This window comes from Balaenoptera physalus, assembly GCF_965194825.1.
Source record: "Balaenoptera physalus genome assembly, chromosome: 5".
NCBI lineage: Eukaryota > Metazoa > Chordata > Mammalia > Artiodactyla > Balaenopteridae > Balaenoptera > Balaenoptera physalus.
In genome coordinates, this window is record NC_138884.1 from 25,870,223 (window position 1) to 26,084,694 (window position 214,472).

At 40.4% G+C, this 214,472-nt stretch overlaps 2 protein-coding genes, 1 long non-coding RNA gene and 1 pseudogene across 9 annotated transcripts in view; 1 reads left to right on the top strand and 3 right to left on the bottom strand.

Annotated features, from left to right (window-relative positions):
- The window catches only part of LOC309661451 (DIS3-like exonuclease 1 pseudogene), a 61,135-nt pseudogene extending 21,233 nt beyond the window's left edge, over positions 1-39,902 (bottom strand). Inside the window, exon 1 of the transcript XR_014268378.1 lies at positions 39,135-39,902. The product of XR_014268378.1 is annotated as a DIS3-like exonuclease 1 pseudogene (transcript). The remainder of the gene's footprint in view (positions 1-39,134) is intronic.
- Positions 39,903-49,056: 9,154 nt separating this feature from the next.
- Positions 49,057-173,570, top strand: NFKB1 (nuclear factor kappa B subunit 1). The gene is made up of 24 exons (XM_082462377.1): positions 49,057-49,533; positions 72,249-72,294; positions 76,358-76,433; positions 80,643-80,683; positions 84,736-84,834; positions 115,929-116,077; positions 127,361-127,524; positions 129,341-129,499; positions 130,853-130,957; positions 139,006-139,097; positions 141,883-142,021; positions 147,987-148,130; positions 149,404-149,493; positions 151,212-151,397; positions 152,571-152,712; positions 156,572-156,686; positions 162,670-162,871; positions 163,318-163,487; positions 163,816-163,918; positions 166,821-166,945; positions 168,301-168,367; positions 168,667-168,839; positions 169,598-169,778; positions 172,589-173,570. The coding sequence occupies exons 2-24, from the start codon at positions 72,256-72,258 to the stop codon at positions 172,744-172,746; spliced, it is 2,919 nt and encodes a 972-aa protein (XP_082318503.1). The 5' UTR covers positions 49,057-49,533; positions 72,249-72,255; the 3' UTR covers positions 172,747-173,570.
- LOC309661087 lies at positions 163,925-186,250 on the bottom strand. 4 transcript variants are annotated; one of them, XR_014263848.1, is made up of 5 exons: positions 184,070-186,249; positions 181,865-181,952; positions 177,677-181,347; positions 171,529-171,596; positions 163,925-164,326 (listed from the first exon to the last, which is right to left on the bottom strand). It is a non-coding gene; the product is annotated as an uncharacterized lncRNA (long non-coding RNA). The 4 variants fall into 4 exon arrangements; XR_014263846.1 differs by having other exon boundaries at positions 177,677-181,952; positions 184,070-186,250; XR_014263847.1 differs by having other exon boundaries at positions 177,677-184,205; positions 184,701-186,249.
- A 19,344-nt stretch (positions 186,251-205,594) lies between these two features.
- Positions 205,595-214,472, bottom strand: part of MANBA (mannosidase beta) — a 115,298-nt gene continuing 106,420 nt past the window's right edge. For all 3 annotated transcript variants that reach the window (XM_082462334.1, XM_082462333.1, XM_082462332.1), the window contains 3 exons: positions 210,756-210,898; positions 209,647-209,904; positions 205,595-206,898 (listed from right to left, as the gene is read on the bottom strand). In XM_082462334.1, coding sequence (XP_082318460.1) covers positions 206,674-206,898; positions 209,647-209,904; positions 210,756-210,898 — 626 coding nt within the window. In that variant the 3' untranslated portion in view covers positions 205,595-206,673. The remainder of the gene's footprint in view (positions 206,899-209,646; positions 209,905-210,755; positions 210,899-214,472) is intronic.

The window sequence follows — 214,472 nt, forward strand, 5'->3', positions numbered from 1 at the left end:
AAAGATGCTCAACATCACTAATCATCAGAGAAATGCAAATCAAAACTACACTGAGTCCCTCCTGCGGCACCCCACTCCCTCCCGGAAGGCCTTGGGGGAGAGCTGTCCCACCCCCTGCGCCCAGAATGGAGCCCGTGTATCCACAGAGCTGGAACTCCTGGCTCAGGGTCTCTTCCCTCTGCCGTCACTGAACTTCCCCGGAGGCCGAGGGGAGGATGGCCTCACTGAGGCTGCTGGATCTGGAGGGGCCCCACCAGCCGAAGCCGTGACAGTCCTGGGGACTGCGGGCTGGCCGTGTGGATGAAAGGCTCTTGGTGCTCCAGACAGGCATCAGGGCTGTGCCTCTGAGGTGGGAGAGCCAAGTTCAGGACACTAGTCCACAAGAGACCTCCCAGCTCCACGTAATATCAAATGGCGAAAATCTCCCAGAGATCTCCATCTCAACACCAAGACCCAGCTTCACTCAACGACCAGCAAGATACAGTGCTGGACACCCTATGCCAAACAATTAGCAACACAGGAACACAACACCATCCATTAGCACAGAGGCTGCCTAAAATCATAATAAGGCCACAGACACCCCCAAACACACCACCAGACGTGGACCTGCCCACCAGAAAGACAAGATCCAGCCTCATCCACCAGAACACAGGCACTAGTCCCCTCCACCAGGAAGCCTACACAACCCACTGAACCCACCTTAACCATTGGGGACAGACACCAAAAACAACAGGAACTACGAACATGCAGCCTGTGAAAAGGAGACCCCAAACACAGTAAGTTAAGCAAAATGAGAAGACAGAAAAACACACAGCACATAAAGGAGCAAGGCAAAAACCAACCAGACCTAACAAATGAAGAGGAAATAAGCAGTCTACCTGAAAAAGAATTCAGAATAATGATAATAAAGATGATCCAAAATCTTGGAAATAGAATAGAGAAAATATGAGAAACGATTAACAAGAACCTAGAAGACCTAAACAGCAAACAAACAATGCTGAACAACACAATAAATGAAATGAAAAATTCTCTAGAAGGGATCAATAGCAGAATAACTGAGGCAGAAGAACGGATAAGTGACCTGGAAGATAAACTAGTGGAAATAACTACTGCAGAGCAGAATAAAGAAAAAAGAATGAAAAGAATTGAGGATAGTCTCAGAGACCTCTGGGACAACATTAAACACACCAACATTTGAATTATAGGGGTCCCAGGAGAAGAAGAGAAAAGAAAGGGACTGAGAAAATATTTGAAGAGATTATAGTTGAAAATTTCCCTAATATGGGAAAGGGAATAGTCAATCAAGTCCAGGAAGCACAGAGAGTCCCATACAGGATAAATCCAAGGAGAAACACGCCAAGACACATACTAATCAAACTATCAAAAATTAAATACAAAGAAAAAATATTAAAGCAGCAAGGGAAAAACAACAAATAACATACAAGGGAATCCCCATAAGGTTAACAGCTGATCTTTCAGCAGAAACTCTGCAAGCCAGAAGGGAGTGGCAGGACATATTTAAAGTGATGGAGGAGAAAAACCTACAACCAAGATTACTCTACCCAGCAAGGATCTCATTCAGATTTGATGGAGAAATTAAAACCTTTACAGACAAGCAAAAGCTAAGAGAATTCAGCACCACCAAACCAGCTTTACAACAAATGCTAAAGGAACTTGTCTAGGCAGGAAACACAAGAGAAGGAAAAGACCTACAATAACAAACCCAAAACAATTTAGAAAATGGTAATAGGAACATACATATCGATAATTACCTTAAATGTAAATGGATTAAATGCTCCAACCAAAAGACAAAGACTGGCTAAATGGATACAAAAACAAGACCAGTATATATGTTGTCTACAAGAGACCCACTTCAGACCTAGGGACACATACAGACTGAAAGTGAGGGGATGGAAAAAGATATTCCATGCAAATGGAAATCAAAAGCTGGAGTAGCAATACTCATATCAGACAAAATAGACCTTAAAATAAAGACTATTACAAGAGACAAAGAAGGACACTACATAATGATCAAGGGATCGATCCAAGAAGAAGATATAACAATTGTAAATATTTATGCACCCAACATAGGAACACCTCAATACATAAGGCAAATGGTAACAGCCATAAAAGGGGAAATTGACAGTAACACAATCATAGTAGGGGACTTTAACACCTCACTTTCACCAATGGACAGATCATCCAAAATGAAAATAAATAAGGAGACACAAGCTTTAAATGATACATTAAACAAGATGGACTTAATTGATATTTATAGGACATTCCATCCAAAAACAACAGAATACACTTTCTTCTCAAGTGCTCATGGAACATTCTCCAGGAGAGATCATATCCTGGGTCACAAATCAAGCCTTGGTAAATTTAAGAAAATTGAAATCATATCAAGTATCTTTTCCAACCACAATGCTATGAGACTAGATATCAATTACAGGAAAAAATCTCTAAAAAATACAAACACATGGAGGCTAAACAATACACTACTTAATAACCAAGAGATCACTGAAGAAATCAAAGAGGAAATCAAAAAATACCTAGAAACAAATGACAATGAAAACTCGACGACCCAAAACCTATGGGATGCAGCAAAAGCAGTTCTAAGAGGGAAGTTTATAGCAATACAATCCTACCTTAAGAAACAAGAAACATCTCAAATAAACAACCTAACCTTACACCTAAAGCAATTAGAGAAAGAAGAACAAAAAACCCCCAAAGCTAGCAGAAGGAAAGAAATCATAAAGATCAGATCAGAAATAAATGAAAAAGAAATAAAGGAGACAATAGCAAAGATCAATAAAACTAAAAGCTGGTTCTTTGAGATGAAAAACGAAACTGATAAACCATTAGCCAGACTTATCAAGAAAAGAAGGGAGAAGACTCAAATCAATAGAATTAGAAATGAAAAAGGAGAAGTAACAACTGACACTGCAGAAATACAAAGGATCATGAGAGGTTACTACAAGCAACTCTATGCCAATAAAATGGACAACCTGGAAGAAATGGACAATTTCTTAGAAATGCACAACCTTCCGAGACTGAACCAGGAAGAAATAGAAAATATGAACAGTCCAATCACAAGCACTGTAATTGAAACTGTGATTAAAAATCTTCCAACAAACAAAAGCCCAGGACCAGATGGCTTCACAGGCGAATTCTATCAAACATTTAGAGAAGAGCTAACACCTATCCTTCTCAAACTCTTCCAAAATATAGCAGAGGGAGGAACACTCCCCAACTCATTCTACGAGGCCACCATCACCCTGATACCAACACCAGACAAAGATGTCACAAAGAAAGAAAACTACAGGCCAATATCACTGATGAACATAGAGGCAAAAATCCTCAACAAAATACTAGCAAACAGAATCCAACAGCACATTAAAAGGATCATACACCATGATCAAGTGGGGTTTATCCCAGGAATGCACGGATTCTTCAATATACGCAAATCAATCAGTGTGATACACCATATTAACTAATTGAAGGAGAAAAACCCTATGATCATCTCAACAGATGCAGAGAAAGCTTTTGACAAAATTCAACACCCATTTATGATAAAAACCCTCCAGAAAGTAGGCATGGAGGGAACTTTCCTCAACAAAATAAAGGCCATTTATGACAAACCCACAGCCAACATCGTCCTCAATCGTGAAAAATTGAAACCATTTCCACTAAGATCAGGAACAAGACAAGGTTGCCCACTCTCACCACTATTATTCAACATAGTTTTGGAGTTTTAGCCACAGCAATCAGAGAAGAAATAGAAATAAAAGGAATCCAAATTGGAAAAGGAGAAGTAAAGCTGTCACTGTTTGCAGATGACATGACACTCTACATAGGGAATCGTAAAGATGCTACCAGAAAACTACTAGAGCTAATCAATGAATTTGGTAAAGTAGCAGGATACAAAATTAATGCACAGAAATCTCTAGCATTCCTATACACTATTGATGAAAAATCTGAAAGTGAAATTAAGGAAACACTCCCATTTACCATTGCAACAAAAAGAATAAAATATCTAGGAATAAACCTACCTAAGGAGACAAAAGACCTGTATGCAGAAAATCATGAGACACTGATGAAAGAAATTAAAGGTGATACAAATAGATGGAGAGATCTCCATCTAGATCTCCATCTAGTACCATGTTACTGGATTGGAAGAATCAACATTGTGAAAATGACTCCACTACCCAAAGCAATCTACAGATTCAATGCAATCCCTATCAAGCTACCACTGGCCTTTTTCACACAACTAGAACAAAAAATTTCACAATTTGTATGGAAATACAAAACACCCCGAATAGCCAAAGCAATCTTGAGGAAGAAAAACGGAGCTGGAGGAATCAGGCTCCCAGACTTCAGACTAGACTACGAAGCTACAGTAATCAAGACAGTATGGTACTGGCACAAAAACAGAAATATACATAAATGGAACAGGATAGAAAGCCCAGACATAAACCCACGCACATATGGTCACCTTATCTCTGATAAAGGAGGCAAGAATATACAGTGGAGAAAAGACAGCCTCTTCAATAAGTGGTGCTGGGAAAACTGGACAGCTACATGTAAAAGTATGAAATTAGAACATTCCCTAACAGCATACACAAAAATAAACTCAAAATGGATTAAAGACCTAAATGTAAGGCCAGACACTATAAAACTTTTAGAGGAAAACATAGGCAGAACACTCTATGACATAAATCGCAGCAAGATCCTTTTTGACCCACCTCCTAGAGAAATGGAAATAAAAACAAAAATAAACAAATGGGACCTAATGAAACTTAAAAGCTTTTGCACAGCAAAGGAAACCATAAACAAGACCAAAAGACAACCCTCAGAATGGGAGAAAATATTTGCAAATGAAGCAACTGACAAAGGATTAATCTCCAGAGTTTACAAGCAGCTCATGCAGCTCAATATCCAAACAACCCAATCCAAAAATGGGCAGAAGACCTAAATAGACATTTCTCCAAAGAAGATATACAGATTGCCAACGAACATATGAAAGAATGCTCAACATCATTAATCATTAGAGAAATGCAAATCAAAACTACAACGAGATATCATCTCACACCGGTCAGAATGGCTATCATCAAAAAATCTACAAACAATAAATGCTGGAGAGGGTGTGGAGAAAAGGGAACCCTCTTACACTGTTGGTGGGAATGTAAATTGATACAGCCACTATGGAGAAGAGTATGGAGGTTCCTTAAAAAACTAAAAATAGAACTACCATATGACACAGCAATCCCACTACTGGGCATATACCCTGAGGAGAACATAATTCAATAAGAGTAATATACCACAATGTTCACTGCAGGTCTATTTACAATAGCCAGGACATGGAAGCAACCTAAGTGTCCATCAACAGATGAATGGATAAAGATGTGGCACATATAGACAATGGAATATACTCAGCCATAAAAAGAAACGAAATTGAGGTATTTGTAGTGAGGTGGATGGACCTAGGGTCTGTCATACAGAGTGAAGTAAGTCAGAAAGCGAAAAACAAATACCCTATGCTAACACATATATATATGGAATCTAAGAAAAAAAAATGGTCTTGAAGAACCTAGGGGCAAGATGGGAATAAAGGCACAGACCTACTAGAGAATGGACTTGAGGATATGGGGAGGGGGAAGGGTAAGCTGTGACAAAGTGAGAGAGTGGCATGGACATATATACACTACCAAACGTAAAATAGATAGCTAGTGGGAAGCAGCCGCATAGCACAGGGAGATCAGCCTCGTGCTTTGTGACCACCTAGAGGGGTGGGATAGGGAGGGTGGGAGAGAGGGAGACGTAAGAGGGAAGAGATATGGGAACATATGTATATATATAACTGTTTCACTTTGTTATAAAGCAGAAACTAACACAGCATTGTAAAGCAATTATACTCCAAAAAAGATGTTAAAAAAAAAAACTACAATGAGAAATTATTTCACACCTGTTAGAATGGTTATTATAAAAAAGACAAGAAACATCAAGTGTTGGCAGGGATGTGGAAAAAAGGGAACATTTGTGCAGTGTTGGTAGGAATGTAAATTGATACAGCCACTATGGAAAACAGTATGGAGGGTCCTTAAAAAATTAAAAATAGAACTACCATACTATCCAGCAGTTACAATCCTGAGTATTTATCCAAAGAAAACAAAAACACTAATTAGAAAAGATATATGCACCCCTACGTTTATTGCAGCATTATTTACAATAGCCAAGATATGGGAACAAACTAAGTGCCCATCGGTAGCTGAATGGATAAAGGAGATATGGTATGTATTTATATACAATGAAATATTACTCAGCCATAAAAGAGAATGAAATCTTGCCACTGCAACAACATGGATGGATCTAGAGGGTATTATGCAAAGTGAAATAAGTCAGACAAATAAAGACAAATACCATATGATTTCACTTACATGTGGAATCTAAAAATCAAAACAAATGAATAAACATAACAAGAACCAAAAAAACAGTCATAGATACAGAGAACAAGCATGTGGTCTCCAGGGGTGGGAGAAGAAGAGAGATACAGGTGAGGGAGATTAAGAGATGCAAACTTCCAGTTACAAAATAAATGAGTCACGGGGATAAAATGTACAGTGTGGAGAATATAGTCAATAATAATGTAATATCTTTTTATGGTGACCCATGATAACTAGACTTATAGTGGTGATCATTTTGTGATATATAGAAATAGCAAATCACTATGTTGTGTACCAGGAGGTAACATAGTGTTGTAGTTCAATTATACTTCAAAAACCAACCAAACAACCAACCAACTCATAGAAAAAGAGATCAGATTTGTGATGACCAGAGGAGGGGGTGGGGGGATGGGGAATGGGATGAAGGCAGTCAAAAGGTATTGATACAAACTCCCAGTTAAGGTAAATAAGCACTAGGGATATAAGGGACAACATGACAAATGTAGTGAACACTGCTGTATGTTACATATGAAAGTTGTTAAGAGAGTTAAGTTCTAAGAGTTCTCATCACAAGAAAATTTTTTTTCTTTTATTTTGTATGTATATGAGAGGATGGATGTTCACTAAACTTATCAAGGTCATCATCTCATGATGTATGTAAGTCAAATCATTATGCTGTACACCTGAAACTTACCCAGTGCTGTATGTCAATTATATCTCAATAAAACTAGAAGGAAAAAAGAAATGAGAGCGAGAAAAGTACCTCTGTGTTTTGTGGGTCACCAGAAGGAAATTAAAGACAGAATTTTCAGGACTTTAGGGGGAGTTTCAATTTGTCTAATATGCTTCTTCCCAACTTTCCATTAACATACCCATGAATATAGTTGATTTTGTTTATAAACTCAAAATAGTTCTGTAAACGCAGAAGATCTTATGCCAAATCAGGGGTGAAATTTTTTTTCACTAAAGATAGTGTCAAGGGAGATGGTTGCACTAGATATCAAACTCTCCCACCCTCTGAACTAAAACCAAACAGTCCTGAAGCAGATGGAGATGGGTACTTCAACTCACCTTCTGTTTCATACTTCAGCTGACTTCACCTCTTTTCAAAATGTAGTAGCACAACACATGCACATTCCCCAAATCCATAAACACAGAGTTGTCTGACACCTTCCACCACACTCTAGACCACAAGTGAGGGAGTGGACCCCAAAGTGGGATATAAAAATACATATATTTAAGACAAAATGTATTTTTACATTTCAAGATATAATTTCTGTAAAAGGGCAATTAGCATTTTCAAATTATCAGTTTTCTCTTTCTCTTTTGAGATACAGAAAAGCCTTTCACCTTAGCCTTTCCTAAGGAACTGTTGTCCTGGGTTACAAAAAAATGCAAAAAGAAAGACTGGAGTAACATCAACAGTTTCGTACCAACATAGAATTTTGTGATAAGACAATAAATAGCTTTGTAAGTCAGTTAGATCATAAGATTTTACATCAAAAAAAGCAAAAGTTCTGAGCCTGGGGAAAAAGGAGGAGAGAGAAAGGCAAAAGGAGCAAGGTTATATTAGAAATATTATTGTAATAAGTTGTAATATTTTTGTAATATGTAATATATTATTGTTGTAACTAAATTGAATGCAAAAGCAAAAAGAACCCTGGGGGAAAAAAAGAATGAAAAAGCAAAAAGAACCCTGGAAGTCAAAACTGGTGTATTTCTAAAGATAAAAATAAATATTAAACTAGCTCTATGAGCCCCAGTTATATGAACAAAGACTGAATTTGTGGTTGGGGGACTGGAGTTGTAGAAGTGAAGTTCTGCTTTCCCAAGCTCCTTTGACCACATCCCACAAGTGTTAATAGGAAGTGTAGTGGGTTTAAATTTTAGTCACAAGCTCAAATGTGTCAGAAATCCAACCTACTTTATATGTCCACAAATCAAATCCCATTCCACCAGGAGCCAGGTTGTTTATTGTAGCACCAAGGTGAGAGGCAGGGCATCTGCTCTTCATTGTCAACCATCCACATGGGTACCAGCTGAGACGCCCATCATCCAATCTGGTCCTCAGGGCTTGAGTGTCATCAGTCCAAATAAGATGACGCTGAGATGTGACGCCACGCTAAGGTGAGGGTGCTCTGCTCACTTTCTATGATTCCTGTCATTCTGGACTCACTAGTCAGTCTTTCCTTGTCTAAGCAGATGCCATTTCCCAGAGCTCTGCTTATGAGGCAAGATCCAAGGGCCCTGTACAGAGCTCCAGTGATGAAGGCTCCTCCACTTGTGCTTACTCTCTTTCCAACTTCAGAAATATTTTTCTGTCCTTTGGGTGTAGTAGGAGAAAATATCTTACCATCAGTGCTCAAACATTTTCTCTATACCTTAATATTTCCCTAAAGTTTTTCAAAGACAAATTACAGGACTATAAGAAAAAATTATTTCTTTCTACCCTGAGTCAAGGAATGCAGAGTGGCCTAGATGTTTGAATATTGAACCAATGAAGGAGAATGAAAGGAAGTATAGGTCAGAAGGAGGAACTGTCTCTACAATCATATCCCCTTAGTACTAACATTTTCATTTTTTGTTAACTTTAGATTCTTTTTTTATCCCATAGTTATTGGAGAAAGATTTCTAATTTCCATATGGACCATTGTATTTCCTTAATCTTTTAAAATTAATTTCTAGGATGGCTACTTTTTAGAGAATGTGTTCTTTAGAAGTTATATTCTGAGGAATAAAGTGAGGTTGTTTTTTAACTAGTAAATTCTTTATTTTTAAAGATGTACAGTCCAACTCATTTCCAGAGATTATGCATTATTAATCCATTATTAATTATATTATTCAAATTCTCTGAAACCTTATTATTTTTTCCTGCTTGAACTATGTTGTTAAGAACATTTTCATTGCAAATAACAGAAACCCAAGTCAAACTAGCATAAATCATTAAAAGAACTTGTGAGCTAATATAACTGGGATTTCTAAAATATAAACTTCTTCAGCAAAGGCTGGGTCTAGGGGTTGAAATGATGGAATTGGTACTGTCTTTCTTCATCCCTTAGCTTTGTCTTGCCTGTTTTCATTTCTCAGGCAGGCTCTATCCACATGGCAACAAGATAGTGCCTGGGAATCCAGGCTTATTGGTCTTTGCATGCTGTAATCACAGAAATAGACTACTCTTTCTCCCAGCATCATGTCAAGTCATAATAAAGGACTCTGATCCAGTTTAGGTAAGTTACCACTTAGGCCCAATCCTTGGGTCACACAGATAAGCCACTCTGATCTGTCAGTTTAGGTCACATGCCATCTCAGCTGGGATTTCACAGAGGCAAATCTGAGTCAAGAACTGCTTTGAGAGCAATTTATTAAGGACATGCTTCAGGAGAAAACAGTAAGAGAGTGGGGAAAGCCGTATGGAAAGGGGAAGAAGCCTCCAATTCCCAAAGCCTAGTAAGGGAGCTCGAGATAAATTACACCTCCAAGCTTGTCTTCCTCCAATAAAGGAGCCAGGGTCTGGAGTTTGGAGGCCATGAAATGTCCAGACACTTTCAGCTCTCCATGTGGACAAGGCAGCACCAGTGCCCACGGGTCCTTCTCTGAAGGGCTAAGGTGTAAAGCCTTAACAGCTAAGGTCACAAAAGCTGGGGAAGGGCTCACAGAACTGGTAAAAAGGGAGCCAAAGGAATCTGAGTGGGGCATCAAGCATCTGCTAAATGTTCCCAGTCCTGTGATAGCCAAGAAACAGCCTCTTGACTGACCCCGCCAAAAGGCTCTGACCGGTGTGGGGAGGCCAGTTCCCAAAGGAAATGACATGGGGCAGACAAAGTAAGTCACCAGTCTACCTTACAAAGCCCGAGATAATGTTAAATTTTCCTGCAACTATACTATTTCTGTACATTTCTTTTTCTCCTAATAAATTTTGACTATGTATGTTGATGCTGTTTTAGTCAGCACATAAAGGGTTATGATTGTTATAAATTGGTTGTGCAGTATAGTGTACATGATAAAAATGACCTTCTTTTTAACCTTTTAATATTTTGATCCTTGATAGCTACATTGTCTGAAATTATTAATTCCATCTCTTTTTTCAACTCGCCTTATAAATCTTTGTCCATCCTCTTATTAAAATGTGTGCTTTGTTTTAGAAATACCCCTTGAGAATAGCATAGAGATACTGTTTTCATATTCCTTATTTAGCAAACTTTATAACTCATTTAAGTTTATTATCAGAACTGATATATTTCATATATCATTTCACACTATCTTGGGTTGTGCTTTTTCTTTTTAGGCTTTTATGCCACTTCCTCTGTTTTCTGTCATTTGCTGATTGGGTTGATTTTATCTTCTACAATTAGAAGATTTCAGTCCTGTTGCAAGTTCTATTGATTCACTATTTAAAAGTCCTTGTTTTCCATTCTTTACTCACTTTCACATAAATTTTTTTTATTAGCTATGTTTTTAACTTTCTCTGAGTTCACATTCTTCTAACTGACACAGTTTTTATTCACATTATCTGGACATTTAGACTCACATTATTGTGATTTATTTTTATATGTAAGTTTTACATTATTCTCTTTTAAGAACAATTTCTGACATTTGCATTCATTTTTTTAATCACCAAACATACAACAATTATTTAAACTTAGTGTGATGGTTTATTTTATGTGTCAACTTGACTGGATAACAGGGTGCCCACATATTTAGTTAAACATTATTCTGGGTGGATTTGTGAAGGTGTTTCTGGATAAAATTAACATTTGAATCAGTAGACTGAGTAAAGCAGGGTATCCTCACCAATGCAGATAAGCCTCATCCAATCCACTGAAGGCCTGAACAGAGCAAAAAGATTAAGGGAAAATTCACTCTCTCTGTCTGACTGCCTTCGAACGGGGATCAGTCTTCTCCTGCCTTAGGACTCAGACATGGACTGTGATTTACACCATCAGCCCTCCTGTTTCTCAGGCCTTCAGGCTCAGACTGGAACTATACGATTGGCTTTCCAGGGTCTCCAGCTCTGACTGCAGGTCTTGGGACTTCTCAGCCTTCAAAACTGCATGAGCCAATTCCTCATTATACATATATACGTATATATACGTATATATACTACTGGCTTTTCCTCCCCTTTGGAGAATTCTAATACACCTACTTTTATGTTTGAATTATTTCAATGCACACTGTGTCTTTTTATAGCATAACAACACGTTTTAAGATTTTGATTAAATTCATAGTCATCTGAAATATGTCAAGTAATTTTTTTTTAACAAAAAGCATGTGGATGGTGTGTTTTCTTAGCCATTATATATTTTTAAGTGTCCTCATATTGGCTCTGCAGATAAAAACTTAAGTGGATGAGAATTCTTGAGGCACAGTTTTATCCCTTTAAATTTCTGTAGAAAAGATTACATTGTAAACTGATATTTACTACTATGAAAGAAAATTCTCAAGTCTGCCAACTTTTGTTTTATTGGTAACATGCTTTATTTCAAAATGATTATAGTAAAGATTTAAAGATTATTTTTCTTTATCCTTAACATTGAAATTTTTACCATGCTTCTCTCTCTGCTAATGTTCTTTGCAACATGGTAAGTATTTTAAACCAATGTAGCACAGCATTAGGGTTTCTTTTTTCTGCTCAGAAAAGTGTTGGTTGCTTGGTTTTTTCTCATTTTTAGCCTTTGATTTTTGCTTCTGATTTCTTACTCTGAAAACCTATAATTTAAAATGTGGATCATTGTTCTCTATCCTTTTTACCTACCATCTTCTCCTCTATATTTTCTATTCTTCTCTTACATTCTGGAAAAATTTTTTCAAGCAATTCTGCCAAATCACTGATTAAATTTTCTGTTAAATCAAGTCTGCCTTTTCTAACTGCAATGTTGCTTTTAATTCCATTGGATTTTTCATTTTCTTGACAATTTCCTATCATAGGCAGCTGATTTTATCTCCAGCATGTTTCTCTAGCAGATATCATGCTGCTATCTCTTAGGCTAATTTGCATTCTCTTCTTCAGTTTTATGTTGCTGTTTCATAAAAACTATCTTTCCTGGCATTTTAATGACTCTATCAGAAAATTTTCCAAAACATTCTCTGGGTTCTAGTAGTAAATCATTTTGAAAATATGCAATATTTCTGAATCCAGGGGGAAAAACGGCTTCTTATTGTCTTTATTTTCTTCTTAAAAGCACATATTAATTCTTTTTTATTCTCGCTCTCTAATTCCATTGAACAAGGAAATTTTCTTCCCTGGTCATTATAAATGCCAACTGTCAGAGTCCTACTTGTTCATAGTTCTACCTCAGTCTCTTCTTTGCGGTTAAGAGAATTCCCCTCTTGTGCTATTTCTGGGAAGCTACTTGATATGCAAATGTACTGTTTTTATTTTCTTATTTTATGAGTTTGAGTGGGACTACCTTCAGACTACCAATTTCATTGACCCTCTAATCCCATAGAATATACATAATCCACAGGCCACTGCTCTCCCAACATCTACCCTAACTACAGTCATTTCCTTTCAGGATTACATTTCTCTGTATACGAGCCACTATTTTTCTCACAACTCCTCGGCCTATAACAATCACCAGAACTCCATATATCCTGTCTTGTTGTTTCTAAATGGACATGTAAAGGTTGCAGTTTCAAATTGGTTATATAAAGACAGGTACCAATGGAACAGGAAGGAGGCTGGGATCAGGGTAGGATCAAGGCTCTGAATGCCTCAAAAACAATGCCTGGGTCATGGAGAAACACTCCTCCCCACCTTTTATCTATTGATACAGAACATAATTTTTTTTGAGAGTGGAGCAAATGGTAGGTTTCTCCAACTACTTTCAAGACACTAGGTTTATTCCATTTCAAGAAGAAAAAGAATAAAAAACAAACAAAACAAAACCACCCACTTGGCCATGAATTCTGAGCATGACTAAGTTGTGATTGTTCTTTGAATAACCTAAAAAAAGCTGTCAGTTTTAGTTTTCATTGTTATGAGTTTTCGTCCTTTTTCTGGATCTTCTTAAATATTTTTGTCAGGAATTGAGAGAATTACTGAAACAGTACCTGCTAGCCAGATGTCATTTAAATTTAAAACCCTAGTTCAAAATTTAAAGCACTACTGAAAAATTAATTTACTGTATTTCTTTTTCTTCTTCTTATCATTATTATTGTTGTTTTTGTTGAGGAGCAATTTTAATAGCTACCGCTTATTGAATGTTATTATCAGGCAGACACTGTGGTGGGCGCTTTATATAAGCACTTCCTAGGTCTCATGACACCATAAGATAATTACTACTAATCTCACTTTTGGTAAAGAAATTGAAATTCATTGAGTTTAAGTAAGTTGCCCAAATCATACTGTTAACAACTTGTAGCACAAAGTTTCATAATCAGATGGCTTTGACTCCAAGCTCGATCCTCTTTCTTTTATTCATGATGCCTCATCTAGCAAAGGATCCTGTGGTTATATGAACACGGCCACCACGACAACTGGACTTTTCCTGCAGGTAAATTTTAGTATAACAAGCATTTTTACTGTTGGCCCAAACAAATTGCCAACGAATCTCACTAGTAATATGTATGGGAGAAAAAGAGAAAGCAATTGATAGTATAACCAATTCAGTTAAATCAACACAAAGTTTTTGATCTGGCATTAGTGGCTGCACAGAGAAATGCTTGATCAAAGTCTGTGATGCTGGGTCTGATGGTAGAGATAGTATTTTTCAATGCATCACGTCCTTAAATGAGTTATTTCCTGTATTCAACTTCCTTCCTTCGGCAGGATTTAAGCTTGTTCAGAAAAAGATGCTAATTGTTTGAGGGAGTGCAGCTTACTATTCACGTCCTTTCAGTTAAAGCCTGGATTTAGAGTTACTGGGAATAAATTATTGAGTCATCTCAATAAAACTGTAAAATAGATTATTCTGTAAAATAACTGTTTTTAAAAGAAGCCTTTCCCTGGTGGCGCAGTGGTTAAGAATCCGCCTGCCAATGCAGGGGACACGGGTTCAAGCCCTGGTCCAGGAAGATCCCACATGCCGTGGAGCAACTAAGCCCGTGCGCCACAACTACTGATCCTGTGCTCTAGAATCCATGTGCTACAACTACTGAAGCCTGTGTGCCTAGAGCCCGTGCTCGGCAACAAGAGAAGCCACCGTGATGAGAAGCCCACACACCACGATGAAGAGCAGCCCCCACTCGCCGCAACTAGAGAAAGCCCGCACGCAGCAACGAAGACCCAACGCAGCCAAAAATAAAATAAATTAAAAATAAATAAAATTTTTTTAAAAATCCCCCTTCATTATCCATAAAAAAAAGAAGCCTTTAAACTCTTTAGCGCTTCTTTATTAAAATCTAAACTCTAAAGGACCTCTAAAGTTTTGTTGTAAAACTTTGAATTACAACTTCAAATACGTCATTTGTGCTCTGTAAGAGGGAGGCTAGAAACAAATATTCCACTTAAAATGAGTATAAGCATATGTTGTTCTGAGTCACAGTTGCTTACAATATGGTAGGTCTTTAGAGATAAAGGGATCTGAACTTGTTAAAGCCTCTCATTTTACCCATGGCAAAACTGTAATCCAAAGGAGTCAAATAGATACATCAGGAATAAAATAGAGATATCATTACAGACCCTGAAGACATAGAAAGGTAATAAGGAAACAACTCTACATACATAAATTTGACAACTTAGATGGAATAGATTAACTCCTCGAAAAATGCAAATTACCACAATTCACCTACTATGAAACAGTTTGAATAGCCATATCATTATTAATGACATTGAATTAATAATTTTAAAACTTCCAAAAAAGAAATCGCCAAGCCCAGAGAATTTCTCTGGAGAATTCTACCAAAGGTGAAAGAACAATTAATATCAATTCTACACATTTTTTTTCCAGAAAATAGAAAGGAATACTTTTTCTTTTTACAGTCATGTAATTCAACTTTAAAAAAAAATTTTTTTTATTGTAAAAGTCACATAATATAAAACATACTGTTTTAACTATATTTAACTGTACAGTTCAGAGGCATTAAGTACATTCACATTTTTGTGCAACTCTCACCATCAACCATTTCTCGAATTTTTCACCTTCCTAAACTGAAACTCTGTCCCCTTTATATACTAACTCCCCATTCCCCCCTCCCCCCTCCCCACCTCCCGGCCCCTGGCAACTACCAATGTACTTTCTGACTCTATGAATTTGACTATTCTAGGTACCTCATATAAGTGGAATCAAACAGTATTTGTCTGCACCTACTGTATACTGGAATGCATTTTTAAGGTTAACTTAATATATGTCCTGCAAACAGATTGTACCTCTTTTTTTTTCCCCTGTGCTCTACAGAAGGCACTCACTAGCCATCTACTTCATACACAGTAGTGTACATACATCAATCCCAATCTCCCAATCCATCCCACCCCCCTCCACCCTTGGTGTCCATACATTTGTTCTCTACGTCTGTGTCTCTACTTCTGCTTTGCAAATAGGTTCATCTGTAGCATTTTTTATAAATTCCACATATATGCATTAATATACAATAATTGTTTTTCTCTTCCTGACTTACTTCACTCTGTATGACAATCTCTAGGTCCATGCAAGTCTCTGCGAATGGCACAATTTCATTCCTTTGTATGGCTGAGTAATATTTCATTGTATATATGTACTACATCTTCTTTATCCATTCCTCTGCTGATGGACATTTAGGTTGCTTCCATGTCCTGGCTATTGTAAATAGTGCTGCAATGAACATTGGGGTGCATGTGTCTTTTTGAATTATGGTTTTCTCAGGGTATATGCCCAGTGTGGGATTGCTGGGTCATATGGTAGTTCTATTTGTAGTTTTTTAAGGAAACTCCATACTGTTCTCCATAGTGGCTGTATCAATTTGCATTCCCACCAACAGTGCAAGAGGGTTCCCTTTTCTCCACACCCTCCCCAGCATTTGTTGTTTGTACATTTTCTGATGATGCCCATTCTAACTGGTGTGAGGTGATACCTCATTCTAGTTTTGATTTGTATTTCTCTAATAATTAGGGATGTTGAGCAGCTTTTCATGCGCCTCTTGGCCATCTGTATGTCTTCTTTGGAGAAATGTCTATTTAGGTCTTCTGCCCATTTTTTGATTGGGTTATTTGCTTTTTTAATATCGAGCTGCATGAGCTGTTTATATATTTAGGAGATTAATCCTTTGTCCATTGATTTGTTTGCAAAAATTTTCTCCCATGCTGAGGGTTGACTTTTCATCTTGTTTATAGTTTCCTTTGCTATGCAAAAGCTTTTAAGTTTCATTAGGTCCCATTTGTTTATTTTTGTTTTTATTTCTATTACTCTAGGAGGTGAGTCAAAAAAGATCTTGCTGTGATTTATATCAAAGAGTGTTCTTCCTATGTTTTCCTCTAAGAGTTTTATAGTGTCTGGTCTTACATTTAGGTCTTTGATCCATTTTGAGTTTATTTTTGTGTATGGTGTTAGGGAGTATTCTAGTTTCATTCTTTTACATGTAGCTGTCCAGTTTTCCCAGCACTGCTTATTAAAGAGACTGTCTTTTCTCCATTGTATATTCTTGCCTCCTTTGTCATAGATTAGGTGACCATAGGTGCGTGGGTTTATCTCTGGGCTTTCTCTCCTGTTCCATTGATCTGTATTTCTGTTTTTGTACCAGTACCATACTGTCTTGATTACTGTAGCTTTGTAGTATAGTCTGAAGGCAGGGAGCCTGATTCCTCCAGCTCCGTTTTTCTTTCTCAAGATTGCTTTGGCTATTTGGGTCTTTTGTGTTTTCATACAAATTGTAAAATTTTTTGTTCTAGTTCTGTGAAAAATGCCATTTGTTGTTTGATAGGGATTGCACTGAATCTGTAGATTGCTTTGGGTAGTATAGTCATTTTCACAATATTGATTCTTCCAGTCCAAGAACATGGTATATCTCTCGATCTGTTTGTGCCATCTTTGATTTCTTTCATCAGTGTCTTATAGTTTTCTGAGTACAGGTCTTTTTGCTTCCTTCGGTAGGTTTATTCCTAGGTATTTTATTCTTTTTGTTGCAATGGTGAATGGGAGTGTTTCCTTAATTTCTCTTTCTGATCTTTCATTGTTAGTGTGTACTAATGCAAGAGATTTCTGTGCATTAGTTTTGTATCCTGCAACTTTACCAAATTCACTGATTAGCTCTAGTAGTTTTCTGGTGGCATCTTTAGGATTCTCTATTTATAGTATCATGTCATCTGCAAACAGTGACAGTTTTACTTCTCCTTTTCCAATTTGGATTTCTTTTATTTCTTTTTCTTCTCTGATTGCCATGGCTAGGACTTCCAAAACTATGTTGAATAAGAGTGGTGAGAGTAGACATCCTTGTCTTGTTCCTGATCTTAGAGGAAATGCTTTCAGTTTTTCACCATTGAGAATGATGTTTGCTGTGGGTTTGTCATATATGGCCTTTACTATGTTGAGGTAAGTTCCCTCTATGACTACTTTCTGTAGAGTTTTTATCATAAATGGGTGTTGAAATTTGTCAAAAGCTTTTTCTGTATCTATTGAGATGATCATATGGTTTTTATTCTTTAATTTGTTAATATTGTGTATCACACTGATTTATCTGTGGATATTGAAGAATCCGTGCATCCCTGGGATAAATCCCCCTTGATCATAGTGTATGAACATTTTAATGTGTTGTTGGATTCTGTTTGCTAGTATTTTGTTGAGGATTTTTGCATCTGTGTTTATCAGTGATATTGGCCTGTAATTTTCTGTTTTTTGTGATATCTTTGTCTGATTCTGGTATCAGGGTGATGGTGGACTTGTAGAATGAGTTTGGGAGTGTTCATTCCTCTGCAATTTTTGGAAGAGCTTGAGAAGGACAGGTGTTATCTCTTTTCTAAATGTTTGATAGTATTCACCTGTTCCAGGGAGGAATCTGGACTTCCACACAGAGACTTTCCTCTCAGAGTTCACATCCAGCTCAGAAAAGGCCAGGAACTGCTCTCCAACATGTAGAAGAAGGGGAGAATGAGCTGTATTTTAAATACCTTGACAACTCCTCTATGCTGAAAATAGAGATCCATGCAGCTTCACTCTCCCCACTCTTCTCCTCCCCCACACAGGTGTGTCAGGCACCATTTCTGTGGCACCATGTCACCTTAAACTGCTCTAAGCGGCAACCACTTCCCCTACCCAGATTCCCTATCCTTGTCTCTCTTTATTCCTGGTGTTTTTGCATTATTTCAAACAAAGAACTATATTTTTTAAAAGAAGTTTGCTATTTGCCATTTAATTCTTGTATGCATGTATAATGTATTTGCTGGATTGTATGAGAGTTTATAAATTGTGAGTGGTCAAATGTATCAGTTGGTCATATTTCTCCTGCCTCTCATTGCTTTTCAAACAGAAAATTCTTCTGTATCCTTAGTAATAATAAACCGTCATTTATATTAAAAAAAAAAAAAAAAAGAATTTGCCTGTGAAGCCATCTGGTCCTGGACTTTTGTTTGTTGGAAGATTTTTTTTTTTTATAACTTACAACCACCAGGGGTTTTTTTGTTTTTTGATTTTTTTGTTGTTTCGGTTTTTTTGGCTGTGTTGGGTCTTTGTTGCTGCACATGGGCTTTCTCTAGTTGCGGCGAGCAGGAGCTACTCTTTGTTGCGGTGTGTGGGCTTCTTATCGCAGTGACTTCTCTTGTTACGGAGCATGGGGCTCTAGGTGCATGGGCTTCTGTAGTTGTGGCATGTGGGCTCTAGAGTGCAGGCTCAGTAGTTGTGGCGCACAGGCTTAGTTGCTCCGTGGCATGTGGGATCTTCCCGGACCAGGGATCGAACCCATGTCCCCTGCATTGACAGGTGGATTCCCAACCACTGCGCCACAAGGGATGTCCCTATTGGAAGATTTTAAATCACAGTTTTAACTTCATTGCTTGTGATTGGTCTGTTCATATTTTCTATTTCTTCCCAGTTCAGTCTTGGAAGGTTGTATCTTTCTAAGAATTTGTCCATTTCTTCCAGGTTGTTCATTTTACTGGCATAGAGTTGCTTATAGTCTCTTATGATCCTTTGTATTTCTGCAGTGTCAGTTGTAATTCCTCGTTTTTCTTTTTGAATTTTATTGATTTGAGCCCTCTCCCTCTTTTTCTTGATGAGTCTGGCTAATGGCTTATCAATTTTGTTTATCTTCTCAAAGAACCAGCTTTTAGTTTCATTGATCTTTTCTATTGTTTTCTTTGTCTCTATTTCATTTATTTCTGCTCTGATCTTTATGATTTCTTTCCTTCTACTAACTTTGGGTTTTGCTTGTTTTCTTTCTCTAGTTGCTTTAGGTGTAAGGTTAGGCTGTTTATTTGAGATTTTTCTTGTTTCCCGAGGTGAGATTGTATTGCTATAAACTTTCCTCTCAGAACTGCCTTCTCTTCATCCCATAGATTTTGGGTTGTCGTGTTTTTGTTATCATTTGTTTCTATTTGATTTCCTCTTTGATTTCTTCAGTGATCTCTTGGTTATTTAGTAGCATATTGTTTAGCCTCCATGTCTTTGAGTTTTTTTAGTTTTTTTTCCTGTAATTGATTTCTAATCTCATAGTGTTGTGGTTGGAAAACATGCTTGATACAATTTCAATTTTCTTAACTTTACCAAGGCTTGATTTGTGTCCCAAGATGTGATCTATCCCAGAGAATGTTCCATGTGCACTTGAGAAGAAAGTGTATTCTGCTGCTTTCAGATGGAATGTCCTATAAATATCAGTTAAGTCTATCTGGTCTAACGTGTCATTTAAAACCTGGGTTTCCGTATTAATTTTCTGTCTGGATGATCTGTCCATTGGTGTAAGTGGGGTGTTAAAGTCCCCCACTATTACTGTGTTACTGTCAGTTTCCCCTTTTATGGCTGTTAGCATTTGCCTTATATATTGAGGTGTTCCTATGTTGGGTGCATAAATGTTTATAAATGTTATATCTTCTTGGATTGCTCCCTTTATCATTATGTAGTGTATTTCCTTGTCTCTCATAACATTCTTTATTTTAAAGTCTATTTTATCTGACATGAGTATTGCTACTCCAGCTTTCTTTTGATTTCTATTCACATGGAATATCTTCTTCCACCCTTAACTTTCAGTCTGTATGTATCCCTAGGTGTGAAGTGGGTCTCTTGTAGACAGCATAAAGGTCTTGTTTTCGTATCCATTCAGCCAGTCTGTGTCTTTTGGTTGGAGCACTTAATCCATTTACATTTAAGGTAGTTATTGATATGTATGTTCCTATTACCATTTTCTTTATTGTCTTGGGTTTGTTTTTGTAGGTCTTTTTCTTCTCTTGTGTTTCCTGCCTAGAAAAGTTCCTTTAGCATTTGTTGTAAAGTTGGTTTGGTGGTGCTGAATTCTCTTAGCTTTTGCTTGTCTGTAAAGCTTTTGATTTCTCTGTCGAATCTGAATGAGATCCTTGCTGGGTAGAGTAATCTTGGTTGTAGGTTTTTCCCTTTCATCACTTTAAGTGTATCCTGCCACTCCCTTGTGGCCTGAAGAGCTTCTGCTGAAAAATCAGCTGATAACCTTATGGGGATTCCCTTGTATGTTATGTGTTGCTTTTCTCTTGCTGATTTTAATATTTTTTCTTTGAATTTAATTTTTGTTAGTTTGATTAATATGTGTCTTGGTGTGTTTCTCTTTGGGCTTTTCATGTATGGGACTCTCTGAGCCTCCTGCAAGTGGGTGGCTATTTCCTTTCCCTTGTTAGGGAAGTTTTCAACTGTAATCTCTTCAAATATTTTCTCAGACCCTTTCTCTTTCTCTTCTTTTTCTGGGAATGTTGGTGTATTTAATGTTGTTCCAGAGGTCTCTGAGACTGTCCTCATTTCTTTTCATTCTTTTTTCTTTATTCTTCTCCTCAGCAGTTATTTCCACCATTCTACTTTCCAACTCACTTATTTGTTCTTCTGCCTCAGTTATTCTGCTATTGAGTCCTTCTAGTGTATTTTTCATTTCACTTATTGTGTTGTTCCTCACTGTTTGTTTGTTCTTTAGTTATTCTAGGTCCTTGTTAAACATTTCTTGTATTTTTTTGATCCATGTCTCCATTCTATTTCCAAGATTTTGGATCATCCTTACTGTCATTACTCTGAATTCTTTTTCAGGTAGATTGCATATTTCCTCTTCATTTATTTGGTCTCTTAGGTTGTTACCTTGCTCCTTCATCTGTAACATATTTCTCTGTCATCTTATTTTTGTTGGTGGGTGGGCCTGTGTTCCTGTCTTCCTAGTTGTTTGGCCTGAGGTGTCCAGCACTGGAGTTTGCAGGCAGTTGGGTGGAGCCGGGTCTCGGTGGTGAGATGAGGACCTCCAGGAGACCTCACACCAATTAATATTCCCTGGGACCTGAAGTTCTCTGTTAGTGCAGCAGCTTGGACTCACCACTCCCACCACAGGAGCTCAGGCCCAACCCCTGGCCTGTGAGGAGATGTGAACTCCACATCCTCTTACTCTGCCACTTTGACTCTACCCCCCACTCCCCGAGAAAGGAATACTTTGTAATCCATTTTATGAAGCTAGTATTACCGTGGTACCAAAACCAGACAAAGACGGTACAAAAAGAGAAAACTACTTTTTATGAATATAGACGTGAAAATTTTACCAAAAAGATTCAGCAATCTCTAAAAAGAGTTATATACCATCACCAAATAAAAGTGGTTTTTATTCCTGGGATCCAAATCTGCTTCAATTTTAAAAATCAATCAATGTAATCCACCATATAAAAGGCTAAATAAGAAAAATCACATGACTATCAATTGATGCGGCTAAAGCATTTGGCAAAATTCAACACCCATTAATGGTTTTTTTAAAACTCTCAGGAAAATAGGAATAGAGAGAACTTCCTCACCTTGATCAAGAGCATCAATAAGAAACCTACAACTACTATTATACTTGAGGAAAGACTGACTTCTTTCCTCCTAATATTGGGAGCAAGGCAAAGATCCCACTCTCAGCACTATTATTCAACATAGTGCTTCAAGTTCTAGGTGCTGCAGTAAAGTTAGAAAACAAATAAAAGGCAGGACAAAAAGGAAGAAATAAAACTGTCCCTATTTGCAGGTGGCAGGATTGTTTACACAGAGAATTCAAATGAATCTTCAAAGAACTCCAAGCACGAATAAATGGGTTTAGCAAAGTCACAGTCATATATATATACACTGGCAACGAACACATGGACACTGAATTTAAAAATATAATACCTTTTACAATCACTCAAAAAAATGAAATACTTAGGTGTAAATCTAATAAAACACATACAGGGCATATATGCCTAATACTACAAAATGCTGATGAAAGAAATCAAAGGAAAGCTAATAAATGGAGAGATACGTCATGCGCATGGATTGGAAGACATAGTAAATATGTCAATTCTCCCAAAATTAATATACAAGCTTAATGCAATTCCTATCAAAATGTCAGCAAAACTTTTAGTAGGTAAAAACAAAATTATCCTAAAATATTATGGAAAGACAAGGAACTAAAATAGCAAAAATAAAAGGACAAAAATATTCTAAAAATATATATGGAAAGGCAAAGGAATTAGAATAGTTAAGGCAATTTTGAAAAAGAACAACAAAGTGGGGGAACCAGTCTACACAATTTCAAGACATTTTATAGCTAAAGCAATTTAGATTGTGAGTTGTTGGCAGTAGGATAAACATACTAATCCATGGAACAGAGTAGAGAACCCAGAAATAAACTCACAGAAATATGTCCAGCTGATTTTTGACAAAGGTGCACAAGCAATTCAATAGAGGAAAGATAGCCTTTTCAATAAATGGTGCTGGAACAATTAGACATCCATAAGCAAAAAAAATGAACCTAGTCTTAAGTTTAAAATTAACTCAAAATGGATCATGGACTTAAATGTAAAATGTAAACTATAAACTTTTTTTAAACATAGGAGAAAATCTTTTGCAATCTAAGTCTAGGCAAAGAGGTCTTAGACTTGACACCAAAAGCATAGTCTATGAAAGGAAAAAATAATACATTGGACTTCATCAGAATTAAAAACTTTCACTCTGTAAAAGACTCAGTTAAGAGGATGAAAATATCAAGCTACTGCCTGGAAGAATATATTTTCAAACCACACAGGCAACAAAGGACGAGTGTCTAGAATATATAAAGAACACTCAAAACTCTAAGTAAACAAACAAACAAATTAGAAAATGGACAAAAACATGAACAGAAACTCAGTTGAAGAGGGTAAACAGATGGCAAGTAAGTATATGTTGAAAATATGTTCAAATTCATTAGCCCTTAAAAATGTATAAACTAAAACCACAATGAAATAACACAATACACCTATGAAAATGGCTAAAATTAAAAATAGTGACAACACCAAATGTTGGTGAGGGTGTGAAGAAATTGGATCACTCAGGTATTACTGGTTGGAATGTAAAATGTACAGCCACTGTGGAAAGCAGTTGAGCAGTTTCTTAAAAAATTAAACATGCAACTACCAGATGACCTAGTAATTACATTTATGGGCATTTATCCCAGAGAAATGAAAATTTATATTTACACAAATACTCAAACAAGAATGTTTATAGAAGCTTTATCTGCAACAACCAAAAAGTAGAAACAGTGTCTTTCAATGGGTAAACAAACTGGAACATCCATGCTATGGAATACTACTCAGCAATATAAAGGAATGAACTACTGATACACACAACCACCTGAATAAATCTCCAGGAAATAGGCTGAGTAGAAAAAAATAATTCCAAAAGGTTACATACTGTGTGATTTCATTTATATAACATCCTTGATATAACAAGTTATAGAAATGGAGAACAGATTAGTAGTTGCCAGGGGTTAAGAAGAGATGGAGGAAGGAGAGAAGTGGATGTGGCTTTTAAAGAGTGATATGAGGGATTCTGTGGTGATGGAAATGTTCTATATCTTGACTGTATCAATGTCAATATCCTAGCTGCAGTATATTACCATTGGGAGAAACCAGTTTAAAAAGTACACAAGAGGACTTCCCTGGTGGCGCAGTGGTTAAGAATCCACGTGCCAATGCAGAGGACATGGGTTCGAGCTCTGGACTGGGAAGATCGCACATGCCACGGAGCAACTAATCCTGTGCGCCACAACTACTGAGCCCGCATGCCACAGCCACTGAGTCCGCACGTCTAGAGCTGGTGCTCCACAGCAAGAGAAGCCACCGTAATGAGAAGCCTGTGCACTGCACAAAGAGTAGCCCACACTCGCCGCAACTAGAGAGAGCCCACACACAGCAACAAAGACCCAACACAGCCAAAAATATATTAATTAATTAATTAATTTTTTAAAAGAGCTATGTGCAAACACATAGCTAAAAAAAAAAGTACACAAGATCTCCATGTATTCTTTTTCACAACTCTATGTGAATCTAGCTCCCTCAAAATAGAAACTATAATTTTTAAAAGAAAGATAATAAGGAAATATTATGAACAAGTTTATGATTATAAATTCGACAACTTAGGTGAAATGGCAAAATCTTTGCAAGACACCAACTACCAAAGAGTAATAAATAACCTGAAGAATTCTCTATCAATTAAAGAAATTGAATATGTTGCTTAAAACCCTTTTTTTTCTTCTTTGAATTTTATTTTATTTATTTTTTTATACAGCTGGTTCTTATTAGTTATCTATTTTATGCATATTAGTGTATATATGTCAATCCCAATCTCCCACTTCATCCCATCACCACCACCCCCTCTTGCCGCTTTCCCCCCTTGGTGTCTATACGTTTGTTCTCTACATCTGTGTCTCTATTTCTGCCTTGCAAACCAGTTCATCTGTACCATTTTTCTAGATTCCACATATATGCGTTAATATGTGAATTTGTTTTTCTCTTTCTGACTTACTTCATCCTGTATGACAGTCTCCAGATCCATCCACGTCTCTACAAATGACCCAATTTTGTTCCTTTTTATGGCTGAGTAAAATTCCATTGTATATATGTACCACATCTTCTTTATCCATTTTTCTGTCGATGGGCATTTAGGTTGCTTCCATGAACTGGCTATTGTAAATAGTGCTGGAATGAACATTGGGGTGCATGTGTCTTTTTGAATTATGGTTTTCTATGGGTATATGCCCCATAGGGGGATTTCTGGTTCATATGGTAGTTCTATTTTTGTTTTTTAAGGAACCTCCATACTGTTCTCCATAGTGGCTGTATCAATTTGCATTCCCACCAACAGTGCAAGAGGGTTCCCTTTTCTTCACACGCTCTCCAGCATTTGTTGTTTGTACATTTTCTGATGATGATGATGCCCATTCTAACCGGTGTGAGGTGATACCTCATTCTAGTTTTGATTTGTATTTCTCTAATAATTAGGGATGTTGAGCAGATTTTCATGTGCCTCTTAGCCATCTGTATGTATTCTTTGGAGAAATGTCTATTTAGGTCTTCTGCCCATTTTTTGATTGGGTTGTTTGTTTTTTTAATATTGAGCTGCATGAGCTGTTTATATATTTAGGAGATTAATCTTTTGTCCATTGATTTGTTTGCAAATATTTTCTCCCATGCTGAGAGTTGTCTTTTCGTCTTGTTTATAGTTTCCTTCGTTGTGCAAAAGCTTTTAAGTTTCATTAGGTCCCATTTGTTTATTTTTGTTTTTATTTCCATTACTCTAGGAGGTGGATCAAAAAAGATCTTGCTGTGATTTATGTCAGAGTGTTCTTCCTATGTTTTCCTCTAAGAGTTTTATAGTGTCCAGTCTTATATTTAGGTCTTTGATCCATTTTGAGTTTATTTTTGTGTATGGTGTTAGAGAGCGTTCTAACTTCATTCTTTTACATGTAGCTGTCCAGTTTTCCCAGCACCACTTACTGAAGAGACTGTCTTTTCTCCATTGTATATCCTTGCCTCCTTTGTCATAGATTAGTTGACCATAGGTGTGTGGATTTATCTCTGGGCTTTCTATCCCATTCCATTGATCTGTATTTCTGTTTTTGTGCCAGTACCATATTGTCTTGATTACTGTAGCTTTGTAGTATAGTCTGAAGTCAGGGAGCCTGTTTCCTCCAGCTCCGTTTTTTCCCTCAAGAGTGCTTTGGCTATTTGGGGTCTTTTGTGTCTCCATACAAATTTTAAGATATTTTGTTCTAGTTCTGTAAAAAAACGCCATTGATAATTTGATAGGGATTGCATTGAATCTGTAGATTGTTTTGGGTAGTATAGTCATTTTCACAATATTGATTCTTCCAATCCAAAAACATGGTATATCTCTCGATCTGTTTGTGCAATCTTTGATTTCTCTCATCAGTGTCTTATAGTTTTCTGAGTACAGGTCTTTTACCTCCTTTGGTAGGTTTATTCCTAGGTATTTTATTCCTTTTTTGCAATGGTGAATGGGATTGTGTCCTTAATTTCTCTTTCTTTTCTTGCTTTGTTAGTGTACAGGAATGCAAGAAATTTCTGTGCATTAATTTTGTAACCTGCTACTTTACCAGATTCATTGATTAGCTCTAGTAGTTTTCTGGTGGCATCTTTAGGATTCTCTATGTATAGTATCATGTCATTGGCAAACAGTGACAGTTTTACTTCTTCTTTTCCAATTTGGATTCCTTTTATTTCTTTTTCTTCTCTGATTGCCGTGGCTAGGACTTCCAAAACTATGTTGAATAATAGTGGCGAGAGTGGACATCCTTGTCTTGTTCCTGATCTTAGAGGAAATGCTTTCAGTTTTTCACCATTGAGAATGACGTTTGCTGTAGGTTTGTCATATATGGTCTTTATTATGTTGAGGTAGGTTCCCTCTATCCCCACGTCCTGGAGAGTTTTTATAATAAATGGGTATTGAATTTTGTCAAAAGCTTTTGCTGCATCTATTTAGATGATCATATGGTTTTTATTCTTTAATTTGTTAATATGGTGTATCACATTGATTTATTTGCATATATTGAAGAATCCTTGCATGCCTGGGATAAATTGCCCTTGATCATGGTGTATGATGCTTTTAATGTGTTGTTGGATTCTGTCTGCTAGTATTTTGTTGAGGATTTTTGCATCTATATTCATCAGTGATATTGGTCTCTCGTTTTCTTTTTTTGTAGTATCTTTTTTAGGTTTTGGTATCAGAGTGATAGTAGCCTCATAGAATGAGTTTGGGAGTGTTCCTTCCTCTGAAATTTTTTGGAAGAGTTTGAGACGGATGGGTGTTAGCTCTTCTCTAATGTTTGATAGAATTCCCCTGTGATGCCATCTGGTCCTGGACTTTTGTTTGCTGGAAGATTTTTTTTTTTCATATTTGATTTTACTTTATATACTTTTTATAGAGTAGGTTCTTATTAGTCATCAATTTTATACACATCAGTGTATACATGTCAATCCCAAGCGCCCAATTCATCACACCACCATCCCCACCCCCCCCCACGGCTTTCCCCCCTTGGTGTCTATACGTTTGTTCTCTACATCTGTGTCTCAACTTCTGCCCTGCAAACCAGTTCATCTGTAACATTTTTCTAGGTTCCACATACATGTGTTAATATACGATATTTGTTTTTCTGTTTCTGACTTACTTCACTCTGTATGACAGTCTCTAGATCCATCCACGTATCAACAAATGACCCAATTTCATTCCTTTTTATGGCTAATATTCCATTGTATATATGTACCACATCTTCTTTATCCATTTTTCTGTCGATGGGCATTTAGGCTGCTTCCATGACCTCGCTATTGTAAATAGTGCTGCAATGAACATTGGGGTGCATGTGTCTTTTTGAATTATGGTTTTCTATGGGTATATGTCCCATAGGGGGATTTCTGGTTCATATGGTAGTTCTATTTTTAGTTTTTTAAGGAACCTCCATACTGTTCTCCATAGTGGCTGTATCAATTTGCATTCCCACCAACAGTGCAAGAGGGTTCCCTTTTCTTCACACGCTCTCCAGCATTTGTTGTTTGTACATTTTCTGATGATGATGATGCCCATTCTAACCGGTGTGAGGTGATACCTCATTGTAGCTTTGATTTGTATTTCTCTAATAATTAGGAATGTTGAGCAGCTTTGCATGTGCCTCTTAGTCATCTGTATGTCTTCTATGGAAAAATGTCTATTTAGGTCTTTTGCCCATTTTTTGGATTGGGTTGTTTGTTTCTTTAATATTGAGCTGCATGAGCTGTTTATATATTTTGGAGATTAATCCTTTGCCCGTTGATTCGTTTGCAAATACTTTTTCCCATGCTGAGAGTTGTCTTTTCATCTTGTTTTTGGTTTCCTTTGCTGTGCAAAAGCTTTTAAGTTTCATTAGGTCCCATTTGTTTATTTTTGTTTTTATTTCCATTACTCTAGGAGGTGGATCAAAAAAGATCTTGCTGTGATTTATGTCAAAGAGTGTTCTTCCTATGTTTTCCTCTAAGAGTTTCATAGTGTCCAGTCTTATATTTAGGTCTTTGATCCATTTTGAGTTTATTTCTGTGTTTCGTGTTAGGGAGTGTTCTAATTTCATTCTTTTACATGTAGCTGTCCAGTTTTCCCAGCACCACTTATTGAAGAGACTGTCTCGTCTCCATTGTATATCCTTGCCTCCTTTCTCATAGATTAGTTGACCATAGGTGTGTGGGTTTATCTCTGGGCTTTCTGTCTTGTTCCATTGACCTGTGTTTCTGTTTTTGTGGCAGTACCATATTGTCTTGATTACTGTAGCTTTGTAGTATAGTCTGAAGGCAGGGAGCCTGATTCCTCCAGCTCCGTTTTTTTCCCTCACGACTGCTTTGGCTATCCGGGGTCTTTTGTGTCTCCATACAAAGTTTAAGATTTTTGTTCTGGTTCTGTAAAAAATGCCATTGGTAATTTGATAGGGATTGCATTGAATCTGTAGATTGCTTTGGGTAGTATAGTCATTTTCACAATATTGATTCTTCCAATCCAAGAACATGGTATATCTCTCCGTCTGTTGGTATCATCTTTAATTTCTTTCATCAGTGTCTTATAGTTTTCTGCATACAGGTCTTTAGTCTCCCTAGGTAGGTTTATTCCTAGGTATTTAGTGTATAGGAATGCAAGAGATTTCTGTGCATTAATTTTGTATCCCACTACTTCACCAAATTCATTCATTAGCTCTAGTAGTTTTCTGGTGGCATCTTTAGGATTCTCTATGTATAGTATCATGTCATTGGCAAACAGTGACAGTTTTACTTCTTCTTTTCCAATTTGTATTCCTTTTATTTCTTTTTCTTCTCTGATTGCTGTGGCTAGGACTTCCAAAACTATGTTGAATAATAGTGGTGAGAGTGGACATCCTTGTCTTGTTCCTGATCTTAGAGGTAATGCTTTCAGTTTTTCACCATTGAGAATGATGTTTGCTGTGGGTTTGTCGTATATGTCCTTTATTATGTTGAGGTAGCTTCCCTCTATGCCCACTTTCTGGAGAGTTTTAATCATAAATTGGTCTTGAGTTTTGTCAAAAGCTTTTTCTGCATCTATTGAGATGATCATATGGTTTTTATCCTTCAATTTGTTAATATGGTGTATCACATTGATTGATTTGCGTATGTTGAAGAATCCTTGCATCCCTGGGATAAATCCCACTTGATCATGGTGTATGATGCTTTTAATGTGTTGTTGGATTCTGTCTGCTAGTATTTTGTTGAGGATTTTTGCATCTATATCCATCAGTGATATTGGTCTCTCGTTTTCTTTTTTTGTAGTATCTTTGTCAGGTTTTGGTATCAGAGTGATAGTAGCCTCGTAGAATGAGTTTGGGAGTGTTCCTTCCTCTGCAATTTTTTGGAAGAGTTTGAGAAGGATGGGTGTTAGCTCTTCGCTAAATGTTTGATAGAATTCCCCTGTGAAGCCATCTGGTCCTGGACTTTTGTTTGCTGGGCGATTTTTAATCACAGTTTCCATTTCATTACATGTGATTGGTCTGTTCATATTTTCTATTTCTTCCTGGTTCAGTCTTGGAAGGGTATACCTTTCTAAGAATTTGTCCATTTCTTCCAGGTTGTCCATTTTATTGGCATAGAGTTGCTTGTAGTACTCTCTTAGGATGCTTTGTATTTCTGCAGTGTCTGTTGTAACTTCTCCTTTTTCATTTCTAATTTTTTTGATTTGAGTCCTCTCCCTCTTTTTCTTGATGCATCTGGCTAAAGGTTTATCAATTTTGTTTATCTTCTCAAAGAACTAGCTTTTAGTAGTATTGATCTTTGTTATTGTTTTCTTTGTTTCTATTTCATTTATTTCTGCTCTGATCTTTATGATTTCTTTCCTTCTAGTAACTTTGGGTTTTGTTTGTTCTTCTCTAGTTCCTTTAGGTGTAAGGTTAAATTGTTCATTTGAGATTTTTCTTGTTTCTTGAGGTAGGATTGTATTGCTATAAACTTCCCTCTTAGAACTGCTTTTGCTGCCTCCCATAGGTTTTGGATCATCGTGTTTTCATTGTCATTTGTCTCTAGGTATTTTTTGATTTCCTCTTTGATTTCTTCAGTGATCTCTTGGTTATTTAGTAACGTATTGTTTAGCCTCCATGTTTTTGTGTTCTTTTGGGTTTTTTTCTTGTAATTGATTTCTAATCTCATAGTGTTGTGGTCAGAAAAGATGCTTGATATGATTTCAATTTTCTTAAATTTACTGAGGCTTGATTTGTGACCCAACACTGGAGCCTACTCAGCTCTTTGGTGGAGCTAATGGTGGACTCCAGGAGGGCTCATGCCAAGGAGTACCTCCCAGAACTTCTGCTGCCAGTGTCCTTGTCCCCACAGTGAGCCACAGCTGCCCCCCACCTCTGCAGGAGACCCTCCAACACTAGCCGGTAGATCTGGTTCAGTCTCCTATAGGGTCACTGCTCCTTCCCCCTGGGTCCTGATGCACACACTACTTTGTGTGTGCCCTCCAAGAGTGGAGTCTCTGTTTCCCGCAGTCCTGTCGAAGTCCTGCAGTCAAATCCTGCTAGCCTTCAAAGTCTGATTCTCTGGGAATTCCTCCTCCCATTGCCAGACCCCCAGGTTGGGAAGCCTGACGTGGGGCTCAGACCCTTCACTCCAGTGTGTGGAATCCTGTGGTATAATTTTTCTCCAGTTTGTAAGTCACCCACCCAGCAGTTATGGGATTTGATTTTATGGTGAATGCGCCCCTCCTACCATCTCATTGCAGCTTCTCCTTTGTCTTTGGATGTGGGTATCTTTTTTGTTGAGTTCCAGTGCCTTAATGTTGATGATTGTTCAGCAGTTAGTTGTGATTCCAGTGCTCTTGCAAGAGGGAGGGAGCACACGTCCTTCTACTCTGCCATCTTGAACCAATCTCTAAAATCTTCTTAAAAGAGAACTCCAGATCCAGAAGGCTTGACTGATAAAGTCAATTAACCATTTTTTTAAAGTACCAATTCTACACAAACACACAAAAAAGAGGAGGGGTTGTTTTTCAACTCATTCTAAACTGATATCATTACCCTGAGGCCAAAACCAGACAAGAAGACACTATAAGAAAAGAAGACTACAGACCAATATCTCTAATGAGCATAGATGCAAACATGCTATACAAAATTTTAGCAAATTGAATTCAACAATATATAAAAAAGATGATATATAATAAGTGAAATTTATCCCAGGAATGCAGGGCTCATTAACATTCAAAAATCAATCAATGTATTTCAATATATTAATAAACTAAAAAACAAAAACCATATGACCATCTCAATTGATGCAGAGAAAGCATTTGATAAAATCAGATACTTATTCATGATATATAAACAAATTCTCCACAAAGTTGGAATAGAAGAGAACTTTCTTCAGGTGTATTAGAGGACATCTACAAAACACACAGCAAACGTCATAGTTAATAGTGAAAATCCAGATGTTTTTCCCTTAAAATCAGGAACAAAACAATGATGTCTGCCCTCACCACTTCTATTCAACACTCTACTGGTGATTCTAGGCAGTGCAATCAGGCAAGAACAGTAAATAAAAGGCATGCAGGTTTAAAGAAAAAAGTAAAACTATTTTTATTCACAGAGGACATGACAACCTATATAGAAAAACAATGAATCTATTAAAAAAATACTACTAGAGCTAAAAAGTAAGTTTAACAAGTAGCAGAATACAAGATCAATAAATAAAAACTCAACTGTATTTCTATATACTAATAATGAAAAATTGAAATTAAACATTAAAATTTATTAAATACTGTCCCATTTAACTAGCATTAAAAATATAAATACTTAGGGATAACTCTGACCAAAAATGTTAAAGTCCTAAACACTGAAAACTATAAAACACTGGTGAGAGATATTAAAGATTGTCTAAATAAATGGAGATATATACCTTATTTATGGGACAAAAAACTCGTTATTATTAAGATGCCAATTCTCTCCAAACTGTCCTGTAGATTTAATGTAATCCAGAATCCTAGAGTACTTATTCTAGAAATTGACAAGCTGCTTCTAAAATTCATACCAAAATGCAAAGAACCTAGAAGAGCCAAAACAACTTTGAAAAAGTAGAAGAAAATCAGAAGGCTAACCCTACCTAAGTTCACGATTTATTATAAAGCTACAGTAATTCAAAAAATTTAAGTGTGCTATTATCATAGAGTTAGAAAAAAGATCGATGGGAAAAAAATAGAGTCTAGAAGTAGACTCACACACATAGAGACAATTGTTTTTTGAGAAGCTGTAAAGGCAGTTCAGTGGAGAAAGTAGTCTTTTCAATAAATAATCCTGGAAAAATTGGATATACATATTTTTTCAAATCAAAACGTATCATAGATCTAAACTTAAAGCCTCAAACTACGAAAGTTCTAGAAGAAAACATAGGAGAAAATCTTTGTAAGTCTAAATTAAGCAGAGAGTTCTTGGGTATAACACTGAAACCACAATACAGTAAATAAATAAATAAATAAGACTTCACCAAAATTATAAACTTCTGTTCTTCAAAAGAGGATGAAAGATAAGCTTCACAAACTAGAAGGAAATTACAACAAATTCAAAATTCAATAATAAAAAGCAACACACTGAAAATGGACAAAATGTTTGAGCATACATTACATCAAATGAAAAATAAGCATATGATAAGATTAACATTATCATTAGACATTAGGATAATGCGAAGTAAATCACAATGAGATACCACCACACATATCATTTAGAATGATTAAAATTAAAAAGACTGTTTATACCAAGTGTTGCAAGAATATGATTGAGGGACTTCCCTGGTTGTACAGTGGTTAAGAATCAGCTTCCCAGGGACTTCCCTGGTGGCGCAGTGGTTAGCAATTCACCTGACAATGCAGGGGACACAGGTTCAATCCCTGGCCTGGGAAGATCCCACATGCCACGGAGCAACTAAGCCCGTGCACCACAACTACTGAGCCTGCACCCTAAAGCCCGCAAGCCACAACTACTGAAGCCTGCATGCCACAAGTACTGAAGCCCGCACACTCAGAACCCATGCTCCACAACAAGGGAAGCCACTGCAATGAGAAGCCACTGCAACGAGAAGCCCGCGCACCGCAAAGAAGAGTAGCCCCTGATAGCCGCAACAAGAGAAAGCCCGTGCGCAGCAACGAAGACCCAACACAGCTAAAAATTTTTTAATTAATTAATTAATTAATTAATTTAAAAAAGACTATGATTGAACTAGAAGTCTCATAAGCTTATGGGAAGATAAAATAATGTAACCTGTTTGGGAGAACAGATGGCAGTTTCTTAAAATGTTATACATATGCCAAACATATGCTCCAACCATTTCACTCCTGGTACTTACCCATGAGTAAAGAAAGTATATATCTATACACACAGTTATACACAAATGTTTTAGCAACTTTATTTGTATAGCCCCAAACTGGAAACAACCCAAATGTCCATCAGCAGAGGAGTGAATAAGTAAGTCATGGTATATCCATACAACAAAATCCTACTCAACTATAAAGAGAAATGAACTTTTGATACACACTACAACATGGATAAATCTCAAGAAAATCATGCTGAATGAAAGAAACCAGATTTTAAAATGTGTACATACTGAATTATCCCATGTATATAAAACTCTAGGAAATGCAAACAAATCTATAGTGGTAGAAAGTAGTGATTGCTTAGAGATGGCGGGAGTTGGGAATGAAGGACCACAGAAGGTCATTGAAGAAACGTTTGGGAGTGATGCATATGGTCCCTATCTTGGTAGTGGTGATGACTGCATAGTGTATACATATGTCAAAGTTTATCAAATTGTATACTTTAAATATATGTGGTTTATCGTACGTCAATTATAAATCAATAAAGCTATTAAAAAAGAAATTTTTGTATTACCCAATTCTGGCCAATGAAAATTAAAGAAAAAGTTGCTGAAAGCTTCTGAGAAAATTCTTTGATCTTAAAGAGCCATAAGATCTTTCTCTTTCTCTCTCCCCCTCCCCATCCCCACCTCAATGTCTCAATGTGAAAAAGAAAGTATGTTGTCCATGTTATAGCTGGAAGCCATATTTTGACCAAGAAGAAAGTCAGCATGAGGAAATTGCTAACACAGAGACAGAAAAGCGGAAACAAATGCCTCTGAGAGGAACAGAGCCAAAATCGTGATTGTGTTAAATCTGAAGTCCTCCTTATCTAAGGATTTTCAACTACATGACCTAATAATATTCCATAGTAGGTAAACCATTTTTCATTAGGATTCTATACCTTGCAGTGAAAAACATCCTAAGACAAGCATATTCTTATTTGAGAACCATATTAACAATTTACAATATTTGACCAGATGGAATTCTATTCTTGGTATTTAATTAAATTACATATTTTTTAATAATCCTCAATCTATGTATATCTACTGTGTGTAAGGCTTATAGGTCCTACAATATAGGAGATATCAGATGTTTATACCCGCCCATCATATGTGTTTCCTCCTTTTGATAACAGCACTCTAATTTTCCCTTAGCAAACCACCTCTCTGGCACTCTTAGTTCAAGTTTTTCAGATAAGACAAATCCTCCTTGTCGCTAACAGTAGACGTGATTCAAAAGGCATTGTGAGAAAGATGGGCAACTGAGCCCAAGTCCCCAAACATCCCCTCTCAACCCCCTCTCTCAACTACTTCTCCAAACAAGAAAAAAGTTGAAGCAGGTAAGTGGAAGCACCTGCATAGGGTCCTTGAGGTTGCAGGCTCCAGGGTCTCTGACAGGAAAGGCACTCTCTTTCTCCTGTTTTGAGCATGCATAAAGCAAAGTTCCCAGTTTCAGGGTTCCCAGTGAAAGACTGTACTGGGAAACCTATGAATCCCTTTAGGAAAGAGCTACGTGTACTTGTTTATGTGTGTGTTTGTTTGCTTGCTTTTGCGAGGGTTGAATTAATCCAGCTGATGACAAATAACGTGGAGGAGACTTTCACCCATGAGATGAGTTGCTCCTAGCCCCTGAGGCTAGGAAAGAGTCCTGGCTTTTACCCAGGGAGATCTGGGAGAAGAGAGACTTACTTCCAAGCTTCAGCTAGATGTTGACAGATTGCCAGTTGGTCACCACCAGCCCACAAGAGTGGAATCTTTCCGCCTAGTAGATTTGCCACTGCACAAGAGACCCTAATCACTTGACCTGTAATTATAGGTTAGTGCATGCAGAGCCTGAGGTCTGAGCAGGAAATGGAAAATAAGATCTTGCCTTAGTAATACCAGCAAGCCAGAGAAGAAAAACCAAGATAACACTTCAAACAGGTGTTTCATTGAAATAGAACTGTTGGAAGAGTCAGATGAAAACTTTTTTAACTAATAAATTATTCAAGAAGGTATAATTGAAAGTTAAAAGATTAACGGTTAAATATATGATAGATGCCATAACGAGAGGGAAAAAATCATTTAAAAATATGTAACAACTGCATGTGTTTCTCATATTGTTCTGTTCCGGACTGAAGTAACTAAAGTGAAATAAGTGATGGAGATAACATTGATATGCTAACATATTTTCAAAATTAACACATTGCTGATGTTGCATGAAAGTCAGGAATTCCCAAACCTGAAAGCAGGAGGGAACAGCCGAGGAACTGCCTGTCTAGTCCTTGTCACTGTGTAAAAAGAGAATAAATTGTCTCCTGAGAATTCATAACCACTCACACTATATGTGGTGGGTGGTCAAGAACACTTGAGTAGGAAATTTAATTTAAAGTGTTACCAAGTTAATAATGCACCCAGAGTACAGGCAAAAAGAAACAAATATTCTTTGGAGTACTCAGCTTCAACTCAAGCTTCAAAGAATTTCTAAAAATAAAGCTTCAAGAAATACAATTTATTATTGAAAACTCAGTTGATGTATTTAACAGCATATGAGATGTAATTGAAGAGAGAATTTGTGAACTCAAAGAAAAATTTAAAGAAATTATCCAGAATTCAATCCGAAGAGATAAAGAGATATTAAGAGCTATAGAAGTTAGAGTAATAAGATCTAACACATGCCTAATTAAAATTCCAGAAGAAGAGACTAGAGAAAATGGGGGAGAGACAATGTTGCAAAAAATAATGGACCCAGAATTTTCCAGAATTACTGAAAGATATTAAATCCTGAGGTCCAGGAAGCCCTATTTAAAAAACAAACAACAAAATCCAAGTGGGGCATATAAAAGTAACCCACGCTGGGCTTCCCTGGTGGCGCAGTGGTTGAGAATCTGCCTGCTAATGCAGGGGACACGGGTTCGAGCCCTGGTCTGGGAAGATCCCACATGCCGCGGAGCAACTGGGCCCGTGAGCCACAACTACTGAGCCTGCGCGTCTGGAGCCTGTGATCGGCAACAAGAGAGGCCACGATAGTGAGAGGCCTGCGCACCGCGATGAAGAACGGCCCCCGCTTGCCCCAACTAGAGAAAGCCCTCGCACAGAAACGAAGACCCAACACAGCCAAAAATAAATAAATAATTTTAAAAAGTAGACCACATCTACATTCACCACAAGGACATTGGGAAAAAAAGAAAGAAAGAAATCAGAAAAGATCCAGGCTGACTTCTTAAAAAGCAACACTGAATATTAAAGACAGTGGAATAAAATCTTCAATGTGCAAAGAGAAAGTAACTCCTAATCTAAATTACATATTCAACCAAACAACATCTTAAGACACTGACAAAATACAGATACTTACAATCAAATGATACTAAAGGAAATTCTGAACTATAAGATTTGCTACTTGAATATAGCCAGATGGCACAATGAGAAAAAGAGTGACTCGAATTGACAGTGGTACGTAGATATAATTATACCTCTATTCCAGAGATTGAAGGACTAGTGTTGCTATTTTATAAGGTGACATTTTAGCAGAGACTTGAAAGAAGTGAGGGAGTGAACCATGTGGATATTCCAAGGGTGTTCCAAGCATGGAAAACGGCACGTGCATAAGCTCCGGGGCAGTGGGTGAGTCTGCTTGAGGTGTAAAAGGAGCAGGAAGGGAACCTTTCCTGGAACAGCGAGAGAAACCAGCAGAGTGGTAGGAGGTGAAATCGGAGTCAGCAGACAGCCGAACTAGGAAGGGCCTTTTTTGATCACTGTAAGGACTTTGGTATTCGTGCTGAGTGACCAAAAAGACACTGGAAGATTTTCAACTGAGACGTGACTTCACATAAGCAGGTAAATAAAATGCTTTAGAAATAATTTAGGTTCAAATCACCAAAAATTGTTCTTCCATGGACAAATGTAATCTGGTACTTAGAAGGCTTTCTGCTGATCCAGTTTGATCTAAGAATAGAATTTATTTATTTATTTGTGAAATCTGAATAATTTATTTGATTCCTTCTCAAGACCCTGACAGCACCTGGGTCCTGGGTTCTGAGGGATCACAAAGGGGCCCTTGAAAAGGGCAGGAAAATGGCAAAGGCATGAAGAAGGCATATTTCAACAACTTTAAAACAATTTTTTATAAGTTTGTTTTCTATGTCTGTGAGTCTTTCTGTTAGGATGAGCATTTTTTAATTTTTATTTTAATTTTATTTATTTTTGGCTGTGTTGGGTCTTCGTTGCTGTGCACAAGCTTTCTCTAGTTGCAGCGGGCGGGGGCTACTCTTCTTGGTGGTGTGCCAACTTCTCATTTCGGTGTCTTCATTGCAGTGTCTTCTCTTGTTGCCTAGCACCGGCTCTAGGCCCGTGGGCTTCAGTAATTGCAGTGTGTGGGCTCAGTAGTTGTGGCCCATGGGCTTAGTTGCTCTGCCGCATGTGGGATCTTCCCAGACGAGGGATCCGACCCGTGTCCCCTGCACTGGCAGGCATTTTCTTAACCACTGCGCCACCAGGGAAGTCCAAACTTCAAACTTTTGCCAAACCTCCAGAATTTGATGCAAAAATATATTCTCTTTCCCAGGGACAGGAGGCATTTAAAGGCTACTTGTGTAATGCTCGGTATGTAACCTAATTAAGAACACTAGAGAGTGCCTCCAAACTGGAGGGCAATGTCTACAGAGCAGACTCCCACATCACCTTGAACATCGACGGCCCTGGCTTACTCAGGCCCGTCTTGTTGCCAGCCTTTGAAATCAGAGGCCTGTGACAGGAGGCAAGTAAAGAAGAGAAGGAAACACACTGGCTGGTCCTGGCGCCAATTCTCCATTATCACCCTCACCTGGATGTAGCGCCTGGACTTAAGGCCGGCTTCTAACACTTCCAGGGGTAGATGTTCTGGGTACTCTCTCCCGTGGCTCTACTGACTCTCATTCTCTCTTTCTCGTCGAGACTGAAGGACAGACTCACAAAGTTCGTGGGCGGCCTTTAAATCAGGCCAAAAATTGTCCAGGTAATTCAGCTAGAAATACCTTGAAGGAAATCACAAACACTCCTGTTTCACTTCCATACTGCTGAGTTGCCTCTTCACCTTCTGTCACCATAACGATTGGCATCCCGTCCTGGCAGTGGTGACAGCACCACGCGGCTGCACTGTAGACGCTCCTGCTCTGCCACTTCTCCATGGACTCCCCTTTTTCCTGAGGGAGAGCGCAGGACCGCTGGAATTCATTAGCGAAGAGAACGCAGTCATGACGCGCACCCTTCAGGAGATTTCGCAATTTGTTATACTGTCTCCGGCCTCTTTGATGCTGCACAGCTTGACAAGCCGTTTGCATGAAAATAATTCCCTTCAATTCAGGAAACTCAAGGATCTCGAGGTAATCTTGAACGACGTTCCAATCCGGGATCGTGTAATGAGTCACGGCGCGAGACAAGAGTTTCCCCTCGTGGGGGCGGACGGCGGGCTGCGGGCGGAGCGGGCCGCTGCAGGGCACGCGGGGCCGCAGGCAACGCTCCCGCACTGTCCGCAGCGTCCGGCCCTGGAAGGGTCTCAGGAGCAGCACCGTCTCCCGCTTCTGCAGCACGCTGGCGGCGCTCCCCGGGCAGAGCTCCGGCCCCGCGAGGCCGCCGGGCGCGGGCGGCCGGGAAGCTGCGGGCGGAGGCGAGGCCGAGGCTTCGGGCCCGCCCCCTCGGCCTGGTCTCCGCGCTGCTCGCGGCCGGCCGGCCCTCCTGGCTGCGGCCTGAGCGCTCCCGGCTCCGCCAAGAATAGAATTTGAAATGGAGTAAATAGCACCCATGTCCTGTTCGGTAGACTCTCTTCCCTGTTTACGACTTCCTTCTAACAGGCTTTTAAAAGGACCTGGATGGCTGAGTGTTTAAGGCCACACTCTGTGACAAGGAGAGCAACGTGTTCTCTGTAGCACTTGCATCCTATGAAGATGTTTCCAGGCATTATACCATGCTTAGGCCCTACAGCCTCTGTCCCTGTCAGGGTGGATTAGCTACACAGTGAGCCTGCATGTACCACTAGAAATTGACCAGTTCAGTTCTTTTAAAATAGTGGTTATTTCGGATTTGCATTTTGTTCTGGATACTCTGTATTTGCTCCTCCAGATCCACTCTCCATCCTGCTTTGTGCCTCTGGCTTCCAATGGGGTCCTCTTAATGGGAAACACTGGAGACGTGCATGGTGGAGGGAGAGGTTCGGTAATGTGTTCTATTGGCTCCCTTCTGGCCATGTGGTGACTTGTCCATGGCTCGTTTCTCTAGTGAAGTGCCCCGCTCTTTTCTAAAACTTCACCTATAGCTACAAGCTCTTCCTTGGTTCCAGGCACCATTCTCCCTCCTTGCCCTTTCAGGCCTAGGAGTGGTAAAGGTTCCCTGTCCTTGTTATCTCTAGGATGCTTTGCCATCCCTCATTGGTTTCCCTTAACTCTGCTCCCACCCCTGAAAATAATTCCTTCATCAAAGTCTTGTTAATGACTTGTTGATGGTGCCATCTGTTTTCTGTCCACACAGATCGCTCTACAGAGTAAGTTCAACTACTTATATTTGTCAACTTTGCTTTTCTTTTTATGTACTTTACTTTTTTATTTATTTTGAAATTTTCACATATTTTTAAATTTAAAATTAATCAAACACTGACTCAACAACCATTTACTCGTATCATACAATTCAATACAATAAGCTAAATCAATTGCAATGGCCCAGGAACTGGAGAAGCAAATAAGAGGAGGATCTTAGGCAACTTTGGGGTTCAGAAAAGACTCCACTGAGAAGGTGAGTAGGACTTGGTGCCTCACAGTCTAGGGCAGCCCCTTTCTCCTCAAGAACTGTGGGTCTCACTGCACTACAGCCTCAGGACCACCAGCATTAGTTGCTCACACAATCTCACTGCAAACTCTCTTCAGGGCTCCCCTACTTCAGCAGATCTAATGACATCTGCCTGCAGCCATGTGGGGTGTGGGCGCCTACACACGCACACTCAGAAAAGGTTATCTGTTAAAACTATGTAAGTGCTGTTGAAACAATTTCTTTACATGAAATGAGTGTAATTCTAAAGCATCCTGAATCTGAAGTTTTAAAAAATTGTTGAAACAGTGAAATCGTCAGCAGAGGAGTAGCATTGTTTGAATTTGCAATTCAGTAAGTCCTGACACTTTTTTTTTTTAGTCTTGCTGCCAATATGATGAATGGAGATCTATTATAATGGGTATTATTATGATGATGGCTTTCAGGTTTCTGTAAAAGCTTGTCAGGATATATGTATGCAAAGGCACATTTATCCTATTAAAGATATATATATATAAGTATCAGACCATCACTTATGAATAACTTTGACAGCCAGATATAGAACCTTTCAGAAGACAGAAAAACAAAAAACAAGTAATTGGCAGCTGTCTCAAATCAACCAGTCTGATTTCACTCAAACCAATTTTGTTGGCTTCAAGTAGCCTGACCAATCACCCTGGTTAACTGGGAACTGAGGGTTTCCTGGACGAAGAGCTTTCTGTGCTAAAACCAAGATGGTACTGGGAAAACGGGTGAGTTGTTCCGCTAGCTCCATGTCTCGTGCAGATCAGTAGAAGATATTTCTGTTGTGGCCTGAATTGTGTCCCCTGACCCGCCCCACACACAATTTATATGTTTAAGTCTTAACCTCCAGTTGCTCAGAATGTGACTGTGTTTGGAGATAGTCTTTCAAGAGCTAAGTTAAAATGAGGTCGTTGGAGTGGACCCTGATCCAATATGACTGGTGTCCTTACAAAAAGGAGAGATTAGAACACAGACATTCTGAGGGACCCATGTGAAGATACAGGGAAAAGACAGTTATCTATAAAACAAGGAGGGAGGCCTCAGAAAGAACCAATGCAGCTGACACCTTATTCTTGGATTTGTAGCCTCCAGAATCATGAGAAAAATTCATTTCTATTGTTTAAGGAACCCAGCCTGTGGTATTTTTGGTATGGCAACGCTAACAAAAAAAAATACATTCTCTAATAGTTATTTTTGATTGTGTGCATTTCAGCTGATGAGCCTAATCTCCTCTTTCTGCGAGCTTCTCTTTCCGCTTCCTCCTCACTGCTCACCCGGAAAGACCTGTCCCCTGCAATTCCTTCACCTAGACTGTGACCTCCACACATCCCACTAACCTTTTCTTCTGGCACCTTGCTCCTTCATGAATTTTCTTTCTTTTATTAACTCTATAACTCATTAAACTATTTCCCAACCCTTCCAAACTTCCTTTAACCCTGGAACTCCATAAATGTTAGATGAATGAAGAATGACTCTAATTTCTCTCTCCTTCCTTCCTTCTTCTCACTCCAAACTCTTTTACATTTATTGCTTTCCTGTCTCCATTTCCCACTCACTTGTCAGCCCCTTGTCATGTGGTTCCTGGCTCCCATGATTATATTGAAACTGCTCGATGAAGTAACCAGAGCCACTGGTATCAGTGGCATTTTGAGAATTTATAGTAAAGTCCCCTTGTCTTCTGAACAGAGTGAGCAGGGTGAACAGAGTACAAAGTGGTTTCTTTCCTTAGCTGCACACCCATCCCCCAGAAGCCATGCTTGGGATTTCATAATTCCCCAACTCAACTGTTTCTTCTCATTCTGACCTTTTAGGAACTGTCTGCAGTATTTGACACTGTTGAGCACTCTCGGACCCTTGAAACTTCCTCTTCTCTGGTTTTCCAACGTTTCTTCCTACCTTCAATGGCACCTGAGCAGTCTTTAAGCATCTCTCTCTTTCTCTCCCCTCCCCTGCTACACACACACACACACACACACACACCAATTCCAGAAATAGTTACTCATCAAATTTCTGTTCTTGCTTCTCTTCTCTTCCAGCTCTTTGGTCACTAATGTTTTAGAAACACTCTCATGACAACCACTGCATCTTTGCAGTTACCTCTTGATTTAGATCACCAATCCTATGTCTCTCAGAGCATCAGGCTTGAATTTCCAACTGAACATTAGTCACTTCCACGTGCTCTCCTTGAGCCTATCATGATTAACACGATGAAAACTGAATTCATCATATTTCCACAGATTCTTTCTCGGTTATGATGTTACCATTCTAAGTACGCAGACTAGAAAACTCAGAGCCCTCTCTCACTCTTCCTCTCTCTCGAGATGCATGTGTTATCGGTAAGCAGGTCCTATTGACCCTATCTTCTAAAATCTCTTACATCCTTCTCCTTTTCATTACATTAGATAAATAGTTTAGTGTAGTGATTAAGAGCATGGACAGCGGAGGCAAATCAATTGGGTTCAGATCCTGATTCCCCTGCTACTTACTAGTTATGAAACCTTAGGAAAATTATTTGACTTTTCATCTGTAAAAATGGGGATAATGACAACCTATTTTATATGATTGTCTGAGAGTTGAATAAGTTAATACATGTGTAACAGTTATTAATTTTGTGCTCACCCAACCTATTTCTTCTTCCTAAACACCCAGCAGAGCTGTATTTCCTGGGTCCCTTGCATCTGAGCGGGGCCTGGAATGTTGTGTCACTTTCAATCAAAGGGAGTTGAAGGAAGACGTACACCTCCTATGCTCTCTCTCTTCCTTTGCTGAGGCAACATTGGAAGCAACACATAATGATGGAGAAGTTATATTCTGGAGGGATTCTGAATGGCTGAGTTACTACCTGGAGGAGAGCTGCCCCTGTGTGCCACCACCCAGGAGCTTCTGCAGTGAATTCTGGGTGAGAGAGAAGTAAACTTTTAAACTTTTATTGTGTTGAATCGCTGAGATTTAAGTTTTTAGAAGATAGCTGCTAGTCTTATTTATCCCAAACATCATGTAAATACACTGGAAACTGTGCCACAAATAATAAGTATTTGATAAATGACAGAGATGATTATTCTACTGCTACTATATTGAGTCCAAATCATCCTTCACTTAGATTATGAGAAGATAACATAAAATGTCAACTCTTTCTAGCCTGAGTAGTTCATTTATTTAAGGTACATTGTACCATAAAAGTTTTGTTTTGCCCAGTTATATTGTTGGTAAATTCCAAATGATTATTGTATAGAAGCAGCAAAAGACTATTACTTTGTGATTCCCGTAAAGAGGAAAACAGATACTCTATTCCTTTCTTTACTGCCTCAAAAAAAGGATAAACGATGCCAGGACTTCTACACCCTCACCTTCCACAAACTTTAACTTTCCTTCCACTACCTGAATCTTAGCCTCCTGAAAGCAGATGTCAAGTTGACTTGGGTCCAAATCCTGGCTCTCCCACACCTTCTTCTTCCTGAGTCTCTTCGTGTATGGGATATATTTTTATGGCCAGTTCTTTGGTGAAACAATGTGTACAACATTTTAAGTGAAAGAATAATCTTTTAAAACATTTCTTTATTATGTATTGAACATATTTTAAGTGCAGTGAATGTGCTTTAGAGAGGTGATATTAGACCAAAAAAAATGTCGACAAGTGGGTGTCTGGGAAAAAATCTAATTTTTTTACGTTAATTATTACAACATACAATTCCACTTCCGAAGTCCTTTTGTTACAAACTGTGTTTTAAACCCAGACCTCATGTCTTTAAGTCTCACTTTCCCTCATTCGTTTTCTTTCTCCTGGTCAATTCACCATCATATCTTATCCACCATGCATGGCATCCACTAAGGGCCATCTTCATCAAGTTGTTCCTCTGAGAATCAGCAGTACTAATAATAATAACCGACATAAATATGAGTTTTCTGAGCATCTGGCAACTCGGTCAGTGCTTCACACACCTTATCTCATTTGACCCTTACAATACCACTATGAGGTGGGGCGTAATTATCATCCTATCTTACAGGTGAGAAAAAGGAGGCTTGAAACAATTATATCTAGGGTCACACAGCTACTCAGGGAAGAACAAGAGTGAATTATTTTCTGTAAAGGGCACAATCAGATACTGGCTTCAAATTTGAAGGTAGCACCTGATTCCATAGCTCGAGAGCTTAACCACCAGGCAATGCTGCAAGCACCATTATATCTCTCCCTACCTATGCCTAAGTATTTGACTATACCTCCATGAAAGCATTTACTGTACTCTGCCTAGCACTATCATTACAAGCACTTCTTTGAGTTTTGCGAACTCTTTGACGGCAGTGATGGTAGTGCATAAATGTCATTTGAACTGATAGAAAAGATGCTAGTGTCTCTAAGACCAGTGACATTCTTCTTTGAAATTTCTTGTCTCCATTGTCAAAGGAATACAATTCTGGATTCTCTATACAGTCTTAAGAGGAAGATGATTTCTTTGCCCTCTCCTGTTGGTTTTACTCTTGGTGATATAATCCATTATACAAATCACTTTTGTCCTGGCTATTACATAAGAGGTCATTCTTCCCAGCTTTATCTTCTTTTTCTTTTGTACCCACTTTTATAGGCTAATGGAGTGCTTTTCCAATAAGACCTGCTAACTGTGCAAGCACAAGATAGAACATGACAAGTACTTTAATAGAGGTGTAATGCAATACTTCGCTATCAATAGGGAGAGATGCCACGATGATGAGTGCCTGCCCCAGTGGTCAGTAGTGTGAGCATTTATGTCACTTAAGCCTATGAGGAAATTAATTTCAAGTCCTTTTTCTTAGAATAACTATTGACATTTCCATAGGACTTTTACATTCTTTATCTCCCCTTTGTCTCTAGAGCTTCGTGAGGTAGACTTGTCATAATGTAACATACATGTTATTATTGTATATATACATAATACAACACATATGTTGTTACATGTATATTATATAGCCATGTCTTAGTTTGTTAATTTGGGCTGCTATAACAAAATACCACAGACTGGGTGGCAGATAAACAACAGAAATTTATTTCTCACAGTTCTGGAGGCTGAAAGTCTGAGATCAGAGTGCCAGCATGGTCTGGTGAGGGCCCTCTTCCCAGCTGCAGACTTTTTGTTGTATCCTCACATGGCAGAAGGGAGGAGCTAGGTCTCTGGAGTCTCTTTTATAAAGACACTTATCCAAATTATGAGGTCTCTGCCCTCATGACCTATTCAGCTCCTAAAGGACCACCCTCGTAACACCATCACTTTGGGGATTAGGATTTAAAAATATGACTTTGAGGGGGATGCAAACATTCAGACCGTAGCAACACAACATATATAATGTAAAGCATTATATAAAGCTATTATACAGCTTATTATATAGTATACACTATAATGTTATGCTTATTGTATAGGTGACAAAACTGAAATTCATATAAACTTGGCAAAAGTTACACAGATAATTCAAGGCAAAGCCAGGACTCTAAGTCAAGTATGATTTCAAGTCTAGTGAAGTCTTTCCATTTCATCTTGGCTCCCAGAGCCAAGAGCTGTGACCTGGGTGTTTCTAAGCATGTTGAACTGAAGCAGGTTGTGCCCTTTACAGAAATACAGTTCACTCCTGTTCTATCCCCAAGATAGGCCGTAGAGTTTGTAAGGCTCAGATGTATGAGTCTGTATTTGTGAATACTCTTTACACACTATATAACTTCTCATTGTTGATGTATACACTATATAGATCTCAACCTCGCAATTCTCTGGACGCCAACATTTCCAATACGCAGCTTTATGAGAAGAGAAATTCAGGTGATTTCAAAGATTTAGTGACACATACAACACAACTTGCCCTTTCCACAATCTTGATGACTGAAATTCCACAGGCATTTTTTCCGTTGTGTTCTGATAGTGGCAAATGCCCTCTGACACCTGAGGGTAGGTGAATTTGTAAGAAACATTCCTGAAAGCAGGTATGTATAGGGTGTAGAAGAAGTATTGGGAAACAAAGCGGGAGTACAGGAAGGATAACTGGTGAGCCAAAAAGAGTAGATGGAGGGCTTTTATAGTTTTGTCTACTGTAGTGCATTGAATCGTGTCCCCCAAAATGATATGTTCAAGTCCTTACCCCAGATACCTATGAACATGACCTTATTTGGAAATAGGTTCTTTACAGATGTAGTCAAGCTAAGATGAGATTATACTGGATTATGGTGGGCTCTAAATCCAAAGACTCCTGTCTTTAAAATGGAGAAAGGAGAGGGGGATTTGGATACAGAGACACAGAGGAGACACAGGAAGGAAGGCCATGTGAAGACACAGGCAGAAATTGGAGTGATGCAGCTAAAAACCAAAGGAACACCAAGGATTGCCAGGAGTCACCAGAAGCTAGGAAGAGGCAAGGAAGGAGTCTTCCCTAGAACCCTCAGAGGGAGCATGGCCCTGCCAACAACTTGATCTCTGACTTCTGGCCTCCAGAACTGTAAGAGAATAAATTCCGGTTGTTTTAAGCCACCCAGTTTGTGGTAATTTCTAGCAGCAGCCCTAGAAAACTAAAACACCTGCTTAATAGACCACCCCCTCCGCCCACCTCAATTTTAAGTTCAATGTACGGGATAATTTTGAATTTGAAATTTAATCCTTTTAAGTAATTAACACTTTAATTTTTGTTCCCATAATATGTCACACTGACTCTTCTCTTCTAACAATACTGTCTATTGATTCTTTCAGAAATGGGCTACCACCCCATGCAGAATGAACTGTGTGAATATTCACACCTACCCCATAAGGAAAAAGAAAACTATTCCCCTAACACTTTGTTGTTTCATGACAGAGGCAGAAATCACTTTTTATAAACTATATATTAATCTACTAAAAACACAATATTGGCACAATTTCTAATAATGTCCCATAAATAATAACACAGGGTTTCTAAAAAGTCATTGTCTTTAGTCTTTGTAAATCCCCTGAATTCCAGCTGTTCAACCGGCCCCTGGGAGCTAAATGAAATGGCTTGAAGGAAGATTGTTCGTTGGTCCCAAGGTCACTGCAGAGATTCACCCCAGACCCAAACAAATGGATCTCGACTCCTCTGCTGAACACTCCACCAAGAAGATTCTTATAACCCGAGGAGGGAGGGGGCATGGCAAGGAGTGGGCACGAAGGGAATATTGCTATGGGCAGTCTAATGCCATAGCAACCCTGCCTGGTGAATCGGTGATTCCTGATGTCTTAAAGTTCAATTTACACAGTTATCACTGAATTCAGTAGTGAGATAATTAGCACTAAAATATCTATTTCAGCTCTGGTTTCTTGTTTGGGGAACTAATCTACCCTAAGGTATTCCCTGCCCCGCCTAGCACAGTGCCTGGCATGTAAAGAAGCTCAAATGCTAGTGAACGGTGATCACCGGGAGGCCCGTCTGCGGGTTCTAGCAGCGGTCTCTCCAGAAGAAAACAAATTCCCACCTGCCGGATCAGTGTTTCTTTATGAGCTGTGAACCAAAACCATTGCTACCAGCATCTCTCTAATTCCACCCACAGTAATTCTCATAAAGGCCTGACAATGCCCTGTAAATGAAAATTCTGAAGAACTGTCAAAACCAGGAGATTTGAGACCTCACCCCAAACCGGTAGACGTTCAGACTTCCCTGGACAGAAGTCAGTTATGCTATAGACATTCCAGTTTAATCTGTAAAGAGATTTGAGAGTAACTGAGAGCACTTAAATGGAATATACAGATGAGACTTATTTTTATACACAGCATGCCTGGCTCCATGCCGACCCATCATCCCCTCTGGATGCCTGGGCCTGTCCTTCGGGGCTCTGGACTGGCTGACTCTCACAGCCGCACGGCCGACGCCTCCGCGCCGCCCGCTTCCCAGCAAGAGTCGGCCCCGCGGGCGCTTCCAGGGGGCGTCCCCGTCCGCCGCTGCCCTCGGGGCTCCCGGAGCGGCGGCGGGGGACGCCGGCGTCCAGGGCGCCGAACGCGCGCCCCTCGCCTGCGCCCCGCAGCGGCTCTGAGGGGCATGTGCGGAGCGGGCCGGCGAGGCCGGGCAGGGGGCGCAAGGCCCCCCCCGCAGGAGTGCGGGCTTCCCCCACCCCCGGCGGCGACCCCACCTCCCGCCCCCGCTGCGTGCGCGCGTGTGTCCGTCTGTCTGTCTTCTCTCTCGACGTCAGTGGGAATTTCCAGCCAGGAAGTGAGAGAGTGAGCGAGAGAGAAAGAGAGAGAAGTGCACCAGCGAGCCGGGGCAGGAAGAGGAGGTTTCGCCACCGGAGCGGCCCGGCGACGCGCCGACAGCTTCCCCTGCCCTTCCCGTCGGTCGGGCCTCTCGCCGCTGCCCTCGGCCAGCGTCCCGCCGCCAGCCTCACTCGAGAGCCCGGGGCAGCCCAGGCCGGAGCCGCCGCGGCCGGGAAGGCGGCGACGCCGCGGTCCCGCAGCCGCGCGCCCGGCGTTCCCTCCGCCCGCGCTGCGGCCATGGCGCGGCGCTGACTGGCCCGGCGAGACCGCGCGCCCGCCCGGACCCGAGCCGACCCGCTCCGGCTCCGGCCGGCCGCCGCCTCTTCCTTCCCCGGACCCCAGGCCCGCGCCGCCCCGGAGCGGGAGCCACAGGCGCAGGGAGGCCGAGCGCGGACCCGCCAGCAGGGTAAGCCAGACTCGGGCAAGCGGGGGCCGCGCCGGCGACGTGCGGCCCGACTCCCGCCACCCACCCGCCCCGCACCCCGTCCGGCCCCGCTCGGACTTCCTCATTCCTGCGCTAACCGCTCGGCTAGACCGGAGGAGGAGGTTGACAGTAGTGGAGGGACGCATGGGCTCTGAGCGAGGGGGGAAAGGCACCTCCGGACTAAGCACGGGCCGGTCGGCCGGAGGGCCGCGGCTGCTCGCCCGGGCCGTTCTTTCTCCCCAGTCCCTCCGCCGGGCGGGAACGCGGAGCGGAGGGGAACTCGCGCAAACTTTTTTTATCCCCACCTCCCCTCCCCCTGCCGGGGGGTCGGGGCTTGAGGGCTGAGGGGCGCTTGGGCGCGGAGGAGTGAGGGGAAGGTGGTTGGTGCAGTGCAGAAGCAGATTTCACCTAAGGGCGTTCCACGAAATGAAAGCAGAAGTGCATGTCAGTCCTCTGGGCTGGGAAAGCCCTCCCCAGCTCCCCAGGATTGAACCGGACAGCCTTATTCCTGGTCTCCTACCTCCAAAAGAAGCCCCCCAGTTCACACACACACACACACACACACTCTCTCTCTCTCTCTCTCTCTCTCTCTCTCCAACCAACCAGGACAGGATATGCTCACCTACCATAGGACCTGTACCTTAGTTTTCAAAAGATAAGGAGGGCCTGGTACTGATCCTACAGGGCCGGGCATTTGAGAGCGAAATTACCCACTTAGAACACTTTTTAGACACCCTGATTATGTAAAACACTTGGACAACGGTACCATGTGTTGTGCATGACCTCTAAAACAAAAATGATGTAAACAAAGCTTATCGTGACATTTTAAAATAATAAATTTAAAAAATATCTGAGCTTCCATATACATTTTTGATAAAGTAGTCAAAATATCATCTTTTGCTTCTTCAGAACTTGTTGGTAGACGTGCTGTTCTGAGCAGAGAGATGACTGCAGTAGAAAGTGTATCTGGAAATGCAGGGTAGTTTAACCAATAGAGTAAATATTCAGATTATGCTCTTCTGGTGTGTAGGTTGAACAGGAATCACTTTATCAGGAGTGGTATGTAAGAATCAATGGCTACATAAAATTTCTCATTAATTTACCGTAGTAAATTAGGAAATTTGTACGAAGATTGGTTGGTTGCTTGGCTTTGATTATCAAGATTTAAGAGGTTTTCATGGACTTTGCTAAGTAGGGTTTTTCAGCATTGCAGGTAACTAAATAACTATATTTAACTTAAAGATTTTGTTATAAAGCCCATAATATGAGAAAATGACTGTGGTATTACTAAAACACTTAATGGCTGTGGCATAGAAATGTTCTTCTGCAGACTGGTGATCTTTGGTAAACACTAAAGCTTAGGATCAAGATGTTCAGTGCTTATTTTTCTAACAGAATGCCTCAATTGAATATTCCTGAGTAGTTTAAATTGCATTCCTGTTGCTAAAACTTTAAGTGGGAATTTGATTAAAATAAAGCCCTCAGCTGAAGCATGCTGTTTTCCTGATTTTAATATTGTGCTTTCTAGAGATGAATCCTTTTACTGTTTGATGCACTAAAGAAGTTATGTAAATAACTTAAAGCAGAGTATTTTTTTGAGCTTCTGAACTTGAGAAGACAGGAAATAAAAAGAGATTGATTTATCATGTAATTAAATTGCTAAAGTGAGAAGAACATATATGATAAATGGAAATATGAGATCTCCTGAACTTACTCATCCACACTGATACCTGCAACTCCTCAAAGTCCTCTGGAACTTATTTAGATAAAATGTCTTCCTGGGCCACAGCCTACTGGACTGAAATACTGCTTGCCGTGAATAGAAAACCACTTCTAACCTTGTTTGAAAGACTTTTTAAAGAAAGTTCTATATAATCCAATTAGGGATTGGTGGTGATTTGAAAATCTGTTTGTTTTGAACTTTCAATTTTATCTTGTGTTCTGCAGTTGGCATTCACGTGGGCTGAATAAACGCCCGTTTTTCAAACCCCGTTAGTAAATACTGGAGTATAGGTACAAAAATAGTTGTTCCCCTTTGTAAGCACTCCTTTGATCTTTGCACTTCCTTCTTACTTCTACCTTTTAAACAAGATCATCTGTAATGACTGAGTTGCACTTGGTAAAAGCTCAATTAGTCTGAAATAGACAGAATTTTAGATTTAGTGATCACCGTCCTCACATTTCTCTTGTCATGTTCCTTGGAACAAATTGACTCTAGTTGAGAAACTAATATTTATGCAGGCTGTGTTTACCACTGCTTTCAGAACCCCAGATAACTGATGAAGTAAGTTACTACCTGGACTTTCAGGGATTGCTCACTGTGGTAGATGGAAGGTCTTTATAAGGAATTGGCAGCCACAGGAGTCTTGGACTATCATTCAATCAGCAAGCCCTTATTTTTTACCTAATTTATGAGAGGTATTCCCCTGTTCAGAAGAGGTGAAAGTTCTGGCTTCTGGGGGAAGTGGTTACTTCATAACCTTCAATTAGTTTGAACTTGGGAGAAGTAAGAACAGTAGTTGACATTTTAAAACAATAAATTAAAAAAATGATATCTGAGTTTCTATATAGATTTTTGATAAAGTAGTCAAAATATCTTTTTCTTTTTCAGAACCTATTAGAAGTGCTGTTCTGAGCATAGAAATGACTGCAGCAGAAAATGTATCTGGAAATGCAGAGTAGTTTAAGCAATAAGAATAGATATTCAGGTTATGCTCTTCTAGTCTACAGATTGAACAGCAATCACATTAACAGGAGTGGATATATAAGAATCAATGGCTATGCAAAATTTCTCATTAATTTCCCTTACTTTTAGTAGGAAGGTTGTTTCGTTTGGCTGATTGGTTTTCTGTTTATAATGTGAATCATACAAGGTGGCATGATTGTTTTATGTTTTAAGAAGAGAAGGAGGAGAAGGAACAGAATTTTTGTGCTGGGGGACACTTTTAAATGTGCTGCTCCTACATCTACGTTTATGTCTGATCAGAGTTAATTGACAACTGCTTCTTGGTGACCAGCAAACCATACTGAAGCAATTGACCCTGCTTTCTGAGAATGACTTCTCATTTGCTCTCTTGTATCTCCCATAAATACTGAGTTCTCCTACAGTGTTCTTGGAGGTGAGCAGGTAAATCATCAGAAGCATACATACCCCTTTGAGTTGACCCTGTCACTGCTTAGGAGACTTAAGGGTTTTAAAGATGGAGGCATTCATTCATCTTCAGAGAGGAAAGTTGGGACTTGTGACATAGTTTAGCAAGTCAGTTTGGCTCCTTGAACATTTTTTTTTTAATCAAGAAAGATTAATATTTGCAACCAGATAATCTGGTAGAGTTAATAGTTAGGGTAATATTACCAAGACACTTATCTTTGCAATATTTCATTAATGAGTATCCAGCGCTTCACTGTTAGATGAAGAAAAGTAGCATTCTTTTCTCAATGATGACTTTGTTTCATACCGTTGGTCTCTGTTGTTTTAGAGAGGGTTCCTGGGTGCAAATTAATATGCTTTCATATTTTCAGGTGAGGCTGGTAGACCTACCCTTGAATATCAGCTAATAGTTTAGAAAATAAGTTGTGAAGTGAAATCTCATTGCTTCACTATAAAAATATTTAAACCCTAGGAGTTTTACACAAAAGTGATATAAAGTGTGATTTGTTAAAGAGTATAGACTCTTCAAGAGTGTAGATCATGGATGAAAATATTTGTTAAATTTACAATATTAATCTTAAAAATATCATTGTATTTAAAAATTTTATCATCGTATTTTAAAATTTAAAAAGAAATCAATTCATTGTTATTCTTTTATATTTTTGCAGTAATAGATTTAATTATCAGTAGTACAAGTTTCATCTGCTTTAATTTGTTGCCTGCTTTTGAAATTAGAATAATGAAATGGATGGCTTAATTCCCTATTACAAATTAGCTTATTACTGTTCATTTACATTTCACCATTAGGCCAAAAATCTTATAACCAGCTTTTATTCTGACCCATACTTTTGACAGATATTAATGAATTTAATCTATAGATGATTTCTTTAAGCTGTGAAAAAAACTCTGACTGATGGAGGCTGACTGATGCTGCAAGCACTGCTTTGTAATCCAAAGATTGTTAAAGCCTATCTAAATTAATCAATCAAAAAGTAAAAACAAAATATTTTACGACATCCGGAATAAAATACTTATGACCTATAAAAAACTGGGGGGAAAAGGTTATAGGTGGAAAACCTCAGGAACCAGCAGGCAGTCCACAAGGTTTACTATACTTTCCACTTTCATACTTTAATGATTTTGCAACACTATAAAACCTGGGGCCTCATCACAGGAGGGTTTTGTTCGTTATTTCTTACTTGTAGCATTTTTCAGAAAATTTTCCTTGGAAAATTTCCTTTTCCTTGGAATCTAACCATTTATTCTCTGTGGACACAATTTATGAAATGAAATATACCATCCACACTAGAAAAGGGTACAATGCCAACACTCCCAGGCCTGGTGTCATACCCTCAGGGAGGGTCAGAACCATTTTACTGAAAACTCCTAACTTCAGTCCACTCAGCTTTGGACTAAATTAATTCTGATTCTGACCCTGACCTCTCTTCAAATCACTTAACAAACACACATTCAAGTTGTAAAAATTAATTTTAAAAGTTGTTTACAAATACATATATGTATAATCATTTTTGTTGTTGCCAACAAACTGAGGAAGAAAATAAATGTTTACTTATATAACAGGTACATTGTAAAGCTGTCATTGTTGAAAAGTACCCTGAAAAGTGAATAGCAGCAGTGTTTGTTAGTTAGAATGATAAAATAATCCAAGTACTCTGCGTATAGCTTCCCTGTGAGAAGATTTGGAGAGAACGATAAATTTTGCTGTGTTCCATTACATAATCAGCTCCATCTACAGCTTCTGGGCATAAACAAAAACACAGAGCTCTAATGTTGCCCCAGTCGTCACTGTGTGAGTCAAAAAATGTATGGACCATTCAAACATTTCATACTGGAAAATAAAGCTTTGGATTTTTCTTAGATTTAAGCCTTTTGATATATGAGGCTCACCAGCATTTGTACATGAGATTTTCTTTTTTTGCTAACTTGAACTAAAAAAATACAAAAGCTACATAAAGTTAAGCACACCTCTATAGAGAGAGCTTAATTAACATTAAATAACTTGATTGCTATAATGAATTTTGTTTGTCAAAATAGCAGTTATTTTACAAAATTATTTATCATTTTTATTATTCATTATTATTTATTGTGTGGTTTTACTAAATATATCACAGTATATTTCAGTGTCAGGGCATACGTATCCTTCATTTTTATCTCCAGAAATCAATTCTAATAATATTAAGCTTGAAAAAAGAAAAATTAAAAGTGATGACAAATTCCCTAATCAATCTACCTATTCATCGGTTCTGGGTTCAAGCCTACAATTCATTTAAATAGTGAAAGTAAATTGCTTAATTGTCTTAGAAAATATGCCTTCCACGACAAGAATTTTAGGTATGGAGAGAATGACTATTTTTTTTTTTAGTGTTTTAACATGAATCCCTGACTTATGTTTTATTGATGTTTGAAGAACTTCTTTATCTACCAGTTCTTAACTTAGGTATAGGTTTGTTTTCTAAGATATAACCATTTATTGGTGTTTGATCATTAAGACTTGATTTATAAAGTATATTTTTCTTTTAAATGGGGCCTAGGTGTGGTTGTGAGGTCAGAGGAAAAGAATCCCTAAAAATTTACAGCATCTACTATAATGCTCTCTGAATAATATAAGCACCTGTATGATTTATAAAGTTAAAGACAATGTGGAAGGATGGAAGGAGTATGAATTCCCTCTGTTCATATAGAGGACATTTAAAGTAGAAAGGAAGAAACATGAAGGTAAAAAATAAAAGTTAAATTTAATGTTGGAAACTTTGGCCAAAACAAAGGATAATGAAAGCATAGATAAAGTTTTAGGGGAGAGTCCTCTATAAAATCAGATCTTGAACTTTATTTTTGACTTAAATGTGGAAAAGAAAAATAATCTAGAAAGTGAATCAGAATTCCAGAGAAAAGGATAAATTCTGTATATCATGGATGAGAAGAGGAGGGTCATAATGAAAGGAGTGAGAGGTTGTCCTTGAATAGAACTGTTTTGTAGACATTTCACTGTGGCTTATCCTACTTTTGATTAATTGAAATCAATAGTCATTTCCCCCACATTCTTAAGTCAGTTGTGTTAAGCAGACCTCAATACACTTGGGAAATTATAAAATCAAAAGCATGGTATCTGATAACAGTTAAATGCACTTCCTTGCTCTCTTGCTATATCATAGCATTTATTGGATATAATGTCTTTATGGTTTCTCCATGTGTTTACCCAGTTTCCTGTTTTAGACATTTAACTAAATTTAACAAGCACATCTTGGAAGATTTTAATACTTCCTATTTTAAAACATTGCCTTATCAGTCATTTAGTTTGAAGTGCTTTTTTATGATGGACAGGGAAAGTATCCTGTTTCTCTTGAAAAGTCTAACATAATAGCCAAATAGGAATTAGTCCAAGTTAAAATAGATGGGTGACTGGGGAGGGGGGGCAGTTTTGCTGTACGTACTAAATATGTGTTAAACTGAAGGAGTCCATTCATTCAAGGCAAGCCACAGAAAACAGTAATTTTATTGCTGAGGCACTTAAGTATCATTACATGGATATCCCCGTCAGTATGCCAATATCAAATTTATCATCATTCCCACCCACCAAATTGCTCCTCCCAGCACATTTAGGGGATACAGTTGTTAGCCCACTGTGGTCCATTCAGTAGGTTTCCCATGTCAGAAATCTAGAAACCCATTCTTCATGCATACTCACTTATCTCCTCCAATCCATCACCAAATTCTATCAATTCAGCCTCCTCTCATCTCCAGAATTCATCCCTTCCTCATTGAATTTCTAGCTTTCATTTTTTTCATTCGCTCCTGATGCATAATCTCCTGCTTCTGTTCCATCCTTCATTCCAGCATAAAAGTCAGCTTTCTAAAGTGCAGATCTGATCATATCACGATCTTTATATTTCTGAAATGTCTCCATTGTCTTTGCAAGCTGATTCCTGCACACCTCACCTCCCACCCTTGCTCCTCACCCATCCCCTATTTCTCAAGTCATCCATATCAATTTTCAGTTCCTATCTGCCATCTTTTCTCACTTTGAATGCCTCTGCATCTGCATTCCCTGTGTGAGGAGTGCGCTCTCCTTCCTAGCCGTTGTGCTGACTACTCAACCTTCAGGCATGGTGTGCACATCGCCATGTCTCTGTCCCTCCTCTACCCATTCTCCTGACCTCCCCATAAAGATTTATGTGCTCCCAGTTCATGGGCTCTTGACTTCTTATGCTTTCTAGACAGAAAATATCTTGAGGGAAGGGATTTTATCTTACTTTTTATCAGCACAGCACCCAGTAAGTTTGCCAAATGAATAAGTAAATAACTCGACAAAATATTGATAGACTGCTCTTGATTAAGTTGTGTGACTCTGGGCAAGTTAATTAACTTCTCTGGGTCTCATTTTCTCTCTTAAAAAAAAAATGAGACAGACTAAATGAGCTTCTCCCTCTAAAATTATTTGTTTCTTTGATATAATAGTGTTATTTGGAAGATTTCAGATTGTCTTGCCATATTCAGATAGGTCAACTTAAGGAAAATTCGTGTAAGAAAGTACAAAGACAGTTCTTGATTATCAATATGATAATGTGAGCAACTGTCCATTTTTGAATTATGAGTTATCATTTATATATCATTTATAGTCCCAGTCTAACTTCTTTCTGACATCCAGGTGTTTCTGGGGTTGCATGTTTTCATTATTAATTATTCTCTACTATGAACTCATGTTCATATCTCCAAAGCAATTTAAGGCACACATGATATAGAAATTGAATATAAAATTCAGTATTTTGATTGTAAATTGCTTCAAGGATTGTAAATTGCTTCAAGGTCTCACTAATTATAACTATATTTGGAGGAAGAAGATAGGGAAGTGGTAGTGGTATGACCTGAATCCTCATCTGTCATAGCAAGAACACAATGTCTAAAATTGATCAATTAAGAAAAAAAGATATAAACATGGTATTTAGGGATATGAAAAGAACCCCCAGGAAAACCAAAAAGAGAAAGTTAAGAGTGTTAAAAAGCTGATCACTCGGAAAAGCAGGATTGGAGTTGGGAGGTGGTGTGGGGAAACTTTGCTCTTTATATAAGCTCTTCTACTTTTGCATAGTAGGATTTTTTTTTTTAACCGTTAATTTATTTGAATATATGTTGAGTCCTTCCTATGTGCCAGGTTCTAGGCACTGGGAATACAGTGCTGAACAAGACAGAAATCCAGAATTTCATGGAGCTTATTAGATCATTTAGTGTTTTCAGTTTAAAATTTTTTCTTTTTATATTAGCCTTTTTAAAATTGAAGAATCACGTAACCAAAAAAGGACACAAATCGTTAAGATTACGGCTTTAATGAATTATCTCAAAGTGAACACACTTAACATTAAATAGTACGTAACCAGCACACCAAAAGCCCCCTTTCTGCCCCTTCTTAGTCAAGATTCCTACACTTCAGTCTCATTTAAAAGGTTTCACTAATGACTTTTGGATTACGTAAATGTTGATTCTGTGACTCATATTCGTCCGCATAACAATCAAGAGTTGACTGAATGAATTCATTACTTCAAGGTGCTAATAATGAGCTTTACACAAGTAGGAACTAACTCTCCTATTGTTAAAAGCCCTAAGGGCAGCTTATTTCAGATTTTCCTCACGGAACAAAATATGTAAGTGAAAATATTTTAAAAATCAAATTTTTACATTAATTTGTCATTTATGAGTTTGAGTAGATATTTTGTTTATTGCCGAGTGGTTAAGATCAGTGACAAAGAGACATGGGAGAAAGAAGTATTCGCATCAGACCTTATCAGACATAGAAGAGAGGGTGGTTCACCTTTTTTCCTGCTCACTTTATTTTGGGTTGGCCAAAAGTTTCATTCGTTTTTTTCTGTAAGATGGCTCTAGTAGCACTTAGTTGTCTTTAGCTTCATTTGAAACAATTTTGTTAGATTGTATGTGACAGCTGTCATATCAGCGTGCATGTAAAAAAAGACATCAAAATTGGTGAATTTTTTTTTTAATATAAATTTATTTATTTATTTTTGGCTGCATTGGGTCTTCGTTGCTGTGCGAGGTCTTCTCATTGTGGTGGCTTCCCTTGTTGTGGAGCACAGGCTGTAGAACACAGGCTCAGCAGTTGTGGCGCACAGGCTTAGTTGCTCCGTGGCATGTGGGACCTTCCTGGACCAGGGATCGAACCCGTGTCCCCTGCATTGGCAGGCGGATTCTTAACCACTGCGCCTCCAGGGAAGCCCAAAATTGGTGAATTTTTGTGTAGCCCTTTTAATATTGAAGATGGAAAGAAAAAAGGAACATTTTCGGCCTATTATGCTTTATTATTTCAAGAAAGGTAAAAAGGCAATTGAAACAAAAAAAAGATTTGTGCAGTATATGGACAAGGTGCTGTGACTGATCGAACATGTCAAAAGTGGTTTGCGAAGTTTCGTGCTGGAGATTTCTTGCTGGACAATGCTCTGTGGTCGGGTAGACCAGTTGAAGTTGATAGCGATCAAATCGAGACATTAATTGAGAACAATCAACGTTATACCACGCGGAAGATAGCCGACATACTCACAATATCCAAATCAAGTGTTGAAAATCATTTGCACCAGCTTGGTTATGTTAATCGCTTTGATGTTTGGGTTCCACGTAAGTTAAGAGGAAAAAAACCTTCTTGACCATATTTCCGCATGCGATTCTCTTCTTAAATGTAATGAAAACGTTCCATTTTTAAAACAAATTGTGACGGGTGATGAAAAGTGGATACTGTACAACAATGTGGAACAGAAGAGATTGTGGGGCAAGTGAAATGAACCACCACCATCCACACCAAAGGCGGGTCTTCATCCAGAGAAGGTGATGTTGTGTATATGGTGGGATTGGAAGGGAGTCCTCTATTATGAGCTCCTTCTAGAAAACCAAACGATTAATTCCAACAAGTACTGCACCCAATTAGACCAACTGAAAGCAGCACTTGACAAAAAGCATCTGGAATTAGTCAACAGAAAACACATAATCTTCCATCAGGATAACGCAAGACCGCATGTTTCTTTGATGACCAGGCAAAAACTGTTACAGCTTGGCTGGGAAGTTCTGATTCATCCGTCGTATTCACCAGACATTACACCTTCGGATTTCCATTTATTTCGGTCTTTACAAAATTCTCTTAATGGAAAAAATTTCAATTCCCTGGAAGACTGTAAAAGGCACTGGAACAGTTCTTTGCTCAAAAAGAGAAAAAGTTTTGGGAAGATGGAATTAAGAAGCTGCCTGAAAAATGGCAGAAGATAGTGGAACAAAAGGATGAATACATTGCTCGGTAAAGTTCTTGGTGCAAATGAAAAATGTGTCTTTTGTTTTTACTTAAAAACCGAAGGCACTTTTTGGCCAACCCAGTACATTGACATCTGCGTATATTGAAGGGTTTACCTATAGGCGTGGTCATTGTGAAAACGCCTTCATATCTAGATTAAGGACTGAACGGTCCTCTGTATAAGGCCTAATTTTGATGCTTGCAGATTATTATTTATGTGTGTGTGTAATCGGAAGGTGGTTGTGATTCTTTCTTCAAGGAAACCATTTTCTCCCTCCAGGCCAGTTGTCACCACATACATAGAACCAAGTATTGCTGGTCCACATGATGAATCTTTTTCTCTTAAGACATAAAGGATATATTTTTATTGATATTGTAGAATTAGTAAAAATGAAAATCCATACGAAAGTCATCATATTCAAATTTAAGAGAATGTGATCAGTTTCTCTATGTTTGATCAAAAGAATATTAATCTCTTGGGAAATCCCTGGCTGTCCAGTAGTTAGGGCTCTGCGCTTCCATTGCAAGGGGCACGGGTTCGATCCCTGGTTGGGGAACTAAGATCCTGCATGCCACGCAGCACGGCCAAAAAAAAAAAAAAAAAGGAATATTAATCTCTAATTCATAATCCACGAGGTCTCCTCCTCCTCAATCTGAAAATACAGATACTCCAAATTGGTCCTCAAGACAAAGGTCAGACATGAAATTAAAATTTGGTCATACTCTACTTTTTTATTATGACTTTATTGTTTTAGAGCAGTTTAAGGTTCACAGCAAAATTGAGGGGAAAGTACAGAGATTTACCGTATACTCCCTGCCCCACACATGCATAGTCTCCCCCGTTATCAGTGTTCCCCGACCACAACAGTGTGTTTGTTGCAGTGGATGAACCGACATTGACACATCATAATCACCCAAAATCCAGAGTTTACACTGCAGTTCATTCTTGGTGGTGTGCTTTCTGTGGGTTTAGACAAATGTATAATTACATGTATCCATCGTTATGGTTATCATACAAGAGTATATTTAACTGCCCTAAAAAGCCTCTGTGCTGTGACTATTCATACATCCTCCCCCACCATCGTACTCTAGTTTTAGGGAGGAAGAAATCTGTAGAAGTAGAAATGTGGAAGCAAAAAGTTCAGAACAAGGTCCAGTAAGTCAAATCCCTTTTAAATGCCACCTTAGTGAAAGACCTCATACTTTGAGTAGGTGTATTGAATTGGTTTTTATATGGAAATGGAAGGCAGCAATCTCCCACAAGTGACATCAGTTCTAACATGTAAGGGTTTAGCTAATTTACTATAAATCTTTAGAGAACTTCTCTAGCTATACAAATTTATATTCACCAGATATTATCCTACTATAGTGTAAACAAAAAGAAATGTTACTGGGCCTCCCTGGTGGCACAGTGGTTGAGAATCTGCCTGCTAATGCAAGGGACACGGGTTCGAGCCCTGGTCTGGGAAGATCCCACATGCCGCGGAGCAACTAGGCCTGTGAGCCACAACTACTGAGCCTGCGCGTCTGGAGCCTGTGCTCCGCAACAAGAGAGGCCACGATAGTGAGAGGCCCGTGCACCGCGATGAAGAGTGGCCCCCGCTTGCTGCAACTAGAGAAAGCCCTCTCCCAGAAACGAAGACCCAACACAGCCAAAAATAAATAAAAATAAATAAATAAATTAATTTTTAAAAAAAGCAAATAGATGGGGAAATATTAAAAAGAAAAAAAAGGAATGTTACTTAGAATGGAATCTGCCATTTGATGTACATGACAATTATAATATGATTAGAAAATGTCCAAAACATTTTTTGATCCTATAAATTTCCGTCATCTGTGATTAAGAAGACACCATAGGCAAAGATTTGTTTCTTATAGAAAGCATTAGAATGCATTCTAATCACTTCTCTTAAAAAATCCTTGTCCCCCATGGTTACAATGGACAAGATACAGCAAGAATTTAGATGCTTCTTTCATACAGGGTAATGAAGTTATATTTACTATGTTTATTGATTCTAAGAGGCACACACCCAGTTTAATACCTGACTTAATCATATATGTTTGAGGATTTTCTAGGTATCTTTCTAGTCTTGGTTTTTAATTTCATTGTGTTTGGATAATACATTTTATATGTTTTCACTTCTTTGAAATTTATTGAGACTTGTTTTGTGGTCCAACATATAGTCTATCTTGGTGAATGTTCCATGTGCATTTGAAAAGAATGAGTAGTCTGCAGTCATTGGTAGAATGTTCTGTATATGCACTTAGGTTAATTTGGTTGATGGTATTGTTCATAATTTTCTATGAAAATTACTGATGTTCTCTTGATTTGCTTTTATCAATTATGGAGAGAAGAGTGTTAAAAATCTTAACTATAATTGTGGATATTTCTACTTCCTTTAGTTCTGCCACTTTTTACTTCATGCATCTTGAAGCTCTATTAATATGTACCTACACATTATGATCATTATTTCTCCATGATGATTTGACCCTTCATTCTTATGAAATGTTCCTCTTTGTCCCTGGTAATCGTTCTTCTCTTGAAGTCTACTGTATATGATATTTTAGTATAGCCTGCTTTCTTATATTTAGTATTTCCATGGTGTAACTGGTATAACTTTCCATCTTTATACTTTCAGACTATCTCAGTCTTTAATATTAAAGTGTAATTCTTATGAAAAGCATATACCTGAGTCTTGCTTTTGTGTCCAGTCTGACCATCTCTACTTTTTTATGGGTGACTTCAGTCTATTTAATGTAATTATTGATATGGTTGGGTTTAAGCCTACTATCTTGGTAATTGTTATCCATTTGTGCCCTCTGTTCTTTATTCATTTTTTCCTCCTTTCCTGCCATCTTTTGAATAGGCCAAGTTTACTTTTTAAATTCCACTTTATGTCCTTCATCAGCTATTTTTTAAAGTGGTTGCTTTAGGGATTATACTATGCATCCTTGAGTCTACCATGAATTAATACCGTAACATGTCATATATAATGTAAGAATTTGATAGTGTTTTACTTCCATTTGTCCTCTTCCCTTCCTCTGTGTTGTTATTGTTATACAGTTTACTTCTGCATAGGTTATAAACCCCAAAATTTATTGTAATGTTTCTCTTGAATAACAAACAAGAAAAAAGTCTTATAGTTACCCACATATTCATCACCTCTGGTGTTTCTTATGCTTTCATGTAGGTCCAAGTTTCTATCTAGTACCATTTCCCTTCAGCATGGAGAACTTTCTTTAACATATCTTTTAGCCGACCTGCTGACTACACATTCTCTCAGCTCTTGTCTATTTGAAAAATGTCAATTTCGCTTTTTATTTTTAAAGGATATTTTTGCTGAATATAGAATTGTTCACTGATTCGGTTTTTTCCTTTCAGCACTTTCATCATTGTTTCTGATGAGAAGTCAGCCATCATACTTGTCATTGTTTCCCCTTGTCCCTGGATGCTTTTAGGATTTTTTTTTTTTCTTATCATTAGTTTTTCACAGTATGGCTGTAATATGACTAACTGTGGTTTTATTTGTGTTTATCCAACATGGGGTTCTTTGAGATTCTTGGGTCATTGGCTGATTTTTTTTTTTTTTTTAAATCAAGTTTGGAAAATTCTCCATCATTATTTCTTCAAATATTTTTTCTCTCTTCTCTCTCTTTCTGGGATTCTAAATTATACATATGTCAGACCACTTCATGTTGTCTCATAAGTCACTGAAGGTGTCTTAATTTCTTTCTGCCTTTTTTCTCTGTGCTTCACTTGAATAGTTTTTATTGGCCATTATTCAAGTTTATTGATCCTTTCTTCTACATTGCTCAATATGTTAATAAGTACACCTAGTGAAATTTCATTTTAGTCTAGAATTTTCCATTGGTTATTTTTCTTTTTTAATAGTTTTCATTTCTCTGCTGAGATCTTCTATCTGTTTATCCATTATATCCATATTCCTTTTACATTCTTGAACATATTACTATTGGCAGTTTTAAAGGCATTGGCTGCTAATTTCATCATTTGTGTCATATTTTTTCTTTTGAGTCATATTTTCTTACTTCTTTGCATGTTTTGTCACTTGTTGTTGTACATTGTGAATACCCCATTGTAGAGAGTATGGACCTTTGTTTTCTGTTAAAGACTGTTGAGTTTTGTTGTAACGGGCAATAAATTTATTGGTGGATCACCTGGTTTTATTAAGAAGAGTTTAGAGTAGCCCTTATTCTAGGGTATATCCTTTACTCCCATTGCATGGTCTTCTGAGGTCACAACTGAATGTTAGGATTGTTAAGTGATGTCTCTTCACCCTAGATGATTAGAACTTCAGTGTCTCTCAGAAGTTCCAGGAACTTCTGGAATCTCAGTTCAGCTTATCATTGTTCCCCCTTGTCCCTGGATTTGGATCCCCAGCAGCTATTTTCTAGCAGGCTTTGCAGAATCTTGTCCTGCACTAGCACAGTTTCATATTTGGCCAATGCCCAGAAGTGACCCCTGTGGAGATTTATGAGCCTCTTTCTCTGTGTATCTCTCCTTTCTGATACTCTCCCCTGTGAGATTGCTGCTCTCTATTTGGGCTCTGCGCCCTTGTGTCATAGTTTGGAACGTGCCCTCAGTCAAAAAGTGAATTTGGAACACACCTCAAGTATTTCCATTCTCTTATGGTATACAGCTTTATACTGTCTCTTGTCCAGGGTCTTAAATTATTGCTTCAAGTATCTTGTATAGCTTTACATTTGAGTATGGCAATGGGGCAAGTTCAATAATTGTTACTGTCATGACTGAAACCAAAAGTCCACATTTGGACAAATCTGGAATTGCACTGTTTCTTACCATTAATGCAAAGGTAATTTTTTTAAAGTACTTATTTACTAATTTGGCGATTCAAAGAAGTAAAACTTTATTTTTAGGCATCTATATCCAGTTAAAAAGATGATAAATATATAAAGTTAAATAGCAGTAGAACAGTATGTTGTTGAGTGTGCAGTCATCAGTACACAGAAGTATTATAACCCTTACGTGGACTATAAAGCTGTAGGTTACAGAGGAAATATAGGGTTTCTTGGCAAATGTTGGATTTCAGTAGAAGCTTGAGGACTGGGTAATATTTAAGTAGGAAAGATGGCATTTTAGGATGCAGGGCATACTGTGAACAAATATACAAGATGCAAATGAGCAAAGCGTTTTTGAATGATCAGTCTGCCTGTTGTAGAAGGTTTTGGTTAGGACGTAGTATTAGGACATAGTGGAAAGCCCTCAACCACTCAGCATATTATATGATAAGCATCACCTGTTAAGCATTAAGAGCCTATTAAGGTGATGCTTATAGTATAATATGGTGAATGGCTGAGGGCTTTCGACTTTGTCTTGTAAGTAATGTGGCAATAATGTGAAAGAGGCTTAAGGAAGAAGAAATACCACAGTAAAGGAGAACAGTATGGAGGCTATTATTGTTATTCAGAGGTAAGGCAATGAATGTTTAACTAGGGTGTAACAGTGAAAGGAAAGTGCAAAGGAGGGGAAGATACAAGAAATAATACAAAGAAAAAATCAACAGAAATTGATTATTGACTGGATGGGTGTGAAATAAGCAGAGGGAAAAGGAGAAAAAGTTGACTGAATTTTTGGCTCTGAGTACATGAAAGAATGATATATTGGCAAAACCTGGAAAGTCGGAATGGGGCCCATTGCCATAGGGATGATTAATTTGGTGTTAGATAGTAGGGAGTTGAAAGGATTAAAAACATTATTGTTTTATAATGGTATCACTGCTTAAAGCTAGCAGCAATTTATTAATATTTATATTTTGATGGTTTTAACAGTACTAATTTTATTTCTGTTTATACCATGGTGGTTTTGCCTCTTGTCCTTGTTTCTTTTGTTCAGTTGGAAACTGAATAGGCCAATAAAGTAAAAATGAGTACAAAGGGTGTTCTAAATAGGACCCTAACAAAGAAAATGTAGTTTTTGAATCACCAAGATATCTAACCCATGCCCCACATACCTGCCATTTCCCATGATACTTACGGTGTTGCACTGTTTTTGCCTGTCTTCCTACTTACTAAACTGTTGCATTAGTTAGCTTTTGCTACATAAAAAATCACCACAGAGCTAACTAAGAAACAAACATTTGTTATTTCTCCCAGTTCGGGAGGCTATCTAGGTCATCTGGTCTCACCTGGCTCTGGGGATCTCTGAAGTCTTTTGGCTGCTCAGCTGGTGCTGTGTGGTCCAGGGGACCCTCAGCTAGGACTTCCCCTCACTGCTCCATGTGGCCTCTCATCCTCCAGTGGGCTGGCCCAGGCTTATTCACATGGCAGCTGTGTTCCAAGAGAACAGAATGGTTGGTCATTGCAAGGCCTCTTGAAGCCTGCATTTAAAACTCACCCTTCTGTCTCACTCTGTTGGTCAGAGTAAGTTACAGCCCTGCCGAGATTCAAGGGATGGAGAAATAGATTTTTCCTCTTGTCAGGTGGAGTTGCGAAGAATTTTTGGCCATTGCTTTCAGTCTACCACAACTGTTAGCTCTGTGAGTACAGGTAGTGCTTCACTCTTGTGTACTTTGGTATCTTTGGTAACTGACACATAGTAGTTACAATATTTTTTTAATGAATGACTAAGTTAATGAAAGCATTCAAGGACCATTTCAATATACCTTAATTTTAAATATGTACTACGTACTTATGTCATACCATTAGTGAGTGTGGTGTTTTCTATGGGCAGCTTTCAGAGAGAATCTCTTTATTCTCTTTCTGCCCTTTGAACTTGATCAATGGAGACATTTAAAACAAAACAAAACAAAAAGCAACTACCACTTGCATTGACGTTGTTTCGTATTTTTAACTTCACATTTGATTGTCTCAGGAAGAACTCCCTTAAGTTTTGTGTATTGTCACAGTGATGTTCTGCTTTTCAGGCTGTGCTATGGGTAGACTACCTCCAGCCTGAACGTTCAGGAGACCTAGAGCAAAGATGCTGTATTAAAATAAAGTTGTGGGTCCAGAAGGAAAATCAATTCTGCCCCTTAGACAAGTGATATTCGAATCATAGTCGCTGGAGTCGGAGTAGCCAGCGTTACTCTGTCAACCTGAGCGAATGGCTTCTTCTCTCTAAGCCTCAGTGTTCTCAGGATTATTGTGAGAATTAACTGAAATATATGAAGCACTGTCTCTAATTCTTACTCATGGGAGGTAGTCAGTAAAGTTTAGTTCTTTATCCAAGTGAACCAGCATACTATCATGACGCGATGGCATGCATCTAGGTTTCTCATCCTTGGCACTATTGACATTTGGGGTCGGATATTTCTTTATTGTGAGGGGCCATCCTGTGCGTTATAGGATGTTTAGCAGCATTTCTGATCTCTACACACTAGATGCCAGTAGGACCACCTGCCAGTTGTGACAGATGAAAATGTCTCCAGACATTGCCAAATGTCCCTGGAGGCAAAATGGAAACATTTTATTCAGCAGTGATAAGGATTAGGATAGGGAGGGAATGTGGCAGTGTATCAGTAAATGTGTAGGATGGGAAAGAAAGAAAAATACTTGATTCTTCTCAGAGTGCCTAAACTTTTACTGCCTATTATTCCCGTCATGTATTATAAACATAATGTTTACTGTGCTACCTAATAAAATGGCTAACATTTGCTATGTATCACTAACTGCTAGAAAGCTTTGCATGCCGTAATAGTTGAATGTTGTTAGATTGGTATTCCATTGTTAACAGGGACCTTATCTTATACCAGCTCCAAGCACAACGCATTTGTACTTACTAGGTAGCTATTCTACATGTTAATTGGTCATACTGTACCCAACTCAAAAAATAGGGAGCTGAAAATGGATGGAGGAGTGGAAAAACATAGAAAATGAGTTTATACAAATCTAAACATGGTAGGACACAAATATTCATTCTTTTTCAAAAACTTTAAAAAATCAGCTATTCTGAGAAAAGTAACTAAACTCACCATTAACTTTTCTTTCATCATCACTAAGTCAGTATATCATCAGAAAGATGTAAATAAATAGCCACTTTAAAGTTAAATTTTTTTCTATTTATTACGAAGAGGATTCCAGTAGTGCTTAGAAGTTTTTGATTCATTCATACTTTATGTTTTCTTCACTGTGTATCATTAATCGTTAAAGATGTCAGAGTTAAACTTTAAATTCAGGACAGGGTTTGATTTTCTCTTTTTTTCTATTAAAAATATATTTCCAATTACATAATTAAGTTAGAAAATTAAAACATAGAAATTATAACTTAGGGAGTAAAAGTCCCCATGTTACTATATATGGATGTGAATTACTATTTTTAGCAGTTACATAACATATAACTGTATGAATGTAGCATAATTATAATTAAACAGTCTCCTATCAAAGGACTTTTAGACTCTTTCCAGTTTTTTGCTGCAGTGAATATTCTTGTACTTATTTTTTTGCACACTTGCTCATGTAATTCTTTAGTACAAATTCCTGGAAGTGGAATTGCAGAGTCAATAGACACTCTTTATTTGAATGTTTCATATTATATGTAGTACACATATAATGTTTCACATATGTAGTGCATAAACCTTACAGCATGTTTTCTCCAAAAAATTCCTCCGTGGAAAGAAACTCCAGTATATTTTTTCTCTTTATTAATTTATTATCCAACAGAGAGATGGTAAAAAGTCACTCTTTTTCTTGTAATTTCATCCAAGATGAGGTACTAAAATTAGACCTAAGTGATGTCTGTTGTGGCTGAAAATAAACTTGAAAATGGAGACACTTTATCTCTCTGATTCCCAGCTCTATCCTCTAGATGGCACCTAAAATTCTGTTTTTCAAACTGCAGATCATGACCCATTAGTGGCTCATGAAATCATTTTAATGGATTTTAATGGTGGTGGTTTTTTTTAATGAAATCTAATAGAATGTATTTTCTTACAGTGGGCCCTGGTCAAAAAGTGTGAATATTTCTGATCCCAGAAAATTTCCCCAGTTACAAGGAGGGGAGTGCCACCAATTCTACCCTTAATCATCCAACCCTGTGGCCTTGGTTTTGCTGCCCTCACTAAGAACTACTTATGCTGGCCTTTGATGTCAGTGGTGGAATTGTCACAGACGTGTGGAAAATAATCCTTTAGGCGTTTCATGCAGAACTCATTATATGTTCAGAACTTAGCCAGTTACAACATTATGCCTTTCATGTGAGAAATACAAACAGTTCACTCAGGGAGATATCTTAGTTATTGCTAGCTAGCTGTATTTTCTGTTTGCCTTTCAATGGTGTGAAAATTTTTCTGGAAGCCTCGCTGTTGGGGGAGAGAGATGCAGAGCTTAGACCCATCTTCTCACCCGTAAACCCAGTGTCTCCCCTTCTGTTTCAAGGTCCTTCCTCAAAAGCACAGAACTGTGTGCAAAGGGAAAGTGAGGGGAAGGGCTGGGGGAGCAAGGGGGCAGTAGAGGCTTTCCCTGGTCTTTCCTAATCCTTCAGTTCCAAAGGCTTAGTTGGTATTTCAAAATTTTGAAATAAAACCTGCTCTTACAATTAATGCAAATATTACTGTGATTCATCCTTTCCAAGTAATTCTTGGTTTCGTTTGACGTTTTATTTTTAAATCATGAATTAACATTGACATCACTCTCAGCGTACTGTTACCTCAGCTCTTCACAGTGAACTCTCTGTCTTACAAAAGCTGTAGAAGTTCAGATTTTAACCGTCACCCAGTATCTCTTGGGCTGCTGTCAGGCTTTTAAAACTGTGATCTTTTGGCGCTCATTCGTGCATAAATCATGGGGAGGATATTGGAGGGAGGACTGTATTTAATTTGGTGTTTTGTCCTGTGCTTATGGTTTAGAGATCTTCATTGAGATTCGCTGTACAGTGGTGATCATGATAATAACCCTGCATCAGTTCTAATAAAGTAGATTTAGTTGGGTCTTTAAAATTAGGGTCAGGGCCACCTTACATTAAATCAAAGGTCAGGAAAACCATCCCCAGGTTTAAATATATACATAAAATCAGTGTAATAGAGGTTCTGAACAGGTTCTGTCAGTTTAACAAGTCAGCAGTCTCCCTTTGCCTTTAAAGACTGTGGGCTAAGATTGAGAGGATTCAAATGATCAACCCACATTAAAGGCAAAAAAAAAAAAAATGGTCTTAAGATTTTTCTTGGAAGCTTGGGCTTCTGTATTGTTCTAAGAATAAGAACTTTTCACATGGAATGTTGTAACTGGTGTTAACACTGTATTTCAGTGTAACACTATTTACTGGTATCCTTCATATAAGTGAAAATTATGCTAATGATTCTTTAATATGGATATATACTTAAGTCCGTATAAAAATCCAAGTTTACAGAAAGAGTTATGATTTAGGAGATTTTTTCTTTGAATAAGTATTTATTAGCTAACATATTCCGAGCACAACAAAATTCTATTCCTTTCAAAGGTCCAGCCCATATCAAGGTCTCTGATTTGCAGATGAGGAAACAGAGGCCACAGTGGGTTAGTTATATATCCAAAGTCACACGCCCAGCAGTGGAAGAACTCTTGAATTTCTAATGATTTAATTCTTTTTCACTAAAAGGTCTGTTTTCCTTTTATTTTTAGCTGTTTGTCTTAACTACAGCTGTTTGTAAATCTTCAATCAATAGTTTCTTGTCTTAGACGAATATTTTCTTGCAAATCTGCATGGCGTTCTTGTTCTGTAGAACTCAGAGCCGCTCTTTTCCCTTTTGTTGAAATTCAGCACTACTCTGCGTTCCACTAGGAACCCTCCGATGCTGTTTCCCTCCTCCCCAGTCACAGAGGGCACTAGCGGGAGAGGATTTCATTGGAAACTGGAATCCTCTTTGGAGGACTTTGGAATGTTAAATGATATATTCATTAGAGTGAGGGCTAAACTGTTTTAACAAAGAGACCCAACAATGCACCTGGTTAAAGAACACAGTCGTTGATTTCTTTCTCACATCACCATCCGTCTTAGCTGCCATTCATCATCATGTAAGTGCCAGGTCTTCTCCATGCCTAGGTTTTAATCCAGTGGGACAGAGAAGAAACAAAAACACGGAGGAAGGATGTCAAGGGCCTTAAGCCCAGACCTGGAAATGGCACACAATAAATAGTTCTGACATTCCACTGGCAAGCATTTCTTCAAATGACCATCCCTAACTCCACAAGAGTGTGGGTGGGGTATACTCTGGCTGAGTGTGTTTCCAGCTACAACTCTATTACTGTGGAAAAGGAGAGAACAGATTTTGGTGGGCAGCTAACACTTTGGGACAGGCCCAGTCTCAAGTGCCGTTGAATGCTTTATAGACTTCATGAGAAAAAAAGAAAGAGAGAAAAATTGGCTTCAGATCTTTCAGCTCTGTTTTTTTTCTTTATCTTCCAATTTTTCAGGCAATATGTCTAAACTTTGATCTAAGTAAATTTAACTAAAATTGTCCTATACATATTTAAAATAATGATAAGGATATTTCTTAAGTAAATCCAAAATGGTATGTGATTTTAGATACTATTTTTATCTGGTCATGTGTCTCTTAATTTTTGTCAAGGCCTCTGGGTAACAGAAGATTGCTAGGACCTGTGATGTTTTAATATCTGGCTGGGGTTGAGTAAATCTGAGACTGTAGGCTTGATAGTAAGGGCTCTTATTTTTGTGCCGTTTGCTTGCATGTTTAATGTTACAGTGTTTCTGGACCACTCTGACAGAGGAAGTGGCCTGCAGCAGCGGAGTGCTCTAGGGGACAGAGCACGGCACACTGCAGCCATCCTACCGTGTGCTATGCAAAGCACTGATCAGGCCCTCTCACAGCAAAATGACCCCCTCTGAGCTTCTCAACTCAAGTGGCATGTAGAAAGTGGGGAGATAGTTCTAGGACTATCACAGAATTCATGAAGGGTTGGAAAATAACCTACACAAAGAGCTAAGTGAATCTTTGAAGTCTCGATGGTGACAAAAAGAAATGGCCTGTAAGGAATCTAGTGGCATGATTTTTATACAGAGGATGAAGACTAGTTGTACCGAACTCCAGGACACTACTGTGAGGTTGACATAAGTGTTGTGGGTTATATGTAAGTGGTAATTCCTTGATTATGCAATATTTCTACTGTTAGATTTAGATTCCAAAGAGGAACTACACCATATCCTCCTCCTAAGGGCTTTAAAAAACGGTTACATTTGGTCTTACTGGAATAATACAGTTTACTCCTGCATAGCGGAATTTTTAAGGTTCCTTCCAGTTTTACAGTTCGGTTTTGTATTCTTTTGATGTACAGCTCCAGAATGGCAGAAGACGACCCGTATTTGGGAGGGCATGAACAAGTAAGTATTTTAATAATCTCACTAATAATTTTTTGTAAATGTATTCATATTTTAAAATATACAGAGGCAACAATAGTAACTATCAGGAAAACTCTAAAAGTGGTAAAAATTTCTTTTAAATTGTTTTTCCTGTCCCCCTATGTAAGGTCTGAGAGGACATGTCATGTAAAACGAGTAACTTAAACCCTGCTGTCACACATATTGTTGCGTAAAAGTTGTATATGCTTCAGGTCAAATGATAACTACTGTATTAGTTTCTTAGGGCTGCTGTAACAAATTACAACAAACTGGGTAGCTTAAAACAACAGAGATATGTTCTCTCTCAGTTCTGGAGCCTAGAAGTCCAAAATCAAGGTGATGACAGGGTTAGTTACTTCTGGAAGATCTGAAGGAGAACCTCTTCTGTGGTTCTCCCCTGGCTTCTGGTGGTTACTGGCAGTCCTTGGCATTCCTTGGCTTATAGCTGCTTGGCTTGCTTGTAGCTGCGTCACTCCAGCACGTTGGCCTTCTTCCCTTTGTCTCCTCTGTGTTTCTGTATCCAAACCTCCTGTATTCTCTTGTAAAAGTACCAGGCATTGGATTGAGGACCCATTCTTCAGTATGACCTCATCTTAACTTGATTACATCTGCAAAGACCCTATTTTTAAGTAAAGTCACATCCAGAGGTATTAGGAGTTAGGACTTGAACATATCATTCTGGGGGAGAAGACAAAGTATTTATTGAACACCCTTCTAAGAAGGCAGATTGGTGTCGTAAAAAGGACTTAGAATTCAAAGATCTTAACCAAGTGCTGGCTGCCCTTAGAACTGGAGGGATTACTTAGCACCCCCTCCCCTCTTCACTCACAGGGATCTTTAAAAGACTTAATGGGCAATGAATGTGCTTTGGGAATATAAAACTGTTCATTATAATTACACTTGCAATTATAAAGGGATACCAGTGTCCTTTTTTTTTTCTCCTAACTTTGTACTTGAAAATTTTCAATTTCAAGCCTATAGAAATAATGGCTAGTCCAACAAATCTGTGTTGGTTGTTAATATTTTGCCCTATACATATATATGTATATTTATATATATAGAGAGAGAAATAGATTTATTTTTATAATGTATATATATTTAATGAACCATTTGCAAGCAATTTTCAGACGCTAGGGTAATTAAATATTAAGGGTATTTAAAATACAGATATTTATTCATTCATGAGCTGTTTATTGAGGCATTACTATGTACCAGAACATTGGCTAAGGAGGGGTACAAAAATGTGACACATTTCAGGCAGCTGCCATTCTAATAGGAGGGACAGAGACATGAATAGTTTCCATGTGGTGATAAACGCTGTAGTAGTAGTCTGCACACTGTGGGACAGAAATGTTGAGGAGGGTCACTCCGTGCTGCCTGGGAAGAAGAGTAGGGTTATGCAGACTTTCCAAAAGAAGTCTATGTAAGCTGAGATTTGAAAGATGTAATTTGCTAGGTCAGACAAAGAGAGGGAACACTAGGTACCCGGACACCCTGGTCCACATTTTGTAATCATTTCACACTTAAACTTTAGCCGCCTAAAAAATGTATTTCCCAAATTTATGCATGCAAAGAATCAGAAACCAAAAGTGAAATATTGGTTTGGCCAAAAAGTTCGTTCGGGTTTTTCATACCATCTTACGGAAAACCCAAACCAACCTTTTGGGCAACCCAATACTTTTAAAGGGATTTAGTATTACTTCTTTAAATAAAATAGACTTATATAGCATTCATTACTCTTGATAATGTTCTGATTGGTTTAGAAAGAAGGAGTATGCATTGCTTTTCACATTAAGATACTTCTTTTGAATTTTATTGTACAAATGATGGTATAGGATAAACCTACAAGCATTTTCTTTGATTACAGCATGAAAAACATTTGGCTACTCATATTATAAAAAACCTGTGTTTTACCTTTCGCTTTTAATATGCTATCTCTAACAATTAAAGGCAGACTCTAACCAGCATTAGGGTTGGTCAGCTTAGTTTTAAACCATGTTTTCCTGTCTGTACGCAGGAAATCCTATCAGCAAGAGATGGTCCTTTATGCCACACAAGAGTAAAACCTGCTGAAAACATTCATTTCGAAAGCTTTTCTTATGTGGGCATTTTTGTGATCATCAGCAACAGAGGTTGGGCATGTTCTGATATTTCCATTTTTGAAGGGAGAGGTCCTTGAAGTTTATTTGTTTCCTTGTCTCAAGATTAATGGTATATATTTCCTGAAATGTGCATGTCCTCAGTGTTCTAATGTATTCTGGAATTTACTCCCCACCGCTGACCTAATGCACAGTGCAAGCTGCAGCACACAACACAGCTTCCCTCTTCTTGTCTGAAGTGGGGCACGTGTCTCTCCTAAGATCAGAGTTTTGGCCCTCTAACCACTCGTTTTAGCCGCCTGCAGGACCATAGGAAAGATTTTTTTCTGCTAGGTCATCTTTTCTGCTCTGAGACTGATGAATTCTCTCTGTAAGGTGGGGCCCATTTTTATAATAACATGTTTTTTCATTCCTTTATTTCCTTTTTAGCAAATGGTGAATAGTGTAGATGAACTTCACTCTGAAGCATTGAAGTGGAGTACATTTATTGTTCCTCAATTGAAAATTTGCATACCTCACAACTGGATCTGAAGCCTTCTTTATTTAAACACTGCATTTCTTAGTCTTGATTTAACTAGGCATACAGATTCTTAGGTACCCAAGAATGTCCAATAATATGCTAGTAAAGAAAAGAAGTAAAATATTTGTGTTTTTTAAAAAAATGTCAGCTCCAGCATGTTTACTAACTAACGTATCATAAAAAAATGAAACATGTTTGGTTTCTGTGCTGTCCACAGACATTTCACAGATGACTTATTTAGGCTGAAATAAATACCAAACTCAGAAATATGAATTTTAAATCCTGAGTGAACTAAGTGGGAAGAAAATGTTTCTCTTGGGATAAGTAATTATTAGTAACTTATTGTTAGATTATAATTCAATCAAAATATATTGTTTGCCCACTGTATTAGTTTTCTCATGCTACTGTAACAAATTACCACAAGTTTAGTAGCTTAAAAAATACAAATTTATTCTCTTACAGTCTGGAGGTCAGAAGTCTATAATCAAGGTGTTGGTAGGGCTGCATTCCTTCCGAAAGCTTTCCTTACCTTTTTGAACTTCTAGAGGCTGTTTGCATTTCTTGGCTTGCTACCCCTTCCATCATTCCAGCTTCCTGCTTCCATTGTTGCGTCTCCTACAGTTCACTTTGATCTCCTGCATCCCTCCTATAGGGCCCACCTGGATAATTCAGGATAATCTCCCCATCTCTATATTCTTACCCTAATAACATGTGTGAAATCCCTTTTGCTATATGAGATAGCATTCACAGATTCTGGGGATTGGGATGTGGATGTCCGTGGAGGATACATTATTCAGCCTGCCACACCCCCTAAATTCCAGGTATTTTGTGTCGTGCTAGGTAAATAAAGGTGGAAGAAAAAAGCGAGGGAGCTCAGTGCTCAGTTATTTGCTCTTTGGACTAGGTTGTATTTTCAGTTTTTCTGTAAGTTGTTCTAGGGCTGCTGCCTAATTCTTTCAGGCCTTGAAGTTGGATGGCTAGAGTAGAGGAGGAGTTTATTTACCATCATAAAAGAAATACAGATTTCTAGGATTATCTTCACATGCTTATATTTCTAAGGGAGTATAAGCTTTAAATCATAAATTCAACAAATATTTATATATTTATATTCTGATAAATGTACACTGGGTCCTACAGATATACCAGTAAGCAAGCTACACCATGTCCTTACCTCTGTGGACTTTACAGCTGGGTCATTCTTCTGAAATCCCTTTGTCACATAGCCCCCTGTAAAGTTCCAGACATATGAGAACTTAGCTAGGTCTCCGGAGTGTATTTTTTAAATTCTGATTTGAAGTGTTTTCAGGTTTTTGTTTTTGGCTTTAGTTTTTGTTCCTATAGTTAAGTTTTAGGTGTTTCAAGTTCAAATTTTTAATACCATGTTGGAAAAATAATGACTGAAATATTTAAATTTTCCTTTTTATAGATGTTTCATTTGGATCCTTTGAATCATACAATATTTAATCCAGACTTATTTCAACCAGAGATGCCACTGCCAACAGGTAAGAAAATTCCTCATCTCTGTTGCCCTGTCATTTTGCTTTGGTTTTTTTTAAATTCAAGATTTTCTGTACATTCTTTTAGAAAGTCAGTGAGGTACCTGGAAAGGAAATGGTGATTTATGTTTTAAAAACCTATCTTTTGGGACTTCCCTGGTGGCTCAGTGGTTAAGAATCTGCCTGCCAGTGCAGGGGACACGGGTTCAATCCCTGGTCCGGGAAGATCCCACATGCTGCGGAGCACCTGAGCCTGTGCCACGACTACTGAGCCTGCGTTCTGGAGCCCGTGAGCCACAACTACTGAGCCCGTGTGCCACAACTACTGAAGCCCACGTGCCTAGAGCCCGTGCTCCACAACAAGAGAAGTCACCAAAATGAGAAGCCCTTGCACCGCAACAAAGAGCAGCCCTCGCTTGCTGCAACTAGAGAAAGCCCACGTGTAGCAACAAAGACCCAACGCAGCCAAAAATAAAAATAATATAAATAAAAAATAAATTTATTAAAAAAAAACCAATCTTTTAGTATACTTTTTTGGACTATGTTTGCACAAGCATGTTTGACTCCAGTTACCCATTGTATGACTGACAATTGTTGCTGATACCTGCTAGCACAGCTCAAAAGGAATTTCTTTACTCCATGTAGGATTTTTCCTTTCACCCAATCTTGTTATCTCTGATGTCTTTATAACTTCTGTTTCCTTTGTCCCAGGCACACATGAGGCAGTCTCAACTCCTCAGATCTATTCCAAAAACACTTTTTAGTACCTATTGTGTGCCAGCCAGTATACCAGACACTGGGAACATAAATTGTACAAAAATCATAAAAGTCATCTCAGTAGAAAAATCACCTTTTTAAAAAGCTTTTTGCTTTATGTTCTGACCAGTTGGATAAACTCATGAGAATCATCCTTCCTCCTAACATGACTCTTAATTATCCCCATCAACAAATTGTTTAATCTCATATGGGCGATTAAAAAAAATCAACTTAGTCTCTGTTTTTATTTATTGATTTTTACGTAAGCTTGTTGTGATAGCTCTTTTTATGTGCTCCTCACGTCACCAGGGGACTCAACAGATGTTCACAAGCTATGTGAGTCAATTTTGGAAGTTGTATGTAACAGAGTTTTGTAATCACTGAAGTGGGCATCAGCTATTCTGTTTACCATGGATTTGCTTGTCCTCAATGGGAGACTTTATCCAATTTGTATCATCGTCATTTAAAATTAGTGTTGTTACTCTGGCACTTTTCATTTTTTAGATCAGATGTTTTTCTGCATTTTTATATCTGTTATTTCTAGAAGTTCATGGGAAGGGAAAAAAATAAATCTGCTGTACCTTCACCTTCATTAGCTTCACTAAGTGTGCTGCTGAGCCCTTTCTCTCTTTACCCCACAAAACATATTTTGTAGGCTACTGTACCTGAGATCTCCTCAAGTGCTGTCCAATATAAGCTCTAGGTCAGCTTCCCGTGAACAAGTAAATGTCTTGGTAGCTTCTGTGTTTCCTGTGAACTTCTTATTCTGAGGATCAAAGTCTTTTTCTTGGTACTGATACTTTATTGAAAACATGAAAGGTTCTGCCCTCAGGAAGCAGAAAGCATATACATTTCCATTTAATTAATGCCTGTAGATGCCAAACAATATCCTGATGCAAATGCTTTCTTAATGTTTTTATTTCATCAAGTTTATGGAGATAGAAATAAGATTATCAAAAGAACTATCTCAGTAAATATTCTGTAGTCAGAGCTTCATGTTGTAGGAATTATTTAGCCCATAACATTAGAAAAACTTTCATAATTATACCTCAAAATCATATTTTCCAGTTATTACCTGATCATTTTTATTGTCACATACTTTCCCTTTGCATTACAGTGGCATAGTTCAGTTTTTATAAACCAAGATGTATGGATGTTTTATTCACATTTTAAAGGGATAGAGAGGTAATATAAACCAGAATTAATTTGTAATATTCATGTAGACTGTTTTATCTTTTATATTTCTTGAAATCTAAAACCATTAGTAGTTTTGCTACTTGTTGAAAACTCTATGGGATATGGCATGACTGCTAGGTCTGTAACATTATGCTGTAGGATGTCAGTTCATGGCATAGAAATGCGGCCAAAGAAAATTGGCATTAAAACAAATATATGCATATCAAATCTAATTTTCTAGTTGATTTAATGTTTGAGTGTGTTCCCTGAAACAGAAAAAATGGCCCCATTTCACTAACAAAATTCCCAAACCTTAAAATTTGACATATTTAAAGGAAATTAAATCATACAGCAAAAATAATAGCAAAACTTAAAGTATTTTTAGAAGAGTTAATAAGAAGTGAGAGACTTGAAGTTTGATGTAAATGTGTTCCAGCTCCTCTATATTTTCCATGACATCCAAATGTTGCCTTCTTTTTTTTAACTGAAGTATTGTCGATTTACAGTGTTGTGTTAATTTCTGCTGTACAGCAAAGTGATTCAGTTACACATATGTATACATTTTTTTATATTCTTTTCCATTATGGTTTATCACAGGATATTGAATATAGTTCCCTGTGCTATACAGTAGGACCTTGCTGTCAAATGTTGCTTTCTTAAAGACTTCTCTTCTTCATAAGTTCATTTAGCTTTCTAGAGGGAATGTTAATGAATAGATTTATTATACTGTTGTACAGGCTTTATATTAGCAGTGTGAAAATATTTCCTTTTCTAATCAGTTTTATCTCCTTATCAGAAATGAAATTCTAGCCATTTTTTTGAATTTTAAAATTCTAACAGTTTCTTTTCTAAAAGTAGTTAAATACATCCAGGAATTAATTTCATACAGACAAGAGAAGATAATTTACCTTAATTATACTACATTGGTCAGTCCCTACCCTTTTTTCTTTTCTTGTGTACGTTTCAGTTCAGATTCAGTCATTTTTCAACTGACTTCCTTGTAAATTTCTTGAATAATAACAGGAAATAATTATACCTTAGTTTCCTACAGTTTTCTAGCCTTATCCTGACTGATCATAATACTGAAAAGGTAAAAATAAATCCTCTCTCAAGTTAAAGTTTATTTTTAATTTCAACCTAAAAGTTTAGCTTTCTTAATAAATATACTTATCTAAAATAAGTCTTGAACTTCTGGCCTAGAGACAGTGAAGGTTGAAATGGACACCAAAGCATTCTAGAATTTTTTTAGTACCATTTTAATTTACATTCAAACAGTGAGAAACACCATGAGCCTTTATGTATTGCAGAGCTACGGATTTTTATACTGTTGACATAAAAACCAGCTGGGAAGCTTAGGGACTTTTCTCATATTGAACAAATTTGTATTTATACCGTCAGAGGTTCTGATTTTCCTTTGAGTTTCCATAGTCAGGTATAGTCAGGCTGTGGATTAAGCTTCTAGTATTCTTTGTTTTTATAACAATTAATTGGTATGCACCTATCTGAATTATTTTCAGAATTTTATAAAATGCTTGTTTTAGAACAGAGTTTATATGAGAGCACAGTATTCAAAAGTTGTATACAAACATCAGAAGCTATGAGTTAATAAGAAGACTCTACCATGTCTGATAGACCAAATTAAATTTGGGAGGGAGGAGGAACAAGCTAGCCAGTTAAGGAACGAGGGCAGTACTTACGGATTCGAGTATTGGAAAGGAACCAAAAACTTAGTGTAAGGAAAAGCAGATAGCCTGAAATCATTATCTGTGTGTTTCACATGTAGGCACTAGCTCAGTCTCTTGTAATTTCACATTAAGCACATTCTCTTTGAAGAATGGAAATCAGTGTCTAACGATATGACGGCAAAAGAAAATTTCATAGTGCCCAGGAAGTGGTTGCTGCTTTTAATTGGTATTTGTGTCATTTAAAAAATGCTTTGTTAGTGGACATGATTGTGAAGGCTATTGACGCCTTAATCCTTGCCAGACATCATGCCTTTTGTTGGGTTGTGCAATGCGCCATCACCATTCAACAAGACGTTTATATAGTGTGGTTCTCTCTAACGGTGTAAAACTGTTGTTAAAATAAGGATAAATTTAATATTCAAACAAGGAAGATATATTATATCCTTGTGGAATTTTAGCTAACACATTTATTTGAAGCCTATATTTAAAAACATAATTTCAGTTTTTTTACTTCTTTTGTATGTATATATTTTTCTTTTTACCAAATTTGAGAAGCCTCACAGTTTCTTTTGGTTTCTGTTTGTTGTTTTGTTTTTAGCAGATGGCCCATACCTTCAAATATTAGAGCAACCTAAACAGGTAAGAAGATGAAAGGGGTGGGACTTTCTCTTTAATTGTTAGATCCATAAGTCTAATTAATATCTCAAGCACCAAATAAAATAATAAACGAATTTTACAAAGGAAGTACCTTATCTAGAAGATCAACAACCTGACAAATTATGTGACAGCTTTATTCATCCACTTTACATTTCTCTTAGTCATTCTTCACACTGTCCTGAGCCTCAGTATGTAGTTCTATAAAACTTAATTAGAGATCCTTGATATCCCACGATCTCCACTAACTTTGCTTACCAGCCACTCCTAGGAGAGACATAGGTTATCTACACTCATTTTCATTTATAAGGGACTACACATGCCTGCAGTTCACGTACGCTGAGTTACGTCCATCAACATGTCCCTGCACATGCAGTACTTCTTAGCCTTCCTCTTTCCTTCGGAGCTCCAGCCTTCTCTGTTCTGTCTTTGAAACGTGGAGCCTAAGATACTAAAGGTATCAGTAGGGTGTAGAGAAAGTATTAGACTGGACAGTTGAGTTCTCTTCTCTCTGGTGTTAGCTTTGGACTCAGTCTCTTTGGAGTCAGGAGAGGAGCATTTTATTTTATCAGGCTCTTCCTCTTACTACTAGATCCTATAGAGGATACCTGGGAATTGAAGTGGCCTCCTCACCATGCCCCCATGGGTAAATATTTATTAGAAATTGTATGGGACCAGTGCTATCAAAGAGGAGGGAAGAGACTCTCTAATATTTGCCTGTATGAGATTTCAGTCATTGAGGGATGGAAATAATGGTATAGTCTTCTGCAAAATGAGGACCAAGTCAGTAAATCTCCAAATGGATGTGCTTATTATCACATCTGTGTGAGACTGAGGATGAGTGTACCTGCTCTCTTGCAGTTATATCATCCAGTACCTTTCCTAAATGTTTTTAGTAGCTCAGGCAAGTAAGTGTAACACTTTTGCACTGTGTAACACTTAACAAATGCTAACTAGGTCAAGAACTTAAAGCATCCGTTGTGGTTACTCTAATCGTGGCCTTATATATGTATTTGGATTTTGGTCAAGATATAAAGGATGTAAATATCTTAACTATGACCGAATAGACTATCCTTAGGAGGTTGAACTTGGGTTAACATTTTTGGTGCAGGGACAGGAATGCCATGTGAGACTTGAGGCCGTTGTTTTAGTCGCTTGCAGGTGGCACACCCTGACCCCACAGGCTGCTGACATGACTTTGTTTTACCTCCATGTCCAATTCCATAGTGGTGAGTTCCCACAGGAGGCCACCGACTCTCTCAAAGACCCTCCCAGTGGAAGGTTATCCCTTAACATTCTAGGCAGTGGTCTGGCCTCCTGGAAAATTTTCTGAGTAGTCTATGAAACTGAGAAATCAACTAAACTTTATTTGCATACTAGGTAAAATGTTTTTCACATATCCATTTTCATAAGCATAGCACTACAATAAGAATTTTTAAATGCAGTTTCTTACTGTGGGTCCAGTAGTCATAAGGAAAAATTGATACTTACGATTTATTTGAAGGGTGGGTTACATAGGTCCAAAATTCAAAATTTAATTCGCTGTTTGTGGATGTGTAAAAGCTTATCTGAGTAAATCAGTGTGTTTGCTTACCAAACTGATAATATTTCGATGTCTGACTCCAGTGAAAGTAAGAAGATTGTATTTAAGTCAGACTTTCTGACCGGATGGTTATAGCCTTGCCTTTGAGGTTGATGACTCATTTTAAGCAAATGGAGTTACTGAGATGAATGGCTGTGGATTGGCAAACCTTTAATCTCAAAAATTTAGAATCTGAAATGCATCCAGACTATGCATTTGAAGACATCCTAGCTTCCTTAAAAAAAAAAAACAGTAATAAATTTCTATCCTCAGGTTAGAAATTCCTTTGCATGGAAGTTTAGATACTTTTATCCAACCATGAATAATGTCTGTTGTTCTTTAAATGATAAGCAAGCTATTAAGACATGTCTTCTTACTCATATTCTATTTGAAACCACTCCCAGTAAGATATAAAAGTATATGTATAAGTACTTATTTTTCCAGCTGTCCTGAAGGAATTTTGTGATTAAAGATAATGAATTAATTTATTAAGTTTTAAAAATAAAATCTAGAAAAATGTTCTTCTGTCTTTGGGGTCTCTGCCACAGTTTTCCCCAGCTCTGACAGAGATGAGTCACAGCACAGACTACTAATCTTTAGCGTATCCAGTTCTGTTGCATATTATTAAGTGCTAATTATCTAATATTATTTAAAAACTGAACTTGTATTTAAATTGATTACCCGTCAGGTAAATCCCTATTTTATGGCTAGCCAATTCTGGAGGCTGTTACGCACACTGTTGCTTTTTCATGCTTTTAGAAATTTCACTTAATTATTAAAAATAAGTCAACAGCCTTTGTCTATAAAAGGTATAGGTCTGAATTTGTAACTTTTTTTTTTAGTTTGAATTTTGTGAGAAGCAAAACAGAGGATAATTGCCTCCAAATGACTAACCTCGAAAAGCTTCCCAGGTGTTTAGGTTTGGGATCTCCTGAGGAGCCATTTGCAAGAGCTGTTTTAGGTGCCACTTTGATGAGTTGATCATACACCCCAGACCCGTGTGTGACTTGAAGCAGTTTCCCCGACTAAGGAATTTACTTCAGGCCTTATTCGTCCCATGAAATATGCTTTAGACTGATCCTCTTTGGAAATTAGAAAATTCTCACAGAATTTAGAAACAATTTCAGGTGCTTTCATTAGTTCAGGGTTCCTGGACCTCTCAGACTGCTTTTCAAGACCCTATGAGGCATAGTGAAATGCAGTGCAATCTAAGGAGGGCAGAAATTTTGCATTGGTGCGTGAGCTCAAAGCTGTCAAAACCTTCGTGTTTGCTGGGCTCCACTGTCCAGTGTGCAAGGGAGAAAGCCCTCACCACCAAGTAGTGGGTGTTCAGAGCTTCTGATGCCTAGGGATCCAGTACTGTTTATATGAAGTCAGCCCCACAATAACATAAATGAAAGGTGAGGATGTTCCTTAAAGTGTATTAACATATTCTTTTCACTAAAGGGTGAATTTGAAAACAGGAAAACCATCCGGTCAAGTGACTGTGTAATTATAAACTACTAACACTACCACAAATTGTTTGACATCATTATAAAGTTGAGTCTTTCAGGGAAACTGTTGAAAGCACCCTTAATATGATGATGAGAGCCATTCTCATAAGTGCTCTTGTTTTATTCTTTGTGTACAAATATGCACAGTTATAATTGTTAGCTTTGTAAATCATAAAATGTTAGAACTGGAATAGACCTTGAGTATGGTCTAGTCTAACCTTATTTGTATAGATAAAAAAACATAGAACTTAGGTGTTTATCAGCCCACATAGTAAAGGCCTCTAGCTAATTCTTAATCGATTTACTATGCCTACAAAATTCTTGAGTTAATATATAAAGGGACTATCTAGTTTTGGATATATTCAAGTCAGTTAACGTGTCCAGCTGGAGCTGATAATAGCGATAATCTTAAATCAAAACTCTTCTCTTCTGAGCTGTTGAGAGTTGCTGACCAGATGTGAGGTCTAGCGTAGGGTGTGTTCTACAACGCTGATGCGATATATTTAACAAGACATTTCTGTATGCCCTCCTGGACCAGCTGTCATCGGAGTCGATAAAGGAATTCCTTCAAGTAAGAGTCAGAGAAGCTTAACTTTGAGTCATATGGCCAGTTTCAGAGCTTGGCAGCCGCAATTCGAGATGAGGAAGCTCTGATGCGAACAAGCCGTAGCGCGTTGAGTCCAGGGCTTAAACTCTGCAGCGGGTCACCGTCCGCAGAGCACAGCAGGAGAGGCTCCGCAGGGCCAGGGGCCTGGCTTCTAAGCCGCAGCTCAGGGCACAAATACCAGTTCCCATCAGTGTTCCTAATAAGGTTATGGGAAAAGTGGTTCTCATCGACAGTCCTTCACAGTTTATGTTTTTCCTTTAATACACCAAGCATTTAAAATTTGTATCACTTTGTCCCTGTTGTAATTTTTAGTAAGTATCTCTCAAACTTGTTCACCTTGTGTTTACCTTTGCAGAGAGGATTTCGTTTCCGTTATGTGTGTGAAGGCCCCTCCCATGGCGGACTCCCTGGTGCATCTAGTGAAAAGAACAAGAAGTCCTATCCTCAGGTCAAAGTAAGTTCATGGTGTCTTTCCATGTGAATTCTGGAAGATTTGATGTCCTAGGAGCAAAAGAAAGGAACCCTTTAAATATAACTACCATTTGCCTGTGTGCCTAAGCTGAAGTGTTCACGTGATTATTATAATATTTAAATAGAAATGTGTCTCTTAGCAATAGAGGTGACAGATTTTAAAACTCTGTTAATATTTCCATTTAGTACAAATTGTCTCAGCATTAACTAACAGAACTTTTATTATTTCTTGATAATCTTAAAGGGTTTTTTAGTTGTATACTTCCTAAAACTTTAATGAGTCTTTGAGAGAGGGCTTGATTTCAGCTCTTTGGAGTTCTAGTGAAAAACAAAACTCAGTTGAAAAACAAAACTGCAGCTCATGAATTCAGATCCAGACTCTGTTACTAGCTGTGTGCCTTTGACTGGGTTATCCAACACTACTAAACCTCAGTACCTGAATGTGCAAAATGCAGACATGTTAATGGTCTCTACTTCATAAAGTCTCCTAGAGATTGAATGAGAAAATGTATGTAAGTGGTCCACAGAGAGCCTGGCAGTACCACAGGGCCTGAGCAACTGCGCGTCCGCATGTGGTGGTCCTTGGAATGTAGTACTTCATGACATGCCGTGGTGGGCTTGGCCGAGCCTTTTCTATACCTTCCGGTTCTTTTTTCTCTCTTTTTATTTAATTGGGAATATCTTCCGCTGAGGTAATTTGAGTTTTTTATTTTCATAATGTGATGTCTTGTTTCATAGACTGATTGCTAACAGTTTTGCAGATAAACCAGTCCATAATTGCAATTTCATAATTTATAAACATTTTCATTTGTTCAGTGACTCAAGGCTTTGGCAAAGGTTATCAACTCAGTTCCCACTAAGGTGTGAGTGCCCCTTAGGATATAACGTTCTTTTGGCCTCAGTCTTCTTATTGGTTTGTTGTTGTAAATAGGTGAAGGGCAACAAGACAGACCTCCAGTAAAATCGTGATGTCAAGGAAATTGGTCTTTGGTTTTCAGCCTTGCATTTTATTCCCTCCCTCTCCTCATATCCCACTGCTAGGTCCAGCCCTTTTCTATTTTCTTATCCCTGATCTAAAACAAAATCCTGTGATTCTTTACCTCTTGAGAATATTATGTAGTATTGGTCCTGCCAATTGTATTAGCATTTTAAGTCTCCTGTCGAGCTCTCCTGTGGAATGAAAGATGTTTTTCCTGTTCAGGGTCATTAGGCAGGGTAAATATGATGTGTTTAGCCACAATCTTATGGTCTCAAGTCCTTTAGAATCTGAATGAGGAAAGAGGAGCAGCAATAAAACAAGGGAATTAGCATTTATTAAGCACCAAAGATTTGCGAAGTGCTTTACATACATTATCTCTTCTATCCTCAAAACAACCCTGGTAGGTAAAAAGTGTGCAACCTGTGAGGAAACTGCGGTTCTTAGAGAGGAGCCTTGCTGTCCTCAAAGGACCCTTGGCTCATTATCCTACAGCAGGCTCTTGCTCATTGAACGTGTGCATGTGGGGTGCTGGGAGCTGGGACCCAGGGGACAGGACACGGGAGGACAACGGTGAGATAAGGCGCAGAGAATTACAACTCTGGACAACATGGGAGAGGAGCTCAGGGGTAAAGGGTACTCAGATGTTAGGGAGTCAGATCCAGCACTTATCTTCTTAACACCTGTGTCTGTGTGTCCTATATATAAATATTGTATGTGTCTATACGTGTGTACTTGTAATAAGGATAATTGAAAGATACATGTTATCTGCATTGACACTGATTATAATTACTGAAGAATTAGCATTAAGAGAAAAACTGGGAGTTTTTTTCTAGACTGTCTCTGTACAAAAAAATATAAATGACAGTATTTTCAAGAACTGCTTACTCCTATTGCTCCAGTCTTTTGTGGCTAAGTGACAGTTCTTGATACTAAAAAATACACGGCATTAGCTTTGTTATAAATTTGTTACCTAATAAAAAAACTATATATCCATTTATGCTGAGTCTTCATACATCCTTCTCATGTAGTGGTTGCTGCCTCACATTTACAGAACAGTCTAGAAATAAAACAGCCTAATGGACATTAGATGTTCTTCTCAAATCATAGTTTCTGTATCAAGGAGTTTAATACTTAGTGGGAAATCTAGATATCTAAACAACTAATAATAAAGGAAGTCAGAATATAAATGTGTAAGATTAGTTGTTATTGAACTTCAGCTACAGCTTCACTATTTCACCCAATTATATTTTTATTCACGAATTCAACATATATTTATTAAGCATTTAATCCAGTTGTAAGAAAATGAAGAATAGTTTAGAGAGTCTATTACAAACTGTCATTGTTCTCTTAGCCTGTCATCATTCACTCAGAGATTAAGTGACTCTGCTGTTTGTAATAGTTAAAGGAAGTAATTTTATTTATCTTTGAAGCTCTTAATCAGAGGGATGAGGAGGAGGGAAAGAGTCAATCATGAGGTAGTTTTTCCAGAGCTCTTCCAGTATCACTTTTAATATATATTCTTTTTCACAAAGGATAGTTGAGAGTGACCTTTTGGTTTACAAATGGATTTTTAAGTCTCTCTTGCCGGTGAAAAATCCTTGCACTACTGGGATAAACCCCACTTGATCATGGTGTATGATCCTTTTTATTTGTTGTTGGATTCTGTTTGCCAGTATTTTGCTGAGGAAGGAATTGCTCTCAGTGTGTATCTTTAGCGGGAGGATCTTCACAGCTGTACATGTCTGTGGCAGTAGTTCAGTAAGCACCCGCTACTTGTGAGGCTGCAGGACAAGCAGTGGGACAGACACCACTGGCCAGGGATTTGGGTGAGAAAACTTCACGCTTTGGAGGGTTTTCCAGTTCATCGTAGGCTATCTAGCAGCATCCCTAACTTACACCCACAGACGCAGTAACATCCTTACAGTCGTGACAACCAAAATGTGTCTCCAGACATTCCCATATGTCCTGGGGCGGGGGGGCAAAAGCACCCTGCTCGAGAACCACTGATCTAGGTGCAGTGTCTAATCAACCTTAACCTTTCTCCTTTGCGTACTTCTCTGCTATATAAAGCTGTAGTGCGTAGGTTATATAGAATTGCCTGAGTATATTATTTTGCAAACGTGTATACTTTTCCTGATTATTAGATACTTATTTTCGAGTTGATGATCATGGCGACTCTATAACTTCTTATAGAATCTCTGAGTTATTGTACCTGGATATTAAGGAGAAAGATAGAAAAGAGAAGAAAAAAGATATCCTAACCATTCCATATTCTGTGATAACTGCATACCTAAAAGTTAACATAGGAGTTCTGTTGGTTCTCCGTTATAAACTGTTACAGAAGAGAAAGTGAAAGTGGAGATGGATTCAGTCAAGGCTGTAAACCTGCACAGCCCCTGGGCATGAGCAACAGAGGCATCTATGAAGTGGTCGTCGTGCCCCCTTGCAGTAGAGGGAGGTGTAACAGCCAGTGCCCCACGCTCTCGCCGAATGCCATCTCCACAGGAACTTCAGAGGGAGAGCATTTACATCTACTGAAAGGAAATGATATTTCTGAGATTTATGTGTGCTCCCTATTTATTAAAGTACATTTGTTCAGGCTTAAGAGTAAAATGTTCCAGGCTCCGTCTTTTCCTCACCTGCAGCCTCTTACCCTCCTCTCCCTCCTCCGGCCTCACTCTTTCTCTTCTCATCATGCCTCTGGGAGGGCGCACCACGCCCCGGAGCGGCCCCTGGAAGGCTAGTGGTTCAGCATGCGCTCGGTCACACACAGGCAGCAGCAAAGTGTTGAGGGCCAGCCCCAGAGCTGTAGGGGCTGGCTGTGATTTGGGGGCTGCAGACCTCTAGCTGGGCTTTATAGAGCTTGTAAACATATAACCCTGCTTGGGTTTCTCTCTTGCTGACTGTCCAAATATGATACCTCAAGTTAAATCATTTTAAAACCAACTCTAAGAGCCTACCCCAGTTCTCCTTTTGCTACTGGAATTTTGTCCTGCGCTTAATACCCTATTTCTGATAAGCTGGATGTAGGCTAGGCTTAGACACACTCTTACAATATTGAGATTATTTCTAGAATTAGGACTATTGAACCATCTGGTGTTCTGCATGTTTCTTTCATGTCAAAGAATCCATTAGCTTTCACGGGTCTTGCCGTGGAAGTCTTCACATTCTTTTTAAAAAATTGTTTTAATTATAAAATATTTCATGTGTACGGGACATTTAAAAATTGATGTAAAGAACACCATATACCACCATCTGACTTGACAGGTACAGTCATCCCTCAGTATCGGGGGTATTGTTTCCGGGGTCCCCGCAGGTACCAAAACTCATGGATGCTCAAGTCCCTTGTATAAAATGGGGCAGTCTTTGCATATAACCTTTGCACAATCCTTCTGTATACTTTAAATCATCTCCAGATTACTTTTAACACCTAGTACAATGTAAATGCCATATAAATAGTTGCCGGTGCGCAGCAAATTTAAGTTTTACTTTCTGGAACTTTCTGGAATTAAAAAAATATATTTTCCTTCTGTGGTTGGTTGAATCACGGATGTGGAACCTGAGGATACAGAGGGCCAACTGTATCAGCATTTTACCATATTTGCTTCTGATCTCTTTCTAAAATAAAAGATACAACTAAAGCCCCACCCATTGTTCACTTTTTTCTTCTTCTTCATAGGTAAACCACTGCTCTGAATTTTCAATCTGTGATATATTTAATATTTTTACTATACAAGTATGATTCCATGAATACTGGCATTTTCAAGAAAATTAATTTTTACTGGTTTCAACTCAGATTTTCTATTATACATGATGGCTTTTTTTCAGGGCAAATAAGAGTTAAAATTGGGCTAAAACACTTGAAGATGAGTGTTCACTTTGATTCTATTGATTCCTCTTTATCATCTAGATACAGTTTCTTCATTCCTAATGTGGAGTTTATTCTGACTCCTACGGGAAAAAATAATAATATTCAAAAATCTAGGGAAAGTAAATATGCAGCCTAACTCTTACATCTTGCCCTTTTTAAAGAAAAGCTTTCCTGTTGTTCAGCATTTAAGAATCTATTATACTGTCCTACAAAGTTTCCCTTGAAAGTTTCCTCAGTTCTAATTTCATCATGGATCTCCTAATGGGAGAGGCTGGCAGAAAAGCACAAGTACCTTCCTCGAGGCGAAGCTTGTCCCTGCCTGTTTTTGACTCAGTAAGGAGTGCCAGGGAAGGCTCATTTCCCTCTTTCCCGAAAGTTAATCATGAGATTTTTATAATAGTCAAACTACCTTCCTCTTCACAGAGGTGGAAAGGTGCCCAAGAGGAACAGCCCCATGCGGCTTCAGAAACCCTCACCGATTCTCTTCCAGAGCGGCCAGAAAGCACGTATCCTCAGCTGCTGTGACATCCTCCCGCGTGGCCCGCTCCGTGCCAACCAGAAAGCTGTCAGTGACCTTGACTCTAAAATACAAATAGCTGACCAGTTGGTATTCTTATTTTCTCTTTAGTTATAAATACCAAATGCAATGGGCTACAACTTGAAACACAGCTGATGTAGTGTAACTATTTTTAATCAGATGTTTTCCGAAAGCTGATTCTCACATATGTTTTCTTTCCTTAGTGTTTTATATTGAACAGAAGGTATGTGTTGAAATGTTTGGGTCAAAAACAGCTTTTTTATTGTCCCTACCCCCCACAATTGGGTTGTTTTTTTTCTTTCTTAAGTCTCCACTCTTGGTGCCTCTCACTTAAAAATCCTAAATGTTAAGTTTCTGTCAAGGTCAAATAAAGACTGGCTGATCTGCTGTGGCATTTAGGGATATCACATGTCCTTGTGTAATCTCCCTTTCCTTTGTATGGACTTGTCTGGTTTGGGAGTTTTGCCATTTTAAGGATCTAGTTTTAATACTAGTTTTGAATAACTTAATCTGACTCAATTACTAAAAACGGGGAAGAAGATCACCAATAATCAATTAGGCATGCACATGAAACCTACTTCATGGCATTTTTTAAAACTTTTATCAATACCCCTCAGCTGTTCACAATTTGCGTATGTTAAAAAGGGAAAATAACCACATCCCCTAAATCCAGAGCTCTGCGCTATATTGAAGAGAAGGGCTTTGTAGCCTGAATCCCTTTTACCGGTTTCAGAGGGATTTTGGACTTCTAAATTTATATGCAGAATTTTATGTGTATGTATATACATATTTCTGGGGGGATAAGTATAACTTTTTATCGGATTTTCAAAGGGAAGGACTCAAACATGGTTAAGAACCAGTGCTGCAGAGTACATGTCACTTTAGCTTTCTAACAGCAGCTGATTTTAAAAACTGCTAATAAAAAGCAGCTAATAAAAAAAAGATATATAAAATGTCTTAAAAATTTTTTTTTATTTTTGTAATTTTTAATTTTATATTTCCATTTTTCCATTTTTTTAAAATCCATTTTCAGTGAGTTGAAATAATTAAGATTGCTCAACACAAGGCCCAGGAAAACCTCCCTTCACTTGGGTTGTAGGGTGGAAAGGTGGGGAGACTTAGTATCAACAGCCCAAAAAGGCAAATAGGCTTCACTGCATTTTCTTTCTTGCTCTTCCATAGGGATGCTGATTAAATATGAAGTTAACCATTAGTAGTTGAAGCCAAAAGAGAGAAAAATGTATTTAACATATATTCATTGGGTACTATGTGTCAGGTCCTGCCCTCTTGGCAAGCAGACAAAACTCCTTTCCATGTGTAACCGCAATCTAGACTTCTAGGTATTTTTCTTTCACGTAGTTCAGAAGTTTTTCATTTGGCCCCTAGAACAAAATATTACCTTGTAGAATGTTTTTAAAAACAGCCCTCTAAATTTACTGTCTGTATTCATAGTCTGCATTATGAACTAGAGAAAGCTACTCATTAGAGGAGACGTCTAGCATGGGTCATAGCTGTGAAATGTAACCCTTAGAAATTACTAGGAGAACCATAGGCTTCTTGAATTTACAGATTGTCTGAATTTTAAGCTTCATTTTTGTTCATCCTGGCTTGGCGACCTTCCTCTGTTGGCTAGTCCCATTTTTCTTCCATCTGTTTTTCCTTAAATACATGATTGTTCCTGGGACTATTATTTAATCAGAAGCAAATCTCTGATGGCTTCTTCTAACCCCAGTGGTCTCAGTTTGAAGATTATATAGCCTTTCCTCATTCCATTGAGGAATTCGGGTCTCATAAAGTCACATACTGGTTATTCTTCTTGATAAGGTAAGAATATACAGGAGAACTGATTTCAGACGCATGCAGCAGCGAGCGGTAGCTGGAAGCAAGATCTTAGTTCCCGGACCGGAAGTCCTAACCACTAGACCGCAGGGGCCAGTGGCTAGGGCCTGGATCCCTACTTCTTGCCTGACTTGTCAGGAAGGAATTCAGGCGAGGAGGCAGAAGGTAAAGAGAAAAGTAAAAAGTTTGTTGGGAAAACAAAGTACATGCAGAAAGACGCACGGGCGAACTCAGAGAGAGTCACGCCTTTGGGAAGTTTAAATTCTTTATAAAGGGGCAGTTTTCTGGGTCTTTGTCTTCCTTCTGGCCGATCATCTTGTTTTGTCCCCCCTGGCTAATTTGTCTCGGGACCCTCCCCTTAGGTGCCCACGCACCTCTCAGCCAAGATGGATCCCGACGTGAAGGCATCTGGGAGAAGCAAGAGTCACCATGGCCTGGAGTTGTCCCCTGACTTTTGACCCCCAAGGAGCCTTTTTTTTTTTTTAATTTTTACACTTTATTTATTTATTTATTTATTTTTGGCTGTGTTGGGTCTTCGTTTCTGTGCGAGGGCTTTCTCTAGTTGCGGCAAGCGGGGGCCACTCTTCATTGCGGTGCGCAGGCCTGTCACTGTCGCGGCCTTTCTTGTTGCGGAGCACAGGCTCCAGACGCGCAGGCTCAGCAGTTGTGGCTCACGGGCCTAGTTGCTCTGCGGCATGTGGGATCTTCCCAGACCAGGGCTCGAACCCGTGCCCCCTGCATTAGCAGGCAGACTCTCAACCACTGCGCCACCAGGGAAGCCCCCCCAAGGAGCCTTTCCGCACATGTGTAGTGTCTCCCTTGCCCCAAGGAGGGGGGAAGCAGAGATCCCCTGATCCTTTACTCAGACAAGGTTTTGCCCCTCTCTGTTCCTGCCATGACTGTTGTCTTAAGGTGTCCACAGAAGACAAAGCCTGGCTATTTACCCTGTCTCTGTCATTGCTTCCATTTCGGAGAGCAAACAGGAGGCTGACCGTAAGTGCCTAACCTGGAGCCCACCTACCTCTTGTCTCAGGAAATGCAAACAGGAGGCTGGTTGTAAGTGTCTGGCCTGAAGCCCACTTTTTTCCTGCCTCAGTAGTACGGCCTCCAAAGGTGTAACACCTCCTCCACAGACAAGCTGTTTTTCCACTTGTCAGCAGATCTAGAGCCGAGGCTGTAAACTACCCTGCAGTCTCAATCTCCTCCGCCCACCCTCCCGGTGGATTCGAGACCAGAATCCTCTAGTCTCCACTGACCCCTCTGAACTGTCGTGAGGGTGGGCTGGGAGGTGCAAGCAGGCTTCCCCAGACGATGCCTCTCGCCTTTAGGTCCCCATCCACCCGGCAGAACGGTTATAAGGACGGCTTGCTGTGCTTACGTATATCATCTCATTTAGTCATCGCAGCCCGCTGAAATAGGTTCTGTGGTCCTCATTTGATAAATGAGGAAACCGAAGTCCAGAGAAGTTAAGAAGCTTACCCCGGGTCTCGCAGTCTTTCAGGGACGGAGCCCAAGATTTCAGTTCAGGCAGTGTGATTTAAGAGTGCACACTCTTAACCACCATGGGATACTGTTAATTATTGTAACGTTAAGGGTCTGTCTCTACTTTGGGGGTTCTTTAAGTCGATGCTTCTCAACCACGGATGTGCATCAGAATCACCCAAGAATATTTTAACTGCAGAGGTGCCGGGGCCCACTCCACACATGCTAAATCACAGTGGGTCTTTTAGTATGATAATCCTTTGATAATTTCTAAGGACTCATGTCATATAATGGCAAGATATAACAGGAGAATGAGTAGGTAAATCATGGTGTAACCATGGAATAGAATATTATGCTACTGTTTAATTATTAAGACTGTACAGCATGGAAAATGCTTATGACCAAATGTTAAGAAAAAAAGCAGGATTTCAGATTTAAAATATAATCACTGAAGTGATTTAACTCAGTGAATGAGTTAAAATCAAGCTTAGAGACGGAAGAATTACCAAATTTAAAAATAGATCTGAAGTAATTTCCTGGAATGTAGCACAGAGAGAAGGAAAACTTGAAAGAAAGGGTGAGATACAGGTTACAAGAGAAAGAGTAACAGGAGTCTATATTGAAGTCCTGGAAGGAGATAATAAAGCTACAGATTTCTGGTTCTACTCTTAGAGGTTCTAGTCTAGGGTGAGGTCCAGGTGGCTTGTGGACCACACTTTTAGATTTTAAAACATTGGCTCTGAAGGCAGTTAGTTCATGGCTGAAATGATGTTGATGCCTAGCTTTGCCACTTACTGGTAGTGTTATTTAACTTGGCCAAGCCTCAGTTTCTTCATTTGTAAAGTTGAGATAAATAATACCTGCTTCATAGGATATAGGTATAAGTTGAGTTGTTCAGTGCATGGCACATAGTAAGCACTTAAAAATGGTAGTTGCTTCTATTTTTATATTCCAAAATACACTAATTTGAGTACTGAATGGCAGTTTTATTGATTGGTTTATAGAATCATGGAGCTACACAAAAGCTTCACCAGTCTAGTAATTTATTTTCGGCACAACTTCACTAATTAGTACTGCTTCCACTCTATTTACACCATGTCCTTCCTCCTATCTGGGGTTATTAAGGTAGGAGATGGAAAACAGATGCCATGTCAAAAGCTTACTTTTAGATGTAACACTTGATTTCTTATGAAAATCTTATACGTGCAAGAGGCCAGAAAGGAATCTATTAAATTCTTTTTAAACTCCTTAACTGTGTTCCCTTAGGCGTTATGCATATGATAATTTGCACAAGTATTGTATTACTTTCCTAGGGCTGCATAACAAATTACCACAAATTAGGTGGTTTAAAGCAACAGAAGTTTATTCTCTCACAGTCCTGGAAGCTAAAAGTCCAAAATCAAGTTGTCAGCAGGGCCATGGTCCCTCTGAAGGCTCTAGGGAAGAATCCTTCCTTGCCTCTTTCTAGCTTCTGGCGGTTGCTGGCAGTCCTTGACATTCTTTGGCTTGTAGCTGTGTCACTCCAATTTCTGCCTCTGTCTTCCAAAGACTGTCTTCCCTCTGCCTTTCTATGTCTAAATCTCCCTTTCTCTTATAAAGACACCAGTCATTGGGTTTAGGGCCCATCATAATCCAGTCTGACTTCATCTTAATTAATTACATCTGCAAAGACCCCGTTTCCAAATAAGACCACATTCTGAGGTTCTGGGTAGACATGAATTTTGGGGGGGCAATATTCAACCCATTACAATTGTATTATGGTATTAAGCTTATAAATCAGTGGTTCTGAAAGTCTGTGATAATGACCATTTTAGCCCTATTATGCACTGGGAAAGATATTTACATGTATCCATGGTATCTCCTATATATCATTATTATAGACTTAGGGAATAGTAGAAAATCTTTCAGGTTGGAAAGTTTACCAGTATTTTGAATAATTTATTTCATAAAGTAATTCCTGTGACATTTCTCCATTGAGTAGATGGTGGGCCTTAAATACAGTAGTGTGCCACTGTAAATTGCACAATCTCGAGTAAAATCTAGCGTTTACTTTCAAGTGTGGTATTTTGCTCACTAAACCACAGCCCTATTTAACTTCTATAGAACAGATGTCTCCACTTTAGCAACTTAATGGGTTTACTCAGATCCTGCAAAGTCCCTTACATGAAGCAATTTATTGGTAGTAGATGTTCAGCACCTGGAATAATATGTAGTATTGGGTTGGCCAGAAAGTTCATGGTATAGTAGGTAACCAGTAATTGTTTGTACAGTGGTCAACGTGCAGGTGTTGCTAGAATTATCTTCCCCAAATGAGCACTAGTACTATCATGATGTAGCTAAAGAAGAGACAGATAACATGACATAATAATAATAGGCTATTATTGGAAACAGAGAGTCTTGAACAAGCCGTCACAGCTCCCCTCCACCTGCTGCTTCGTCTCGTCCCTCCCATCTCACCAGCCTTCTTCTCCTTTTCCTCCCCTGCTCACCTGACTACTAATCAGGTGACCCAAGTCCTAGTCAATGAGTTGGGACACTATTACTTAGACCCTAGGTATGTCACCAAACTTTTCCAGGTTGAAATAGGCTTTTTCTGCCTCAGTTTCTCTATCTGTTGGAATCTTTCCATGTCAAGTGAGAGAAAAACCAACTAAAACTAAGCAAAAAATGGGAACTTACTTGATTAAAAAGCTGAAAAGTCCAAAGGAAAAGCTAGCTAGCTTCAAACTCCACTGGATTCAGAGCTGACACTCTCATTTGGCTTCTCTCTGCCTCTCAGCTCTGACTTCTCTTATGTAGGCTCCCGTCTTCAGCTCCGGAAGGTGGCCCCTGCAGCAGCCTCAGGCTCACTCTATTAGGGCACCAAGTCCTGCAGCAGCAAGTCTGCTTTCCTGGAAGCTGAAACTGGTTAAAGGGGTCGCAGATTGAGGGTTCTGGGCCCTCAGTGGTCTGCGTTGTTTCACAGCCCATTCCTGGAGGTGTAACACTGGGGACAGGGAATGGAAGACAGAGTGATAATGTTAACAGCCATTCCCAGGCTCCACTCCTGGAGCTGGTAGTGGGTTAGCTGCACCTCAAACATGTAGACCGAATGGGAGAGGTGGATCGCCAAGTGAAAAATACGAGTACTGGTAAAATTCAAAGAGGGAGCAAAAATAACAAATATCCGTTCATTTCTCCACCCATGAGCAAATAAGACTTCTCAACCCCCTTCATTACTGAAATTGTGTGATCTTGTGTGCTCCCTCGTTAGAGAATTAGTCTGTGTGCCATTCCCATTGTTTTATTTTTTAAGTAAGAACTAGTTTTTTATTTATTTAAAAGTGTGACAAAGAAATTCATAGAAATGGAAATAATACAAAGACATTGAAAAGTAAATTTCCCTTCTATCTAAGATCCCCCTCCTCCCCAGAGAGAAGCACTGTTATGAATGTGTATGTTTATGTGTATAAGCACATGTGTATCCAAACACATATAAACTATAGAGCATATTCATTTATATACACACACATATTCTGTTAATCTATAAGACACTCTGCCCCTTGCCTTTTTTGTTTGTTTGTTTGTTTTTTAATTAATTAAATTTTTTTTTTTTTTTGGCTGTGTTGGGTCTTCGTTTCTGTGCGAGGGCTTTCTCTAGTTGTGGCAAGCAGGGGCCACTCTTCATCACGGTGCGCGGGCCTCTTACTGTCGCGGCCTCTCTTGTTGCGGGGCACAGGCGCCAGACGCGCAGGCTCAGTAGTTGTGGCTCACGGGCCTCGTTGCTCCGTGGCATGTGGGATCCTCCCAGACCAGGGCTCGAACCCATGTCCCCTGCATCAGCAGGCAGACTCTCAACCACTGCGCCACCAGGGAAGCCCTGCCCCTTGCCTTTTTCACTTAATGAACTTAATGAAGGTTCCTCAGCAGCTTATAGACCTCTAGGGAAGCGATATAGCAAAATAATTAGTAGCAGACTCTAGAGCACATTACCCTGGGTTCAAATCCATCTCTGCTTCTTATTAGTTGTTTAACCTTGAACAAGTTGGTTAACCTCTCTGCGTCTGTAAAAGGAGAAGGAAAACAGTCCCCACCTCCCAGAGTTGTTGGGAAGATTCAAATGAGTTAGTATATGTCAAGGGCAGTGCCCAGCACGTGGTAAGTGCTCTGAGAATGTCAGCTTTGGGTATCTACCTTATTCTTTGTAAGGCATTTCATTAATCATATGCAGCTTCTCACTGCTGCTTTTGTACACATACCATCTTTTCGTAGCCTCTGAATCCAACTACTTTCCTTTGTTTTGTCAAAGACAAGCTCAAAAAGCCTACCCTGATAATCCTACTTGATCCTTAATGACAAAATATATTTTGTCATTAAGTTGCCTTTTAATAGCCATGAAGTTTTTTTTCTATAAATGTTCTTTATGAATTGTGGGGATGTTTTATCCTGAATTTATTTTTAGCTCTTTGGAATGTCATTTCAGCTCCTTGTCACAGAATTTATTTCCTATGTAGTTTTCTGACGTATTTATCAGAGTAATAACTCCTTCAGAAAGTCTGCCCTCGGGCTTCCCTGGTGGCGCAGTGGTTGAGAATCTGCCTGCCAATGCAGGGGACACAGGTTCGTGCCCTGGTCTGGGAAGATCCCACATGCCACGGAGCAACTGGGCCCGTGAGCCACAACTACTGAGCCTGCGCGTCTGGAGCTTGTGCTCCGCAACGAGAGGCCGCGACAGTGAGAGGCCCGCGCACCGCGATGAAGAGTGGCCCCCATTTGCCGCAACTAGAGAAAGCCCTCCCACAGAAACGAAGACCCAACACAGCCAAAACTAAATAAATAAATAAATAAAAAATAAAAATAAAGGAATCCCTTTAAAAAAAAAAAAAAAACTCTAGAAAGTCTGCCCTCATCCTTAAACACTCACGCCATGGTGACCGCCTGCTTTCCTTTGCATCTGCGGACACAAAATGTCACCAGCCTCTTCAGTAAACAAAGGTTGTTGCCCTGCCATCAGCCCTCAGACACTGCAGCTGCCCCCAAGGGTGGCCCCCGAGGGCCATTCAGGATAGAGAAAAGCAGGATACCAGCCCTGGAAAGTTCAGATGCACATCTAGGAATGATTTCAATGGACCAAGTCTCTTGCATCTTCCCATACTTAGAAAAGCGCTCAGCTCTCTGACTTGAGATGTCTGGGTGAGGTTCTGTTGGTGGTGGTGGTGGTGGTGGTGGTGCTCTGTTTATTTCATTGTTCAGTTTTTTTGTCTTTGTGATTATCAGCAATCTTTTGATATTCCCCAACATATTTCTATTTTTTCCTCTTTTATTCAACGAAAACTCCTAAATAGCCTGGCTCCTTCCTCCCTTACTTCTTCAGAACCTTTCCACAGCGCTTTGTGAGTGGCTGTCGCCGTGTCTGTAGTCCTCAGGAAGGTCACTGAATAAAATGTTCGTCTCAGCAAAAAAAAAAAAAGAAAGTCTGCCCTGATTTGCCCTCATTTCTCCAACCGACTAGGTTGACCTCTGAGTGTCCCTCCTTAATAGGCCCATGACATCTTTGCCTGCGTTTATTACTGTTCCTCATGTTATTTCAGTTACTCGCTTATGTGCCTGTCTCCCCACCTCTAGACTTTGTTTCTTGAGGACAGGCGCCATGTCTTACTCTTCATGATATTCTTCTGCTGGGAGATGTACAAAAAAGATTTGCTGAATTAAACTGAATTCTTTTTCATTCTTTGGGCACTTGATTGTTGCTCACCAATTAGAAGCTTAACTAGAAATGGAAACTTAAATAGAACGTTAGCTTGTTTTGTTAAAAAGGGTTTAGTTAAAACTTGACCCAGAAGAGTTTCTCTTTCTCCATTTCCTCCCTCTTAGAGTTTTATGTAACATAGATATCCTGATGGCTCCAAATTCTTCTCTCTAGCCTAGACTTCTACTCTGAAATCTAGGCTCCAGGCTTAGCCGCTTGATTGACGTCATTTGGTTGTCTGGTTGACTTAGCAAACTGAATTCTGAATCTTCCCTACCAATCTGCTCCTCCTAATATCTTCCCTTTCTCGGGAAATGGCAGCTTCATCCTTCCAGCTCAGGCCAGAAACCTTGGCGTTATCCTGAACGCCTCTCTTTCTCTCATACCCCACATCTAAACCATTGGGTCATCCTCTTGGCTGTGCCTTCAAAACTTATCCAGAATCTAGTCACTTGTCACCACTGCTGCCACCCTGGTACATGCCACCATCCTTAACATCTTTTTCCAGTGGTTTTAGCTTCCATGGATGATTCTGTCCTGAATCAATTATTATCAGTAGTTGATGATTATAAATTTGTGATTTTCTGTTTCTATTACTCCTTTTATTTTTGTTAGTTGAAATTCTCTGTTTAAAAAAAACACTCTCTGTTCTTTACATTCCTTTAAAAACTTTTTTTAATATCATTAGGAACTCATGGATTTTTTTTGTTATTCAGTTTCTTATAAGCCATTTCTGTCATTATTTATTTTGATGCTAAAATTGTCCAAGTATTGGCCAGTAGGAGTCTTTCGTGCTAGCTCCTATGTCTTTTTGACATGTCCCCACTAGATTTTAAATACTTTCTTATTTCTGAAATAATATGATACTTAGGTTCACCCTATAGTTTCCCTACCCCAGTCCTGTAATCGTCCATCTCTCCAAGAAGCCCTGGTTCCTTTTATTGGAGAAATTTCTTCTGGTCTCTTTCACTAGGCAGAGCTAGAAAATTGATTTTTTTTTTTTAAATCTTGAATTCATACTGATACCTTTAATTCCAGTCCAATGTCACAGGCTTCTTCCTTCCTTCCCTTGTTCCGTATTTGTATTGCCTTTCTCCGATAATGAAAACCCTAGTTGCCAATGATATCAGCATACTTACTCATTTTTCTCAGTCCTTTGCTACGTACAGAATAGTTTCACTAATATCAATACTAGCTACGAACTTACTAAATATAGTTCCAAATTTCTTTGCAGTTCTTCTGACCTTCAGATATATTCAATAGAGGGTATTCAGTCAGAGTAATGTGTTCAAAAATTCTTAGAATAAATTTTTTCCTTCCATTAGAAATATAGTCAAATTTTTTATGTGTATTCAGTTTCAGGGATTTCCCATCCTTACTGATTTAATTTTATTTTTTGAATATCAATATTTATCAGTCTCATAATATTTCATTTATATGAGATTAACTAGACCCTTTAGAAGTTGTTATAAAGTCGAGTTATTTTATTACTTTTAAAAATAATAACAGAAAAGGAATCAGTCAGAGCCTTGATTTCAGTTGTGTTCTGGATTGTTAGTTCAGAAACCTGAATCCATCTAAGGCTAGAACATTCCATTTGTAGATGTCAGAGTCTTCTTGGCCTTCCTCCTTTCCTCAACGTTTATGTAGCGCATGTCTATCTAGCGCACACCACACGCCAGGCACGGTTCTGAGCTCTGTGGTCACACGTGTGAATGTGATCATCTCTGCCCCCAGGGTTATATGGAACAGCCAGGAAACAGTGTATACAGGTACATACAGGATGATAATCTGGGTATTACCCAGGATTTCCTGGAGGAATGCCTCTTCAAAAGATGCTCTGCAGTGTGTGTAGGACTGGGCGGGGGGCTGGGGGATACACCCTTACCCTGAGATCACCTCTTGGCTAGGTAGTCCCAGCCCCCTCTATTTTTGACAGAATGCTCATGGCATTTGAAAGGTGCATTTTCAAACCAGAGACTAGAGAGCTGGGTATCCATTTCAGGCACCTTAGTAAGAACAAATCACACCAAACATACCTCACTGTCTTCTTTGGCAGGGTTTCTAGGATTGTGGAATACTGAGATGTTGGAGATCTCTGGTTTTATACTTCAGGGGTTAACAGTATTTCTCATGCTGGTGATGTCAACCTGGAGGGATATTTCCCGCCCCAGGGATCTTTCCCCAACTACTTCAATATATTTTATCAGTGTCTTCAATGGAGGCTGTATCACATTTGCAATGACATAAAGTGATAGATAACAAATAATTTAACTTCAAGTTAATTTTGAAAAGCTGGGGCAAAGGGCTAAATTCTTTTTTTAATGTAAAATTTGTTTATTACTTTTGGATTTTAAAATTCAGAAATAGACTTGAACAACCATATCTTCATCAGAACCAAGGGCTAAATTCTTAAGCGATGATATTTAAAAGAGTTGACTGCATCCAGAAAACAAAGTACAGGGTAGGAGGGATATGCATGCAAAGAGCTCTAGAAGTTTTAGTTAATAATGGACTCAACATGAGCCAACAATGTGATGTGACAACCAAACAAGTAATTCCACATTGGGCTCCCTTAATAGAAGTAGTATATAAAAGCAGACGGTGGTCTCACTCTCACACCAGGAAAACTGTGTACAGTGCTGGGCACCCTGTTTGTAGAGAAATAGAAACTTGAGTGTGTTCAAACCAGAATAGTGACAGAACTCGAACCTTCCTCAAAGGGTCATTGAACATGAGAATATTTATAGCCTGGAGAATTTGGTTGTCTTCAAATATTTGGACGGCTGTCATAGGAAGGAAGGACGAGGTGTGTCCTGCCGTCAAAAGAAGATGAAATAAAAAGAACTGAGTGGAAGCCCCAGGAGGCAGAGGTTTCACTTGTCACTGAGAGTCAGAGCTGCCTAAGAATGGAATGTATAGCCCCAGGATGAAGTTCATTGTCACTGGACTGGTTCAAAAAATAAACTGGAAGACTACAGGGCAGGGAAGCTAACTTGTGTTAAGATCCTTTGCGATAAGTAAATTCTTTTTTTTTTTTATGCCTTTAAAAAGATTTTTTACTTAGTAAGTTGTACCTTCATAATAAGGGAAAATCAAGATTTGGTTATAGGGCAGTTATAATTTTCTGGCAAATCCCTAAAACTAATATAAATTAATAGCTTGCAGAACATTTTATCCAAGCATCAAAGTGTATGATTTATTTCTAATACTTTGTTTTAGTCTGTATAGGCTGAACAATATAAAGTTATCACATTGTAGGGTTTTTTGCAGGTTTAAAGTACTATTGTTTTTCCAGATTACTGGCTGATGTTATCCTAGACCATGTTAGAAATTTTGGTGTTTCTCCCTTCCTCCTTTTGCTTACATAATAGTATGTAGATGGTACAATATGTTGGTTAACCTCAGTCTGACACTTAGATCATGTTTTCTCTTTTGCCCTATCAGTGTCTGGGATGTAAATTAACCAGTAAAGTGGCAACAAGAAATCAGACAAAGAAAATTTCCCATTTCTACTCACTTGTAATTCTCCTAATTTTGTAGGGGTTTTCCACAGGAAATCACAGAAGAATAGTTGAAGTGCTTTATCTTATGTACTTTCCTTCTGAGGAAAGGAACAGTTAATTGTCTTCTTCCCAGAGTGGTCCAAATTCTTGTACAGGCAGCTGTGTTTACTATAGTACAAATTAAATTCTATATTAAGTGATGTCTGTAAGTACTTTCAGTCATTAAAAGCCAAAGTATTTACTTACTTCTCTAACCAGTGGATTTCAGTGAAGGTGATAGGATGGGTTTTCTAAGCAAGAAAAATATATCATGAGGATGATTAGTATGCCTTTAAACAGAAAGAAATCAATGACATTTAATCCCAAGTAAATTTGAATATCACAGAGTCAGAAGATACTCTTAATTATCTCAAATTAGGTTTTCATCAAACACAATGTGTTGAGAGACTTTAAAACTATTTTAAAAGAATGTTTAAAACTTATATTAATAATTTCTATTTTCAAAGAATAAATAAATCCAAAACCTAAAGTTTTTATTTTGCACATACTTCAGTCATACCTTACATGTGATCTAATCCTCCTAGTTACTTTTATGTAGTTTGTAAGGATTTAAAAAAAAAAGCTTTGTAGATTAAAAGTTTTCATTCTGTTTTTGGTTTGCTTGTATGTTTCTCTCCCACCCCCCTACTTGTATAATTGAAGCATTTTTGACATATCCCCAGAAAAGTTGGTTCTTTATTATCAGGATTTAACTTACCCAGGGCAGGACCCTTCTTGGATTTACTGAAAATAAACACTTTGGTTACTCAATTTCAGTTTGAATGAGAAAAGTTGAAATCTTTGCCTAACATGAAGGTTTTTCTTTGTCTCTAAATTTTGATTTTCCATGCTATCAGAAGCCCCATTGCAACAGGTAATTTGAGTGTTGATTGTATGTTTTCTCAGTTTGTAATTGTGTTAAATGTATTTAAAATGTTCACAATTTTAAAAATAAGTTTACTGTTAGGATCCTTCCAACTCAGAAATTCTGTGATTTTAAACTTTTTTTTTTTTTTTTTAGTTTGAAAATGTGATCTTTGGGGTGTTGTCCTGTGTGTCATATATATATATATATATATATATATATATATATATGACTAGGAATCATAGAATTTCAGAGCTGGAAGACATATAGTTGTTATCTAGTGATTCTACACATGAAGAATTCGGAAGCCCAAAGAGATTAGGGGCCTAACACAAGATCATAGCAGTAACTGGCAACTGGAACTCTGGCCGCTTACTGGAGTACTGAAAATCTGCTCTGAAAATTAACCCAAATTATCTGAAAATGTGCAGACTTCAGGAGAACGTTCCTCTACAAATTTAAGAATGTTGAGGCATTTATATTAAGCACCATTTATTTAAATCCTATAAACTGTGCTCTCGTCCCTGTTGTTTTCTCCAAACTTGGAATCACACTTGAAAATAAATTACAACTTGGGGTAGGTTAAAGTGTCTTGACTTCGCACTCCTGGGGTATTTTTCGGTAATTTAGAAGTGTGAACTGACTCTGAAGTTAGGCCTGTTTTCAGGCGGGACGTGCCCGCGCACCTCTGCGATGCTGGTGGGGAAAGCCCTCCTCGTGTAGCTGCCCCGGCAGAGTCTAGCTGGGATGATGAATGTGAGATCACCTCTCCGGGTTACACGGGGCTTGCGGCCAAGGCAGCGCTTCTGGTCCTCCCTGTCTCACTTCTGTTTTATCTGGAACCAGCCCTTGATGAGTGTCTTCCGTCCATCCTGCCACCTTGGCCAAACTCCAGCACCATGGGGAAATTGTATGTCAGGGTTAAATTCTCCCTGAGAATTGAATTTATAAAAATTAAAGATGTTTTAGCACCTCTACAGCCAGTCTGTCTGTAAATGGAAGTTATTTTCTCAGTGGAAAAGCCTAAGGGAGTACAAATACTTCAAAAAAATCCTCTTAGAAATAAAATGGTGCCAGGGTTAGGTCTTCCTAAATGCGATTTCAAGCCAAGGAGTCAGTAGCATTTCACAAGTTAATTGGCTTCATGCACTCACCTTTTGCTAGGGCTTTTCAGAAACTTCTCAGGGTAATCCCTCATAGTTATAGTAGAGAGATAAACCACATCACGTGACTATAACCCTTCAACAGATCTTAAGGCAAGATGGCCTGATGGGCCCTGCTGTCAGCATTCTTTCCTAACACTGCCTGGGAGCTGTTACCTACTTGGCTGCTCCCTGGAGCCAGTGATTTATTCAGTCATTAGTTCTTTGAACAGCTATTAATTAAATACTACTGGTTCCATCCTGGGGGTTGGGGAAATAGAAAGAATTAAATAATGCCTTGGTCCTCAAAGACCAGTCAGTTTAATAGAGGAACTAAGATACGTCCTTAAATATCTGAAATATGATAATATTGTTTGTTTTATTCACCACTGTAGAACCAGCACCTATAGCTGCCAGGTAGGAATTGCAGAATAAAGTAGTATTTTTCAAATGAAAGAGTGAATGACCTAATGGCCCCAAGGTAAAAGATCCAGCTAGTTGGGGTGGGCAGAGAAGACTTCGAGGCAGAGATTGCGTTTGGGGCTGGATCTTGAGGGAGAGGTAGCAATTTGAAAGCATGAATCTAACTAGAGAAGATAGCACAAGCAGAAAAGTCAGCAGCAAAGGCTCAAAAATAGAAATCTCTGAGGTTGGATGGGAAAAGTGAATAATTCTGCTGGAATGAAGAGTACATGAAAGAGAAAGGTGGGAATGAGGCTAGAGAGGTATGATAGGGCCAAATCGTGCAAGCCTCGGGAATTTAGACCACATTTTGTAGAAAGTGGATAGATTCTATAAGTTTTAATATAGGAGTGATATGCTATAATGAGCATTGTGCTTTAGGAATATAAATCTGGTAGCCATCTGCTGAGGGATTAGAAGGGAAAAGCACAGGGACACCAAGTGGGAAGAATTGCAGTGATTCCTCATGAGTTAAACTCTGGTTCAGGCTGAGATAGATAAACTAGGGGAGTGAGAATAGAGGGAAGGGACAGGTGCCGGAGATTTTGGGGAGTGCCACCTGGCTGAATCAGTGAATTCAGCAATTGATTACTTGTAGAGGACGACAGAGGAATCCCAGATGATAGGAGAATTTTGGTGCAGTTGCTTAGAAGGTGGTGGTTTCACTTACTAGGAGGTAGAGTAGGTTTCAGAGGAAGGCCATTCATGGGCCTTCAGTCGTGGGCAAATTGAGTTATAAGTTATGGACAGGAAGTGCCCTGCAAGCAGCTGGAAGGGTTACGGATTCTTAAGAGGAAGGTAAGCACATGAGACTTATTGAGGAGTCATCCTGCATGGACTAGATAATTAAATCCAGGAGACTACATAAAAGTGTCAAGAGAGTGATTACGGTAATGGTTAGAGATAGACCAAGGACTGATCTCCGGCAAGACTTCTTTTGAGGAGGAAGCGTGCTTTAGCAGAACTGTCTAATGAAGTGGGAGGGGACCATTTTGAGGAGGGAATGTAACACATCCTAGGCTACAGAGAGGTTAAGTGGGATGAAGAATAAGAAATGGCTGGTCAGTTTGGAAACATGGAGTAAATCATGACCTTGAAGCACGTATTTCTTTGGGACATAGAGGGATTAGTTAATTTGCAAAGGTACTACAGATTAAGTTGGGGTTTCAGCATTGGTGATTAGAGCTTTTCTTGCATACTTGATAAGGAAAAAAGAGAATGGCACTCAAGCAGGTATAAGTGCCTTTTAAGAATGTTTCTTACTGAATTACAGAGAAAATCAAATGAAAGAATGGTTCTGTATTTCTTACTGTAGTGCCTGGCTCATAGGTTTCAATAAATGCTAACCTGTACCGTTGTTATCATCATTATCAGAGAAAGAGTTGTTCCGAATAAGGGAGAAGAGTGTACGTGATTTGTGGATTAAGGGGAAGCGTCCTTTGGAGAGGGAGGGAGGAGAGTAATTTGAGGAGATCTGGAATAAGTCTGGCAGTAAGTGCAAAAACAGAGTGGTTGGACCTAGAAGAGGGAACAGACCTACATTTCTCTGAATTGGCAGCGGATATGTAAAGTAATGGGGATGTTTTGAGCCTGGGTGACAGTAAGAAGAGAGGTTGAAGAGCCTGGCATGCAGTGCATTTTCACCTTCTCATTACAGTCAGAGGAAATCTCAACTGCAGATATCTGCTTAAAACATGAAGAGACAAAACAGAATCACTGTCATCTATTCTGCCCCTGCTATGAATCGAGCACTGTATTTGACACTTTAAATTGCCTCCTTTAATCCTGGTGAAAATTCAGACATTATGTATTGGTATTCACATTTTACAGATGAGAAGACACGTCAGAAAGGCTGAGTAACTTGCCCAGGATGGCACAGCTAGTAATGGGAGGAGCCAGGATTCAGAGCCGGGTCCGTCTGACTCCAGAGCCTGTGCTCTTTATTGAAAGGGAGCCCAGTAGTTTGAGATCTTGGAGGTGTAGGCCTGCACTGCTTTATGGGAAGGTCCTGTGGAGTGGTTATTCCTGTCAGTCACCAGGGTGAATGTCAAAGAAGGGCCCTCTCATTTGGGGAGTACATGACTGTGAAACTGGGGTGAACCAGAAATGTGAATTCTGGATCCCTGAGGGCAGTAGTAAGGCAAGGAATAGAGAAAATGTTCTGAGTCAAGTCCCTAGCCTCTTCAGTGCAGCAGGAGAATGCCTTACGGGTAACAGCAGCTGGGGCGGGAAGGGGGAAGTTCAAGGGGGTGTCTTGGACTTTCGGGAGCGCTGTAACCTTGATTTTCCAACAAGATGATGATTCAAGAGCCACCTTCCCTTCACTTTCCCACAGTTGCCTGAGTTCCTGACCCTCAGCAGTTAGATTCCTCTAACCATACTGCAGGTCCAGACAGAGCCCACACCCAGACGCCCTTCAATCAACTTACGCTAATGTTCTGCTCTGGTGTAAATAATCACTTTCTAATTTAAATAGCCTGTTGAGAGGCTGCACTAGGATCTAGCCTTTTTTTTTTTTTTTTTGAAAAGACAAAATAACAAAAGAAAGAATATAATTTCCTAATTTCCATCCCCTACCTAGCACAGCTCTTTATATTTTAATAAATCGCCTTCCATAGATAACATTTTAGTCATCTTATTTAATCATGCATTTGCTACAGGATTAATTATTGAATGCGCACAGTATAACAAACATTATTGCAGGCATTTGGGATATGACAGGGAAGAAACCATTGTCCCCACTCTTACAGAGCCTCTGTTCTAATGGGGAAGTTAGGCAATAATCAAAATAAGTAAGATATGTAGTATATTAAATGGTAACTAATGCAGGGAGAAAAATAAAGCAGGGGAAAGTAGCAAGGAATTCGGGGATGGGAGTGTTAAAAATTTAGATAGGCGGTAGGGAAACCCATGAAAGCTCCCCTGAGAAAACGGCATTTCTGCAGATCCTGAAGGGAGGTAAGAGAACATGCAGGCGTCCAGGGAAAGAGTGTTCTAGGCAGGAGCTCTCAGGTAGGAGCTGAGCTGGCAAGGAGGCTGATGTGGCTCCAGAAGGAGTAAGAAACAAGATCAAAGAGGAAGTGGGGTCAGAGGGCCCAGGGCCTGTGTGCTGTTGTAAAGACTTTGGCTTTTAAGATGGAAAGCCATTAGAGGTTCTGAGGGTTTTTTTAACTTCTTACCATGGAAAAATGTAATCATATATACCCAAAACACTACAGTGAGTCCCCTTGACGAGTCATCCATCTTCAACAGCTTTCACTTTTGGAGGACTTTGATCAGAGGAGTGTCCACATTTGGCATGACCTGACTTGAACAGGATCGCCTAGGAGAACAGGCCATGGGGAAGTGGGGGAGGCATAGGAAACATAGGAGCAAAAACTCAGGAAACTAATCATGGCGGCTTGAAACCAGGGAGTAGCAGTAGAGACGATAAGAAGTGGTTAGTTTGGGAATATCTTTTAAAGGTCTGACTAAATACTATATATTTTATGCTTTATTCAAAAAAAAGAATTTGAGAATGCACGTAGTGCAGCAACGAGGGTAAGGAGATGTAGAAAAGAAATTCAGTAGAAAAGAATACTACTGTTTTAAGTTTTATTTTCTATTTAAGAATAAACCGGGTTTAGGGGCTTCCCTGGTGGCACAGTGGTTAAGAATCCACCTGCCAACGCAGGGGACACGGGTTCGAGCCCTGGTCCAGGAAGATCCCACATGCTGCAGAGCAACTAAGCCCGTGTGCCACAACTACTGAGCCCTCGTGCCACAACTGCTGAAGCCCGCGTGCCTAGAGCCCGTGCTCCGCAACAAGAGAAGCCACCGCAATAAAAAAGAGCCCGTGCACTGCAACGAAGAGTAGCCCCCCGCTCACCGCAACTAGAGAAAGCCTGCGCATAGCAACAAAGACCCAATGCAGCCAAAAATAAATAAATAAATTTATTTTAAAAAGTAAATAAATAAAAGAATAAACCAGGTTTATAAGCCAGGTTCCAATAAAAACTGGCCTATAAATGAACATTTGCAACACAGTTCATCCATAAGTTACATATTATTTTGTAACCATGAACAATTGGGCCATGCAAAGGGTAAACATTTATTTTTAATTTACTAATTAGATAATGACACCTATTGAGGTGCAAGTCCCCAGCAGTCCCCAGAGTTAGCAATAGTGTGTTACTTGATTTTCTGAAAGAAGTATGATTTATAAGTGGCTATATTTGATGTAATGAAACTGAAAATTCAAATAAAACAAAAACTAGGGGTCAAAGTATGACAAAAAACACAAAACTCGCAAAGTGGAGTTTTACATAGATAGTGATTTTATTCCACTTCTCTACATAGCTGATGAAGCCCTCTTTGTCTGTTTTGTTGTGTTTAATGGCCCAGTTTGCCCTTCCAATCCCAGGCAAACATCTGAGCCATATGTGCTATTGGTCAAATAAGTAGGGCAATAAAAAAGACGAAAGAATGTGAATGAATCAACGCAAATCCAGGAGCATTACTGGAAAAACAACCATGTTGTCAACAGTGAGTGGGCCAGAGAGGATATTTTCATGTCATCCCATCTTATAAGAACACCGCACCTACATTCAGAAGACTCAGGATGAATTCCAACATCCTCCGGATCTTGACTGTCTGACCTTGGGTTATGTCATTTGTTAATCTGTCTAAACTTCTGTTTTCTTATCTGCAAAATGGGGATGATAGTACCAAGTCTGTCTGCTTCACAGGGTCATTGGGAAATCCAGGAGGGAAACAGCCCCTTTTTATAAAAGAGAAGGAAAGAAACTGGTGCTTCCATAGTACATGCCGTGTGCCAGACACTGTGTGGTTCTCACAACAGCCCTCTGAGGTCCCATTATTGTCCCATTTTGTAGGTATAGAGCGTGCAGCTCAGAGAGGTTATTTAACTTGTGTAAGCCCACAGAGCTGGAAGAAGAAAGAGCTGGGATTTGGTCCCAGATCGGATCAGCTTGAAATCTGCTGGCTTAAAAAGAAGGAACTAACTTTACCAAGCGTCTTCCTACCCTATGCCAGAAACTATTAGATATGGTTCTGTACTATCTTGTTTGATGAAGGTTATTCAGTACTTCCTGTGTACTCAACAAATAATAAAGAATAAAGAACACTAAAGTCTCTTTTGCATCACTGAGAGGAGGTATATTATGAAAATAGTGTTCTTTTCTTTCCTTCTCCTCCTCCTCTCCCTCCCCCCCTTCCCTTGTCCTCCTCCTTCTCCTTTTTCTTCATTTTGTAATATGACTTGCACCGTAACAGAGGAGAATCAATGCACAGTTTAATAATGTCTGTGGCACAATTTTGTTTAGAAAGAAGCCTTACAAAGGGACAAGTGCACTTCTGCCATCTCACACCTCTCACTGAGACCTTCTTCCCCACAGCACACACCAACAAAACCAAACAAACAGGTTTTTCAGGGATAACTGTCATGAACACTGTGCTAGGCAGAGGAGAGCCATAAAACACTGCGCACACTGGACACATACAGAAGAAAAGGTGATTAAGCCAGGTGGTAGCCAGTGTAATGATGGAAAATGTGAACGGGCTTTGAAGTGGTTAGTGAACCACTAACGGTGGTCATTGGGAAATCCAGGAGGGAAACAGCCCCTTTTTATAAAAGAGAAGGTGGACAGACCCAAGTTCAGAGGGCTGCCCAATCACTCCAGTTACAGGAATGATGGCAGTTTAATTCATCGTAATGTGCCTCAGTTCCCTTGGCTGTGGAATGGGGTGGCACTACTGACCCCGCAGGGCTGATGTGAAGATGGGCTGAGTTAACAAGTCCCCTTCCCTTCCATAAAAACAGAAAGTGAGGAAGTATAGGTAGATGTGCTCTGGGACTTTAACAAGCAAGAGAGGTAAGACAGTAACCCTTCAGTTGCCAGTTGGTTTTACCATCTTCCTGTTGCAATAAACTCTGTATAATTTTCCTGCCCTCTTCCTATCACATTCCCCAGAAAAGGGACGGTGGTGGAGTTTGTGGGCTAAAGTGGTGAAGGGAGTGTCATGGAAGATTCAGATTTAGGTTGTACCCTTGAAGAATGGATGGTTCTACACAGGGAAGAGAAGGAAGGGACACCCCCAGGTGGTAGGAACCACGGGAAGGAAACCCTGAGAGGTGGCAGTAAGTACGACTGAGGAGACCATGAGTCGGACTGTCACCGCAGAGCTTTCGTTTGTGCTGCTCTCCCTGCCAGCAATACTCTTCGCAACCCCTACCCACCCGCTTGTCCCTTGTTACATTCTTACTCTTCTTTGAGAGCTCAGCCCTCATTACTCCCTCAAGGAGCTTTCTCTGACATCCTGACCAGGTCACATCCCTGTTCTGTATGTCCTGTGTAAGTGCTTCATAGTTATGTACTTAGGTTTATTTGTGATATTTTTGATTAGTATCTGTCCTACTCCTTCATTCCCATAAGAACAGGAGTTATGTCTGTTTTCTACTCAGCTGTGTATCCCTCCACTCCCTGACCTACTGCAGTGCATGGGACATAGAAGGGGCTTAATAAGTACTCACTGAATAAATGGATACATTTTGGTTTGTCGGTGAGGTAATAGCCTGGATAGGAGAGAGGGTTTATATTTGAGATTGCTAATCCTGTTAGGTGCCCAGCACTTAACTCATTTAATCCTTAAAAACAATCCTATGAAAGCAAATGTATTATTGCTTTCATTTTAAAGGTGGAGAAGCTGATGTCCAGTGAAGTTAACCATCCTTCCCTGCTGGCCCAGCTATTAAGTGACAACAGAGGGATTTGAGCGCAGCAGCCTGGCGTCAGAGCTCTTGAATTTAACCACATTCCTCTGCTGCTTTAGCAGTAGAGGTCAAAGTTAGATACACAAGTGAAGTAAGGGTAGATTTCTGTTTGAAAAGTGTGGATTTTTCCCTCCTCCTCCTCTTCTTCAAGTATCATCATCATCACTTCATGAGGAAAAACTCAGCAGAAAAGAACTACTTCATGTGTCACGTCTCATATTCATGTTGACTCTACCTTCTGCCAAAGTGATAGGTCCAAATTAACTCAGCAAGTAAAGTGGACCTTTCAAAATCTGATTCTTAGAAAATTCTAGATTACTTCTCTTGATCACCTTTAAAGAACCAGTATGCACTTTTCCAGAGCATGACAGAGTTAGTTGCTTTAAATAAAAGGAGGTGATTTGACTAAGTTTGGTATTATCTGAGATACTTGGTTTCTGTTTCTTACTCAAAAAGCAGATGTAGCCTGTGGTCATCAGTAGGTATTGAGTCATAAAGCTCCTGGAAGAAAGGCTTGATTTCATCAAGGAAGCCAAGGAATCCTGAGCACCTCCAAGAATGATAGCTGTTACTACAATAACATAATTATTACTAAAATAAATAAATAAATAAATAACAAAGCCCAGTAAAATATGTCACTCTAGAAAAAAGGCTTACCCTAGGAATAGAAGTGGCCTGAATTGGTCATTTATTCCAGCCACCTGCCTTTAAACGGGATTTATAAACATTCACCTCAGGGCAGTTGTATTATTTAAAGGTCTCTAGGTAGAGGAATGTATTACAGTAATAAGATAGTGGTTAACACTGTGTATTGCTGTTATTTACTGGGCAGTGGTCTTCAAGACTTCACATGCATTAATGTATTTACTCCTCATAACAAACCTGTGAGGTCCTGTTATTATCCCCATCTTACAGATGAGGAGCTGAACCTGCCCGAGGTCACAGAACTAGTAAATGGTGGAACTGTCTTCAAACCTAGCTAGTCTGTCTGTCAAGTACCTGCTGTTCCTGTGTCCCTTGGTAGCTTATGGTCACCTTTGTCTCCTTGGTTCTAAGTGATAGCTTAACTGGTATTTAAGCCATTAGTGTTTATTAAAAGCTTGCTATGCTCAGACTCTTTAAAAAATAACCCACCCTTTCTGGCAGGTACAGTTGCTTTCTATAAACTTAATTTTCAAGGGAACCACTATGCAAAGAAGTAAAAGGGAGGCTGAAAAAAAATAATCTGATTCTCCATAGAACAAATGAATTTCTGAGTCAGTTGCAAATAGCTCTCAGTCATTGGTGGCATTTTATGAAGTATTCCCTCCCCTAAGGTAGAATTCCACTGTCTTCCTTAGCCATAGAGCCTGAAAATAGAAAATAGTATTTTTTTGTGTGTCCCCATGCCTCAGCTTACTTCCTTCAGTCAGTATTTTGGAAAGTCCACAAAACCCAGGGGCCTCCCTGTCATTGCCCTGTGGCCTATGTGAAAAACCAGATGATGCCATGCTGACTTGAACTCTTTCAAATGGATCAAACAGCACATTAGTCACTGGCACACTTCTCAGGTCCTTTTACCTCAGAGACTACCCAGTTCCTCATTCTTGCCACCCTTCGATCGTGAAGTAATAGCAAGAAAAAGATGTGAGTACTTTTTGAGGAGACCTCCCACCTCTTTCCTTCAGTGCCTGTGACTGATTCCTTCATAGTGGTGACGTTGAAGGGTCCAGATATCCAAAGGGATTGGGCTTTAATGGATGGATTTCTTCTGGTGCCCTGCTTAAGTGGAAAGCCTACCTGATTTCACCCAAGTGAAGCGTTTGGTCATGCCTTACACTGTTGCATTCCTATGCTCAGTGCACTTAAAAGTGAAATTACATGGTCTATTTCATGCTCTTTCACTGTTTATTTACTGTTGAAGAAATCCCTGTGAAATATGTCATCATAACAAAGGCTGATTTCAGATGTTGACACCAAGACACAGAACTGACATCAGCAATCCAGGGAGTATGTAGGGACAACAGCCAACTTTGGAGCAAACCCAGAACTTTTCATTCCCTGTCCTACCCTGAAGGGCAAAGGCTTTCTACCTGTTATAAAAGGGAAAGCACTAAGTTCATGATTGGTTTTATGCCCAGGGGGCTTTTTAAGTGCTTAACCTGTTTAAGAAATTATTTATTTGTGCTCTGAGGTGGTCAGAACCTAATTTAATCCTAAGCATTCTTTGTGATTAGCTTGCTCTGCAAGGACTGGAGGACATTCCCGCAGGTGGCCCTGCTCCTTGGGAAGGGGTGTTAGCGGGCTGGGAAGCAAACTTTTGCAGCGGTTCTGAGCCTGGGTTCAGGCAGAGAGGCCCTAAGGTTTCCAGTGGAGCTACGCTGTGGACAGAGGGAGTCTGTCCTTTGTTCAGGAGAGGAAACTTCTCTCCCCCAAAAGCCTCTGGGGAATAATCCCAGTTCTCATCAACTTCTCCTCAACTCTTGCGGTGGGAGATTGGATTGGGAAAAAAATCCATACCGAAAACATCCTAACAAAACCATGCCTCAATGGAATATAAATTCATCTGATGGTATTTATAGTAGAAGTAGATTGGTGGAAAGGAATTCTGTTTCCAAGCAATTTTACTGGCAAGCGTAGGTTCTTCCTCAAGTATATATCAGAAAGACATCCATCAAGGATCCATTGCTACGTGAGATTTCTATCTACTTTCTTTTTCTTCTGAGCTAAGGGTTGCTTGTGCAGATTAAAATATTTCTAACGATTGTATAGTTGGGAGGTCCTGGATTTAGGTCATATACTTCCTCAAAAAGAGACAGTATGAGCTAAGGAGATAGGGTGACCAGCTCTTCTCGTTGTTAGCCCTGAAAGTCCTGCATCCCAGGAAACCCTCTCATTCCCGGGCAAACGAGGATGGCCGGCCACCCTTTGAGGAGATACAGTGCATTTCCAACAGTTTGGCTGAATTTATCACAGGTTTCTGACTTATAATATTCAGGAAGTTTAAAAATAAGGCCGTTGGTCTTTTCTGTGAGTATGATTTTAGTGTTGGGGCTTTCTCAAGGAAGGAATCTGTGGTCTCCTATAGAGGGCTGGAGAACCAACGAGAGGAGAAAGGGTGTCCAAGCTCTCTTTACTTAAAATGTCATTATCTCCTTGCAGTTTTCTTTTTATTGCTCTTGTCATCATTTTAAAGGTATAACAATAAAAAATATGAATTACTTTAAATGGAAAAATCTTATAAAACAAGAGCTAAACAGGTGTCATATCTAAGGGTTTGCACTTAGGTAGTACGCTGATTTGAATTAAAGAAACCGCTCACTGCAGGCCAAGTCCATGGGCTTGGGTGTCCATGGCCAACCTTCATAGCCGGGTCCCTGGGCAAGACTCTCTCTCCTGCCTAATCTCACGGCAGAGAGTTAGGACGGACACTTTCTGCTCACCTCTTTCCTTCTCTTGATTTCCATCAGTCAGTCAACCCCAATACCCTTCTCACCGATCTTTTACCCACCTTTTATGACCAAAAGTGCAATGAAGGTGCAGCTGAAAATGTGTTCTTGGTTAGTAGGAAGGGGATACAGCATCCTCCAAGATGTGCTCTTCCTTCCGATTTTAACAATACGTGCTGTATTTTAACTGGTCTGCTTCCTGCAGAATATCTTTCACGCCCAAAACAACCGCCATTAGCATTTTAATTTATTTCCATCTCATCATTTGTTCACCACATATTTTTCAAAACCGAGCTGTGGTCGTATATGTACAGATATGCTTAAATTTTATATTATACTTTTTATACTTAACTGGCTTGTCTTAAGCATTTTCCCATGTTGTAATGTAGTCAGATGTGCTAACTTTGAAATGTGCTTCTTGTATAGATCTGCAACTATGTGGGACCTGCAAAGGTTATTGTTCAGTTGGTCACAAATGGAAAAAACATCCACCTGCATGCGCACAGCCTGGTGGGAAAACACTGTGAGGACGGCATCTGCACTGTAACTGCTGGACCCAAGGACATGGTGGTCGGGTAAGTGAGGGTGTGTGATGTTGTGGAAGGGAGGTGCAGATCGAACAGGGCAGCCAGGGAGCAGGCCCTTTTTATTCAGGGTCTTTCCAAGACCCTCCGAGAGCCCCAGAAAATGAAGATTTGAGCTCTCGCTTGGACTCCGAGGACACCGAAGAGTAAGGCGCCCACTTGTCTGGATTTCCCTGATACAACCCACTTTGTACCTGTGGTCCTGGCCTAATTATTTACAGCACCCTCTTCCACTCTCGAAAGTGGCCCAGTTTGGAAGATAAACTATACAGTCACTTGACCTATGAGGCATTTGTGCCACTTTTAGCAATATTTTCCTTCTGGAAATAAGGATAAGGACAAATTAGAAGAAAACTGGCTATAGCAGAAATCAACACTTTATGGATGATTTCGTACCTTTGGTGATTCCCTTAATGAACTATTGATTCTCGATTTACAGTGTGAACATGTTGAGCATGAAGTGGATAGGTAAATATTATTTCAGTTCTGTGCTGCTTAGAAAGTGTGCACAGAAATGATAAGACCTATAAGGGCTTAATTTCCAAAATATACAAACAGCTCATTCAACTCAACATCAAAATAACAAACAACCGGATTAAAAAATGGGCAGAGGACTTGATTAGACACTTTCTCCAGAGAGGACTTGCAGGTGGCCAACAGGCATATGAAAAGATTCTTGATCTCGCTAATTATCAGGGAAATGCAAATCAAAACCACAATGAGGTACCACCTCACACCTCTCAGAATGGCTGTCATCAAAAAGAACACAAAGAACAAACGTTGGTGAGGATGTGGAGAAAAGGGAACTCTCAAACACTGTTTGTGGGGATGTAAATTGGTACAGCCACTGTGGAAAACAGTATGGAGGTTTCTCAAAAAACTAAAACTAGAACTACCATATGACCCAGCAATTCCACTCTTGGGTATATAGCCAAAAAAACCCAAACACTAATTCAAAAAGATACATGCACCCCAGTGTTCATAGCAGCATTATTTATAATTGCCAAAATATGGAAGCAACCTAAGTGTCTGTCAACAGATGAATGGATAAAGTAGATGTGGTATATGTATATATATATGATGAAGATGTGTGTATATACATATACACAATAGAATACTACTCAGCCATAAAAAAGAATGAAATTTTGCAGCAACATGGATGGACCTGGAAGGTATTATGCTAAGTGAAGTAAGTCAGACAAAGACAAATACTGTATGGTATCACTCATGTATGGAATCTAAAAAATAAACTAGTAAGTATAACAAAAAGGAAACAGACTCACAGATATAGAGAACAAATGAGTGGGGAGAGAGGGAAGGGGGGAGGGGCAATATAGGAGTAGGGCATTAAGACGTACAAACTACTAGGTATAAAATAAGCTACAAGGATATATTGTACAGCATGGGGAATACAGCCAATATTTTATAATAACTAAAAATAGAGTATAAGCTTTAAAAATTTTGAATCACTATATTGTACACCTGTAACATATAATATTGTACAGCAGCCATACTTCAATTTTTTTTTAAAGTGTGCACAACCAAGGATTACAAATTTGTTTAGGCATTCATTAGACTGGAAATGTAAATACAAAGAGACATATTCATTTAAGGGTTGGTCAGAGAGATAAAACAAGCCATTTTTACTGAATGAAGTATTATAGAAATAAATTCAATTCAAAAGAAATTTTTAATTAAATTTGTCTAATTTTCAGGAATATCTTTCAGGGCTTCCTAATACTGGTTTATATAGTTTACGGTAAAATCCCAGTTAATCTAGACTGTTCACTCAAAAGAAAGGAATTGTTTAAATCAACTATAATTAAGCTGATGGTAACATTTCAGGCTTTGAATTCCGATCAGGTTTCAAGTTGGTTGTTATTGGGGAGGTTGAACTTTCACGTTCCTTGGTATTTCTTTGTTTGACTGTTAAAATTTTCAAGTGTGAAAAACCTAGAGAGCTTTCTTTTAAGTCACTAAAATCTGATTCTTTTGATGTCAGAGGAAAAAAAAAAAACTTTAGATTGGAGGAAGAAGCCTAAATTGATTTGAAAAATTCAACTATGCTTTAAATGAACTTGTTTCAACATCCTCTTGAAAGGCTGACCTGTTTCCTCTTGTGTGTCACAGTTGGTTCATCGTTTGTTTTGGAATACCCTTACAGTTCCTGACTGACCTATGAGAGCTTTGAAATGCAGGGTAATTGTCAAAGAGTTTCGGCCTAATTGATCACTTAGTGTCTCTGCAGATTTACTCGAGTAGGCTACTGTCAGTACGAAGTGTATATTCTCTTTGGTCCTGTTTAATGTGTGTGATAATCATATCCTTCAGAGGAAATTATACGTGAAGTTCCCTACTAACAATATTTGTTATTATAAACGTTCCAGTATGTTATCTGTAATTTGGTGTTTCTGTGGTTTGCCTTAGTAGTCTTTGAGGATTTGGGGAGGAACTAATGGTTATTTAATTTGGGACCTACAGCAGGAGTAAAAGTAAATTCCCTGTCTCCAAGGAAAGTGAGGAAATCTGTTACTCTCTTTTAGTGCTGGCGTGAGGGGTTCGGTAGTTGGAAGAATTCATTCATTCAACAGTTTGAGCATCTAAACTTGTAAATGTGATCATCAAGACGTCTGGTCATAGCTCTGTGGGATTTTCTAATACTATGCAGTTTCACGAAGAAATGTAATGAAGAGGATGCCACCTAAGAGTTACAGTAGACTCAGTAGCCTCTCCCATTCAGAGTGCTCTATGAAACCTTGGTATTCCTTTTATAATTTGATTTTTAACTGAGAAACTTTTGCCTATAGTGTTTCCCAAAATGCAGTATTTCCTTCATGATTTCATTTGTCTCTCTTATTGTTTTTTAAGTTTCTAATACCAGAACCTGTTGCATTTTAGTAGAAAGAGTCTCATGCTGGTGGTCTGGAAACCAGAATTCTATTTCCAGTTCTGTCACTCACAACAGTAGGACTGGGGGCAATTTGCATGACTTCTTGGGGACTTTAATTTCTTCCCTTATAAAATCTGAATGTTAGGCTACAGAATCGACCTCCAGGCCCTTTACATCCAAATTCTACACTGAACTAACATTAGCTAATATTATGAAATAACATGAGCCAACTTGCCTCATGTGTATTTACAGGATGTCAACAATTATTCTTATTTAGTTCTAACTTGTAGGTAAGAATAGCATATAGAGAAATTTAGGAAGATAGCCAGAGTTATTCCTTAGACTTGTCAATACTAGAAACAGAACCATGATAAGCAGTTTTCAATACAGTTTAGGTTAAGAGTATAGATTCATAATCAGGGCATCAATCCAACACATCAAAAAAGATATATGGAGGGACTTCCCTGGTGGTCCAGTGGTTAAGACGCTGCGCTCCCAATGCAGGGGCCACGCGTTCGATCCCTGGTTGGGGAACTAAGATGGTGCATGCCGGACTTGGCGTGGCCAAAAAAAAAAAAAAAAAAAAAAAGGTATATGAAAATGACACTGAGAAGATAAATAACTTCTAAATTATCAAAACCAAAAGAATGACCTTTCTTTGGAGTGTTTCTCTTCACTTTACTCTCAGCATGAGTTCTCAGTAAAATTTAATTTCTATTTTCAAAGGTATTTTGTTATCTATATTAAACTATTCATGTTTTAGATAACTAAGTCATGATTGTAAGTTTGATTGGTTTAATTTGGGGGGGTTGTCCTTTTAGCTTCTTTTAGTTAGCTTTAGTTTTGACTTTTTATTTCCTACTCACTTATTTAGTTAGTCCTTAGTGCCTGTCCTCATAAAAATAATCTTTGTTTGGTGTTTTATTTTCTATCCTGAATATCAGCAGTTTGTTTCAACAGCATTTTAGTTCTCTGAAATTTGCATTCAATGGAAACTGTTACTTGACTTTGCTTTAAGCCACCTTCCTCACCAATAATCACCACACCCTCTGCTTGCTTCCTGGCAGCCCTGATTTAGAGAAATGTGAAGTTTTTCTTTTTTTTAAACTAATATTTCCAGCATATACCAATGGTAAGCACTCGAAGTAGATATATAAATATAAAAATGCAAAACAGAAACAAGTCTTCCCTCAATGAACTAATGCAGACTATTAAACTGCTATTTTTGTAGATCCATAAACAGCTACTGGCAGTTTCATATGGTTCAACCTTAATGCCCAGAAAAGGAGCTGTTTGGAGAAAATGGACGAGGTCTGGACTGAGATTGGAAGTATCTAGGGTGTGTATTGTGAGTCAAGGGCTGCTTTCAAATCTCAGGCCAGCCGTGAAGTCAATATTTGAGTCTGGAGAGGAAGAAAGGCCAGATGGAGGAGGCACTTTAGAATCCCAACCCAAGGACCTGGGGATTTGAACCTAGCCAAAGGGCAGAGGCAGTTCCCAGACGATCATAATGATGGCAGCATCTGGCACAGTGTATAGGATTTCAAACCTGGCTGCTAATTAAAGTCACCTTTGGTCACTTTGTAAAAATACTGATGCCAGGCCCTACTTCCAGAGATTCTGATCTCATTGGCCTGTCTCATCGTGTAGAGCAGTGGTTCACAAACTTTAGGGGCCATCAGAATCACCTGGAGGGCTTGTTGAAACACGGATGGCTGAGCGCCACCTTCAGAGTTTCTGATTCAGTAGGTTTGGGATAAGGCCCAAGAATTTGCATTTTAATAAATTCTTGGGTGATGCTGATGCTGCTGGTCTGGAGAGTGTACTTTGAAAACCACTGACGTGTAAGAATACGGCATTTAGAGTAAGAAACAGGACTGTAGTACCAGTCCCGCTACTAACCCATTATTAACTGTGATAACCTTTCTTTCTAAAAATTTTTGAAATTAATTTAAATACTGTAACATTCACCCTTTAAAGTATACAGTTCTATGAGTTTTGATAAATACTCATATAATCATCACAATTAAGGTGTAGAATAGTTTCATTCCCTCCCCCCACCCCCATCCTGAAAACCCCTGTGTGACCCTTTGGAGTCAGGTTCCCCCCCAACTCTAGGCCGTGGCAACCTCTGATCTGTTCTACCCCCATAGTTTTGCCTTTTCCAGAATGATATGCAAATGCAATCATACAATATGTAGCCTTTTTGGGTCTGGCTTGTTTCACTTAGCATAATGTATTTCAGATTCCTCCAGATTGCTGAGTCTGTTAGTTAATAAGTAGTGTTGCACTGTTGCATTGTGTTGATATATCACAGTTTATCCACCTGTTGAAGGACATTTGGTTTGTTTCCAGTTTTTCAGAACAAAGCCACCTTTTGTGTGAATATAAGTTTTCATTTTTCTTGGCTTGGGTAAATACTGAGGAGTGGAATTGTAGGGATGTGTGCTAAGAGTACGTTTATCTTGATAAGAAACTGCCAAATAGTTGGACTTCCCTGGTGGTCCAGTGGTTAAGACTCCGGGCTTGCATTGCAGGGGACCACGGGTTCGATCCTTGGTCAGGGAAGTTCCACATGCCGCGTGGTGTGGCAAAAAAAAAAAGAAACTGCCAAGTTTTCCAAAGTGGCTGCACCATTTTGCATTCTCATATGTTAACATTTATAATCCTTGTTTTTTTCTGTTTTTTATGCTAATAATGTCTGCTCTCATTTTTCTTTTGCATTTTATTATAGAAATTTCCAAACATATACAAAAGTAGAAAGAATAGCATAATGAGCCTTCATTGTACCCATCACCCACCTTCAACAATTAATTATTACGTGGCCAGTCTTGATTTAAATATACTCCTACCTAGGTAACTTTGTTATTGATATCTGATTTAGTTCCATTGTGGTAAGAGAATATTTGGTATCATTTGATTCCTTTTAAATGTATTGAGGCTTGTTTTATGGAGGGAATATGGTCTGTGTTGGTAAATGTTCCTGGTGCACTTAAAAAAGAATGTTTAGTCTGATCAGGTTGAACGCATGTTCTGTAAATGTCAGTTGGGTCAGGTTGTTTGTTCAAAGCTTTTGTCTCCTTACTAATTTTCTCTCTACTTGTTCTATTAATTATTGAGAGAAGAGTATTGAAATCTGACAATATTCATAAATACATTTATTTCTCTTTTCAGTTCTATAAGATTTTGCTTCTTGTATTGTGAAGCTCTTTTATTAGATGCATAAAAATTTAGGATTCTTATGTCCTCTCAATTAATTGATCCCTTTATCATTATGAAATGACCTTCTTTTTTATTCCTGGTAATATTCTTTGCTCTGGAGTTTACCTTAACTGAAATTAATATAGTTACTTCAGCTTTCTTTTGAATAATGTTAGCTTGGAACATTTTTTTTCCCATCCTCTTAGTTTTAACCTTTTTGTGTGTTTACATTCAAAGTAAATATGCACTGCATATAGTTGGGTCTTACTTTGTATTCCGTCTCACATACTCTGTCTTTTAGTGGGGTGTTTAGGTGATTTTTATTTAATGTGATTACTGTTATGGCTGTGTTTAAATCTGCCATCTTGCTGTTTGTTTTCTGCTTGTCCTATCTATTCTTCATTCCCCCTTTTCCTCTTTTTCTGCCTTCTTTTAGATTAATTGATTATTTGTTATTTCATTTATCTCCTTTTAGATTTATACCTCTTTGTATTTTTTATCCATTGTTTTAGGTTTATACTATACATCTTTAACTTATCATAGTCTACCTTCAAGTAGCATTATACCTCTTTATGTATAGCATGTTAACAGTATATTTTCATTTCCCCTCTCTTGACCTTTATGCTATTATGTCATATATTTTACATCTGCATATATTGTAAATCCCACCATATATTGTTTTTTATTTTTGCTTTAAATCGTCAATTATCTTTTAAAGAAACTTTTAAATAAGGGAAAAAAAGTATTTTATACTTACCCATGTGTTGACTTCCTTTAATTTTTCTTATACCACTGGTGTGCTGCTGATAAATTCTTTCAGTTGTTGTACATCTTAAAGTCTTTATTTTGTTTTTCAAAGACATTTTTGAGGAGTATAGAAATACAGGTTGAAAGGGTTTTTCTTTCATGTCCTTAAAATATGCTGCTTCACTGTCTTCTGGCTTGCCTTGTTTCCAAAAAGAAGTCTCCTGTCATTCTTATCTTTATTCCTCTGTACATAGTGTGTCAGTTTTTTTCTGTATCAGCTTTTCAGATTTTCTCTTCGTCACTAGTTTTCAGCAGTTTGATTATGATAAGCTTTAGTGTTGTATTCTTCATGTTTCTTGTGCTTTGTGGTTCATTAAGATTCTTGGATCTCTGGGTTTATAGTTTTTATTAAATTTTAAAACTTTTCGGCCATTATTTTTAAAATATTTTTTCCATCCACTCCTCTTTTCTCTTCTGAAACATCAACCTCATGTATATTTGGCCGTTTGTTCACTAATCTTTTTATCTGTACTGTCTAATATGTTCTTAATCCCATCTGGTGTGTTTTTCTTCCCAGACGTTGTAGTTTTCATCTCTATGGGTTTTTGGGGGGGGGGTCTTTTTTATATCTTCCGTGCCTCTCCCTCACATACTAATGCTTTCTTCTCGACCATATGGAGTATATCTCTCATAGCTTTTCCGTGTACTTATCTACAAATTCTGTTTTCTGTCTCATTTAATTTCTGTATCTGTTTCTATTGAATGATTTTTATCCTCATTATGAGTTATATTTTCCTGTTTCTTTGTATGCCTGGTAATTTTTGATTGGATGGTAGACATTTTGAAGTTTGGATTATGGGTAGTTGGATTTTTTATTTTCTATGCTTCTAAATATTTTTGAGCATTGGGATGAAGTTAAATTTGGGAATAGCTTGATCCTTTCTAGACTTACTTTTTTTTTTTTTAAACATCTTTATTGAAGTATAATTGCCTTACAATGGTGTGTTAGCTTCTGCTTTATAACAAAGTGAATCAGTTATACATATACAATATGTTCCCATATCTCTTCCCTCTTGCATCTCCCTCCCTCCCACCCTCCCCATCCCACCCCTCTAGGTGGTCACAAAGCACCGAGCTGATCTCCCTGTGCTATGCGGCTGCTTCCCACTAGCTATCTATTTTACATTTGGTAGTGTATATATGTCCATGACACTCTCTCACCCTGTCACATCTCACCCCACCCCCTCCCCATATCCTCAAGTCCATTCTCTAGTAGGTCTGTGTCTTTATTCCCGTCTTGCCACTAGGTTCTTCATGGCCTTTTTTTTTTTTTTTTTTTTTCCCTTAGATTCCGTATATATGTGTTAGCATACTGTATTTGTTTTTCTCTTTCTGACTTAGTTCACTCTGTATGACAGACTCTAACTCCATCCACCTCATTACAAATACCTCCATTTCATTTCTTTTTATGGCTGAGTAATATTCCATTGTATATATGTGCCACATCTTCTTTATCCATTCATCTGTCGATGGACATTTAGGTTGCTTCCTTGTCCTGGCTATTGTAAATAGAGCTGCAATGAACATTGTGGTACATGACTCTTTTTGAACTATGGTTTTCTCAGGGTATATGCCCAGTAGTGGGATTGCTGGGTCGTATGGTAGTTCTATTTTTAGTTTTTTAAGGAACCTCCATACTGTTCTCCATAGTGGCTGTATCAATTTACATTCCCATCAACAGTGCAAGAGTGTTCCCTTTCCTCCACACCCTCTCCAGCATTTATTGTTTCTAGATTTTTTGATGATGGCCATTCTGACTGGTGTGAGATGATATCTCATTGTAGTTTTGATTTGCATTTCTCTAATGATTAATGATGTTGAGCATTCTTTCATGTGTCTAGACTTACTTTTAAGCCTTTTTAGGGAGACCAGAGCAGCCTTTAGTCTAGGGTTAACTTGATGCCATTACAAAGGCAATACCTTTCTGACTGTACACCCTAATAGTTCGTGTATCACAAGATTTCTTGAACTATTCTAGCCGTGTGTGTGCTCCAGGGACTGTTTTGCCTGTGCTTCTGATTGTTCTTTTCCCAGCCTTGGGTCATTTCCTCACACACATGCTCTGAGTGTCTCTCGGTATGTGGTTCTTTCTTCTCTGGTATCGGCCTGTGAATTCTACCCTTGTTGACCTCCTTTGTCTCCTAAACTCAGGGAGATCAGCAGGCCCTGTTTGGGCTCCCCCTTCCTTACTGCAGCCTGGAAGCTCTCTCTAGATATTAAGGCAGCATAATTTTAGGATTCACCTTATTTGTTTTCCTTTCCTTAAGGCTCACTGTCCTATGCCACCTATTGTCCAGTGTCTGAAAACTATTTTTTCATATGTTTTTTGTTGTTTAAAATGCGAGGTTCAATGGGTCTGTGTTGCTCTATCATTACCTAAGGTGGAAGACTGACTTCTGTATTGTTTCATTTATTTCCAGAGTAAATCCATTATTCACACAATGAAAAATACAGATGATGACTTTTCACAGAGATTAAATTAGATAATATACATGAAAAGCACTTTCTAGGTGGTAAAGTGCTGCACACGTGTTTATCATTGCTGTTACCTAGAAGATCAGCCTCGTTTTCCTGTAGTTATGGGTGTCTGTATAGGAGTAAAGCCTAAAAGGCCAAAATATGGAGGTGTTGTTTCTGAAAATCCCCGTGTGCCTCCATGCATATCAATGTGTCATATTGCATGTTTTTCTGTGCTGGATTAATTCATGCATTTATTTAGCCAGTAGACATTTATTAAGCACCCAGGTCTCTAGTCACTGGATATCTCTGCTCTCAAGGGGCTTATATTCTGTATTTTCTTTTCGGTGTCTGTCTCAGCTGTCCTACTTTTTTTCATCACTGTCTGTACACCTGTATCATTTCATCTCTGGGCCCCTGTGTGAGTGCTCATCTCATTCTGCCTTCACCTCCTATGTTTTCTTTCCCTAGTTTATCTAGTCTTCCAACATTATCTTATTCTTTATTTCATTTGATCCAGTTATAATATTTTTATCTTTCCTCTAATATTCCTGCTAATATTTTTTTTTCTTTCTGAGTAAAAGCCAGGGGAAAAGAAGAGTCCTTACAAAAGCTTACAAGGCTTTAAAAGAACTGTGCCCCACTTACCTCTTTGAACTCCTTACTCACTACTGACCCCTTGTTCGTCTCACTCCAGCCACACTGGCCTGTTTGCCATTGTTGTCTTGTGGATACCAGGCATGATCCTACCTCAGGGTCTTTGTACTTGCTGTTCCTTCCACCTCAAATGTTCTTTTTCCGTATATCCATGTCTCAGCCCCTGCTTCCTTCAAGTCTTTGTTCAGTTGACATCTTTTCAATGAGGCCCTGTCTGGCCTCTTCCTATTTTTAAGTGTCGTGCCTTCTACTACTGCCTTTCCTCTTCCCCATTCCTACTTTATTTTTCTTGGTAACACTTTTTACCTTTTAAATTATAAAATTTACTTGTTTGTTTCCTCTCTGTTGTTGCACTAGCATATAAACTCCATGAATGCAGGGATTCCTTTACTGTTGACAGAAGCACCCAGGACGCTGCCTGGTACTAAGGAGCAAAATAAATATTTGTTGAACGAATGAGTCTCCTTGGTAAAGTGCTTTTTTGTTTCTTTGTTGTATTACATTTATTGAATACACGTCTTTGTTTCATGTACTTCATTTTAAAAAATGAATGGCTGGAGCATTTTATATATTTAAAAACTGCTTTAATTAGCATATTAACATATTTTGTTTTATGGATATGTAGGCTTCACAATATAAAAGGTTCTCCATCCCTGATTGAAGGTATACCTCAAGACTGAGTACATGTAGAGTTGGACATTCGAGTGGTCATAAATAATTCCAACCTTAGAGATAGCCCAGGAGGAGATGGGATTCCTGGTAGACTTTAAATCCCGTCTAGAAACCCAGGGATGAGCCAAAAGAAAAAAAATCTCCTAAATATAGTATTTTGCGTATTCTTTTTTAAAAAGTTAGAAAAGTTAGTATATTTGGAATTAAAATTTCTTTTTATACAACTCTCCTAGAAAAATACTTTAAAATGAGTCTAGGTAAGACTTTCTTGTTAAGATATGTATACCCCACTCCCTATTCATAATTTGCAAGTCTAATAAGCTTTGAAAACGAAAAGATTTTTCTAAGTTTACCACAGACTGATTTGGTGGCAAAACCCAGCCTGACATGATGTGCAGCTGGTTACGGTCTTTATTATTCCATTTGGTGAGTCTGCTTTGTATGTTTCACTGCAGAAATAGTCACGTGTTTGAGGGCCAGTGATTGAGGGCCTGTGCATTTTTTCTCAATCCACTTAGCTAAGGTAAAACCGGACTCTCTGGTCACTGACTGCCTAATTCTGGTTGTTGCTGTTACTGTTTTTTCTCCAGCTTTGCAAACCTGGGTATACTTCATGTGACAAAGAAAAAAGTATTTGAAACACTGGAAGCACGAATGACAGATGCATGTATAAGGGGCTATAATCCCGGACTTCTGGTGCATCCTGATCTTGCCTATTTACAAGCAGAAGGGGGAGGAGACCGGCAGCTCACAGGTGAGTATCGCTCTCCCAGCCTTGCTCCTTTGAGAGCTCTGGCTCTCCTTGTCCTGTGTGTAGACCATGTGCTCATCTTATGCCCCAGGTTTCTCCTTCTCCTGGTCTGTACCCCAAGCTGCTCTCACCCTTTCCCTGCTCAGAAACCTTTGATGGCATCCTGCTACTTCTAGAATAAAATCTGTACCTCCATAGCCTGGCATACAAAGCCGGGCCTCAGCCCCCTTTCCAGCTGTATCTGAGGTCCCACCTGTACCCACCTCTCCCCATCACTGCCCCCTGAACACTGATGCATACTCATACCTTTGTATGTGTCTTCCTGTACCAAAAACACCCCACCCTTCCCTTCTCAACCTGTCAGAACTAACTGAGAATTCAAGACATGGTTCAAAGAACACCTGCTCTCTTATACCTCCCCCAGCTCACCTTATTATAAGGAATCTTTCTTTCTTTGGGCTCTTCAGGCACATTGTAAGCTATCCTCTTTATCATAAAAATGCCATGATTTTATGTTTTCCTGCCTTCACTTATATTTTTTTCTTTCAACCCTAATCCTTGTTCCACCACATATGCCATTTCTGCTTTTATGTGTTGTCCTTTCGTCTGGCCATCCTGTCACCAGCTCATACTCAGGCAGTCCAAAGACAATCATTTTCCCATTAGACATGTTCTGTCTTCTGATATTCATCCTCAAAACCTTCACATCATCTTTGAGTCCTCCTTCTCGCCTCTGCTGCATCTCCAGTTCGTGGTCCAGCGATTCTGTGCTCTCTGGGGTTCCCCTCCTCACTCCATTTTCTGATGCTCTGTCTCTGTCCCTCCCCACTTCTAATTTAGTTTACACCCTATGGCCAGATGGATCTTACTGAAGCCTACAGGTCACCACTACTCAGTGTCTCCCTGTTGAGTCCAGAATCCAAATTCCATACCCTGGCATTTTAGGCCTCCCAAAAGCTGGCCCCAATCTGCATTTCCAACTTTGTTTCCCACTACACCCCTTTTTGTTAAACCGAACTACACCATAGCAGCACCACAATTTCTCACTTTCTCTCTTTGGCACAGTCTTTCCATTCCTGCTCTTTCCTCTTCCTGGGATGCCTTTTTTCATTCTCCTCCTAAGTTCAAGTTCTACCATCCTTTCGAGATTTAGAGCAATGCCTCTTCTGCTCCAAAGCCTCTGGATTCTCCCCTCCTTTGAAGTTTCATATCACTTCAACTGTAGCTCTTTTATAGTACTTATCACTTGAATTATCACCTCTTATGATATTATAAGTTACGTACGATTATGCCCATCAGTATGAAAGCTCCATCAGGAGGGAAGGAGCCAAGTGCGGTGGAGTCATTCGGCTCCTTCAAAGCACTTTTTGAGTTGTACTTGCGTAGTGCCAGGTGCTGTGCCGGGCACTGTGGGATGAATACAGTCCCTGCGCTCAGAGAGCTGTGGGAATACTTAATTTTCACATTCCTCCACACAGCTGAGGCATAGTCAGGCTACTGCATTCCATTCCATCACATCCTTTGTGTCTTGGGACAGGGCAGGGGAAAATAGGAGAGAGGCAGTTTGACACATGCAGGACAGTTTTTACTGTGATCCAGAGAAAATGCAGGCCTTTTTTTGATGCCTTTACGTTTGGATGACATACATAGATAATTCTTAAAATTGTATTAGCAATATGAAGAATTTCAAAAGAAAAAAAAAATAGACTTTTATTTTAAGTTGATGTTCTTTAGTTGGGCTTTATAAAAGCATCCTATCTAAAACGTTCATGCTTTACTCTTTCCCTGGGCATGAATACCCTATGTTGTCTGGTCCTAGATCGGGAAAAGGAGATCATCCGCCAGGCAGCTCTTCAGCAGACAAAGGAGATGGACCTCAGCGTGGTGCGGCTTATGTTTACAGCTTTCCTTCCAGACAGCACCGGCAGCTTCACGAGGCGCCTGGAACCCGTGGTATCGGACGCCATCTACGATAGCAGTGAGTACCTGACTTCTGACAGGAGGCAGCTTGCTGTAAAGTCAAGAACAGACTTCCAGCCTGGCCCCGGCAGTTACTGACTAGCTCTGATTCCTGGGGCAAGTAAATTAATCACTTGGAGCCTCACATTTATCATCTTACAAAATGAGGACACTGAAATTTAGCTTAAAATTTGATGTCGAGATTAAAAGTGAAATATTGTGAGGTGCTCAATAAATCTTCCTCAGATCATCGTTGTAGTCTTCTACGTGCAATGCCAAATCTCTTATTATTTATGAATTCCTTACTATGAGGATATATTGTTGGTGCTCTTAGATGAGAAAAGTATCTCAATTGGGTCTCTCAAGAGAAGTTAATAAAAGACAACTCTTATTCTTATCCATTTTCATTCTTGCATGTTATACCTTTATCAAGTTAGGAACTTCAGGTTAACTAAGTGAGCAGTACAGATGTTTCGTAGCTTCAAAATTCTATTTCAGTCTATAGTTCCTGGAGTTTTTGAAAGAGTTTTACAGTGGTCTTCAGCATTTACCATGCTAATTTCTTATTTGGTATGCATGGGATTTATTAAACAGATATTTCCAAAAAGTCTACAAGGGCAGTATTTAGGCTCCTTGAAAGGTTATAGAGTTTGGTCTAAGTAGAAAAGGCCATGCCCCAAGTACAACAACTAACTGATTTCTCTAATTTAAACATGTTTGAAGGGAAGTGAAAGCTTTATAAACTGATGTAGACTCGTATACCAAAGATCACTTTAAAATGCAGCTGTTGGAGCCAAAAAAAAAAAAGGAAGCCTTATACTATTACCACACAAAACTTTTACCCCTTAACCACACAGAATTCTAATTTCGTTTGGGGAAAAGAAATATAACATCTTCATTTTTCTTTTCTGTAGAATAAAAATTAATAAATAGTTTTAGAAAACTGTGCTTTTCTTAAATTTCTAGGACTCTTGTAAATGGTATATCAGTATCATGGACATAAGTTTGGGGTTAAAGTCTTGACCTTATTGAAATTCCACACATCCATTAGCTTGGAACTTCCTGAAACATCAGAAAATTTCTTTCTCTTTGTCTATTAATCTCTCTTACTGTGTTAGTGGGAGAAACAAATACTGCTCCTTTGTGTCTCATCTGTTTTGGTGATAATGAATGAGCCATGCCCAAGAAGTGCTCTGAGGGTTTCAGAAGGCAATTTTGTTTTATTTATATCCTTGTTAAAGCAGTATGAGTGAAAGCATCTATTTAAACTTTCTTTTGGTTAATGTATGCTTTGGTTAAGGTCCCTCATAGGAGGTTAGCCTGTGAAGCTGAGGATAAATCATGAAGTTTGTTGTTTTTCTCCTGTGGACAGAAGCCCCCAATGCCTCCAACTTGAAAATAGTAAGGATGGACAGGACAGCTGGATGCGTAACTGGAGGGGAAGAGATTTATCTTCTCTGTGACAAGGTTCAGAAAGGTAAATATATGCTCTGATCTCCAGATGTGAAGTATAATTCTGAGTGTGTTTGTAAGTCACTTTTTGTCAGTGGGCGCAGTAATATCCCTCCTTGCCATAGAACTCCTTTTAAAAATTTATACATTTCATCTCTTCCAAATTTAAGTTGTCCACGTTATTTTGTTAACCCAACTAATTCATTTTAAAATTTTCAACGGAAGTAAAGATAAATAAGAAAACAGTGATCATTGGAATCAGTGATGTTTCAGGGGTTTTATACTTTAAATTTTGGTATCTGAACTTTAAATAAATGAGTAATAGCCCATGATTCACACACACACACACACACACACACAGAATAAATGTTTTACATAGTGTAAAATTGTTTATTTTGTTTATCTTACCGTGCTTCATTGCAACACTGAGAGAGCTTCTCTGGATGTCTTCACATGACACTATGATGTCATTTAAGAAAAAGAAAGAGAATAAGGACTATAGGGAAATTCTCAGAGCATATTTCTCTCATAATTTTCACTTTCAGAAAGGTTCTTGGCATTTAGCTCTCATTAAATATAGCGCAAGATTGATAAGACAGCAAAAGCTGAAGGAGATTGTGTTATTTTCTCAAGCTTCACTCATTTTTTAAATAAAATGATAGAAGGTATAGTATAATAAAGATACACTCACTTCCACGACGGCAGCAGCAGGGCTCGTGGCAAGAATCACGGCTTGCACGCGGCCCCGGGCAGTCTCGTCTTTCTGCAGCTTGTAGACCCTCAGGCGTAAGAGCTGTTTCAAGCACACAGCCTTGAGAGAGTAAGGTGTTCTTGAGACCACCTGTACCAGATCCGTGACTGAACCCAGCGAAGACCTCTATAAAACGTTCAAGATTCTGGCAGCGCATGGGAAGACCTACTCTTTCAGCCACGGGCTGCTGGAGATAGCCTCGTAGACAGAGTGCTCCCAAGTCAGCCTGTTCTAGCTGATCAGCTACTGTAGACCCTCGTAATCTGACTTCATAACGGAGACCGCCACATTCACTGCTGTGTGGCTGACAGGGTCTTGGTGCTCCAGCCGGGTGTCAGGCCTGAGCCTCTGAGGTGGGAGAGCTGAGTCCAGCACATTGGACCGCCAGAGACCTCCCAGCCTCATGTAATATCAATCGGCGAGAGCTCTCCCAGAGATCTCCGTCTCACCCTAAGACCCAGCTCCACTCAACGACCAGCAAGCTCCAGTGCTGGATGCCCAGTGCCAATCAACTAGCAAGAAAGGAACACAACACCACCCTTTAGCAGAGAGGCTGCCTGAAATCATACTAAGTTCACAGATACCCCAAAACACACCACTAGACGTGGTCCTGCCTACCAGAAAGACAAGATCAAGCCCCATCCACCAGAACACAGGCACCAGTCCCTTCCACCAGGAAGCCTACGCAAGCCACTGAACCAACCTCACCCACTGGGGGCAGACAGCAAAAACAACGGGAACTACGAACCTGCAGCCTGCAAAAAGGAGACCCCAAACACAGTAAGTTAAACAAAATGAGAAGACAGAGAAATATTCAGCAGATCAAGGAGCAAGGTAAAAACCCACCAGACCAAACAAATGAAGAGGAAATAGGCAGTCTACCTGAAAAAGAATTCAGAGTAATGATAGTAAAAATGATCCAAAATCTTGGAAATAGAATAGAGAAAATAAAAGAAACGTTTAACAAGGACCTAGAAGAACTAAAGAGCAAACTAACAATGATGAACAACACAATAAATGAAATTTAAAATTCGCTAGAAGGAATCAGTAACAGAATAACTGAGGCAGAAGAACAGATGAGTGACCTGGAAGATAAAATAGTGGAAATAACTACTGCAGAGCAGAATAAAGAAAAAAGAATGAAAAGAATTGAGGACAGCCTCAGAGACCTCTGGGACAACATTAAACGCACCAACATTCGAATTATAGGAGTTGCAGAAGAAGAAGAGAAAAAGAAAGGGACTGAGAAAATATTTGAAGAGATTATAGTTGAAAACTTCCCTAACATGGGAAAGAAAATAGCCACGCAAGTCCAGGAAGCAGAGAGTCCCATACAGGATAAATCTAAGGAGAAACATGCCAAGACACATATTAAACAAACTGTCAAAAATTAAATACAAAGAAAAAATATTAAAAGCAGCAAGGGAAAAGCAACAAATAACATACAAGGGAATCCCCATAAGGTTAACAGCTGATCTTCCAGCAGAAACTCTGCAAGCCAGAAGGGGAGGCAGGACATACTTAAAGTGATGAAAGGGAAAAACTTACAACCAAGATTACTCTACCCAGCAAGGATCTCATTCAGATTCAGTGGAGACATTAAAACCTTTACAGACAAGCAAAAGCTAAGAGAATTCAGCACCACCAAACCAGCTTTACAACAAATGCTAAAGGAACTTCTCTAGGCAGGAAACACAAGAAAAGGAAAAGAGCTACAAAAACAATTTAGAAAATGGTAATAGGAACATACATATTGATAATTACTTTAAATGTGAATGGATTAAATGCTCCAACCAAAAGACACAGGCTCGCTAAATGGATACAAAAACAAGACCCATATATATGCTGTCTACAAGAGACCCCCTTCAGACCTAGGGACACATACAGACTGAAAGTGAGGGGATGGAAAAAGATATGCAAATGGAAATCAAAACAAAGCTGGAGTAGCAGTTCTCATATCAGACAAAATAGACTTTAAAATAAAGACTATTACAAGAGACAAAGAAGGGAACTACATAATGATCAATCCAAAAAGAATATATAACAGTTGTAAATATTTATGCACCCAACATAGGAGCACCTCAATAACATAAGGCAAATGCTGACACCCATAAAAGGGGAAATCGGCAGTAACACAATAATGGTCAGGGACTTTAACACCCCACTTTCAGCAATGGACAGATCATCCAAAATGAAAATAAACAAACACAAGCTTTAAATGACACATTAAACAAGATGGACTTAATTGATATTTATAGGACATTCCATCCAAAAACAACAGAATACACTTTCTTCTCAAGTGCTCATGGAACAGTCTCCAGGATAGATCATATCTTGGGTCACAAATCAAGCCTTGGTAAATTTAAGAAAATTGAAATCGTATCAAGTATCTTTTCCAACCACAACGCTATGAGACTAGATATCAATTACAGGAAGAAAATCTCTAAAACACATGGAGGCTAAACAATACTAAATAACCAAGAGATTACTGAAGAAACCAAAGAGGAAATCAGAAAATACCTAGAAACAAATGACAATGAAAACACGACAACCCAAAACCTATGGGATGCAGCAAAAGCAGTTCTAAGAGGGAAGTTTATAGCAATACAATCCTAACTCAAGAAACAAGAAACATCTCAAATAAACAACCTAACCTGACACATAAAGCAATTAGAGAAAGAAGAACAGAAAAAACACAAAGTTAGCAGAGGGAAAGAAATCATAAAGATCAGATCAGAAATAAATGAAAAAGAAATGAAGGAAACAATAGCAAAGATCTATAAAACTAAAAGCTGGTTCTTTGGGACAATAAACAAAATTGATAAACCATTAGCCAGACTCATCAAGAAAAAAAGGGAGAAGACTCAAATCAATAAAATTAGAAATGAAAAAGGAGAAGTAACAACGGACACTGCAGAAATACAAAGTATCATGAGAGATTACTACAAGCAACTATATGCCAATAAAATGGACAACCTGGAAGAAATGGACAAATTCTTAGAAAAGCACAACCTTCCGAGACTGAACCAGGAAGAAATAGAAAATATAAACAGACCAATCACAAGCACTGAAATTGAAACTGTGATTAAAAATCTTCCAACAAACAAAAGCCCAGGACCAGATGGCTTCACAGGCGAATTCTATCAAACATTTAGAGAAGCGCTAACACCTATCCTTCTCAAACTCTTCCAAAATATAGCAGAGGGAGGAATACTCCCCAACTCATTTTATGAGGCCACCATCACCCTGATACCAAAACTGGATAAAGATGTCGCAATAAAAGAAAACTACAGGCCAATATCACTGATGAACATAGATGCAAAAATCCTCAACAAAATACTAGCAAACAGAATCCAACAGCACATTAAAAGGATCATACACCATGATCAAGGGGGGTTGATCCCAGGAATGCAAGGATTCTTCAGTATACACAAATCAATCAACGTGATACCCCATATTAACAAATTGAAGGCTAAAAACTATATGATCATCTCAATAGATTCAGAAAAAGCTTTTGACAAAATTCAACACCTATTTGATAAAAACTCTCCAGAAGTAGGCGTAGAGGGAAGCTACCTCAACATAATGAAGCCCGTATATGACAAATCCACAGCCAACATCATTCTCTATGGTAAAAAACTGAAACCATTTCCACTAAGATCAGGAACAAGGCAAGGTTGCCCACTCTCGCCGCTGTTATTCAACACAATTTTGGGAGTTTTAGCCACAGCAGTCAGAGAAGAAAAAGAAATGAATTCAAATTGGAAAAGAAGAAGTAAAACCGTCACTGTTTTCAGATGACATGATACTATACATAGAGAATCCTATAGATGCTACCAGAAAACTACTAGAGCTAATGAATGAATTTGGTAGAGTAGTAGGATACAAAATTAATGCACAGAAATCTCTTGCATTCCTATACACTAATGATGAAAAATCTGAAAGAGAAATCAAGGAAACACTCCCATTTACCACTGCAACAAAAAGAATAAAATACCTAGTAATAAACCTACCTAAGAAGACAAAAAACCTGTATGCAGAAAACTATAAGACACTGATGAAAGAAATTAAAGATGACAAACAGATGGAGAGATATACCATGTTCTTGGATTGGAAGAATCAACATTGTGAAAATGACTATACTACCCAAAGCAATCTACAGAGTCAATGCAATCCCTATCAAACTACCAATGGCATTTTTCACAGAACTAGAACAAAAAAAATCACAATTTGTATGGAAACACAGAAGACCCCAAATAGCCAAAGCAATCTTGAGGAAGAAAAATGGAGCTGGAGGAATCAGGCTCCCTGACTTCAGACTATACTACAAAGCTACAGTAATCAAGACAGTATGGTAGTGGCACAAAAATAGAAATATAGGTCAGTGGAACAGGATAGAAAGCCCAGAGATAAACCCACACACATATGGTCACCTTATCTTTGATAAAGGAGGCAAGAATATACAATGGAGAAAAGACAGCCTCTTCAAAAAGTGGTGCTGGGAAAACTGGACAGCTACATGTAAAAGAATGAAATTAGAACACTCCCTAGCACCGTATACAACAACAAACTCAAAATGGATTAAAGACCTAAATGTAAAGCCAGACATTATAAAGAGGGAAACATAGGCTGAACACTCTTTGACATAAATCACAACAAGATCCTTTTTGACCCACCTCCTAGAGAAATGGAAATGAAAACAAAAATAAACAAATGGGACATAATGAAACTTGCAAGCTTTTGCACAGCAAACGAAACCATAAACAAGACGAAAAGACAACCCTCAGAATGGGAGAAAATATTTGCAAACGGAGCAACTGGGAAAGGATTAATCTCCAAAATTTACAAGCAGCTCATGCAGCTCAATATCAAAAAAGTAACAACCCAATCCAAAAATGGGCAGAAGACCTAAAAAGACATTTCTCCAAAGAGGATATACAGATTGCCAAGAAACACATGAAAGGATGCTCAACATCACTTATCATCAGAAAAATGCAAATAAAAACTACAATGAGGTATCACCTCACACCGGTCAGAATGGCCATCATCAAAAAATCTACAAACAATAAATGCTGGAGAGGGTGTGGAGAAAAGGGAACCCTCTTACACTGGTGGTGGGAATGTAAATTGATACAGCCAGTATGGAGAACAGTGTGGAACTTCCTTAAAAACTAAAAATAGAACTACCATATGACCCAGAAATCCCACTACTGGGCATATACCCTGAGAAAACCATAATTCAAAAAGAGATATGTACCACAGTGTTCATTGTAGGACTATTTACAATAGGCAGGACATGGAAGCAACTTAAGTGTCCATCGACAGATGAATGGATAAAGGAGATGTGGCAGATATATACAATGCAATATTACTCAGCCATAAAAAGAAATGAAATTGAACTATTTGTAGTGAGGTGGTTGGACCTAGAGTCTGTCATACAGAGTGAAGTAAGTCAGAAAGAGAAAAACAAATACCATATGCTAACACATATATATGGAATCTAAAAAAAAAAAAAAAATGGTTCTCATGAACCTAGGGGCAGGACAGGAATAAAGACGCAGATGTAGACAATGGACTTGAGGCCACGGGGAGGGGGAAGGGTAAGCTGTGACAAAGTGAGAGAGTGGCATGGACATATATACACTACCAAATGTAAAACAGATAGCTAGTGGGAAGCAGCCGCATAGCACAGGGAGATCACCTTGGTGCTTTGTGTCCACCTAGAGGGGTGGGTTAGGGAGAGTGGGAGGGATGTGAAAGAGGGAGGGGATATGGGGATATATGTATACGTATAGCTGATTCACTTTGTTATACAGCAGAAACTAACACACCATTGTAAAGCAATTATACTCCAATAAAGATGTTAAAAAATAATAATAATGCAAAAAATATAATATTTCACTTTCACATTTTTCAATAAAAATAATTGTAGTTTCTTCACTAAAAAGAAAAAAGAAAAGAAAGAAAGATATACTCACTACAAGGATGAGCAGTTTCAAAGTAAGCAACTGCATAGCTGGAAATGTAGCCCCCCATTAAAAAAACTATGGCTTAAAACAAAGAAAATTCTCCTTTGAGGCTAAATGCTCTGAGATAAAAAGTCAGAAAAAATGAGATCAGATTTTAAGGTAAAGGTGTCAATATATATCTGTATCCCAAAAATGTTTACACTTTCTCTGCAGGTTTTGGTATCAGTATTCTTTCAACCCATTCTATCCAAGTAATATGCATTTCCAGATTTCTGGTTGTGCATACTATGAGTAAACACAATCTGAGTACCTTTATTTGTAAATGTGACTCTTAATCATTATCATTACATTGGAATGGCTTATTAAGAGAAGTCTTGAACCTAGCTTAAAGAATCTGAATAACTAGGTCCAGGGTAGTCCTACCTGAAGGCAGAGGTATTAACCAGGATATAATATGTCTTATCCAACCCTAATAGCCTAAAATTCTATGTAAATAGAAATATAAATTTAGTTTTTGCAAGTCAGTAGTGTACACCTTCCTATGAAATAGGAAGTGAAGCCAGGGAGATGCCAACCTGAGTTATACTGTCATATTTCTGCAGGAGTAGAACCCATGACTGAAGTGTGAAATTTAGATGTTCTAATTTAACCCGAAGGGACTAGACCAACATGATATTTTTAGCAGTTTCTCAATATGGACTAATAAAATATTATAGGGAGGTAGCATAGTAGAATGTGTAAGAGCCTGGAATCTGAAACTTCACTGTGTTCAAATCCTGGCCTCTCCATTTACTAGCTGTTCAACCTTAGATAAGTTACTTAACCTCTCTGACCTCCAGTTTCTCTTCTGCAGAACGAGGATATTAATAGTAGACCTGCATCACAAAGTTGTTGTGAGGATTAAATCAGTTAATATATACATATAAAATCACTCAGAACAGTGTCTGCCATATAGTAAACTTTATATTAGTTTAATATTATTATGTAAATCTGTATCAAGTGAACCACCTTTTGGGATTCTGATATTCCTCACTATCCTTCGTGTTTCTCAGGAGTGAATTGGTTTAGGGATGAAGAAGTGGGAAAGACTGATTAAGAGAAAACTCAGATTGAATAGGTAAATCTAGTATTCTGTCATTGCAAATGAATCTTGGGGCCCATTACTATGGTAACTAATAGAAAATTTTCACTAAAAATTTTAAATAATTCAAAAGTGTATTTTATATTAATTACTTTTGAAAAAGGTTAAGTACATAGTATTTATAGGTAGAATCTTGAACCAGCTTTATTTTTCATGTTTTTGAATATTATTATACTATGTGAAATTATACATCTGGACGTGACTGTTTGCAGATGACATCCAGATTCGATTTTATGAGGAGGAGGAAAATGGTGGCATCTGGGAAGGATTCGGAGATTTTTCCCCCACAGATGTTCATAGACAAGTAAGTGGATGATGATGACGGTGGCGATGAAGATGATTCTACATTTTCTGCCTTGTTGAAATTCACTAGTTTCCATGTATAAAACAAGGAAAAACCATAAATATTTATTTAACTTTCATAAAAGAGCACTGTTTCTTGCAGGTGTTCCAGAAAAGTTACCTACCATAGAATTATGGGCAAGGCTGTATTAGACCTTGCAAGGCATTTCATTTGGGTGTCTGATCACCTAGCCACAAGGCAGTGGCCCTTAGGTCCTTTAGTAGAAATGTTTTAAGTGTTGTATTCATCTGTTCAGGCTTCCATAACAAAATATCATAGACTGGGTGGATGAAACAAAAGAAATTTGTTGCTCATGGTTCTGGAGACTAGAAGTCCCAGATCAAGGTCTGACAGTGTCAGTTCCTTGTGAGGGCTCTCTTCCTGGCTTGCAGACAGGCACCTTCTTGTTGTGTCCTAACAGGGCAGAGAGAGAGTAAGCTCTCTGCTGTCTCTTTTTTTTTTTTTTTTTTTTATTTATTTATTTATTTATTTATTTATTTATTTTTATTTTTATTTATTTTTATTTATTTATTTATTTATTTATTTATTTTATTGATTGATTGATTGATTGATTGATTGATTGATTGCTGGCTGGCTGGCTGGCTGGCTGTGTTGGGTCTTCGTTTCTGTGCGAGGGCTTTCCCTAGCTGTGGCAAGCGGGGGCCACTCTTCATCGCGGTGCGCGGGCCTCTCACCATCGTGGCCTCTCCTGTTGCGGAGCACAGGCTCCAGACGCGCAGGCTCAGTAATTGTGGCTCACGGGCCCAGTTGCTCCGCGGCATGTGGGATCCTCCCAGACCAGGGCTCGAACCCGTGTCCCCTGCACTGACAGGCAGACTCTAAACCACTGCGCCACCAGGGAAGCCCTGCTGTCTCTTCTTTTAAAAACAGTAATCCTATCCAATCAGGGCCTTGCCCTTATGACCTCATTTAACCTTAATTCTTCCCGTAAAAGCTCTTATCTCCAAATACAGCCACACTGTTAGGGCTTCAACATGTGAATTTGGGGGGAACACAATTAGTCCATAACAATGTTCTACCAGTGTAATATGCGGAGACCTGTTAAAAGGGTATTCTAATGAAAAGTGTTGAAAGGAAGAGTCTTCTAGTTGAGGCTGATGTCACTATGATAAATCAAGATCTCCTGGTGACAACTGAGTGTATGACTAAGAGATGAAAATGCTGAATCCTCATCTTAATGATTACACTGAGCGATTGAGGAATACGGTTTTCACAAAAAATTGGAAACAATCCAAAGGTCTATCAGTAAGTGGCCAGTTAAATAAATTCTGGTGTATCTATGTGATGGAATATTGTGCAGTTATTAAAAAGAATGAGTACTCTATGGACTAATATGGAAAAGTCTCAAAGATACAACATTAAAATTTTTTAAAAGATAGATATAAAGCAAAGTGTATATAAAAAAGATTCTATGTTTATGTTTACATACGCATAAAGAAACTCTGGAAGAATACAACAGAAACTAATAGCTCCTCTGTGTTTACTTCTGGGGGCGGGGGGCAGGCACACAGTAGGAACTGTCTGGATGAGGGACAGGAATGGCAAGGAGAATTCTCAGTGTGCACCACTGTATACCTTTTTATATTTTACCAAGCTTGATCCATGGGAATATATTACATAGTCAAAAAATCCAGCTAAAACATCTTTGAGGTGGGGTGTTAAATGCTGACAGTGTGTGGCTGCTCAAAGCAGTGGGCCCCTCAGCACTGGTGATTCTGCCCCAAGCATAGTTTAATGAAAAAAATAAGTTTTGTTACAAATGCCTCACAGCTGTAAGCTGAGATCACATTTTGATAGCATAATGCTTTTATTATTGCTCGGTTCTTATTTTATCATTTCTATCATGATTCTCGTTTAAATTTTTTTGTCTAGGAGTCCATTTTTAAGTTTCCAAACATTTAAAAGATGTTTTGTTGATGATTTCAACATTGTGGTCATAGAAGGTGGTCTTAGATATGAGTTCTTTGAAATTTTTTTGTCTTTCTCTGTGACTCTATGATCAGTTTTTTTAAAATGTTCCATGTGTACTTGAAAATAATTATATCCTTTTTTTTGTTTGTTTGGTGGAAGGTTCTGTATATAACTGTTAGCTTAAACTTACTAATTTTGTGGATCAAGTAAAAAAAAATCCAGCTAAAAAATGTGAAAATGCCTGACTCTTCTGGCACTGCCAGATATCAGTGAGGAGGCTGCCTTATGGGTGCTACAGAATGCCCTGTGTATGCCTAGAGCCTTGGCCATCCTCACCTCACAGTACACTGACCCTGTCATGATGTCTCTCTTACAGGGTTTAGTTTTTTGTCTTCATTGGCTGGCCGGCAGGCTGGTAGTAGTACCACCTTCCTCACTCTCTCTTTCCACGACTAGCCTTTCTGATATTGCTGTAAATAATCTTGGAGGCTTTTAAGGCTACTTTGGAAAAGAAGATGTATGCAACGTATTTTATTCACGTGATTATTTATACTGAAAGACATTTGAAATTTTAGAAAAGTGAACTAATGAAGTTTTGCAATACATTGGCATAATCTTATACTTCATTTTCACACTGGCAATTTAATAAAAATGTATGGGTATAGAATTCTAAGGTTGTAAGTTTCTCTAAGGTGTTGTATATTTTTTAGTACCTTGTGTCTAAACATTGGGCATAAAGAATGTGTTTAATGAGTAGCGTTGCTGGAAAAGAAATGTAGTCCTACTCCAACATTTGGATCTTTGTATCCTGCAGTTTGCCATCGTCTTCAAAACTCCAAAGTATAAAGATATCAACATTACAAAACCAGCCTCTGTGTTCGTCCAGCTTCGGAGGAAATCTGATTTGGAAACCAGTGAACCAAAACCTTTTCTCTACTATCCTGAAATTAAAGGTAACTTGGTTGTTTAAACACTTGTGCTTGTTCCAACAAGAGGATGGTCTGATTAGAAAAGATCAGGTAGTCTCCTCCTTTGAACAGCTTCCTAGTAACTGGTTTCTGGGTCCATGGTGCTTCTTTTTAGAGAAGAAAGAAGTAATATATGATTTTGGGGTCATAGAATTAAGTCTATAGCCTTTTAAAATAATGTTATTTCCATTGAGTTTTATATGAGATTTAGACATTTGAAAATTTCTCTTTGAATTTGAGAATCTATCATTGATTGACTACCTCAGGGTGCAGGTAGTTGAGATGAAAAGATAAGCCTTGTTGTGTAGGAGAATCAGCCACTCTGTCAACTGGCCTCAGGCAGTTGAACGGAAGACTCAGCCACCATGCAGTGCAGAGCTATAAAAATGAGTAAGGCAGCATTCTCTTCCTCACAAAGGACACACCGAGAAGGGGAGATCATAAGTCTCCTTAAATTGTTATAATGCGAATTATTACTTTGGTAAGTTCCAAAAGTGAGGCGTCCACAAAAACGTAGAAGAATGCAAGGAGAACGAACCCTAGATTCTGAAGAAGCCACCAAGAAGAAGGCTTCTTCAAGGTCCTGAAAATTGGGGATGTATTTCAGTAGTTGAGTGTGCAACAGAGAAGGAAAGCGTTTCCTAGACTTAGGAAACGTGAGGAGCTAAAACAGTTAGCGTTTACTCAGAGAAAAGTGAGCATTATGGGCACTGAGATGCACTCCCGAAGGCCACAGCAGGCGAGGAGGCCGGGGCCAGGCTCTGTGGTGCTGTGATTGGCACCTAGAGAATTTTGCATTGATTCTGGAAAGGGGAATGACCAGGCCAGTTTGGATTTGGAATGATGCCTCTGACCTCTCTCTGTAGACACTGAAGAGACTATCTGGGCAATGAGTCAGAAGAAGAATGCAAGAATCCAAGTGAGAAATGGTGAAGTTAGTGAGGGTCTTAGTGCAGTGGAGTGAAAGGAGAAGGTGGATTCAGGAGGCAGTGCAGGGATGGTGTCAAGAGGACCCAGGTGCTGGTTGGCGTAGGGGGTGAAAAGAGAGAATCAGGAGGCCTAGACGGCTCTAGGAATCCCAGCCTGGGCAGGCTGTGATGTGGTTGAACTGATGACGAGTCAAGGGAACAGAAGTAGATGTGGGTGGGCGAAGACAGGGTTCAGTTTAAAACATGCTGCATTTTAGGTTCCTCTGGCAGGTTCCTAACAGGCCATTCCAAAGGCAGGACGGGAACTCAAGGGAGGGCGGGGTGGGAAGTTCACACGGAGAATCCTCTCGGAATGAGGGTGACAGGCCTCAGAGGTTATTTGTTAACCGGGAGTCCACTCACCCCTGGGGCTCCATGGCTAGAAGTGTACTTTGAAACAATCAGGTTTTTCTGTAATCCTGTTTTGCATTTTACATACTAAAAACTGTGATTCTAAGAAGAGATCCATAGACTTCACTAGACTGCAAAAGAGGCCGTGGCACGAACATAATTAGAAACCCCTGGACTAGAGGGAAGTGAGACTGGGGAGGGACAGGGCACCCAGGTCCTGGCCGAGGCTGGAACCCACAAAGGTGCCGCAGCAACGGTCCACACGGCTGCTAATCCTGTGGTAGCGACATGTGATGGGGGATCTTTGAGGAGGGCTTTCTTTTCCTAGAATTCACGTTGTGGCAGCAGCATTTAGAAAATGGTTCCGTGAGTTCTTGTTTCTTTTCTGAGCTTGTGGCCCCTCCACTGATGGGTCAGATGTACAGTGCATTCCGTTACTGGTGGTTTGGAAACACCGTCAGCAGAGGAGGCTTTCTTTTCTCTCCACGTGGCATTTCGTGCGAAATCCCAGTATATAAACCTGAGAGGCTCGATGTGGAGGTGGCGAGCCCCGCCCTCTTGGCTCCTCCAGGAAGGAGCCTCACCTCTCCTCACTTCCCTCCCTGCCCAGGAGCTGCCTGAGGGCTTCCGAATGGGCCGTCGGCATGAAGTTTGAAAATCACTGCTTTGGATTAAGCACCCTTCTTTAAAAGTAGACCCAGAAGAGAAAGAGAGCAAAATTTTTTTGGACTTTCTGAGGGAAAAAAAAAAATAGATTTTTTCTCCTAAAATGTGTGTTCAAAATAATGTCAATTTTTCTAACACAGAGAATCAGATTAAAAAAAGGAAACCCAGATTACCTACACATGTGTAAGCCTAGAAATACTCAAAGCTGAGCTTGGTTTCTAGGCTGCCTGTGTCCCTTTCCCAGTGGTATCTGTGCCTGAAAAGAGTCTGATACAGCAGGGACACGTTCAGACTATTACTTTCATTGCTACCCTCTTATGGTAGGAGCTATCCGGGGCTGGAGTTAGAGAATGGGGTCTCCTGAAAGTTCAAAATCTCACCTTTATGTGTCAGGCACTTACCTTCCAGGTTATCATTGACTAAAAGCTCCATCTATAAGAACAATGTAGAAAACCATCTGGAAAAGTAAGAGTTTGTAGTTGAGCTCCACAGAAAGAATGGCCAACATGTATTGTGGTTGAGTTGTTGTGAGATTAGAACAATTTTATTGAAGATAACAGATCACCTTAGTCTAGAGAACCTTCTGGATTATAAAATCCCAAGTTGAAATAATCACAAGGAAAAATGATCACACCAGGCACGTGTGACTGGCCAGAAAAGTAGCAGGCCATTTAGCATCAGAGTAACTATGTGAAGATGAATCTAAACTATACAACCCAAGGAATCATTGTGCTCATTTCTCAGAAGTCATTGAATATACCTTCCACTGCCCCCAGCCCCTGCAGTCACTCCCGAACTCACTGCCTCATTTTATATTCTTCACTTATTTTTATCAATATGTAAAATTATCTTACCTATTAATTTATGTGTCTATTGTCTTCTTCCTACCTGTGTTCTTTAGGTCACAGATTTGGTCTTTCATATTTATTGCTACATCTGGAACAATGTATGTCACATAGTAGATGCTTGTTAAATATCTGAGAGCTAAGTTATTGTTTGACCGACCAAGTTGCCACCCTCACCCGAAAGACTAGTAACTTGTTGGGTGCCACCAGTTAAGACATTAGACAAAGAAATACATCATATTCCTCTTGTTGTACAGAATCATGCAGCCCTGAACTCTGCATCCTTTATGGTCATTGACGTTGTGTCGCATGAAAACGTCATGGAGATGGTTGGGTCCAGGGAGACAATCAAAATAATCAGGAGAGGGATGGTTGGCAAGGGAAGAAGATAGTTGAGGAACTGTTATACAAAAGCAAAGAAAGACCATAATGACTTTTCAGTCTGAAAAGATGGAGATTAGGAAGAAACCGAATCATAATCTTTAAATTATGAAAGGTATGGTCAGGATAAATGCAGGCGTCTTTACTGGCAAACTACAACCCAGAAAGTGAGAATGAGGTACTTTTAAGGCACGTGCACAGCATAAGGTGGTAGAGGCTAAAAGTTTTATCGACATTTGTGAACTAAGCTGTTATCTTAAATCATCAGTTATTAAAGGAAGCAGAGATACGTTGGAGTGTTTCCCCCAAAATGGTGCCCTAATCTACTGGAATGCTCATTAGACCTTGTATCTGATCTTCACTCGGCCCTGACCTCGTACAAGTCCCTCAACATCCTAGCTTCGGTTTCCTCTTCTGTAAAAGGAGAACTCGTAGTGAGTGGCCACTTAGGTCCCTTTTAGAATAGGTTGATGTTTCATAGTACATCACATGGTCCACTGTCAAAAGCAGACCACAAGGGTAAGTAAACCCAGTGTGAGAATCCCCATGTTCAATTCCATGGAAATTCAGACTGCAGGTTCTTCTATTTAAAAAAAAAAAAAGTTTGTCACATGGAATTTTCTATATCAGTTTCTTGTCATTAACATCTTAATGGCTGTAGGATAGTTAATATTTTTTAAATTGAGTCTTAAAAATTCCCATTTTACAATGAAATATAACCAGTGAATGTCCCTGTTTTATAAGTCAAAAGGAGTACATAGCAAATACCAAATGATCTCTTTGCTAGAAAGCGTGTCAGTAGATAACATTTATTTCTGAAGATGAACATGTTGTCTGCCTTGCTCTTGTATTTCATATTTCTGATGAACTAATATCCCATGTGAGATCAACAGTTTATAGGATGAGTAATAATTGTGACTTAGTTATGATACAACTGATGGAGAAACTTTATAAATCTGTCCAAAACCTTTGATAAGGAAATTGCTCAAGTTTCTCCACTTCGAGGTCACCCCTTTCTGGTGGAAGCATGTTTTCTTCAGAGTTGACCCATGCTGGCTTTTTTCTTCCTAGCGAGTCTGGACAGGATCCGTTTTTAAAAGATTATTTTTTAAGGGTACTTTGCTACCCTACTTCAAACTGCACTTAGATGATCACGAGATAATCAGTACACAACAGCATTCTTTCTAGCCCTGAGATGACTGAAACAACGACAGAATTAGAAATAAGAGAAGATCTTTCTGAACATAAACAGTGACCAGAACTGACGTGAAGAATCAGAAATAGGCCAGTTGTCAAGTATTGGGCTGCTGATTGAAAAAAAGAACACCATATTGACTGTTGATTTAATTTAAACAAAAACCAAAAACTTCTTTCAGTGCTTTATTTCAGAAGAGAGAAGGGAGAAAAAATATATAGGGTGGGAAAATCAGAGAAGGGAGAGAAAGGGAAACAGAAAGAAGAAACAAGAAAGGAACAATAGACCACAAAGTCACTGGCAGAACTCAGAGGGGCAGTGGCGCTGGTGAGAAGCAAAAGAAAAACAGAGCAACCACATGGGGAATGAGGGGGGAAAGTCTAAATAGTATCTAGACTTGGCCAATCGAAAATCTCAGAGGGCATCACTGTATTTTAGTCGAGTAGTGGTCTTAGACTTGTAGCCTCATATCTCATGAGTTACCAGTGACTGCAGATCAATCTTTTATTGTCTTTCTGGGATGCACGCATTTTTATTATTGTGGTGACCACCAAGGAACAGCCTCCAACACCTTATGTCTGCACTGTCTCTGCCTCTCACTTTGACTCTTTATTTTATCCTGTGCACCAGTGACAGATGAATCTTTCTAAAATACCATGTACATGGCATTCCCCAGTTCAAAAACATTCCATGGCTCTCCTGCCTGTAAATTAAATCCCTTAGGTTCATAATCCAGGTGCTTGGCAGTGTGGTCCCAATCAGCCCCATTTCTCAAGAATTCCTCATACTAAACTTTCCCTTCAGCTAAGCTGACCCACTGCTGTTCTCATAAGCATGCTGTGCACATTGGTTCCTTTGTTACTTTCCCTCTACATCCCCTTCCCACAGCGTCCTCCCTTTGTCCTCTCCTGATACAGAGTTGATTCTGGGAAGCCTTTTCCTGAATTTTCCAGCCCACAGAGACTCCCTAGAAGTCCTTCTTTGAACTCCTGGAACCCTAGCTGGCACCATGAATTTAACATATATAGCATTATAGTGCTTTGTCTTTAAGTCTTTCCCCCAGAACCTTAAAATTATATTGGAGGGTTCTTGACAGCAAAGATATGATGTCATACTTCTCTTTATCCTCAGCACTTAGGTCGTTGTAGACGCATAATAAATGTTAGCTGATTAGTAACAGTTGTTTTGTATGACCAAGTGAAAATGCTCAGTAATGTTGTTCTCATTCAGTATTTTCAGTCTCTTCATCTTTGATGGGCAGTCTAGTCTCTCACTAACTTGAATGACATGGGGGACTTAAGAAACAATTGCAGAGAGAATTTGGGTGTGTACTGTTCTGTGGTCCCTCTGAGGCTGGTTCTTGGTCTTCGTGCTCATTGGAATAAATATAATGCTTCTTGACATTTGGCATCTCTTCCTCCTTGGGTGCTTTCTATTTCCCTTTAAGATGTTTAAAAATACCATCAGAATCAGTATTCTTTCTGTGGCTAGTAGTGGAGCTGAATCAATCTTTTCTCCTCTGGTTTCTCTTCCTTTAAATACAGATAAAGAGGAAGTGCAGAGGAAACGGCAGAAGCTCATGCCCAATTTCTCGGATAGTTTCGGTGGCGGCAGTGGGGCGGGAGCTGGAGGTGGAGGCATGTTCGGCAGCAGCGGTGGAGGCGGCGGCGCTGGAAGTACCGGCCCAGGTACGAACCAAGCCTGTTCTTTCACATCTGAAAGGGCAGATTTTCTTCTCCTAGATTTCCTTGTCTATGGGTTGAGTGTTGTGACATTATTGAACATGATATATTACATTACTTAAAATTTCCCAGCAAACTTTTTTCCAAAGAAATGCATGTTCATCTTATAACATGTGGATAGATTAATACCAAAAACTGTAAGAAGGAAAAAAGTCACGAAGGCCAGTTACCCAAAGGATACCTCTTAACATTTTGGTATATTCCCCCCTCCTTTTTTTTTTTTTTTTGGTACAGTTGTCTTGGTATTCTTTGGAAACATTGGAAAGGTTTCATACTATATTTGCGCTATGTTGTAGATACATAAAATCCTGCCATCAAAGATTAGCTATTGTTTTTTGGCAGGTACCTACATTAGAATACATATTTATACATTTCTCCAAGCACAGCTGTGATCCTCATTTTGCATAGTGCTTTAATCCATTTACTCGTATGACCTATTTATTATCATGATTGTGTATAGAGTCATGTATGCTGCTTTTTCCTAATGGTTTAACATAAGCATTTCCCCATGGTAATAGAAATTTTACATAAGCATCATTTTTAAGCATCATTTTAATGGCTTGTAGTAATTCATCAACAAACCGTAGTATAACTTACTTGAAGATTGTTTCCTGTTTCTTATCTAAAATGTTGCAGTGAACTCCTCTATCCACATTGCTTTTCTTTTATTCCAGATAATTTTTGTAAATTAGATTCTTTGAAGTGAAATTACTGTGTCAGAGAGCATGACAACTAACACTCGCTGCTTCCCAGAGTTTTACCAGCTTGTGCTTCCAGCAGAAACGCATGAGAGTGACCGGTGGGGGCATGTTTCTCTTGAGGAGCCAGTATATGTTTCTGTATTTTGTTTGGTTCAGTTTTTCCCTCCAGGGGTCACTTTACTGTCTTCTGTGTCAGCAAGTCTGAGTCTGGGTGGCAGCCACTCACCCTTAGCCTCTCCCCTCCGTGCAGGAGTGGGAGACTTTCTCCAGCATGAGCTCCTCCGTGCTGCCCAGAGCCTGGGCTCTGCCTGGGTTGCCAAAAATGTAACCTTGCCAGAGTCAAATTCTCATCGTCCCAGGACCCCCAGTGATGTGCCTTGTTACTAAGTCTCAACAGAAGGACCATGTCGGGCACACCAAAGCCTGTTCTCACCAGAGGGAGAACACTAACATTTGCTGAGTTTCTTTTTATTTAAAAAAGCATCAGGAGGTTTCATTTGTTTTGTTTGCCATTTCAGGGTATGGCTTCCCGCACTATGGATTTCCTACATATGGTGGAATTACCTTCCACCCTGGAACCGCTAAATCTAATGCTGGGATGAAGCATGGTAAGTAACACTTTTCTTTTTTTTTTTAGTACTGAGAAAAGAACAAAAAAAATGATTTAAAAATTAATTAAAGCCAAAAAGTTTTTTTTTTAAATCATTACTCACCACAACATTATCTTGAAAAAACTGATGAATGCCAATAAATTAAGAAGATACTTCTTTTCCAAAAAATTATTATTTCCTGTGGAGAGTATAGATTCTATTCCTGATACTATATTTAAATTTATACATTTACTTTGTACGTGGCATGAACAGAGAAAGAAAAGAACATTAAATAGGGATATAGAGAGACTTGACTATGCAAACTTAAAAAAGTCACCAAACTTAGCTGTTCTCTCTCTTTTTTCTCAAATACTACACTTTTGAAGACACTTAGAGTTTTATAGTGATGGTCTTTTCTCATCAAATGTATCTCCTGGGGGCTTCCCTGGTGGCGCAGTGGTTAAGAATCGCCTGCCAATGCAGGGGACACAGGTTCAAGCCCTGGCCTGGGAAGATCCCACAGGCCGCGGAGCAGCTAAGCCCGTGCGCCACAACTACTGAGCCTGCGCTCTAGAGCCCATGAGCCACAACTACTGAGCCCACATGCCACGACTACTGAAGCCCACGTGCCTAGAGCCCGTTCTCCGCAACAAGAGAAGCCACCACAATGAGAAGCCCACGCACCACAATGAGTAGCCCCTGCTCGCCACAACTAGAGAAAGCCCGCACACAGCAACAAACACCCAACGTAGCCAAAAATAAATAAAATAAATAAATTTACAAAAAAAAAAATGTATCCCCTAATTAGCAGTTGTCACATCATGTGTTCATACTTCTATTACATGTCCATTTTAGTGTACTCATTGAAGAAATAATACAAGGTCTTCTCACGTATTCAACAACTGTTTTATGTCAGGTGCTTTTACATGTTTTAACTGTAATCTTTATGATTCCTCTGTAAGGAAAATATTAGTATCTTCATTTTACAGACAGAGCGCACCAAGGTACAGAAATGATCATTCACTCACTGAAGGTACATATCTGTTAGTGGCAGAACCAGGATCTGAACCAGGTCTGCCTGTAAAATCTCAGTGTTCTCGTAGTAGCTGTCAGATAGCATAGCAGGACCTGAAAGAGTGTGATTGGAAACAGTGCACTGGATAGCTCCCACAGCAAAGAATGTGAATTGAGATCACATCTTCACAACCTGCTTGAGCATTAGGGAAAAAATTAGCTGCTCTGTTTTCAAGAACTTTAAAAATTCCACTTCCTCGCAATTCCTAGAAGAGCTTTATTTCATTTTTCTCCTTTACAGATAAACAGAATGAGGTGTACATTTTTAGAAATGTAAAAAAAAAAATTTTTTTAAGGTCTTAAATAAGTTCTCATCACAAGAAAAAAGAATTTGCAACTATATATGCTGATGGGTGTTAACTAGACTTATTGTGGTGATCATTTTGCAGTGTGGACAAGTTCTGAGTCATCATATGGTACACCTGAAATTATTACAATGTTATACCTCAATTTAAAAAACGTTTTTTGAAAGTGACTTTAAAATAGCTCCAAAACGTGTTACTTATGACCATTTTAAAAGGAATTTTAAATTGTTGTTTTTCTTTTCCCTTTGCAGTAAACCTGCCTCCTACCTTTATCTGACCTTTGCTGAAACAGTGAATTATAACTTAATTAATAGATTTTACTGAGGGAAAAAAGCTGAATTTTTGCTTTTATCTTAGGAACCATAGACACCCCATCTAAAAATGACCCTGAAGGTTATGACAAGAGTGATGACAGAGAGGCCATAAATCTCTCTGGGCAGGCAGCAGAGAGCACCGAGCAAGATAAAGAGTCCTGCAAGCGGGGCGATGAGGCTGATCCGGCGTACTCGATAGGGGTGAAGGAGGAGACTCGCAGTTCCCAGGGTGAGTGAGCACGCGGGGGACTGCATTGTACTGCTTGGTGAGGGGGTGGGTCGGTTCTAGGTGGACAACTTATTTCCGGAAGACAGGCTTATTTTCTGTTGATCTAAAGACGGTACATCAACATCTGGTTCAGCGTGCTCTTCAGAGCCCTGTGTGCCTTTTGAAAAGCATGTGCCAGGTTATTTTATTCACACTGGGATGTCCATTTTCCCAGGGTTATCTTTGAATATAAAGTACAGAAATTTACATATGTGTCTCCAGTCATCGTCATGCAGTTTTAGGGTATCACGAGAGATAATCTAAATCATTTCCACCACAGATAAGAGAGAGCAGTTTGCATAACTTTGACAGTCTCCCTTCTCTCGACTGTCATACTGAAGTGGAATTTCACCTGAAAATAAGGACTTTTCCCTTTATCCTGATGCCTTCTTTGAAGAATTAGGATTAGGAGGGACAGTGCATATCTGGAACCAGAACCCATTAGAGTATGTGTCATGAGTCTAGGTCATCCTAGATTATGCCTGGAAGACTTTTTCTGTAAGAGAAAGATGGTAAATATGTAGAGTTGGGGGCTACATATGGTTTCTATTGCATATTCTTTTTTTAACACCCCTTCAAAAATGTACAAACCATGCTTAGCTAGGGGGCCGTATAAAAACAGGCCACGCACAGGATTTGACCTGCAAGCCACAATTTTCCTCCCGTTGACCTTCAGGAAGCAAAGTTTACAAAAACACCAATGGCTCTCGGAGAGTCTGTATCTCTGTGGCAGAGACTGATTTTTGACACTTTTTGCCTAAGGAAAGTCGTTCAAGACTCCCATGAAGGATTATTTCACCAAGAGATTATTTACAATTATGGCAGAACCCAGTTAACGTTATTAGGAGATTGATTGTTCCCCTTAAGATAACAGAAACTTCTGGATTTCTTTTCCCCGAACAAACTGTAGACAGAGTTTTTGGAGACCAGCCTCTGTGTTTGTCAGTGAGCCAATGTCCAGCTGTGCTTTTTCTAGTGAACACAGCCCAGGAGCGCCGAAAGGAGCATCCTCCACTAGGTCGACGTGTCTCAGGGCATCAGAACACTGACACCAAGGGTCTTGGCCTCAAGCATGGCATTCCTGTAGAGCAAGTATGGGAAACTCAGCTGTGATTGGGATCCATTGCCTTGCAGATAACCTCTTCCTGGAGAAGGCCATGCAGCTTGCGAAGCAGCACGCGAACGCCCTTTTTGACTACGCGGTGACAGGGGACGTGAGGGCGCTGCTGGCCGTCCAGCGCCACCTCGCTGCGGTGCAGGACGGGAACGGGGACGGGTGAGTCAGGGCTTCGCAACAAGGGTTGTTCTAAAGGGGCGAAGAGAGATGAGTAGTGTATGCACGCCAGCGCCCTTTTTGACTACGCGGTGACAGGGGACGTGAGGGCGCTGCTGGCCACCCAGCGCCACCTCACTGCGGTGCAGGACGGGAACGGGGACGGGTGAGTCAGGACTCGGCAACAAGGGTTGTTCTAAAGGGGCGAAGAGAGATGAGTAGTGTATGCACGCTGGCTAGAAGTGAGAAGAGCTGATCAAAGTTACTGGGTCCTGCAACTGAAACACTCTCTCAAGGAAAATAATGTGTCAGTAAGGTTGAGTGGCACAATCTCCTTCTCCTGTCCTGTGGCTCTCACCTCCTGGGCTCTAAAATAGCCAGAATGCTCATCTAAGAGCACAGCACTCTGGGCAAGAAAACTAAGATGGGTGTGGGGAATGGTACTTTTTTTTTTTTTTTTTTTTTAACATCTTTACTGGAGTATAACTGCTTTACAATGGTGTGTTAGTTTCTGCTTTATAAAAAATTGAATCAGCTATACATATACATATACCCCCATATCCCCTCCCTCTTGAGCCTCCCTCCCGCCCTCCCTATCCCACTCCTGTAGGTGGTCACAAAGCACAGAGCTGATCTCCCTGTGCTATGCGGCTGCTTCCCACTAGCTATCTGTTTTACATTTGGTAGTGTGTATAGGGAATAGTACTTTTTGAAAAGCCCTGCTTTATTTGTTGGAATACGATTTAGAATCATACTTAATAAACACTTGTTTATTGGAATAGTAATATTTGCTTTATTTATTGGAATAATATAATAAAATTTGGTCTTACCAAATCCCTAGAGTGCTTGTTATCCCCACTGCATATTTGTAATAATAATATTCTCAAGGAAAAGCCCAGTAGAGACAGCACAACAGCAGCAACAAAATAATTAGGAGGCCGTTGTCATGCTCTCCCAGTTACTGGTTCCTCTTCTACTGCCTCTATTAACGGTCACCAGTCTGCGACTGAATCAGACTCTTGTGACTGTTCTAACCCACATTGTGTGGGAGTCTAACATTCCAAGCACTGTGCTTCCCATTCCTGCTGTTACTGAGCTTGTATTTGCAAAGACACCTGGCTTCTTTCTAAAAACGGTTCTCCTAGTCCTTTCATTGAGACTCTAAAATGATCTCAAAAGCCTATAAAAATAACGAGTGACAGCAGCCCTCAAATCCAAGTCAAGTGCTTTATCTAAAACCTTCCCAAAATAGTGTCAGCAATGAGAAATCCTTCTCTGTGGAAGAGCTCTTGGGCGCTGTGTTTTAAACCTCAGTTTAAACACTGAACCAAATGCTTTAGGAAAGTGCCAACCTCAGGGTTTCAGACAGAGACCTTTGTTCTCATTCCTTGCAGCTTAACCAAGGATGTGGTGTAACCACTGGCCTTGTTAATACAGTATGAGAGGAACCGGTACAGCCTTCTTTGTGTAATGTCATGAACAGCAGAATGTTTTTTACAGGGTTAAATAATCCATTTAGCATTCAATAGCATATAACCACAAGAGAAAGCAGTTAACCAAGACAGGACAGTAGCATTTCAGGTGACATTTTTAGGGGCCTGCTGATGAGCCTGAGAAAGACAAGCATAGGTAAGTTAGGAAGGGACTGCTGGTGTTCGAAGGGAGGACTGTGGAAGGGGACACAGGCACGCGCGTTCAGGTGAGGGCACTGAGGGGAACGTATAGACGTGTGTAGGGACTGCTGGTGTTCAAAGGATTGTGGAAGGGGTACAGGCACGCGCGTTCAGGTGAGGGCACTGAGGGGAAGGCGTAGACGTGTGCAGGGACCTGGATGTGTGTGGAGAGGCTGGGGAGGTGGCTTCCCTGCCCAAGCAGGAAAGGAATCCTTAGACTCCCCTCCCTGGACCCCAGACATCCTCCCGCAAGCAGGCCCACGGGGCTTGTCGCAGCTGGAGACCAGAGGGGTGAGACTTGGGGAGACCAAAGAGGCGTCCTCATAAGAATATAGACAAGGGATAGCTTTCGGCCTTCACAGCTCAGACCCTTGTTTTCACTGAGTTTATCATATTCGGCTAATAATCTGAATCCTGTGGCCGTTAGTCATCACAGAAAATACAATGAAGAAAAAAATAATAAAAGCTTCTGGTACTGGGGAAATTCCCATGAGGGTGTGAAAACTTATGGGGGAGGAGGAATGTACTTCTGCTACAAAATGCTGAGCTGCACATGGAAATTTTTAGGCAGTTTTTGAAGTACGACCTTTTTCTTGGTATATGTGCATCATGTCTGCGTCAGACTTTGGGCCCTTTTCAGCAGTCTTCTTCCAGCCCTACGGTTCAAAAGACAGTACTGAAACCCTGAAATCATTCATTTAAAAATAGCTCTCAAATAATGAAGTCACAGTTTAGTTTTTCAGGCTCTCCTGAGTCAATGTTAATCCCAAGTAATATACACTTGCTATTTCCAAGAAGGTGGCCTGAATAAAATGACACCTGATATCTTTAGAGAAAATCCAGCCTGTGCCTCAAATCCCGTGCGTACTGCCACCCTGGGATTCTTAGAGTGCTCTGCATCACAATCTGTCCATACTTAGGAGGATTCATCCTCCTAGATGTTCATCTGCAACTCTACAGAGCGGCGCCCATGTGCCCCTGAAGCAGGAGAGCTTAAGGGATTAAGAGATGGCTTTGGGGCAAGACAGTCCTGGACTTAATATATGACCTGGATTGAGTGCTGTTATACCCGTAAGTCTCACTTTCATCACCTGAAACATAAGGATAATATCACCTACCTCATAAGATTGTTGTTGTGATTAATCAGATAATGTATGTCAAGTGCTTGGTGTGGTCTGGTATTAGAAGCTCTAAACAAATAGTAGCCACTTTCTATTGTTGAGTCGTTTCCAATTAAGTTTAATTATAACTTTTTTTAACAATTAAAAAAATTTGTTCCTAGGAGTGATGATTGGCACCTGCCAATGTTTTCAGCCTCATTAGTGTTAGCCCTAAGTTTGTTCAGTCATCCTTATTTCAGTGCCTAAACTGTGTGCCAGGACTATAAGGCTGACCCAGAGGGAACCAGCCTCTGAGAGGGTCACAGGCCAGAGAGGGAGGGAGATGTATAGAAAACTGCAGTCGCTCAACCAAGCAGTAACCTTGAGGGGAGACAGCTTGGTCTGCCTAGGAAGTTGAGGAAGTCTTCTCCGAGGATGTAAGGTTTGCGCTGGCATGTGAAGGATAAACAGGTGCCGCTGAGGCAGAGAAGAGGAGCAGAACCATTCCAGGCAGAGGGACTAATTCGGTGGAGAAATACAGTTACATTGTTCCTTCAGAAGTCTGCGTCTAGAGTCTTCTCCCAATAGTTAAGAGCCCGACTCCATTCTCCCCTCTTGGGATCTAGGAAGATCTTAAAAAGCCACCACACTGTATTTGGGCGGAGGTGGCAGAGCTAGGTGAGATGACTACACTCTTCTGAACAGATCCTAGTGCAGGCATTTTACACACGTCACCTGTGTGTCGGGGTAAGTCAGGGAAAAGTTAGAGAAAGTGCATGGCACAGAGGCAGAGCTGGGATTTCAACATAGGTTTCTCTGTCTCGAAGCCCGGGTTCCTTTACACCTCAGGGGTCCAAACTGAATGCCCCCAGAGACCAGAGAGCAGGCAGGTACTGGAAATGAGTAGGCAATAAAGCATCCCCACCTTGGATACAAGATGTTTCATACATTCAAGACATTTGGGGGCCAAAGAAAACTAGGTATGAGAGCCAGATACAGTCTGCGAGTCTAATCCTACCTTGGGAATCTTTTTTTTTTTTTTTTCCATTAACAGTTTAGTTGATTATTGCCACTATATTTTTGTTCCAGTGTCTTACACTTAGCAATCATCCACCTTCATGCTCAGCTTGTGAGAGATCTGCTAGAAGTCACATCTGGCTTGATTTCTGATGAAATTATCAACATGAGAAATGATCTCTACCAGGTAAGCAGAAATATCAAGGAGACAACTGAATAAAAATCCATCGTTTGTATGTGCGTGCGTGCGTGCGTGCGTTTCTTAACAGTAGCATATCACGTTAATAGGATAAATATGTCACATCTGTCAAGAAAAAAATGCAATTGGAAAAAAGTTAAGTTTGAAAAGCTAGTGATTTACAAGAATTTTGAAGTCTGCTGAACATGTTGACAGCATCTAGATTAAATGTATATCAAATGAAGGGTGCTGAATCAGAATACAGAAAGGTAAAAAGGTTGCTAGAGAAGGAAAAAGTGTCTTTCAAAAACAGAAAGCTCAAGGTGAAGAAAACAGGGAACACCAAAGAGATTTGCCCAAATCAGGTTTACATAGAAATTAGGTGGGCTCAAAAACAGCTTGAGGACCTCTGTTACAGAGGTCTTCAAATATTTCAGATCGGGGAGTTGACTGGAGACTCAGTGAGGCTGCCTGTTGGGCACATGCAGATTTCAGGTGAGGAAAGGAGATTCAAACTGTTGGACAGAACCAAAGCCTGGCGGCTGGGTGTAGGGAGCAGGCAGACCCGGGCCAGCCTCTCTGGGTAAGCGACCGCACAAGCAGCAGGCGAGTAGGCTTCCGCTCTCCAGAGCTGCTCCCTCCTCCCTCCTCCCTCCTCCCTCCCCCCTCCCGGGGCTCTCTCTCTTCCTGCTGCCTTTCCCGGCCCCATCACTCTTCTCTACAGCCTCCTGGTCTTGCCCCCTTCTCGGCTTTCCTGTTTTCTCCTTCCCTTCACACGAACCAAAGTGACTTCCCAGTCTTCCTTGGCCTCTGTGGTATGCCCGGATGCCTGATTCAAGCGTATCCCTTACTCTAAAAATACAGACAACCATCATGCACAATTATTTACACAGTAAAGGTGCCTGTTCCAGTTCTCAATTTTTAAAGCAGGTGATGTGAATCATTTTTATTTTCTCAAAGCAGAAGTCCTGAAATGTTTACATGTATCTCTCAATAGATTTTTATCTGTGGATAGGTGTTTCCCAATAAGGGAAAGTAATGGATGTAAGGCATTAGGCTTCTTCTTTGGCTGTCATGCTTAAGATCAAAGGAAAAATGGAGTTGGGGATTCTTCGCTGACTCATAAAATAACTAGGATGAGGTCTAATTTTAGATATATATTTAAAGGATAGCTTCTTCAAATTTTCATACCATTCTGGGTGTTGCTGGTATTTGGAAAGTCATTTGGCCCTTAGAGTTTGATTCTCGCAGGCTTTTGGACTGATTGTTCCTTTTCACCATCCCAAGTGTACAAATAAAACTAGAAATGGGATGTTGTCACTTCTCAGTCCTCCTTTCAAAGGCAGCTTAACTTCACTGCCTGGAGGTCAGATTGAAGGAATTGCTTGTTTTTCTGTTTATAAATAGGACCTGCAAAGGACACCGCACAACAGGATATTAGTAGTTGTGATTTATTATGTGCCAAACTCCTTACTGTATCATTTGGGTACATATATTGAGACTCTCCAGTGTGCTGGAGACAAAAACTCTCAAACCACCACCTTTGACACTTGTGTGCCTTCTGATTTGGGGACTCTCAGGAGAATACAGGTCCGTTTTCCCCACCTTACCATTGTTCTCATTGATGGGCAAGGATTCGGGATCCCCCTGGTTTGCCTTTTAGGTCTTAAACACACACCCAATGGCAACTTTTATTTGAGAACTAGAAACCCACTAAGATTTAGACTTTCATTTATCCGTTGTAAAGGTTTTCTCTTAGCTATTCTTGATGGGAAATTAGACAGTTCCCTAAGTAATTTGGATTATTTGGCAATTGTCTTAAACATTCTCCCAGAATACCTTTCACTAATCTTAGTACATTTCTGTGGCCATCTGTCACGATCAAATCTCTCTGCCACCCACCCTCTAGAGAAAGACACACTCAAAATAATCCAAGTGCATAGGGTTAAGATTTTTCTGAAAATATTTCTGAAACCTGTTCCCTTTAAACCCTCTTTTCCTCTCCCATTTCCCTCCCCACGACATAAACAACAACTCCAGTGTGTGTGATAACAACTGTTTCATTTGCATATGTTCCTGTAAAACATTAGTGGGGTTTTTACGCATGTATTGTTTAATGTTTCTAATTATTATAAATATAATATGTATTCATAGTTTTTAAAATAGTATGTAAGGAGATACATTAGAGAATCAAGGTTACCCTCCCTGGCAGCATACAAGTCTCCCAGCCCCACTCCCAAATATAACTATTGTGTTTATAAGTATTTTCCCAGGTATTGGTTACATAAAAATATATAATTTAAATAGACATATTTTAGTATATTCTTACACACAGTCCACATTATATTATACATACTACTCCTGATTTGCATAAACCTTTTTCTTAAATTTTAAATACAATTATAGATTCATAGGTGGTTACAAAAAAAAAAAAGTGGACCAGGAGTCCCATGTACCCTTCACCCAGTTTCCCCAGTGGTAACTTCTTGCATAACTCTAGTCCAGTATCAAAGCCAGGAAATTGACATTGATACAATCCACAGATCCTATTTGGGTTTCATCAGTTTTACATGCACTCATTTGTGTGTGTCCATATAGTTCTTCATGCACGTATTTTTTAATTGCATAAGTGGCTTTGTGCTACATGTCACTATATTTCTGCCTTCACTGCTTATGGGATTTATCCACGCACCTGTGTGTACAGCTGGTTCCTTGTTTCTGCTCCTGAAGAGGATCCCGTAGTTTACATCTTCCACCTGTTATGTACCTGTTCCCCAACAGTGGACACTGAACCAGCTTCTCTCTTCCTACCTCCACAGACAATACTTCAGTGAAGAGTCTCCCCCACGTGCCCTTGTGGATTTGTGTCACTCAGATACACAGACAGGAGTGGGGTTGCTGGGGCATTTGTGTACTTGGCTCTGCAGAATGTCTGCATAAGTCCATATGCCAGCAGGCATGGCATGAAAAGTTCCTGGATTCCTACATTGTGTAATTGTTTAAGATATAATCCCAGGGTTTAAGATCTAAAGCCTAAAATGTCATAGAAAACCTTCATGGGATCATAGGAAAAAAAACTTAAAAAAAATTTTTTTTACTCATGGTAAGAGATTTTGTATGATATGAAACTTATATTGAAACTACAGATAATTTTAAATCTCTGGTATAATGTGATTTCAGCTCTTTTTTCCAATATCATTCTCTTTCCTTTTCCCATCTCCCCAAATAACATATCTGATCAATAAACACAGCTTTTATTTACTTATTTATTTTTTGAGAGGAAGGCTCTTGGCTATAATGTCTAAAGTTCTGAAGACATGATTCATTTCAAGCCAGGATATAGTTCTAAGGGATGAAAAAAATAAGGGTGAGAGTGGAAATTTAGAAAAAAAATCCGTTTCTGTTATATTAAATAATCACTGTAGCGGCTTCCCTGGTGGCGCAGTGGTTAAGAATCCACCTGCCAATGCAGGGGACACAGTTTCGATCCCTGGTCCAGGAAGATCCCACATGCTGCGGAGCAACTAAGCCCGTGTGCCACAACTACTGAAGCCCGTGCGCCTAGAGCCCATGCTCCGCAACAAGAGAAGCCACTGCAATGAGAAGCCCGTGCACCACAACGAAGAGTAGACCCCGCTCGCCGCAACTAAAGAAAGCCTGCACGCGGCAACAAAGCCCAACACAGCCAAAAATTAATTAATTAATTAAAAAAAATAATCACTGTAATGAGACTTAGTCAGCACAAGCATCTTTCATCCTGTTTACACGTGCCGTGCCCCGGCCAGGATGTTGTTGGCCCACCCCGTTGTCAATGCTACAGCCACTAACTGCTTACTGAGAAGGAAAGTTGAGGCAAATTGTCACTAGACAGGCTGGATTTCACAGGCTTCTGTGAAATAGACTGATTTGTATAAAAATACATTGCTGTTCTGTGTCAGTGGCCTCAGTTCTTTGAAAGATACTTCCATGATTGTGTTTGTCTTACTGATTTTGAAAACACGCAGTTTTCAAAACATCTCATTTGCATTCACTGAGGTACTGCTTCGTGGGCAGGGTAATCCAATGGACTGTTTACACACCTATTAGGTGTCAGCAACTCAGCTTGTTTGTCCCTCCGAGCCCTCTTAGTGAGAGGTAGTTCTTTGGTCCTAGTATGACTGAGAATCCTCTAAAATGGGGGTGGCAGAGTTCTATCGATTGGTCTCATGGAGCCAGTCCATGGAACAGTAGTTTTTAATTTAGCACATTTTTTTTCCATGTCAGTATAGAATGACAGCACCTTTGTTAATTGGTTTCTATTGGGCAGTTTATTTAAACTTCTTCAGGAAAACCATAGCCTTGATTTGATTTGTTAACATATGATTTTTCAGCTGAAGGTAGACTCCTAGAAATTCAAGAAAACTAAATTTACTAATAGATGATGAGTTAACATATCAACAATCATTTGGCTGTAGTGAGAAACAAGAAAACTATTAAGAATTGTAAATATAAAAAATATTCTTGATAATTGAACGACTAAATGTTAGTCCAGTATATATATTGGATTGGCCAAAAGGTTCGTTCAGTTTTTTCCGTAAGATGGCTCTCGTAGCACTTGGTTGTCTTTAGCTTCATTTGAAACAATTTTGTTAGATTGTATGTGACAGCTGTCATATCAGCATGCATTTAAAAAAAGACTTAACAAAATTGATTTTTTTTGTGTAGCCGTTTTAATATTGAAGATGAAAACATTTTTGGCCTGTTATGCTTTATTATTTCAAGAAAGGTAAAAACACAACTGAAACACAAGAAAAGATTTGTGCAGTGTATGGAGAAGGTGCTGTGACTGATTGAACATGTCAAAAGTGGTTTGCTAAGTTTCGTGCTGGAGATTTCTCGCTGGACAATGCTCTGTGGTCCGGTAGACCAGTTGAAGTTGATAGCAATCAAATTGAGACATTAATTGAGAACAATCACCGTTATACCACTATGGAGATAGCCGACATACTCAGAATATCCAAATCAAGCTTTGAAAATCATGTGCACCAGCTAGGTTATGTTAATCACTTTGATGTTTCGGTTCCATGTAAGTTAAGCAGGGGAAAAAACCTTCTTGACCATATTTCTGCATGCGATTCTCTACTTAAACGTAACAAAAACGTTCCATTTTTAAAACAAATTGTGACGGGTGATGAAAAGTGGATACTGTACAATAGTGTGGAACGGAAGAGATCGTGGGGCAAGCAAAAGGAACAACCACCAACCACACCAAAGGCTGGTCTTCATCCAGAGAAGGTGATGTTGTGTATATGGTGAAATTGGAAGGGAGTTCTCTGTTATGAGCTCCTTCTGGAGAACCAAACAAACAATTAATTCCAACAAGTACTGCTTCCAATTAGACCAACTGAAAGCAGCATTTGATGAAAAGCGTCCAGAATTAGTCAACAGAAAACGCATAATCTTCCATCAGGATAACGCAAGACCACATGTTTCTTTGATGACCAGGCAAAAACTGTTACAGCTTGGCCGGGAAGTTCTGATTCATCCGCCGTATTCACCAGACATTGCGCCTTCAGATTTCATTTCGGTCTTTATAAAATTCTCTTAATGAAAAAAATTTCAGTTCCCTGGAAGACTGTAAAAGGCATCTGGAACAGTTCTTTGCTCAAAAAGATAAAAAAGTTTTGGGAAGATGGAATTATGAAGTTGCCTGAAAAATGGCAGAAGGTAGTGGAACAAAAGGGTGAATACGTTGTTCAATAAAGTTCTTGGCGAAAATGAAAAATGTGTCTTTTATTTTTACTTTAAAAACCAAAGGCACTTTTTGGCCATCCCAGTACTTCATTAGCATATGATGTGGAACAGAGAGTAACTCATTTGCAAAGGTGAGCAGTTAATCTGGGAATGAGAAATGGCCCCTCCGTATGACTCCACCTATTGCAGTCACAGCTAATGAGCCTGTGGGCTACAAGTATGCCGCTGACCAGTGTCATCTCCTGCCTGTTCTCCCCAGACACCCTTGCACTTGGCAGTGATCACCAAGCAGGAGGCTGTGGTGGAGGACTTGCTGAGGGCCGGGGCCGACCTGAGCCTTCTGGACCGCTTGGGTAACTCTGTTTTGCACCTAGCTGCCAAAGAAGGACACGATACAATTCTCAGTATTTTACTCAAGCACAAGAAGGCAGCACAACTTATCAACCACCCCAACGGGGAAGGTAAGAGACAGTCAAACATCGTGGTATAACCCTCTCTGTCTGCTTTCTACACAAAAAGTAGCTCTCTGGTAAATGTGTGTTATTTGATTGGCACCCCAAAGTGCTTTCCTTAATCACTTGGAATTCATCATCCCTTATGGAAATTTCCATTGCTGGCTGTAGCTAATTCCTTTAAAGATGATTTGGAATAGTCAGTCAGTAGGAGGGAAAAGCAAAGGCCTGAGCAAACACCAGTCTTGGTATGTAGAAAGCATCCTTTATTCGGAGAATGTTTGTATGCTCTCAGTGTCTCCTGAGAACGTGAAAGGAGTCTGTAGGTTTCCATGCAGAACAACTGACTGACAGCACCTGTAAAGACTGTCTGGAGGAGAGATTCTGTCAGCACTAGACATGCTGACCCCCGACGGCCTTCCCTCCCCGTGACCATGCCTGTGCTTGGGCTGCAGGTCTGAACGCCATTCACGTGGCCATGGTGAGCAACAGCTTGCCGTGTCTGCTGCTGCTCATGGCCGCGGGGGCTGACGTCAACGCTCAGGAGCGGAAGTCGGGGCGCACGGCGCTGCACCTGGCCGTGGAGCACGACAACATCTCCTTGGCTGGCTGCCTGCTCCTGGAGGTGAAGGATGCGCTTACCTGCCCTTGCATTCAGTTCCCAAAGGGGATTTGGGGAAATCTTTTCGAAGAATGATGTCGCGAACAGGTTATCTCCCTACATTCCGCTCCACCTTTGTAATATCTACTCAACGCTTCAGAATAGCAGCTCAGGCTTTCCCGGCATCCCTTGCCTGGTTATTTCTAACTGGGGATTTCTTCAATGGCAGAGCCGGCCCAAAATAGCAACAGGGCTGGTAATATGACCCGGGGAGCCATGCAGACAGGGGGAGGCGGGGACAAAAGGGCGAGAGAACCTTGGACTAACCCTTTTCTGTGTGTGGGGATTTTAGGGTGATGCCCATGTAGACAGCACCACCTATGATGGAACTACACCCCTGCACATAGCGGCTGGGAGAGGGTCCACGAGGCTGGCAGCTCTTCTCAAGGCAGCAGGTAAGGCAGCCCGGCGGTCGGTGATGGAAAATGTCATCAGGAATGCAAACCCAGCCTCAATAGAGCAGCCGTGCCACCTTCTTAAGCCACAGGCCCGCTGCGGAAAGGCACAAGGAAATAAATAAAAGTTGTCTGGCAAATCACATCCACCTGCCGTAAAGGCACTGTTTGGACTAGTAATCCCGGGCTTCGTGCTGACAGGTTAGTTTTTCCTCTCCAGGCCACCTGTTTGTTTTGGATGTGGGTTGTCTTCATTGACTCCCATGACAAGAGATCTTCTTAATGTTGAATCAAACTCCTTGTAGAATTCGGAGCAATATCCACCTCAGGTCATGTCACAAGTCCTCAGAAGGAAAAGTTTATTGGTATAAGAAATGATTTAAAGACTTCCTTTTGCAAGAAAGGTCCCTGAGAAGCCAAAGTAATGGGAAAAAACAAATGGGCCGTGTGTTGAGTACTGTCATGTGCCAGGCACTAAAAATCGCTAGCTTCTGTTGGGCTAGGCACTTCGCATGCACTGTCTCATTTAGTCTTAACTTAATCCACAATAACCCTTTGAGACAAATCCCATTATTAGTCCCATTTTATAGCCAAGGAAACAGACGAGAGAGATTTCTGCATCCCGGTCCCAGGGCCCCAGTAAGGGGCAGAGCTGTGAGTCACACCTTGTCACCCTGAACTTCCAGACTCTATTCTCTCTGCTGTGTTTCTGTCCCCTGTTTTGCTCAAGGATTTGAAGGTGTTATTCCAATTCAATCCTCTCGTCCTGTGAAATATAGAAAAATTATTTCTGCTCATCCTTGAATCTCTACTGCCTTGTGTATTTAGAACCTGAAAAAATGTTTAATAGAATTGGTATCTCAAGCCTGTCCTGGCATATGTGATTTACTTCAGAGGTTATTAAAATTTTTTTAGAAAATAAATGCTTCACAAATTCAAGAAAAGAGTAGATTAAATACCTTCTAAAAAAACTGAGGCCAGGGGCTTCCCTGGTGGCGCAGTGGTTGAGAATCTGCCTGCTAATGCAGGGGACACGGGTTCACACCCTGGTCTGGGAAGATCCCACATGCCGTGGAGCTACTAGGCCCGTGAGCCACAACTACTGAGCCTGCGCGTCTGGAGCCTGTGCTCCGCAACAAGAGAGGCCACAAAAGTGAGAGGCCTGTGCACCGTGATGAAGAGTGGCCCCCGCTTGCCACAACTACAGAAAGCCCTAGCACAGAAACGAAGACCCAACTTAGCAATCAAAAAAAAAACTGAGGCCAGAAAAATACAAGAACCTTTTCTTTGGCAGCACTACATTTTTCTGACGTCACATCCCGAATAAGCAGCAGCCTCTTCCTTCCTGCTTTGTCAAGGTGACGTTCCCGTGAACAAGAGACGATGGTTGCAGTGTGTATGAATAGTGTGGGGGGTCACTGGTTATAATTAAGAAACGCCTTCAGACGAGAAGCTCTGACCCTTCCAAGAATGCTTTCTCTCTAATTCTCAGTGTCCCATGAAAGGAGTAGCAAGTAGCAGTTTCTCCAGTATATAAATGAAGAAACTCGGAAGAAAAACCTAGTCCTGGGCTTCCCTGGTGGCACAGTGGTTGAGAACCCGCCTGCCAATGCAGGGGACACGGGTTTGAGCCCTGGTCTGGGAAGATCCCACATGACGTGGAGCAACTAAGCCCGTGCGCCACAACTACTGAGCCTGCGCTCTAGAGCCCGTGAGCCACAACTACTGAAGCCCATGCGCCTAGAGCCCGTGCTCTGCAGCAGGAGAAGCCACTGCAATGAGAAGCCCACGCACTACAACGAAGAGTAGCCCCTGCTCACCGCAACTAGAGAAAGCCCGCACGCAGCAACGAAGACCCAACGCAGCCAAAAATAAAATTTAAAAACAAAAACAAAAAACCTAGTCCTGAGCTCAGAGTCATGAAGGAGATCACTTAAGGAACAGACCTAGTTCAGCTTCTCCATCTTTGGTCCTGCAGATTGTTCATCCTAGTTTCTCTACTGTTTCCGTGGTCAGGTGACACTTACTGCCCCCGAGATCAGGCAGCAGCTGGGAGAGCGGAGGGAGAAGTGGCATGCAGACCCTCTCGTTAGGCACTCCCTATCACTGAAGTTGTCAAAAGTCAAACGTCCTCCCAGCAAGATTAAAACAAGGTCCTCTTTCCAAAAGGAGAGCGTGCTAAACTCACTACTGTTCATCAGGCAGCAAGCTAAACACTCCCTGAATAAAAATAGTCTCTCTAAGCCTTTTGAGAAGTTAACTCTAGCCTTAATTTTTGAGTTCCTTCAGGTGTTTCTTGCTGCTGGCTAAGGAACAGACTAGATTTTCCAAGATTGGCCCTAACTTTTTCAACAACTCCACATCCTACCAGAAGGTTTTCTTGGCATTTTGCGTTTAAGGATCAGTGCCGTACCCGGGAGTAAAATGGAACAGTTTGGCACTAGACAGCAAGCAGCTTTGCTCTTTTGAGCAGGCAGGTGAAGAGGCTGAGAAACGTGTGGCGCTGGGCATCAATTTGAACATTTAGGACCTTAATCCTGAGCGTGCGCCCTAGTCCCTGTAAACTGTTGCCATCAGTCCTCGGGTTAAAGATGCATCGTTCACTTGAAAACTCTCCTATAGCGTTAAATGTGAGAGTCAGCGTGTTCCAGGTCTTTTGTTTTTGAAAGTGTCCTTGGCCATATGGGGTATCTTCAGTCACCTTTACAGTCAAGATGCATTAGAATTTATTTAAATTTAAATTTTTAAATTTAAAAGCAGGGTTCTGGATATTTCAGTAGAAATGTGTTTTATATGTTTATAAATAAACATGTTTTATCTATTTATAGACTCTGACCCCTGCAGGCAGTTAGAAGTTGACAAGATGTGGGTTTACCTAACGCTGTGTAACTTGACTTCGCAGGAGCAGATCCCCTGGTGGAGAACTTTGAGCCTCTGTACGACCTGGATGACTCTTGGGACGAGGATGGAGAGGATGAAGGAGTCCCGCCAGGAACCACTCCTCTGGATATGGCCACCAGCTGGCAGGTGAGTGTGGCTCCGCCTGTGTGCTGGCTGCTCCCGGGGGAGCTCCAGGTCCAGGGACGTCAGAGCAGGTGGCCTTCCTCGGTCTTTACTCCCCAAAGCGCATGCCTGTTATTTTTTAAGAAAGTCTGCTTGTCAAGAGCTGTATGTATCTTGAAAAGCCTATCTGTGAAAGATCTAGGTCAGCAGAGTTCTGAGTGTAAAAGTATATGCCTAATCAGATCAGAGTTAGATGAGAGAAACACAAAACTCACGTTACAGGTTACCCGCTCTGAACTTACACCGCAGTCGTTCCCATCTCAGTTTCTGAAGCCAGGATAGATGTTACGGTTAGCGTGAACTTCGGTAAGTGATTTCTGAACATCAGAAGAAACGGGGATGCTTCTGAGGGTCTGCACGAGGACACACAGAGCAAGCAGCCTAAAGCTTCCTCGGGACTCCGCTGGCCTGCGATCCGAAGGCGAAAGCAGTCACCGGGTCTTCGGGGCCCAGGGAGGGGCGCCAGAGGGAGGAGGCGGGCAGCACACACAGCCCCGGCCCAACTGAGTAACCCTCTTAGGGGCAGGTGCTGCGCCCAATCCGGAAGCTGCCCGTCGGCCTCCTCGCGGGCCGTGTGGGTTGAGCTGAGTGACCCTGGCCGAGAGACCGCACGGCTCTCTTTACGTTGAACGCCTGGTTTTCCCAGAAGCCTCACCACAGAACACAAAGATAACCCACTTCAGTGACCCCGTGTGGTCCTCGCCCAGGTCAGCCAGCCACCAGGTGACTTGCAGAGAGCGCAGAAAAGCCCCCGTAGCTATGGAGTTTTGTGTTTTTTTTTCCCTTTTAGCCTAAGACGTTTCTGGCCCCTCAGTTAACATGCAGATGGCGCCAGGAGGCTGACCCGAGCCCTGTGAGCATTTGTACGCCTCACTTTGAGCAAGTTCGTAAAGCTCATCCTCGGAAGCCTTTTTACTAGGGGGGAGCGGCAGCCACGGAACCAGCTTCCCAGCTCGGCGTGAGCTCAGCCCCTCCCAGCTCTCGGGAAGCACCGCTGCCGACGCGTGGCTGACTGGGCGGCCTGCACCGCCTCTGCCCCTCCGAAGGGCCGTGGCCGTGGCCGTGGCGCTCTGTGGGGCCGGGTTGGGTCTTCCTCCCCGCCTCACGCAGCTGCTGAGGAGCACAGGCTCCCGGGCGCAGAGCCCCGCAGAGGGCACGCTTATTCCCGGGCGACGGAACTGACTCCTCTTCCCAGCCCTCCATCTTCGGGGTCCTACCCCTCCTGAGGAGGACATGCCGAGTTCTCTATTACAAAGAAGCAGATTTCCCTCATGGTCCCTGTAATGTGTAACATTTCCCCGTGTTTTTCTTCCCAACAGGTATTTGACATATTAAATGGGAAACCCTATGAGCCAGAGTTTACATCTGATGATTTACTGGCACAAGGTGAGTTGTGGGAGAAGCGGGTTCTTTGAGCCAGTGTCATCTCCATCCTGTCACTGAGAGGGGGGTCAGGGTGTGCTGCGAAAGGCACGGGGGCTTCTTTCAGAATCAGGAGACCCTGGCGGGGTGCCACGGAGAAGGTCCAGCTGTAAATTACGACAGCGTGGGCTGCTGCTGACTTTCAAGGGAAGGAGCGTGGTTGCTTCCACGGGGCGGGAGGGTGGGCTCTGGGGCAGCAGTCAGTCCCTCCGGAGTGTCTCTGGTCGGTTAGGACGGTCGTGTTTCTTCTTTATTTTCTTCAGGAGACATGAAACAGCTGACTGAAGATGCAAAGTTGCAGCTCTACAAGTTGCTAGAAATTCCTGATCCAGACAAAAACTGGGCTACTCTGGCACAGAAGTTAGGTTTGGGGATACTAAATAGTGCCTTCCGGCTGAGCCCTGCTCCTTCCAAAACTCTCATGGACAACTACGAGGTAACACGTCATCTTACATCTTTGACTACGTTCATTTGACTTTGCTCTGTTGACATCATTGGCCGGAGCATAATCCCTTTCCTTCTCCCTTAACTCTGAGGAAGAAAATCAGTCATTACCCGTGTCCTGGGAGGGTTGACCCAGGACAGCAGGAAACCCACCTTGGCTGTTTTCAGACACCTTGAGACTTGCTGCAGAAATGCTACTTAGAGTGTCAGGATGGTCACAGAACTTTGAGCTCCCTGAACAAAGACGAAAGACTGTAATCAACCTTCATGCCTTGCCCTCCCCAAGAACATGCCTTGATCCCATGTCAGCACATGGAACCAGTGACGTGACTCCTTGCGGAGCCATTACCTGGTGATGCTTTCATTTCTAAAGCGAAAAGGTAGAAAAACGTGGGGTGAAATCACTTTCTATGGCGAAGTTCATCAGCGGCTCGTTTCTCAGTTCTCAGAGCTTCAGGGATACGGGGCAGACTTCACTCGGGGTAGAGTTTTACTGCCTCAGCACTCTCTCTCTCTCTGCTTACTATAAAGTGCTTCTCCGTGATTTCCTGAGTGGTCTTTGAGCTGAAACAGGAAACTTGATTCAAAGACAGCGTATTTTTCAGTTGCTCTCTGCCCTGAGAGCAAGCTCCCAGGCCGCCGGCTGTCATCTCAGGGGAAGGGGTGTGCTGTCGCGTCTACAGCCTGCCTGCTTGTCCCTGCACAGCTTTGAACACAGAAGCACCCTCTTTTTTCATTTCTGTCTCGCAGGTCTCTGGGGGGACCATAAAGGAGCTGGTGGAGGCCCTGAGGCAGATGGGCTATACCGAAGCCATTGAAGTGATCCAGGCAGCCTTCTGCACGTCAGGAAGCGCGGCCACCAGCCCGGTGGAGACCACCTCTCAGGCCCACTCGCTGCCCTTCTCGCCTGCCTCCACAGGGCAGCAAATAGGTAAAGAAAAAGGCCTGAAAAGGCGGTCGAGACATTTCCCCGCCCCGCCAGGCTGGTGCCTTCAGCCTCTGGGGCTGTGGCCGGTCCTCCCCACCACCATCTCCCGGACACGCTGTCCGCTACGTCCGTCTCCCTCGGGGACCATAGGTTGTACTGTCTTCCCCTCCGGACGCTACCATTCAGGGGAGGGGCTGTCCCCACAACAGCCACATGGACACACGGGTCGCTCAGGTTCACGGTAAATACCAGAACAGCAGGCTGTGGGTGGTGAAGGTCAGCATTACTTCTCTCGCTTCTTAAATTCACAAAAGAGAGAAAAATGTGCAGATCCGGGTCTGTGGAAGCAGGACTCGCGCCCCAGGCTGTGGACTGACGCCGCGACGTTCCCCACCGCTGCCCAGGCTCCCCCCTGCAGTGGTCCTGTCTCTCCTTCTCCCTTCAGCCTCCTCCCCGCGTTCACAGCACTGACCCGTCACCCCACCTAAAACACGTGCCCTGATGGCCTCTCAGCACCACAGTCCTCTGTTTCCCTTCAAATGTGTCCTCCCGCTCTAACAACCCTTCTTTCATGCTCTCTCCTCCTAAACTGCCAGCACCCCTTCCCGCCCCTTACTCATCCCGTGTCCTCGCCTCACTCCACCGCGAACATAGAAACAACTAGACTTCTCTCATCTTTGCACCCTCAAACCACCAGGCCGCCTGGGCCCGCCTCTTGCCCAGCCAGGTCCTGCTCCTCTAGCCCTCGCCTCTCTCTCATGCCTTAGCATTTTCTCCCTCCCGACTAGATCGCCTAGCGAGCATGCTGTAGTTTCTCTCATCTTTTCAACATAAAACAAACGGAAACCAACAAACAAACATTCCCTTGATTCCCCCGTCCCCTTTAGCCGCAGCCCGATTTCCCTGTTCTCCTACCCAGCCAAGCTTCCCAGAAGAATTTTGTAGAGTTACTCTTTCCACCTCTTCACCTCTCTCCTCGACCCCCTGCCCCTGCGGTCGGCCTCTACCCCACCCCTGCACCAGGCCTCCTCTCCTCACGAGGGCCAGCGTCTGCTCAGATCCGGTCACCATCCTTCTCAGCTCCTCTGCCTCTCCCGGCGCGTATCACAGGGGACCACTCTTCAGACAGCCTGCCCTCTGGGCTCTTCCCTAGCACGCTCACCTCCACACTCACCTTTTAAAGTTGCAGCCTCCAGAGCCCCATCCTAGGCCCTCCTTACTTGTCCTCACCTGCCCAGGACTCTTGATACCCAAGAGCTTGGCGCTGGCCACGGCGGTCACAAGTGCTGCCATCCTCCAAGAGGTTACGACTGCGTGTGCACGCTCGCCGGTCCTGACCACCCCCATCCAGCCCACCTTCATCTCTTGCCTCGAGTCCTGCGGCAGCTCCTAGCCAGTCTCCCTGTTTCCAATCTATCCGCCCACCTTCAGTCCACTCTCTACACAACAGGCAGTGTGATTCTTTTTAGAAATGACGTTCCTCCCTCCCCTTCACTCAGCCATTCAACAGATCTCTACTGAGCGCATCCCGCGTGCCCACCCAGCAGTGTTGCAGGCGTTGAAGATGGGGCAGTGAGCGGCAAAGACCGTGTCCCTGCTTTATCTGCTCTCTCTTTCAAACATCGCTTTCACCTGCCCTTCCTCCTGGCCCCCTGCCCTGCCGCGTGTTCCTTCTGCCCCCCCCAGATCACTAGCCCGATCCAGGCTCAGGGTCTTTGAGCTTTCTCGTCCCCTTCCCTGCAAAGGTCCTTACCTGGCGGGCTCCTTCTTGCCATTCAGTTTCAGCACTGGTGTCACCTTGCTGGGGTGGGAGGGCCCTTCCTAGGGGAGTGAGGACAGGTGTTGTGCACGCTTTAGAAAGGAATAGCATATCCACCAGAAAACAACCCATGTCTCCTGTCATATGACCTGACGCTCCGTCTACACAAAGAAGTAGGTAAATACTTATATTTTAAAAAGCCTTAAGCCCTCAATTTGTAGTTATTTTTAAAATACCTCACAGTTCCTAGCACATAACAGAAACCCATAAAGATTGATGGGTTGAATAAATCAATCAATAACAATAACCATGCCACTGCCATTAAGGTCTTAACGTTTTAGCATTGGAATTTAATATACAAGAAGATAGCTTTTTGATTCGTGTACGGTAGACTTCTGTTTCCTTGGTCACTGTCTCCCTATAGGAAATAATTCACATTGCTCAGATCCCTAAAGACACTTCTCAAAGGAGAATCTGACCTAATTGCCCAGTAGAGACTCATTTTCATCAAAATCATCTTACTTTTTTGGCTAACAGAATATTTTTGAGGCAGTGTATAGTGTCTAATAGCATACGAGGCCCAGAGACAGATCTCATTTTTATTTCCTACTTCTGTCACCAATTTATTTTGCCTACGTTCAGCAATTTCCCCAGCTATAAAATAGGTGATACAGTGGGTGGGAAAATACATCTAATTTCTAAGGAAAACAAAAAACAGGTACACTTTGAGTCTAGAGAATTCAGAAAGGATTCTGATAAACATGAGGCTAGATTATAAGAAAGAGGTGAAAACACTTGGCTGACTTTGATGTTTTCACAGTTTTTGTAAAGCCCAGTGTTTTCTGTCCCCACCCCCCCACACCGTGAACAGCAGCAACACCTGGGGCGGCGTAGGTGGGCCCGTGGTGACTGGTGGAGGGGAACAGGCAGAATTCTGCAACCCACGAGCCTTCCAGATGCACGCGGGAGCCCAGCGGGGATGGCAGGTGCGCAGGAGCGAGGGCCGGGCCGTGTTCCCGGTGCACCCCCGTGAGTCCGTGCTTTCTCCCCCCAGACGAGTTCCGGGACGACAGCGTCTGTGACAGCGGCGTAGAGACATCCTTCCGCAAGCTCAGCTTCACAGAGTCTCTGACCAGCGGCAGCTCGTTGCTAACTATTAACAAAGTGCCCCACGACTACGGGCAGGAAGGACCTCTAGAAGGCAAAATTTAGACTGCCGGCTGCTTCCAACGCCGAAGTAAACCAAAGCTCTGAAATTCCATCGCATTGTCCAGAGGAAGGAAGTGCATCCGAAGGTGCTCCGAGGAATACCGGCCTGCTTGGATCGCTCTGGGGTGTAATTCAAGGCCTTTTAAACGTGGATTTCTTCTTTGGTTCTGCAATGAATTTTAGTTCAGCTGACTCACCGATAGTATCTATGGTCACAGCCCGCGGCTGGGCTGACGCCTCTTTGGGAGTGCGGTAGCTTGTGGAGCTTTACCAGCTGCTTTCTCTTATCATTGCTGCTGTCCCTCTGCTGCTTTCCCACTGTCATTAAAAGTTGTCACGGTCCCTACTGGGTGTTCCTTCTGGCCGTCCAAAGCACACTTGTGCATTCAGATTAAGGATTATGAAAAGGGATATTTTAAAGTGAGAGTTATTGGTGTGTGATTAAAAAAAAAAAAAAAAAAAGGCTCATTAGGACTTCCCTGGCTGTCCTGTGGTTAGGACTCGGTGCTTCCACTGCGGGGGCCCGGGTTCCATCCCCAGATCCCTGGGGAACTGAGATCCCGCAAGCCGAGTGGCTGAAAAAAAAAAAAGAAAAAAAGCTCACTGCTTTTCCTAATGTGGTTCTCTCTGTGATTTGAAAAAAGAATATGTACATGTCAATATTTAAACATGGTTACAATCAGTGCTGAAAATGGTATTTCCCCCCTTTGCTGCATTTTGCTATTGTAAATATGTTTTTTTAGATCAAATACTTTAAAGGAAAAAATGTTGGATTTATAAATGCTATTTTTTATTTTACTTTTATAATAAAAGGAAAAGTAAATTGATGAGCTCATCTTGTTTGATCTCTACAAATATTTTTCTAAGATTATTCCTTATAATCACGGGATCATTCCATAGCCTGGTTCTCACATTCACAGTTCCCTCTAGAATCAATTTTTTGATCCAGAAATGAGCAAAAAAAAATTATCATCAAAAAAAAATATTTCAACCTGAGATGAAAGCTTTGGGTTTGTCAAATCCTTGCCAGGCTCATTTCATTTAGGCTGTGTCACTTCATCTTCCTCCATCATCATCTCACGCAAAACTGTTTCCTCTTCAACCCTCAATGTGTTCCCAATGCCTCTGCGATGCATAAAGTATTGAAAAGCCTTCCAGCACGAAGCCCTGCTGAACTCTTCACTCAAGAGGTTGAAAATAAGGGAGAGGAGAAATGGAAAGTGTTTGAATGAGGTGCTGTGGTGGACACTGTGATGGGCAGCCCAGATCCTTCGTCCACAAAGGACTTGTCAGCCCGGCTGCTGGGGGCACACTAAACCAATCCTTCGTTGTCATTTCAACAGGCTTCACCAGGTATAGATGCCATCTCAAGAAACCCACTTTCTTGCCTCATCCATAAGAAGTAACTCTTCATCCCTTTAAGATTTATTATGCGATTGCAGCAATTCAGTCACATCTTCAGGCTCCACCTCTAATTCTACTTCTCTTATTATTTCCACCACATTTGCAGTTCCTTCCTCCACTGAAATCTTGGCCCCCTCAAAGTCATCCATGAGAGCTGGAATCAGCTTCTTCCAAACTCCTGTAGGAATGTGGATATTTTGACCTCTTCCCATGAATCATGACTATTCTTCAAGGCATCTAGAATGGTGAATCATTTCCAAAAGGTTTTCAATTGAATTTGCCCACATCCAGCAGAGGAATTTCTACCTATAGCCTTGCAAAGTGTATTTCTTAAACGATAAGACTTGAAAGTCGAAATTACTCCTTGATCCATGGCTGCAGAATGGATGTTGTGTTAGGAGGCATGAAAACATCATTAATCTTGTTGTACATCTCCATAGGAGCTCTCGGGTAACCAGGTGCGTTGTCAATGAGCAGTCATATTTTGAAAGAAATCTCTTTTTCTGAGCAGTAGGTCTCAACAGTGGGCTTAAAATATTCAGCAAACCATGTTGTAAACAGATGTGCTGCCATCTAGGCTTTGTTGTGCCATCGACAGAGATAGGCAGAGTAGATTCAGCGTAATTCTTAAGGGCTCTAGGGTTTTTAGAATCGTTAAGTGAGCACTGGTTTCAATTTAAAGCCACCAGGTACGTTAGCCCCTAACAACAGAATCAGCCTGTCCTTCGAAGCCAGGCATTGACTTCTGCTCTCTAGCTATGAAAGCCCTAGACGGCATCTTCTTCCAATAGAAGGCTGTTTCATCTACATTGAAAATTTGTTGTTTAGTGTAGCCGCCTCGTTCAGTTATCTTAGATCTTCTGGATAACTTGCTGTGGCTTCTACATCAGCACTTGCTGTTTCGCCTTGCACTTGGATGTTATGGAGACGCCTTCCCTCCTTCAGCCTCTTGACCCAACCTCTGCCAGCTTCAAACATTTCTGCAGCTTCCTCACCTTTCTCAATCTTTACAGAATTGAAAAGACATCGGGCCTTGCTCTGGAATAGGCTTTGGCTTAAGGGAATGCTGTATCTGGTTTGATCTTCTATCAGCAATAAGGCTCTTTTGCTTTCTTATCTTTGGTGTGTTCACTGGAGGAGCACTTTTCATTCCCTTCAAGAATGGAAGGGAATTGGCTTGGCTGACTGGTGCGAGAGGCCTAGTTTTCAGCCTTTCTTGGCTTTCGACGTACCTTCCTGAGTTTGATCATTTCTAGCTTTTGATTTAAAGGGAGAGATGCGCAACTTTTTCCTTTCACTTGAACACTTAGAGGACCTTGTAGGGTTATTAACTGGCCTGATTTCAACATTGTTGTGTCTCAGGGAATAGAGAGGCCTGAGGAGAAGGAGAGAGACGGGGAACGGCCGTTCGGTGGAGGGCTCAGAACGCACACATCATTTACCAGTTAGGTTCACCGTCTTGTACGGGCATGGTTTGTGACACCGCAGAACAATTGCAATAGTAACATCAAAGATGACAGATCACCATAACAAATACAATAATAATGAAAAATTCAAAATATTTCAAGAATTACCAAATTGTGACACAGAGACACGAAGTGAGCAAATACTGTTGTAAAAATGGCACTGGTTAACACAGGGTTACGGCAAACCTTCAATTGGTAAAAAAAAACAAAACCAACCAAAAAAACCCTGCAATATCTGCAAAGCACAATAAAGAAAGGCGCAATCAAATGAGGTATGCCTGTATTCCAGTTTTTGAAAGTTGTATTTTTAAAGTAAAAAACAGTAGCTCTGAGTCTCCATAATTCTCCAACAGCAAACCCGTGCCTCCGTTCCTCCCCCAGTTCATTCCTCTGTGAGAAACAGTTATTTTCCAGGCGGCCACGACGAGGCCTCCAGTCTTACGGTATCGTGCTGACACTCCTCCTCCTCAGGGGAGGGGCCTACGTTCCTTCCCTGTACGTCTAGCCGGGTGTGTGACAAGGGGAGAAGGGATGCTAAGGGATCTCCAAGGTTAGGTAAGAAAATGCAATACAACTTCAGTCCCCCTGGGCCGGGTCTCTCCCTCCTGGAACCCAGTCACCAGGCATGCTCTGAGGGAGCCAGTGGCCACGTGGAGAAGCCACGTGTAGGTGTTCAACCAACAGCCTTCACCAAGGTCACAGCCAATGCCGGCGTCAACCGGCAGACGTGTGAGGGAGTGAAGCTTTGAGAGGATTCCAGCCAGGGTCACACCTGTCTAGCCTTCACGCTGCCTCAGCTGACACGCGGAGGCCTGCCCCAATGGCACATTCAGGAGTAAATGAAACAACGGCTGATGTTTTCAGCCTTAGGTGTGGGGTGGCTTGTTACCTTCTCCAGGTCTCTAGCCCAACAATTCCCACACCAGGAGGTCACTTTAAAGAGAAGCTGACGGCAGCAGGAACAATGAAGCAACTCATGCCCAGACTAAAAATAACATTCCCCTACTTTAATAAGAAGCCCTGCTTCTGTTCCAGAAACTTCCTCTCTCTCCTCCCAGATCGCAGCGCTGGCCTGAGCCTCTGCATGGTGCTCAGACAAAAAGGCTACCAACGCTGTCTGTGCCTCTGAGGAAGGAGTGTTTTTCATTTTGGACCAGCAGATGGGGAGAAATACCGGAAGGAATGCAGGAGACAGGTGGAAAGCTACAATGGGCCTGAAATTAACCTTCCCAGAAAGCTGTCTCTCAGCAGGAAGCCATTTAAAAATAGCTTCCTGGACTTCCCAGGTGGTGCAGTGGTTAAGAATCCACCCGCCAATGCAGGGAACACGGGTTCGAGCCCTGGCCTGGGAAGATCCCACATGCTGCGGAGCAACTAAGCACGTGCGCCACAACTACTGAGCCTGCGTTCTAGAGCCCGTGAGCCACAACTACTGAGCCCACGTGTCACAACTACTGAAGCCCATGTGCCACAACTACTGAGCCTGCGTGCCAGAACTACTGAAGCCCGTGCACCTAGAGCCCGTGCTCCGCAGCAAGAGAAGCCACCGCAATGAGAAGCCCGGGCACTGCAACGAAGAGTAGCCCCCGCTCGCTGCAGCTAGAGAAAGCCCGCGCGCAGCAACGAAGACCCAACGCAGCCAAAAATAAAAATAAATAAATAAATAAAATAAAAATAGCTTCCTTAGAACCTTCGTCATCTTTTGCGCTTTCTATACCCTGCAAGCACAACCTAGACTTTCTCAGGATTGGCGGTCTTTCTTTTTTGGCTGTAGCAAGCCAGTCTGCTGCTCATTTACCCACCGGCGTCCCCTGCAGTAGTTGGATGTGGCGAGGAGATTCCTGGCACCATCTCGGAGGGCAGCCCCACAAACCCACAAACCGGACCCTCTGCATCTTAGCAGGAGAAAAGAGGGGAAGGAGCCAGGCAGATTTGAGCATCTGTTATTTGCCAGCCCCTTTGCTTTAATGAATTCTACTGATGATTCTCATGACATCCCTATGGGGTACATATTTAACCCCAATTTTACAATGAGGAAACAGATAATCTGAATATTAACTCACCCCACGTTCAAATCCAGGTGTGTCTGATTCCACAGGTTGTTCTTTAGCCATACCTGAAGTCCTGTATTGAAGAGAGAAAGAAAAAAATCCATACAAATCTGTATAAGGATGATGGAGTCATAATGTACCCCAGGCAAAATGCAAAGTGAACCCAGAGTATCACTAAAAAGATATGTGGCTTAAATGTTCAAATGACTTGATTTTCCCTGGAATAACAGGCTAAGATGCTTAACTATGAATTATTCATAGACTGGAGGTCTCTAGTTGCATCTCTACCTCCTCCTTATTTTGTGTTTTTGGGGGAATTTTCTTTCTGACTGTGCTTCCGCAGGTAATGGACTTAGGGAGGCACAAAAGTTAAGAGAAGATGAAACTAAAATTCTTTTATTTTCTTAAGGATCACAGAACTTAGGGCTAGACAATACCTTAAAGATCATCTAAACAAATCATCCAAATTGCCATCTTTTTCTAAACACCTACGACGTGAAAACATCTCCTCCCTATAATCCTCAGTATAGCTGCTGCTTTGTTTCACCACCAATCCCAGAGACCACAAGTTCCTGTCCATGGGTTTTCTAGGTTCATCAGTTGGGTTTGGGGTTGAGGGAGGTGCTGAGGAGGGGCGTGAAATTAAATGGATAGCATTCTCCGTTATTATAGATTCCACTGTGTCTATAATAGCCTGCTTCCATTACCCTGGACAAGTGACTAGGCCCACAAATTGTTAAAGTTTCTTAGAATAAGAGGGAGGAAGGGGCTGAGACAGCATTTTCTCACCTCCAACAATTAGCTTTTCCATGTTGATATCTCTCTCCAAAATGATTATTTCATTAAGATATCACAACAACCCTCAAGGAACGAAGATATGTATTCAGTCTAGATTTCTTGAGCATCTGTCACCTGCCAGGCACTACAGTGAGTGGTCACTCATTATCCCATATTACTTGTTCAAAAACTCTGTGAAGTAAGAACTTTGTTGCAATTTTACAGATGAGGAGACTGAGACACACATAAAGCATTTAACCACAGGATCTCCTGACTCCACTAATGTGTTTTAATAAACCACACTTGCAGTAGGGGAAAGGGGTGAGTAGGGCGTCTCTCTTCCACATAGTCATGAAGGGATCCAGGCTGACAGTGACTCTCCCTCCAACCCTTGGCTCCTAAGGTCTTGCTGGGAGTAATAGTCCAGTAAGCTGGAAGGGAGAGCACGGAGAAGTACGTGTGGGAGTTTAGAATGGGCCCCTTCCTCCCTCACACTGCACGGGAAAAAAAACTTTAGTCCCATGGTCACACCAAGAGCTGGAAGGCTACCTACGTGGGTGATCTACTTTTGTTCCCAATATTAGGAGGGGGCTTGCCTTTGGCGAACAGGTCCCAGTTTCTCGCACAAATCAAAATTCCTTACCTAAAGGATGGAGATTGAACCTGAAGTTCCTTCGAGTTCCAACTTGTGTGCAAACATCCACTCACTCTGAGTCACCTGCAATCATGGTAAATGGCCATCACCAAGGGCAAAATCATTTCCCTGGATTAAGAAGGAAAGATGCATTGTAAGGACAATGTCACAGGTTCTCTTAAGGAAATCCTCAGAGATGACCAAGGGTATTAGATCAGGTAGGATGAGGGGAGTGACAGTTACCGCAGCAAAGTCTTGTTATCCCTGCTCTGACTCAGGAGGACTCCCGCTCTCCAGCCTCCATGGTCTGTAGGCCCTTAAATGCTGTGCAAGAGCCCTTGGGCATGTTGATGCCAAAGTTGAAGGTCTTCAAGTGGCCGTGGTGCTTGGGATCCCACCCAAAGGAGAGGGACAAGCAAGTTCATCTTTCTTGCAGTCTGCAGAGAACTGGCAGAAGACTAGCAGATGAAACTGAATTCTAGCAATCCCATCTCCCAGGCTTCCTTCTTGGGACTCAGGAAGCAGAGCTGGTGCTGAAGATGGTGCGAGGAAACCTCGAATACGATGGCATCAGCTCAGGGAGGGTGACGAGTTGATGCCGGATACCAGATAACCGTGTTGCTAGGTCTATTCTCTGGCCAGAGAGAGATTTTTTCTTTCCAAACCTGTTTTACAGTTTTCCTTCCCTTTCCTAAGGCAAGAATGCACAACTGAAGTTATTTTTGCTTCAAAACTTTTAAATGAGAAACTTCATGCCATGAATTTTTTTCTTTTGCAGGACAACCAGTTTGTCATTTTGTTCAAATGTAAATGTTCTCTTTTGCTTTTGAAATAAACTTCCTTTCGTAATTTTGAAAATAAAAATAAAAACAAAACTTGTAAACGTGAATGCTGTCATTTACAAGATATTTTCAAATATTCATTCTCATAACAATCTGAGAAGTAAAAAGCAGGCAGGGGGAGTAATTCCTGCCATTTTCCACAGAAAGAAAACGATGCTGATGTGCCTGGAGGTCCCCAGTCCAGTGTAAGGGGCTCGACTCAGCCATCAGTGCTCACACTGTGCTCCACAGCCAATCACGGAGGGCACAGCTCTGAAAGGGAAGGTGGCAGAGACATGCCCAAGAGGGGGTAGGCGAAGCCGCCCAAGTGCTGGCACTGAAGGCTGGTAAACCAGCGGGAAACCGGCATCCCATCAACAAAGGGCTCGGTACCTTCAGTACGTGAGGCACTCACACTAGTCTCTGCAAATGAACCCCAGAGGGGCCACAGGAGTCATGCTGGTTTTCTCTCCCTACCCATCCTCCTTCAGCCTCACTCTCCTTCTTCGGCTTTGGAGCCCTCAGAAGCTTCATCTCAACACCCTGCCTGGTTCTGCCCATTTCCTTGTGTCCCTTCCATCCCACCAAAATTCAAGCCAGGGCCTCCAAAATGCTCCCCAAGGGGCACCGTGTTAATGCAGAATCCTGTCTCATAGCTGAAGCACAGCCTGGCCCAGAGAGGCCGAAGGATCCGCAATCACATCCCCGTGAAGACCCGCCGCAGCTCCACAGGCAGGTACCGCCACCGGAGCAGCGCTGCCCCAAAGAAACAGTCCCGTCTCCTTCCTAAGTACCACCCCCCGCACCCCTTCCATCACTGCCTGGGCCCCAGCACCAGGGGTGACTTTACCTCTCCCACAGACGGGGACATACATGCTCAGGAAGTATTTATGTGCTCATGGACGACTGGGCAAGTCAGCCTGATGCCAAAGCAGCCCTTAGCTGGCTTCTCCTTCCCAGTGTTGATCTGGGAAGGTCAGAGTCACCATCTGGCCCTGACTGCTTTCCTAGCTCACGAAAAGCACGTCTTGAATGATGATCAACATATGCACACAGCAAATGCGCCAGGGACCGTTTTAGTTCTGAAAGGCAAAGAGACTCCAGGTTTAAAGCTTCAAGAAAGAATGTGTGGCCAGCGAGTCACCCACATGCCCACGGGGCTACCCCCTTAGACAGAAGAGGCCATGCCGGAGCAGGAAAGACCCTCCATCGCTCCCTCCATCACCAGAAGTCTGCGCCTTTCTGCAAACCAGGCCGTAACTCACGGTTTCAGTCCTTCTCGCTCTCCGTTACCGTGACTTTTAAGAGATCATCTGACTTCTCCCCCATCAAGCAGCTATTCCGGAGGCTTTGTGCCAAGTTTGCATAGCTCCATAGCAGTTAAATTAGGATTAAATATCATTCAGATGCCTTTTTGCCCAGGTAGCAACAATGAAGGGAAATGAAATAAACTGAAAGGCAGAGAGCAGAAAGTCTCTCTGCAGGTCTGACCCTTGAGATCAGCCCTCATGGGTGCCCTGCCTCTGAGCCCTGGAGCTTAAACAAAGCTGCTGCCTTCCTTCCTCCCTCTCTCCCTCCTCCCCGCTTTCTCCCTCTAGCCATCCCTCTTTCTTTCTCTCCTTCTCTCTCCCCGTCTCTATCTTTCAAGAAAGACTCCAGAATTCCAGGACACTGGCATCCAGCTCTCTGAAGCCTGGACAGGAGACAGGGGACGGGGGACAGGGGACGGGGTCAGGGTGGGAGGAGTCCCTACAAGCTCTTCCTTAGACTCCCCTCCCCGCTTTACTCTGGGGGAGCTTCTGGGAAACCAGTGCCCTGGCCCAGGGTCCCCTCCAGCCACCACCAGCCTCATTTCCTGTGCACAAGAGGCCTCTGCTGGAAGAAGCAGAACTTTGCACCATCACCGAACAGCTGGCATGCCTCTTGCTACTCAAATTTTTGCGTCAGTAAAATTGGAAGGAGGCTTACCAAAAGAAAGATATTTAGAAATTCTTCGGCTTACTGCCTGAAAATTTCTCCTCCAACTCAGGTCACAGAAGCCTGACGATTATTTTCCCTTGGAAGAGAAAACTTAACTCATTCTGTTTCTTTTGGCAAGGAAAACGTAAGACCCCGAGGCCTGATCAGCCCAGCCACAGCCAACTGTATTCTTTGAGGAATAATCATCACAAGCCACAGCATTTACAACTCACTTACCCATCCTAGGCATTGTACATCCTTTATTTTACGTAATCCTCACAATTCTATGAGATGGTAATTCCTATTAACCTCACCTTAAAGATAAGGAAACTGAGGCTTAGAAGTTAAGTGATTTGTCCAAGTTCAGTACGTGTTAGAGCCAAACTTGCATACTGGAGGTTTAATATCAGAGCAAGAGCCCATACTGCCCTCTCCAAGGCCCGGCTATGTCTCACCTCCAAGCCCTGCCTTTATCCACAAGAATACTTTTGATTACAAAATCAGAACACCTGACTATGAGTGGATTAAACAAATAGAGGCTTTCTTTTTAAAATATCATTGCAAGAAGATCGGAGATAGATCTAGATTTTACATGGAATCTTGCCTTTTAAAAATGTTAATAAGTAATCCAACTTTTAAAAACACTGCTTGGGCCTACAAAATCATCTGCTGACCAAATATGACTTGTGTAAGACCTGAACCACACTTTCTGCAATCGTACTTTCAAAATGACCAGGCAGGGGAATTCCCTGGTGGCGCAGTGGTTAAGAATCTGCCTGCCAATGCAGGGGACGCACGTTCAATCCCTGGTCCGCAAAGATCCCACATGCCGTGGAGCAACTAAGCCCATGCGCCACAACTACTGAGCCTGCGCTCTACAGTCTGCAAGCCACAACTACTGAGCCCACGTGCCACAACTACTGAAGCCCACATGCCTAGAGCCCATGCTCCACAACAAGAGAAGCCACCACAATGAGAAGCAGGTGCTCAGTATCGAAGAGTAGCCCCTGCTCGCCACAACTAGAAAAAGCCCGCATGCAGCAATGAAGACCCAATGCAGCCAAAAATAAAATAAATTAAATAAATTTTTAAAAAAATGTCCAGGCAGAGTGATGAGCTGACAGCTCTGAGACAGAATCAAGGTCCTTACCTCTCCCCTTCCAGGTGCCACTGCTGCCCCCTCATTCCTATGGGCTCCCCTGGATAATGCTGTTTCCAACCCTCATCCAATGCCCTGAGCAAGTGCCAGTCCTGCCCACCTCCCTAGGCTTTCTTTGATGACTTAACACAGAGGTAATGATAATGATAATAACATTTATTGAATACGTATTGTATGCTATCGATATCTATGCATCAACCCATTTAGTCCTCACAGTTAACATATGATGTATGATTATTATTATCCCACGTGTACAGAAAGACCCAGTAACTTATATGCAATGTCAAACAGCCTACTAATGGTAGATCTGGAACTCAAACATATGTATGTGTGATTTCAAAGCCCATACCTTTAACTGTTGTAGGATGCTTTTGGTTATAAACTCAGAATACCTGACTACAACTGGATTAAACAAATAGGCCTTATTTTTTCTAAGACCAGAGTGAGATGATTACAAGGCTAGTTCAGTAGTTCAACATCTCTGACATCCCCCTATGTCAACAATGTTTCCTCAAGGTCACAAAAAGGCTGCAGCAGCTCCAAGTATCAGGCCTCACACAACAGCCTCTTAACTTCAGCAACAGCATAGGGTTCCTCCTCAAGTCTCTCTCTTATCAGGCAGGAAAACCTTCCCTCAAAACCCCACATTAAGTATCACCTTATGTTTCATTTGCCAGAACTGAGTCACATGCCTAACCCTAGACCAATCACTGGCAAAGGAGAATAGGATTAGTATAACCAACTATGATTCAGTCCCTGGGGCTGGACGCATAGCCACTTCTATTAGCAGAGAACAGAAGGAAATAGCTGTAGGATGGCCTGCCAATAATCTCTGTTCCAACTACAGGGAACATGTGAATTGTCTCCCAGGATCCAGTAAATTTTACAAAAGCTGTGATAAGTAACATTACCGAATAAGAACAAAGGGTTGTTCCCACATACATTATGAGACAGGAATGAGTACCAGTTCTCAACCAGAAATTTCCATGATCCCAACATCCCATTTCCCCAGATTTCTAGGCCATTTTGGTGTTGCTGTCATCCTTTGTACTCACTCACTGCATACATAGCACAACGCGGCACAAGCTGGTGCTCAATAAATCCCGTGCAAAGGCTGAGACCTGACCTAAGGAGTTCAGCTGCATCATTGTTGCATACTTTCTTTTCATGGCAGGATTCAGTAACCTCTGTCTAAAGAAAATGAGAGACAGTTATAAAACATGACACAGTGATGTGATGCCCTTATTTCTGCAAAGCCTGTTCACTGTTTGGCCCCTATTCGAGGGCAGGTTAGTCCCCTTCAGCTTATTGATCACAAGCTCAGAGCCCAGCCTAGCTGACCAGACAGTCTTGTGCTTTTCCTTCCTCGTGTATTAATTACAGTGACAGCCTTTTAAGACTCCTTTCTCAACTGACATTTTTTTCATTTATTTTTTTTTATCATAAACTTTCAAAAAAACTTTCCTAAAGTGTTGAACAAGATGGCCTTATCCTACGTTGCTCCCCCAGAGAATATTCTTGTCTCAAATCTGTGTCACTTTAGGAATGCTTGGGAAATATATCTCTCTCTCCTGTACTCCAGTTCAGTTTCATTCCAATAGCGAACAAAATCTTCCTGTTTGTTTTCCAAAGTCAAGTAAGAGGAAAAATGAGAAGAGTTTTAGTGAATGTGATTGAGAGTATTACCATTTTTGCTGTTTTCTTGATTCTAAACTGGGAAGATGCAATCCTGTGAGCTGACCTCTTTCCATCTCACTCTCTGGAATGTGCTTTGCAGCCACAGAGCAGAAGGACCGGATCCTGGTCTTCCCATTCTATTAATGTTTGCATAACCACTAACAGAAAAGCCTTCTCAGAAATCCAAAGCCAAGAGTGAGTACATCCAATTCTATGCCAGCAAATGTGGCAAAATAAATCTACTAAAATGGCAGAAATTATTAACCTCGGTGCCACATACAAACTGTGAAAGAACGTTTTGGATCTAACTATTCTCTTACAGAAATAATGTATATACAACATTATTTCTCTCCTTTTATAAATTGTTGTCAGCATATATTTATGTCCATTCATTAATTTATTCTTCCTTTATAAATTCATTAGTTTCTGACATCTCCCCCCCTACACACACACTTTAAAAAAAATTCTTAAAAGACATTTGCCTTGAGGAGGGGAATTAAGATGGTGGAATAGGAGTACACAGAGCTTACCTCCCCCCCCCTGCACAAACAGATCAAAAATACACCCACTTGTGGAACAATTCTCACAGAAAACTAACTGGGAACTGGCAGAAGAAATCCTATACGACCAAAGCTGCTAGAAAGATCTCCATGTAACTGGGTAGGGCGGGAAAAAAGCATCAGGCCGGGACCTGTGCTCCTGGGAGAGATCTGTAAGGAAAAAAGGTCCGCATGGGTGGACCCTCGCCCAGAGGAGTGAGCCGGTTGACTCGCAACCTGGGCGTCCCAGTCCTGGGGTCCTGCAAGGAGGAGACAAGACCCCTTGCCTATCAGGAAATCTGCTGGGACAGACAGGAGGGCTGGAGAAGCATAGACTTTACTCGCAGGGAGTGTGCACGCTTGCAGGCATGCTAATAGTCAGGGCAGAAAAGGCCTTGAGCTGGCAGCTGCCACCACTGCACACTTCCCAATACGAAGGGTCAACCAACCAGGTCCTGCCCACTCCTGCCCACTCGCACGCCTGCTGTGAGATCTGGGCGAAGATTCGGTCTAGCTGCACTGAGACAGACTGGGGCGCCTGGGGAGTGACCTAGGTAGAGCCACCGAGACCCCTGTCAGCACGTGCTCTGGGCCGGCGGTCCAGCCGTGACAGACATCATCAGCACGCGCTCGGGGCAGCACCGCAAGAGCGCATAGCATCTAAGCTCTGAATCTCGGGCAGACGGGCCCAGGAAGCATGCAGGAGCAGGCGGCAGCTCTTTCCCAGAGACAGCGCCCTGGCTCTTCCCACCATGGCTTGGCACCAGACCTGGGCACACAGATCCAGGGAGAAGTCTGCCCCAGAGGCAGCCCAGATCTTAGGCACCTCAGTTCCTGCAGACACAACGCCCCGACACCCAGTCCCAGCCCGCTCCACACCACAGCCTAGCACTAGATCTGGGACAAACACAACAGAGGAAGAGATGTGGCCTTGGGTTGCTTTTAAGCGGAACCATGGATGGTTCATACACCACCTTTGGGGCAGGGCACACACTCAAGGGCAAGGGGACCTGACCAAACCCAACCCTCAGGGCTTCTACTCCAACAGTGGGGCAGCAGACCCTGCCCCTGACAGGGCGGTGACAGCCGCAGGGGAAGGAGGAAGCCCCAGCTCACATCCAGCATGGGCCCTAGACATTACAACACCAGCCACTCCCCCTTAGCCAAGCGGGAAACAGCCAGCACACTCTTAGGAAAGGCGTGGCTGGCATCCCTACCAAAACCAGTCCTTGCACCAAAAGCATCGAACACACAGAACACACAGGACACTCCCACATAAAAACACCCCTTTAGAGACTTCCTCTGGTGGCGCAGAGGTTAAGAATCCATCTGCCCACACAGGGGACATGGGTTCGAGCCCTGGTCCGGGACGATCCCACATGCTGCGGAGCAACTAAGCCCGTGAGCCACAACTACTGAGCCTACACTCTAGAGCCCGCGAGCCACAACTACTAAGCCTACACTCTAGAGCCCGCGAGCCACAACTACCGTGCCCATGTGCCACAACTACAGAAGCCCATGCACCTAGAGCCCGTGCTCCACAACAAGAGAAGCCACTGCAATGAGAAGCCCGTGCACCACAACGGAGAGTAGCCCCCGCTCACTGCAACTAGAGAAAGCCTGTACACAGCAACAAAGACCCAACGCAGCCAAAAATTAATAAATAAGTAAAATAAATTTTTAAGAAACATCCCTTTAACCCCTTTAAGGCCACAGTAGATAACTTTCTCTGTCTCTATGAATTTAGGAGAAACAGTTAAGTAAAATGAAAAGGCAGAGGAGCTACTCCCAATTAAAAGAACAAGAGAAATCCCCTGAAAGAGCAAATAATGAAACAGACTTCACCAGTCCACTAGATCCTGAGTTCAAAAAGGAGGTAAAAAAAAAATGCTAAAGGGATTCAGAAAGATTATCGATAGAAATGCAGATCACTGTAACGAAGAATTAGAAACTACAAAGATGAACCAAATAAAAAATAGATGATTCAACTGCTGAGATATAAACCAATCTAGAAGCAATGAATAGCAGACTAAATGACACAGAAGAACAAATAAGTCATCTGGAAGATGGAATAATGGAAATCACCCAATCGTAACAGCAGCAGCAGACAGACAAAGTTTTTAAAAAATGAAAGCTACATACGAGATCTATGGGATAATATAAAATGTGCCAACCTATGCACAATAGGGGTTGCAGAAGGAGAAGAGAGAGAAGGGCATCAAAAATGTATTTTGTTTGTTTGTTTTATGCTTTAGTTACTGAAGCCTTACAAGGTTATGTAGAGAGGTACCATCTTCTGTACCAAAAATAGACAAGAAAATGCTATCGATACTGGTGTACTGTAATGTGAATCTATACTGGTGAACAGAACTTTTTGTTCCCCTTATTAAAACCTCAGTGTCCTTTTCTCATTTGTAGCTTCCTGCATCACCCCAAACAATAATAATTATGTATATATATGTATATGCACACACACACATATATAAAGAATGATGTTGATAACATGATCATGGAGACATTTTCTTCGCAAAAATGATGAAAATATAAAATTCTGTTTTCTTTTCTATGTCAACCCTAAGTATCCCAAATCCCCTTCATTTGTAAGCGTTTGGTTTTTCTCTCCCCTCGAGGATACAGGTCACGTTTCCATCCCCGGGTGGTACTCCACAGCTTCACCAACTTCAGGAGAATTCTTGTGCCCGCCCTCAAATGTGACTGATGCACACGCTGGGTAAAATTATGTTTAAAAATGCCACTCCTGAGACTGTTGTTACAGAAAGTCGAGCTAGTTTAAATAAGATAGCACCCGTTTCACTATGAGGATTAGCAGTGCAGTGACTGACGGTTCAGATGGTCGGAGGACAGAGAAAGAGACTGATGGATAAAGTGTATATCTCAAAGGAAATTACGTTCTATGTTAGATTGTTTGGCTTTTACATTTTAATTACTTCTTACAGAAGACTGCATTAAAAGACTTTGTACTTCTACATAGCGATTTATCCATTCAGACCTTTTCTTTTAGAACAAGAAGTTTACATAAAATCCTACCTTCTAAAGACTGAGAAAGTGCCAGCTGCAGTTATCATGAAGACATCCTTTGGCTGACTTCATAGAGCTTGAGTGTGATCATGTAGTCTTGTTTCCAGTTCCTGAATCACCACAGTGATGTTCGTTATTAAAACTGTTTGGGGGCTTCCCTGGTGGCGCAGTGGTTGAGAATCTGCCTGCCAACGCAGGGGACACGGGTTTGAGCCCTGGTCTGGGATGATCCCACATGCCGTGGAGCAACTAGGCCTGTGAGCCACGATTACTGAGCCTGCGCGTCTGGAGCCTGTGCTCCGCAACAAGAGAGGCCGCGATGGTGAGAGGCCCGCGCACCGCGATGAAGAGTGGTCCCCGCTTGCCGCAACTAGAGAAAGCCCTCGCACAGAAACGAAGACCCAACACAGCCATAGATTAATTAATTAATTAATTTAAAAAAAAACTGTTTGGGAGAAATTGGGCTATTTTCCACAGTGGTTAAGCAATGTCTACACATCCCTTAAATATTTCTCTCTTCCTTGGGATAAATGTTAGCATTCAGAAGAAATCTTCTCATTTATGATTTGGAAAATTTCACGAGTGTAATCAACTGTACACTTAAGCAATAATTAACAAATATTTTTGGCATAAAAATTACTTTATAATGTTCTAACTTGTTTTATAAGTTTGAATAATGTTTCTGTCCCTTAATTGATTTTGTATTTGTGGATTTGATAATCAGACTGACAGTAGCAAATCTGATATCACTTAAATAGGTATAGATTGCTCGTTGTCTGTTTAATGAAGCAGTTAACATATTTAAAATACATAACACAAAAATTTTCTCATCCTCAACTTTTTCCAGAACTATGGCTTTAAGCACTTTTTGTATAAATGCATATTGTTGATTAAAGGTGACTAATCCTAACAATCTTTTATTCGTTGAACTGGTGCTATGTTCCATCAAGAGCAATAAAGTTTTCCCCAAATGTCAAAAAAAAATGTATTTGAATAAATTATGGCTGAAAACTTCCCAAACCTAAAGAAGGAAACAGATATCCAGGTACAGGAAGCACAGAGAGTCCCAAACAAGATGAACCCAAACGGACCACACCAAGACATACCATGATTCAAATGGCAAAAGTTAAAGGTGAAGAGAAGATTCTAAAGGCAGCAAGAGAAAAACAGTCAGTTACAAGGGAACCCCCATAAGGCTGTAGCCAATTTCCCTGCAGAAAATTTGCAGGCTAGAAGGGAGTGGCATGATATATTCAAAGTCCTGAAAGGGAAAACCCTGCAACCTAGGATAATCTACCCAGCAAGATTATCATTTACAATAGGGGAGAGAAAGAATTTCTCAGAAATGCAAAAGCTAAAAGAATACAGCAATTTCCTCTTAGATTTCTTCAGTGATCTCTTGGTTATTTAGTAGCGTATTGTTTAGCCTCCATGTGTTTGTGTTTTTTACAGTTTTTTCCCCAGGAACTGATTTCTAATCTCATAGCATTGTGGTCGGAAAACATGCTTGATATGATTTCAATTTTCTTAAATTTACTGAGGCTTGATTTGTGACCCAAGATGTGATCTATCCTGGAGAATGTTCCATGTGCACCTGAGAAGAAAGTGTATTCTGCTGCTTTCGGGTGGAATGTTCTATAAATATCAATTAAGTCTATCTGGTCTATTGTGTCATTTAAAGCTTGTGTTTCCTCATTTATTTTCTGTCTGGATGATCTGTCCATTGGTGTAAGTGGGGTGTTAAAAGTCCCCCACTATTGTAGTGTTACTGTCAATTTCCCCTTTTATGACTGTTAGCATCTGCCTTATATATTGAGGTGTTCCTATGTTGGGTGCATAAATATTTATAATTGTTATATCTTCTTCTTGGATTGATCCCTTGATCATTATGGAGTGTCCTTCTTTGCAGCTTATAACAGGCTTTATTTTAAAGTGTATTTTACCTGATATGAGTATTGCTACTCCAGCTTTCTTTTGATTTCCATTTGCATGGAACATCGTTTTCCATGCCCTCACTCTCAGTCTGTATATGCCTCTTGGTCTGAAGTGGGTCTCTTGTAGACAGTATATATATGGGTCTTGTTTTTGTATCCATTCAGCCAGTCTATGTCTTTTGGTTGGAGCATTTAATCCATTTACACTTAAGGTAATTATCCATATGTATGTTCTTATTACCATTTTCTTTATTGTTTTGGGTTTGTTTTTGTAGGTCTTCTTCTTCTCTTGCGTTTCCCAACTAGAGAAGTTCCTTTAGCATTTGTTGTAGAGCTGGTTTGGTGGTGCTGAATTATCTTAGCTTTTGCTTGTCTATAAGGCTTTTGATTTCTCTGTCGAATCTGAATGAGATCCTTGCTGGGCAGAATAACCTTGGTTGTAGGTTTTTCCCTTTCATCACTTTAAATATGTCCTGCTAGTCCCTTCTGGCTTGCAGAGTTTCTGCTGAATAATCAGCTGATAACCTTATGGGGATTCCTGCGTATGTTATTTTTTGCTTTTCCCTTGTTGCTTTTAATATTTTTTCTTTCAATTTAATTTTTGTTACTTTGAATAATATGTGTCTTGGCATGTTTCTCCTTAGGTTTATCCTGTGTGGAACTCTCCGCGCTTCCTGGACTTGGGTGGCTATTTCCTTTCCCACGTTAGAGAAGTTTTCAACTATGATCTCTTCAAATATATTCTCAGACCCTTTCTCTTTCTCTTCTTCTGGGACCCCTAAAATTTGAATGTTGGTGCATTTAATGTTGCCCCAAAGGTCTCTGAGACTGTCTTCATTTCTTTTCATTCTTTTTTCTTTATTCTGCTCCATGGCAGTTACTTCCACCACGCCATCTTCCAGCTCACTTATCCATTGTTCTGTCTCAGTTATTCTGTTATTGATTCCTTCTAGTGTATTTTTCATTTCAGTTATTGTGTTGTTCATCACTGTTTGTTTGTTCTTTAGTTATCCTAGGTCCTTGTTAAATATTTCTCGTATTTTCTCGATCCATGCCTCCATTCTATTTCCAATATTTTGGATCACCTTTATTATCATTACTCTGAATTCTTTTTCAGGTAGGTTGCCCATTTCCTCTTCATTTATTTGGTCTTAACAGGTTTTAACCTTGCTCCTTCATCTGTAACATGCTTTTTTGTCATCTCATTTTTTTTGATGGGTGGGGCTGTATTCCTGATTTGCTGGTTGTTTAGCATGAGGCGTCCAGCACTGGAGTTTGGAGGCAGCTGGGTGGAGCCAGGTCTTGGTGCCAAGATGAGGACCTCCAGGAGACCTCACACCGATTAATATTCCCTGGAACCTGAAGTTCTCTGTTAATCCAGCAGCTTGGACTCAGTGCTCCTACCACAGGAGCTCAGGCCTGACCCCTGGACTGGGAACCAAGGCCTGCAAGCCATGCAGTGCGACAAAACAAAAACAAAAACAAAAACAAAACACCATAAAAGCAACTAACAGAAAAGAGCATAACAATAACAAAGAATGAAAACTAAAATAAAATTAGAAAAATAAAAAATATATTAGAAAAAAACAATAAAAATGAAACAACAAAAACAGAACCATTAACAGGCAAACAAAAATAAAAAATAAAGAAAATTAAAACATAAAATAAATAAAAACTTAAAAATTCCCTGGTGCCTCCTCTATCAGTGTCCTTGCCCCCATAGTGAACTACAGCCTACCCCCGCTTCCCCAGTAGGCCTCCAAGACCTCTAGGTAGGTCTCTGGACCAGCTGCATCAGCCCCACCTCTGCATGTGTTCCTCTCACCAGCTGGCCCAGAACACACATGCCCGTGCAGGCCAGCTGGGGCTCAGGCCTCCACAGGCATAGCCGCAGGGGTCAGCATAGCCAGAGGAGGCCTTGGAGGAGGGTGGTGCTCAGCCAGAGGAGGCTTTTGCAGAGGTGGGGCTCAGGCCCAGGACCCATGTGGCCAGAATAGGTCGTGGGGTGGGGCTCAGGCCCAGGACCCCCATGGCCAGAAGAGTCCTTGGGGGGTGGGGAGGATAAATGACAATGAAAACACGATGACCCAAAACATATGGGATGCAGCAAAAGCAGTCCTAAGAAGAAAGTTTACAGCAATTTAATCCTACTTCAAGAAACAAGAAAAATCTCAAATAAACAACCTACCCTAACACCTAAAGCAACTAGAGAAAGAACAACAAACAAAACCCAAAGTTAGTAGAAGGAAAGAAATCATAAAAATCAGAGCAGAAATAAATGAAATAGAAATGAAGAAAACAACAGTAAAAATCAATGAAACTAAAAGCTAGTTCTTTGAGAAGATAAACAAGACTCATCAAGAAAAAAACGAGAAAGGACTCAAATCAATAAAATTAGAAATGAACAAGGAGAAATTACAACTGACACTGCAGAAATACAAAGGATTATAAGAGACTACGAGAAGCAACCATATGGCAATAAAATGGACAACCTGGAAGAAAGGCACAAATTCCTAGAAAGGTACAACCTTCCAAGACTGAACTGGGAAGAAACAGAAAATATAAACAGACCAATCACAAGTAATGAGGGCTTCCCTGGTGGCGCAGTGGTTGAGAATCTGCCTGCCAATGCAGGGGACATGGGTTCGAGCCCTGGTCTGGGAAGAACCCACATGCCGCGGAGCAACTAGGCCCGTGAGCCACAACTACTGAGTCTGTGCTCCACAACAAGAGAGGCCGCAATAGTGAGAGGCCCACGCACCGCGATGAAGAGTGGTCCCCGCTTGCCGCAACTAGAGAAAGCCATCGCACAGAAACGAATACCCAACACAGCCAAAAATAAATTAATTTTAAAAAAAGAATTAAAAAAAAAAAAGAGTAATGAAATTGAAGCTGCAATTAAAAATCTTCCAACAGCAACTTCCGTGGTGGTACAGTGGTTAAGAATCTGCCTACCAAAGCAGGGGACATGGGTTCGAGCCCTGGTCCGGGAATGCCGCAGAGCAACTAAGCCCGTGTGCCACAATTACTGAGCAGGCACTCTAGACCCCCGCGAACCACAACTACTGAGCCCGCGTGCCACAACTACTGAAGCCCACGCGCCTAGAGCCCATACTCCGCAACAAGAGAAGCCACTGCAATGAGAAGCCCATGCACCACAACAAAGAGTAGCCCCCACTCACCGCAACTAGAGAAAGTCCACGCTCAGCAACAAAGAACCAACACAGCCAAAAATAAATAAATAAATTTATTTTTTTAAAAAAAATCTTCCAACAAACAACAGTCCAGGACCAGATGGCTTCAAAGGCAAATTCTTTCAAACATTTAGAGAAGACTTAACACATCCTTCTCAAACTCTTCCAAAAAACTGCAGGGAAAGGAACACTCCCAAGCTCATTCTACGAGGCCACCATCACCCTGATACCAAAACCAGACAAAGATGTCACAAAAAAAGAAAATTACAGACCAATAACACTGATGGATATAGATGCAAAAATCCTCAACAAAATACTAGCAAACAGAATCCAACAACACACTAAAAGGATCATACACCATGATCAAGTGGGGTTTATCCCAGGAATTCAAGGATTCTTCAATATATGAAAATCAATCAATGTGATACACCATATTAATTAATTAAAGAATAAAAACCATATGATCATCTCAATAGATGCTTTTGACAAAATTCAACACCCATTTATGATAAAAAAACTCTCCAGAAAGTGGGCATAGAGGGAACATACCTCAACATAATAAAGGCCATATACAACAAACCCACAGCAAATATCATTCTCAATGGTGAAAAACTGAAAGCACTTCCTCTAAGATCAGGAACAAGACAAGGATGTCCACTCTCGCCACTATTATTCAACATAGTTTTGGAAGTCCTAGCCACGGCAATCAGAGAAGAAAAAGAAAGAAAAGGAATCCAAATTGGAAAAGAAGAAGTAAAACTGTCACTGTTTGCAGATGGCATGATACTATACATAGATAATCCTAAAGATGCCACCAGAAAACTACTAGAGCTAATCAATGTATCTGGTAAAGTTGCAGGATACAAAATTAATGCACAGAAATCTCTTGTATTCCTATACACTAACAATGAAAGATCAGAAAGAGAAATTAAGGAAACAATCCCATTTACCATTGCAACAAAAAGAATAAAGTACCTAGCAATAAACCTACGTAAGGAGGTAAAGACCTGTACTCAGAAAATTATAGAACACTGATGAAAGAAATCAAAGATGGCACAAAAAGATGGAGAGATATACCATGTTCTTGGATTGGAAGAATCAATATTGTGAAAATGACTATACTACCCAAAGCAATCTACAGATTCAGTCCAATCCCTATCAAATTAACAATGGCATTTTTCACAGAACTAGAACAAAAAATTTTACAATTTGTATGGAAACACAAAAGACCCCAAATAGCCAAAGCAATCTTGAAAAGAAAAATGGAGCTGGAGGAATTAGACTCCCTGACTTCAGACTATAGTACAAAGTTACAGTAATCAAGACAGTATGGTACTGGCACAAAAACAGAAATACAGATTAGTGGAACAGGAGAGAAAGCCCAGTGATAAACCCATGCACCTATGGTCAACTAATCTATGACAAAGGAGGCAAGAATATATAATGGAGAAAAGACAGTTTCTTCAAAAAGTGGTGCTGGGAAAACTGGACAGCTACATGTAAAAGAATGAAATTAGAACACTCCATGACACCATACACAAAAATAAACTCAAAATGGATTAAAGACCTAAATGTAAGACCGGACACTATAAAACTCTTAGAGGGAAACATAGACAGAACACTCTTTGACATAAATCACAGCAAGATCTTTTTTGACTCACCTCCTAAAGTAATGAAAATAAAAACAAAAATAAACAAATGGGATCTAATGAAACTTAAAAGCTTTTCCACAGCAAAGAAAACCATAAACAAGATGAAAACACGATCCTCAGAATGGGAGAAAATAATTGCATACAAAGCAATTGACATGGGATAAATCTCCAAAATATACAAACAGCTCATGCAGCTCAATATCAAAAAAAACAAACAACCCAATCAAACAAATGGGTGGAAGACCTAAACAGACATTTCTCCAAAGAAGACATACAGATGGCCAAGAGGCACATGAAAAGATGCTCAACGTCACTAATTATTAGAAAAATGCAGATCAAAACTACAATGAGGTATCACCTCACACTGGTCTGAATGGCCATCATCAAAAAATCTGCAAACAATAAATGCTGGAGAGGGTGTGGAGAAAAGGGAACCCTCTTGCACTGTTGGTGGGAACGTAAATTGATACAGCCACTATGGAGAACAGTATGGAGGTTCCTTAAAAAATAAAAATAGAACTACCATATGACCCAGCAATCCCACTACTGGGCATATACCCTGATAAGACCATAATTCAAAAAGACACATGTACTCCCATGTTCACTGCAGCACTATTTACAACAGCCAGGACAGGAAGCAACCTAAATGTCCATCAATAGAGGACTGGATAAAGAAGATGTGGTACATATATACAATAGAACATTAGCCATAAAAATTAATGAAATTGGGTCATTTGTAGAGACATGGATGGGCCTAGAGTCTGTGATACAGAGTGACGCAAGTCAGTAAGAAAAACAAATATCGTGTATTAATGCATATGTGGAATCTAGAAAAATGGTACAGAAGAACCCATTTGAAGGGCAGGAATAGAGATGCAGATGTAGAGAATGGACATGTGGACATGGGGAGGGGGATGAATTGCAAGATTGGCATTGATATATGTGCACTGCCATGTGTAAAACAGATAGTTCCTGGGAACCTGATGTATAGCACTGGAGCTCAGTTCAGTGCTCTGTAGTGACCTAGATGGGTGGGATGGGGGTGGGTTGGGAGGGAAGTCCAAGAGGGAGGGGATATGTGTATACATATACCTGATTCACTTCACTGTAGCAGAAACTAACACAACAGTGTAAAGCAACTATACTAAAATAAAGTAAAATAAAATAGCAATATTAAACCAACCCTGAAAGAAATACTGAAAGGTCTTCTCTCTAAATAGAAAAGAAGCAAAAATCTATAGGAAAGGGAAAATCACAATAGGAAAGGCAAATATATAAAAGGGTTGAAGATCATTTAAATAAGCCCGTACTTGGATTTAAAAAATTAAAAAAACTGGGCTTCCCTGGTGGTGCAGTGGTTGAGAATATGCCTGCCAATGCAGGGGACACGGGTTCGAGCCCTGGTCTGGGAAGATCGCACATGCCGCAGAGCAACTAGGCCCGTGCGACAGTGAGAGGCCCACGCACCGTGATGAAGAGTGGCCCCCACTTGCCGCAACTAGAGAAAGCCCTCGCATAGAAACGAAGACCCAACACAGCCAAAAATTAAAATAAATAAATAAATAAATTTTTTTAAAAATAAAAAAACTGTAAAGGCAATTATAACTACAATTAACAGTAAAAGTATAAGAATGAAGATGTAAATAGGACACCAAAATCACAAAATGTGAGGGAGGGGTGGATAAAAATATAGATCTTTTAGACTGCCTTTGAACTTGTATGACTATCATTTTAAAGTAAATAGATAGGGACTTCCCTGGTGGTCCAGTGGTAAAGAATCTACCTTACAATGCAGGGGATGCAGGTTTGATCCCTGGTCAGGGAACTGAGATCCCACACGTCATGGGGCAACTAATCCTGGGCGCCACAACTACTGAGCTCACGCGCCTCAATGACAGAAGCTGCGTGCCACAAACTACAGAGCCCACGTGCTCTGGAACCCACACACAACTACAGAGCCCACATGCCCTGGACCCTGTGCGCCACAACTAGAGAAGAGAAAACCCACACACCACAACCAGATAGAAGACCATGCGCCGCAATGAAAGATCCCGCATGCCTCAACGAAGATCCTGTGTGCCGCAACTAAGACCCAACACAGCCAAAAATAAAAATAAAATAAATTTAAAATTAATTAATTAATTAAAAAAAATAAAGCAAATAGATATAGTTATGGGTCAACATACTTGAACTCCATGGTAACCACAAGTCAAAAACATACAATAGATTCACAAAAACCAGAAAGAAAGTCACTCAAGCATACTATGAAAGAAAATTGTCAAACTACAGAAGGAAAAACAAAAAAGAAGAAATAAACAAGGAAAAAAAAATGGTTCTGAAGAACCTAGGGGCAGGACAGGAATAAAGACGCAGACGTAGAGAATGGACTTGAGGACATGGGGAGGGTGAAGGGTAAGCTGGTACGAAGTGAGAGAGTGGCACGGACTTATATATACTACCCAATGTAAAATAGATAGCTAGTGGGAAGAAGCCACATAGCACAAGGAGATCAGCTTGGTGCTTTGTGACCACCTAGAGGGGTGGGATAGGGAGGGTGGGAGGGAGACGCAAGAGGGAGGGGATATGGGAATATATTTATACATATAGCTGACTCACTTTGTATAAAGCAGAAACTAACACACCATTGTAAAGCAATTATACTCCAATAAAGACGTTAAAATAAAAACAAAGAAGAACTACAAAAACAACTGGAAAACAGGATTAAAATGTCAATAAGCACATACTTATCAATAATTATTTCAAATGTCAATAGACTAAATGCTCCAATCAACAGACACAGAGTGGCAGACTGGATAAAAAAAACAAAAACCTACAATATACTGCCTACAAGAAACTCACTTCAGGGTAAAAGACACACATGGATTGAAAGTGAAGGGATGGAAAAAGATATTTCATGCAAATGGAAACAACAAGAAAGCAGGGTCGCAATAGACTTTAAAACAATGGCCATAAAGAAAGACAAAGAAGGGCATTATATAATGATATAGGGATCAATACAAGAAGAGGATAGTACACTCATTAACATATATGCACCCAATATAGAAGCACCTAAATACAGAAAGCAAATACTAACAAACATAAAGGAAGAAATTGACAGTAATATAATAATACTAGAAGACTTTAACACCCCACTGACATCAATGCACAGATCATCCAGACAGAAAATCAATAAGGCAACAGAGGTCCTAAATGACACAACAGACCAATTAGGCTTAATTGATATCTACAGGATACTACATCCAAAAAAGAAAGAAAAAAACCCAGAACACATATTCTTTTCAAGCCCATATGGAACAGTCTCTAGGATAGACCACATACTAGGTCACAAAACAAGCCACAGTAAGTTTAGAGGACAGAAATTTTTCAAGCATCTTTTCTGCCCACAAGAGTATGAAACTAGAAATCAACCACAGAAAGAAAAATGGGAAAAGAATGAACACACGAAAACTAAACAACATGCTACTAAAAACCAATGGGTCAATGATGAACTGAAAGAAGAAATCAGAAACACCTAAAGACAAATAAAAATGAAAACACAGGGCTTCCCTGGTGACACAGTGGTTAAGAATCTGCCTGCCAAGGCAAGGGACATGGGTTCGAGCCCTGGTCCAGGAAGATTCCACATGCCACAGAGCAACTAAGCCTGTGCGCCACAACTACTGAGCCTGAGCTCTAGAGCCCGCAAGCCACAACTACTGAGCCCACACGCCACAACTACTGAAGCCCATGCACCTAGAGCCCGTGCTCCACAACAAGAGAAGCCACTGCAATAAGTAACCTGCACACCACAACGAAGAGTAGCCCCCACTCGCTGCAACTAGAGAAATCCTACATGCAGCAACAAAGACCCAACACAGCCAAAAATGAAAATAAATTAAAATAAATAAATTTATTAAAAAAATGAAAACACAACCATACAAAATCTATGAGATGCAGCAAAAGCAATGTTAAGAGGGAAGTTCATTGCAATATAGGCCTTCCTCAAGACACAAGAAAAATCTCAAATAAGCAGCCTAACCTACCAGCTAACAGAAATAGAAAAAGAACAAACAAAACCCAAAGTCAGCAGAAGGAAGAAAATAATAAAGATCAGAGAGGAAATAAAATAGAGATTAAAAACAATAGGAAAGATCAATAAAACCAAGAGCTGGTATTTTGAAAAGATAAACTAAATCAACAAACCTCTATCTAGGCTCACCAAGAAGAAAAGAGAGAGGACCCAAAATAAATAAGAAATGAAAGAGGAGAAATAACAACTGATATCACAGAAATACAAAAAATCATAAGAGAATATTATGAACAGTTATATGCCAACAAATTGAACAACCTAGAAGAAATGGACAAGGTTCTAGATACATACAGCCTGCCAAAACTGAGTCAAAAAGAAACAGATAATTTGAACAGACTGATTACTAGAAGTGAAATAGAATCTGTAATTTAAAAAAACAAAAACAAACAAAAACCAAAAAACAAACAAACAAAAAAACTCCCTCCAAACAAAAGTCCAGGACCAGACAGCTTCACTGGGATATTCTACCAAACATACAAAGAAAAACTTATACCTATCCTGATCAAACTGTTCCAAAGATTTGAAGAGGAGGGAATACTCCCAAATTCATTCTATGAAGCTACGATGGCCATGATACCAAAACCAAAGACATTACAAAAAAGAAAATTACAGCCAATATCTTTGATGAATATAGATGCAAAAATCCTCCACAAAATATTAGGAAACTGAATCCAACAATACATAAAAGGGATCATAGACCACGATCAAGTTGGATTCATTCCAGGGCAAGGATGGTTCAACATATGCAAATCAATGTGATATGCCACATTAACAAAAGAAAAGACAAAAATCATAAGATCATCTCAATAGACATAGAAAAAGCATTTGACAAAATTCAACATCCATTCATGATAAAAACTCTCATCAAAGTGGATATAGAGGGAACAAATCTCAACATAATAAAAGCCATTTACAATAACCCCAGAGCCAACATAATACTTAACAGGGAAAAGCTGAAAGCCTTCCCACTAATTTCAGGAACAAGACAAGGATGCCCACTCTCACCACTACTATTCAAAAAAATATCGGAAGTCCTAGCCACAGCAATCAGACAAGAAATAAAAGGCTTCCAAATTGGAAGGGAAGAGGTAATAAAACTGTCACTATTTGTAGATGACATGATGCTCTATATAGAGAACCTTAAAGTCTCCACACAAAAACTATTAGAACTAATAAATGAATTCATCAAGGTAGCAGGATACAAGATTAATATACAGAAATCTGTTGCATGTCTTTACACTAATAATGTAATATTCAAAATAGAAAGTAAAAAGAAATCCCATTTAATATTGTGTCCAAAAAATACCTAGGGGGCTTCCCTGGTGGCACAGTGGTTGAGAATCTGCCTGCCAAAGCAGGGGACATGGGTTCGAGCCCTGGTCTGGGAAGATCCCACATGCCGCGGAGCAACTGGGCCCATGAGCCACAACTACTGAGCCTGCGCATCTGGAGCCTGTGCTCCGCAACAAGAGAGGCTGCGATAGTGAGAGGCCCGTGCACCGCGATGAAGAGTGGCCCCCGCTTGCCACAACTGGAGAAAGCCCTCGCACAGAAACGAAGACCCAACACAGCCAAAAATTTAATAATTAATTAATTAATTAATTTAAAAAAAATACCTAGGAATAAACTTAATCAAGGAAGTGAAAGACCTATACACTGAAAACTATAAAACACTGATAAAGAAAACTGATGGTGATTCAAAGAAATGGAAAGATAACCCATGCTCTTGGATTGGAAGAATGTAATACTGTTAAAATGGCATCATACCACCCAAAGCAATCTAAAATTTAATGCAATCACTATCAAAATACCCATGACATTTTTCACAGAACTAGAACAAATAATCCTAAAATTTATATGGAACCACAAGAGACCCTGAATTGCCAAAGCAATCCTGAAGAAAAAAACAAAGCTGGAGGCATAACCCTTCCAGACTTCAGACTATACCACAAAGCTACAGAAATCACAGTAATCAAAGCAGCATGTATTTGGCACAAAAACAGACAAACAGCTCAAAGGAACAGAATAGAGAGCCCAGAAATAAACCCACGCACCTATGGTCAGCTAATCTACATCAAAGGGGGCAATAATAGTCAATGGAGAAAAGACAACATCTTCAAAAAGTGGTATTGGAGAGCTGGACAGCTACATGTAAATCCATTAAACTAGAACACTCCCTCACACCACATACAAAAATAAACTCACAATTGTTTAAAGACCTAAATATAAGACAGGACACCATAAAACTCCTAGAAGAGAACATAGACAAAATATTCTCTGACGTCAGTCATAGTAATCTTTTCTTAGCTCAATCTCCCAAGGCAAAAGAAATAAAAGCAAAAATAAACAAATTGAACCTAGTCAAACTTAAAAGCTCTTGCACAGTAAAGGAAACCATCAACAAAATGAAAAAACAACCCATGTACTGGGAGAAAATATTTGTAAACAATATGACCAATAAGAAGTTAATATACAAAATACATAAACAGTCCATGCACCTTAATATCAAAAAACAAACAACCTAATCAAAAAACAGGCAGAAGACCTAAACAGACATTTTTCCAAAAAAGACATACAGATGGCCAAAGTCACATGAAAAGATGTTCCACATCACTAATTATTAGAGAAATGCAAATCAAAACTACAGTGAGGTATCACCTCACACCAGTCAAAATGGCTATCACTAAAAAGTCTATAAATAACAAATGCTGGAGAGGGTGTGGAGAAAAGGGACACTCCTACACTGTTGGTGGGAATGTAAGTTGGTGCAGCCACTATGGAGGTTCCTTAAAAAACTAAAAATAGAGTTACCATATGATCCAACAATTCCACTCCTGGGCATATGTCTGGAGAAAACTCTAATTCGAAAAGATACATTCACCCCAATGTTCACAGCAGCACTATTTACAATAGTCGAGACATGGAAACAGCCTAAATGTTCACTGACAGATGAATGGATAAAGAAGATGTGGTATGTATATGTATATGTGTGTATGTGTATATGTGGAATATTACTCGACCATAAAAAAGAATGAAATAATGCCATTTGCAGCAACATGGATGGGCCTAGAGATTATCATACTAAGTCAAGTAAGTCAGACAGAGAAAGACAAATGCCTTATGATATCACTTATATGTGGGACCCAAAATATGACACAGATGAACTTATTTACAAAACAGAAACAGACTCACAGATGTCGAAAACAAACTTATAGTTACCAAAGGGGAAAGAAGGTGGGAGAGGGATAAATTAGGAGCTTGGGACTAGCAGATACAAACTACTATATATAAAATAGATAAACAACAAGGTCCTACTGTATACCAGCTGGTATACTGACTCACATTGCTGTATACCACACACTAACACAACATTAAAAATCAACTATAATTCAATTAAAAATTTTTTTAATTAATAAAATAAAAATAAAAAGTAAAAAAAAATTGAAGTGGATCTCTTGTCTACAGTACTAAAAAAAAGATGTTATATACATATATACAATGGAATATTACTCAGCCTTAAAAAATGAAATATTGGGACTTCTCTGGTGGTCCAGTGGTTAAGAATCTGTCTTGCAATGCAGGGGATGCTGGTTCAATCCCTGGTCGGGAAACTAAGATCCCACACACCGCAGGGCAACTAAACCCATGTACCGCAACTACAGAGCCCACATGCTCTGGAGCCCACGCACCACAACTAGAGAGCCCGTGTGCCACAACTACTCAGACCACTGAGCCCACGCACTCTGGAGTCCACACGCCACAACTAGAGAGAAGCCTGCCCACCGCAACAAAGAGCCCGCGTGCCTCAACGAAGGATCCTGCATGCTGCAACTAAGACCCGATGCAGCCAAAAAATAAACAAATAAATATTTTAAAAAATGAAATATTGCCATTTACAGCAACATGGATGAACCTAGAGAATATCACACTTAGTGAAGCAAGTCAGAGAAACACAAATATTATATGCTATTACTTACATGTGGAATCTAAAAAAATAATGCAAATGAATCTATATACAAAACAGGAGGGACTTCCTTGGTGGTCCAGTGGTTAAGACTTTGCCTTCCAACGCAGGGGGTGCGGGTTCGATCCTTGGTTGGGGAGCTAAGATCCCACATGCCTTGCGGCCAAAAAAACCAAAGCATATCAAGATGAAAAAAAAAAAAAAAAACAATTAATTACATGGGACTGAGTGAACTGATGAGGATGAGTATAATTTTTGTGACTTTCTGTCTGAATTAAAAAAAAAAAAAATCCCAAAAAAAAAAAAAAAAAAAAAAAAAAAAACCAAAGCATAAAAAAACAGAAGTAATATTGTAACAAATTCAATAAAGACTTTAAAAATGGTCCACATCAAAAAATATTTTAAAAAAAAAACAAAAAAACAGGACCAGGAACAGACTCACAGACAGAGAAAACAAACTTATGGTTACCAAAGGGGAGGAGAGCGGAGGGCAAAGCAGGAGTATAGGATTAACAGATACACACTACTATATGTAAAATAGATAAACAATAGGGATTTACTGTATAGCACAAGGAATTATATTCAATATACTGTAATAACCTATAGTGGTAAATAATCTGAAAATACATATATATAAGTGAATTACCTTGCGGTACACCTGAAACTAATGCAATATTGTATTAGCTACACTGTAATTTTTAAAAAAGAAAGAAAAAAGGCATCTGCCTTTATTTGCTTCATTTATACCCTTGCTTCATGTACTGAGTGATAATGATGTTAAAAAAGTATGACTAGCATTTATTTTGTTCCAGACCCTATTTGTTTACTTTTTACCACTACCTTTGAAGGTTAGAGATTACTATCTCCATTTTACAGATGAGAAAACTAAAATCTAGAAGATCAAGTGGTTGCCCAAGGTCACACAGCCAATAAGCCTCAGAACTTGGGTTCTGACTCAGGTCAGTGTGGCTGGAAGCCCTGCCCTCTCTAGACAAGAGGGTCACACCACAGAATGGTGCCTCCATTTACAGAGCCTTCACTAAGTGTCAGTACTGGGCCGAGCCCTTGAACCACATTTTTAATTTATTCTTCAAAGCACACTTACAGGGACTTCCCTGGTGGCACAGTGGTTAAGAATCCGCCTGCCAGTGCAGGGGACATGGGTTCGATCCCTGGTTCGGGAAGATCCCACATGCCGCGGAGCAACAAAGCCTGTGCACTACTGAGCCTGTGCTCTAGAGCTTGCAAACCACAACTACTGAGCCCATGTGCCACAACTACTGAAGCCCATGCGCCTAGAGCCTGTGCTCCACAACAAGAGAAGCCACCACAACGAGAAGCTCGCGCACAACGAAGAGTAGTCCCCGCTCGCCGCAACTAGAGAAAAGCCCGCGTGCAGCAACGAAGAGCAAACGCAGCTAAAATAAATAAATTAATTATAAAAAACCCCCACACTTACAAGGTGAGTGTAATTATTCCCATTGTACTACAAGAAAACTGAACGCAGAAGTTAAATAACTTGATTAAGGTTACAGAGCTAGTAAGGGCAGAATTGCAATGTATTGGGTCGTTACAGAAAGATATTAGGGAAAAACCCAAACAAACTTTTTGGGTTTGGCCAACCCAATAAATTCTGGCCCATCAACTTCAAAGCCCAGCTCACAGGGTACCTAGCACAGAAAAATGCTCTAGTGAATGGAGAGGTGTGTCCTCCCTGCCCCCAGCAACAGTGACAAGAAAGTGATATAATATTTATCAGGTAGGAATCTTCTGGGTTACATCCCTAAGTCACAGCCTTTCATAAGGCTGTTATATATATTTTGAAATAACACATAAAATGAGGGAACTCATAGATACTGAAGGAGAGGCCTGGGTTGGCTGCATTTATTTTCTTTTTAGTCTCTGAACCATGGCCAAAAGTTTCTCAGCTTTAAAACCAAAACTATTATCTAATTAGTCTTGATTCTAAAGCCAGACTCTCACTGCCAGTCCATTCTATAACCAATTCCCTGATTCTTCTTAGAGAAGACCCCTCAAATATCCTGGATTAGATTCTTCAACTCTTCAAGTTTATCAAACAGACTAAAAACTTGACCAGAGCTAAAAGGAAATTAATGCCCAGCATGGTACTGGGCAAAACTGAGTGTTCGGGCTTCCCTGGTGGCGCAGTGGTTGAGAATCTGCCTGCCAATGCAGGGGACACGGGTTTGAGCCCTGGTCTGGGAAGATCCCACATGCCGCGGAGCGACTAGGCCCATGAGCCACAATTGCTGAGCCTGCGCGTCTGGAGCCTGTGCTCCGCAACAAGAGAGGCCACGATAGTGACAGGCCCGCGCACCGCGATGAAGAGTGGCCCCCGCTTGCTGCAACTAGAGAAAGCCCTCGCACAGAAACGAAGACCCAGCACAGCCATAAATAAATAAATAAATAAAATTTTTTAAATACTGAGTGTTCATGGAATGAGGAAATAATCCACAAATGAAACACCAAGTTGTCAATGCAATTTATATAACTTTAAAATTTTAACATAATTTCAAACTTACAGAAAAGTCGCAAAAGCAGAACAAAAAATTCCCACACACCTTTACCCAAATTGGCTACTTATTAACATTTTGCCCCCTTTGCTTCATTACCAATGTAATTTTATAAACATGATAATGCAGAATAAAATGATTTCATAGCAATTATAATTAATCAATATTTTTTAAGATGGTTCAAACTCAAGTTAAAGGGAACACCGCTTTGCTGCCAGGATCACCAAGTACAAATCTAACCACAGCCTTGAACTGGAAAGCTCACTGGATTCAACCAAATCTGAAGCCCATACGTAACGATGGGTGACCTATGTCAGGACACCCGAAAGTTTCCAAAGTGACCATGGTGATGTCCATTTCAATATGAGCTTTTTTTCCAAAGGAGAATCATTCTAATGGCCTTTGAAAAAATAAACTATTATTGTTAAAACAATATTTTTAAAAAAACGTTGCAAATGAAAAAAGGACTCCTACCCAAAAAGTAACTGCATGACAACAATCAACCCCCCCAACTTTCCGGCAATAGCAACCAATATGGCTACCACCCAGAAATCTCTTTCTGTTGTGACATTTGAATCTCCATTTCCTCTGGAAATAACAACAAAGCAGTTTCAATCTGATTATTTGGTATTTCTCAAAGCTAACCACGAGAGCCTACATGACCTCACAACCTTCCACATTTGATTCCACAGATACCGCAATAATCACGTACCTGTGATTCCCTTAAAGGGCTGCATGTGGACAGACCTCCTTCTGGGGCTTGGAGAGGCAGTTGGGTTATAACTGGTTCATGTGGTGCAAAAGCTGTGGGGGAATGGGCTAAAACCACAGTCCTGGTGCAGACTGGACGGCACCTAGGCACAGCTTTGTTGGAGGAGGACATCACCTGAGTACACAGCCTTCCCTGGGAGAATGCACTGTACAAACTCTTCACCAAGTGGTTATGCAGACACCTGACAGCAAGCAGACGCATTTCCTGGCTTCTTCAACTTGTTTCTGGTTGCCTTCAGCTCCTGCAAATACAACCTGGATTCCCTCAGTAAATATCGGCCAGTGAGGTCACATGAAAAGATCGCTCCAATTCACTCTCGTTGGTGGGTTTCCAAGGGTAAAAGAATACAGTCCGTGTCTTCTCAGTCATGAGAAAACCATTGTCACTGAATCTCCCTGGGATGCTTCCTACATCCAACCAAACAAAGGGAGCAACAGCTGAGGTTTTCAGATGAAAAACAAATGTGTCCCCTTGCTGAGAGATGGCGGCCTGAAAGAAGAAGATAAATGAAGTGAAGGAGGAGGGCAGAGCTCTCTATTCTATATACAGCGCCCATCAGAACATGGACGTGGCTAACAAGGAGTGCATTTCCTACAACTTTGGTTCTGCAACTGCTAAAGTCATACATTCCATGCACTGTGTCAGATGCTAAAAAATACGTGGAAATGTGTTGAAGGCTGTGGAAAATTACCAAATTGTAATCTCAAACCGGGGCGGGGGGATATGTAGTCTCCAATTATTAAGGAGAATATTTCACATGAATCTCAAAGCCTTGTAGCTTTTACAGCTTTATATCTTTTTCTCAGGGTCTCATCAAGAGAGGCACATTTCTGCACCAGGGCTGGGTGGTTTAAATGACTTTCTCAGAATCTGTGTGGAGCTGGCTGCAGAGCACAGCCATGGTGCTCACCTGCTAGTCTTTCGAGGAGATCCTGCAATCTAGACAGCAGCCGGCCGGGCATCTCCAAAAGCTCTACCACTAGAGCTCTCTCTCTTTTATTGCATCGTCAGTAAAGTCACATTATTAGCACTTTTTTCTTATTCAGCTCAAATTAATTTGCTTTTCATATTACTCTTGACAGATTTACTATAATGTTCATTCTTAGGTATCTATCACATTGTACTTACTTAGAATTTTTCAAGTATTCGTTTTATTTAATCTGAACCATCTAAATGAAATTATTTTCCTATTCATTTGGATATAAGTCCATCCAACTTTGAAATATTTGAAAAAATCTTCATAATGTGAATTCTCAGCTTCGTAATCTGACCCTTAACTTTCTTACTTTAATGTTTTTTTCCTTCTTTTTTTAAATTAACTTTTATTGGAGTATAGTTGTTTTACATTAGCACTTTTAACATGTGTGAATCCCACACGATATCAGCAAAGGAGAGCACAGTTTAAGTCTTGTCATTCATTAGCCCCTTAGCACAGGCAGAGAGTGAGGCAGAGCTGCTTCCTGGAGGCTGGAGGTTTGTGAGCCTCTCTCACTGTGAGTACACAGTTGAGCGGGACCTGGTATTCAAGCCGTGCATCTGTCATGAAACACGACTCTTCAACATGCATACATGCCACGCCATAGGTTTGACATTATAGGTTATGTGTGACATAAAGAATTTCCAAGGGCAATTTTTACTATATATAACTTAGCCTGAGACAGCATGCAGGGTTCTGAGTTATTAACAAGAAACCCTACTTTGGTAGAAGCAAAAGAGAAACAAAATGTATTAGGTAGCTCTCAGAGGGTCAGAGATGCAGGCTTGAAGTTAGATGTCAAATTCCCAAATCATGCCACCCACCTATTCGGATGAAGACCCTAAAGCAGTTGCAGGCACACAGTTTACATGGCTGCCCCTGGCCGCCAAGCCTTCAGGGAAGCCTCAGCTACTCTGTCCCAAGGCCAAGGCCAGAAGGGACACTGGCACCTGCTCACTCTTGTTGTTGCCTTCTTCTGATTGGAAACCTCATCTCTGCATGTCTGACTGCAGAGCCCAGAGCTCAGGCTTGTACTCTGGCTTCAGGGACACAGGGAGGAAAACCCAGTCCCCAGCACCGCCCTGAGGACAGTACATCCAGGTGCCTGGCCTACGTTAAGCCCACAATAACGTTAGCTATCGTTACTATTATGATTGTTATTGTTATTGTTATTATATCCCTTTAGGATAGGCAAAGTCTCATTGAAATCCAACTGACGTAGGACAAAGGAAGAAGTCCTACCTCTCCCCCAGACCAGTTACCTCAAAGTAATGGAGGCCCAGGTGAGGAAAGAAAGATTTTGAAATCCTGTCTAGAGACTGCAAATTTGTCTACTACATAGTTTTGTGCTTTTTTTCTGGAAAGAAGCTATGTAAATGTATGTCATTTCCTTCATATTTGCCCTATATCAGTTGTTACAGATAGATTTCATTATGGGAATATTTCATTATTAGTTGGGAAGGAAGCTATGCTTTCATTTCAAGGACTGAGTTTTGATATGATTTCCAAAGCAAACGTAAAAAATCCTCTCACTTCAGTCTTTTCAATGAAATCTAAAACAAACTTAAAATTGATTAAAAATAGAGAATGAAAACATTTTTCTAGAAAGTTTCAATCACTACATGGAGAGGGGGAAAGGGAAGGAAAGGTTTTCAATCAACTAGACAGATTCCAAATTTTCTAGCTACACAATTTTTATAACAACACATCCTATCCCGATCATCCCTTTTTTTCCCTTGGCAGTGATAAAGAGATCTGGTGACTGAGCAACATGGAAGCAATAAATCAGAGAGCAGAGTGAAAATTTTTTAAATGAACAGACTCTCCTTAAAAATGCAAAATTAAGAGTGCTTCTACCGGGCTCCAATGTTTCCTGGCCACGGACTTTAAACACATTACTCGGTCCCTCGTTTGCTCACTTGTATATGCAGATGATAATACTTCACGGTTGATGCAGGAAAGGCCCCAGGACAGACAGAGCCTGGAACCTAGAGGAGGAGCAGTCAGTGGTGATGACTGCTGCTGCCTCGCCCTCCACTGCACCAGCCTGACTAGGGAGATGTGATGGGACAGCAGGGGTGGCAGGAACCTCAAGCTTTGACAAATGCTGAATTAGAAATAAAAAGTATTTGCTCTTTGCTTCCAGTGGGAAGGGGCCAATCTCCCCCGGGTCCCAGCTAAGCTCAGTACCAAGGAGAAATTTTGCAAAAAAGCAGGACAGCTCCACAAAGCCACGGTGACCCCAGACCACTGGTGCTTACGGTGATATTTGCCTTGTGGAGCCCCTTGGCCTCCTTTGGTGAGGACAGGAAGTGATAGTTGGTTGGGCTCAAGGGCTCCCTGTCAGTTGACAGGTAAAAGGAAACCACACAGCTCTGTCGTGTACAATTTGTACATCCTCTTAATAACTCAGCTACTGGCTTATCATAGAGAAGAGCAGACTCCCCTGCTTTCATCACAAAAGGCTTCGTCGTCTCAGAGCACACGGGCTCCAGGGAACTCCATGTGTGGACTCTCACCTGGGGAGAAACAAGACAGAAAAAAACCAAACATTCTTAGTTACTATTTTTTTTTAGAGAATAATAGTAGTAATAATAGATGAAAGTCAGAAGAGCAGAACTGGTTAAGAGACTGTGAAACTTGGGTTTAACCTCAGCCCCACCAAGTACTTGTCATGTAACCAAGAAGTTAACTTCTCAAAGTATCCATTTCTTCAAACGTAACATGAGAATAATAACAGCACTAACTCCACAGGCTGTTGTGAGAATTAAGCAATTTATGGAAGGCACAGGACCTGGCGCATTATAGTTAATTCATAGACTTGACCTGTTCTGAATGTCCTCCTAACTGTAGCCACCCAAGACTTCTTTGAGTTTCTATCCTTTCTTTTACCTAAAATTGTTTTAAATACAAGTTCATTTTTCCACATATATATTCTGAATAATTTTACTGATTTCCACCTTAACATACTGTTTTAAATGATTTCTTTTGGTAAAGTTTAGCCTATTTCCAGCTTCTCATGATTATAAATAACCTTAGATTTAACTGGCATTTTACAGTTTACAATGCACGGTCATCTAATGACTGTATTCACTATCCATAGAAATCCTTTAAGAAGGCAGGCTGGTGTCATTTTACAGACGAGGGAACTGAACCAAGACATCAAGGTCATAGAATAAATGGCAGAATTTTCCCCTGAATATAGGTTTTCCAATTCCAAGAACAGCTCATTTTCTGCTGCAAGCACTAGAGATATTTTGATACAAATTAATTTCTCTTTTCTTTTTTCCAAAAAAGAATAGAACCAAATAACTAAAGAAACCTAAAATTCGCCGTCTATCACAGAGAGAAAAAAATCCAGGCAACTTACGGTAAGCATCATCTTGTGGTCTGAGTGAAGGTCTGACACACCGTAGATGAAAAACACACCTTCATTCTCAAAACCCACCGGCAACAGCGGAGCGAAGAAATGCCGAGCAAAATAGTGAAGCATTTTCCACTTTCCTCCATACTCTAAAAGTAATCAGTTGGGTTAGGAAACAAGGGTCAAGCAGTCGGAGCCATCATCCGCATGGCCCAGCTGTGTAACCTGTCATAACTCAGGGCACTGAGCACAGAAGGGAGAGCTGACAGTGGAGGGAACCCATGTTTGTTGAGGGCAAGTAGCATTTTTTGGACATCACCTCACGTCAGCCTCAAATCTGAGTGAGGTAGCCATTAACATCGCACTTTTCAAATGAGGAAACGGAGCTCAAGCAGTTAAGTCAAACATGCCACTGGCAGTATTTTGAGCCCAGACCTGATTCCTAGCTAGCACTTTCTCATATGCAATTCTGCTTCCAGAAGCCCAATGTACCGATGTTCCTTTTCCCTACATACACATGAAAAACGGAGTCAGTAGCATTGGCAGTGAACATCGGTTACAAATATTCATTTTGCTAGTATTACTTGGCGAAAATACTATTATAGAGGCTGGCCAAGATGGTGGAGTAGGAAGACGCTGAGCTCACCTCCTCTCGTGAGCACACCAAAATCACAACTATTTACAGAGCAACTATTTATGAGAAAGACCAAAATCTAGCAGAAAAGATCATCTACAACTAAAGATCTAAAGAAGGAACCACAACAAGATGGGTAGGAGAGGCAGAGCTGCACACAGTCGAGACCCACACCCCAGGAGTGGGTGACCCACACATGTAAGAATAATTACAACTGCAGAGGTACTCCTCAAGGAACGAGGGGTCTGAGCCCCATATTGGGCTCCCCAGCCCAGGGATCCTGCACCAGGAAGACAAGCCCCCAGCCCCCAGAATGTTTGGTTTTGAAGGCCTGCAGGGATTAACTTCAGGAGTCCCAGAGGGCTGGGGGAAATAGAGATTCCCCTCTTAAAGGGCGCACACAAAATCTCACACACTCCAGGAACCAGGGCAGAAGCAGTAATTTGAAAGGAGCCTAAGTCAGACTCATCTGTTGATCTTGGAGAGTCTGCCAAAGAGGCAGCAAGCAACTGGAGCTCACCCTGGAGACACAGACACTGGCAAGCGCCATTTTGGAATCCTCCCTCTAGCCGATTGGCACCAGGACCCAGCCTCACCCACCAGCCTGTTCACACCAGTACTGGAACGCCTCAGGCCAAGCAATCAGCTGGACAACCACCAGCAGACAGGCTGCCTTAAGACCTCCTGAGCCCAAGGCACCTCAGGACATGGTCCTGCCCGCCAGAGGGCCCAGGACCCAGCGCCATACAACAGTGTGCAAGCACTAGCCTCAGGACCCCCAGGGCCTGGCAGCCAGAAATCCTGGGACCCAGCTCCAGCCACCAGCCAGCCAGCACTAGCCCCAGAACATCCTGCGCCTTGGCTTCACCCACCAACAATTCAAAATCAGCTCTGGGACACTGGGCCCTGCAGCCAGTGACCCTAGGAGTCAGCTCTGCCCACCAGTGGGCCAGCACTAGCCCCAGGACCCAGATTCACCTACTGGCTCCAGGATCCCCTGGATACCAACTCCACCCACCAATGGGCAGACACCAGCCCCAGGACCACTGCAGCCCTACAGCCTACCAACACAGCAGATTGGCACCAGCCCCAGGACGCCTGGGCCTGGGCCCCACCCACCAGCAGACCAACAGCAGCTCTGAGGAACCTTGGATGCCTCAGCCAGCTGCCCTGGGATCCAGACTCACCAGTGGGCCAGCACCAGCTTTGGAATACCCCAGGACCTGCAGCCAGCCATATCAGGAACTGGCCCCACCCACCAGCAGGCCAACACTAGATCCAGGAACCCCAGCCCTGTAACCACCCACCCCAGAACCTGGCTCTGCCCACAAGTGAACCAGCAGTAGCCCTGGGACCCTCCAGGGTTCTGCAACCAGCAGCCTCATGACCCAGCCCCACCAACCAGTGGCTGGCAGGGTCCACACAAGGCAGGGCCTGGAAACCCATTGGGCCAAAGGCCAGCCATGCCTACCAGACCAACGACATCAGTAAGCCCGCCACACAGAAGGACCCATGCACCCCACATAGGGGGCACCCCTAGAGCGTATAGCTCTGATGACCAGAGGGGAGTGAGCTGCTGGGACGCACGGTGTATCTCCTACAAAAGGCCACTTCTCCAAGATCAGGATACATTACCAACCTACCAGATACATAGAAATAAAAAAAGAGCAAGTTAGGCAAAATGAGGCAACAGAGGAACATGTTCCAAACAAAGGAAGAAAATAAAACCCCAGATGAAGAACTAAGTGAAGTGGAGATAGGCAATCTACCTAAGAAAGAGTTCAAGGTGATGATCATAAAGATGATCAAAGAATGCAGGAGAAGAATGGAGGAACACAGTGAGAAGTTTAACAAAGAGTTAGAAGATATAAAGAACTAAACAGAGAAGAAAACTACAACAATTGAAATGAAAAATACACTAAAAGAAATCAACAGTAGATGAAATGATACAGAGGAATGGATCAGGCAGATGGAAGACAGAGTAGTGGAAATCACTGAAGCTGGACAGAAAAAAGAATAAAAAGAAAAGAGAACAGTTTAAGAGACCTCTGGTACAAAATCAAGTGCACTAATATTCACATTATAGGGTCTCAGAAGGAGAAGAGAGAGAAATGGGCAGAGAACATATTTGAGGACACAATAAGCTGAAAACTTCCCTAACCTGGGAAAAGAAACAGACATGCAAGTCCTGGAACACAAATAAGATCAACCCAAAGAGGTCCACACCAAGATACACTGAATTAAAATGGCAGAAGTTAAAGAAAGAATATTGAAAAGGGAAAAGCAACAAGTTACATACAAAGGAACTCCCATAACACCATCAGTGGACTTTTCAGCAGTTCTGCAGGCCAGATGGGAGTGGCACAATAAATTTAAAGTGATGAAGGGAAAATCTACAAACAAGAATACTCTACTCAGCAAGACTTTCATTCAGATTTGATGGAGAAATCAAAAGTTTTACAGACAAGCAAAATCTAAGAATTGGGCACCACCAAACCAGCTTTACAAGAAATGGTAAAGGGATTTCTCTAACTGAAAAAGAAAAAGCTACAAATAGAAACATGAAAATTATGAAAGGAAAAAACTCATTGGTAAAGGCAAATATTAGGTAGTAAATCAACCATGTACAAAGCTAGCAGTAAGGTTAAAAGACAAAAATCATCTATATCTACAATAATTAGTTAAGGGATACACAAAACAAAAAGATGTAAAATATATCAAAAACAATGATCAGGACTTCCCTGGTGGTCCAGTGGTTGGGACTTCACCTTCCAATGCGGGAGGTGTGGGTTCAATCCCTGGTCAGGGAGCTGAGATCCCACATGACTTGTAGCCAAAAAACCAAAACATAAAATAGAAGCAATATTGTGGCAAATTCAATAAAGAGTTTAAAAAAAAAACAATAATCATGGTGACGGTGGGGGAGTAAAAATGCAGGGTTGTTAAAATGTGTTTGAAATTAAGAGATCAGCAACTTAAAATAATCATATATATTATATTACATTACATTATATTATATATAGATTGCTATATATAAGCCTCATGGTAACCACAAACCAAAAATCTACAATAGATAAACACCAAAAAAG

Excerpts from the sequence above, each read along its gene's own strand:
- NFKB1 (XM_082462377.1), top strand. The coding sequence starts at position 72,256 with ATGGCAGAAGACGACCCGTATTTGGGAGGGCATGAACAA. Across the intron at positions 84,835-115,928 it reads AGTCCTATCCTCAGGTCAAA|ATCTGCAACTATGTGGGACC; the intron begins GTAAGTTCATGG and ends CTTCTTGTATAG. Across the intron at positions 142,022-147,986 it reads CTACTATCCTGAAATTAAAG|ATAAAGAGGAAGTGCAGAGG; the intron begins GTAACTTGGTTG and ends CTTTAAATACAG.